The 288,358-nt window shown below is 47.7% G+C and overlaps 4 protein-coding genes, 2 long non-coding RNA genes and 1 pseudogene across 6 annotated transcripts; 2 read left to right on the forward strand and 5 right to left on the reverse strand.

Moving 5' to 3' along the window:
• Positions 1–21,893: 21,893 nt before the first annotated feature.
• Positions 21,894–179,642, reverse strand: LOC149325026 (sodium-coupled monocarboxylate transporter 2-like). Its single transcript, XM_089564168.1, has 15 exons — positions 179,310–179,642; positions 146,697–146,762; positions 144,714–144,765; positions 108,967–109,034; positions 108,269–108,426; positions 107,611–107,751; positions 86,688–86,817; positions 85,659–85,747; positions 74,090–74,199; positions 68,069–68,136; positions 48,121–48,207; positions 31,036–31,208; positions 26,586–26,689; positions 22,679–22,785; positions 21,894–21,971 (listed from the first exon to the last, which is right to left on the reverse strand). Exons 1-15 carry the CDS (start codon positions 179,640–179,642, stop codon positions 21,894–21,896), a joined length of 1,764 nt encoding a protein of 587 aa, XP_089420294.1.
• Positions 80,005–81,444, reverse strand: LOC149325027 (uncharacterized). The gene has a single exon (XM_089563982.1). It carries the CDS (start codon positions 81,442–81,444, stop codon positions 80,005–80,007), a length of 1,440 nt encoding a protein of 479 aa, XP_089420108.1.
• A 24,554-nt stretch (positions 179,643–204,196) lies between the features above and the next one.
• On the reverse strand, positions 204,197–208,107 carry LOC149325028 (uncharacterized; annotated as a pseudogene).
• Positions 208,108–214,051: 5,944 nt separating this feature from the next.
• Positions 214,052–214,662, forward strand: LOC149325029 (uncharacterized). Its single transcript, XR_016286443.1, has 2 exons — positions 214,052–214,306; positions 214,529–214,662. It is a non-coding gene; the product is annotated as an uncharacterized LOC149325029 (long non-coding RNA).
• A 5,410-nt stretch (positions 214,663–220,072) lies between these two features.
• Positions 220,073–225,841, reverse strand: LOC149325030 (uncharacterized). The gene is made up of 2 exons (XM_089564169.1): positions 225,625–225,841; positions 220,073–221,388 (listed from the first exon to the last, which is right to left on the reverse strand). Exons 1-2 carry the CDS (start codon positions 225,839–225,841, stop codon positions 220,073–220,075), a joined length of 1,533 nt encoding a protein of 510 aa, XP_089420295.1.
• A 2,201-nt stretch (positions 225,842–228,042) lies between these two features.
• Positions 228,043–230,078, forward strand: LOC149325031 (uncharacterized). The gene is made up of 2 exons (XR_016286213.1): positions 228,043–228,110; positions 229,892–230,078. It is a non-coding gene; the product is annotated as an uncharacterized LOC149325031 (long non-coding RNA).
• A 16,100-nt stretch (positions 230,079–246,178) lies between these two features.
• LOC149325032 (uncharacterized) lies at positions 246,179–246,760 on the reverse strand (the record flags this gene model as incomplete). Its single annotated transcript, XM_089564170.1, has 1 exon — positions 246,179–246,760. A coding segment is annotated over one exon (582 nt), but the record flags the coding sequence as incomplete, so codon positions are not given.
• Between the last annotated feature and the right edge of the window lie 41,598 nt (positions 246,761–288,358).

The raw sequence follows: 288,358 nt of genomic DNA on the forward strand, positions 1-288,358 counted from the left end.
TTGTAGATTCCTGGATTGTATAAAAAGATTCGTGTTTTTTCCAATAAAACAGAGTTGTAAGTTCAGCGTCGTCTTTGTGTCACTCTTTGCTCGTTGTCCTCGTTATGCAGCGCTGTTGCAAAAATTATGAAACAGTACCAACTCGCCCAGACTTGTAATCTTCTGTGGAAGAGTGTTATGTGAAAATGTTGGAAGATATTTATAACGACTGCACAGCTACTGTAAGTAGTCTTCCATAAAGTCAGCAATAAAATTCCAATAAGGAAAGGTGTCAAGCACGGAGACACGATCTCGCCAATGCTATTCACCGCCTGCTTACAGGACGTATTCCAGGGCCTGAAATGGTAATAGTTGGGGATAAGACTTCATAAAGAATACCTGAGTAATTTGCGATTCGCTGATGACATTGCATTGCTAAGCCACTCAGGACATGAACTGCAAAGCACGATCAATGAGATTAGACAGGCACAGCAGAACGGTGGGACTAAAAATTAACATGCAGAAAACCAAAGTAATGTTCAACAGCCTACCAAGGTTACAGCAGTTCGCAATTGGTAGGGAGGTACTGGAAGTATCTGTGCTCATTCCTGCTTGGAGTCAAGCGACTCCGCAGTATTAAATTAATAAATAATAAATAAATATGTCTACTTTGGGCAGGTAGTGACCGCTGATCCATATCGTGAGAGGGAAATAACTAGAAAAATAAGAATGGCGTTCACCAATATCCCTCACGAGAAAAGTGTACAACAGGTGTCTCTTACCGGCACTCACCTATGGCGCAGAAACGTGGAGGCTAACAAAGAGGGTTCAGCTTAAGTTAAGGACAACGCAGCGATGCAAAGAAAAATGATAGGTGTAACGTTAAGAGATCGGAAGACGGCGGAGTGGGTGAGGGAACAAACTCGGGTTAATGACATCCTAGTCGAAATCAAGAGAAAGTGGGCTTGGGCAGGGCATGTAATGCGAAGGCAAGATAACCGCTTGTCCTTAATTGTAACGGAGTTGATTCCAAGCGGCGGCAAGCGTACCAGGGGGCGGCAGAAAGTTAGGTGGGCGGATGAGATGAAGAAATTTGCGGGAATACGGTGGCCGCAACCGGCGAAGGACGGGGTTATTGGAGATCCATGGGAGAGGCCTTTGCCCTGCAGTGGGCGTAGTCAGGCTGATGACGATGATGATGATATAAACATCTCCCGCGTTACACGATCTCAGTGACGAAAAAGAACACACGTTATGGAAATGAGGGGAGAACATTTCTTCTCGCCCTTGATGCAGTTACAACAAGGAAGAACAATATTGTTTCAAGTGTAACCTTTTTCCGCGCCTCCGGCATGCTCCATCAATCGCACATTCGAACATCGACCACTCTGGCCTAAGTACACTTTTACGCACGACAGGGGATTTTGTACACTGTGCTCACTTTGCAAGCTACGTACGGTGATTTATGTCTGACAGCACGCCCCCCCCCCCCCCCCCATTTCTATCCTTCGCGCCCTGCTGCACCTTAGCTTCGATCGGATTGCATAACGCTGACAGTTTTTTGAGAGCTGAAAACATGACACGAATGCCATACCTTTTAGCAACTTTCCTAATCCCGTGTGAAAGTCGGTGACATACGGTGGTACTACCACGCGTTTCCTGTGTTCTTCTTTCTTGTCGTTTCTTTTTTTCCCTGGCACTTTACCCAGAGAATAACCTTCTCGCTGGCTCTGTTGGTCACGTGACATGGATATCCGCTGTTAACCAGTCTTTCCACCTGATAACCGCCCCTTTCCTTGATGCGATGGAGGAAAGACCTTAATGCAGGTGACTATAAACACGCGACGAGACCGCGATTCCATCCTTGATGAGCTTCGAGTGTGCTTCGGAAACAGTGCGAATATCCAGTTTTTATCAGATTCGAAATAATTTCACAAGTGAAAGTTTCCTCTTTTTCCATCGTTGCATTGCCTTGTATACCATAATAATTACGTGTATCCTTCTATCTCTGCTTGTTTGTTTTATTCCCAAGCCCGCCTTGCGATATCTTACAGCTGACACAGCACGGCTTCTATATAAATAAACAAAAAAGTGACATAAGACTGTTAGCAAACACGAAGCCGTCTAAGGCAAATTTCAACCACGCAGCTAGTTTTGCTAAACCTACCCGACTTGAGAAGAGCGCTGAAGGGACTAAGCAAGTTTTTGAAAACAAAGAAAAAAAAACTAATTTTCGAACAGCCCATCCAAGATAGCGCACATCACTGTAAGACTTATCCAAAAAAAAAGAAAACTCGATGGTTGTTGACCGTGCAGTCTCAGACGCTAGACACGGAATGACCCCGCTTTGCTGCCGCATGGAGCCTTGTCGGCTGTTTGTCACCAAAGGCCCAGATAACAGAGGCGGTCGCGGAAAGAGCTCCCGTGTCAGCGAGTCTGTGGCGGATAAGAAAGCGAAACTATGGGTGAGCAGCAGGCTTTCTCATCTATGAATTAACTTTCTTCGGCTACGCTATGCCGGCGCAATACACGACTCAGGCGCGAATTAATACGTCGAATTCTACAGATCGGTATAGGGCTGACAGGTTTGAAAGCGGTGTCCAGTGAAATGCGCAAAGGCCTTCAGCTTGTGCAGTATTTGTGGTATTATTGCTAAGAGGAATATGTGTATTCGTGCAGCTCGTGCAGCTCATCCTAGTGCTAGGCCTCATGGCTGCTGTCCGTGTTTGGAAAACATTACAAATGCGCAGCAAAAGGCAGTTTGGCAGCGACAGTGCTATTTTCTTCCAACGCTGTTGGTTTAGCAAAGCCGCGACTTCAAGGAGTTGAGCGGATGAAGGAGCGGAATCGAAGCAGAAAGCGATTTCTGTGAACGGCAGGTTTGCGCCATGTGGCACTGTGTGCTGAAACATACTACCCAGATAACGGAAAATAGATGAAAGATTTACAGAACAATGCGAAAGGAAGCAAAAAGTTCAGCAGCGTGCCATGCAAATCATTTTCTCGCTTTCCGACGTGACACGTTGGTCAGACAGCTCGTGTAATGGAGCGGTCATAAGGGGCGTGAGTGCGGCAGTGCCGTTCACATGGCGGACACGCCGTACCTTCGTTTCATCCAAATCCTTGCGTGCCTTGCTTCATTCATCGAGAATAGCGCCGGACCAGAAAACAGTGCTGCTCTTGTCCTGTGCACAATCGCCAACGTCGTGAGGGCAGGCCCCAGCGCAGATGCCTCTGTTTCCCTCGGAAGCAGTTACCTCCGCCTCGCCTCGACAGTGACATCGGCACCGGCATCACCCTCTGCGGAACTTTTAAAGGGCCACGCCACCTGGTCGCTCTTCAGTGGGCGTGAGTGCGGCACCGCCGTTCACGACATGACTGACGTGCTGCTCATCCGCTTCTTTGAGGTTCGTAATACATGCTCACTGTTTGCGAAACGTACTAGCAATCGTTACCTTTTTCTGTTGCCATGCCTCCTTACTTTGTGCGATGAATTCGAAGAATGTACTGATGTTGTGATCAGTTTGCTATGCTCTGGCGATGTCAAAAGCAATCCCGGCCCTAACCATTCTGCTACTAGGGCTGGTTCCTCCAGTGACCAAGACTGTCAACAACAAATTCTACAGGACCTAAAAGACCTAAAACGTGAGACTGCAATCCTTACTCAAGGGCAAGCTGACTTGCTTGCCGCTGTAAATGATGTTAAAACAGCACAACAGTGTATGGAAGCTAGATTTGTTGAAATGGACGCCCGTTTGTCAAACGTCGAGGCTAGATACACCAATTTCGAAAAAATTGAGCAAAGTCTTCTGCATACTAAGGAAACGTTTAACGGCGTCCTGCAGCAAACTGATGAGATACGGTCTCGGCTTTGCGACCTGGAGGACAGGTCTCGTCGTAATAATCTTATTTTTCATGGTGTACAAGACAGCACTGAATCATGGGATGAAACTGAAACAAAAATTGTAAATCTATTAACAGAAAACATCGACCCTGGTCTCACTGGGCAAAAATTGAACGTGCCCACAGACTCGGCGGCCCGTATTGTGAAAGCAAGAACAGACCGGTGATTGTTAGATTCAGTCATTTTAAGGTTCGCGATAAAGTCTTTCAAGAGCGATCTAAATTAAAAGACTCCGACGTTTCTGTCAGTGAAGATTTTTCCCCGACTACCAGGTATGCAAGAAAAAAGCTTGCAGAGTTTGCGAAGGCTCTTCCAGAATCCCCTTTTTTCCAACTTCGTCATGACAGGCTGCTTGTTAACAAAACTTTCTATGTTTATGTTGTGTCCCCTTATTGCTTTTGTGTGTGTGCGCCCCCGCGTCCTCCTCCTAACGACCACTCAATCATCCTCCTAACGACCACTCAATCCTCCTCCTAACGACCGCTTGCCCCTCGTCGCACGCTGTCGCCGGATGCCCCCCCACGGTGCGCCCCCGCACCCTCCTCCTGTTCTGGGAAGCCACTCCCTCCCGTGGACGCTTCTCCGCTCCCTCCTTTCTTCGGGCGGCCAGTTCGGCTCCTGCCTCGGTCGACGCTGGTCGCACCCTCATCGGCTTAAAATAAACGAAGTCTTAAAGTACCGTGTGCGTCTTTCGCTGCATTCAACACAGCGACCGGACACGACAGTGGCGACGAGAAAGTGGATTCGACCCGCGCTACGCAACGCTATTGACAAGCCATGGCTACGCGAGGGTTTCCCAATCAGATACCAGAGTTCAACGGCTCATCGTGGTCATCGTGGGTTGGACGCCTTCAGTTCTACTTTGAAGCTAACAACATCACAGACCCAGCCTTGAAGAGGGCCAACCTGCTGACGCTGTGCGGGGAGCAGACCTACGATACTGTCTGCGCCCTTATTCAGCCAAGCACACCAGCGGCAGTGTCTTACGACGACATCGTAAAAGCGCTGCAAAAACACTACGACCGAAGGCCATCCGAGGTCTACAGCCGGGCTCGCTTCCAACGACGAGATCAACTGGGAGGAGAAACTGTGAGCGCCTACGTAGCCGCGCTCAAGAAGCTCGCTGCCGACTGCAATTTTGGAACGCTGTCGACAACAGCTACCGGGCAGGAGGGAGACGCAGCTTCTTCTGCTAACACCACCATGCTTCCCTTGGACGTGATGCTACGCGACAGATTTGTGTGCGGACTGAGTGACGAGTCACTGCAGCAGCGCCTGTTCGCTGAGAAGGACCTCACATTCAGCAAAGCTTACGACATCGCCGTTCGAGCGGAGAGCGCCGGTCACCAGCAGAGAGGGATTCGCCGGAACACCGAGCCGGTACACCAGACAAGCAATCAGGTGCGCAAGCCTTCTCTTGTAAAATCGGTCAAAAAGGCACAACGCTGCTGGCGGTGTGACGACCAACACAACCCCCAGGGATGTCGATTCCAGTCAGCCACGTGTAATTTTTGCCACAAGCGAGGGCATATCGAAAGAGCATGCATTACGAAACGGAGACTTGCCAAGCTAAAGTCACCTTCCCAGCCTAATCACAGCGTCAACGCCTCAGAGAATACGCCGCTATCTGATCTCCATGGAACAACATCAGCAACACCATCTGTGTTGTACGACCTGAACACCATGAATCTCGGCACGCGACCGAAGATTTTTACAGAAGTAAGCGTACATCACCAGCTGATTAAGTTCGAGGTGGACTCCGGCGCAGCCTGTACTCTGATCAGTGAGGACACGTTCCGAACTTCATGGCCATCTGACGCACCCGCCCTGCAACAAGACGACACGCACCTGCGAACGTGGTCAGGACAGAATCTGCCACTATTGGGCTCTGCCAACGTGCAGGTTAACTACAACGGCCAGACCCATACGCTACCTCTGCTTGTTGTGAAGGGCACAGGATCAAGCCTTCTAGGGAGAAACTGGTTTTCTCCACTAGGCGTGATGATATGCGGCATACACCAGACGCCGAGCCAGAACATGGTTGAGCAACGGCAAGAGAAATACGAAAGAGTATTCTCGGAAGAGATTCCAGGAAACGAAGGGCCCCCGGTCACACTGGAGTTGTTGGACAACGCGCAACCCAAATTTCTGAAGGCCAGGCCGGTGCCGTTTGCTCTCCGAGATTCAGTTGAAAAAGAGTTGGACAAACTGGAGCAGCAAGGTGTCATCGAGCCGACGCAGCATTCCATCAAACTCTCAGCGTACGACTACGCTCTGGTCTACCGCAATGGGAGTAAACATCAAAACGCCGATGCGCTAAGCCGTCTGCCACTAGACGCAACTGTTGACGAACCATTTCCACCAGGAGACGTTCTGATGTTCGAAGCACTGCCAGAACCTCCGCTTACAGCAGGCACAGTTGCAGCATCTACGCAGAAGTGCGCAGCTCTCCGGCTAGTTTACACAGCTGTTCAACAAGGCAACGTGCATAAACTCAAAGGGGACAACTTCGACGCTTACCGCAGGCGAGCTACAGAGTTGAGCACCCATCGCGGCTGCATCATATTTGGGTCCCGAGTTGTGATGCCGAGAGAACTACGCGCACAAGCTATGTCTCTCATCCACGCCGGACATCGGGGCATCGTTGCAATGAAAAAGTGTGCCAGAAGCTACATGTGGTGGCCTGGAATTGACAACGACATCGAAACAGTGGTGCGAGAATGCAAGCCTTGCCAGAGCAGCCGGAGCGCCCCGCCGAAAGCTCCTGTCCCAGAATGGGAAAAGCCAGACACACCATGGCACACACTGCACATTGATTTTGCAGGACCAATTGAGGGCTGCACTTTCCTTGTGGTCGTAGATGCCTACACAAAGTGGCTTGAGATAAGGCAAATGGGACAGACGACTTCGGCAGCAGTCATTGACAACCTCCGATCACTATTTGCAACGTTCGGCCTGCCGCGCAAGGTAGTGTCGGACAACGGAACACCGTTTGTGTCTGCGGAGATCCTCAAGTTTTATCGCGACAACGGGATCTCATCAGTTACATCGGCCCCCTACCACCCAGCGACAAACGGACAAGCCGAGCGCTACGTAGCCGAGCTAAAACGCGCCCTTGAAAGAGATCAGACAGGCTCGCTGCAGCGCCGCCTTGCGCGCTTTCTCTTCAAGCAGCACACGATGGTTCAGAGCACAACAGGCGAGACCCCCTCGAAAATGATGTTCGAGCGTGAAATGCGAACCCAGCTCACAGCCATCCTCCCCGAGCCAAAGGCAGAGACGTTCCGGGAAGAAAAAGCAATTCCGCGCTGCGGCACGCTTAATGAGGGGCAGCGCGTCCTCGCCCGACAGTTTCTGAAAAAGCCACGCTGGGAGGAAGCTACAATTGTCAGACGCATAGGCCTGCGCTCTTGGCTCGTCAACATACATGGCACAGTAGCACGCCGACATCTCAACCAGCTGCGTAGATTTACGACGCCGTCTGAGAGCTGTCCGCCAGCGGGGAGAACACGTGCACCATTTTCCCACATAGCCTGGCACCTCTTCCCGGAAGAAGAGACTTCGCCCAGGACAGACCCAGGAGACACAGCGAACAACAGCCAGCCTACAAGTGTTTCTCCCCCGAGCGCACAAAGCCAGCGCGCCTCCACGCGTGAGCGCCGACCCCCTGCACGATACCAGGCAACTTTCTAAGGGGGAAGGAAGTGTTGTGTCCCCTTATTGCTTTTGTGTGTGTGCGCCCCCGCGTCCTCCTCCTAACGACCACTCAATCATCCTCCTAACGACCACTCAATCCTCCTCCTAACGACCGCTTGCCCCTCGTCGCACGCTGTCGCCGGATGCCCCCCCACGGTGCGCCCCCGCACCCTCCTCCTGTTCTGGGAAGCCACTCCCTCCCGTGGACGCTTCTCCGCTCCCTCCTTTCTTCGGGCGGCCAGTTCGGCTCCTGCCTCGGTCGACGCTGGTCGCACCCTCATCGGCTTTAAATAAACGAAGTCTTAAAGTACCGTGTGCGTCTTTCGCTGCATTCAACACAGCGACCGGACACGACAGTTTATGACCGCGAAAGTGACACCGTGCACGCACAGACAGCTAGACATCCAACTGACGCCCACCAGAGCGCCCATGGGCCCGCTGCCAACACTCGCTCACACTCTAGCGCATCATCACCAAGTACTGGGACGCAACTTGATGAATCCTAACAATTAATAAGCGGTACTTGTGGGCTTTCTACTATTTCATGCATCCCAGTTATCTTCACAAACATTCGTAGCGTCATGAGCAAACGCGATGAACTAAACTCTGTTGTATGCGCAAGTGACGCTGACATCGTTGTTCTGACTGAGACGTGGCTCAGCGCAAAGGTTTCTAGCGCGGAAATTTTCCAGGGACCAAAGAAACACAGAGTATACCGCGGCGATCGACACTCTCGACACGGCGGTGGCACACTGATAGCCGTATCAAACGAAATTCCCTCTTTTCCAATCTTTACTATCTGTGATTTGGAAATAGTCTGGGTCTCTATCACCGTCAAAAGCATGCGAATAATCCTTGGTTGCTGCTACCGTCCCCCGAACGTTCCAGCTTCTTTTGTTGATAATCTATATGACGCCATCAATTCAGTGGTTTCTCGTTATCCCTCAGCCCCCATTGTTCTTCTCGGGGATTTTAATTTTCCTAATATCATCTGGTCTGGTCCTTATCCCCGTCTCAAATCAACGTCTTCACAGTGCCAAGATTTCCTAGATTTCTGTTCAGCTTTTCATCTAACACAAGTTGTAACGTGCCCCACAATATACAATATACAGTCAAGTAATACGCTGGATTTAATACTTTGTACACACCCGGATTTCGTATCTCCTATCACCTACTTACCTTGCTTGAGTGATCACTCACTGCTTCATTTCGACCTCACCATTTCCATCCAACGTGGTAGTTCAGTGGTGAAACCAATTCGTGATTACAAAAATGGAAATTTTGATGTTATAAAGTTTAAGCTGGCCATTTATTTGGACTCGTATCTTGCAGAATTCGACCAGCGAAGTGTCCAAGAAAACTGGGACCTCTTTTGCAATAAAATAAAGGAACTCACGAATGCACATGTACCATTAAAACATATCCGGTCTAACTCAAATGCTCCATGGTACACGAACACACTCAGACGCCTTTCCAACAACAAAAAAAAAAGACTTTTCCGTTCCGCAAAGCGTCTGAACAGTGCCGATCGCAGGGAAGCGTACTGGATGGCTGAAGTTCATTACCTCAAAGCGGTGCGTGACGCTAAAGACTCTTTATTTAATAACACTCTTCCTTCAATGTTAAGAAACAGGCCGGAAAAATTTTGGAATATTGTTAATTCACGCGACAATAGTGCAATTTCGCTTAACAATGACGACGTTGAACCCCTGTCGTCATCTGAGTGTGCCTGTACATTGAATAATGTGTTTTCCAAGAACTTTTCCTTATCATCTGGAAGTACGCTTGAAACTACTTTAAAATATAATTTTCCTCCAATGCCTCCCATTGTCGTTGATCCTGCAGGAATTGTAAATTTAATTGATTCATTAAAAGTTTCCTCCTCGTGTGGCAGTGATGGCATCAATTCTAAGTTCTTGAAACATACCAAAATGTACTCGTCTGTATTTCTTGCTAAACTATTCCAGCAGTCGCTCGACCAAGGGATTTTGCCGATGGACTGGAAAGTCGGGAAGGTGGTTCCTCTTCATAAATCAGGTAGCAAATCATCCCCTTTAAATTATCGACCCATATCACTAACCAGTATTCCGTGTAAATTATTGGAGCACATATTATATTCCCATATCTATCATTTTTTGCACTCCAATTCCTTTTTTACATATGTTCAACATGTCTTTCGCCCTTCCTTCTCATGCGAAACTCAGCTTCTTCATTTCACGCATTCATTACACAGCATACTTGATCGGAATTCCCAGGCAGACTGCATGTTTCTGGACTTTTGCAAGGCCTTTTATAAAGTACATCATAAGCTCTTAATGACTAAACTGTCTGCTCTGAATCTTGATCCTGCGGTACTAAACTGGCTTGAACATTTTCTGATTAATCGCTCCCAGTACGTCCGTATTAACGATTGTAATTCTTCCTTAACCGAAGTAACATCAGGCGTGCGCCAAGGTTCCGTTTTAGGGCCACTTTTATTTCTAGTACAGTCAAACCCGAATATAACGAACTCAGGTAGAGCGAATTATTCCTTATAACGAACACTCGAAGTTGTGATATCGTTATCCATATGAAATGTATTTTTTATAACGAATTACACATTGGATACAGCGGACTCTCAGCGCGCGCGATCGCTCACCAAACGCCCGCCAACGCGCCTTTGTGCCCGCATCCAGTATCTCTAGGCAGCCATTTCCGGGCCGCAATCGGTGCCGCAATCGCCGCGATCGCCGCTATCGCGTGCAATCGGTCGTCAAAGGACCGCCAACGCGGTACTGCGCCGGTTCCATGTCGCGACGCCCCGCTGCCTGCCCCCGCGCCGCGCTTTCGTGAAATGCAGGGCAATCGGCCCGGGAGGCTCTTTCTGCAGTAGCTTAGGGCTCCCTCCACTGCGCATGCGCGGCCCCGCGACGCTTTCCCGCGTCTTCTCAGCTTTCTTTGCTCGCGTTTGCAAGTCGTGCTGCTCGCTTCCAGACGTCCCTACTTTGCTGCCGACACATTCCGCCGCTACATCCTGCAAGATGACGACGAAGCAGCGGCGTGCCGTGCCGCTTTCCTACAAACTTGAGATGATTAAAGGCTGACGTTGCCGCGCACTTCAAGATTCCGAGGAGCACGTTAAGCACCATTTGAAAAACAAGTCGGCCATCAGAGGAAATGCGCAGGAGCACCCAAACGCTGACGGCTGTCGTCTTCGCAAGCCGGCTTACGAACTCGTGTATAACGAATTTGGTACTGAGGTTTGTTAAAGGTTCGTTAAAAGCGGGTTCGGTTATAACGAAATACTTCATATAACGAACTATTCGCGTTGAATCATGATATTCGTTATAAACGGGTTTGACTGTATACATTAACGACTTGCCAAGCTGCGTCTCTTCTTGCATGCACTGATACGCTGACGACTGTGTCATTTATCGCGAGGTTCGTAATGATGATGACATACTAATTCTTCAGTCCGATTTAAGTAACATTGCTCTTTGGTGCAGAAAATGGCGCATGGAACTAAACATTAACAAATGTAAAATAATGCGTGTCTCTCGACAAGGTGAATGTACCTCGGTGTATACTCGTCACAACACTCCACTTGAGTCCGTGCCTTCATATAAATACCTTGCCCTAACCATTTCTTCCACATTAAACTGGAAAGCTCTCACTGACCATATTATTAGCAACGCCAATCGCACCTTAGGATACTTAGGACGTAATTTCAGTAAAGCCCCTAGTTCATTACAGCTTCTTCTATATAAAACCCTTATCCGACCCAAACTCGAATATGCTGCCTCCATCTGGGATTCCAATCACAACACTATCTCATGCTGTTGAAATGGTGCAGAATAATGCTATTCGATTTGTACTTTCTAACTATAACCGAACAGCCAGCATAACGTTAATGAGGTCTAATGTCGGTTTGCCGTGTCTGTCTTTGCGCCGTAAAATTTTTCGCATTTGCTTGTTTCATAAAATTTTCTACCACGAGTCTCTACATAGTGAATTCATTATGTCGCCTAGCTACCGCTCCTCACGTGTCGACCATCGCAACAAGGTTGCTCTTCCTAATTGCCGCACTAACACCTTTCATTATTCATTTTATTTATTTATTTATTTAGAACATACTGCAGGCCTACAGTAGGCCCAAGCAGGAGGGGCGAATACATAATATATGAAAAAAAGAACAGGTTTAGCAAAATTGAAAAATGTTAAATACAAGTTGTAACACAAAATACAGCAATAAATACAAGGCTCAGATGCAAAATACAAAAAGTAAACGCACAAATAAATGGCTCTCAAATTAAATGCAGTGAAGAAAACATAGAGTCAAAAGAATCAGCTCTGGTTAAGAGATCTGGCGGACACCTGTTCCACTCCTCAATGGTGCGTGGAAAAAATGAGTATTTAAAGGCGTTAATCCTAGCACTGTAAGGGGTTAATGATTGCAAATTCTTGCCAAACACATCTAAAGACTGGAACCACCTTCCCGCTGAGATCGCATCCATATCAGACCACACTCTTTTCAGGCAAGCATTGTCGAATCATTTTTGTGATGTCACCTAAGAGTTTATTAGTGCCTTTTTTTCCCTTTCTGCCGTTTTTTTTTGTTGTTGTTATTGTTATTCACGTCTTGTGTTGCTTTTCGATTTACTTTTCTAGTGCAATTATGTTCGTTTTCACGCTTTTTTAGCTTTTCACGCTGTATGATTTATTTTGTATTTTGTACTATATACCTGCCGCTTTCATGTTCTGTTGTTTGCTTTCTGTAACCCACTCCCCTCTGCAATGCTTCGGCGATTGAGGGTATGCGAAATAAATAAATAAATAAGGCGATGCAAAATTCATCTTGTGGACGTCGTCAGAAATTCCGCTGAGAACTTTGCTGCACTTCATCGTTAATCACTGCAGGGAGTTTAGGATCGACAATTACCAACTGCCACGGCTGTCTGCCATGTTGGCTTGCATTGGGCACTGAACAATAATCCTGCAACGTGGTATACAACATGGCCGAAAACTGAGCTAGTTGGTATACGTTCATTATGAGAAATCAAGGTGGTAACAAGCAACGACACAGGGGGAACACAGCGCTCACTCGCAACTACACGAATTTTTATTCAGAAGCTTCTATATATACAACAAAAACGAAACCAAAACAAACCCAGAGTAATCACAATTGTGAGACATTCCAGCTGCTAAAAAAAGAAGGGACGAAGGCAGACGATACAGGGCGAATGCTGGACTTCAACTAAGGTATTCCACAAACAGGTACTATGCACAAAGGGGGCGCAAAGAGCAAAGTTGCCTTTTAGGACAAAACAGTGTTATCTACCGACAACTTTTTAGAGCTTTTAACATTTGATCTCCCATCCACCTTTGTAACCTTTAATGAGCGCCATTTCATCCAAAAAGAAGGAGTGTGCATATTCTCCTGCCTAGCACCACTTTTTAATGATATATTTATATCTACTATTGACAAGCGTGTTCATGCGCCCCTTTAAAACTCCAACGTGTAAAAAGTGTTTAGGTATGTTGACGACTAACTACCTCGTGGTAGTGAATGCGACTGATGCTGAGGATAGAGGTACCGATGTGCACAACATTCTGGAAATTATTGCTAGTAACGCATTCGGAATGAAGTTCACTCACGAATTACCGCAGGAAGGTCGCATCCAGTTATTTGATGTGTACCTTATATTTGAAGAAACGCGTGTGTGCTGGCAGTATAAGCCACGGTCGAAGAAACAAACTCTTAACTACGATTCGGTACGTACCAAGCTCGTGAAAAGAGCTATAGCAAAAAATTGCGTCCGGTCTGCTCTTGCCAAGTCGTGCGGGCATAAAGTGCGTCACAGCATCCATGCCCAACTAAGGCGACTGGATAAGGCTGGCTATCGTAGAGAAATTGTGGCATCTGGGGTGGAAAGCCAGATGTGCGAGGTGAAATCTGGTGGGCGGTGCAAGCTAGGCGAAAACGCACGTTCCAAACAGCGACCGGTCGTTGTGCTCTACTGGCGCCGCCTCAAGAAGGTCTGCGACAAGTGTGGGTTGTATTTTGAGCCCCGTAAAAGTTGGGACGCATGTGCCGCCTGGGGAACGATGCCAAAAAGAGGCCTATGTGCAAAATTAAGCACACCAAACTTCTTGTTGAATGTGAGGTTGGTGCGGTGTGCAGCATCCCTCTCGCCTGTGGCAGACGGTACATCGGACAGACGGGACGCTGCATTAATGAACGCTTGCTAGAGCATCGCCGGACAGCTCATTCGTTATCTGGCGGAGGTCACCCACATGACCACTTTCGCCGTTGCTCACACATACCAGCATGCAAGGCGTTTTTAGAAAGGACAAGTGTGATGGGCAAGTTTAAGACTCTTAAGAGCCGAGAAATTTTTGAAGCCTTCAGCGTAATCAATCACAAAGAAAACTGCGTCAGCCGCCCTTCTGTGGTGCTACGGAAAAATAAATAGATTATCTCAAGGCAAACGTGTCGGTTCAGCCAGGTAGGCGATAAATAGAAGATGTGACAAGCATGAGTGGCATCGCACTCGGGGCTTTTTCATTTGTTCGATGATTTGATTTTATCTGGTCAGAAATTACTATCTCTTTTCGGCCCCTTTGCACATAATACCTGTTTGTAGAATAAACCTCATTTGAAGTCCAGCGTTCGTACAATCTCGTATGCCGTCGTCCATGTCTTTTTTTAGCCGCTGAAATGTCTCACAATTGTGATTACTCTGGGTTTGCTTTGTTTTGGCTTTTGTTGTATATATAGATGCTTTTGAACAGAAATTCTTGTAGTTGCGAGTAAGCGCTGTGTTCCCCCCTGTGTTATTGTTTGTTAGCGCCTTTATTTGTCATAATGAACGTACAAGAATCACCTAGCTCAGTTTTCTGCCCTGTTGTATACCATGTTGCAGGATTATTGTTCAGTGCCCAATGCAAGCCAACATGGCAGACAGCCCTGGCAGTTGGTAGTTGTCGATCCTAAACTCCCTGCACTGATTAATGATGAAGTGCAGCAAAGTTCTCCGCGGAGTTTCTTACGACGTCCGCGAGATAAATTTTGGTTCGCCTTATGACCGCTCCATTACAAGAGCTGTCTGACCAACGTGTCACGTCGGAAAGAGAGAAAATGAATTGCATGGCATGTTGCTGAACGTCTTGGTTCCTTTCGGGTGCCTCTGTAAACCTTTCGTCTATTTTATTTTGTGCTACCTAGGTATTATGTTTCGGCACACAGTGCCACATCACGCACACCTGCCGTTCACAGAAATCGCTTTCTGCTTCCATTCTTCTCTTTCATAGGTTCAGCTTCTTGAAATCGCGGCTTTCCTACACCGACAACGTTGGAAGAAAATAGCACTGCTGTTGCCAAACTGCCTTCTATTGCGCATTTGCAATGTTTTCTAAACATGGACAGCAGCCATGAGGCCTAGCACTAGGATGAGCTGCACGAGGTCCCCGAATACAAATATTCCTCATAACGATAATGCCACGGACACTGCACAAGCTGAAGGCTTTTGCATATTTCACAGGACACCCCTTTCAAACCTGCGAGGCCAGTACCGATCTATAGAATTAGACGCGTCAATTTTTGCGTGACTCGCGTATTGCGCTGGCATAGCGTAGACGAAGAAAGTTACTGCACAGAAGAGATACTCATCTGCTCACCCATAGTTTCGCTTTCTCATCCGCCGCGGACTCGCTGACACAGGAGCTCTTTCCGCGACCGCCCCTGTTATCTGGGCATTCGGTGATAAAAAGCTGACACGGCTCCATGCGGAAGCAAAGCTAGGTCATTCCATGTTTAGCGTCTCAGACAGGACGGTCAACAACCATCGAGGTTTCTTGCTTTTTTTTGGTTACGTGTAACAGTGATGTGTGCTATCTTGGATAGGCTGTTCCAAAAGTAGTTTTTATTGTTTTAAAGAATTTTCTTAGTCCCTTGACCGCCCCTCTGTAGCCGGGTAGGTTCAGCAAAACTATCTGCGCGATTGAAATTTGCCCTAAAATACTTCTTTATGAGCCCCCTTATCTCAGGTTTTTTAATTTATTTATTAAAGTCGTGCTGTGTCAGCTGTAAGATATTGCAAGGCAGGCTTGGTAATAAAACAAACAAGTAGATATAGAAGAATACACGTTATTATTATGGCATACAAGGCTATGTAATGAAGGAAAAGGCGAAAACGTTCACTTCTTACATTATTTGGAATCTGATAAAAAACTGGATATTCGCACTGTTTCCGAAGAAACCCATCCAACTACGGTAGAAGCTATAGCACTTAACGATTACACTTCACGTTTTCTTTGTTAATAAATACGTTTGGTCTACAAAAAAGCCGGACAACTAAATAAAGGAGCATTCAGGTTTGCAGCTCTCACGAAGCATGTTGCTTTTGGCGGCTGTTTTATATTGTATTCACCCATGCCTCTATGCTGGCGTCCTTGTATATTTATTGTATTATCATGTCTGTATTTCCCTTGAATTTTTACCAGGAGTGTTCATAGCTAATCCATTGTTAGTTACCTGTTGATTGTTAATACCGAAACAATTGGTTCTTTAGTTTCTTCATGATAAGACACTTTATGTTATGCATTGAATCTGTTAAATCCAAAGCTGCTTCTGCCAGGACCATGCATACCTTTGTATATTATACGAACATATATGATTTGTGAAAGCGGCACACACCCCGTCAGGCTGCCTTTTTAGGCATTTTGTCTGCGCGCCTGGCCTCTGGAAGGATGTCGAATAAATTGAATTGAATAGTGATTATCTTTTGTAATAATAGGATACGTTTCAAAAATTGCCGCAATTTGTTTCCGGACTACTCATCGTCGTGTCACATGTAAACCCATACGAATTGCCTCAACAAACTGCGTGCCTCAGACTTTTTCGAATCGCTACGCGAACACAAAGACGAGTGAAGCACCGGCAGGACTATGGCTGCATCGCATTCGGGCTTTCGGTTTTTATTATTATTTTATTTCCACAATACTGCAGACCCTCATTTGGGTCCAGGCAGGGAGGGCAGAAAAACACATTCACACAACAGCGTAGCACATATACAATCTAAAATAGCTCACAAAGAAGGTCTTAAGACAAACAAATACATACGCTCTGTAGCCGTTCTCAGTTTGTATAAGGTGCTCAAATAGCTAAAGGTTCCGTACATTGCTTGGAAAATTGTTTACTTTAAATTCGGAAAACGTTTCCTATTCGGGTCCGGGTGTCTTATCGCGAAGAGCTTTTGTGTGTTCTTCTCGTCAGCGCCGCGCATCAGGTTGTTGAGTTGTTGACAGATGTTGGCCGGGAAGCACATCGTAGAAAAGAGAGAATGTGGAGAAAAGGCGGGGAAGGATGCAGAGCAGGATGAATGTTGTGACTTTCACACATATTTTACGTGACACGTTGACAAAGGGTGAGGGCGTCCTCAGTGTAACACGTGCGGGTGTTCTGCACAACGGTATGTATCAACAGCACCAACACAAAAGAGGAAGGAGGAGAAGATAGTACAGAGCGCTGAGCTCTGCATCAGCGCTCTGTACTATCTTCTCCTCCTTCCTGTTTTGTGTTCGCGCTGCTCATACACATGGATCGCAGCCAGCTAGCCCGGCTGATGGTGTTACTCAACTACAGAACGGGACGCGGGTGTCTAACTTCTTTTTGCAGATTGTCCGGATGTGACAGATCGTGTCTAAGACCTGTCGAATCTCGAGGAGCGGAACGTGATAGTGAAACAAAAAAGAGAGGAAGAGGTGCCATAGTGGAGGGCTCCGAAATGATTTAGACCACCTGTGGATCTTTACCGCACACTGACGAAACCTGGTTGCCGCGACCGGGTTCAAACCCGGGTACTCTTAAAGACAACATGGGAAGTATAGCGCCTCCTGCAAGAATCACAATCGAAGGTATCAGCACAAGGGTATTTCTAACACCAGGAGCTGATATTCAACAGAAAGTAATAAAAACGTGCTCTTATATTATGTATCGGTACCTGTATGTCATATTTTGCCGGTCATTTGAAACTGCAATTGTTCCGTGGAATGGAGAAGCACTTAAGTTATAGCCATCCACAAAATTGGCTCAAAGCCAATGGTAGATAAATGCAGGTAGATTTTCCTGTGCTGTGTATCTTGCAAGATACTTGAACATATCGTATATAGTAACGTGATGAAACGCCTCTATGGTTTTTTTTTTTTTGCCGGAATCAACGCAGTGTACTCGCTGGTGTCTCTTGTAGCACCGAAAAAATAGAACCTTTATGTGAGCTTGCCAGAGCGGCTGAAAATAGATGGCAGAGTGATGAAATATTTAGAGATTATAAAAAAGCGTTAGATTGAATCTCGCAAGAGTTACTAAAACAGAATTTCTCTTGTCTTATAACTGATAAAAAATTTTTGAATTCGATTGAAAATTACCTTAACAACACGAAACAATATGTCGACCTGGGCAAAAGAATCCGGTTTTGTGGAAGTAACTACGAGTGTGCCACAAGGCTCGGTATTGGGTCCATTACTGTTCGTAATTTTTATCAATGAGATGGCTTAAGAGATTTCATTTCACTGTGTGAAATACGCGGATGACTCAGTTATATACAGGTCAGCCTGCAGTGGCAGTGACATACAATCACTCCACCCAGATACTGGCTGCATAACCTTCAGGTAACAGATGGGAACTGGGCTGAAATATAAATAAAAGCGGCCGCATCACATTTTGCAAAGGGAAGCGCACACTGAAAACGAGGTACACAGTAGCTGATGAAGTACAACGAAGAGTCATCATCATCAGCCGGACCACACCCACTGCAGGGCAAAGGCCTCTCCCATGTCTCTCCAATTAACCCTGTCCTTCGCCAGCTGCAGCCACTGTAGTCCCGCAGATTTCTTAATCTCATCCGCCCACCTAACGTTCTGCCGCCCCCTGTTACGCTTGCCTTCTCTTGGAATCCACTCCGTTACCCTTAAGGACCAGCAGTTAGCTTGCCTTCGCATTACATGTCCTGCCCAACCCTACTTCTTCCTCTTGATTTCGACTAGAATATCATTAACGCCCGTTTGTTCTCTCACCCACTCCGCCCGCTTCCAGTCTCTTAACGTTACACCTATGATTTTTCTTACCATCACTCGCTGCGTTGTTCTTAACTTAAGCTGAACCCTCTTTGTTAGCCTCCACGTTTCTGCCCCATAGGTGAGTACCGGTAGGATACAGCTGCTGTGTACTTTCCTCTTGACGGATGTTGGTAAACTGCCATTCATAATCTGAGAGAACCTGCCATATGTGCTTAACCCCATTCTTATTCTCCCAGTTATTTCCCTCTCATTATCTCGATCAGCGGTCACTACCTGCCCTAAATAGACATATTATCTTACTACTTCCAGCACCTCGCTATCAATGGCGAACTGCTGTTGCATTGTTAGACTGTTGAACATCACATTGGTTTTCTGCATGTTGATTCTTAGCCCCACCACTCTGATCTGCCTGTCTAAATCATTGATCATGCTTTGCAGTTCATCTCCTGAGTGACTTAGCAAGGCAATGTCATCTATGAACGAACAAATTAACTCCGAAGAGGCCTGGAAGTCAAATATTGCAGGCCGCTTTTCAGAAGATCTTTTAAGAGCTAGAAGCCGAGCGCTGGTACCAGACGACGGTCGAAAGCAAGGACAGACACAAGCGCTGACTAACAACTGAAATGTTATTTCGGGGAAAAGAGATATAAAAGGTTAACAAAGCGTGCGTGGCGCCGGGCTGATGCTGCGCGGTAACCGAGAAACCTTTTTATCATTGCGAGGTGACTACACTGTTTTGGGGTGATAGCGGAACATCTCCCTGGCTCCACCTCCGCTTTGTTAATTTTATACAGGGGGCCTCACCTAAGGCTTTACACATTTTATGTAAAATATGCTTTTTGAGTTAGAAGAGCGCTTTTTTCGGCACAACATTGTCAGCGGCATAGTTCGTCAGAATGGAGCTAACACGTGCTAATTAGCAGGATGGTTAATTAATATTGAATAGTTAACATTTTAACAATTATGCTTGTGATCCTTAATTTTTGAGAGGCGTGTAGCCCGTCGTAAGTAATATCCATATCAATTTCTAGAATTTCGAAAACCTGGCTACCTTCGGAGTTGTGTCCCAAGAAATTTTGGCTGTTTCAACAAGTTACGTGCACTGGAGTGGCTGCTTCGCCTGTAAGCTTCCTGAAAGCGCATGTATTTTGGCGCGATGCAGCCAAAATTTGTTGGGCCACAGCGACTAGGTTAACCGTGTTTTCTAAATTCTGAACACTGATATGAATATTACTTGTGGTGGACTACACTTCTCTCAATCATTTATTTATTTATTTATTTATTTATTTATTTATTTATTTATTTATTTGAACATACTGCTAGCCTCAAATTTGAGGCCTCGCAGGAGATGGACAACATATACACTAAAATAACTCAGTTCAAGTATGTGTGAACACAAAGGCAATCATACTCTAGCAAGGCAATACGCATTATACAAACGCTAAAAGAAAATAGCAGAACAGGAGCAAGTGCAAAAAAAGAAACAACCACAGTAACGAAAATGCAGATAAGTTCTAAAGTTAAGGAGCAAGAAATAGAACAATAGCTGCTCACGAATGATACTCTCGTGAGTAACGAACAATAAGGTTAGAAAAAAAACAAGAGTCAGATAAGAACGTGAGGATGTCATCGTTATCAAGGAAGAAAGGGTACAAGAGTACCCGCGCCAGCACCGCAGTCGTTATTAAAAAACAAAGCGTAATATGTTGGCGATGAAATCTTCCAGTGGTGTGCAGTTGACAGCATCGCAAGGCAGACTATTCCACTCACGCATTGCTTGTGGGAAGAAAGAGTACCTGAATATATCATTGTGAAATCTGCACTCAGTTAAGTCCTTTTGGTGTTTTCTTCTTGTACTGCGTTTGTTTGACGGTATTAAGTACTTACTTGTATCGATTTTCATACCGCCATTAAGCAGAAGGAATAGAAACTTGAGGAGGCGCTGTAGTCTGGCTTGGTTTTCTAGAGTGGGAAGGAGCGTAACAGTAACAAGAGCGTAACAGTAATAGTTAAAATGCTAGCTATTCAATATTAGTTAGCCAGTCTGGCAGTTAGCAAGTCGTAGCTGTATTCCGATGCATTACATCTCTGATAATGCTGTGCCGAAAAAAAAAGCTCTCTTCTAACTGGAGGTAGGAAGAGTCGACCAACACATGGAGTGCCTTTCAGGCAATCGCATGGCGGCTTCACTTTCGCTTTTATTTTCTTTTTTAGGCTTCCGTGAATAAATAGATCCAGTCAGAGGCTACACAGCTGCAAATTATGTCCGCGGAAATAATGGACTCTTTGCTTTCGCCGATTGCTACTTATCACTCAGCCGATGGAAGAGCGGCAAGCCGCCACGGGACTCGCTGAAAAGTTGGTTGACACCTCCTACGGTGTGCGGTGAGTTAAAAAAAAAGGCGGCAGCCGGAACATTTATGTCGATTTAAATTATGGAACTCGGGCGCAAAGGACAATAATTCGAAGTTTCTAAGAATACTCGGAATGTGTAGATCTAGTTCCCGCGGTAAAAAGACGAGTGCAGGTTGCTCTTTAGTGCACCTTTGAATCACCGCGATAAACGTAACTTTTTCCGGAACGCGTTCTTTGCCACCCAATGCCAATATGTAAAGGGGGCCAAGGACCACTCAAGCAGCCAACAAGAAGCTTTTACTTGGGCCTCTTCGATTTCCTTGTAAATTGACCCAATATATAAAATGAAATGATGGTTTGGTTTGGCTTATGGGGTTTAATGTCCCAAATCGACTAAGGCTATGAGGGACGCCGTAGTGGAGGGCTCCGGAACTTTCGACCACCTGGGGTTCTTTAACGTGCACTGACATCGCACAGTACACGGGCCTCTAAAATTTCTCCTCCAAAGAAATTCAACCGCCGCGGCCGGGATCGCACCCGCGTCTTTCGGGTCAGCAGCCGAGCACCATAACCACTGAGCCCCCGCGGCGGCTAAAACAAAATGAAAGCTTTGACATTTGCTTAAGGACCAGTCATATTAATAACGACGGTTTTATTGCTCCGGAACTTGGTGCATTAGAGGACGGATGTGGAGACCACACTTCTTGGTTCTGAGAAAGCTTGGTTCTGAGAAAGCTGTATAGCTTTCCTTTGTAGCCGCATGGCTGCGCTCGGGCGGATGCCAATCAGTAATTACTCCCTTATTACAAATCTACTCCACTCTGGGGGATTCCCCTAAAAATTTGACCAACTTCTTGGTGATGTTTCGAAGGCGCACAATTTGAAGCGGCTGTTGTGTGCCGTTTCAGATCGATGTATCGGTCCATGTGTCACTTTGCTTGCCCAGGAACGCAGTAGCGTCGAGGTCTTCTGTTTCTTTTTTCTGCGAAAGACACAAAAGTATTTTACTTAGCGGTGCGCGGACTGAGTTATTCAAAAACGAATTTAGCTGCAGTGCCTGTCGTTCCTTAGTCCTGCTAGTACTCGACAACTTGGAGCTCTAATTCTTCTGCGGCCGAAAATACTACGGGGAGACAGGGCCTTGCCCCAGTGAAGTGCGCAAGCAAGGAAACAATGAGCGGCAGCTGCGCACATCCAATTTTGAGAAGTTTTTATTCATTTCCAAAGGACAAAGGGCATACAATGTCCAAACAGATCTCTCGGAATCAGCAACATAAGGCTGTTCCAGGAAAGGCTGCCGGTAATTTTTAAGTATACGTTGTCTGAAATATAAAAAAAGGCGAAGACTAATTCTAGAAAACAGCTGAACTTTGTGTCTATTGAGCTGGTTGCCAAAACTTTAAAATCCACTTTTCACCTGTTAAAATTGCGCACAGCCATATTTCTCGCGGTTGTGCTTTTTGTAATTCAGCCTTGTTTTACGTTTGCGACTATCCGCCAACTAACCCAGCAGCATGTTTCACTAGCTACAGCGTTCAAGTTTATATAACGCGATAATGACATCTTGGGATGCCATAATGACGACGGCGAGATAATAAGAGAGCAGCTGCTGCGTCAGTCGCTTTTCCTCTCTAATCTGAAGAAGCTTGCGTGAAGAAAGAAGCGAGCGAAGAATGACGAAATAATTACCTGGGTGTTGATCGGTTGGTCGGGTGGCATAACGCCTAACTTTCGCCACAGCCGGACAAACAAGTTGCTCAAGTGAGTGGGGTGTGCATGCTGCAGCCTGTGCTCACCTGCGTAAACGGAATAAAGCAGCATGAAGGAGCCGCAATTCGCCTACCATTTCTGAGGAGCGCCTTCTGAAGTTCTCTAAGTATCTTACTAATTTCTGCCCATATCTGCATTTTCACTTTCACCGCCTGCATTGGCAGCCTGTATATAACAGATGTTAACGTAATCGGTCTGAATATTTTTATGTGCATATTAACTTCTTTCCTTTTATAAATCAAATTCATTAAACTCGCGCGAATGCTAAGTTTTCACAAGATTTACTACCACAATCAACAGCTAAAACGGGATCTTCTATCTGAACCATCATACATATCACCTCGCACGGGTCATCGTCAAAAGGTACGCATTCCATACTGCCGAAGCCATGCATACTTTAACTCGTTTACACCCAAGACGGCGAGCGATTGGAACCACGTGCCCACCTTGGCTGCCGATATTTCTGAGACCTGTTTATTTAAAAATGCCGCGGAAAACTATGTGTTTGGCTAGGCTGTTTTGTTACCTAATATGATTTGTATTTTGTTCAAGCTTACGTTTTCTCTCTCCTTGCTGTATTACATTGCATTTTTCATTTACCTTTTGTTGTCATTTTGCTGCATTGTCTTTACTTTTTTATCCACTCCCTTCTGTAATGCCCCACTGGGGCCCTGGAGGTATTGTAATAAATAAATTCCACAGCTGTGAGGAATTTGATTATTAGTTATAACTATCTCCAATACTTTTAACAAACTTTTCTTGCTTCATGGACCAAGTTCATTAATCAGCTTTATTGAAATTTCGTCTATGCCTGCGGATGTGCATTTAGCAATATGTGCTCCCGCCTTTTTCCAGGTAGGATCGGTCAGTTCTAAGCTACTTTCTATTGTGTTGTCCTGTGTTGCTCCCTGATTAGGGGAGTTTACCATGTCATCGCTCCTAAATGGTTCTGCTTTAGCTGATGCAATGTGTTTCACAGCGTCGTCTTCCTCCAAACATTTTCACTGACCATCGTGAATCAGTTCCTGCTTTCTTTGATTCGTTTTACACAGCCTGCTATATCGCTCCAGAATTTTCTTGGGCCACCTGTAGTTGCATCGCGAACTTCAGCCATCCAGCAATGAGTGGACTGCTTTATTTGAGCCTGGATGAAGACCTGCACTCGCTGTTTTTTTTGTCAATAAGACTATTGGTCTATTTACTATTGAGATAACTGCGCCTTCCTTGTTTCTCGGTGTTCCCTTCAACCCACCCGTCTTTGCTCGATGTCATTCTGAATTTCCTTATTCCACCAGCTTCGTTGATTCCTCTTTCCTCTTTTACTTGCTTCATTTGTGTGCTTATGCGTAGTTCTAACTGATTATAATCCCACTTTCCCCTGGAGCGTTTCTCTATTGCTGTATGCCTGCTGCTACAAGCGTTGTTTGTTTGTCGCTTAATTTTTCGCTCTCTTTCGACTTGTCTGTATTTCTGTTTTGATGAGGGCTCTTAACTGCAGACTACAGAAAACTGCAGGCACGTATAAGTACCTCGGACTTCACCGTCATTCAGACCTAACATGGAACCGCCATATTGACCTTATGCTTGCATCTGCTAATCGCTCATTAGGTCTCTTAAAGCATAACCTAAAGCATGCTCCTCCTCACCTCCGTGCCCTTGCCTATACCACTCTAATTCGACCTAAAATTGAATATGCCTCGGCTAATTGGGGCTCTTACCAATCTTACTTAATAAATAACATTGAATCGTTGCAGAACCGCGCAGTTCGTTTTATTTACTTTGATTATTCACGTAATACCAGCATCACAGCCTTGAAGAAACGCGCAGGTGTCAATGACTTCGGTCTTCGCCGCAAAGTTGCAAGACTATCACTTTTTCATAGGCTGTATCATCATCAATCACTTCATAACGACCTTTTTTTCTTTGCCTCCTTCGATTTCTGACCGCCGCGATCATCCCTTTAAAGGTAGGCGCTTCACGTGCAGAACATTCAACTGTGTGCATTCATTCTTACCACGCACAATATCTGACTGGAACACTCTGCCTTCACATATCGCAAGCACCACTGACTGTGATACATATTGTAATCTTATATCTTCAATAACTGCTTAACTCTGTGCCTACATTGTCATTTCATTTGTTCATGGTGTTCCTTTTTTTTGCAGGGTATGTTATTAAAATGATTCTTGCATTAGAGTTCTGTTTGCATAATTTTAATACTGTAGTAATTTTCACCCTTCGCCGCGCTGCCATACTTTTGATTCTTTTGCTTATTTATGTCATGCTAAGTGTTTTATTTGGGGTTATATTTTATTTTGATCAATTGCCTGGACCCCCCCCCCCCCCCCTATGTAATACCCTCTCGAGGGCCTTTAGGGGTATTTTGTATAAATAAATAAATACGCTCGTTGTTGTTCCCTCTGAAGCGACGGCACATACCCACGGCGGGGGATTGGCCAGGGTTTGGTGCTGATCCAAACAGGAGATAAATTAATTCAGAATTATTTCAAGCGGTTCATAAATAAAACATGAGGAATCTGTTTACGCCCTGCGACATTGGGCAGTAGTCAGTGGTCGTCTGTCTGCTACGGAATTCCCACGTGATTTGACCCTGACATTTAGTTTCTGGATTTACAATAAGTAGGTTATACGGCTCACAGAAGTCTAGCATTTACCTCCCTTTACAATCCATGCATTCGTCCAGATCCTCGATGCGGCCATTCATGACCCCAAATAGAGTAATATCGGCATCGTCTCCAAACCTTTTTTATCGCCACTAATACACTACCTAGATCATTGTTTTCTTGCCTGCATTTGTCCTTTTACTAAACAAACTACTCCTAGTCATGCCCTTTTACCGATAATTGTTCCTGACATAAGTGAAGGGAAACGATGAAGGGACAAGAAAGAGCGCTGAACTGACAACTGAATTTTATTGAGCGAAACACGCAAAATATTTAGGAAGGCAGTGGCAAATATAATCTGATGAACTCAACGTAACAGGATGTAAAGAGCCATAAAAGCGATAAAAACACAACAGGGTGACAAAGCTAAAAGCCAACTGAATCTCAAAACGGATGGTAACAAAATGAAAAAAAAAGCACACTTGATGACTATCAACTGTTAATGTCACATGGTGTAAAGAGCCATAAAAACCGATAAAACAACAATAGCAGGTAACAAGGGTAAAACCGGTTAAGACTTGTTCCTAAGAAGGTCCTAACGATACAAAGATGTCACCATTTTTTGCCATCTAATCCAAACACGATGGCCAAGGGGGGCTTCGTTCTGTTGCCATTGCGCTGCAAAGTTTAGTTTAGTTTAGTTTATGGGGTTTAACGTCCCAAAGCGACTAAGGCTATGAGAGACGCCATAGTGGAGGGCTCCGGAAATTTCGACCACCTGGGGTTCTTTAACGTGCACTGATATCGCACAGTACACGGGCCTCGAATTTCTCCTCCAAAGAAATTCAACCGCCACGGCCGGGATCGAACCCGCGTCTTTCGTGACAGCAGCCGAGCACCGTAGCCACTGAGCCACCGCGGCGGCCGCGCTGCAAAGAGATCCTTCTCTTGATGCTCTCTCTCGAGCACTCTGATAGGGTCACAGGAGGGCAACGGATTGCCGCTTCTTTTTTTAGCTGTACATCTAACGCCTCATATTTCAATGTTCAAGGAAGATCTGGCTGAAGGTCCTTCCTGAATTACTGCCGTCGTGCTGCAGTACGAACGCTTTCTGAGTAAATGTCAATACATTTTCGATGATAAACACCCGATGACACGTAAGGCGTATGCACGAATAAATCATGCTTCACGTTGTTACTTACCGAATGCAATGCTTATTACCACTCCGAGTAGAACTGTTGCCCATGTGCTAAAGAAACTGCTCCATATAGGTGATAGCTCAAAATAGCCGGATTCATGCTTGGACCTAGGAAGGCAGAAAAAAAAAAGGTCACGTTGCTCGTGCAGGAAGTTAGCGCTTCCTGTAACAGTAGTGAACAAGATTATTGGAAGAAATATTGCACACAAGAATATAAACTGCACTTCTGGCAGGAAACTGAACTATAGCTCACGCGATGAAAATACGTGGAGAACGTTTTCATGCCTTTTGCGTGTCAGCTGCATGGTCTAAATTTCGAGTCGTAAAATTCGCTAAGGTATAAAATATTCGGTTGAGTAAGAGCTACCTAATTAGACTTGTTTGCAAGTTTTGATAAAATTTCTCGAAATTGAAAAAAATTTGAAGGCCATTGAAATCTACGACTTTTGTTCTCTACACATATGGTGTTACGAAGGGTGACTTGCACATCTTCTTTATGTGAAGCATGGAACAACGGTTACTATTCAGCAATTGTAGTACGGATACCTGAACAATTACAAAGTTTTAGAATAGGCGGCCCCAAGGAAATAGCGCGCCCCAGCGCTGCGTACGAGTGCCCGGGCACTCACCAGCGCTGCGGTGATTGCCCGCAGCGGCGTCAGGTTTGCGTTTATCGATTCCAGCGGCACTACGGCAAACCAATAAGATATACTCTTAAAAGAGAATTTCAAATATACGTTTAATTATTCTTCAGGAACTGTCATTATTGTAGACACATGATTTAAAAGTAAAAATTATAAGAGTGCGTTTTTACTGAGGCGGGAAACCCCATTTGAACGTCCCACCAAGACATCTCCATGCCAACCAAACAATGCGCACTCTCTTAGCTTAGCAGCTTTGCAAACACGGAAGCAATCTGAAAATCTGGTGCACTTCATCGCTAAAATTTTGGGGTGCTGGAATCTTGAGAAAAAGCGACAGCTTCGTGCGCCTTTAGTTTGCCGTGAAGTTAATGCACAGAGTAACGGCGACAACGAATCGGTAGTGAAGCGAAAGGCCCCGCTTAGATGGGTGCCGCCATGTTGCCTGAACGTAGAGCAGCGTTGGGGCGCACGCTATTTCACCAAAATAGCGTTCGCCGCTAACGTTAACCCAAGATGGAGGGCGGGCCTTGCGTTCTTCGCATGCGCACTTCGACGCCTCAAACATCTTGGGGCCCCCAATGCTTGGGGCCCACTGTTCTAAAACTCGCTATTGTACCACTAATAACAGCTACAATTGCACATAAATAAACATCCATGATGATGCATCCTCGGAAACAGCACAAAAAGCTCGTTGGCCTTCGTTTAACGCTTTAAATTAGCAAGTGCCACGCTACTTCGATTTTCACATGTGTAAATTAATGAGCTGGAGCAAAATGGTGGTTTGAGCTAGTTGGTACATCTTTAAAATTTCACCAGCGCTGCGACTAGGCACAAGAACAGAGAAGGAAGACAAGGACAAGCGCTACTAACAACTGAAAGTTTATTTGAAAAAAACACAGATTATATGCACACAACTGACAACCCAAAGCGCCTGCGCTTCCCGCAAAAAGCACGCAAAAGAAAGTTAAGGATCTAGATACACATTTATGTAAGTTTACAGATGGTGTGCTAACGCACGTGTCGCTGTTCTTGTGAATGTGATAGGCTTCACACAACTCCCTAGTCAGCTGATCTAGATGTCTGAATTTAATCTTTGCCCTGTTAAGCAGTGGAAAGCATGCTGTTTTATTAGACACACCGGGTTTGTTCAGATAACAATCTCTGTAATGAAGGGACAGATTTGATTGAATGGTGCTCCTTCATCAAATCTGTCCCTTCATTACAGAGATTGTCATCTGAACAAACCCGGTGTGTCTAATAAAACAGCATGCTTTCCACTGCTTAACAGGGCAAAGATTAAATTCAGACGTCTAGATCAGCTGACTAGGGAGTTGTGTGAAGCCTATCACATTCACAAGAACAGCGACACGTGCGTTAGCACACCATCTGTAAACTTACACGAATGTGAAATTTTGTATCTAGATTCTCAACTTTCTTTTGCGTGCTTTTTGTGGGAAGCGCAGGCGCTTTGGGTTGTCAGTTGTGTGCATATAATCTGTGTTTTTTGAAATAAACTTTCAGTTGTTAGTAGCGCTTGTCCTTGTCTTCCTTCTCTGTTCTTGTTCCTAGCCGCAGCGCTGGTGAAATTTTAAATTTGTAAATTAATGAGATTACATTAATTCTTACACCATGGTACGCGTCAACAGAGTGTTGTTCACTTTAATGACGTGGCGCAATATTTCTAGAAGTTCACACCTAGAGCCCCATTGCGCAAACCTATTTTATGCTTTGGGCATATAACATTATGACGCCATATTCTTGCCACAGGCTGCTGCCACCTCATATCAACCCATTATCAGCCACACATCTACATCAGAGCATTACCGAAGAGACCCTTGCCGTACTTCAAAAAGATACTGACTCCGGTATCATCCGGTATTCTAAGTCGGAACTGATTCTCATCCCTTTCTGACTGCGTTGAAGTTTCTCCTGTAGGAAAAGACACACTTACTGCGTAGAAATTTTGATTTGAAACCCTCCCGCTGGGCGATTGGCGCTCGTGACGCCGATACAGACGGATTTTCATCAATTCGTGACGAGCGGTGTAGCAGAATCTCTGAGTTTCTGGACCAAAAATTGGCGCCGATGCATGACTCTTACTTTAGAAATCGACGACGGCTTATAGCAACACCTAAGCCTCATTTTGTGACGTGTTCTGGATTCTGAAGGCTCTGTTTTTGGTGGTGAGAGTGGTCGCTTTGTGACCAGAGCACGGAACCCGATCGTTACATGATAACGACCCTTTTTAAAGTGTGAGTCGTCATGCCTGCTCTTAATTCTGCAGCTGGCATGCGCAACTTGTAATCTGGAACCTGTAAATGGTGTGACTGGCGGGGTTGCAGCGAGACCGGTCTTATATTTGCGGCGTTTAAGTTGCCGGCAGAGGCTTAAATTGGCCTCCATTTTCACATTCTATCCTTGACTTTGCCTTCAAACATTGTGGAGTACGAGCAGTACTACGACTTTTTGTTCCTATCCCGCTCTATCACCTGTCCGGAACCGCTCTTGCTCCCAATTGATATTCGCGCTGCACGAAGAAATATCTATTCAAAATGACAATAGCAAGTCTAAGTTTCAGTTAAGTAAATATCTCGCCGCTGTCCGACAGAACTAACAAATTTCATGATTTACGCTAAGTGACATGCATTTTTTCACTCATCTGTTAGAAGAGCTTCCATCTGAAATCAGGCAACCCCTTGAGTACTAGAGGAAACTCCAGTCGTACTGCCCTTGTTATATTTACATACAGCGGCTGACTGCACTTGAGAAGTTAAGGGGCAGTTCGTGTTCAGGTATCGAAATGAAATTTTTGCTTTAGGCTTTACTCCCCATTCTGATCATTTCTGCCATTCTTATTAGCCATATGAGATAATTAATTCCTTCGTGAACCGTTTATAAAGTTTACTGTTTCCCGCCGCCTCATTTCAGGCTGTTTCCCGCAGCCTCAGTTGGAGCGTTGCAGAGAACGCTGCAATTGTTACGTCACGAACATTACTTCCACGTTATTGCATGCTGCATGCGTTGAAAAACAACTCTGAGGCTTGTATTAGATGACCTTCGATATTTTATCAGCGAAGCCTCATTTCCAGTCACTGTTTCAGCCATTTAACGCCGCATGAGTACTTTTCTATTAATGTCTTCGACGTCACCGCGCTGTAAAACATGAGCATCGTCCATAGCCACAAACCTAGTTACGGTTTCAGTTCACTGTTTTTTTTTTCTATTTTAAAGTAGTTATACTTGGTATTTGAAAGAATTGCCGCCGCGGTGGCTCAGTGGTTATGGTGCTTGGCTGCTGACCCGAAAGTCGCGGGTTCGATCCCGGCCGCGGCGGTTGAATTTCTTTCGAGGAGAAATTCTAGAGGCCCGTGTATTGTGCGATGTCAGTGCACGTTAAAGAACCCCAGGTGGTCCAAATTTCAGCAGCCCTCCACTACGGCGTCTCTCAGAGCCTTAGTCGCTTTGGGACGTTAAAACCCCATAAACCTAAACCTAAACCTATTTGAAACAATTATTTTCACTTCTGGGGGTAGGAGATTACAAGGAATGTGCAGCGGTAATTTCCTAAAAATTTTGGAAAAAGGACTGGCGTTGCCTTTTAAGGCACTGGTTTAGGATTTCTTCAACCCCGACCTATCGGGCAAAAAGCGTTTGCTGTAGCCATATTGATACGCGTCATCCGTAACCAAAGACCAGTACCATGAAAACGCTTCCTAATGCATGGATACTCTGCGTATGTCCACAAAGCAAAGAGACGATGAATTTCATTGCGCTTTGTTGGGCTCAGAGTCTTAACCCAGGGGCACATACCGGGCTTCCAACAAAGTATCCGTGACATTATCACTGTGGCCCAACGTAGTGCTGTTTTCTTGGCAGTAGTCAAGCGACACTGGCATCCGCGGTGATCCCACGTCATCATGTATTGCTCGCCACATTGAAAACATCTGAAATGCGACCATGAGGAGCGTCGAAATCCCAGCGCCCTGTAAAATGGAAAAGAAATGCATTTCTTTACTACGATTTTAGTACGTTGCTTTCTGATCGCAATGGCTAGTTATGGGGTAGCTTTAGTGCCGCATAAAGTTGAGCACTGGTTGAAAGCAGGCTGCTCATACATCACGTGTCTGGCGTGCCACCTGCGGTCGTCATCCGGGAGATTTTATTTATCTTGAGTGCATTAAAGTATTCCGCTCAAAATAATGGGGTAAAATTAATGAATAGTGGCTCCAAGACTTCTCATCCTAGTCTCAAAATGGAGGTGACTACAACCAGAGACGCAGTTGCTCCGACGTACTCGAAATCAACACTTTTTCGGCAAGCCTTTTACAACCAAGGGCCGTGACCTCAGAGACAACAATATTTCCGCTTACGCTCTGCAGCCGTGCATCTAAAGTAAAAAGAGCATCAAACCACACGCACCACAAGAAAGGAACGAGGACGAGACACAAGCGCTAACTCACAACTGAAATTGCATTGCAGCCAGGAAGCACCTTATGTAAGGTGAAATTTCAAGGGGAAAGAAGGGTGACGTGGATGAGAAGGTGAAGAAAGGCAACCATCTGGGATCGCAGAAACAGGCAGGCAGCCAAAAATCGCAAAAGAACAAGAACAGTTACTAGATAGCTGAATCTAGGAAATTTAACTCGGAGGCAAAAAGAGATAAAGATGGAGTGCTTATACACCTAGAGCCAAATTTCTTCATGTAGAAAGCCTCCAGACTAACACGTGCAGTTTTATCCGTTCTCTTGCCAAGAATCCTCGTCTCATTTAACCGAGCCTCGCACCCGTCGCAGCTCATTACGTGCGCAACCAAAGTGCGTACCTATCTTTAATGTCTGATAAATTTCGGCCACCTTATACAATGTGCTCCCTGGCTTCAATAAAGTTTCAGTTGTGAGTGTGACGTTCCGTGCGTGAAATACCAGGGCCCATATCTTCGTCGGAATCTCCTCTGTGCTCAACCGTCCTACTCCCTTGTCTCCCCTTAAACGGTCCGCGTTCGGCGGCGCCGCCTAGACGGAGCCCCCAGCGGCGGCAAGCCACTGAAGGGGTACAATGGTACAAAGGCGCCGGCGGGAGGGAAAGCCAGCCCAATTAGGCATGCCTGGCCGTACAAGGACAAGAGAAGAAAGCTGCCGGCGGGAGACAAACGACATTCCAACGAGGGAGGTCGGGAGGCCGCAGGCGCCGCCGTGGAAAGGAGGAAGAAAGAAACATTCCAGTCGGGAAGACAGGAGATCGGGCGTGGCCGGCGGAGCAGATATAGCTGGCGAGTGCGGACGAAAGGCACGCAGAGGACGAGATCGTTCACGGAAAAGGGTCCTTCAGCGCCGAAGCCGGACGGCGCGCAGCTTCTGCCAGCCACCGACGGATCGCAACTCCGGAGACCATCCATCGCCCCCATGACGGCGTCGCCACGTAAGCTCGGACACCCCAGCTTCTGATGTACCATGTATAATTATTGATTACATCATTTTGTTTAAACTGAGCCATACGGTGTCTTCTTGCCTCTCCGTCCCGTGTGGACCTGCGCATTATGTGGGGTCGTCACACTGGTGTCAGAAGTGGGGTCTCAAAAGCAAATGTCCTCTGAATGCTGCGACATTCATGACTTCAAAATTGTAATGAAAAGGGAATCACGGGACTGATTGTGGGACTTTGACCCCCATTTGAGAGGCTTGAGGCACCGGAGGGCTGGAGCGGAAAAGATGTCTGTAACTGACGGAGCTCCCACTCCACAGCCGTCGCTCGGAGCAAGCATGCTGGCATTAGGAAGCGTCATTCCGACGTTTACGGGGGATAAGACAGGGGTTCCAATCTGCGATTTCTTTTCCATGCTAGAAGAGATTGGGAAAATGGGGGGATGGTCCGATGCTCAAATGCTGGGAATAGCGAGGTGTAAGATGGCAGGAGCTGCTCATGATTTTGCTTGGCGAGACGAAAAAGTAAAATCCACAAAATCATTTGCGGAATTTAAGAAGCTCGCGTTCGAGCATTTCGACACTGAACCACGTCATGTGCGGGTACAGAGGTTCCGTGACGCCGGACAGATGGTAGGGGAGGACGTGCGAACGTTTGCGTCGCTGCTTCAGCGCCTAGCGCGCGATACGCTGAGTAGGGAGGAGGAAGGAGACCAGCTAAAGAAGAAATACGCGGAGGAACTACTTAAAGAGGAAATGACCGCTTTGTTTGTGGCTGGTCTGCAAGACCCCGTGCGCCGGTTCGTGCTCTCGCGCAAGCCGAGCAATTTCGACCAAGCCGTGGCGGCCGCATTGGATGAGGAACGAAATGAGGCGCTAACGGCGGCCGCAGCGAGAGTACGCGTCATAGAGCGGTGCCCAACCCTGAGGTTGCTCTCTTGACAGAGCGGTTAGATCGCTTAGAGCAGCTGCTATCTCAGCAGGTGGAACGCCAGGTTGAAGCGGGCGCTCAACGGCGCCCATTCGCTGGAAACCGGAGACCGCCACAAAGCTACAGGCGCGGTATGCGAGATTTCGAAGAAATCGCGTGCTTCGCGTGCCAGGGTCGCGGACACATCGCAAGGTTCTGCCAAAACGTGCGCCGTGGGGAGCCACAAAGAGAAGCAGGCGAGACACGCCCTAAGCAAGCCTACAGCGAGGCTCCAGATACAGGGACAAAAAACTAGGTTGTCCTCCCCATCCTGATGAGTGTGGGGAGGGAGCAGTGGGTAATGAGGTGGTGGCGGTTTGTGTGGCCGACGAGGCATGCCCTGTTGTGCGTTGCAAGTTAAACGGTTGTTGCATGGAATTGTTGATAGACACGGGGTCAAAGGTGACCTTGCTTAAGGAAAGCAGCTTTAACACGCTTCGAAGGAAAGGGGATCGCGAGGTGTTGGAAGCGTCTGGTGGTATGGCAACCAAATTTGTAGGCATAACGGGGGATCCTCTTGGCATAAGTGGGCTCTACCGGTTACACTTCACTCTCGGCGGAATTGCATTGGAGCACCCCTGCTACGTATGCCCGGACACGGTGTCTCTGCCAAACGGAGTGTCAGGTATATTAGGGCAGGATTTTTTGAGAAAAGGGAAGGTAGTAGTCTCATTCTCTGAAGAAGAAGTTAATGCGGGGGGCTCAAAAGTTCCGTTTTTGAACAGGAGCAGGGCTGAGGTTCGCAGTACCGATATTGACACCCGTCAAACAGTGGGATCATTAGAGAAGGTATATTCGCGGGTTGCCGTAAAGCTGGTCGATGAGGCGGTCGTCCTTCCGTGGTCGGAGCACATTTTGTACGGTTATGTGCCTGCAGATGTAGAGAGCGGCGCCGTGGGAGTGCTTGAACCGGTAGACTCTTAGTAATGGCCTGAAGGCAGCCGCGTGCCTCGTGACTGTTAATGACGCCCACAGAGTGCCTCTACGGGTGGTTAACTGTAGCCAGCAGCCACTGAGCCTTCCCAAGAACAAAACATTGGCTTTCTTCACCTCTGCGATAGACAAACATGAGCCCACCGATACGGTACTCGCAACTGTAGAGCATGCTAGTCCTTCGGCTCCTCCAAATGCGTTGTTCGATCTTTCCCACGTAAAATCCAGGGAGAGGGAGGCTCTGGCTGGTTTGCTGAACGACTACTCAGAGGTATTCGCCGCGTCCAACCTGGATTTGGGCTGCTGTGGCGTTATAAAGCACAGGATAGAAACCGGCACTTCATCGCCCGTTTACCAACGTGCGTACAGGATTCCTTACTCCCAACGTGAGGAGATGGAGCGGCAGGTGCAGGACCTTATTGATCGCGGCATTGTCGAACACTCAAAGTCACCATGGGGAGCACCGGCACTATTGGTGGAAAAGCCAGATGGCTCGTATCGATTGGTGGTGGACTACCGCAAACTAAATGCCGTAACTCGCATCGATCCATACCCCATTCCCAATATACAGGAGACGCTTTCTCAGCTGGGCTCTGCCAGGTACTTCACGGTAGTGGACATGGCGGCGGGATTCTGGCAGATAGCAATGGATCCGGCAGATGCTGAGAAAACGGCATTCAACACGCCCTCAGGGCACTATGGATGGAAAAGAATGCCGATGGGTCTGGTCAACAGCCCTGCTGTCTGGCAGAGAACCGCTGATGTTATCCTGGCGGGTCTTCTGGGGAAGCTGTGCTTCGTGTATATGGATGACAGAATCATATACAGTGACAGTTTTGAGAAACACTTGCGCGATATTGAGCAGGTTTTGGTGCGACTAAGAGGAGCTGGTCTCAAGCTGAAGCCTTCTAAGTGCCAATTCCTCAAAAACGAGGTGAAATACCTCGGGCACGTTGTTTCAGCTGACGGCGTGCGACCGGACCCTGAGAAACTAAGGTGTGTCTCGGATTTTCCATCCCCGACTAGTGTCCGCCAGGTCCGGCAGTTTCTCGGCCTGATCGGTTACTACCGAAGGCACATAGAGGAGTTCGCCAAGCTCGCTAAGCCGCTCACTGCCTTAACAGCCAAAAATGTCGCCTTTCGCTGGTGCAAAAACGAGGAGGATGCTTTTGGGGCCCTGAAGAGGAAGCTAATGAGTGCACCGCTGTTGTGCCACCCGGATTTTAATTTGCCCTTCGTTTTGGCCACAGATGCGTCAAAGTTCGCAGTTGGTGCTGTGTTATCTCAGGTTATCGAGGGCAAAGAACATCCCGTGGCTTTTGCTAGCCGACAGCTGAGCCCCACAGAGCAGAAGTACGGAGCTACAGAAAGGGAGGGCCTCGCCGTTGTCTGGGCAGTAAAGCACTTCAGATGCTACCTTTACGGCCGCCAATTCAAGCTAGTCACAGACTGCCATCCTCTGAAATGGGTGATGAGTGTCAGGGACCCTAGCTCGCGACTCGCTAGATGGAATCTACAGCTGCAGGAATACTGCTTTGAGGTGGAGCACAAGTCAGGAAAGACACATCTGAATGCTGATGCGCTCAGCCGTACAGCTGCCGTGTCAGCTATAGATGAGTTTGGCCCCGTAGTCGACCCCGCCGAATTGCGCACAGAGCAGTGCAAAGATCCTGACCTGAAGCGAATAATCGAAAGCTTAGAGGGCGCACCATCTCACCCCGAACAGCTAGGTTATTTCATTGGCAAAGACGGCACCCTGTGTCGGCGCACGAGGCCAACCAGGAAAGGGAGACCAGAGAAAACCGCTTGGAAGACAGTCGTCATACCTCGGTCGTGGACAGAAAGGGTTCTTCGCGCGTTCCACGATGCGCCGTGCGCCGGTCATTTTGGCGTAGCGAAGACACGCAGGCGCGTCGAGCGTTTGTACTTTTGGAGTGGCATGCGACAGGATGTTAGAGACTACTGTGCGAAGTGTCATTCCTGTCTCGAAAGAAAAACACCCAAGGGACCCAGGCCAGCACCAATTCAGCCGTTCCCTGAGGTTTCGGCTCCTTTCGAGCGGACAGGTATGGATATAATGGGCCCATTGCCCACGACCACTTCTAGAAACAGGTACATTTTAGTATTTGTCGATCACCTTTCAAAATACGCGGAAGCGGTAGCACTCCCAGATCAGAAAGCAGACACGGTTGCAAGAGCATTTGTCGAACAGATCGTGCTCCGACATGGATCTCCGAGGCAACTCTTGACAGATCGGGGAACGAACTTCGTGTCGCAGCTAATGAGGAGAGTTTGCGAGCTGCTTAAGATCACTAAGAAGCAGACAACACCGTACCATCCGGCTTGCAACGGCGCGGTGGAGCGACTGAACCAAACCGTGGCCCGGTTTGGTTCACTCTGGTATGATGGTGAAGCTCACTCTAGTTACCGGCAGGTGCGCGCATAGTTGTAGGTGTTCTGGGGAGGCCTTCTACCCACCACTCGGAAGCCATCGTACATAACAGTCGACCAGCGGCTCGAATGTTCTTGAACTTTCTTTTTTTTTCTGGGGAGTGACGACGCACGCATCGACGGCAGCGGGTGAAGACGACAGTGCTTTTAAAAACGGGTGTGTTGGCATCATGGCTGGTGGCTGAGAAATGAAGAGCCCGGGTGGGTGTAAAAAGAGGAATGAAGAAGCCCACTTGCCGATAAACAGTGAGTCGATCTCGCAGAACCGAGGTTTCTGCTTGTTTCGTTTAGCGCTCTCATACTGCTGGGGTCGACACCGCTGGCGCTCAGCGCGTTGAACCCGCAAACCATGAAAACCACTTCAGAAGCCATCTCTCGAGCGTGGGTGCTGGCGAACACTGTCTGGCGAACACATTTAGTGTTTTGGTATGCATCTCTAGCCAGCTCATGCAAAGAGTAATGGGAGGCGTTATCCCAGCGAGTATTGCATTAGGGCCCCATTGTAAACCTTTCTCCCTGCATTGGAATCTGCTTCACGTTTAACTCTGCAGATGTACCTGTTACTGAAGTGCAATCAGTGCGTGCTGTCGTTCTCTCCCCCGCACAGAGCGGTTGTCTCGTTAAACCTGAGCATCTCTTTCTAAGCATTATGGCTAGGCCACAGCTGTGCACAAAGCTGTGGTTATTTCTTGCCACCCAGGAGGGTAGTTTCTTCACAGGAAGAGAGACACACAGAAGAAAGGACTGGCAACGGCCATTGGCTACCTGCACGTAGAGAGGGAAGGTGGGGAGAGAATAAAAAGGGGCGAGACGAAAGCGGAACAAAGGTTCATTTTTGCACCGCAGTAAGGAGCGTGTTTTCCTTCAGTCCACATTAACACAGGACGCTTACAGTGAGCCCACAGTCTAATGCTCAAGGCTATGCCTTTCAATCTGGAGGACAAGAAAGCTGGTCGGGTTGGTTTTAAATCCGTTAAATATACGGGCAGTGCCTCGGCGGCTCTCCTAGCGGAGGAATATTGAGGCCAATGCCAAGGATATTGACCTCCGTTAGGGGACCTAAATCAAAGGCGCGAAGTGCTACGTACAGATGCCTTCGGCGGAAGATGTCATGTTAAGAACACAATGTAGGATGAACTTCTTGGCGCTTAACACCGCGTCATTTTAAGCCCCTTCGGCGGTCCGTGTTAGGCGATGTGCTAGGCGGCTATCGTTGGTTTCGCTCTTTAAAGCGTTCACCGCCTGTTTATCCACCTTAGCGACGCGTCCGGCATTCTTGGCCGCCGACTCACTTTCGTGTACTACTGATATTGGCAACAAAATTGATACAGTCAATTCCTCACTTCACTCAGCCAGCTCAATAGTACGTTCACGGGTGCAATACTACTGGCGCCAAGTATTTGGAAGAGCAATGGTGAGAGATGAAAGAACAGGAAAGCGGAGTGATAACACGCAGCGCGACAGGCTGCCGCAGTGGCGCAGTCATTACAAGGCCTCGTAAAAGGAAGTTGGTCTGTTTGAAACACGACTATTTTTCTTGGAGTGTGCAAGCTGTGTAATGCAAGTTTAAAATCCCAAATTCAGCAACTAAAAAAAGCCCATATTCCTACCATTACCAAAGATGTACGGCCGGTTTCCCCGTTGTTTAACAACACACTGAAACGCCTGAATAATAAGAATAAAAGAGTTTATCGCATCTCCAAACAAAGCAGCCTGTCTCACGCATGGGAGGAGTACCGTTCCATTGAAAAACTGTTTCAGTCCGAAGCTGCAAAAACTAAGCGGTCATTCATTCTAACTTCACTTCCTGATATGTTGCGTGTGAACACTCGTGATTTCGAGAAGGTTGTCGACCCATGCCCAAAGAAATCGATAACAATACTAGACAAAAATGACAATCCTATCCCCGACATCGATGTCGCAAAAGCACTAAACTCGGCATTTTGTTCAGTTTTCACGAAATAATCTGAAGGAACCCATCCCTATTTTCCTAACCTTCAATATCCTGTGATGCTTGACATAACGTTGGGACCTAGCGCCATTTGTAAATTAACAGAAACCTTGAAGCTAACATCATCTGCTGGAATTGACAGCATTAGTGCAAAGGTACCTAAAAACACTAAAAAAATTACCACTCTCATTCCGTCGCATATGTTTCAACAGTCCCTTTCGCCTGGAGTAGTGCCGCCAGATTGAAAAATAGGAAAGATTATTCTTGTCTCTCAGAAAGCATCTTTGAGATCTTGTCTTGACTACCGGCCAATATCGATTACAAGCATATGTTCTAAAATGATCGAGCTTGTCAGCTTTACGCAAATCATGAGGTTCCTTGTCCGTAATAACTTCTTTCATCTTAGTCAGCACGAATTTCTTCACAAATTATCCGGTGATGCACAGCTTCGACTTATTATAAACGGCTTCAGCTCCCAACTTGACCTTAACATACCTGTAAATTCACTGTTTTTACACTAGGAGAAAGCTTTTGATAAGATTCCCCATCATCAACTTTTCTTAAAACTTTCGCGGCTAAACCTCAATCCTTTTGTCCATAATTGGTTGCGTAGCTTTTAACCGCCCGTCATCAGTTCGTTTTTGCAAATAACCACTCCTCACCTTTGTCTTGCCAAATTACACATCGGTCAGCATACTGTCCGTTGCCTACAAGGTATTCACTAAGGTAATCGCAAATGGAATCAGGACAACCTTATACTTCCATCAGCAAAATTATCAGGCAGGCTTTCGTAGAGGAAACTGGTGAGTTCAAAAAACTGCGTGCGTCGGGTCACTTAATCCGATTTAAATGATGAAAATCAGCCGAACAGGACAATTGTTCCAAGCTTCTAAGAATGCTCGGAACGTGCAGACCGTGTTGCCGCGGTAAAAAGACGAGTTTAGATTCCTCTTTAGTGCACCTTTAAGTGCTCCCCCAAAATGCCTTTTATTTTTCGTGACAATTCTTCCTATAGTAGTGTCACTGCTCTAAAAACTAATGCGAACCTTCCCTAGCCATAAACATGACGTAAAAAAATTGTCAGTTGTTTAGGTCTGCTATGTCAGGATATACATAGCGTGAGGTGCTGGCATATCTTCGTTAAGCTTGTTGTTATTAGCTTGGTTTCCCCCATGTTAAACCTTAAAATTCCAGTACGTGTAACTATGAATAAATTAAAGACGAGGCAATGTGCAGTATCAATTGTGAAGAGTTTCTTTTCTGGTTTCTTTTATATTTCTTATGGTTTCTCTTCTTGTGCTCGTCGCATCGCTGCAGCATAGGCCGTCGACGTTCTTTGTGTTCATTGGGGTTGACGTTGACAACGTTTACACGCCGATCATTTAAAGAAAGGAAGTGCATAATGGCTCCCTGGGTCAGTGTATGCCTGAATCGTGCTTATAGGTACGTGGGGTGACGTGAGAGAGATGTGGGCTGCAGGCATTGACAAGGTTGTGCAGAAACGCGGCGCTGAAGCCATAGGCCGTCGGCGTTCATTGTGTTCATTGCCGTTGGCGTTTTTTCTCCATGGAACACGGCACAGTAGCTGTGTATCCCTCCCCATTTTTACACGCGGCGCAATCCCCTCGCGCATGCGCAGTAGCCGACAGCGGAGAGCGCGCGCGGCGAGGCAGACCAGCTGTGCGTAGTCACGGCACTTGCTCCTCGCGCATGCGCAGTATGGTCGAGCAAGAGAGCACGCGAAAAGGCGAGACTGCGGCCAATGTGGCTCACGCTACAATAGCGAGACTCATTATCGTAATTTCTATCATGTTCCAATTTCTAACAATGTCACATCTCCCACTCACCGTCATTCACCCCGGACCATTCATTCAAAGGCAGTATACCCACACAGGCGCGCACTTCGTCGCATATTCACTCCTTTTTTTCACATTGTCGTGTCCGGTCGCTGTGTTGAATGCAGCGAAAGACGCACACGGTACTTTAAGACTTCGTTTATTTTAAGCCGATGAGGGTGCGACCAGCGTCGACCGAGGCAGGAGCCGAACTGGCCGCCCGAAGAAAGGAGGGAGCGGAGAAGCGTCCACGGGAGGGAGTGGCTTCCCAAAACAGGAGGAGGATGCGGGGGCGCACCATGGGGGGGCATCTGGCGACAGCGTGCGACGAGGGGCAAGTGGTCGTTAGGAGGAGGATGCGAGTGGTCGTTAGGAGGAGGATGCGGGGGCGCACACACACAAAAGCAATAAGGGGACACAACACTTCCTTCCCCCTTAAAAAGTTGCCTGGTATCGTGCAGGGGGTCGGCGCTCACGCGTGGAGGCGCGCTGGCTTTGTGCGCTCGGGGGAGAAACACTTGTAGGCTGGCTGTTGTTCGCTGTGTCTCCTAGGTCTGTCCTGGGCGAAGTCTCTTCTTCCGGGAAGAGGTGCCAGGCTATGTGGGAAGATGGTGCACGTGTTCTCTCCGCTGGCGGACAGCTCTCAGACGGCGTCGTAAATCTACGCAGCTGGTTGAGATGTCGGCGTGCTACTGTGCCATGTATGTTGACGAGCCAAGAGCGCAGGCCTATGCGTCTGACAATTGTAGCTTCCTCCCAGCGTGGCTTTTTCAGAAACTGTCGGGCGAGGACGCGCTGCCCCTCATTAAGCGTGCCGCAGCGCGGAATTGCTTTTTCTTCCCGGAACGTCTCTGCCTTTGGCTCGGGGAGGATGGCTGTGAGCTGGGTTCGCATTTCACGCTTGAACATCATTTTCGAGGGGGTCTCGCCTGTTGTGCTCTGAACCGTCGTGTGCTGCTTGAAGAGAAAGCGCGCAAGGCGGCGCTGCAGCGAGCCTGTCTGATCTCTTTCAAGGGCGCGTTTTAGCTCGGCTACGTAGCGCTCGGCTTGTCCGTTTGTCGCTGGGTGGTAGGGGGCCGATGTAACTGATGAGATCCCGTTGTCGCGATAAAACTTGAGGATCTCCGCAGACACAAACGGTGTTCCGTTGTCCGACACTACCTTGCGCGGCAGGCCGAACGTTGCAAATAGTGATCGGAGGTTGTCAATGACTGCTGCCGAAGTCGTCTGTCCCATTTGCCTTATCTCAAGCCACTTTGTGTAGGCATCTACGACCACAAGGAAAGTGCAGCCCTCAATTGGTCCTGCAAAATCAATGTGCAGTGTGTGCCATGGTGTGTCTGGCTTTTCCCATTCTGGGACAGGAGCTTTCGGCGGGGCGCTCCGGCTGCTCTGGCAAGGCTTGCATTCTCGCACCACTGTTTCGATGTCGTTGTCAATGCCAGGCCACCACATGTAGCTTCTGGCACACTTTTTCATTGCAACGATGCCCCGATGTCCGGCGTGGATGAGAGACATAGCTTGTGCGCGTAGTTCTCTCGGCATCACAACTCGGGACCCAAATATGATGCAGCCGCGATGGGTGCTCAACTCTGTAGCTCGCCTGCGGTAAGCGTCGAAGTTGTCCCCTTTGAGTTTATGCACGTTGCCTTGTTGAACAGCTGTGTAAACTAGCCGGAGAGCTGCGCACTTCTGCGTAGATGCTGCAACTGTGCCTGCTGTAAGCGGAGGTTCTGGCAGTGCTTCGAACATCAGAACGTCTCCTGGTGGAAATGGTTCGTCAACAGTTGCGTCTAGTGGCAGACGGCATAGCGCATCGGCGTTTTGATGTTTACTCCCATTGCGGTAGACCAGAGCGTAGTCGTACGCTGAGAGTTTGATGCACCAACGTGTCATTCGCGGAGACAAAGTTGGTGGCATAGGCCTTTGTGGTCCCAGAATGCCCAATAGCGGTCGGTGATCGGTTATAAAGGTCACCTTCCGGCCGGCAATGTACTGGTGAAAATGTGTCGCCGCGTAGACGATGGCTAGCCCTTCTTTGTCAAGTTGCGCGTAGTTGCGTTCTGCTTGCGACAACGTACGTGAGGCGAAGGCGATGGGAGCTTCCCTTCCTTGCTCGTCAGTTTGCGATAGAACCGCGCCGACTCCGTACGGTGATGCGTCGCAAGCCAAAAGCAGAGGCTTCCTTTCGTCGTAGTGGCGGAGGACTGTACATCTTCGAATCAGGTCTTTCAGGGCATCGAATGACTGCTGATGGCGTGGCGACCATGTCCATGTCACATCTTTCCGAAGGAGTTGGTATAAGTCGTTGGCCACGGTAGCTCTTTGTTCCAAGAACCGGTCGTAGAACGTCCAGAGTCCGAGAAAAGCCTGTAGCTCCTGCTTGTTTGTTGGAGCTCGTGCTTCTGTGATCGCTCGCACTTTGTCCTCGGTAGGGTGAATGCCTACCGCATCAATTCGGTGTCCCAGAAATTGCACCTCTGGCACCGCAAAACAGCACTTCGATTTGCTTATGCACAAATTAGCGTTTGCTAGCCTTTCGAGAACGAGCTCTAGGCGCACTGCATGCTCTTCAGTGGAAGTGCCACTGATGATGACATCGTCAAGGTAGACACAAACTCCTGGGATGCCCTGAAGCACTGTCTCCATGAATTTTTGAAATATGGCCGGGGCTGCAGCTACGCCAAAAGGCAGTCGCTTGACTTTGTACAAGCCTTTCAGTGTGTTAATTGCCAATAATTCAGCAGTTGACTCGCTCACCTTCAGCTGCTGATACGCCTGGGTGAGGTCCAATGTGCTGAAGACTCTTGCGCCACGCAGTACACTGAATACTTCTTCAGGTGTCGGTAGCGGGTAAGAGGACGCTTTAGTCGCAAGATTGACGGTGCTCCGGTAGTCTCCGCAGAGGCGTATGGTTCCGTTCTTCTTGCGAACTACGACAAGTGGTGTGGCCCATTCTGAATGCTGCGTCGGCTCGATGACACCTTGCTGCTCCAGTTTGTCCAACTCTTTTTCAACTGAATCTCGGAGAGCAAACGGCACCGGCCTGGCCTTCAGAAATTTGGGTTGCGCGTTATCCAACAACTCCAGTGTGACCGGGGGCCCTTCGTTTCCTGGAATCTCTTCCGAGAATACTCTTTCGTATTTCTCTTGCAGTTGCTCAACCATGTTCTGGCTCGGCGTCTGGTGTATGCCGCATATCATCACGCCTAGTGGAGAAAACCAGTTTCTCCCTAGAAGGCTTGATCCTGTGCCCTTCACAACAAGCAGAGGTAGCGTATGGGTCTGGCCGTTGTAGTTAACCTGCACGTTGGCAGAGCCCAATAGTGGCAGATTCTGTCCTGACCACGTTCGCAGGTGCGTGTCGTCTTGTTGCAGGGCGGGTGCGTCAGATGGCCATGAAGTTCGGAACGTGTCCTCACTGATCAGAGTACAGGCTGCGCCGGAGTCCACCTCGAACTTAATCAGCTGGTGATGTACGCTTACTTCTGTAAAAATCTTCGGTCGCGTGCCGAGATTCATGGTGTTCAGGTCGTACAACACAGATGGTGTTGCTGATGTTGCTCCATGGAGATCAGATAGCGGCGTATTCTCTGAGGCGTTGACGCTGTGATTAGGCTGGGAAGGTGACTTTATCTTGGCAAGTCTCCGTTTCGTAATGCATGCTCTTTCGATATGCCCTCGCTTGTGGCAAAAATTACACGTGGCTGACTGGAATCGACATCCCTGGGGGTTGTGTTGGTCGTCACACCGCCAGCAGCGTTGTGCCTTTTTGACCGATTTTACAACAACAGAACGCTTGCGCACCTGGTTGCTTGTCTGGTGTACCGGCTCGGTGTTCCGTGCGAATCCCTCTCTGCTGGTGACCGGCGCTCTCCGCTCGAACGGCGATGTCGTAAGCTTTGCTGAATGTGAGGTCCTTCTCAGCGAACAGGCGCTGCTGCAGTGACTCGTCACTCAGTCCGCACACAAATCTGTCGCGTAACATCACGTCCAAGGGAAGCATGGTGGTGTTAGCAGAAGAAGCTGCGTCTCCCTCCTGCCCGGTAGCTGTTGTCGACAGCGTTCCAAAATTGCAGTCGGCAGCGAGCTTCTTGAGCGCGGCTACGTAGACGCTCACAGTTTCTCCTCCCAGTTGATCTCGTCGTTGGAAGCGAGCCCGGCTGTAGACCTCGGATGGCCTTGGGTCGTAGTGCTTTTGCAGCGCTTTTACGATGTCGTCGTAAGACACTGCCGCTGGTGTGCTTGGCTGAATAAGGGCGCAGACAGTATCGTAGGTCTGCTCCCCGCACAGCGTCAGCAGGTTGGCCCTCTTCAGGGCTGGGTCTGTGATGTTGTTAGCTTCAAAGTAGAACTGAAGGCGTCCAACCCACGATGACCACGATGAGCCGTTGAACTCTGGTATCTGATTGGGAAACCCTCGCGTAGCCATGGCTTGTCAATAGCGTTGCGTAGCGCGGGTCGAATCCACTTTCTCGTCGCCACTGTCGTGTCCGGTCGCTGTGTTGAATGCAGCGAAAGACGCACACGGTACTTCAAGACTTCGTTTATTTTAAGCCGATGAGGGTGCGACCAGCGTCGACCGAGGCAGGAGCCGAACTGGCCGCCCGAAGAAAGAAGGGAGCGGAGAAGCGTCCACGGGAGGGAGTGGCTTCCCAAAACAGGAGGAGGATGCGGGGGCGCACCATGGGGGGGCATCTGGCGACAGCGTGCGACGAGGGGCAAGTGGTCGTTAGGAGGAGGATGCGAGTGGTCGTTAGGAGGAGGATGCGAGTGGTCGTTAGGAGGAGGATGCGGGGGCGCACACACACAAAAGCAATAAGGGGACACAACACACATACAGTGAGAGCGTAATGATATGCCTGAAGAAGTGGTGCACCCTTCCAGATGAGAACATCAATCGAACATCACCTACTCTGCAGCCACCCACCTCTGATGTAAGAGGAATAAGTAAATAAAAATTGTAAGATAACGTCATACAGATAACGTACATGTTATCTGCATAGCATTTAGCTTTCAAGGCTAGTCCTGCGCTGACACTTTGTGGAGACTACCATAGAAAAACATGTAGGGTGCGTTTTTGGCAATAATTGTGAGGCAAATATGGAATTTTGCAAGATACTGTAATGAACTTATGAATAGTGTAACGGAGGCTTAGGTCAGCGCTCGGGCAGCGGCAAAACACTGTCCAAGGTGTGTCATGGGCTCTCGCTCTGAGCGGTGGCAGTGCGGCTAGGCTGGTGCTCTTCTTTTTCTTCACAATGGCCCGCGGGGAAAAAAAAAACCATCCTGGCGACTCATGGAGCAGACAACACAATCGGGTCGTAGTACAGCTTGAGGCGTTGGACATGCACAGTCTCGCGGCTGCGTCGGCGGAGATCGGCAGACGGAGTCAGCTAGTGGCTCAGTAATGTAGCTGATTGAAGATTCGCGTTCCAGGAGCCGACAGGAGCCACGGTATTTCAAAAAAATTTTTTCAGAGAGGCTTGGAGGGCTGGTGGGGATCCACAGCCAGATCACTGAACCGGGTCGGAAAGCGGTGTCATGGTCACCTTCGACATGGCCCTGTTCTTGGCGCCCCTGAGTGTCTGTCATGAGCGACCGTGTAATGTGGCGGCAGTCTGTTGCTATCGCTGGAATCTTTTATACTATCTGCGAGTCAACACTCATATTCACATACACGCCGTCGGCTGTTCTCTTAGTGGGGCTAGTGATGTTTTCGCATTAAATATCGCTTATAGAACTTCTGGGTATGATCGATGTTCCAATACCGCTCATAGCTACAGGGTGATGAAGTTCTTTCGTATGGCTGCCATTCTGACTGAAAAAGTCAAAAGTTTTCGTTTGATGTTCACCTTCATGTTTGGCCTCAAGTTCCCTAGTGTTTGCGGACGATGTAGCCAGACTGACATCAAAGCTCCCGTTGCTAAACGCGTTCGACTCGCCGCTACCGGGGCTCTTAACTCAAAAGTCGCGTGGTCACTGTTCGTATTTCCTTCCGAAAGTTTAAAGCTCGAAAAAAAAAAGAGCTATGCAGAAATGGGCAAGTCATACTGACTGGAGTGTCCAATAATTCAATCTGTTGTTTTACCACTCGATGATACGCTTCTGAATCGCTGCTCAGCTAAATCAAGTACCCAAACCTAATTATCCGCTTCATGCAGTGTTCCAAAATACGCCTACATGGAAAGCCGACCAGAACCTAACAGCACTGGGCTGCTCTCGACACAGGTTTTCTTATCGTCAAAGTTACCCTTACTGCTTTGAGGTTTCTCGCAATGTACACAGCACACATCCCAACTCGCTGGTGGCTCAGTTATGGCGCTCGGCTGCTGACCCGAATGACGCAGGTTCGATCCCGGCCGCGGCAGTCGCATTTCGCTAAAGGCAAAATGGCCAGTGCACAGTACACGGTCTGTAGGCTCGTGTACTGTGCGATGTCAGTGCACGTTGAAGAACCCAGGTGGTGAAAATTTCCGGAGCCCTTCACTACGACGTCCCTCATAGCCTGAGTCGCTTTTGAACGTTAAACCCCTTTAAACCAGAAACCATATTTACAGAAAGGTTCTAGAAATCACACGAGTCATTAGGAAGGCAGCATTGGTACAGTTGTTGTTTTACAGAGATGAGTAAAGCCAACAGTCACGATGACGGATGATGGAAGCCAACAGTTCCGTCATGTGTGTCATAACGAGCATACCCTTCCTTCCCCTTGTCTGCTCAGTTGTTTCACAGAGAGATGCTTAAAAACATGTGCGCCGAAATCATCCCGTCGTCGTTGGCAGCGTCCGTGCTCAATCCTTCCGCTTCACTTCTCAGTCTCTATATCTGCCGAATTTCCTGGCTGCACCTACCGCGCTGGACGCCCTCTTTCTATGGGTGACCGAGCGTTAGTTGTTGACTGTGCTGCACGCACGGTCCCACGTTCGCCGACGTCCCCGTTCCGCACGACTGCCTTATGCCCACTACAACTCCCCAGAAAACAGCTTCTAATGGGTGGCAGGAATGCACCGCTCAATGTTGCTAAGCACACCTACAGGCACCTACATTTTGCACCAGCTCAAATGTCGCTGAAATTATCACTGGCGGGACGGTAGAAGTCCAGTAAGTGTTTCCTTTATGCCCTACCTCCTCAGCATAAAGTGCAGCACTCGAAGCCACTCTTGCCGTCAGTGGTGGTCACCACACATCATCACATGCTCCTATGATTCCTTGAAAAATAGGGGGATTTCTTGTAAACGGTATCGCGAAAGTACGTATTCAAAAATCCTCGAGCAGATGCGCTGTACAAAATGCTAGGAAATCCATAAAACTTTTCAGGCAGGTTTCACTCACCTTTGAATGCACAAACGGGAACATAACGGCCAGAAAGAGCAGTCCGACAAAAGGGCCAGTCGCCGCGGAGTAGGTCATCACTATGAGCTGCAATTGAAAGTAAATAATATCACTGCAGGTACTCGCAGCGCGCAAATGCATGATTTTATGATGTTGAAAGGAGGCATCCAGACAAATTATTTAGAAACGGTCGTTACATGCCGGCTAATTGTTATCTCGCTAACGATTAACGTAAGCGGGGATATGGCATTTATTGGCATTTATTCCTTTCAATCAAATACAGGTACATGTTTCAGGAGAAGAGTGATAACGTAGGTACTGCGACTTCACTCATCTCCCAATTCGCTTAATATTGCGACTACGTAGCTGCGCCGAACGAACGAATGGGGCCTATTGTGGCACTATGAAAACAGGGACTACACAAAGTACAGCAGCAAACACTATTCGCTCTTTGCAAGAGCCATTCTTTTGAGCCCATTGGTGAGGAAAAATTAAGCGAATATCAACCTCAAGAGATCCGACAGGGCAACATTAATAATATTCGCCCACCTTTGACCAACACTTGGAGCGGTTGCGCATTGTGCTACAAGCGCTCAAATCCGCGCAACTCACCATCAAAGCCGAGAAATGCCATTTTGGCTTTGAGGAACTTCGCTTTCTTGGTCACGTTGTCAGCGCACAAGGTGTTCGCCCGGACCCTGACAAGACTGCTGCCGTCTCAGGTTTTCCACGCCCAACTGACAAGAAGGCCGTTCGCCGGTTTTTAGGCCTGTGCTCCTATTATAGGCGCTTTATTCAAGATTTCTCGAAAATCGCGGAACCGCTGAACGCACTGACCCGTGACGACACGCCCTTCCTGTGGGGGACCGACGAAGAGGCTGCATTTGTCGAGCTTCGCAGCCGTCTGCAAAGCACTCCGATACTCGGCCATTTCGACGAGCATGCTGCCACGGACATCCACACTGACGCCAGCAATGTTGGCCTTGGTGCAGTACTGATCCAGTGGCAAGACGGTGCAGAACGGGTCATCAGTTATGCTAGTCGGACACTTACGCGCTCCGAGACCAATTATTCTACGACGGAGAAAGAATGTCTTGCAGTGATATGGGCCATCTGCAAGTTCCGACCGTACCTCTACGGACGACCCTAACGTGTGGTAAGCGACCACCACTCCTTATGCTGGCTGGCGAGCCTCAAAGACCCCTCAGGACGCTTGGCTAGATGGAGCTTACGCTTGCAAGAATACGACTTAACAGTAGTTTACAAGTCTGGCCGCAAGCATCAGGATGCGGATTGTCTGTCGCGCGCGCCTATCCCAATCAATACCGAAGAAACCACCGATGATTTTCCTTTCCTGGGCTCTGTTAGTACCACCCAAATGGCACAGCTTCAGAGGGCGGACACGGAGTTGGCGCCGCTCATCGATTACCTCGAAGGCAGTGAAGCTCCCATTCCGCGTGTTTTTCTTCGAGGGCTTCACACCTTCACTTTACGGTCTGGTGTTCTCTACAAGCGCAACTTTGCCAACAGCGAAGAAGTGTTCCTACTCGTCGTACCATCACAGCTGCGGTCTGAGATCTTGAGTGCCTGTCATGATGCACCATCCGCCGGCCACCTTGGAGTCAGCCGTACACTCGCGCGGATTAGACAAAAGTATTATTGGCCCAGGTTACTCCCATCGGTGCGGGCCTACGTCAAAACATGCCGTGAATGCCAACGTCGGAAGACTCCTCCATTGAAACCGGCCGGATTTCTTCACCCCGTCGATCCACCGAAGACCCCTTTCCATCAAGTGGGCATGGACCTCCTTGGCCCATTTCCGAAGTCTTCGTCTGGAAAGCGTTGGATAGTCGTTGCGACTGACTACCTCACACGGTACGCTGAGACCACGTCTCTTGCCAAGGGCACTGCTGCTGAAGTGGCGCAGTTCTTCGTCCACAACATTGTCTTGCGTCATGGAGCACCCGCCGTTGTTATTACTGACCGGGGAACTGCTTTCACGGCCCGCTTAACCCAGTCCGTGATGACTCTGACGCACACGAGCCACCGACGTGCTACGGCTTATCACCCGCAGACAAACGGGTTGGTAGAGCGACTCAACCGCACACTAGCCGACATGCTATCAATGTACGTTGACGTCGAGCATCGAACTTGGGACGCCATTCTGCCGTACGTAACGTTTGCGTACAACACCGCCCTGCAGGAAACAACCCGACTGACCCCCTTTCAGCTTGTCTTCGGTCGCCAGGTGACCACTCCGTTGGATGCTATGTTGCCCGTCGACCCGTACTGCGACTCTGACGCTGACATCGACGTAGATACCTTCGTTCAGCGTGCTGAGGAAGCGCGTCAACTGGCCCGCCTGCGCATCCACCGTCAACAGGAGGCTGACGCCACTAAGTACAACTGTGGACGCCGTTTCGTCAGTTATGCTCCCGGCGACCTTGTGTGGATTTGGATACCTGTTCGTCGCCGCGGGCTCTCTGAAAAGCTGCTGCGCCGATACTTCGGCCCTTACGAAGTAGTGCGCCGCATCAGTGATGTGACTTATGCAGTTGCTCCCGCCCCGACAGCTTGTTCATCGCGCCGGTCGCACCGAACTGAAGTCGTACACGTTGTTCGCATGAAGCCTTACCACGACCGGCTACCTGACTGAACTGCGGTCCACTGCAGCTGTGTTCTACCCTTTCGTTGACTTTTCACTCCCAGCCGCATCGTGTCGATGCTGCAGAAGAGGGGGGCAGTGATACATGCATTCGAAGAAGAGACAGAAGTAGCGCATGCGCTAGAAGAGGAAGTTAGTTGGCTCTCTCGCGCGCGCTCGAACCACTAGGGGACCGCCGCAGGTTTTTCGTCTCTGCGGGGGTGTTCTTTTTGGCGTTGCACGCTACAATATGTTATATGTTGCCATCTGTACCACCAGGTGTTGCAGGGAAGCCTACGAAAATTTAAAAAAACATGGTTTTTGATGTATACAGAAGCTGTTTTTTTTTGGCGGGGGGGGGGGGGGCAAAGTAACGCCACTTTTAGCGGCAAAGAGAAAATATTAACGAATAAATTTATTAGCCTAATTCTTATAGTTAACATTTACCGATATACGGCCAACTGCTGCTATAAATTTTAGCCGGCCGACAGTAAAAGCCACATCAGATTTTATGAATTCAAAAACTCGTTTACCTTCGCCGCTGTGTTCAGACTAATTTGGGTCATTTCAGGCACACTTCGTAAATCGCGCACTTGCGGAGCGCGCAAAGCAACGTCAGTCTAAGCGCCTCAATCTGACGACCGTACCATTCGGCAAAATCTGCCTCGCTTGCGCTGGAGCAGCGAAGTGACGTGGAGCACTGCAGCATGAACGGGGAGTAGATTGTCGCGTTTTGAGTGCGTCATGCAGTGGGGAGTTTTGATTGACATCGCTTTGCGCTCTCCGCAGGTGCGCAATTTTCGAATTGTGCGTGAAATGGCCCAAATTAGTTGAGCCACAGCGGCGATGGTAATGTCGTCCTCAAAATTCTATAATCGATTATGGCTATTAGTACCAGCCGGCTATAAATCTATAACTGCAATCTAGAGCCTGTAGGTAATAATTAAAAAGTTAACAATCAGACTGTTGTGTCCCCTTATTGCTTTTGTGTGTGTGCGCCCCCGCACCCTCCTCCTAACGACCACTCGCATCCTCCTCCTAACGACCACCCGCATTCTCCTCCTAACGACCACTTGCCCCTCGTCGCACGCTGTCGCCAGATGCCCCCCCCATGGTGCGCCCCCGCATCCTCCTCCTGTTTTGGGAAGCCACTCCCTCCCGTGGACGCTTCTCCGCTCCCTCCTTTCTTCGGGTGGCCAGTTCGGCTCCTGCCTCGGTCGACGCTGGTCGCACCCTCATCGGCTTTAAATAAACGAAGTCTTAAAGTACCGTGTGCGTCTTTCGCTGCATTCAACACAGCGACCGGACACGACAGTGGCGACGAGAAAGTGGATTCGACCCGCGCTACGCAACGCTATTGACAAGCCATGGCTACGCGAGGGTTTCCCAATCAGATACCAGAGTTCAACGGCTCATCGTGGTCATCGTGGGTTGGACGCCTTCAGTTCTACTTTGAAGCTAACAACATCACAGACCCAGCCTTGAAGAGGGCCAACCTGCTGACGCTGTGCGGGGAGCAGACCTACGATACTGTCTGCGCCCTTATTCAGCCAAGCACACCAGCGGCAGTGTCTTACGACGACATCGTAAAAGCGCTGCAAAAGCACTACGACCCAAGACCATCCGAGGTCTACAGCCGGGCTCGCTTCCAACGACGAGATCAACTGGGAGGAGAAACTGTGAGCGCCTACGTAGCCGCGCTCAAGAAGCTCGCTGCCGACTGCAATTTTGGAACGCTGTCGACAACAGCTACCGGGCAGGAGGGAGACGCAGCTTCTTCTGCTAACACCACCATGCTTCCCTTGGACGTGATGTTACGCGACAGATTTGTGTGCGGACTGAGTGACGAGTCACTGCAGCAGCGCCTGTTCGCTGAGAAGGACCTCACATTCAGCAAAGCTTACGACATCGCCGTTCGAGCGGAGAGCGCCGGTCACCAGCAGAGAGGGATTCGCACGGAACACCGAGCCGGTACACCAGACAAGCAACCAGGTGCGCAAGCCTTCTGTTGTTGTAAAATCGGTCAAAAAGGCACAACGCTGCTGGCGGTGTGACGACCAACACAACCCCCAGGGATGTCGATTCCAGTCAGCCACGTGTAATTTTTGCCACAAGCGAGGGCATATCGAAAGAGCATGCATTACGAAACGGAGACTTGCCAAGATAAAGTCACCTTCCCAGCCTAATCACAGCGTCAACGCCTCAGAGAATACGCCGCTATCTGATCTCCATGGAACAACATCAGCAACACCATCTGTGTTGTACGACCTGAACACCATGAATCTCGGCACGCGACCGAAGATTTTTACAGAAGTAAGCGTACATCACCAGCTGATTAAGTTCGAGGTGGACTCCGGCGCAGCCTGTACTCTGATCAGTGAGGACACGTTCCGAACTTCATGGCCATCTGACGCACCCGCCCTGCAACAAGACGACACGCACCTGCGAACGTGGTCAGGACAGAATCTGCCACTATTGGGCTCTGCCAACGTGCAGGTTAACTACAACGGCCAGACCCATACGCTACCTCTGCTTGTTGTGAAGGGCACAGGATCAAGCCTTCTAGGGAGAAACTGGTTTTCTCCACTAGGCGTGATGATATGCGGCATACACCAGACGCCGAGCCAGAACATGGTTGAGCAACTGCAAGAGAAATACGAAAGAGTATTCTCGGAAGAGATTCCAGGAAACGAAGGGCCCCCGGTCACACTGGAGTTGTTGGACAACGCGCAACCCAAATTTCTGAAGGCCAGGCCGGTGCCGTTTGCTCTCCGAGATTCAGTTGAAAAAGAGTTGGACAAACTGGAGCAGCAAGGTGTCATCGAGCCAACGCAGCATTCAGAATGGGCCACACCACCTGTCGTAGTTCGCAAGAAGAACGGAACCATACGCCTCTGCGGAGACTACCGGAGCACCGTCAATCTTGCGACTAAAGCGTCCTCTTACCCGCTACCGACACCTGAAGAAGTATTCAGTGTACTACGTGGCGCAAGAGTCTTCAGCACATTGGACCTCACCCAGGCGTATCAGCAGCTGAAGGTGAGCGAGTCAACTGCTGAATTATTGGCAATTAACACACTGAAAGGCTTGTACAAAGTCAAGCGACTGCCTTTTGGCGTAGCTGCAGCCCCGGCCATATTTCAAAAATTCATGGAGACAGTGCTTCAGGGCATCCCAGGAGTTTGTGTCTACCTTGACGATGTCATCATCAGTGGCACTTCCACTGAAGAGCATGCAGTGCGCCTAGAGCTCGTTCTCGAAAGGCTAGCAAACGCTAATTTGTGCATAAGCAAATCGAAGTGCTGTTTTGCGGTGCCAGAGGTGCAATTTCTGGGACACCGAATTGATGCGGAAGGCATTCACCCTACCGAGGACAAAGTGCGAGCGATCACAGAAGCACGAGCTCCAACAAACAAGCAGGAGCTACAGGCTTTTCTCGGACTCTTGACGTTCTACGACCGGTTCTTGGAACAAAGAGCTACCGTGGCCAACGACTTATACCAACTCCTTCGGAAAGATGTGACATGGACATGGTCGCCACGCCATCAGCAGTCATTCGATGCCCTGAAAGACCTGATTCGAAGATGTACAGTCCTCCGCCACTACGACGAAAGGAAGCCTCTGCTTTTGGCTTGCGACGCATCACCGTACGGAGTCGGCGCGGTTCTATCGCAAACTGACGAGCAAGGAAGGGAAGCTCCCATCGCCTTCGCCTCACGTACGTTGTCGCAAGCAGAACGCAACTGCGCGCAACTTGACAAAGAAGGGCTAGCCATCGTCTACGCGGCGACACATTTTCACCAGTACATTGCCGGCCGGAAGGTGACCTTTATAACCGATCACCGACCGCTATTGGGCATTCTGGGACCACAAAGGCCTATGCCACCAACTTTGTCTCCGCGAATGACACGTTGGTGCATCAAACTCTCAGCGTACGACTACGCTCTGGTCTACCGCAATGGGAGTAAACATCAAAACGCCGATGCGCTAAGCCGTCTGCCACTAGACGCAACTGTTGACGAACCATTTCCACCAGGAGACGTTCTGATGTTCGAAGCACTGCCAGAACCTCCGCTTACAGCAGGCACAGTTGCAGCATCTACGCAGAAGTGCGCAGCTCTCCGGCTAGTTTACACAGCTGTTCAACAAGGCAACGTGCATAAACTCAAAGGGGACAACTTCGACGCTTACCGCAGGCGAGCTACAGAGTTGAGCACCCATCGCGGCTGCATCATATTTGGGTCCCGAGTTGTGATGCCGAGAGAACTACGCGCACAAGCTATGTCTCTCATCCACGCCGGACATCGGGGCATCGTTGCAATGAAAAAGTGTGCCAGAAGCTACATGTGGTGGCCTGGCATTGACAACGACATCGAAACAGTGGTGCGAGAATGCAAGCCTTGCCAGAGCAGCCGGAGCGCCCCGCCGAAAGCTCCTGTCCCAGAATGGGAAAAGCCAGACACACCATGGCACACACTGCACATTGATTTTGCAGGACCAATTGAGGGCTGCACTTTCCTTGTGGTCGTAGATGCCTACACAAAGTGGCTTGAGATAAGGCAAATGGGACAGACGACTTCGGCAGCAGTCATTGACAACCTCCGATCACTATTTGCAACGTTCGGCCTGCCGCGCAAGGTAGTGTCGGACAACGGAACACCGTTTGTGTCTGCGGAGATCCTCAAGTTTTATCGCGACAACGGGATCTCATCAGTTACATCGGCCCCCTACCACCCAGCGACAAACGGACAAGCCGAGCGCTACGTAGCCGAGCTAAAACGCGCCCTTGAAAGAGATCAGACAGGCTCGCTGCAGCGCCGCCTTGCGCGCTTTCTCTTCAAGCAGCACACGACGGTTCAGAGCACAACAGGCGAGACCCCCTCGAAAATGATGTTCGAGCGTGAAATGCGAACCCAGCTCACAGCCATCCTCCCCGAGCCAAAGGTAGAGACGTTCAGGGAAGAAAAAGCAATTCCGCGCTGCGGCACGCTTAATGAGGGGCAGCGCGTCCTCGCCCGACAGTTTCTGAAAAAGCCACGCTGGGAGGAAGCTACAATTGTCAGACGCATAGGCCTGCGCTCTTGGCTCGTCAACATACATGGCACAGTAGCACGCCGACATCTCAACCAGCTGCGTAGATTTACGACGCCGTCTGAGAGCTGTCCGCCAGCGGAGAGAACACGTGCACCATCTTCCCACATAGCCTGGCACCTCTTCCCGGAAGAAGAGACTTCGCCCAGGACAGACCTAGGAGACACAGCGAACAACAGCCAGCCTACAAGTGTTTCTCCCCCGAGCGCACAAAGCCAGCGCGCCTCCACGCGTGAGCGCCGACCCCCTGCACGATACCAGGCAACTTTCTAAGGGGGAAGGAAGTGTTGTGTCCCCTTATTGCTTTTGTGTGTGTGCGCCCCCGCACCCTCCTCCTAACGACCACTCGCATCCTCCTCCTAACGACCTCCCGCATCCTCCTCCTAACGACCACTTGCCCCTCGTCGCACGCTGTCGCCAGATGCCCCCCCATGGTGCGCCCCCGCATCCTCCTCCTGTTTTCGGAAGCCACTCCCTCCCGTGGACGCTTCTCCGCTCCCTCCTTTCTTCGGGCGGCCAGTTCGGCTCCTGCCTCGGTCGACGCTGGTCGCACCCTCATCGGCTTTAAATAAACGAAGTCTTAAAGTACCGTGTGCGTCTTTCGCTGCATTCAACACAGCGACCGGACACGACACAGACTAAAAAAGCCGCACAAAAAAACGAAAAAAATGAAAACAAAATCAGAACGATGGCAAAGGTAATAAGAAGCACAAACAAAATACCCCCCCCCCCCCTGAAAAAAAAAGAAAAGGACAAAGATACATTTCACCAGCTAGAGAGGTAGGTACGCAGCATTTGTCGAAATTTATCGGGTTGAACTTCGGCAGCAGTGTCAAATGACAGGTTATTCCAATCGATTGCGGTTTTGGGTATGAATGATTGAGCGTACTGAGCTGAGTAACATGCTGGGCGCTTGGCTTTGTAATGATGATCACGACAGGAGAAAATGACAGAGGGTGACTGAAAAGTCATTCAGATGATCATGATGACAATGTGAAATGGCGATAGGCGAGCGTGTTCCGTCGTAGTGATAGGGGATCTAATTCGGCACGATTTTTAAGACTACTCTCCGTACACTAGCGTACGGAGAGTAGTCTGAAAAATAATACCCGAAGCACCGCTTTGCAGGAATTAAATGCTACGTATGATGTAGTCCTTGCTCGGATTCAAGAGAGCACATGTGTTTTCAAATTTGGTATGATGAGGTGCGCATGAGTTTTTTCCTGTGTTGAAGCGCTTCATTTAGACTTGTTTATTCCGAATGCGAATGTGCGGTTAGCAGATGCAAGAGTAACGTTGATGTGATGATGCCATGTAAGGTCCGCTCTTAAATTTGATATTTGATATCGGTAAAATTTAGTATGGTTTATGAAGGTTTAACGTCCCAAAGCGACTCAGGCTATGAGGAACGCGGTAGTGAAGGGCTCAGGAAATTTCGACCACCTGGGGTTCTTTAACGTGCACTGAAATCGCACAGTACACGGGCCTCTAGAATTACGCCTCCATCGAAAGCCAACCGCCGCGGTTGGGATCGAATCCGCGTCTTTCGGGTCAGCAGCCGAGCGCCATAACCACTGAGCCACCGCGGCGGCTTGGTAAAAATTGGTTCGTTCATTCAAGAGTACCTTTTGCGGGGCTAGTTGGTGTGACATTGTGTTCAGTACAGTAAAAATAGCGCTAAATTTTACACAAACCACACACAAAGACGGACAGGACGGGCGTTGACTCCAACTATGGTTATTGAAACCACATGTTGCATATAGGAGGTCTGTTAGAAAAGTATCCGACTTTATTTTTTTTTGCGAACACCTGATGGATATGAGACAAGCGCGCTTGCATCAGGCGACCTTGAACCTTCATGCGCATGCATGAATTTTTTCCCGCCTGCCGATAGCGTCAGTCGCTGGGAAGCAGCGTTTGAGTGAGGCAGTGTGCAGTGCTCTCGTCGGTTTTTTATTGCAAGGAAAATTGCGGAGTGAAAGGAGCAGCGCTACTGCAACAAATTTTGCCATAAACTTGGCGACAGCCGAGTGGAAACCATTCGAAATATTCAGACGGCTTTCGGTGAAGATGCTATGAGCAGCACACAGTTTAAGCAGTGTTACAATTGTTTTAAAGATGGCCGCACATCGGTGGAGAACGAGCCACGCTCCAATCGGCCATCAACATGCCAAAATGACCAGGTCATTGCCGAACTGAACGCTATGGTGATGCGGGACTGTCGCATGACTATCCGAGAAATTGAGGAAGAGGTGGACATGAGCAATTTCTCCGCACATTCCATTATCACCGAAGATTTGGCCATGGAGAGAGTTGCGCCGAAATTCATGCCGAAGCTGCTCACGGTGGAGCAAAAGCAGCTTCGTGTTGAAGTCTCACAGGACATGCTGGATTCCGAAAACAGTGACCCCGACTGCATCAACATCATAATCACTAGTGACGAGTCTTGGGTGTACAGGTACGACCCGGAAACCAGATCCCAGTCGTCAGACTGGAAGCATTCCACGTCACCAAGACTTAAGAAGGCCCGCCAATTGCGCAGCAATGTAAAAGTGATGCTGACTGCTTTCTTTGACACCCCCTGTGTGGCAGACCACGAGTACGAACTCTACAGGGTCAAACAATGACCAAAGAGTACTACAGGGATGTCCTCCGTTGCCTACGTGATGGTGTGCGGCGCAAGAACCCGGAACTGAGGTCAAGAGGAAATTGGCGCACCCATCGCGCCAATGCTCCTGCACATTCCTCGCACTCAAATCAGATTTTTTGGTGAAAAACCAGACTCATGTGGTTCAACAGACTCCTTACTGTCCTGATATGGCCCCTGCGATTTCTGGCTGGTTCCCAAAATCAAAAGGCCATTGAAAGAAGCGCGATTTCAGACAAGGAAGAACATTATGGCTGCAACGACAGCTGAGCTAAACTCCATTCCGAAAAGGGCCTTTTCGGAATACTTCCCACAATGGCAGCACCGCTGGGAGAAGTGTGTGGAGTCCCAAGTAGACTACTTTAAAGATGACTAGGTTTGCAACGCTCCAGTTATGCAAGTTTTTTTTCAACGGCCAAAGGTCGGATACTTTTCTAACAGACCTCGTATATAGCTCGAAGAAGGTGAACGCATGCGCATTTCTTACATGGAAACAAAAAAACACACACATGCACACAAACGGACGTAAACTTCTCATAATCGCGTATTTTTTGGAAAACTGTACTCACTTCCTCGTAGGGAGATAGAAGCGGTGCGACGCGCATGCCACCCCTCCCCTTGATAAAGAAGGATTCTGCCAGTTCGCGAGCTGATCTATCTTTACTCCTCGTTAGAATTTTAACCTCGTTAAGTCGTGGTACACAGTTCTTTTTATTTTCTTCAATGCAAGAGCGGCAATGGGCGGGTAGGTTTTCGTACGAATATGATGCGTTCCCTAACGACCTTCCTTAGAAGGTCGTTAAGGAACGCATCAGATCGTCATCAGATCTTAACTATAAGTAAAGATAGATTAACTCGCGAACTGGCAGAAGCCTTTTTCGTCAAAGAGAGGTGTGACATGTGCGTCAGCACCGCTTTTTTCTCGCTACGAGGAAGTGAGCATAGATTGCTAAAAAAATACGCGATTATGAGAAGTTTACGTCCGTTTGTGTGGTTGGTGTGTTTTTTGCCATGTGGAAAATGTGCATGCGTTCACCTTCTTCGGGCTATATATATGCAACAGGTGGCTTTAAATAAACATAGTTGGAGTCAGCGCCCGTCCTGTCCGTCTTTCTGTGTGGTTTGTGCATAATTTAGCGCTGTTTTTACTTTCCTGAACACAAATTCATTTAAGAGGTTGTGGCCATAAATGCATGTGTAATGGTTTATGCGTATACGCATGGTGACTGCCGACGTTCATTGAAAATAGCTTGAAATTACTTTCCGTGGTGGCTCACTGATTAGAGTGCTCAGCTAGTGAACCCGAGGACCCGCAAGAGTGCTCAACTAGTGAACCCGAGGACCCGCAAAATGCGCGCGTGTGCTGTGCTGTGTTAACGAGCCCCAGGCCCTCTAATTTAATCCGGAGCCCTCCACTATGGCGTCCCCTTAGCCCATGCGTCGATTCAGGAATTAAATTCATTTTTCTTTCATTTTGTTCCCTACACTTATATTGTATGAGATGCAGTTGAAGATTGAAAATTGGTGTTTGAGGAAAGGAAAAGATGCAGATAGACTATGTCGAGGACAATATTACGTTTAGGAAGTCGAGGAAGAACAACTTTGTACGAGTTCATGGTAACTCCAGGTGAGGGACGACTTCGGCCAACGGCCGATGCGCTCTTTCCAGATAGAAGCGTTTAAAGACACAGACGTTCAGAACGGCTTCCTCTTCCTCGCCGCGAAGGGTCGTTGGTTCAAGCGTACTAGGGGGGCATGAAGTGAGCGCGTTGCGGTAAAGTAAGACAAAAAGTGTAGAAGAACTGCACGTTGGGCTAGCTGGTATAGATTCATAATGATGGTTCAACGCGCAAACACACACAGATCAAGAAAGACACAAGATATACACACCAGTGCTGAAGTTACAACTGATTTTGTGTTAGGAAGAAGCACATCATAATACACACACACACACACGAAAAAACAGCGCACATGCGCAATTTCAACAATCTCCTACTGCTGGTAAAAGGTAAAACCGCTTTAAAAGCGCTTGTGCATCCGCAGAACCGCCATCCACTATGTAGCATATTCATTTCTCGAAGAGAGAATGTTACAGATGGCGTACTCACGCACCCTTTATGTTTCTGGATAATAAGAAAGGCTTCAGCAATTTCTCTAGTGCGGTGGTCAGAATGAACAGACAACACACCAGTGTCACCAAAAAACGGCATGCATTTTCATGTGGAACAATGTTTCGCTAGGTTAGTTTCTTTCTTCTTTAAAAAATTATCGTGCTCCATGAGCCGCACATTAATACAGCGGCCAGTCTGGCATATGTAGGTGAGGCCACAGGACAGGGAGATTTGATACACTATGCCAGTCTTACAGGGAACTTATCTTGTTTCATGATTTATGTTGCAAGCATTTCTTCTGCGCCCCTCAAGCCTTCTTTGAACCGCCGCTTCGACTCTTTCTAGTCTGTTAGGAGCAAAAAACATAACTTTTACCCCATGCTTGCTCCCCACTCTGTTAATCCGGTGCGACAGCGCGTGGACATATGGCATAACCACTACCTTTCTTCTTCCTTCTTTCGATCCCTTCTCAAGCCCAGAGGTGTTTGTAGGCGATTTTAGCGCACGGAGGACTTTTCCTGCGCTCGAGACGAGAACTGAATCCGGGAAACCAGCTTCCCTACATCTGTTTGCCTGGGCTAAAAGACCAGACATCATTTTATAACGACAAGACTTCTTCATTGCCATGCCTGAGCATCCCGTAACGATACCACTTTTTACGAGCCTTGAATGAAAGGACCTATAATTCAAAAGGGGCTTTTCACTCCTAGGGGAATACTGCCAACAGACATGATTGGGTTCGAAAGACAATTTTAAATAAAAAAATTGCAAGACTGCTTCTTGAGGGACTTCATGTGTTAACCTGTCCAGACCCATTACGTGCAAAAAACAAGTACATTTATTTTTCGCAGCGCAAGGGACAAAGGACGAGGCGAGTTCACAGACACGGCGCTGAACTTACAACTGGTTTTATTGAGGGGATTTTCACTTCCTAAATGCAGTGGCAACCAATCTCGAAAGAAAAAACACACATACACAAAATGTCGAGAATGACAGTTCCTCAGCAAGGGCTACAGTGGCACAAGACCATCTGCGCACGTTTTTCTATTGTCATCAAGAAAACGCAGTTCTTTTGCAGACAGATCTATTCAGGCAACGCTTACGCATTCATCTTTGAATCTATCGATTTCATGCGCTTCAATGATTTCACACGTGATTTTTTTCTATTAGCTGACAGCACGCGGCACTCACTGAAAATTGGATAACACGGCGCTTTCTCGTTATTTCTTCTTTCTTCTGTGCAGTCTCTGCAATGAATGCCTGGGTGACGGGATGCGTTGCTCACGTTGTTATGTTCCCGCCGCCGGTGGTTGAGACAACGACCGGTCTGTCCCGCGTAGTGCTTTCCACATGATAGCGGAAACCTGTACACAGCACTGTCGCTACATGGTACAAAACCTTTGTGGTGCTTCTTATCACAGCCTACCTTCCTTGCTTTGCTGTTGTTTGCAATGTGGCAGAGTTTTGAGAGCTTGTCGGGTGCGGAAAAAACAACATTTACATTGGCTCGCGAACCCACCCTTTTCTTTGTATGTGAAATGCGGTGTATATAAGGAACAACCGCACGTTTTCTGTTTTTTTCCTTGTGCATTTCGGTGGCATCACTGCTGCCTCAATTTTTTATCTCTCTTAATAGCTTCTCAGAAACCGCAATCAGAAGCTCGGTAGGGTATCCTGCTGCCTTTAAACGCACCACCTTATTCTGATAGCTGTCATGCATCACATGATGGCATGATTTTTCTAGGGCTTTTCTAAAACACAACTTTACGATGCCTTCCGATGCTTCAGCAAAAGAAATTGCTGGGATACGTTGAAAAATGCATTGATTCCTTTGGTTCAGTAGCTTTCCAGAATTCTGCAGGCATCAGCAATAGCAACGTCTTGGAACTCCTTACTTTTTCACTTAACTCGACGTTTTCCAATTGGAATGAATGCGTTTACCTTCATAGAAATGGTGTTTTCATTGGTTCATGCATAGCTCTAATACTAAGTGACATTTATCTCGCGCACCATGACAGGCGCCTTGACAGTCAACTAGACAAAAGCGTGGCTCGTGTTTTTAGATTTGTCGAGGATTTTTTCAGTTCTGATGACTTGTGCAAATAAGGACGCAGATGCCTCGATCTTGAATGTGTTATCAATTTTTCACACCTGTCTTGACCCGCTTGTTTTGACACATGGAATGCCTTCTGAAGGAGAGTTACGTTTTTTAGATCTCACCATGTGCCTCAGCGATAGCCATATGTGCAGGCGATACGAGCCATGTAGCCAGAAGCCTCTCACGTCTTTCGCTTCTGCTCATTCTAAGCTTGTAAAGCGGGGCATCGCAAAGTTGTGTTTTAGAAATGCCCTAGAAAAAATGGCTGAGGCTTAGCTAAGGTTAAGCCTAGTCAGATGCGAAGCATATTGATGGCAAGGCTTGCATGGCTTTCCTTGGTTGAATACTTGGTCATTTTAATACAACCACTAGAAGCCTTCGTCGTGGGGGAAGACAACGGCATGGCTACAGCGGAACGCCGACTAACCCCGAGACGCGCTTTGGGTGAGCGCCTTGATTGCCACGGAAGCCGCGTCCGCCTGCCCGGTGGAGCGAGCGTTTCACCTACACCGAGTGTGAACGCGCGTTCGAAATGCGCGGGAATGCCGCTCGAGGACATTCCGGCGTCTGTGCGATGGCATCGTTCTCCCTCTCCCAGCGCGTGACGGCGATCTGTCGTGACGTCATTGTGTCACGTGGTGTGACGTCACCACACCACGTGGTCTGTACGGCGTGCAACCACAGCGACGGCGCGAGGTGGACCCCCGTCTTCCTCTGTCATGACGTCATGTGCACGTGGTATGTCACGTGGTGTGACGTCACTGTACCACGTGGTCTGCACGGCGTGCAACCACAGCGACGGCGCGAGATGGACCCCCGTCTTCCTCTGTCGTGATGTCATGTGTCACGTGGTATGTCATGTGGTGTGACGTCTATGTACCACGTGGTGCGCACGGCGCGTAACCACGGCGAAGGGCTGTAGTGTACCTCTAGTAATATGCTTCGCATAAAACAGATAAGCGGCCGAAGCCGCGCCTAGCAGAGGCAGGCGCACCCCCTTGTATACCGCCGCTCCAGCATCACGTGTTCACTACAGCGCACCTAGCGGCAGAAGCAGGAAACACATTGGTCGCGACGCCTCGCGCGACGGCGCGAGCTGGGGCCCCGTTTCTCCTATGTCGTTGCGTCACGCATCACGTGGTCCTCCTTGGTCGCGACGCCTCGCGCGACGGCGCGAGCTGGGCCCCCGTTTCTCATCTGCTGTGACGTCACGCACCACGTGGTCATCCTTGGTCGCGACGCCTCGCGCGACGGCGCGAGTTGGGCCCCCGTTTTTCATCTACTGTGACGTCACGCATCAGGTGGTATGACATGGAGGTCACGAAAGGTCAATGGTAACGGCACCGCCGCGCTCGAGGAGCTGGGTTGGGCTATTTTAGTATGCTTCGCATAAAATCATGCCATCGTGTGATGCAAGACAGCTATCAGAATCAGGTGGTGAACTTAAAGGCAGCAGGATACCCTTCCGACCTTCTATTTTGCTGTTTCTCAGAACCTACTAAAAGAGATCAAAAATTGAGGCCGCAGTGATGCCACCAAAAGGATGGGTTCACGTGCCAATGTAAATTTTGGTTTTTCCGCACCCGGCGAGCTCTAAAAACTCTGCCACATTGTAAACAACAGCAATGCAAGGAAAGTAGGCTGTGATAAGAAGCACCAGAAAGGTTGTGTACCATGTAGCGACAGTGCTGTGTACAGGTTTCCGCTGTCATGTAGCAAGTACTACACGTGCACTACGCGGAGGGAACATAACAACAACGTGAGCAACGCATCACGTCACCCAGGCGTTCATTTCAGAGACTGCACAGAAGAAAGAAAAAAGAACAAGAAAGCGCCGAGTTATCCAATTTTCAGTGAGTGCCGCGTGCTGTCACATAATAGAACAAAAATCACCCGTGAAATCAATGAAGCTCATGAAATCCATAGATTCAAAGATGAATGTGTAAGCTCTGTCTGCAAAAGAACTGCGTTTTCTTGATGACAATAGAAAAACGTGCGCAGATGGTCCTGTGCCACTGTAGCCCATGCTGAGGAACTGTCATACTCGACATTTTGTACATCTGTGTTTTTTCTTTTGAGATTGGTTACCACTGTACTTAAGAAGTGAAAATCGCCTCAATAAAACCCGTTCTAAGTTCAGCACCATGTCTGTGAACTCGTATCGTCCTTTGCTCTTTGAGCTGTGAAAAATAAATGTCACACCAACTTGCCCAAGCGTGGGCAGTATCAAGGACATTTGGCACAAATTCGGGATTCACAGACCCAGCTAGCAGTAGGAAATCGTCCACGTAACGGAAAATGCATACACAGCAACCAGCCAAATCGCTTTCAATTTTCATATCAACCCTTCTTAGATAAATGTTGCTTAGAACGGGTGATACCTTGGCGCCTATGCACACACCTGATTTTTGCTTACATGGTCGACCATCCCACTCAACAAACGTGTTAAAAAAAGTAGTAAGATAACAGTTCTGAAAAGGATCCGGTTGTGATTGCACACTCATTTTGGAACACGTATTCATCGTTGTCCTCCGTAATGCATTGCTTAACATACTGAGTAAGTTGAAAGTGTGGAAGAGAACAAAACAAATCAACCACATCCACGCTAACACCAGCGCAGAGTGCCGGGCTCCCATTTCCGAGGAATTCAGCAAGTGCCTCAGAATTAGGTACGGGAAATGGATCCTTCACGCGAAGTGACGACAAGTATTTGCAAAGATAGGCAGACACAGCCAACTGCCATGGATTGTGCTCAGAGATGATTGCCCGGAAAGGAACGTTAGGTTTGTGCGTCTTAGCACTAAAGAAAATTTCTAGCACCGAGCGTTCACTTTCCTTCACTTTCTTTGCTGTATTTGGGATGTGTACTGATGTTAGGCAATGGTATTGCCACGTGCCTAATGCGCCGCGCGGCCTCCGCGCTGAGTCAGAAGTGACGACGAAGCGGCGGTTGCCTCTCGAGGCGCGCTGGTTCTGTGATCTGGGACCTGGCTACCTAATTGAAAAGGCTTTCAGTTTTGCGTTCTCCTCGACGCCTACCTGCACGGTTCCTTAGGTCGTGTCGTCACAATATCATGCGAAAAAAATTTGCTGACATCATCCAAGGGTCACATGATAAGTGCCACAGGACAGTAATGACTTGTAAAAGCTGTTGACGTCATTCAAGGGTCACCGGATAAGTGCGACGTAGCAACAACGACTTGCAGAAAAAAGTTTCTGACAGTGAAACGCAAATGCTTTTGCATTTCTTCAATGCAGCTGACTGCGGCGCTCCTTAATTTTTATTTCATGGTGGCAAGGTTGCAGGGCACTCAGAGTTTGTGCTGGAGAGAAATGCTAGTTCTTCTGAGCTCTTATTCTAGCAGACCAGGGAGTGCAAGTATGGCTTCATGTCTCACGTATAAGGGAGTTATAAGGGTTAATTGGAGAGACATGGGAGAGGCTTTTGCCCTGCTGTGGGCGTAGCCAGGCTTATGATGATGATGATAAGGAAGTGGGTTGGACAGGGAGAGAACAGGGAGAGAACAGGGACATATGAACGCAGCTAGTTTGCCGGCAAGTATACCTAGAGCGAAAAGTTAGTTGCCGGTGACCTTGCTCTTTCGCTGAGACAATACGGCCGCTCCGTATGCATACGAGAGCGCTATGAAACAAGTTCCCAGCTGCGTATCTTGGTTGCATGTGTATAGCAACAGCATTGATGATGATCATATAATTTTATGAAACAAGGTATCTGTGGGCAAAGTGCGCCATGACCAAAGGTGTTTTTACTGCTCAAGGTGGGGTGAAACAGCCATTTCTCAAGCATTTAACCCTAATGAAGCCCTGAAACCTAGCTACGTTTATCAGACCCTGTTCCTTCTTCTCCAACTCACTTGTTTTAATATTGGAAAGGAAGTCATAGTCGCCTCAACTGGTCTGCTAGACAGAGAGTTCACAACAAGTAGCGCTTTCTCCCCAGCCCCAACTCTGAGTGTGGTGCGAGCTTGTCGCTGCTGAGTTCAACATAAAAAGGAAAGATGAGGTGCTGCGATATCGAGCATGATGATATGTATCAATAAACAAAGGAAACACTCTCTACATGATTCGACTGCGCACTTCCTTCTAGTGGCTGCGCCTGCTCGCAGCGGACAAGTTAAAGCGACATGAAGAAAACACCCTGAAAAACAAAATGCGCTCTTAAAAATGGACGGAATAGATCTCAAAACATAGGGACTCTCTTTCCTAAAGGTTTTGGCTAGAGTCGCTCAAAGCGTACTGCTTAAGCCATGCCGCTCTTTAGCCAAGGTGCCTATAAGGCGTTAAAAGCAAATCAACATCATCATCCATTGCCAGAGAGATTCGTACCCAGTTGGTGTTCGAGAGCAGCAACAGTGTGCTGCAACTATCAGGTGTGTTTTTTTTAATTGAGAGTTCGTGAGTATTAAAGAGCATGTGCTAAGAGAGGTATATATTTTTATGAGCACTTGCTAGAAGCCTACTAAATAAATGCGCCTGATATTTACTGCTTAATTTAGTATAGCCCTCATTTGGCGAAAATGCCGCTGTCTGTCGGCTCCAAGCTTTCACTAACAACTCAACAACCCACCTCCACCGCCAAGAAAGTACACCGCCACTCGCCAATCTCTCTTCACAAGACCTGTACCGATGGCCCTACGACTGACCTCCACCAAGGTAATGGTCCACCCACCACCCATCCGCACACAAGCCTCTACCCTCACCCTTTCATCACCGATTTCCACCCCTCCCCAGTCTCCAGAAGCTTTCCCCAGCGAGAAGCCCACGTGTGTTACATAAAAGTGTCTACGAAACCAAAATAAAAAAAACTAATGGAAAGGAGATAATTGTAAAAGCGATAATTAAAATTAAAGTATAAAATCAAGACACCTGACCCACATTTGTTGCATCAGATCGTATGATTCCCCGCCAACGTTTTTCTCAAGGTTGTTTTGTTCGATCTGGGACTTGTGCCTCAGATGAAGGGCAGACAAACCTAATGGCGAAGCGGGAAAAAAATTTCATGTAATGTCTCACATTTTTCGTTACAGGGGCGGGGCGTACACAACACTGTACGCATGTTTTGTGCGCCCTTTTTTGTGATTCGTAACTGCGAAGAAAAAAGGCACCATCAGTGTGACGCCGCTAGAAGGCGAAATAATATTTCGGCACTGAAGACATGCCTCCACATTTTACTTTCGGCGTTTCTTGCTTGCGCGTCTTTTATTTGAGTGGACCGGCTCTTTTATAGCTGTTAACGGCGTACTGAAAAACTGGCACGCGCGGGTCACCCTTAATAGGACGCTATTGAGAGCTGAGCCAGCTATAAACGGTGTAAGGAGAGAAAGCAGAAAACTCACTCTTGTCACTGATCCCATATAGGAGCAAACGCAGCTGTAAACCGTCATCACAGAGCCGAGGAAAAGTGCTGCAAAGAAGAACGGAATGCATGTCACGAAAAAGTTCCTACACTGAGGCCAGACATACAGCAAAGTCAGTGCGATTTGCACAAGTCGTTCTGCCGCTTGCATTTGTGATTTATACTTGCACACCGTGGGCAAACCAAAAATATAGGCGAAGTACATACGATCCCGCTAATATCAAGTGCCTCTTTATATATTTACAAAGCTAGATTTAGTAGGGTATGGTAAACAGAATGGCATTAAAGTTTTAACAGATATTTCCGTCTTATGTCAGGCGTGCATAAGTGGACGCGTTTCTAAACCACTTTAGAAAGACATCTATTAGCGTACCTCCTATGGCCTTCAGAAATGTTGACAGAATAATGCTGAGGCGCAATTCCCTCGGGTGCTATTTTACTATTAACGGCCAATGGAACCTTCACTCTCTAGTTCGAGTGAATATTAAATTCTTGTAACTTATGTCACAGCGCGAATAACATTAAGAAACGGACGGCGGCAGAGAAAGTGAGAATAGCGTTTTTTTTTCACTCTGTCTTCGTCGTCATCTCCTCCTAAATGTTATTCGCGCTGTCGCATTCGTTACAGTAAACCAAATAGCCCCGCTAGCAACTACTCCAATTGTTGCGCTCGTCATGTACGTATGCCTTACGGAACATCGGATTTGTGCGGTTCCAGTACGACAATCTATGATCCCCTAAAGCCAGCACCATGACCTATGGGAGGGCTGTGCTTTATGAGCAGATGATTAATTGCGCGACATATAATGAACTGCGCTTGCCCATCGACTAATACTCCGTCGTTCAGTCCCCGCAGAGTGCCTCGCGCTTATCATGGCCAATTTAAATAAAGGCCTTCACGCCCCTTTCCTCAAGCAGAAAATAATCGGCTAGTACATTGAGGGCAGTTACAGAGCTTGTGCTAGCCTGTGCTCTGTGCTGGCTCTGTACTGGCATTCCAATACGATCACACGCGTCGCGTAGGTCTTATCCAGAGCAACCAGAACACGCCGACGCGTGCTGAATACCGATGTCCTTGTCTTCTAGGGAGCGGCAGTTGGAATGGCGGAACCGTTCTGCGGCAGGGTGTCATTGCATGCATGAAGGTCATTGCATGCATTCTCTGTGCAGACCACTTGTGTGCATCCTGATATTTTGGTCGCTTTGCTTTTGTAAGTGCGTCTACATCGTTTAATATGGTACTTGGTCAGTGGAACACAACCTTTTTGCTTTTGTTTCCTTCTGTGCTTTCTTGCTTTTTCTCCCCATCAGCGCAGTGTTACTTTTGATCGTCACGCCGTTGTCTGAAGCATGTGTGCAATAATTGTTCCGAGGCCTCGTCAGGCGTTTGAATATGCCTTTTGCCTCGGCTATCCAGACAGGAAAATTAAATATGTCGAAGCATATACACTGTACCGGTTTCTGTCAAAAATAATTGATTGATGAAGTACACTCTCTTTCTTGACCAAATGTCTAGGGGAATCCCCCAAGGTGGAGTAGATTTCTAATAAGGGAGTAATTACTCATTGACGTCCACCCGAGAGCAGCCATACGGCTACAAAGGAAAGCTATACAGCTTTCTCAGAAACTTCGTAGTTAAAGAAAAATTCGTCCTGGTCCGGGGTTCGAACTCGGGACCACCGCTACACCGGAGCAGTCGCTCTACCAATTGAGCTAACCGGGATGGTAAGCTTATGGTAGGGCGACAGCGAATTGATCAATAACTCGAAGTGGGAACAGTGTTGACCAAATGTTGAGGGGAATCCCCCAAGGTGTAGTAGATTTCTAATAAGGGAGTAATTACTCATTGACGTCCACCCGAGCGCAGCCATACGGCTACAAAGGAAAGCTATACAGCTTTCTCAGAAACTTCGTAGTTAAAGAAAAATTCGTCCTGGTCCTGGGTTCGAACTCGGGACCACCGCTACACCGGACCAGTCGCTCTACCAATTGAGCTAACCGGGACGGCAAGCTTATGGTAGGGCGAGAGCGAATTGATCAATAACTCGAAGTGGGAACAGTGTTGACCAAATGTTTAGGGGAATCCCCCAAGGTGGAGTAGATTTCTAATAAGGGAGTAATTACTCAGGGGCCGTATGGCTGCGCTCGGGTGGACGTCAATGAGTAATTACTCTCTTTCTTGTACGCAGATGCTGAGTCACTGAACCGAGAAGACCATTTTCTACAAAGGCAAAACATGCGTCGGCAGCCACTGAGGTTGGGCAATATCTGTCTCGTCCCGCAAAATGCCGCGCTGTAAAAGGTTCATATGCTAGTCCTGCGGGCTAAAGTTTTTTGCAGCTTTTCTGTGATCAAGTTCACCAGCTGCACCGTCATTTTATAGAAGGTTTTCATTCCGACATACTTTTATTGCGAAAGCATTACATGCCCCACTCAGCACAAAAGCCTGCGTCCGTCGCTGCCTATGGAACGTTTTACTCAGTGACGTCACCATGCTCACGCATCACGCCAGCAGCAGAACCATAAAGAATAACTGCGCAAACGCATTATGACAACAAAGAATAACTGCGCAAAAAGGGCGGGACAAGGGAGAAGAAGAGCCACACGGGACAAACGCATGTAATAAACCAGTTGTTAGTCTACGCTTGTCCCGTGTGGTTCTTCTCTCTTGTCCCGTCCTTTTTGCGCGGTTATCCTTTGTTCTCATAATGTCCTTTACACTGTATGTTAATGAGTAGGTGTATCATAAGAAACGAAGGCATCTATAATAAACCTCGAAGTAAAGCTAAGTGCCCTCCGTAATTTTTTTTCTTGAATGTTAGAACTTTAATTAATAGAGAAGTGAGACAGCGAGCGAAGCCTGAGTCGAGAAGCGCAATTCGTGCGCTTTTCGATATCTGACATAAGGTTTAAGTTTAGGTTTATGGGGTTTAACGTCCCAAAGCGACTGAGGCTATGAGAGACGCCGTAGTGAAGGGCTCCGGAATAATTTCGACCACCTGGGGTTCTTTAACGTGCACTGACATCGCACAGCACACGGGCCTCTAGAATTTCTCCTCCAAAGAAATTCCAGCCGCCGCGGCCGGGATCGAGCCCGCGTCTTCCGGGTCAGCAGCCGAGCACCATAGCCACTGAGCCACCGCGGCGGCCTTATATCTGACATAAGAGCAGCGCGGAAGTTCGCAACTTTCACAGCATGCCTATAGCTGTAAGCTAGGCTGGTACGGGCCTCGGTTTTAGCTTTAAGCGAACCTTGTTTTAGAGCAATGTTTTTATTACACTGTGCGCTCGAATGCGCATGAACTGCGCTCGGGCTTCTGGGGTGAGCGAAAAGTAAGCATGTGGAACAACCCGAAGATGAGGGAGAAAAAAATTAGGGGGGCACTTAGACGGTCTAAAGTGTATTTATTCTGGCAGGGTTCATACCAAAATAGGCCGTTACTGTGCCTGGGCGCACTAACCTAACTCTCGCTTGAATCCTCAATATCTGCGTGGATAATGCTTGAGAATGCAAACGAGGACCTCTGTCAAAGAAAGTTGCATACATTTGTTTGTGTTTTCAATTTTCGCGTCAAACAACTTCCTAAACGAACAAAGTTTTGCTTCGAACAGGACAGAGTGAATTCGAGTTTTGGTATTTCAGCGCTTGAATTTTTTTTCGCGCTGCTTCGAACGAAAGTGATTTACTGCGGCAGTCCAGGCTGCTGCGCGTTACGCATGGCAATTACACGAGGGAAGACAATGTCCTCTTACAAGGTATTATTGCATATGCTGACTCAAGATGACAATCACTTAAACAATACTCTAGGGAGTCATGCAGCCCTGTAGGGGCGCGTGAAGCAGCAGTTAAAACTCTTTTTTTATTGCTGTTACTCAACCCAAACATTAACCCTACATCAAAATTCTACTGGTCACAACCGTGTTACAGTGCGCAACTAGGGCATCGTAATCTCCTAGGTATTTACAAACAATCAATAAGGGACTACCACCATTCGGGTCCTGTTAGCCTGCGAGGTATCCGAGGTATATAGTAACTCCGAAATGATCGCTAAGCTTTCCTGCACAAAAAAAGTATTAAACTGAGATGAGTAGGCGCCTACGCACTGCCGATTGCAAGGGCATACGCACATTTGAAAGAAGGGTATATTATGGCAGCATTACACCGCCATCTCTTTATATAAACCCTAGGCCGCACGTCTATAGGCGTATGTCGTACCACTTCGTCTTCGCGGAATTAAATTTCGAATATTATTGCGCAAAAGACGCCGGTCGAAAAACAACACTCCGAGGATGATCACTGCTGTGCCGTGAGCTCGCTCGCGCATGCCATTTCCCCGTGTGCACCATAATCTAAGCGATCGCAGCAGAAAAAGTTTCGATAAAGCAGTGCAACATGGGTCGGGGCAGTTGTTTGGGTATACCTACAGTTTCTTTAATTCATGCCGTGATCCTATTGAAGCTGAATCAAAGGAAGAAGATGCAAACAATTCATTCGGATACGCGATCCACTGCGCTCCAAAGAGCGAGCGTTGAGAAACAACACTCTGAGGATATTCTCGGCCGCGCAGTACTCCTCCACCGCATGCACCGAAATCATATCGATCGCAGTACAAAAAGTTTCTGATAAAGGAGTGCAACGCTGCTCAGTGCAGTTATTTGAGTAAATAATTTCTCAATCTCCCTTCTCATCATCTCATTTCCAGCGAAGCCTAGGCAGAAAACACACGCGTGGTCTACTGCGCGCCAAAGGGCTAGCTAGCTTCCCCCCTCCTAGGTGCCGCCACCATCGGCGCCCAGAAAGAGCCTGGACAAGGAGCGTTGTTAAAAGAGGAAGAGGGTGGAGATGTCGTTACATTTAGTCTATTGAGGGGATTTAGGTCGGCTGGAATGTCAGCGCCGCGCCACAGTGGCGCCGCCAAAGCGCATGCGCAGTAGGGAGCGGCGCGGGCACCTCCAACCACGTGGCGCGCTATAGTGTGACAGTTTTCGCGGGCGGACAACGATGGGCCATTAAAGGCTTTCGCCTTAAAACAGTGGAACAATTTCTCTCTAATATGTCGCCCCGTAGGCCTAGCGCCACCCCCTTCGGATTATTTTGAGCATTCAGCCAACACCATACGTACAAACTCTGGCAAGTCAAGCTCTCCTGACGTGCAGGAACGAGGAGGCATGTATATTCTATTCGCGCCCGAACATCGCGACCAACAGGTTGCTTTGCGGGCATGCTTGTTAATCCGATAAAATTTGATCCTCTTTCGTGGTTTCCGGCGTAGAAACTATGCGCTTTAGTGTGCTCGAGTAGAAACTAGCGCTTAAACTAGTTTATGTAGGAGCTGGTATATATAAGCATCGTTAATTTCTCGATCTAAGCTCTGTGAAGAAGGAGGTCATCACAAGCTGCGGTTATCAGCTGATTAGCTGTCTATCAAACATAACACGCTCAACAACGCCTGATATAAAGGTTATGATTGTGCCATCCTGAGGCAGCACTTTGTATTGTTCTTCTATCCGTCCGTGTACATTTTTGGTGCGCTCTAGTGAGGCAAAGTATGTGGAGCCTACTAGACAAGTAAATTGCCGCAACCAAGCTTGCAAGGCGAGAGCTGGAGCTGGTAATGAAAGCGTACAGCCGGAGATACAACCTAGTCAATGCTGTGTTCAAAACGAGTTCAGTATAGAGTCATGATCTGCATTCTCTTTTCTGTAGACAGGAAAACATCCAACTAATTTTCTCCCACAGTACCGAAACCCAAAGCTGAAAGACTTGCCAGCGAAATTTGTTGCCGTCCTTGTGCTCATCGATGCGGCGTGGAAGGCTGAACCACTCCCTCTTTTTTTACTGATAGGTTTGAAATGAAATAGGCAGTAGCCGGTAGTCGTTGTATATTATTAGCACTCATGCAAAAATAAATCCAAATCAAGGGTAACCAGTTTTTATTTTTTTGCCTTACAACGGCTTCTTAGCTATGAATTTAAAGGGAAAAATCACGAGTGTACAAACCAAGTCCTCGCGTTGACCACCGGACGTTACAGTTCCAGCTTTTGAAGTGCTGAGAGAGCACGTCGACGTAAAGCACAGCAGCCTGCGAGTTGATGATTGACGATATGGTGCTAGAAAAGAAAACAGAGGATTTAGTCGGTTGCATGTGGGTTGTCATGTTGCGCTACAGGTGCGATTCAATAAGCTCGTTTCGTGACGAACAGAGCGTACTAGGGGACAAAAGGAAGATACACAAAGACGGGCGCTGACTGTCGAAGCGCTCACAAGTTAGGAGCTCCTTTTTGGCAATATCAGCAAAGGAATTAAGGTTTTTACCTGCAGACAATTCACGAAGCTGTTGTCATCGGCATAAGAACGACTGTTTCTGTGTATTAGCAAGTGAGATTTGTCGTCGTGTTTTTCGTGCTTTTGTTTGGGATCTCGCTTTCTTATTGCCTCGCTCCAGGGAATAAACATTTAGTTGAAAGCCAGAACCCGTCTTGGCTTCTCTTCCCTGTGACACTGTTTTAGTACGCACTGTTCATCTCAAAAGGGCATACCAACTCTTCCAAGCATATGTTTTAGCGTGAGTGAGCTCACTGAGTACTCAGTCATACATGGAATATACTAACATTTTAACCTATGCCAAAATGAAAGAGCATACAAACCTGACACAAAAATTCTTCAAGTAAGAATACTAGCAGTTAACATCTTGTTCACTGCTGGTATGCTGCTGGTACACCAACAATTGGTCAGAAATCTTTACTTTTAGAAGATTTTGAGGCTATGAGGCCGGTAGTGAGACGCCTTTGGTACAAATATATGAACACTTTGAATTCTAAAATATTCACCTATGAGCTTATAAAGGGAACCAGCGAAAATAGACGCAAGAGAAGAACAAAGAAGGCACACACCACAACGCTGGACTTACAACTGATTTATTGCGACGAAGAATTGCTCAATTTTAAAGAATTTTGTGCCTGCGCACACACCCTACAGACAATACACTTCGCGCACCACATGGTGACATGGCTACTATAATGATATAAACTTGCACTCTTTTTCGGTTATAATCACAGAAGGCTCACTGACGCATTTCTGCTTATTCTTTCTGATCAGGAATGCCTCCAATAGCTCACGCTCACGTTTAGATTTCCCCCGCCCGATAATGCTGGTAGTATGAAAACTGGGAGAACATTTGCAGTCGTTTACATGCAAGGCTAGGTTGCTGCCTGTGCCAGTGCCCAAAGTTGTGCGATATTGCCTCAGGCGCTCATTCAAGCATGCTCCGGTTTGGCCTATGTAGATTTTCCCGCATGACAATGGGATTGAATACACCACGCCCACTGCGCATGTGGTGAACATAGTCTGGTGTTTGGTCTTGCAAACACAAGTTCTGCGCAGGTCTGCAGAGGTTTGGGCGCACAAACCGGACAGTTTGCAAGGAGCAGAAAATGCCATAGTGACATCAAACTTCTGAGCCACTTTTTTCAGACCATGGAAAGACCATGGAAAGACCATGGAGTCTTGTGGAAGTAAGGCATGACTTCCAGCTTTCTTGTTTTCACTTCTACTGGCCTGGCAGCCTTTGAAGATAACTTCAGTTTTTTCCCCAAGGATTTCGCCACCGCCAGCAAAACCGAGGGAGGAAACCCAGAACATTGTTAGCGTTCAACCTGCTCCGCCAGACTTTGCTGCATCACATCTGGGCAACTCTTCTTTAAGGCATTCAAAAAACACAAGTTTGCAATACTGCGCTTCATTAACTTAGAATGGGCCGAATCATACGGTAACAGTGCCTTCTTAGACCTGGGCGCATATTTCCAGCACACATGTTGATTGGGTAAAAAAGTCAGTTCTAAATCCAGGAACCTAATGGTACTGTCAGAAGGAATCTCATGCGTAATCAACACGAGTGCTGGAAATATGCGCCCAGGTCTAAGAAGGCACTGTTGCCGTATGATTCGGCTCATTCTAAGTTAGTGAAGCGCAGCATTGCAAACTTGTGTTTTTTGAATGCCTTAAAGAAGAGTTGCCCTCATGTGATGCAGCAAAGTCTGGCGGAGCAGGTTGAACGGCTAGAATGTTCTGGGTTTCCTCCCTCGGTTTTGCTGGCGGTTGCGGAATCTTTGGGGAAAAAACTGAAGTTATCTTCAAAGGCTGCCAGGCCAGTAGAAGTGAAAACAAGAAAGTTGGAAGTCATGCCTTACTTCCACAAGACTTCACATGGTCTAAAAAAAGTGGCTCAGAAGTTTGATGTCACTATGGCATTTTCTGCCCCTTGCAAGCTGTCCGGTTTGTGCGCCCAAACCTCTGCACACCTGCGCAGAACTGGTGTTTGCAAGACTAAACACCAGACTATGTTCACCACATGCGCAGTGGGCGTGGTGTATTCAATCCCATTGTCATGCGGGAAAATCTACATAGGCCAAACCGGAGCATGCTTGAATGAGCGCCTGAGGCAACATCGCACAACTATGGGCACTGGCACAGGCAGCAATTTAGCCTTGCATGTAAACGACTGCAAATGTTCTCCTAGTTTTCACACTACCAGCATTATCGGGGGGGGGGGGGGGGAATCTAAACTTGAGCGTGAGCTATTGGAGGCATTCCTGATCAGAAAGAATAAGCAGAAATGCGTCAGTGAGCCGTCTGTGATTATCACCGAAAAAGAGTGCAAGTTTTTATCATTATAGTAGCCATGTCACCATGTGGTGCGCGAAGTGTATTGTCTGTAGGGTGTGTGCGCAGGCACGAAATTCTTTAAAATTGAGCAATTCTTCATCGCAATAAATCAGTTTCAAGTCCAGCGTTGTGGTGTTGTGTGCCTTCTTAGTTCTTGTCTTGCGTCTATTTTCGCTGGTTCCCTTTATATGCAGTATGAACCAACTAGCCCAGCAGTTTGCACTCCTGAACACCTATGAGCTGTATGGGGCTTTGTATCGGCCCCGAAAAACCTGTGCTTGTAAAACACTTGTAATATTCCCGGAGGCATGAAGATCTCCAAAATCCATTATTGCTCTCAGGCGCAGCATTTGTTCTCTTGTCAAAGCGGACACTGCGCTCCGCTTATTCTACAAGTGGCGCCTCCTGGTGAGTGGTGAAAATTCATCTGCTACGGGTTTAAAACACGCGCACGTGAGAAGCGCACGCGCGATCTGATTTGAGCCAGCTCCGCTTGCGAAGCGGCAAGTGTGTGCTTGACAGCTGCCGCCACCTGTCGCGTGTGCCTCTCACTGACATAAACTGCGCATGCGAAGTTGGAGCTGCTGGTTTTTTTTTTTTTCAACTAATCGAGATGGAGGAGAAGAGGCGCGTGCGCAGAGCAGCCGTGTAAAAAATGAGGATCATCTTGCACATGTTCTGCCCTTTGAACCGCTCTGTAAGAGGTGGGCACAGCTCTATCGTCCTCAAGAAGGTCATGCTAAAAAAAAAAGAAAAAAAAACAAGAGCCTGGCGCAATTTTCAGACGTCCGTTCCTCTTCAGCCCTGACCGCATTTCTTTTATTGTCTCCAATAAGAAAAACGGGTGCATATTCACTCTTCTTCTATACGAACAACCATGGTGCATTGAAGTGGCATGTGCTCCATTAGGAAAGACACATGAGTTTGATTTGATCCAACTTTATTGAATTCCACAGACCAGGTTACTGAAGGCCATCGGGAAGGGGGGGGGGGGGCTGTAATGCTCAAGACAAATCACCTGCCCTAACCAGTCAAGGCAACTTCGCTGGTTAGTATGCAACGCTATTGGTTTCTGGCGCCATGCCTTTTGCATGCAGCTTGGCGCTTCAGTTGTAACCATATCATTACAAGGAACGACGGCAGCTCAACATGTAAAAGTTTTCCCTGCCGTCGTTCTTTGTAAGTCATCAACCAACTAGCCGGAATTTCCACTCTGCATTAAAGATAAGATCGACACGGATATTGCCGTGGCTAGGGTGAAAAAAACTATGGCGCCACTTTGGCAGCCTAAAGTGCGCTAGCTGAAAGCCTTTCCCGCGCTACTTCGACTGCCAATGACTGCCTATGTTTGTTACGGCTGCACCGCTTGGGAGCCATCCTCCTCCACTACAGCTGCTGCACACCGACTGACGACGGAGCAGCGCTCGACGCCGCCGCACCGACGGCTCGACCTGTCGACGAAGATGACGTCACCTTTTCGCAGCTGCGCTCGTCGAAGAGTTTCCCCAGGCGTTCGATGCAACGCCGGATGGACGGACGGGAGAATGAGCGATTAAAGGCTTTGCCCTTAGGCTGTGGCTAGAGTTCCGTCCAGACGGAACTACAATTTACGCTAGAGTTCCGTCCAGACGGAACTACAATTTGCGCTAGAGTTCCGTCCAGACGGAACTACAATTTGCGCTAGAGTTCCGTCCAGACGGAACTGCATATCCTGATGGGGTTCCGTCCAGACGGAACTGTATCTGACACCATAGAGTTCCGTCCAATATTATCTGCCACAAGAGTTATGTCCAGACGGAATTAAATTTGGTGTTAGGGATTTGGAACCCAGTTTTTTGCAGACTTTTGCATGTCTGTTTAAAAAAGTGGCCATCCTGCTCCGCCTAATGTGTGAGAGGATATTCTGCTGCATCATTTTATTTTCCAAGCAGTCAGTGAGAAACGGCAATAGAACGAGTTTTGGCTTGGGTTTGTTGGTCCGTTTGCATAATGCGTGCTGACTGTTTGTGTACGTCCTAGTCTTTTTCGCGTTGCGTCATCTTGCAGCACAAACAGCGATAAGGCTTCACATCCGTTCGCCAAGAGTTTCTGTCCTCTTTTTCTAACAGTGTCATTTTCCCGATTCTGCATGCATGCACGGAAGTTATACTTCGAGGGTGCAACAAAACGTAGTACGCGCACAGATAATTTGGTGCCGTAAACATGCGTAGAGAGGACATCTGGATACAGCTTTGTCAACTTGTTATTCCAAAGGCAAAGAAATGCTTTATATGGGTAGAAATTACCCGTTTTGGGTGGAAAACAGCCCGAACGGATGAAGGACAGAGTCCAGGAAACACAGACGAGCGCTCGTCTGCGTGTTTCCTCGGTCTTGTTCGTCCGTTCGCGCTGTTTTCTACCCAAAGTGAACACATACCAACCGACCCAACTATTCATTCCACTATAGAGAAATCACCCAAGTAGAATTCATTATGATCCTTTTGCTCAAATTGTGCAATTGGTGCAGCCATGAACAGCACGTTCAATTATGTGCTGAAGGCAGAAGTGCATTAAAAGGAAATTCATTTTGCGAACACTTGTTTATTTTCAAAAAGGCATCACATTAGGTGACCTCGCGTTTTATACGCAGTTTTTGCAGAACCAGGCTTTTGCTTTTGCTACAGCGCTTTCTTTAACATTCTGGCAGCACATGTGGTACCGGCAGAGACACGCTTCGCAAACAATTGATGATGCTTCACTCAGCAGGTCCTTGCAAGCATTACACTTCCACTTCATGTTCTTCCGCTTGACTTCAAGCACGTGTTGCACAGCACACCAGCCATCGGCAGTAAAAAAGTTTTTCACGGCAGCAACGTTGAGCTGGCTGTCCATGATGGACTCTGGGAGCCTTGAAGGGATGGTTTCCACTTTGTCTTCCCCTGCAAGACAAAATTCATGCGACCATGAGCACACTGTAATGAAGCCTCCAAACGCACTTTTCTATTCTTAGCACTCCAGGAGGTGCAGAGTTCACCGTACACATGTTTAAAGGCCACTTTCAAAAAGCGCCCTTCGTATTTAGCCAAAACAATTACTACAAAGTTTTAATCACCTAGTGTCCAATAGGCAATGTTTCTACAAAATTTGCATATAAGTATGCAAAGATGTATAGCTATGCTCAGCCACGTATAATGTAACCATATTGCACAGTGTATGTACACCTAGCCCCTTTCCACAAAAGAGCTGGAAAGATTGGAATAGGACGTTTAAGTTCACTCACCCAGGCAAACTTCTTTTTCCAAGGCAAGTCTGGCGTTTCTGTCCCCAACCAGCCAACCAAGAATTTTCTTTTGTTTCTCAGCTTTACTGAGATCGGAGAAGGCTTTAGGAACTTTCTTCCTTTTAGGCAGTCCAATAACAGTGACTGCACACCCTGCTGGCCGACCGCGAGGTTTAATCTTTTTTGGCATTTGGATTGTACTAAGCTCTGCAGCTCTCGCTGCCTCAGTACTATCAGCTGACGTAACTGTAAGCGCGGGGCTTGGAGGCATTACTGCTGCCGCTTTCTCTAATTCATTGAACAGTGGTACATGGCCAGGTACCATTTCCAGCAGTAGCTGACTAGCAGTTTTCACTGGGCTTTGGGCTGATTCATCTTCAACAATGGGACTGACTGTATCAGGGTGCTCTGAGAGGGTTACGGGTGCTTTGTTCTCTTGATGTTCTTCTCGACAGAGAGAGGAGCTCAGAAAACAATCTGATGCTGAGTCGGCTTCAGTGAAGTTGTACTGCTGATGGTAGTTTTGGCCATCAGTCTGCTCCCCTTCCCACTCCTTTATCAATAGCTTTAAAGCTTGTACACGCTTCAAATACCGATCATTGCATTCCTCTGATGCCAGCTCAGCCAAGTACTTGCAGAGTGGAAACACAGCTTTGTACTTTTGCTGCTGTGTCATTGGCCTTGGCTTTTTCGCAACTGGTGTGACAGATATGGTTGGAGTGTTTGGTGCCTCTTTTGTGAACAATCGTTGTTTGCAGTGGTAATATTTTTTGCTCCATCTTTCACTACATAGGTTTCCTTCATAAAGACTAAGGCCTGCAGCTCTCCTTACTGCAAGGATGTGACGACAGGGCAGCATCATTGAAAGCCTAAATGAGCAAGTGCAGCTGTGCAATGTAGTTACAGTTTCACCAGAGCTTGACTGGCATTGCCACTGATCTTGGCAGTCAGCTTTGATAGTAACATTCTTTGACTGCTCATCTTGCTGCTTAACGAACGGAAAAGCATAAGGCGTCAGAGTGAGCTGATACTGCTGGAGATGCTCCTCCACTTCCAAGCGTGCGGAACGTTTAGAGACCGAATCTGCAGCCATGTGGTCCCTCTCTTGCTGCATTGTGGTTAGAATACTGAAGAGTGCTGGAATAAACTGCTCAAGAGAGCAGTACAGAGGGACAACACTCTTTAGTTTTGCATTAATGCTCTCGAGGCGGTTGTTTGTTGTGTTGTTAAAGCTCCCAGCTAAAAATTGTGGTCCTTTGTGCCATTCATCCTTAATGCTCCGCCAATTTTTGTTATAGTACTCCAGTACAGATGCTGGTGCTGTAGAGTCCAATTGATCTTCAAGTCTCGTAAACTCTTCGTCAGACTTTGCATACACCATCCTCTGAAAAAGCTTGATTGCATGGTCACGTTGTTCTGCTGACATGGTCATCTTTGCACAGGTGATTTCACGCCTAAATGTCTTTAGCGTGTGAAACACGCAAATTAAAACATGTGCCTGGGGAAAGCTCTTCTTGAGCAAATCTCGCTCTAGAAGATCCTTATCTGCCATGATACATCTTGTCTTTGTCCAAGAGGGATTGAGATCCTTGAACTTGTCAAGGAGCCACTTCAGGCTGCATTTATCTTCCCTCACAAGAATGGCCACACAGACTACTTCTGTAGCACCATTAGAATCTTCATTGTGAATGACGTACACTGGTGTCCTGACATCTAAAAGCTTGTATGTGGCATCAATGCCTAAAAACTCTGGATATGCAGCCATTGTATTCCGCATTGAAGGGGTGGAAATAAGGAGACCTTGGAAGTTATTGTCTTCCACCAGGACATGGCAGTCAGAACCTGCATGCAGTTAAAATAAGGAATGAAACAAATGTGAGAATGAAGATATTCTACAACTTCCATTGTGTTCTCCATGCAATTCAACAAACGTATTGAGTTACAACTGATGGTGTGCAATGCACATGGAACATACCATAATCCATTTGAAGGAGGTGCACAGTCTGCTCAAGGTCATTTCTCGTTGCCGGCTTCGAAGAGCTGGCCAGGTTGCTGAGATCCTTCAGCAAGACGACTTTGCCTGTGTCCTGCTGAATTTTCTGCTTGAGAAACTTCTTATTTGCCTTCAGCTGCATCAGCTGCCGGACCTCACCCTTTACTGCTTCCGGTAGCGCTCGTTGCTTAGGAAGTTGTTCATATATGGCCTAAAGAGTAAAGGTACCATTTTGATTCATTATAATATGAACACTACAGAGCATGAGGAGATTCTTTTCACGGTTTCGAGGTTTCCAATGAATTACAAATTCGCACTGCTGTCCGCAACTTCGCCCCAACGTAATGCAGACAGCATGAAAGCTGCAAAATTTATCAATTTGTTTGGGTGCGTACCTGTGATACGGGATGGTTGTGCTCCGTGTGGCCGGACATAACCTCTAAGTGTTCTCCATCCGCTGACACGCAGCACTTGAAATAGGCCGGGCAACCATCCACAAACGTCCTTTGGTAAAGCAAAAATGAAATAGTTTCATATACATTCAGCTGGTAATGCGGTAGATGGTGAAAGCGGCACTTACTTTGTTTCTCTTTCACCCCTGCTTCGCGTTTTGAAGGTCCGGCCGCCCTTTATGCAGTGGTAGTGAACTTGATAAATAAGTGTCTTCTCACTGATGTACCGCTTGATTCCCTTCCGCTTCGCCGCTTCAACCGTCCGTGACTCCCGCTTGTAATACTGTACGTAGTTTTCATCGCTGTACGCTTTCACGGCTTCCTCTAATTCCTCGAACGTCGAAAACTTTTCGCCAACCTTCATGGCGCAACTGGTGCGAGCACGTGGCTGGCGATCTAGCTGGCGTGTCAACATCAGCCACGTGGTTTGCTGAGACTGCTACCATGTGCTACCGCTGCTACTAACCACCAGCACTGACTGCTGAGGTTTGGTGATGATGATAATTTGGCGGGAGCTGCTTTAGCGCTGCCTACAGGCGCAGCGCAGGTTAGCGCTAGCTCTGTGCGCACGCTGATTTTAGGAACTTCATGTTGGATGCGCCTCATTTCTTCCCCATTTTATTTTATTTATATATTTATAAACAATTTGCTATTGCCCGTTACATTAGGTGGCCACTCAATCTGACAAGGAGCAACGCATCATCGTGATCATCATCATCATCATAAAGGCGTCCGTCTTAGCGCTTCTATCGTCGACTGAACCAAAATAAAAGCAATAAAATCGTGCAGCAACACTTTATGACGGTATGCACTAGGCGTATATCTGGACAGTACGGATATTAGACAGTTTTAGTTTTACGTACGTAGAACCTTCACGTACGTAAACGTGAGTACTCTACGTAGCGAACGCTCGGGCCGCTTCGTACAGTTCTAGCTACACGTCCGAGACGCAAACGGTGCGAATCTGCCATAGAACCTAAAAATGCGCCAGCATGTTGTGCCGCGCCATCTAGTACAGATAAACAAAACTAATTTTGTTTCGCACACGTTGCTATGACGACCACAAACGCTTCTCCGTCAGGCTTAGGAGCTGGTGAAACGGATTTCTAACTGGAAAACAAACGCTCGTTTTCACCAAAAACTTCATGCGAGAGCAAGAATGGACCAACTAAAGGCAAATACAGCAGTTTACAGGACGAAACCACGTCGAGGGATTAGCGACGAAGCTTTTATCGTTGTGAAGCGGGCGGGCAGAGCGCCGCCATCTTGGCAACGCCACGTCCGCAAGCAACGTGAAGACCGCAAAGCAAACTGTCTATTGTATGGACGGAACTATAGCTGCAGTAAATATTCCGTCTGGACGGAACTGCAGCAGCACCAAATGTTCCGTCTGGACGGAACGCTAGACACTCCGTTGCCCTTAATACAGAGCTTATTAAGACGATTTCAACGGCGTGGGTTAAAAGAAAGTTTGGAAGCAGCACATTGTGGCTGACATTGGTAAAGGGAGAGGTAGCGCATTATTCAGTACCGAGTGGTTAGAAGCCTTGTCTTATTCCACAAGGGCCAGTAGGTCAGGGGCTGAGGTTAGCAAATTTGCGGCGATCGGTTGGTGGGACTTTGGCCTGAGGACTATAACTGCTTCTCCATAAGAGAGGCCTTTGTCCTGCATTGGAAATAGCTAAGCTGGTAATCATTAGGATGACTGAAAATATTGATGACCACCTTGCTCTGCTGGTTGAATGCGCTGAGTCGCGACAAGGTCGAAACAAGGCAATGCCACATCCAATCGTCGCCTCGTTTCGTCCTTGCCACCACTCAGCGCATTAAAGCAACAGAGCAGTGCAACAGCAACAAGCGTCTTTTGTCGCCTTGCTAAAGTTGATCTTCTAAGACATGACTGTCGATGTCCGACCGAAGCTTTCCTGCAAGCCAATGGCACCGGCTACGACACCACACGCAGTCATCTACATGCTCTTTGGAGCCGCCGCGGTGGCTCAGTGGCTATGGTGCCCTGCTGCTGGCCTGAAAGACGCGGGTTCGATCCCGGCCGCGGCGGCTGAATTTCTTTGGAGGAGAAATTCGAGGCCCGTGTACCGTGCGATGTCAGTGCACGTTAAAGAACCCCAGGTGGTCGAAATTTCCGGAGCCCTCCACTACGGCGTCTCTCATAGCCTTAGTCGCTTTGGGACGTTAAACCTCATAAACAAACCAACCAACCAACATGCTCTTTGGTATTAGTTGGGACCTATGCCCCATCTAATCCAATCTTCTTCTTGCTTGTAACGCGGGAGCTTTCAGACGCATTTCAGTCCCAGTAAAGTCTTCATGCTCCATTTTCAAGCTGCATCAAATCAACGATCTACTTTCAAGTATATAATAACCGCCGAAGAAAGAGCCGTGTCTGCGTTTCAAATGCCGCGCTGACGATTCTGGGAATTGGTGGAATCACGTCGGCGCTTGCCTGTTATAATGAGCAACCGCGCTTGTTTGCAAACAGTTCGCAAAGAGCGAAACCGTCTGTAGCATAGCGTAGCGTGGGGATCGTCCTCATTCTGGCAATTTTCATCAGCAACGTACCACATAGAACTTAACCTTTCACGAGACGTGCTACATCCGCCGCTAGTACTAAGTGAAGCGCTGGTCAAGTAAAGAAGTAACGTTTCCCATTACTTATTCCCCATGTCTACAGCTAATTCTCATCTCTTTCAACAAGCCCACTGGGCCTGTTCGGTTCATTAATTCGGTGCTCAAAACCGATCACGTTAGGGTACGCTACGGAAATATGAACGCCTTCGAAGGCACGTAGGAAAGGTAACACCGCCGCTTACTCGGCCGAGCACTCAGTGAGCAGGTTGACACTTCAGTGTCTCACGTGGCGTTTTGTTTTTTCCTGTGACTCATCCATTGCAACTGCTCAATGAAATATCGCCCCGGGAGGCGAAAAGTGTAGCACGCACTTCAAGCAATCATGCTGACGCTGAACTGAAACGTTTAACTTGGAGAACATACATGCCGACAAAAAGAAAACCAGTCGGCGACCAAAACAGCCCAAGCGCATTGGGCTAACGTCGATAAATATCTACGCTACCCTGATCATAGATGTTATGGAATTTTCCAAGTAACTTTTCGAAGTAATTTCTCGTTTTATGTTTTGCTGGCTGTTCTACATGGCATGAGTGGCAAATCATGAGCCCTCACCTGGCGGCGGCGCTTACTATAGCGGCCAGAAATATCCCAGTGAAGCCAGTCAACTGCGTCAAGCGGGTCTTTACGTAGAACGGCAGAATCTGTGGTTAGAAACAGAAGAATTTTCGGTAAGCTTCAATGGAAGTGCTAATGTTTGTTTCGTTTTTTTTCAGCGCTCTGGTCCTTGCTGAACAAAAAAAATCTTTAGAGATTACTGCAGCTAGCCACATTAGAGGAATGCGAAAGCATTGGCGCCTCCTTGGCACTCGTCACCATTCGTCTGCATGCGACTACGTTCGCTCGGCTGATCACCGGGACACCGCGGCGGGCGTTCTCCCCTGGAGTCACAGTGACGTCATGCGACGTCATGGTAACCACGATGATCAATTATCGATCAACTGATAGTTTATAGATTATCGATCAACTGAATAGTATGACCAAATGATTAATTATCAAGTGATTAATTTTTGGTCAGTTTAATAATTATCAATCAATTGCTTAATTATCGATTATTTGCCTTATCGGTCAATGATTGATTACCCATTTCGTTCTTTAAATTCGACGCCCTAATTGATTTCACGTCCACTTCCTAAACAGCCGTCCAAACCATTCAACCCTCTATTGCTTTTGCTTCTAATTCGTTAACTAATTACTCCGGATCAATAAAGGGTTTTTGATCAATTTCTTTGGATTTCATTCACGAAACACGTTTCAATCCATTTGTAGCTTGTATTTTTTCACTCACTTAGTACAATTCCCTACTATTGCTTGCCGTCCGCGCTATTTTGACATTCAATTTCGGCATTTTGACTCTAATTATTGGCTGTAATAATTACTTAACCATCCAAGTGACAAATTTTTTTTGCGCATCATCCTCGCGCAATTCTTTATCGATCACAACCATCCGTTTGATGCTATCTCTTCTGAGAACTTCTGCGGACACGTTTTGGTGACATGCTCCTGCCCCCCCGACACAGCCTAGAAAGGCTTTCGCATTAAAAATCAGAATTACCCCATCTACCGAGAAAGAAGTACACTCGCCTGATCGTGGCTGCGTATCGCCCCGGACAGCTGAGGATCGCAGCCTCTAAACCAGAATATCAAGGCTAGTGCCATGACGAGGTTCACCAGATAGGCCACGACCAGCAGAAAGGTCCCCATCAGAACTGTCCTGTAAGTGAAAAAATTATCTTCTCTGTACAGATGGCAGGTTATCCCTCTGGCTATAATTTACCCGTAACCTTGGTGTAGAGGGCTAGCATGCGCCATGTGTGTTTATTCCCCCCTCCCCCCTGCTTTCTTCGCGGCTAAGGAAGGGGGCTTCGTCGTTGAGCGGGCCCCAGGGAGATATGGGGATGCGCGCGGTCTCATTAGGAGCGCCCATCTTTCTGTCGCCTTTGGTGTCGCCGCTGCAGAACCCGGAGAGCCCCCGGCGGGGGGGGGGGGGGGGGGGGGGCTTCGAGCAGAGCGCAAAGCGGGCAGCAGCCAGCAGCGAAGCGGGCTCACCCAAGCCTCCCATTGTCCCCTTTTGGGGAAGGACGCGTGTTCCTCGCCGGGACCGCTTTGTGCCAGTGCACAAAGAACCAAGAGCATAAAAAGGTCAAGCCGCCGTTTCATCTTACGCCGACAGCTCACCGCGGCTTCACAAATACCACTTGCGGCCCAATTAAGCTTCGGACGCTTCGTTCGGAGGTTCGACCGCTTTTCTTTTGAGAAGAGAACACTGCCGAACGAAGCGGAGTCCGGTGCGTCCGGATGAATGGGAGCTGTGGGCGGCGGTGCAGCTGACTGGCGTCCGGGATAGCCCCGAGGCTCGACGACAACGCGGGCTCAAGAAACGGGCCGCGCGCAGAAGACGCCGCCGCACAGGACGAACACTGCCACCTGCTTAATTGGGGACAGTGGCGGCCCCTTGACTTATGTCGCCGCCCCGACCCCGGAGGACAACTGGTGGCTTCGGCAGTCCATTGTGATCCGACTCTTATCGGAAAGTGGATCTGCGCTCCCGGGCGATGTTTGCGACAGTCGCAGCTGGGTTGGGGCCGACAATTGCCCTAGTGCCGGGAAGCGTCAAGGTCACGGGGACTGGGGAGACAAACGTACCCGTGGCTGTGTTTTGACATGTTGTTCTTATGTGTTTTGCTTTTTCTTTCCATAGGGGAGAGAGTTTGTTTACTACGGTGGAAGTGTGGGGCGGGGCACGTAACCCAGGGAGCCAATCCGTATGTGTGTGAATTCTCGGAATGTACTATGTTTTAAGTGAAAATTGTGCCCTTTTTACAATATGTACATTTGAGAGAGAGTTATGTGCCTTAAGGAAGTTGGAGGGCGGACCACGCGGCTAAAAACCAATCGTGTTAAGGGTTTGACACGATTGGATGCTGACGAATGTGGGCCGGGCCCATGTGTCTTTAAAACTGGGTCCCGGAGCCCGGAAAACGGGTTCTGGGCTACGGAGATAGATGTAACGCATCTTCGGCTATGCCGAGTAGGGACCTACCCTAAATGTTAGCCAGTTCCATGTTGTTGTGGTGCTCACTGCTCAACTTGTATATATATGTAAACTATTGTATATAAAGCTTCAAGTTATATCCCCTGCAAGTCCTCTGTTGTTTGCAAGTATCATCTCCTATAGACCTTCAGCCTTCAAGTAATAACAAGCCGTCTCCGACGGGGCACCCCTGGTGCAGAAGAAAGAAGAGAAAAAGAACCTATTCGCCTTTTGCTATCAGAAGGAAGCAAGAGCGAAACTTTACTGGCGCAGTCGACAGGATCCTGTTGCTATCAGAAGGGAGCACAGGAGAAAGGGAAGGCAAGAGAGTAGAGACGTCCAGGCATCAACAAGTCGAGCATCGGCGGTTTGGGAGGACGAGGCGCAGGCGGAGAGTAGCTGCAGCGGTCGAGGAAGCCAGGTCCCGTCATCGGAAGTCAACTGCCATCGTCTCCAGTGGAGCGGCGACAGTCGAGGACACCGACGGCAAGTGGCAGCTGATCGCAGGCGGACAGCTTCAGGAGCAAGAGCGAGCAAGTGAGCGGCAAGGACCTCAGCGATAGTCCGGCGGCGCGTAAGGGCTTCCGGTCAGGAAAGCAGCGCGTCGAGGCAGAGACTCGACGATCACCTGCGGTTCAAAGCAAGGTGACGGCGACGGGCACCGGTAAAGCGGCGTGCGACAGCTCATCGCAGCGTGCGGAAAGTGGCTGTGGACGCGACCCCAAGGAGCTGGCCATGCGGAACGACGCATCGAAACGGTGAGTTTCCTTCGTCGCATTGTTCACGTCCCTGTTCGTGTGTTTCGAGCCGTTAGGACAGTCGAGGGGTACGGAAGCGGTATGGAGGGCCATCTATGCCGACCCACACTCAATGTGAGGGACCAATTGGAATTATGGAAGGCGCGCTTAGCGGACCTGCAGGCGCAAATTGCAGAGCAAAATGCTGGAAAGGCGCTGCCTCAGCATTGGGACGTGGTAACAGCAAAGCTTGAGCAGCTAGGGCTCGAAGTGGCTAAGCTCAGGGAGTCTAGAAGAGTTAGCCAACTAGCCATACAGAACTGCTCCGAGTCCCGAGAGGTGAGGCCGTCTGCGCTGGAGGGCAAATTGATATGCTTGTCCAGCGCAGGCCAAGAAAGAAGCAGGCAGGACGCTGTAAGCAGTCGGCCGGTAGGCAGAAACACCTCTTTTTCCGAAAAGACCGCAAAATGCGCAGGAAGTAAGGACGAGGTTCCTGAGGGGCGCGAGGGTATCACAGATTTCCCGCCACTGCGGGCGGCTCGTAACGAAGGGGAGGAGCCAAATTCTGATGATCTGGGGGTAAGCGAGACCAAATTGACCGATAACAAACGGGACAGCGGTCAAATTGTTGCAGGCTTGATGGCGGAGGTTGTGACCTCCGACATATCAAAAGAACGAGATGAAACGGCCAGCAACGAAAGACGGAAGGTTGGCGAGCTAACGCCAGGAGGAGGGCTACCGCTGTGGCAACGGCACACTGTGCCGGGCATAGGGCAGGAAGTGTCCAGGAGCGTTACTGATGGCAAGAGCCTTTCTTCGGAGGCAGAGAATGGAGGTGGGCCTGCTGGGCCGACCAGGGGAAGTACCGCGCAATTGTCGAACGCACCCAATGGGTGTCTGATCAGGTCAGGTGAAGACAGGGAGATGCGTAGGGACTGGCCGAAGGGCAAATTCGGGTCAGGTGACTGCGAGGAAGCTCATGCCGTCTCAGACGAAGCCACGAAACCGGCAGGAGTAGATCAATCAGGGAGCGGCAATTTTAAGGTTTGCCCGTGCATTAAAGATGGCTCCAAGCGAGGCATAGTACCAGGAGGCAGGTGCGTGGCTTTCACGCCGAAAGTCGGCGCGTGGAGCAATACGTTCCGTGCGGCAGTACGCCAAAGCAAGTGCAGCAAAACCGGCCGCAGTGGTATGGTTACTAGGCCGACTAGGGGCTATGCTCCTTACACTTCGCGCGGTTTGTACTGGCACGCCGGAGAAAGCGGACCCTCAGGGGCATCACGTGCGCGGGGATTCGGACCCATCGCGGACCAGGATGTTTTCGATCCTGGGGGGCAGCAGCTTTTGAATTCTCGCCCCGTGGCGGCACCAGGCGCATGAGCTGAGTGACCGTTAGCCGTTAACCGTGTTCGTTGATAACACATCACGGCTCGAATGCACACAGGGACACTCGGTGCGACCAAGGAGGCTCACGCGGCCACTTGCGGACCTCATACGAGTGCTTCAGTTGCAAGTGTCTGTGTGTATGTGTGCTCATTCGCGGGCAGGACGGGGCTGTGCATGCAGGTGTAACTGGACGCGGCGCGACAGCGTGGACTTCTGTCAAGGCGCTGTATGTGAATGTGTGAAACTCGTACGCACGTGTGTGGCACTGACTGTAAGCACAGCCAATGGACCGGGACACCCGTACTACGACCACAGCATGCATGAAACGTTTTTACTTTTTAAGTGCGTGCTTAGTTTCGTTTTTGGGTTCGTTGTAGGTGAGCCACTAGCCCTCTTTTTGTGTTTGTTTTTATTCATCTAAGCGTGCTGCAACCCTTAGATGAATTTTGAGGGGGGCGTGTAGAGGGCTAGCATGCGCCATGTGTGTTTATTCCCCCCTCCCCCCTGCTTTCTTCGCGGCTAAGGAAGGGGGCTTCGTCGTTGACCGGGCCCCAGGGAGATATGGGGATGCGCGCGGTCTCATTAGGAGCGCCCATCTTTCTGTCGCCTTTGGTGTCGCCGCTGCAGAACCCGGAGAGCCCCCGGCGGGGGGGGGGGGGGGGCTGCGAGCAGAGCGCAAAGCGGGCAGCAGCCAGCAGCGAAGCGGGCTCACCCAAGCCTCCCATTGTCCCCTTTTGGGGAAGGACGCGTGTTCCTCGCCGGGACAGCTTTGTGCCAGTGCACAAAGAACCAAGAGCATAAAAAGGTCAAGCCGCCGTTTCATCTTACGCCGACAGCTCACCGCGGCTTCAAAAACACCACTTGCGGCCCAATTAAGTTTCGGACGCTTCGTTCGGAGGTTCGACCGCTTTTCTTTTGAGAAGAGAACACTGCCGAACGAAGCGGAGTCCGGTGCGTCCGGATGAATGGGAGTGTGAGGACTCTGTGAGATTGCAGGTCTTATTTTAAACAAACACAAAAGTACAAACAATAAACGAGGCGGCTTTTTATCGGAAAGGAAACCAATTTCAATATGAGCGAGAAAAAAAAGGAAAGGAACAAGAGAGCAGGGCAGCAACACACGGGAAAAACACACGGGGGAACTGAACAAAGTGCTTACGACAAATGCGGAAAAAAGAAAGTCAAAGAGGAAAGCCACACTACTTGTCTTATTCGAGCAACGAGCGGGGAGGACTGGCTGGTTGTCGGGCAGTCAGGGAGTCTCTGGGCGTTCCGATGTTGATGCGACGCTACCGCAGCGTCGGCGTCTGTGGGCTCCCGGCACGGTTCCCAGGTCTGGTATCCCGGAAAAAGGTCACGTAGGCGCCAGAGGCGGCCTGTGTGGAGCAGCTGACGGATGGACGGAGAAGAGTAGCGCCTGGGCCTGGTGGTTGAGGCTCTCGACGATGGAAGTCCAGGTCTGGTGGCCCGGACGTCTGTGGCTAAGGCCCAAGCCCGGAACTCGGGGAGCCAGCAGAACTCGTCCACGTCCGTCGCCCACCGCGCTCTTCTCTTCTCTGCCACGTAATCCTCTTCGACCTGCCCCGCGTTCCCCTCCGCACGCGCTCCTCGTGCTTTGTCTTCTTCTCCTCATGAACGCCGCTGGGTGGCGCTATCTCCTTACAGAAGGCCCCCTCTTCGGAAGTTTTTTCCAAAGGAAAGAACTCAACTTCAGGAGAGCGACACCAGACGCGTTCGACGATCGCAACACAGAACACCGCACCACAGCGCGCACACTACACACCAAACACAATACGACGGTCGTCAATGTTCGAAGCGTTCACAGACCTTCGCACATACAGCACAGAGAGCACAGGGAAAGTCAACGTAAAGCGTCCATAGAGGGCGAAGAAACACGGAAGGCATAAAAAGTAGATAGCCGACACTCAGAAACAAACATGAACAAACAAAAACAATTCCAACAACAGGTGTGGGCTACATTCTTCCGTATTCCATTGTTCACATCAAACCACTTCACCGTCGCGAGAACTTTTTCGGCTAGTACTTCCGTTTTCCTTTGTGAAACCGTTTTCTCCAAACCGACCTCGGTTTCCACCATGATTTTACATGTTCCCGTCCTACGATGTTATTCACTCTGTTCTCCCTTGCCTTCGACACAGTCTGCTGACACATATCACACGATCTGACATAACTCTCAATGTCAGCCTGTACACCGGGCCAGTAAAACTCACTGAGCACCCTAGCTATTGTTTGCCGTATTCCATGATGGCCGGATAATGCACTCTTATGTGCCAACTTAAGAACTTGTGTGCGTAGGCCCTCGGTACCACCGCTTGCTCAACGACTTGGCCGGGACACACTTGGTACGACCGGAAAAGAACCCCGTCATCTGTATCAAAGGAGTGGGCGGTCTGTCCCTTGCCATGAAATATTTGCCCCAACTTCCTGCGACACACCTCTAAGGTCGGGTCTTCTTCCTGTTTGAGGCGAAACTCCGGCCGTGACAAGTGGAGTGTGTTCAGAGTGGGGCTTTTACTACTCTCTGAAACCTTTGCTGTCACCATAAGGGAAGGAACATCGACCGCACCCGTCATGGCAAGGGAAACTGCCTGATCAGTGAGAACTGGCGGGTCAACCGGGAATGGAGGTTTAGCCCCGGGGACATTGCCTATTATAATGTCGTATAAGGGTGTAGACAAGCAGCGCGCGATGGCCTTACCCGAGAAGTATGAAGAAGAAATCACCACCTCCGCTTCCGGAACTTCTACACGGGTCCCATTGGCCAAGAATAATGTAGCCTTTTTCCCTGTTAGTGCCGCTGGCGGTACAAGAGACTCACGCACAACAATACCGGTGCTGCCCGTATCCCGTAATACCGAACCATGCTGGCCGAACACCTCACCGTGCGCCACGGGCATAGCAGTTTCCACCGGGTTGGAAGGACAGACCATCTCCCCCAACTGGCCCTCTACGCGCGTTACCTCTGCAGGGTTATCGGGATGTGAGTATCGAGGTGTCATGCAACAGGAGGACTCCTCACGGTCTCCTGGCCTCTTAGCTTTGCACGACTGGGCATCATGTCCTACCTCGCGGCACCAGGTGCAATACAATTGCTTCGGCTTTGTCCGACAATCCGACGCCTTGTGCCCAGTCTTCTCGCAAAGAAAACATCGAAGGCGGGATTGTGAACGTGAAACCTCGTCCTTGGCTTTAACTATCGTGTGCTCACCCTCCTCTTTAAAGAACAACAAGTTATTTTGCCGCTGTGCCTCGAGAAAATGATCGGCAGCCTCCGCCAGCTTAGAAACTGTCTTGCCCTCCCGCTCACGTAAGAAAAGGGCTAAACGAGAATGACAGTTGTTCAGAAATTGTTCGCTCACGACCATCTCGCGAACCACCTCAAAAGTGCGGCCTTCTCCCCGCATCTCGACCCAACGGTCAAAGAAGCTAAACAACCTGGTAGCATATTGCGAGGCCGTTTCTCCATCCTGGGGCTTGCTCTGGCGAAACTTCTCTCGGTATCCTTCCGCGGTGAACCTAAACCTCTGAAGCAAGGCAAGCTTCGCTTTGTCATAATCCACGGAATCCTCAGGCGAGAGCCGACCGAAGACCCTAAGTGCTTCGCCGCCAAGGCACAAGCTCAACGCCGTTGCCCACTTTTCTTTTGGCCAACTCTGCCCCGTGGCCACATGCTCAAACCTCTTTAAGTAGGCATCGAGGTCATCCCGCGCTTCATTGAACTGTGGTATGAGGATGTGCGGGTTAATGGAGCTGGCCGGTGAGACGCTACGCTCTCCACGGTCACTTGGAGGATTTGCGCCACCCTCCATGAGCGTTATTTTTAGCTGCAAGTTCCGCGCCTCTAACTCCAATTTCTGTTTCTCCGTCTCTAAATTCCGTGCCTCTAATTACAATTTCTGCTTCGCAGCTTCACGCTCAGCGGCTCTCTATTCCCGTGCCTTACGAAGCTCGTCCTCCACCCACGCTCGTAACTCCGCGCCGCACAAGCCCATGCGCTCGCCTAAAGCAACCAAATCTGACGCGCTCATACTGTGCCTAAATTAACACACCAGGCAAAGAATTTATTTATGTATTTATTTACAAAATACTGCAGCCCGAGGGCCAAGCAGAGTGGGCAATTTAACAACAGGCAAAGATCACACCAAACTACAAAAAAGAAAGAAAGAATTTAAAACCGACCTCGTCCTGTCGTGGACGCCAAATTTGTGAGGACTCTGTGAGATTGCAGGTCTTATTTTAAACAAACACAAAAGTACAAACAATAAACGAGGCGGCTTTTTATCGGAAAGGAAACCAATTTCAATATGAGCGAGAAAAAAAAGGAAAGGAACAAGAGAGCAGGGCAGCAACACACGGGAAAAACACACGGGGGAACAGAACAAAGTGCTTACGACAAATGCGGAAAAAAGAAAGTCAAAGAGGAAAGCCACACTACTTGTCTTATTCGAGCAACGAGCGGGGAGGACTGGCCAGGTTGTCGGGCAGTCAGGGAGTCTCTGGGCGTTCCGATGTTGATGCGACGCTACCGCAGCGTCGGCGTCTGTGGGCTCCCGGCATGGTTCCCAGGTCTGGTATCCCGGAAAAAGGTCACGTAGGCGCCAGAGGCGGCCTGTGTGGAGCAGCTGACGGATGGACGGAGAAGAGTAGCGCCTGGGCCTGGTGGTTGAGGCTCTCGACGATGGAAGTCCAGGTCTGGTGGCCCGGACGTCTGTGGCTAAGGCCCAAGCCCGGAACTCGGGGAGCCAGCAGAACTCGTCCACGTCCGTTGCCCACCGCGCTCTTCTCTTCTCTGCCACGTAATCCTCTTCGACCTGCCCCGCGTTCCCCTCCGCACGCGCTCCTCGTGCTTTGTCTTCTTCTCCTCATGAACGCCGCTGGGTGGCGCTATCTCCTTACAGGGAGCTGTGGGCGGCGGTGCAGCTGACTGGCGTCCGGGATAGCCCCGAGGCTCGACGACAACGCGGGCTCAAGAAACGGGCCGCGCGCAGAAGACGCCGCCGCACAGGACGAACACTGCCACCTGCTTAATTGGGGACAGTGGCGGCCGCTTGACTTATGTCGCCGCCCCGACCCCGGAGGACAACTGGTCGCTTCGGCAGTCCATTGTGATCCGACTCTTATCGGAAAGTGGATCTGCGCTCCCGGGCGATGTTTGCGACAGTCGCAGCTGGGTTGGGGCCGACAATTGCCCTAGTGCCGGGAAGCGTCAAGGTCACGGGGACTGGGGAGACAAACGTACCCGTGGCAGTGTTTTGACATGTTGTTCTTATGTGTTTTGCTTTTTCTTTCCATAGGGGGGAGAGTTTGTTTACTACGGTGGAAGTGTGCGGTGGGGCACGTAACCCAGGGGGCCAATCCGTATGTGTGTGAATTCTCGGAATGTACTATGTTTTAAGTGAAAATTGTGCCCTTTTTACAATATGTACATTTGAGAGAGTGTTATGTGCCTTAAGGAAGTTGGAGGGCGGACCACGCGGCTAAAAACCAATCGTGTTAAGGGTTTGACACGATTGGATGCTGATGAATGTGGGCCGGGCCCATGTGTCTTTAAAACTGGGTCCCGGAGCCCGGAAAAGGGGTTCTGGGCTACGGAGATAGATGTAACGCATCTTCGGCTATGCCGAGTAGGGGCCTCCCCTAAATGTTAGCCAGTTCCATGTTGTTGTGGTGCTCACTGCTCAACTTGTATATATATGTAAACTATTGTATATAAAGCTTCAAGTTATATCCCCTGCAAGTCCTCTGTTGTTTGCAAGTATCATCTCCTATAGACCTTCAGCCTTTAAGTAATAACAAGCAGTCTCCGACGGGGCACCCCTGGTGCAGAAGAAAGAAGAGAAAAAGAACCTATTCGCCTTTTGCTATCAGAAGGAAGCAAGAGCGAAACTTTACTCTTGGTAAAAGAGTAAACATAACTGAGCAATTCTATGCCATGTTATGCAGTGTTATTTGGACCACCACGAATTTACTCACAAAATGCCGTCCTATCGGTGGCAATACTAACCTGTGTGCCATGGTTTATTGGTGCCACTACATTTTAGTATTTTTTGAGGTTTCATGCATATTAGTACACATGATAGCAGCGGTCTGTACATTGCAGAATCATTTAGCGTGTTTTTTTTTTATTTCCAGGAAATATGAGTCTCTGGCTCCTCGAATATTGTCACATAAAAACCGTTTTTTTTCCTCAATGGTTAAGCGTTAAAATACTAATTTTGTTGTGCATAACAGATATGTAAAAACATGTAAGTGTACTTTACTGCCTTAAACTAACAGAAGAAAACTCTGTTTCCAAATATCTTGAAGAATACTCGTGCTCAAGAACAATTATTTTTGCTGAAAGCAAAAAATCTCAAGGGCCAAACAGTGTAGCACCTCACTTAATAATTCTACCTAGTAATAATTTCAAACTCCACAAAATTTTCCTTTTTGCACTGCCTCGACAAGTATCGAGAAGACTATTCAACTGGGCTATTTTTCCTTTATTCAGTGCACCGTTTTCTTTGAAAAAAAAAACTATGGGGACAGTAATAACATTACATGTGGGGAATGTGATATCATTAGAATGAGCGAATTTTATCGCAGACCACAACGGCGGGTTTTTTCAGCGATGAGGCTTGTGTTTGCGGTGATGCAGGTTGAGAGAGGGGACTTAACGTGTGACGTAAAAGCTGTGTCGACCGATCAGCACATTTGATAACAGACCTCAACACCGGGTTTTTTCGGTTTTGGTTTGGTTTGGTTTATGGGATTTAACGTCCCAAAGCGACTAAGGCTATGAGAGACGCCGTAGTGGAGGGCTCCGGAAATTTCCACCACCTGGGGTTCTTTAACGTGCGCTGACATCGCACAGTACACGGGCCTCTAGAATTTCGGCTCCTTTAAAATTCGACCGCATAGTGTGGCAAGCCACAACATTGGGTTTGTCGCGTGATGAGGCATATAATCTCTCGCAATAAAACCTGTTGGAGATACGATCATGGTTTGTGTGCAGATGGCTCATCTGCATGATCGACATTATGATATTGAAAGTGGACAATTTAAAATCAATTAGTTAACTATGGATATCTACTTAACATTTGATTGCTCTGTATTCGCGCACAGCATAAGGGTATAGGGGCATCTGAGACCATAAGCTAATAAATTTTTTTAAATTCGTAAATCATGATTTTACTTGAGGATCCTGAAAGGGAAACCCGACGCGCAAAACTATTTTATGCCAGAACGAACGCACGAGAGGCACCAAGAATGGAAATCGCATTACCCGGCGGGGGGGGGGGGGGAGAGGCACACTTAAAGGCCAAAAAGAACCGGCGTCTTTTCTCTCTGCGCCGCCGAGAACAAGTGGCCAATGCAAGGAGGCAGGCGACGCTTCAATCGTGACGCCAGAGAAACACTGCCCTGTTTCGTCCATAAATTGCGACTCGGACAAGCATTCAGCGTAGCTGTGCACCGAGATAAAAGACTAGGTGTAGCCATATCAATCACATCATTAGAAATATTGAGACGGACACAAATATGCAACGAAGATGTTGCAAATTTGTGTCCGTTCAGGAGCAAAGTGCTCCCAACCCACCTGAGCCTGCTCTTCCTTTTTTGCAATACTCTTTTTATCACAACAAAAGAGTACGAAATGTCATCTGCATAGGCCAAAGCCTTAATTTTAGACTGCACTTGCGAGAAGCTACGATAAGCTGTGGTTTTGAAGATACTGAGCTCTAAGGAGAGCATGCTGCCGGGCGAGTTGGTGCTGGATCTTGTAAAAATATCAGCGCGAACGACGCAAAGGAAGTACTAAAGAAGAATATACACGACGACGACAGACATTACTACTAACTGAATACAGAACAGTTGGTAGTAGCGCCTGTCCTCGTCGTCTCCACTACGGCGTCTCTCATAGCCTTAGTCGCTTTGGGACGTTAAACCCCATAAACCAAACCAAGCCAAACCATCGTCGTCTTATGTTCTTCTTTCCTACGTCCCTTGTGTCGTTTGGGCACATTGTTTCGCAAAAACGAGCTATAAGTGCTCGAGATATATAACGCGAATTACAAAGGCAATGTCGAGCAGTTTATTGAAATAAAATGTTTGGTAAGCTCTTGGCTATTAGGGAGAGAGTGTTCGCTCTTGTTGGATGGGTGGTTGAAGGGGTCTTGCATATTCTCATACCATGTGTTAGAGAGTGGGGGTGACAGGCAATGGTGAGAAGGAAAGGTGTCTGTCTGTATACTGCTGCCTTCCTCAATAGTGTGCGGTAACATAAATGGTGCATGCGATGGTGCTGACGACGCACGGCTAAGCACTCTGTGTACGAGGAACTCCTGACTTACACTAGGGTCAGGGGAGACGTATTACTTGAACGATGGGATCTCCGAAAATGATGAAGCTGGAGGGTTTTATGGAGGCCAGATCCACCAGCTTTTCACCTTATGTTCCTAACCACATGGATTCAAGCGTATACACAGCCGATTTACAACAATTTGAGTTCATATGATTTTGCAGCTCAATACCGCAAACTCCTGTATTTTTACTGCGGAGAGTAAATTAAAGACGGCAAAAGTGACAACACTCGCAACATACAAATTTTGCATCCGATATGTCAATGCCAAAGACGAAAGTAAACAGAACAACAAGTTTAACTAAAACCCATCTACGTTCAAATTTTATTTTCGTCCTGAACCCACTTGAACCCCTTTGAACCTGTTCGATGAAGTCCGACTGGATCGAACTTTAACGGAATGTCGCTCCGGAGCCAAACCCGGAACTGAACCCGAAAGGCGTGGACCCGAACCCGAAGCAAACCAGAAAAAAATCAGGTTCTGCACTCCGCTTTACGCCAACTTTTGCAGTACAGGCAAAGAAATTTAGCGCCCATATATACTTGGGATATCGGCTGCGTTGTTGCGGTTCATAAGCTCGTCCTAGGCGCCATCGTCACCGTTGGTGACGCACAGGCTCAGAACTTAAATTCTAGCACATGCCAAAACAAGCTGCTCGTATTTCTCGGAACAATTTGAACACGAAAACACGGTTGCCTCGATCCGCTTCCATGTGGGCTCTTGCATGTAAAAGTACACGCGAACAAGATGCGGAGAATGCGCGCCGGTATTGCATATGAGCTGAAGTGTGACGCAATAATCGACGTAGTTTCTTAACGCAGTTAATATCAAAGCAATCCACTTGTACAGGTCAAAGATTAAGCTCTCAGTTTCATATACATCTCTGGCGAGCATTCCGGCGTCGAGCAAATTAATGCATCGAAGCTGCTCTCCGTCGTAGCACTCGCATCCAATATATCCTTGATATAGAGATACGGTGCATTTCTTAGCCCCTTTTAGAGCGCAGCTCTTAGGCGCCCGTTTCTGCGTTTCGCGGCGTCGCCGTCGCCGTTGTCCGTTGTAACCAGGAGAGGGTAAAAGGGCAACCTCCTCGACTCCTTAGCCAGAAACAAACAAAAAAAAAAGCGCCGCGCAGCCGGCTCTCGCCGGCGCGCGGCGTAAAACGGGGAAGAAAGAACTGTAGAGCGACTAGCCTTGTGTGTGTGGCTGCCTCCTCTCCCACCGCTCGCCGACGCGGCGCGCGGGGGGATTGCCGACGATTGTTCTAGAGTATCCGAGTCGTTACTACGCGATGTTGACGGAGAGGGAGTAGCCTTGCGTGCGCTAAGAGATGCTCTCCACCTCTTTACTCGCGGGACGGCGGCGGCGCCACGACAGAAAGATACAGATGCTCTTCGAAGCCACTCCCGGGCTTTGATCAATGAGGACGCGCGCCCAGCGCGAGAAGGAGACTGCACAGCAGACACTGTGTGTATGTGCACGCCTGCCTTGGTGCGAAGAACAGACAGACGTGAAGCGAGCCTATATCAAAAGGGCGTTAATGGCCCGTGCCGCCGTTTAAGCTTCAGTGAACAAATTGTGTTTTGTTTGTTTGCTTCTCTCTCTTATGGTAGTGCAATTTAAGTGCAATAATTCTTTTGAATTGAATCTCTCTCAAGTTCAACTTTACTGTTAGTGGAGTGTTTCTTGAAGAAGGAATATGTCTGAAAAATAAAAGGCTGTCTGTAATTCTACATACATGTCTTGCTTGCATTCTTCGCTCAATCTGTTCAAAAGCTGAAACAGCTGATGACCTGTGCTGAAATTTCGCATTAGCAAATAACGTAATCGTCGGCAATTTTTTGTCTGAGTGAGGTTATTTATGCTGGCATCAAACGAAATAGCAATCCGTAGACAGCGTCGTCTGCGCCGATGTCTGCTAGGACATCTGGAACATCCTAAATCTGGGTTATGGGATCATCGGGTCGCAGCTTCTACAGACGACATGGCAGCCAAAGTAGCTAAAAGCGCCGTGGTATTCATAAGTAATGAAACAATAAGCTACGCAGTAAGGTACTGGATGTGGTCACGCAGTACACCTTTCAGGTCGTGCACAGAGGTAGAGGATTTGCGAGATATGGTTGGGAGAATAAGAATGGGGTTTCATACCGTAGGCCGGTACGCATAAGTTACGAACACCTTGTAGTATGCTCAGAGAGAAAAATTTTAGACTGCATTTGCGACGCTGTCAGGCAAAGTGTTGTACACAATAAAAGGCTCATAAATGAGAATAGTGCAGTGAAAAAGTGAAAAAAAAAGAATCGTAGGTTTAATTATAAGAGATGAGGAGAGAGCTGCATGGGTTGATAATTAATGCGAAATAAAATCTTAGCTTAAATATTGAGTGCACATAAGCAGGACATGCATTCTTAAAAAAAGCTCACTGTCCTTTTGGTAGTAGAGTGGTTGCGGACCGCAGGTAATAGTGCTTTTCTTGCCTTCATTTTATGGATATAGTGCTTTATTTTAGGTCCCTTAGCCTGCCATAGGCAGCATATACTCGTAATTAATTTTTAACTGTCTAATTAGATGGAACTGGTAGACCAGACAAAGTCTAAAACCTCCTCATCAATGCACACTATCTTTGGGCCCCGCCGCGGTGGCTCTGTGGTTACGGCGCTCGGCTGCTGAAACGAAAGACGCGGGTTCGATCCCAGCCGCGGCGGCCGAATTTCGATGTAGGCGAAATTCTAGAGGCCTATGTGATGTGAAATGTCAGGGCATGTTAAAGACCCCAGGTGGTAGAAATTTTTGGAGCCCTTCACTACGGCGTCCGTCATAGCCTCAGTTGCTTTGTTACGCTAAACCTCAATAAACCAAACCAGGACACTACTTTCCAAGTGAACTTTCTCAACACAGTTAGTCATCACTTTGATGCACGTCACGCCAAATGGGGCCGTCGCGGTGGCTGAGTGGTTAGGGTGCTACGCTGCTGACCTGAAAGACGCAGGTTCGATTCCTGCCGTGGTGGTCGCATTTCAATGAAGATGAAATGAAAGAAGCGCAGGTACTGAGCGATGTCAGCGCAGGTACTGAGCGATGTCAGCACACGTAAAGAACCTGAGAAGGTCGAGTTATACAGAGTCCTTCAGTATGGCGTCCCGAGCGGCCTGCGCTGTTTTTTGGCGTTAAACTCCATAAAACAGAGCAAAGTAATGGCTGCATCATTTCTGAAAATATGTGTAAATTTATTATTATTTTCTGAACCTTAACAATTTTCTCCATCTCTTTCCCTTTGTCTTACCCTCTTATTTCCTGTCCGAGGCTAAGTAGCAGGACAGTATTGTTAAATGCACCAATTATTCTGTTTTTCATTTCATTATAGAGAACTTCCTATGTCTCTCTCTATTGCTTTGCTAGATGTATCTGCCGCATAATATTGTGCACAAATATCTGTAGCTTAGATCCAAGAGCTATGGCCTGGATAGTAAGGTTTGTATTCAACTACACTGATATTACTTATTGCGCTATCTATGAATACTTCTTTTGTAGTATGCTATCTGGCGATGAAGTGCTGTGACCTGGAGCGGTAAATATGTTTTCAAAGCAAACTTCTCAGTTGCGTGCATAAATATATTGGGCAAGCTCATACGCTTACGAAGCTGTTTAGATTCAGAGCCTACGAATGAATTTCAGGTTCGAGATACATAAACATCTTTAAACAACAGCAAGACATGCGGCATTGATGACATTCATATTGAACCGGTAAAATGCGCGCTTGATCCTATTACCCCACTTATTGCTAACAATTACAATCTTGTGTTATCGAAGGGTTGCTTCCCTAAGCTGATGCAAGTTTACAAATTTACAGTTTTCTTTACAAGTTGAGATAGAAATTATTTACGGAACTGCATGCTTTGATGCATGTAATTTCCAAATGGGGCCGTCGCGGTGGTTGAGTGGTTAGCGTGCGCGGCTGCTCACCTGAAAGACGCAGGTTCGATTCCTGCCATGGTGATCGCATTTCAATGGAGATGAAATGACAGAAGCACAGGTACTGAGCGATGTCAGCACACTTAAAGATTCTATTTTGCCTATTTTTGCGAAAGGTTTGCAAATAATTATTCATAAAAGATTATCAAGCTTCTGTCAGAAATCTGATCTAGTGATACCATCACAGCTTAGATTTCTTTATTGAAAATCTACGGAAGCAGTATTGCTGACTCAGAAAGAAATTATCCTGAAAGCCTTTGAACTTCAACAGTTGTTATCGGAGTTTACATTGACTTTTCAAAAGCGTTTGACCACCTCAATAATTAAAGTCTCTTTAAAAACCTGGAACTGTATGAAATTCATGGGGCAGACCTGCATCTCCTTCACTCTTATCTGCAGCACCGCGTTCAGTGCGTTGGCATTGGAAGTGCTACATACTCCTTTGAAGCGCTCGTGTGTCTGTCTCTTTCTGTTGTCCGTTGTTTTTATGCGCTTTCCAGGTTTAACATGAAGAGATCAATACCGGTGTACCGCTGGCAAGCATTCTGGGGCCACTGCTATTAATTTTGTATATTAATGACTCCACGAACTATTAGCACTGACCCTGGGTACGTTATCTACGCCGGTGATACTACTTTGCTCTTTCGAGGCAGCGACATGCAATCACTAGTGCGCACTGTTAATGGTACCTTGGTAGTATTAAATATATGAAGTGAATCGAACTCACTATTCATTAATACTGCAAAGACTAAAACCGTCCTTTTTCATTGCCGACAGCGTGTGGCGCCAGCAGATTGTGAACTTTATCTTGGTAACTACCGAATAGAACTTGTTGATACCGTAAAAATTCTTGGTGGTCTGTTTAACGTACATATGGCATGGGATGCACACTGTGAGTATGTCGAAACACAACTCTGCAAAAGGGCTGAAATAATTGCCAGATTTCGCTGTTTTCTTCGCGTTTCCATAAAGCTTCTGATTTACAACACTCTTTCTTTCCTACCTTAATTACTGTTTTTTTTTGGTGTGAGGGAATTCTACGCAGACGAATGTTAGTAAAATATACATTCTGCAAAAAATGACGCATTTGTTGTATTGCCAATGTGAATTTTTACGCCCGTACCCGAACACTATTCCGACGGGCTAGTATTGCCCTGGTACTTAACATATATGGCTATTGCTTCAGTGTTAGTTCTAAGAAGTCGGTCAATCAAAACCAGTATGTGTTTTTGGAGAGGGCCGATTTAGAGGCAAAAGTTCCTACTTACCCACTTCGACTGCAAGGATTTTGGCATGTTCCTAGTTCTAAAACTCAACTTGGGTGCCCGCGGCGGTTGAATTTCTTTGGAGGAAAAGTTCAAGAGGCTCGTGTACTGTGCGCTGTCAGTGCACGTTAAAGAACCCCAGGTAGTCGAAATTTCCAGAGCCCTTCACTGTGGCGTCTCTCATAGTCTGAGTCGCATTGGGACGTTAAACCCCATAAACCACAAACCGCAAACCATCAACTTGGGTGCCAAATGTTGTGTTATACTTCCCGCGACATTTAAATACCAATTGTGCCAGCAACATTCAGGTAGAAAAAAATAGCTTTCGTTTCATCAAATCCATGCTCCTGCTATCACTTGTAAACTCTGAGTTGGCAAAGATTAGTTTATATCATGCGCTTGTATTTGTGTTACCTTGCACTTGTTATAGATCCATAATTAGCAGTGTATGAGTTGTCTTCATTGTATGGCCATGTAGATGGGTGCTCGGTTGTCATTCAAGCGAAGATAGTTCGCTTTTTGCCTGCGCTTGCCCACATCTTTATGGCGTAAATAAAAAATGAAATAAAAAGCTCTTAATCTTACATTTATTTCCATAACTTTCTGTAGGAGCCACTGATTCACTGAAATACACTGCAAATCTTCATTGCAATTACTTTTGCCTAACATAGTCACATACTGATTTACTCTAGTTTGGCTTAAGCGAAAATCTGCTGTGCTGAAATGAACACACGGCAGCTTGTCTTTATGAAGCAAAGTATTTGCACATTTATGGATTTTGTTAGTTGGCAAAGATAGAGGAAGGATGGCAGTGTTTTTAATGTCCACAGGGCATTCGTGCAAAGTTCAGTATGCGTGTAATTTTTCTTTACATGGAACAAAAAACGTCTTCCTTCGCACTCATGTTTGGAACAAAATGATGAACACTTCACCGCTCTAAAAATGAAGGCCGTTGTGCTGCTCCACAAAATGATATCTGGATGCAGCGGTTGTTTTGTGGCAAATTCAGTAGGTTATATATACATCTATTCTTCAAGCTGGAAGCCATGTGCACGCTCCACAAACCTGTTTAGAGCACAATAGCCAGCAGTTTTGCCGTAGAGACTGGAGTACTAAAACAAGCACAAGTACCAGTGGATGATCTGCTAGAGCAACAGGATTCCAAGAATTTGTGAACGGCAATGGGAGAACTAGCAAGACGGGATAGTGAAATATGAGTAGTAGCGGAAAGGGATCTTGAAAATTGGATACTTATGGAAGAGGCCGTAGTCTTTAAGTGCACGGTTCTGGGTTTGGGATGCAATGTACAGGGCCCTTCATTTTTGGGTGAAACCTGGTTTCCCCAATTGTTTCACCGCAAAAATCCTCTTGAAGATCAGGTTAAACCCAAATTTAGCGTGTAAATGTGCCTCAAGAAAGTGTTTGCTGGTGCACAAAGTTCATGAACCGTTAGAGAGTAGAGTTCTTCTGAGGTGTATATTAAAAAATGGTAGTTTTTGTTCGTCGAGTTGATTATAATTTTAGCCTAAATTGAAAACTACAGGTGCTGCTGGTATTTCATTGCAGTAGTTACACTGATAATTATTAAGCTGTGTTTGAAGGTAGGTGCGAATTTATTACGGATACCTTTATGTTGAGTGACTGTTTTCAGACTGCAAAATGGCGGACGAGTGTGCTGTGCGAGTTTTTTTTTTCAATGGAGTGAAACCAACTAGCGCGGAGTGTTTGTTACTGTGTCACCTAGCCAATAGTTCTCCCACAGGTCCACCGAGCTTCTGAGCATCTATGGCTCAAAGCACGGAGCTGCGATTGCCCTCCCCGAGTTCTGCGTTAACCGGTGCAAGGTCAATGACTTAGAGCCAACGAGCATTTGACACCATAGAACTATACGCAGTTGGGCTGGGACCCTGCAGCGAGTCAGTGTTAACGAGGTCGTGATAAGTGAGGTTTACTGTAGATTGCTCGTGTGAAATAAGACTAAGTGTGCTTACTGAAATTACTGTTTTTTCTTAGTTAGTCATTGAAAGAACGCAAAGCATATAAAATTTTTTATCTCGCGCTGATCCCTCAACTTTCCTTTCAGTTTCAGGTGACCAAGAGCTGCATGGAAGTCGAGCAAGCCACAAAGTAGTGTGCGATTTGTGCCAGCGACCAGGAGCAGGCTGGGAATTTTGTGAATAGTGGTATTCACTCAATAAAGCAAGCTTTTATTGTAAGTGCAGTGTTTTTGTCATGACATTTGTTTGGGATGCATGTATTGTTCTGCCTGTTTTGCAGCTACCCATATGTATGCAGCGAAATGGCTTCAAGAACAACAATGGGGACCAGTAGACAAAACACAAGAGAGACAAGGCACAAGACAGACAACAGGACACGACAACTGGACAGGAGAAGGGCAAGAGGACAGGAGACAAACAGGGCACAAGACAGACAACACGCACGATATGCCGAGAACATGACAGGACAGGAGATAGACAACACAAGAGAAATTTCCTGTTGCAATCCTTTCGTGCTGACCGACCGCGATTTTTCCGCCGTCTTTTAGTGCGCCAGGCTTACTGCGCCTCTGAAATCATATGTGCTGAAGATGTGTATACAATTATTACCTACGTTAAAAATCATCTCACATCGGTGCCCCGTCGATGTCAGGCAATCAACTTCACGAATTTGAACACCGTTAAAATATTGCCAATAAAGTTTAATTCTTCTTTTAAATAGAGATGTTACTTTCTTGCAGACCATGCCCCTTTGGCATGCGTCCTAAAAATAAGTAACCTATACCGAATGCAATAGGGAAGTGACCAGTTGAATTTTGCAGTCATTCCGTCGTTTTTCAGAACGAATTATTGCTGCCACTCTAGAGCTCTTAAAAACGTTACCTGGCGGCGGAAGAAACTACATGCAAAAACGTGGCTCTATTAGCGGCGTTCTTGGCTTGATAAATTGACTGTCATCAAGGCAAGTCTTCGTTTAGAGTATAGTGGGTCCCTTGGTGTATTAAACTCCCTCGATGTTTTTACCCGCACAAAAAACGTTTATATTAACTTCGGACATCTTCACGTAAAACAAAACCGAGTCTCCTGAACACCATCAGAGTGTGCATGGTGTACAATGTGAATGGCGTATCATCATCACCATCATCATCATCATGATCATCAGCCTGACTACACCCACTGCATGGCAAAGGCATCTCCTATGTCTCTCCAATTAATCCGGTCCTTTGCCAGTTGCGGCCACGGTATCCCCGCAAACCTCTTAATCTCATCCGCCCTCCTAACGTTCTGCCACCCCCTGCTACGCTTGCCTTCTCTTGGAATCCACTCCGTTACCCTTAAGGACCAGCGGTTATCTTGACTTCACATTAAATGCCCTGCCCAAGCCCATTTCTTCCTCTTGATTTCATCTGGGATGTCATTAACCCGCGTTTGTTCTCTCACCCACCCAGCCCTCTTCCGATCTCTTAACGTTATACCTATCATTTTTCTTTCATTTTTCTTCTTAGCAGACTAAGCATGCAGCCGCAAACTCAAGAGTGCTCTTTGCACATATGTGATACACGTGTAGAATGCATCCCTTATTCCTTGCCGCGCCTTCCGGCAGCGAAGAAATTCGGCTTTTCTGTGATTCTGGCGTTCCCAAAAGTTATATGGGCACTCGTTCAGTGAGCCAGAACAAGCAGTGTCAGCACTTGAAAAGGAGCTGCAATGTGTATGACGCTTAGTGGTCGCAAAAGCAGTTCAAAATGAGACGCACCTCTGGGCTTCACGCAGTGTGCGCGATGCCATACACCTCTGCACCACTGCTTGGTCCAGACCCACTCGGTAGAGGGCGCCTAAAGTGGAACCCAGCAACACCGCCCATACGGTCTCGTCGTGCGAGAAGTCCAAGGCGATGCTTGAGAGAATAAATGTGATGGAAACAACACTAGTTCGGAAACAGCACGAAATGATACTGGGCGCTGAGCAGCGAAAGCAATTAAAAAAAACATGACCATTACTAGTGGTCTTTTGCTAGCCAGTGTGAAAATGTCAGCAAGGAGGCTGTGTAAGGTACAAAGCATTTGCATCCATGGTCCATGGTTTGCATTTGCATTACTTCTTCATGCGTGAATCGGTTTACTGCAGTATCCATAGGTAACTTCGGGCATCAGCCACATGAGTTTCCGGTTTTTGAAGGAAATACTAGCTTGGTCAGATTACTCCACAGAGACACAAGAGAGGCGTGAACGTCAATTTTGTTTCTGTAATAGCTCCTAACTGCCGGCTTCGTCGTCGTCTCGCAATCACTCGTCTTTTTTCTCAAGTACACTTTCCATTTTTTCTCACTCCTCTCGATATCATACAATAAGATATTTCCACTGGTGAAATTGTCAAGGTGAGCTCTAAGAAGGTGAGCTCTAAGTGTCCCTTACTTTCCCATGTAGGAGCGGACATCAAACTGAGACATGGGCTGGACGGTGCCTTCGTTCTTGCTCAAGTCAATGATGATTTTAACGATGACGGTCAGAGGAGCGAAGACCATGAAGAAGAGCTGGGCGCAGTCAGTCCACACCACACCTCTCAGTCCACCCTTTTTTCATTTCGTATGCAGGGATAACAGATGCACAGAATTAAGGGATGAAAAACTAGTAATCACTACGAAGGCGAACACGTCTACTTATGCAGTTCAGTTCCTTCATGCAAACTGTGTGTCGATGCGACAGCAGTGAATCTAAATAACACGTTAAAAATCTATACCTCGCAATGCTGGCTATTAGAAATGTGCAGAATAGTTCATTTCATGCTACCATTGTCAAAAACCAAATACTGACACACGAACACAAGCACAAAACATCTGCTTTGGGAGTAATAGTTGCCCTAGGTAATTAGTGTAATTAAGACGCGTTGGCTTTTTATTCTTCCCAAGCAAAAGTGTTGTCAATTAAGCAGGCAATTTGGGAACGTCGTCGCAATTCGAAAAATAAAAATCAGTCGGCAAAAAAATTTCCAGCATCGAAAACAAGTCAACATGTCCATCAGAAAACAAGTCAACAGCACGGCCGCGTTGCAAATGGTATTTCCCCTCGTATCAACGAACATCAGTTTGCAGGAGTATGCGTATGTGCCTTACCAAAGCAGTGTATAAAGTTCCGCACAATCCGATCGCGATGTTGCAGGCCAGTAGAGGAGCTCCAAACACTGCAAAAAATTACGAAATGTAAAAACGGGCGAATAAAAGCGTTCATTTCTCATTAGCTCGGATGCCTCTCTCTTAATCTATTATTGTGCGGACTATGCAATATTTTCCATCAAACCAGAATATAGAGAGGGGAATTTAGAATATAAGAATTTTATAAATTAAGTATCTCTCGAAGATCGAACTTCGGCATTGATCACAGGGAGTCTGAAGATACAATCTAACGGCTGGTGCGCAGTGTGACATGACAGTAGCAATTAGCGGTCGTGTCTTCTTAATAGAGTGCGAAACCATGTCTTTTAAGACGACCGTCAAAAGATAAACGAAATTTGCATTTGTAGAGTAGAGGCAACATTTTTACGCACCGTGCACGCCTTTCGTATAAGCTCCCGTCTTTTGATAACACAACTCAGAGGAATACTGTTCCCCGCTTACCAGGAGGACACCTATTTATAAAGTTCAAGCGCCATTCAAACTCAGGCAGCAGTTTCACCGCCGCGTACGCCCTAAACTCTAATGCGCTGGCACCCGTCACTGTCGTCAGAAGTAGATTAAAACAGGGAAAAGAAACCAGAAAACGACAGCACGCCACACCGGACGGGCGCTGATAACGAGCCCTTAGTTCTTCATAAATGGTCTGTCAATTGAGAGTACGAAAGAACGCTGCAAAATACCCGACGATCGCGATAAAGCGAACAACGAAAAAACAAGAAAAAGATTTTTTGACCCGAGCACTCATCCTGGAACGTACAACAAAGACAGATTGCCAGTGGTTTGAGCAGGACCCTCAAAAAGACGACTGCAAGAAACGTGTAAATCATGGCAGCCAATGACAACGGGACAAAAATTTCTAGAGCTAAGCTTAGCGGCTTCGCCCACTAATAAGCTAAAGCTGGTCGAAAACGCAGTCTTCTGACGCTCTCGACTGTAGATGTGGCTGACTAACGTCTAACGTCGCCGGCGTATCGGTCGAGGCATTTTAACCTTCGCCATCCACCACGTCACCATCGGCCGTCGTCGCCGCACAATCACCGTCCACACCAGCGCTAGCGGTGCTCACTTGCACTTTAAGCTCACGTTCTTGCACGTTCAGAAGGCTGTCCACTTTCCCGTCGGAATGGGAAGCATTAACTTTCGCCGGCATGGCGATTGTACGAGCATCTCACGGCGCACATTTTTAAGCGAGACTCTAGACTCATACCAGGTGCTTGAACAGTACTACAGAAACCTAAGAGCGTGCCTGTCCCCTTCGCATGACTCGCTATGTAGAGGCCATTCTACGACTTGCAAAACACTACAAACTATGTCGCAACCCGACCCTTGGACACACGCGAATACCTTTCCAGAACTCATTAGTCAGTAATGTCAGCAAGGCGGAATCCCCGCCCGGTTAGTTCACGTAATCTGGTAATGCCCGGAAGTTCCACCTCCAGTACAACTACTCCCATCTCTCTCCCTGAAATAATGGGAAGGTGTTCTCGCCAGTTCGTATTCTACCATCCAGGTCCGGGCGACAGCGAGGGTGCAAGAGGTCATCGCCAGAAAAGAAATATTGCTGAAGGCTTAAGTCTTCTAAGCCTTGGTATAACAAAGCGAAAGCGGGCGATGTACGCGGGTGGTATGATGTCGCTTGCTGAAGACGTTGTAATGTCCTCAACGTAACGTTGCGAGAAGGCCCAGCTTCGTTCGGGTCCAAGGCGCTGCGTGCACTGCCTAGGCGAGTGGTGCGCTCCTCTTAAAGCCGACGGGACACGCGGTCTACCAGCGGGAGAGCCCATTCGTGACGGCTGCAGCTGCGGCGGCGGAGAGCGCGCGCGCGCCGGCAGCGGGCGACACCACTGCCACGAGTGACGTGGCTAGTCACATGGTCGAGCCAACGCAGTTCCGGAGCAGCTGAAGGTCGCTGTAGGTCAAAGCGACGAAGTCGGTGAAACTTGCGGAACATGCGTAGTAAAGATTTCGCCTTAAACACCCCATTTCACGTGTCCATCCGCGTGATAGTGGCGTCGCTTTACCTTTCATTTGTACCACCCGACGTCCCTTTCTTGCTCCTACGGATTCAACTGCCCATAGATAACCCCGGAGCGGGTACTGCGCCCGGACTGAGCGGCCTCAGTCATCACTAGTTGTTGGCCTCTGGTTGAATGGTTGGTCTCGAATAAAGGTGGCACATACCGATTACGGGGGAGCGGCCAAGACGCAGGCGGTGAATTGCTGGAAACAGGAGCGTTTAGAGGGGGAAAATGAGTAGTAATAGGGTATGGGCTGAAAGACTGAACGAAGCAACGACAACAGATCAAGGACGGGACAGTGGCTTTGTGTGCAAATTCGAACAGAACGCATATAATGTTTGAAGTTCGCACTGATTGAGAGCGGGGCGGAGAAAACAAAAACTTTCAGAATGGGAGTCGCTGCATTTTTAAAAGGAAATTTTGCATAGCAGAACGCACACTCGTGTTGCTTCTTCCAAGCAATGAAGCGCCAATGCAAAGAACAACCGCAGTGCACACAGGCAGACCCATCTGCTGAAACGGAATTTGTAATAGGCGCCTCCTCAAAGAAGAGAAGTGGCGGCAGAACATTCGGGCTATTGTCTCAGGTTCGCACAAAATGGGCACAGTGGAAAAACCGCCAGACTAGATCTGCGAAAGCTGAAATTTTGCTGACGAACCCGGAAACGGAACGGCGTGAGAGAGACCTCCAGTCTGCGCGACCGCCAGTCTTTTCTACTCCAAGGATGCAGAGATGAACTTGCTTTGGGGCTAGTTGGTTCATGATTGAAGTTCAGAATGGCGCAAAAGACACACACACACAGGAAAAATAGGGGATGACACAAAGAGCCCCTACTACCAACTGAGTTTATTGCGGAAACACCCTCTTTTATAAGGCAAGACATATCAACCACGAACCGCAAGCAAAAAAAACACATATTTTTCTTCCGGTTCGTGGTTGATATGTCTTGCCTTATAAAAGAGGGTGTTTCCGCAATAAACTCAGTTGGTAGTAGGCGCTCTTTGTGTCATCTCCTTTTTTCCCTGTTTGTGTGTCCTTTGCGCCATTCTGAACTTCGATGCAGAGATGCTGCTACTTGGGAGATGACGTAAGAGCCGAGGCAGCAAATTCATGAAATATTGTGTAGCTGCGAATCCTCACCGCAGCTTTATATGCACAGGTTTGCAGGACAGAAAAAAATTGGGTCACAGGGAGAGGTCCTTGCTAAGGAAGCTGCAACCTCATTTAAGCGAAAGCCCAAGTGCCGTGGTACCCAAAGCAACCGTACCGAACTTAGATGTAGCGGGATCAGGAACTTAGAGACGTAATGACCGAGACTCAGTGGGTATGGATAATGAAGAGCAAATGGAGGTCCCATCATAACCATGACTTGGATAACGGTAGTTTCTTATTTACGTAAGACTAAGATGGCTGCTAATAATTCTTCCAGATAAACTGGAGTGAAGTCGGGAAGACTGACAGAAAAGGACCAACCCAATGAAGGTCAAAAAATGCCCTTATCCTGAGAGACATCAGTACCAATAAGAATACGAGAGGAAAAGGACCTTAGGTTGTTCTGCAACAAAACGTGAAGTGCATGGAAAGGGCTTCAGCCTAACATTCGATAGGAAAATGTCATCAAATACAATCAGGATTGAAGGAGATATGTTATACATTGGGCAGACATCTGCAAAATGAATGTTTAAGAGATCAAGTAGGGATTGCGCGAGACATTTTAGCGGAGTATGCAAACGAGACCCGCGGTATTAAAGGGACTGCAGGTTCACTTGAAATGGTGAGTCCCACAATTTAAAAAATGTTTTAACTGTTGAAAGGCGAAAGCTAGCTGATAATTATAGGACTCCCGCCTAAAGGTGCAGAACGGCATTGCAGGCATATTTTGGAAGCCCCAGACAGAGGCGCTACGCTCTAGGAGCACAAGTCGGCTAATTTCATTGGCAGGAGATCCAGAGAGTAAAACACAGCCCAACTCCAAAATTGGGCGGACGCACATTTCGTAAATCAGCAGAAGTGTGCGTCTTCTCATGTCTGACCGAGCACCGCGAAGCCAATGGAGGATGCCAGCGGCCCTAACGCCTTTTGTATAAACTTGCTCAGTGTGTGTCCGCCAGGAAAGAGTAGCGTTGTACACCGCTTGAACTTGAGGAATAATGTGATTTCTGTAAACGACGCAGATATTTACAGGATGAGAAACCGGGAAGAATAACAATGCGCATTTCTTCACATTGAGGGTGAGATGAATTCTTCCTAACCAGCTGTCAAGTGGGTTGAGGTAGTTCTGCAAGGTTTGATAAATAGTGAATATCACTCGCGGAGGCAAAAAAATGCGGTATCACAGGCGCACGCATAAGTATTCACATTATGAATGCATAGAATTCAGCTTGGAAAGATGCTAAAAAGAACAAGGGAGATACCTCACCCTTGCGCCACCCTCTTTTCTGTCAAAATCTTCGGGACTAAATACCGTTTTGGAAAAATAAAATTTTCTGTCTTCCAAGAAAGCAGCGGCGAAGGCTACAAAATAGTTCGGGAAATTGAGGTCTTATAATCTGTGTCACAGTGTCTAGTACTCAATGCTCTCGTAGGCTTTACTGAAATCCAGAGTAACAAGCGCGGCGAGCTGTTTACTGTTGCGAACTAACTTAATAGGAGTCTTGAGGACAGTACGTGCAGATCAAATCGAACAGCCCGGCCAGAAACGAATTTAACACGGACTCAAGAGATCATTCGCAATAATGAAAGGCATGACACGGCTAAGCAGGACCCTTTCAATTTCGCTAGATTCGATGTTTAATGAAATAGGGTGTATATTGCCTGAACTACCACCCTGCTATGTGACATACACACGAAATCGTCGCGGGATTTTTGAACGCGGTGTGTCGAGAGTGGTGGGTCGGACAGCGGACCGGCGTTCGTGCCAGCCCAGCGTTGCGAGTGTGCACGTGCGAATGGAGTGTGCGAGGCGAGGTCAACGAAGAGCGCTGCGAGCACCAGGAGCGGAGAGCTGACGTGTCAAAAAAATCAAGATTTGAAGGAAGACAGCGCGACGCAGGTCGGGTCATTCAAGCATGGTGGTGGCAGCCATCGGACGTTGGGTCCGTGCTGCCGAGGACCTCTCTTGGATCACCGACGCAAGCCTACTGTCTCCCTTTCAAGTTTGGAGGTGGCAGCCGATGGATTAGGGTTCGTGCTGCCGAGAGGCTTCCTTGGATAGCCTGCATAAGCGTACGGCCTTTCGGGACTACGTCGACGAGTCTTGGCTGCGTTTTTCTTACTGCTACTGCCAAGTTCTTGGGTCGGCTGACAGGAGTTCATCTCCGCTCCTTACCACCTGGCTTTCTTCCCCCGCTTCCTTCGACGCAACGCCAGCGACGAGTCGCAGTTCATCAACCCACGTCCTTGCTGCGAGCATGGCACCTCTATTTCACCTGTGACGCTTCATACCTGGTGAACTCCTTCCTTTATTCTGTAGTGTTGTACGCGTGTTTAATGTGTGTTTTGTCTTGTGTTTTCTTTCTTTTTTGCTCCTTTGCTTTAAAGTATAAATACGGCATTATTTTGTTTTGTTTGTTCTGTTTGTTTTCTTCTTTGAACCTGCACGCGATAGCGTGCCCCTTCGGCAGTCGGGGACGCGTAACCAATTTGCGACACCCCCCCCCCCCCCTTGATTTTTAGAAAACGGAACTATTTCAGCAAGACGCCACTCACGGGTCATCCAAGGAAGTTTAATGCAATGATTAAGTAGAGCCAATAGGTCTTCAAGAGATTCATTAAACAAAATTTTTATCATAGATGAATTCGCCACATTGGGGCCAGGATACGCTGTCGATAGGTCCAGAACAATTTGCAACAGCTCAGGCATAAAGACCTGAATAAAATCACTTGAGGTGCATGTGAATATAGCTGGAGAGGGAAGAGCAGATTTAAATCGACGATCCAGGCCACACGCAATGCCTTCCAAGGCTTTTGCGATGTAAGCAGGAGACTGAAGGACTGATTGAATGTTGACAGCCCGCGGAGCCACTTTTTTACTTCTCATGAAATTAAACAGAGCTCGTTTAGTTTCTTGGTTGTGAAATAAAATCATAATGACTTATACTCCTCTTTTGCGCTTGAGACAGTGCGCTGAAATGCTCCTGCGACGTACTTATAATTGAACCAGTATTTTGCGGCATCTATTCATCAGAAGTTTCCTTCAGGCTGCTCTCCGTCGTCTGTGCGGCGTGCACTCAGCATTTCACCAATATTGGCTGTTGCATCCTTGATTCCCTTCAAACAATTCAGACTTTTGCCTTGCACTTTCTAACACTCAGCATAGATCTACTACATTCGGCACTTGTCTCGACACTTTAGTCTGAAGCGAGTGAATGAATTAATTTAGGGTGTTTTAAAGCGACTGTAATTTATGAAGGAGCGTTGTTGTCGTTAGGAAATGGTTAATTTTCATCAAAGGTTAAAACTTATTGGTAGGTGATCACTGTTTGTTGCACATTCAGCAGGTGCCCAAGACGTAAAGAGACTCCTGGAGAGGAAAAAGTCAAGTCTGAGGCAGAGCGGCATTGATCACGTGCAAAGGTAGTGAATCCTGAATTGTTCCAGACAATGCTGTCACAAACCCGCGCGTCACGTGTTTTGAATTCAAATCTCCAAGTAAAAAAACCTGATAGCGGCTACTATAGACATTAGTTAGTCAAGGAGCCTAGTGTCATGCATACCAGATGGGAAATATGCATTTGCTATAGCAAAGGGCTGTTCACCTGGGATTTTGAGGTCAACCGCAAGGATTTAATATTTATTATCCGCATACTGAAAAGAAATGCAGGCCCTACAAAAAAAAATGAAGAAATTAGCACAACAACCTACCCGTCGTGAGGACCCGTCGTGATGACAAACGGTAATGTTTGAGATGACAAATGAAATTCCTAGCCTGTAACGCAATTAAATCCGGTAGAAGCTGATTTCATAGGCATATGAAATTTGTTGAAGCGCAGAATATAGAACGGCAATTCCACTGAAGTACACTATAGGACCCTGTCTTGACGGGAGTGCCGCAACGCGGACTGCCTTTTCTAGAATCCATGTCGTAGGATTTCGACAAGCGTGAATTTAAGAGCGTTAGCTCTTATTCACCACTTCTCCAGATTTCGTGTGGTCTGCTACCACCCTGAGATCACAGCGCCTTGTGTGGCCGCAACTAGAAAACAGCACATCTCGCATTGAGACTTGTAGCGCCATCTACATTAGAATTGTATCAACAACCACCTGCCGCTTGCCAATAATGACGTTACGCTTCAATATGGTGGATAGAGGTGGAACTATGTTAGTATGACGGAAGCAGCGTCCACTGCGATCTTGGAAGTTGCGTCTCCGGAGTCTGAAATTTTGGCCAAGAACAGTGATCGCGTACGTTCTCATCAATTGCGACTGCCGACGTTGGCCCCGGCCTCTACAGCTAACGCTTGTTACTTCAACATCTTCCAGACGGTGGCGGCCTTTTTTCAACAACTTCGGCTGAGGACAAAATACACAAAGGCGACCACCTTCTTTTCTGGGCGCGGATATCCGATTCCGAACCAAGACAGTAAACAGAGGATGCGTCCATAACAGTGTTACATAGAGAGACTTCATCACTCTTTGGTTACTGATACTGGCTTTGGCGCTGTGGAGCGCAGTTGATGGCTAGAGAAGTTAGAGCAGCTTCCGAAGCCAAAAAACACAAGAGCAGAGAGCAGTGGATGCCTGCAGCAGATTGGACACCTGGGTAGCTATGACCTGGGAAATACACGTGGATCCGGTTTCCATAATGCGTTCCCCTCGCATTTGTCATAGCTATTTCAACTGCCGCGGTGGTTGCTTGCCACCAGTTTGCACCTATTATGAGTGGGCATTTGGCAGCCACACTAGAGTAGCCTGAGGCTCTCTCTTGGACAACGGCAAAAGCTTCTCGCCTCGTGCATCGGCGCTTGTTCATTAGTTCGAGCAGTTGAGCTTCCTGAGCTCGCGCTGGATAGTAAGGTGAGTTAACAGAGTGGCCAGCAACACAAAACAGCATTTCTCTCGTTGTTCGGGACATTCCCCCTTATCATTACTTTACCCACATGCAGAGCAATGTAAGCCCGATTTGCAGGCTTTGCAGCAGCTTTGCAGCCGGACCTCTTGGTTTCCAGGCTGCCTGCGAACGCATCTTGCTTTCCCTCTTTAACGTCGCACTTCGATAAGGCCACTATCCGTCCATGTGGCACCGGGGACGAATCACTTTTCCCTGCAAGCCCGGCAGTCTGCCTTCACTGCCTGCGTCCTAACAACTTGCTTGTATGAGCTCGATCCTTAGGACTTGTTTGCTATGAGTTCGATCCTTACGAAACTATGTGAACACCTCGTACACCGTCGTCTTTACTATTTCCTTCACTCCACAGTTTGTATTCGCCCGTTTGCACAGCGCCGTCAATGCTCTAGTGCCCCTGCCCATCATTCTAGATAATCCCGTGCGGCATGCACCCCAGTCGGTTGACTATTTTCAGGGAGCATTTGATCGCGTCTGGCGCCCCTCGCCCACCAGTATTTTTCGCCGACACAATCATCTATCCAATGTCTAACATCTCCTTCGCACTCTACATTTACAAAGGTCGGTTGTCTAACGCATTCAGACGGGGGATGATGTTTCGTCCAGCCCTTCTCTCGTGAACCCTCAACGGTCCCCCTTTTTACCTTTACGATGGAACTTAGTAGTCGCCGGCCACTTAGACAGTCCGATGCCTCGAGTTGTCACCGTACAGGATTGCTACAGGATTGCGCGGACGGCACTGCAGTACTTGTGTCAGCCCGCACCAGGCAAGAACTGGAACCTTTATGTGCTGAGGCATTAATATCTCCACACTGATGACACTATGCCACCAGCACCATCTGGCCGACCCTTATTGTGGCCGAGCGTCTCCTTCGTCTCCAATGAGCGCGGCTGTTCGGCGACCCTCGAAAGTGTCTGCGCCGTCCTGGTTCTTGCTATGTTTGTCGGTGACAATATTGGCGCGTGCTCATGGGAGCGCGCGCGAGTCAGCGAGTCAGCCATCTTGTTCGGTCAGCGAGTCAGCCATCTTGTGAGTTCTCTGCTGTGCGCTGAACTTTGCTGAAACTGTGAGCTGTGCCAGTCCTGTCTTCGTTACACTTTGGTAAAGGTGCTGGGAGAGTTCGAAGAGAGATCACATTAATGCCGCCGTAAAGGCGGTTCCACGGTCCGTCATGACGACTGATGGCGCACCGTGACGCAAGAGAATGGATGTCATAAAAAACTGAACCACTTCTGCAGCACTAGCGTGTGGAAGCGCCTGTGTCTCGGCGTACCGAGTTAAGTAGTTCGTCACCACAACAAGCCATTTGTTCCCAGAGGAAGACAATGGGAATGGGCCCAGCAAGTCTATGCCCACTTGTTGCAAAGGGGTTTTAGGCGGTGGGATTGGTTGGAGAAGCCCTCCAGGTTTAACTGGTGGTGTCTTTCGTCGCTGGCAGTCGCGGCAGATCCTCACATATTGTTGGACTGATGGGAGCAGCTTTGGTCAGTAATAATTCGCACGAATGCGGGCAAACGTCCAGGTAACACCCAAACGGCCAGTCGATGGCTCGTCGTGGCAGGCGTGCAAGATTTCTGGACAGAGTTCGGATGGCACAACCAGAAGAAAGGTTTCCGTGTTATGCGCGAAGTTCCTCTTGTAAAGGACGTCATCTCGGAGACTGTAGGAAACCAAACCGGGAACTAAAAGCCGCGAAACAGCGACGTTAAGGCCCTCCAGATGCTCTATGAGCGGACGCAACTCTGAGCCAGCCCGGTGACGCCGGGCCATATCGGACGACGTGAGAGAGCAAAAAACGGGAAGTCGTCCTCCGTGTCGGCCGGAGCAACGTCGGCAGGTCCACGTGGCAAACAATCGGCATCATTGTGCTTACGGCCGGACTTGTAGACTACCGTGATGTCGTATTCCTGGAGCCGAAGGCTCCACGCCGCCCCGAAGGGTATTTGAGGTTGCCTAGCCAGCATAACCAATGATGGTCACTTACAGCTCGAAACGGGCGACCATAGCGATATGGTCGGAATTTGCTAATCGCCCACACTACCGCAAGGCATTCTTTCTCTGTGGTAGAGTAGTTTGCCTCTGCTTTCGAGAGGGAGCGGCTGGCGTACGCTATGACTTTCTCGTTGCCGTACTGCCACTGAACGAGAATAGCGCCGAGGCCAACATTGCTGGCGTCAGTAGGAATTTCAGAGGCAGCTCGTTCATCAAAATGGGCGAGTATTGGGACAGTCAGCAGGCGGCTGCGTAGCTTGTTGGAGGGAGCTTCCTGATCGTCGGGCCACACAAAAGAGACAATGTCTCTAGTAAGCATTGTAAGGGGCTCGGAAATTGTAGAAAAGTTTTCAACGAAGCGTTTGTAGTAGGCACAGAGACCCAGAAACCTACGAACGGCCTTTTTGTCGGTTGGGCGCGGCAGTCTTCGGGTCAAGACGGACTCTGTCAGCGCTTATCACGTGACCAACACAACTGAGCTCTTCGAAACCGAAGTGGCACTTTTGTGGCTTTATCGTCAACTGTGCCGAACGGAGTGCCTGTAGCACCATGCTCAGCCGGTTGAGGTGTTCCTCGAAGCTAGGAGCAAAAATGACAACATCATCAAGGTACACTAGGCATGTCTGCCATTTCAGCCCAGAAAGAACGGTGTCCATAATGCGTTGGAAGGTTGCTGGCGCCGAACAGAGTCCAAAGGGTACCACTTTGAATTCACAAAGGCCGTCAGCCGTCACGAACGCTATCTTCTCTCTGTCCCTTTCGTCCACTTCGATCTGCCAGTAACCATTCTTAAGGTCGAGTGAAGAAAAATATTTAGCATCACGCAGTCGATCCAAGGCGTCATCGATACGTGGAAGGGGGTAAACGTCACGTTTCCTAACACGATTTCACTTCCGATAATTGACGCAGAATCGCAAGGTGTTATCTTTTTTCTTCACCAATACCACAGGCGAAGCTCAGGGGCTCGTGGACGGCTGGACTACGTCGTCAGCAAGCATTTCTTGCACTTGGGATGGTATAGCCTCCCGTTCCATCGGCGACACTCTGTGCGGGTGTTTGGATATGGAGCTTATCTCCTCGTTGACGATGATGCGGTGTTTGGCTACCGGGGTGCGCCCTACCTTTGATGCCGTGGCGAAGCACTCTGCGAAATCGTGAAGGAGCTTTAACAAGCGCTACTTCTGACCCACCGACCAGCCGGGATTTATGTCCACGGTAGACAGAACGGCTGCTGCATCGCGTCCTTCCGAGCGAGCTCAACGGAGTCGGTAACGTATGCGAATGCCGTTCCTTTCGCAATGCGTTGGAACTCGGTTCCGAAGTTGGTGAGCAAGAGTGTCGCAGAACGATCCCGTAAGCGAACGAGCCCTCTTGCAGCGCAGATTCCTTTCTCGAGTAGAAGGCTGACGTTTCTCTCTGCCATAACGTCTCGATCACCGGGCGAGTCACTTTGCACGGGGACCATCATGCTGCACCGCGGAGGCACCGTCACGTCATTATCAGCAATGCGCAGGACGGGCATCCTGGACTCGTCTAGGTCAGCTCTTTCAATTGCTTGGGACGGCGAAAACGTCACGCGCGGCTCTTTTAAACTGATAACGGCGCCGTTAGCTTGTAAAAAATCCAGGCCTTGAATGACATCGCGCGAACAGTGAGGTAGGACAACAAAGTCACAAACGTAAACAAATCAGTCGTTAGTAACTCTCCCCGTACACCGGTCAACAGGGGTGATTAGGTGCCCACCACCTGTGCGAATCTGAGGCCCAGTCCACGCGGTTACAACTTTCCCGAGTTGCATTGCTAGCTCTTTGCTCATAACCGAATAGTCCTCTCCCGTATCAACCAATGCCGTAACTACTAAATCGTCGACATCGACCGGTAAGTCCGAAGCTGCACATCCTTTGTCATCGCCATGTGTCCTCGTTTGACAGCCGTCGCCTGGTATTGAACGCGATGGAGGATGTTCGGCTGTTCGCTCGTCACCGGCCTTACCTCCGCAGGCCGCTGGGTCTAGTTTCCCCGGCGAGGACTCGGTGAGCGGCTAAAGCGACTTGTCGAAGGACGGGGACTCGGCGAACGATAGCGGGTAGAGGTCGGTGGGCGGTAGTCAGGGCGAGGGAAATCAGTGTGATCCCGGCGCGTTGACAGGTGCTCCTCAATTTTGCGAGGCCGTTCGCCATTGAGCGGACAGGGGACTCTCGGATGAAATCAACGAATTCCAGCTCGGCGATAGGGGCACCGCCGCAGGATATGGCCAGCCTCACCGCAGTGGTAACAAAGGGGCCGCTCGTCAGGTGCCCGCCACAGATCCGTCTTCCGCAGCCTCGCTTCGGCCAACACAGGGACAGGCGGCGGCCGCGGCTGGAAAGCAGATGGGCTTGCGCTCCAAGCGGTGAGGTCGCAGTTATGCCGGAGTACCGATGGGCAGGTCTGGCGCGGGGGCGTCGGTGTAAGGGCAGCAGGGGCAACAGGTTCGGGGACCGCCTGCTGCACTTCCTCTAGGATAATTTGTGCTAACGACGGGCACTGCGGCTGCGACTGGCAGACAGGTGCATTGTGTGCAGGTCTTCTTTGACGATAGACCGAACCAGCTCCCGCAGGGTGTCATCGGAGTCACTGGAGGTTGGCGCAAAGTCGGCAGTAGATACTGTGTTCACGTCATCATTGTAATAGCGGGCGCGTAGTTGCAGTGCCTTTTCGACAGTAGTGGCCTCCGATAGAAATTCCAAAGTGGTGTTAGGTGGGTTTCGCACAAGCCCAGCGAACAGTTCTGCTTTTATCCCGCGCATCAGGTGGCGCACTTTCTTGCCCTTGGCCATGTTTGGATCCGCCCTCCTGAACAGTCGTGTCATGTCCTCATAATGCATTGCTCGTCGCTGCTTCCTTGACTGCAGCGCCGAATCAGCTCGTTCCCGACGGTCGGTGTTGATGTAGGTCGCCAGCAACTGGCTGCGGAACCGTTCGCAAGAAGGAAACGTTGCCTCGTGGTCCTCGTACCACGTGCGCGCCGAGTCGTCAAGAGCGAAGTAAACATTGTGCAGCCTCCGTTCCGCATCCCAGCCGTTGTACCTGGCAACGCGCTCGAACTGGTCAAGCCAGTCCTCCGCGTCCTCAAACATTTCGCCATGGAAGATCGGCGGCGTTCGTGGCTGGAGGACCAGGAAATGAGCAGCTGAGTTTTCGTTGTTAGCCATAGCTGCCGCGTCAGTGCTGTGCATCGTGGCTGGAGCCCTGGTCTTAGGGGATAATGGGCCGAACTCTGGTGACTGACCTTGGAGTCGGCGGCTGGCACTGCGATGAATCGGAGTCAAATCCGCGTTCATAGACAGCCTTCGGGGCACGTAGATGTTGGAAAGTACCCAGCAGGCCTCCACCAACAATACGGCAAAACATTGCGCCTACAATACGGCAGAACAGGGGACTACCCGTCTTACACATTTCCAGCTGGTCTATGGACGGTGTGTGACTACCATGCTCGATGCTGTGCTACCCGCTGGTCACAACGACGCAGACATCGGCACCTATGCTGACGTTGACACATTCGTACAGCGATCTGAAGAAGCCCACCAACACGCAAGATGCCGGATTCGACCTCAACAACAACACGACGCCGGTTGCTACAACCTCCGACACCAATATGTTCGGTACGAGCCCGGCGATTCTGCGTGGGTATGGACACCTGTCAATAAGTTAGATAGGCAGAGTACAACGGTGTTGCTAAGAATTAACATGCAGAAAACCAAAGTAATCTTCAACAGCCTAGCAAGGGAGCGCCAGTTTGCAATTGGTAGCGAGGTGCTGGAAGTAGTAAGAGAATATGTCTACTTAGGGCAGGTAGTGACCGCAGATCCGGATCATGAGAGGGAAATAACTAGAAGAATAAGAATGGGGTGGAGCGCATATGTCAGGTTCTCTCAGATCATGAATGGCAGCTTGCCAATATCCCTGAAGAGAAAAGTATACAACAGCTGCATACTACCGGTACACACCTATGGGCCATAAATGTGGAGGCTAACAAAGAGGGTTCAACTTAAGTTAAGAACAACGAAGCGAGCTATGGAAAGGAAAATTATAGGTGTAACGTTAAGAGATCGAAAGAGGGCGGAGTGGGTGAGGGAACAAACGCGGGTTAATGACATCTTAGTTGAAATCAAGAGGAAAAAATGGGCTTGGGCAGGGCATGTAATGCGAAGGCAAGATAACCGCTGGTCCTTAAGGAATAAATCGGAATGAATAAATAAAATATTATTATTGTAGGGGTGCGCTTATTAGGCGTCCTCAAGAGACCGAACCGCTGTGCAGGGTCTGGCAGCGTAGACCGGCGTAGCCAGCACCAAGAGAGCGGGGACACTTCGTCGTCGTCAGGCGCAGCGTAGTGTCGGCGCATAACTTCGTCGTCGTCAGGCGCAGCGCAGTGTCGGCGCATGGCGGTAGCGGAACCTGTCACAGTTGGCGCACTACAGTTTCCCCCGGGTGAAAAGGAGCCATCCTGGTGTCTTAAGGGGAAGGAAGAACAGAGGGGTCGTAGTACGGCTTCAGTCGGTCGACGTGGACGGTTTCGCGGCCACGGCGACGCAAGTCCGCAGCGGGTGCAACAGGCTCAACAATATAATTGACCGGAGATGTTTGCTTGAGAACCCGGTAGGGACCATGATACCGATGCAGCAGTTTCCGCGAAAGGCCGGGAGTTGTGGGAGGCACCCAGAGCCACACAAGGGAGTCGGCAGGGTAGGAGGTAGAGGCCGCGGAAGTGTCGCGGTCATGTTTTTGCTGCCACTGGGTCTGCGTGGTAAACGAGCGAGCAAGCTGGCGGCATTCTTCGGCGTACCTGGCAGCGTCGGACAGTGGCGTGGACTCGGAAATGTCGGGTCGGTAGCGAAGAAGAGTATCCATCGTGCAGGGGGGCTCGCGACCGTACAGAAGAAAGAAGAGAGAGAATCCAGTGGTGGTTTGTGTCGCAGTGTTATATGCGTAGGTGACGAAGGGAAGAACTTGGTCCCAGTTGGAGTGGTTGGCGTCGACGTACATGGACAGCATGTCACTGAGGGTTCGGTTGAAACGCTCGGTCAGGCCGTTGGTCTGAGGGGGGTAAGACGAAGCGCTTCGATGGATAATGCGGCATTCCTTGAGGAGGGCCTCAAGAGGGTCAGACAGGAATACGCGTCCACGGTCGCTGAGCAGTTCTTGAGGAGCACCATGGCGAAGAATCAGGTTCTTTAGAAGAAAGGAAGCCACGTCGCGGGCGGAGGCAGATGATAATGGAGACGTTTCAGCATAACGTGTGAGATGATCCACGGCCACGATAATCCAGCGGTGACCAGCGGGAGTGGGAGGGAGGGGGCCGTAGAGGTCTATGCCAACGCGGTCAAACGGGCGGGCAGGGCAGGGTAACGGCTGCCGTGGACCAGGCGAGGTGTGAGGCGGACATTTACGCCGTTGACAGGATGGGCGAGAACGCACAAAGTGGCGAACAAAGCGGTACATGCCACGCCAGTAGAATCGAAGACGCAGACGCGTGTAGGTTTTCATCACGCCGCCGTGGGCACACTGTGGGTCCGCATGAAAAGCGGCGCAAAGTCGGTGCGTAGATGGCGGGGGATCACTAGGAGCCATTTGCGTCCGTCGAACAGGTAATTGCGACGGTAGAGGAGACCGTCCCGAATAGAAAAGTGACGGGCTTGACGTAAGAGAGAACGGGACGAATTATCAGTCGTAGGACTCGAAAGGAAGTTAATAAGAGTGGCGATCCAAGGGTCTTTCTGCTGCTCGGTTGACATGTCGGCAGTGGCAAGCGAGGACAAGTCGTAAGCAGACACAGGAGCAGGCGATGAAGCACTAGGTAGCAACGAGCGGGAAAGAGCGTCCGCGTCATTATGCTTGAGGCCGGAGCGGTAAATGACATGAATGTCATACTCCTGCAATCGCAGAGCCCAGCGAGCTAGGCGGCCTGACGGGTCTTTGAGAGAGGCCAGCCAGCACAGGGCATGGTGGTCGGTTACTATACAGAACGGGCGACCGTAGACATAGGGACGAAATTTTCCAATGGCCCAAATGAAGGCCAAACATTCTCGTTCGGTAACAGAATAGTTGTCCTCCGCTTTGCTCAAGGTCCGACTGGCGTAGGCGACCACATATTCACGGAAGCCAGGTTTGCGTTGGGTGAGAACGGCACCCAGTCCAATACCGCTGGCGTCAGTGTGGATCTCAGTAGGCGCAGTCGGGTCAAAGTGGCGCAGGATAGGAGGCGAAACCAAAAGGCGGCGCAAGGTGTCGAAGGCGTCATCGCAAGCAGGCGTCCAAGCGGAGAGGTTGGAGCTGCCTGCGAGTAGCTGGGTCAGAGGAGCGATGATCGAGGCGAAATTTAAGATGAAGCGACGGAAGTACGAGCAAAGGCCAACGAAGCTACGGAGCTGCTTCTGTGAGGTGGGCTTCGGAAATTCGGCAACTGCACGAAGTTTGGCGGGGTCCGGAAGAATGCCGTCTTTAGAGACTACATGTCCTAAAATGGTGAGTTGTCGGGCAGCAAAGCGGCACTTTTTCAAATTCATCTGGAGCCCAGGGTCAGTAAGACAAGTCAGAACGCGCTCCAGGCGGATGAGATGAGAAGAAAAGTCCGCAGAAAAGACGACGATGTCATCGAGATAGCAAAGACAACTCTCCCACTTGAGTCCACTAAGGATGGTGTCCATCAGGCGTTCGAAAGTTGCCGGGGCGTTGCAAAGGCCAAACGGCATGATGTTGAACTCATATAAGCCGTCAGGTGTTATGAAGGCAGTTTTTGAGCGATCAGTGTCAGCCATGGGCACCTGCCAGTAACCTGACGTCAAATCTAGCGAGGAGAAATACTCAGCTCCCTGCAAGCAGTCCAGGGCGTCATCGATTCGTGGCAGGGGATAGACGTCTTTGCGTGTGATGTTGTTGAGCCGGGGGTAATCAACACAGAACCTGATGGAACCATCTTTCTTTTTTACCAGCACAACAGGAGACGCCCAGGGACTGTGAGAGGGCTGTATGACACCCCGGCGGAGCATGTCGTCCACGTGATCAGAAATGACGCGGCGCTCAGAAGCCGAGACACGATAGGGGCGCTGGCGAAGAGGGGCGTGTGTACCGGTGTCGATGGTGTGCGCAACGACAGACGTACGGCCCAAGGCAGTCTGAGGAAGATCGAAAGAAGACCTGAAGCGCTGGAGGAGGGCGACGAGTTGATCACGTAGCACGGGTGGAAGGTCAGCGTCAATGGCACGGTGAAAGACGTGGGAGGGCGGTGGATCATTCTTAACATCACAGGAGCTGAGCACATCGACATCGAAGGAAGCGGTGGTATCAAGAATAGGGTAGGGAAGGCAGGAATCAAGTTCTTCAATACGCCCGAGGCATTCACCTCGGAGCACTGCTGACGGGCACGAAGATGGGTTCGAGACGTAAATTGCACTTTCTCCATGGTCGATCGTCAGAACAGCAAAGGGAAGCAGGAGGCAGGGATGGCGGGAAGCGGTTTCGGAAGGCGTGAAGAAAACAGTTGAATGAGTGACGCCGGCACAGGAGAGGGGTACGAGGGCAGCAGAAAACGGAGGAATGTCGGTATCAGTCGCGACCACAAGTTTGGCAGACTGCGTAGGTACGTCGCAAAAGTGAGCGTCACACAGCGGAGAAAAGGCGATTTCAGATCGAGCGCAGTCAATAACGGCACGATTGGTCGAAAGGAAGTCACATCCCAGGATGATGTCGTGTGAGCAGTGAGACAGCACAATAAACTCGATGGTGTACAAAACATCTTGAATGAGGACACGGGCCGTACATGCGGCTGAGGGATGAATGCGCTGTGATCAGGCGGTGCGAAGCGAAAAGTCAGAAAGTGGGGTAGTCACTTTGCGGAGTCGGCGGCAGAGAGCTTCACTTATAACAGATACTGCAGCGCCCGTGTCGACGAGGGCGAGAACCTTGGCACCTTCCACGAACACTACGATTACATTAGCGGGACGACACGGAGGACTTGAGGAGTTCAAAACAAGCGCAGTTCTTGCCCCCGGAACTGCGGCTGTTAGTTTCCCTCAAGTGCGGAGCTAGAACATCGCAGCATCGGAGAAGGGGAACGGCGTCGAGGGGAAGGCGATCGGCGAGTGGTGTAAATTTGGCGATCAGAGGAAACAAAGGGGGGACCAGGTGGACTTCTCGGCGAGGATAGTTCGGCATCGTACGGGTAGGAGCGCAGATCAGGTCGAGAAGGCGGAAGGCGCTGGCGGCAAAGCCGCGTGACATGGCCAGGGCGACCACAGGCGTAACAGATGGGTCGGTTGTCCGCAGTACGCCAGGGATTGGTAGGATGTGGGCGAACTCTTGAGAACAGAGCTTGAGACGGGGGCTCAGACGGCGGCGGCGGACGGAAAGAAGGGGCGGCCTGGTAGGAATCGGGTGCCGGCGTATGTCGTGGCCTGGCCACTGCTTGGGCGTACGTCAGGGGTGCTGTCACAGGCGGGAGCACAGGGCTTGACGGTAGCAGGTCAGCGACTTGGTCTTGCACGACACGGCGAATGGTAGGAGCCAAAGACGGGGTCGAGTCAGGAACTTGGCGGGCGGGGTCTTGAAAATGTGATATGAGGGACAGCTGGCGAGCGACCTCTTCACGAACGAAGGCTTTGATTTGGTTGAGGAGATGGGAGTCCTCAGGAGAAGTACCGCCCAGGGCCAGTGTAGAGAGGGCCTCGTCGCAGACACCGGCACGCCGTGCGGAAGCGCGCTGCTTGCGGAGCTTGTCGTAGCTCTGGCAAAGCTTAATAACCTCACTGACGGTGGTAGGATTTTTCGCGAGGAGCATCTGAAATGCGTCGTCAGCGATGCCTTTGAGGATGTGGTGGATCTTGTCCGCTTCTGGCATGGCGGCGTTGACACGTTTGCAGAGGTCAACGATGTCCTCAATGTAACTTGTGAAGGTCTCGTCGGTGTGTTGAGCGCGGTCCCGTAAGCGCTGTTCGGCACGGAGCTTGCGCACCGCAGGGCGGCCGAATACTTCCGCAAAACTCTTCTTAAATACGGGCCAAGTGGGTAGGTCCGCCTCATGGTTGCGAAACCAGAGGTCCGCCACGTCCGTGAGATAAACGATGGCGTTACTCAGCTTGATAGTGTCATCCCATTTGTTGTAGCTGCTCACTCGCTCATACGATGACAACCAGTCGTCAACATCTTGGTCGGCAGTGCCACTGAAGAGGGCAGGGTCACGCTGCCGGATGGCGCCAGAACAAATGAAGGTGGTTGAACTGGCCGCCGGTGTTAGGGCAGTTTCATATGGCATGGTTGACACAGGCGGCAGCGTACGGCTCCGGAGTTCCAGGTTGGTAGGGGACGAACCCAGCACCTGCAGCAATTGTAGGGGTGCATTTATTAGGCGTCCTCAAGAGACCGAACCGCTGTGCAGGGTCTGGCAGCGTAGACCGGCGTAGCCAGCACCAAGAGAGCGGGGGCACTTCGTCGTCGTCAGGCGCAGCGTAGTGTCGGCGCATAACTTCGTCGTCGTCAGGCGCAGCGCAGTGTCGGCGCATGGCGGTAGCGGAACCTGTCACAGTTGGCGCACTACATTATTATTATTATTATTATTATTATTATTATTATTATTATTATTATTATTATTATAACAGAGTGGATTCCAAGAGAAAGCAAACGTAGCAGGGGAAGCAGAAAGTTAGGTGGGCGGATGAGATTAAGAAGTTTGCGGGGATACAGCGGCGGCAACTGACAAAGGACAGGGTTAATTAGAGAGACATGGGAGAGGGTTTGCCCTGCAGTGGGTGTAGTCGGGCTGATGATGATGATGATGATGACGGACACCTGTGCGCCGCCGCGGACTCTCCGAAAAGCTACTCCGACGCTACTTCGGTCCGTACGAGGTGGTTGCTCGTGTTAGTGACGTCACTTACAAAGTTGTCCCGCGGGACACGACCTCCTTACCACGTCGGCGCCATCCGACCGAGACTGTCCACGTGGTGCGCATGAAGCCCTACCATGACAGGCTGTAACCCGCCTTTTTACGAGGTTAACAGCTCTCCGTGTTCTCTGCCCTCCGCCCTCTATGCCGAACATTACCCTTGTCCTGCGTGTTCGTTCCCGGCGTCGGCTGCCGCTTCGATGGAGGGGATAATGGCGCGTTCTCATGGGAGTGCGCCGACGATGAAAACGAAGTGTGCGGGTGTCGGTCGACGAAGACGAAGTGTGTGTGTGGTTCGGTCAGCGAGTCAGCCATCTTGTGAGTTCTCTGCTGTGCGCTGAACTTTGCTGAAACTGTGAGCTGTGCCAGTCCTGTCTTCGTTACAATATCATAGCAATAATGGCTTCTGCCTCCAGGCTTAGTATCTAATTGGAGAAAACGTGGAAACACATGTTTTCTCGCAGCGCGGAACACATGCAGAAGCGCAATCTGACCATGCGCTTGTCTCGCCGACCACTATTGTTCTAACAAGAAATCCACATTCTCGACGTATGATGACCCCTAGGGATCTATGAATGTAATGTAGAGAATGACCTTCTGCATATATGGGAATTAACCCATTGCGCTCTCAAGCAATATCCTTAAGGCAAAGCTTAAGTGTCCTCAGCAATTTTTTGCTCTCTCCTACAAGCTCTGTGAAAAAGCAGGAGCCCTGACGGCCCGTTTGTCATCTATCCTTTTTTTTTCCATAGCTCCCTTCCCAATTCAAACTAGCCATCCTTCACTTAAGGGTAGTCCTACCTGCACTCACTTTCGCTGCCCCTGAATTGTGGACAATTCCTACTCATCCCCCGACTCAGAGAAGGTTTCATCTGCAGAGCGTATCCCACTGCTGGCATCAAGACATGCGTTCCGTACCATGCACGCGCTCTGAAGGCCTACGGGCCCTTCTTGTCATTCCCCTTTTACCTTTGCAGTTCGACCTTCCTTGCGCCGATATCGACTCCTCATCTGTTCTGATTCCTTAACTTTCGGTAGGCACGCTTTTCATCGCTTACAAGTTCTTCCTCGCCTTCAACAGTAGTAGGACCACCCTTCCCTTATCCCAGCCTTCTCAACGGCCAATCCTGCCCGTTATTACCGGAAGGATCGGTGACAGAGAGGTTCGTGTCCTGATGGACACCGGCTGCAACACCGTGGTGGTGAGAAAAGACTTGGTGGGGATAGTAGATATCACCGGCACGAAATTCCCAGTACATTTGCTACAACTCTCGGTCCTAATGCTCCCGCCAGCATGGATAGATGTCGACACCCCCTACCTAATAGGGGAACTTCACGCTAAATGTATGGACGATCTCCTTTATGACTTGGTACTGGGAAATGAAGAAGGTGCGAGATCAGTAGATGAACAGGGCCCAGATTGGCAAAGGAGACCTAGCAGCGATGCTACGAGGTGCGCTACAGAGCGCCTGACATGGAGATCGTAGACATTGACGTATCATTTTCAGATGCCACCGAAGCATGTCCGGTTGTGACCACAGTACAAGCATGCGAAGAAAAATCCTTAAGGAAGCTTAAAACCCTGCATGGCCCACCTGTTGTAAGCGGCGAGGATTACAACCAAGAGCAGGAGATCGACGCGACCCTATGTACATGCTTCGATCGCGTGGGCGCGCCGGAGCATAACTTGAGAAAAGGAAGTCAATGGTATTTTTATTGCTAGCAACATCCTGCAGCCAAAGTACATCGCTGAGTCCGGCGGGAAGCGTACACAAGTTGTGGTACCGCAAAAATAAGTGCAGCTATTCTCGAGCTGGCGCACGGTGAGTTGATGGGAGGCCGTTTAGGTACAAACAAAACCTTACTAAATATCCAGACCGTATTTTTTGGGGGCCGCCATGCAGGTGGACGCTAAGCGGTTCGTTGCCTGGTGCGATATGCGCCAACGCACAACACGGAAGTTTAACACAGTACGAGCGCCTTTGGTTCGAGTCCCCGTCATCGAGACTGCCCTTAGCGAAAACTAATGCGTTTGGAATATACGGGGGGCTATTTAAATTGTATTTTAAGCATATTTTCTATTCATTACTGCACTAAATATATGTAGGAAACACGTTCCTGAAATCTCATGCTTGCTATTCGCAATATAATCTTCAAATATGCCAAATATACCTGACTTAATGCATACTTCGACCACTTTTCAAATACGTGAAAAAATGTGTAAGTAGTTTTAGCATCTTTCCAATGTATTAATAGTGTGCTTTCGTAAATATGAAATTAATTCATCCGAAGTATACTTCAAATCTAACAAACGGGCAGTCCTTTTAAGTGTATTTGCCGCACACTTCTAGCTGCCGTTGAATAGTCGAGGGCTCTAATCGCGTTTCGGGAAATGGCATTTGCATGTTGTCAATGTATTTGAAGTGTACTTGCGTAAATACGCAATTAATGTGTATTTACGGCGCTCGTCCTTTGTTTCTTCTACTGCGGTCTTCGTCCTTGCGCTGTTTGCCTTTCATTATGTACCACCAACTCACCCGTTTAGCTGTTTTGCAATTGATTCGTCCAAATAATACTGTTACGTAGCCGTTGGTGCTCTTAACCGAAAGGCTTTAATGGCGTTGGACCTGGACGGCACCGGAGAGCAAGCCAAGAGCACAGCACCCAGAGGAGGCCGGTACCGAGCTTCTTCCTCTTTCACTCGCCGGTGCACGGGTATTGCGAAGAGCAGCCGTCCAGCGGCTGCTTGTAGAAACGTGGCAATTCTTACGTTCTAGGAAATTGGCGGTCTGCATTAGCTTATTTGTGATATACTTCAAGCTGCCGTTGAACAATCTAATGCTCGAAATCGAGTTTCGGGAAATAGCAGTTTGGTGTTGTAAATGGTATGTAAAGTGTACTTTCGTAAATACGCAGTCAGTGCGTCCAAAGTATATTTAAATTCTAACAAATAGGCAGTCCGCATAAACATATTTGCGTTACACTTCAGCTACCGTGGAACAATCTAGAGTTCGAAATTACGTTTCAGCGAAGAGTGAAAACTCTCCCTTTCCTGTCGTCCTTTCGTTTGTGGTAGCTTCTAGCAGGAAGGTAATCACCACTTATTTACACCACGTGCGGAGAACGTGGTAGTATTATACCGGAAGTGGCGTCTTGGGTACTTCAGGTCCCAAATATGCCAGCGGAAAGGACCCCAACTGGCAAAGCCGACCGGCTCCCTTAGACGCCCGTGTATCAGTTGGTTGACAGTTCCGACTTCTGACCTATTCCTAACGCAAGTTTCAACTAGCAGTTGTGCTCTAGAACACTCCCAGATTCGAACGCGACCAGCAAGGTAGTTGTGTTATAATTTGGAGGCCCACTATCTTTGCGCAAAAAGCCGCCTCACCGGGCAAGATAGTGCGCCGCTGTCGGTGGGTATATATATGGCAAGCCAGGATTTAAATTTGCCGTAGCAAATCATATTTGCCGTTCCCATTCCGTCACGTGACTTTGTGTGAACGGCGACAGCAGTCGCCGTCGTGTTCTTGTTTCATAGCTTGTTTGTACCGAGCGACATTAGTCGCTGCCTTGTTGTTTTTGTCTTTGTGAGGGACTATGGTCCCTTTGTATGAATAATCAGTCCAATAAACTTCTCTTCAAGCCGTCACGTGACTTTATAATCTCACGCACCTCTTGATTAATAACTGCGCGTGTACAATGTGTTCTGCAGTTGGAGCAATAACCCGTCTCATTCTGTGAAACAAAAAGGGTAAAACTTTGTTAAGCCCAAGTAAATATATTTTCATGTATTAAATGTATATTTATAGCCTATTTCGAATGTACTCAAATGTATTTGATCCATATTTTATTTTAAAGAACGTTCAAAATATTATTCCTAGTATGCTTAGAAAGCATTCGTATTGCAGTTTAAGCATAGGGACAAAAAATGCGAAATAAATATGAAATTAATACAATATGTTTGAAATGCATTTTTAGCACATCCTCTTTTTCCCTAAGGGTGCGTTTCAAAAGGTCGCGATCGACATTGAGGGACTGCTTAACCCTAGACCGGCCGAGGGCAACAGCTACATCCTTAACACGCCCTACTACGCCACGTGGTGCCACGATGCGGTTGACCTTCCGAGCATTAAACCGAAAGGGTGGCGGTGACCCTTTTTGAAATGTTTCAGTTCAGTTCAGTTTATTTACCTTAAAGGCCCCCTTGTTTCGGGGGTATTACAGAAGGGTATTACTCGAGTTTTGCTGCCTACAGATGTCCTCAGTGACCGGGGCAAGAACTTCACTTCGGGAGTAATGAAAGAGGGTAGCCTCTTGTCGTCAGTGAAACAGCTGCACACTTCTCCTTACCACCCAATGGTGAACGGTCTGGTCGAGCGGTTCGATGGCACGCTTAAACTAATGTTAAAACGCATGTGCCACGATCGACCGACCTTTTGGGACCCATATCGTGCTGCAGTCTTCTTCGCTTACCGGGAATTTCCCCAAGAGAGACTCGGCTTTTCCCCGTTCGGACTCTTATACTGGCTGAATGTCCGCGGGCCCCTTGCGGCGCTCCCGGAGCTATGGACGGACTCAGCAACTTCGGGAGAAGTCCGAATTACCTACGAATACGGCATTTCTCTACGGGAGAGATTCGAGCACGCTTATAAGCTTGCTCACGAAGTGCTACAGCTCGCTGGACAGCGTTACCACTGCTAATATGATAATAAGATATGTAGACGTTCGCTGAGGTCGGGAAAACAGGTCCTCATTCTTCCTTCTACTGACAACAATACACTGCTCATCCGGTGTAAGGGGCCTTCATCAAACACAAGGGCGATGTCTACTACGAGGTAGACTTGGGTCACGACACAAAAATGTTCCACATAAACATACTGAGGAAGTAACAGCAAAGGAAACAGAGAACGTAGGCGCCGATTACCTGAGGGGGATAGAATAGTTGCTTATCATTATGTTGCTGTATGACTGCGTTTTGAATGTATAATAATCATGTACCCAGTGTGTTTTACATTTGGTATTAAATGTTGCAACTGTTTTTGGAAATTCAGCACGTACTCAGGGCTTTAACAGTGGACTTGTGCGCTCGTTGTGCTGTGTGTGTGGTATGCAAGTGTGAATATGGTGTGCCTCGGAGATCGTCGTGAGCTGTGAACGTTCTTCTGTGGGGTGAACAGACGCATGAGAAACGACGCCCTTCATTGAGGGCGAATCGACTGCGTATCCCTTCAACCACTGGCGGGCCTTAAGGCGTCTGTGAGTACTTCGAATATTTCCGGACCATATTAAGGCGAAAGCCTTCAATGCCTCACACTGTCGTTAGCAGCCGTGTCGACAGATGTGTCCGCTTTTCGGTTACGTGCCTATATGGGCATATGCCAGTCATTACTTATATATTTTATCCATTTATTTATCAATACTGCAATCCCCTCTGGGGATTTTAGCAGGGTGGGATACAATGAATACATAATAAAAACAATAACACAGAAAAAGCATATAATACAAATTAGATCCATGGAGCGTATAATCAGTTAAAGACAACACGTTTCTAAACAATACCTAAAAAGAATGCCGATAGTGATGATTTTGAAAGTTGATCATTGGTTAGAAGATTCCATTCAGTTACTGTTCGGGGAAAGAAAGAATACTTAAAACAGTTATTATGGGTGCTAAAGGCGGTTATTGTGCGACTGTGTCTCTGCCTTGCTGAATACCAAGATGAAAAACTAATAATTCCCGTGAGGTCAGTTTTATAATGACCGTTAATAAGTTGAAAGAGGAATTTTAGTCGTGATACACGGTTTCTTTGCGTTAATGGTGGCAGGTTTGCTTTCATTAGTAGTTTGGTTACTGATGTACGTCCAAAGCTATTATATATGAAGCGAACTGCTTTTCTTTGCACCATTTCCATCTTGGTGATGTTAGTCTTGGTGAAAGGGTCCCAAATTACACATGCATAGTCTAGTATCGGCAGAATTACACTTTTGTATGCGAGCAGACGGACAGAAGGGGTGGAAAGTCTCAAAGCCCTCCTCAAGAAGAATAATTTGCGGTTAGCATTAGCTACTACATATTTAAGGTGCTTAGTCAAAGTGACATCATTAGTGATCCAGAGTCCTAGATACTTGTAGTGTGTTACTTCGGAGATAAATATGTCGTTAGTAGCATATGGATATTTAAGCTTGTGCTTCTTGCTTGTAATGGTCATAAAAACAGTTTTTCGAAAATTAATTCACATTTGCCAAGCTTTGCACCAGGCAACAACTTGTCCTAAGGCATTGTTCAGCAGTTCCTGGTCAGCGGCGTTCTCTATTTCCGAGTACAACACACAGTCGTCGGCACAAAGCTTAACCTTAACGGGAATACCATGCAGTACATGATTAATAAACAAAAGAAACAAAAGAGGCCCAAGCACCGAGCCCTGCGGGACGCCAGAGCCAACTGCAAGTCGTTCTGAATGGTGGTCATTAAAAACAACCAATTTTTCTCTGTTTGAAGTTCAGAATGGCGCAAAAGACACACACACAGGAAAAAAGGGGATGACAGAAAGAGCGCCAACTACCAACTGAGTTTATTGCAGAAACACCCTATTTTATAAGGCAAGCCATATCAACCACAAACAGAAAGCGGAAAAAACACATATTCATGGTTTGAATTCACATTTGAAACACCATCGGCAGAAAAAAAGCCACAAGAACATAAAAAGCAGAATCTAGAACTACACGTGGCCGCCGAAGAAACCCAGCTCCTGGCGGCAGAGTTTAATCGATGAAGTGCTAATGCAATTGGACCCACCTTTCTGTATATAATATGCTTCTATAATCTCTCTTTCAAACCTTTCCCTGCCTCTGCCGATAAACGTTGCCTGTTCCAGCATCGGTCCGCAATCTCTGCATTCCCTACAGTGATCCGGCAGGTTGCTCCTGTCATTGTTTTTAATTGTTCTTCTGTGCTCGCTAGCTCTCTCGTTGAAACACCGGCCAGTGTGGCCAATGTAGGCGGATCCACATCTGAGCGGTATGCGATATACGACTTCGGACTTGCATTCAGTGAACCGTATCTGATGTTTGATAGCGCATCTTCGGGGTCGTCTGTTCATCATGGAGCAAATTTTTGCAAGCTTGCATGGTGCTGAAAACAACACACGATAAACGATTGCTACATCTTTGGGAGGCTCGTAAGGGACTGACGAAAAGACGGAAGAAACAAAAAGATAACAGGAAATTGAGACTCAGAATAGCTCAAATCAATAAGGAGATAGGAGACCACACTGCAAACTTACTTAGAGATAATTGGCACCAAATTTGCAATAAACTAAACGGCAACTTGGGTAGCGCTAAAACATGGGCGCTGCTCAGGCACCTCATAGACCCGACAAAATCGAAAAGAGAAAACAGCAAAACGATAGAACGTATCACGCACAATTTTCAGGGAACGGACGCCCCGATTACAGATTTTCTTTGGTCCAGGTACGTCGGAAGCACGCAAGTGCCACCCTGCACCATGGTATATTCAGGGACAAGGAACTCGAAGCTGGATGAACCGATAAAAGACTACGAGATATACGCGGCTGCCAGGTCATTCACAAGGAACACAACACCGGGAAAAGATCAAGTAACAAATGCAATGATCAGAAACCTCAGTGATGACCAAATCGAAAGCCTGACTGGACTAATCAACGAGCACTGGGAAAGGGGCACGGTCCTGGCGGAGTGGAAACACGCTGAGATTATCGTGATACCTAAACCAGGGAAAACACCCAGTTTAGAGAACCTAGGCCCATTTCACTAACTTCATGCCTCGGTAAACTATACGAGAAAGTGGTCAAGACTAGACTGAGCAACGGTCAATGAAGCAATGAAGCAACTGAGCAATGGAGGACAACGGTATGTTTCCGGATACCATGTTCGGGTTCAGAACGGGGCTCTCCACGCAAGACGTGATGCTCCAGTTAAGAGACACGGTACTAAAACAAATATCGGGCACTCGAGAAGGCGTAATCTTGGCCGTAGACCTCAAGGGGCCTTCGACAACATCGGCCACAATGCCATTCTCACAGAACTGTGGGGAGAGGATCTTCGCATACGTAAAGGCCTTCCTGTCTAACAGAACAGCAACGATCGGCATCAACAACATTAGGTCAGAAAAGAAGACGACGCCAAACAGAGAGACGCCACAAGGATCCATCATCTCACCTTTGCTCTTTAACATAGCAATGATTGGATTAACTAGGAGACTGAAAAACATCAAAGGTGTAGAACATTCAATTTATGCGGACGACATCACAGTGTGGACGACAACAGTATCGACGGGAAACAAGCAAGAAACACTGAAAAGAGCGCCGGATGAGATCGGTCAATTTGCTTTATTTAGCGGGATGCAGTGCTCCCCAGAAAAATCAGAATTTATTAGACTTCACAAAAATAAAGAGGACAGGGGAACGATAGAATTAGAGATAGATGGACAACCCGTCAGGAGGACAAATATGCTTCGCATCTTGGGAATGTGGCTGCAGGAGAAAGGCAAAAGGGACCATATCATCCAGCTCTTGGAACACTCCACGAAACAGATATGCAGGATGTTAAGCCGGATTACGAACAAGAGAAAAGGGGTGAAGGAGCGAGATGCGTTACGGATCACTTCTGCGCTCATCATACCGAGGATGACGTACGCGCTTCCGTACCTACTACCTAACAAAGGGGAAAAGAACAAAATGGAAACATGCATCAGAAGGGCGTATAAGCAAGCTTTAGGCGTCATGACCTGCGCCTCGACAGAGAAGCTGATGAATATGGGGGTGTACGGCACCTATGAGGAGCACAGCGAAACCATGCTCAGATTTCAAATGGAAAGACTTAAAAACAGCCGCTGGCCGCGCACTACTGGTCAAGCTAGGATACCTGGCAGAAGACGAGGGCGAAGACAAGACAGACATTGACAGCCAAATTAGGAGCACTTTCTTGGTTAAACCAGTGCCCAGAAACATGGACCCGAAGAACCACGAAGGAAGACGGGCGGCGAGATCATTGTAGTTGAACAGGTTCCTAAAGAAGAAACAGATGGTTCTGTGTGTTGACGCGTCCAAGTACAGAACGAAGGAAAACGCTAGGGCGGTAGCAGTAGTGAACGCCAATGGGAATATAGTTACTGGTGCATCAGTGCGCACAAGGACAACACAAGCAGCGGAAGAGATCGCCATAGCTCTAACCCTGACTGAAGCCAATCGGCAGGGACTGAGTTACTGGATAGCGACGGATTCTCAGGCTGCAGCAAGGGCATACAGAGATGGAAGGATCGGTCGAACAGCCGCGAGTATCCTCTTCGAACAAAAACAACACAGACATGGATCAAACAACACAAACATTCAACACACCATCATTTGGGTCCCTGACACTGGGGTTGAGGGAAATCTCATGGCAGACACCGTTGTCCGAGGGTTCACGAACCGGAGGGCTGGTTTGCCGGTCGAACCCTTCAGCACGCCAGAATCTTACGGAGAGGCAATGAAGGCGTTGTTGGGAGCGCGCAAGAAGTACTCGGCTCCGGCGGATATCCTCGACAGAGAGCAGGCCACCACGCTCAGACGACTACAAACAGACACCTACCCAAGCAGAGCCATGTATCACAAAATGTGGCCGAACAGATACGCGAAAGAGTGCGTGTGGTGTGGGGGCTACCCCACAACGTACCACGCCACCTGGGGCTGAGAAAAAAGCCCTTTACTACCAAAGGTAAATAGCCCTAGTCTAGAGCAGTGGGAGGCCCTCCTGGCTGACTCCGACCCGAGCACACAGCTTATGCTGGTGACGAGGGCCAAGGCAGCGGCGGAGGCCAACGGGATCCTGGACTAGGGAAGACCGACCACTGAAGCTCCACATCTATCTATCCCCATCCCCCTACTCCCTAACTCTTCCTTTTGAAAAAAAAATAAATGTTTTCACTACTACTACACTACACAATATCGACCCCCTACCTTCTTGATATTGTGCGCTATCTTATGCATGTACGGTATTACCACCAAAAGCCTCTTGTCTTCCTGCTTACTTTGCGTATCACCGCTAGAAGTGACCTTGATTCTTTGTAGCAGAGATTCACATATCGCTGTTATCATCAGATACGGGTAGCCAGCGCTACCCAGTCTCACTAGCTTCTTGTCAAAGCCGGCCTGCACACAATGATCGCAGGATTTCGAAAGAGCTGCGTGTAGGCACGTGATGGCTATGCTGCGTTTAACCAGTTTGGAGTGGGCACTGCTGGAACAGGCAACGTTTATCGGCAGAGGCAGGGAAAGGTTTGAAAGAGAGATTATAGAAGCATATCATATACATAAAGCTGGGTCCAATTGCATTAGCACTTCATCGATTAAACTCTGCCGCCAGGAGCTGGGTTTCTTGGACGGCCACGTGTAGTTCTAGATTCTGCTTTTTATGTTCTTGTGGCTTTTTTTCTGCCGATGGTGTTTCAAATGTGAATTCAAACCATGAATATGTGTTTTTTCCCCTTCCGGTTTGTGGTTGATATGGCTTGCCTTATAAAAGAGGGTGTTTCCGCAATAAACTCAGTTGGTAGTTGGCGCTCTTTCTGTCATCCCCTTTTTTCCTGTGTGTGTGTCTTTTGTGCCATTCTGAACTTCAATCATGAACCAACTAGCCCCAAAGCAAGTTTTTCTCTGTTCTCAAGATAAGCTGTAAGCCAGTTAATTAGTTGAGAATTTTTCAGTATTGCGCCTGATTTGTGAAGTAACTTTTTATGAGACACCTTGTCGAAAGCCTTTGAAAAATCCATAAAAACAGCGTCTATTTGTTTCCCATTGTTAATTGCTTTAGCAAAGTCATGCACTGTTAGAACCAATTGGGTATTTGTAGAGTCGCCTTTTCGGAAACCATGTTGATGCTTCGTAAGTATATTATATTTCTCCAAGAATTCTGAGATGTGATTATAAATTATGTGTTCCAAAAGTTCACATACCGTAGATGTTGAAGAAATTGGGCGGTAATTTTGAATGCACTGCTTTTTTCTTGCCTTATGTAGTGGCTTCACTCTGGCAGTCGTCCAGTCGCTCGGCACTTGTCCCTCGCACAATGATCTCGTGAATAGAACGTGTAGGTATTTTGAGGTCCATTCTGCATACCGCTTTAAAAATGTGTTTGGAATGTTGTCCGGGCCGCAGGACTTTTTAATGTCCATATTTAAAAGCATGTTTAGTATTCCTGTTTCACTTATTTTAACATCGGGTATAGGTGACGTAGGTAATTCGAAAGACGGCATTACGCCATTATCTTTAGTAAAGACGGACTTAAAATGTTTATTAAATGCATTTGCTATTACCTTGCCATCGCACACATCTTTACCATCAACATGAAATACATCACATTCCTTGGAAGTCGGAGAAATAGAACGCCAAAACTTTTCTGGAGCTGTAGTTATGAAACTGGGCAGTAATTCACCATAGTAGCGTTGTTTATCGGCATATACTTGATTTTTAAGGTGGGAGGAAATTTCGTCAATCTTTTTTTTTGACCGCCTGTGCAGCATGGATTTTTAATCTTCTCTCAATACTTATGGTAATCAATACTTTTAATCAATACTTATGGCAATCGAATCATATCGGAACCCAATTTAAGGCATTCTATGATGATTGCATGATACTTAATGACTGATTAAGTAATAATACTTAAGCAATTAGTCTAATTAACCTTTCTAGTCAGAGCACATAAATAAAACCGAGAAGGATATTGGTCGAGTTGGAGAATCGAACCAGGGTCTCCGGAGTGCGAGACGACCACGCCAACCACTCCGCCATGCCAGCTCGATGGTTTGGAGTGAACAAAGGTGTGTCTAGTGAATACGGTGTCTTCGTTCACTCCCATCTTCCTCCCTTCCATACAGCGAGGTTCAGGTGTCTGCCGAGATATGCGAGACATATACACTTCATTTTCTCAAAAATGAATTTACCGACGAGCAAGGCGTGCAGCCGAACGGGCGATGGCGTTCTGTGGACTCTCTGGCAGCGTTGGAAGACGCTGTCGCGTTCCACCCTTAGAGGCGAAGCTTACCATCTTAACGCAAGCCGCATCAGTGACACAAGCCGGAACACCGCGCTGAAGGCTTCCGCCTCACCGCACTTTAGATCAACAAAGTGCCCCCCTGAATTTTTTCTTCAGGGGAGGCCAGTGTCACAAGCCGCCTCCTAAATACCGAAGTGCACGGGAGAGCCCTCGCACGCTGGGCATGTTACGACAGGAACCACGGAGCAGTTACCGGGCAGCTCGATGCCTTGACGGCCCCGCGCCACGCAACCGTAGAGAAGGATTGAAGGTGCACTGAAGAGAAATGTGAACTCGTCTTTTTGCCGCGGTAACTCGACCTACGCTGTAACAAGGTACCCATGTGGCCTAGTTGGTGTACATCAGACATAACTTCACCAGCGAAAGTACGAGACACCAGGAGAAGAAGAACACAGGACAACGCTAGACTAAGCGTTGTCCAGCGTTAGTCCAACGTTGTTCTGTGTTCTTCTCCTGGTGTCTCGTACTTTCGCTGGTGAAGTTATGTCAATCTACAAGTTCCGAGCATTCTTAGAAACTTTGAATTATTGCCCTGTGCGGCCGATTTTCTTAATTTAAACCGGACTGACGTCCGGCTCCTGAATTTTTTAAATTCCCCGCAGACGTAGGGAGGAGTCAACCAACACATGGAGTGCCTTTCAGGCAGTCGCCTGGCGGCTTTGCTTTCGCTGCTATTTTGTTTTATAGGTTCCCGTGAATAAAGAGATCTAATCAGAGACTACATGGCTGCAAATTAGGCCTACGGAAATAAAAATACGCGCGGACTCTTTGGTTTCGCCGATCACTACGCATCACTGCGCCGATGGCAGAGCGGAAGCCGCCACGGGACTGGTTGAAAGGTTGGTTTACTCCTCCCACCGTCGGCGGGGATACAAAAAAAAAATAGACGCGGGAGCCGGGACGTTTAATCGGATTTAATTTCGGGAATGGGCCGCACATGGCAATAATTCGAAATTTCCAAGAATGCTTGGAACGTGTAGATCGAGTTCCAGCGGTAAAAATACGAGTTCAGATTCCTCTATAGTGCACCTTTAAAAAGGCGGGTTCGTCCCGCCGACGGGGAGTGCGCTTTGGCGAGATTCAGTCTCTCGGGTGCCTACCGCGGAACCGAGCGTCCGCCGTCCATCAAACACGACGCTGCTACGACCACCTTCGCGCCATCCCCCTGCTCGCCTCCGCCGGAACGTGAGAACTCTGTTCGCATTCCACATTCCTTAACGATCCATTAGCACGCATCTGCTTTTTTGTTTGTTTGTTGTTGTATGCCCGTACATTCTACATAGCCTTTATACGTTTAGTTTTGCTTTAATATATTTTTGTATCCATGTAGTTAATCTTCTATATGCTCCGAGCTAATTGTTTGTTCCACCTGATCTTAAACTTGTTGAATTTGATGATATCACTGTTATGTAGCCGTGCAGCACTCTTCTTAGTATTTCTGTTTGTGCTGTAGGCTTTCACTTCCGATATAAATACCCAGTTGTTTTTCGTGCACAAGCCAAACTTTTGCGAATTCGCTTTTTCGGTCTACCCTAATAAAATTAATATGCCACAGGGATCCGTAGTGGGAAAAGCGGGTAATCGTACCGTACAGGGGATCCCCGCCTTAACCTACCCAAGGCGGAAGCTGTGACAACAAGCATGCCCACGTAAGGAATGGCGGCAGTTTGTTCTTCTTCCATGGTGATTTGAACACTCGGTTTGTTAGGGCTTAGGAGGTCAAGGAATCGGCTGCACGCTACATAAATATCCCCGAAAGTAGAAGATTGGCAGCCGTCACCTTAGAACAGCTAGGTAGAAGACCAGACGTGAACTTCAGACGTCTTGAGTTCGAATACCACCGGCAGCTTGTTGTTATCTCCCACGTTCTGATCAATCATATTTCAGCGATGAAATAATTATGACAGTAATTTTCCATTTACCAATGGCACAAATTAATAATTGATAGAAATATTTTCCTACACTTTGTTTTTTTTCGGAGACTGTTGGCTCCCTCTTGAGAGAGCGTACGGAATTTCCAAATTATCGCGAACTGCCTCGTCGAGAGCTGGTTGTCGAGCTAGTGGCATGTTTCATGGTGTGTCCTCTGCGAAAGCATGCATGACTGTTGTAATCTTATCACCTGGGATAAGGCTGACCTTACTCCTGCGTAGAACAAGTCTGTGCACCTTCGGGATGAAATTGAGAGACAAATGAAGCGAAAAAATTAGGAGTCACTTTGGCGACTAAAGTGGTGCAAGGCGAAAGCCTTAGTACAGCATTCTGTCACGAATGTGGTTGTGAATGATGATTCAAGTGCTGCCAGCGAATGACGTGTCCATTGGCTGTCTGCGTGTGTTACTGATGTCTGGTTAACAAGTTAAGCTTCGCCTGTAAGAGTGGAACGCGACAGCGTCTTGCAACGCTGCCAGGGAGTCTACAGAACGCCATCGCCAATTCGGCTGTACGCCTTGCTGGACGGTAAATTTATTTTTTGAGGAAAGGAAATGTATCTATCTCGCATATCTGGGTGGACACCTGCACCTCGCCGTAAGGGAAAGGGGGAAGATGGGAGTGAACGAAGATGCCGTATTAGCTAGACGCGCCTTTGTTCATTCCAAACCATTCAGCTGGCATTACGGAGTGGCTAGCGTGCTCGTATCGCACTCCGGAGACCCTGGTTCGATTCCCCAACTCGACCAATTTCGTTCTCGGTTTTATTGATTTATGCGGTCTAACTAGAAAGGTTAATTAGGCTATTTCATATTTATGTTATTATATTTCTATCCATCGTGTTCTGTCATTCACCTGTCAATTGTTGGAACTGTCTAGGATGTTCGACACAACGTATATGAAACGAGCAACGTCGAACTGAGTGGGGAAGTGCGTGGTGGTGGAGCGAACGCGGTTTCGTACTTATCTGTTTTTTTCAGCAGCGTCTTCTTCCGCGGACGCTGTTGTCGCTGCGGCGCGCGTCTTTCTTTTCTTTTCCTCTTTCTCCTGACCTCTTCATTCTCCTCTATCTTAATTAGGCTAATTGATTAATTAAGCAATTAACTAAACTCAGTCCAACTTAGTTGGAGCATCACTGTACGATCCCTTTGATTGGTTGCATGGTTACTAGCCAAAGTACAATTGGCCCCATTTGAAATTCGCGCACTGTGACGTCACGAGCATTTCGACCAATTGAAAAGCGTGACATTTTCTGTCGACAACTCCTGCTTACAACGATGAGGCATTAAAGGCTTCCGCCTTAATAAATGGGAGAGATCTACGACCACAAGAGATATCCGTTTTTTTCCTTCCCTGATCCTTCTCCATCCAAGTCAGTAAAATTCGCTCTGGTCATCGTAATTAAGGTCCTACCGATTCGAACAGTACGGTTTGGGACGCCCCTGCGTGGTGCCCCGTTTCGTCTTAGTTCTCTCTCTCGCTTCATTTCTCTCTGACCTGCCTCCTGGTACGGGCAACGTTGTCTCAGCTGGTCATTATTGCTTGGATGCAGACATGCGATTTTTTTAGTACAGAACAAAAGGTACTCAGGCTGACGATGTCTGTCCATTACTTTAAGTCTCATTGTGGTGCCTATTGCTAAAATGTGCACTATTTTTGCGAGCAATTTTCGCACCACATTAAACTCACCTGTAAAGATTGTCAAGCTTGCTGCGAAGATGGAGAGTGCGCCAACGCTTTGCTGCAAATATTGTCTCATTAGACCTGACATACAAGCACTTCAAGTGTCAACTTCAAATACATTCTTGATCCCAGCGAATAGAAAATTCCGCTTGCTTAACATCAGTTGCCTGTTATCAGCAGTAAATACCTCACCAAAGTGTGTTTCTCTTTATTTCTCCTAAGACATCACTAACGGCCCTTTTATTTCTACGACGCTGTCTCTCAAGGATGATCAAGGATAAGACATCCAGCAGTCTCTTTTTTTTAGAATGTCTCCTGGGAGCTGTACCAAAGTGGTCAATGCAGGTCATTTGTAAGACCACAAGTCTAATCTGACATTTTTCTCCCCTGTTCCCTCTCCTTCCGCATTCGAGCAACCAGTTTTCTTTAGCAAAATCATTATTGAGCAAGCGATAAAATTATTTCACACAAGTAGGCAGAGTTGATGCGCCGCTCAAGCACGTTCCGTTCAGCTGACGTAAACGGCAGCGGTGGACTAATATTACTGGCTTATACTCACAGTAACAGTTGATTTTTCTAAAATAAAGGCATTCGAGGTGACGTGTATTGGAGGTACTCTTCTAAGCCCAGTGGGATATGTTTAAACGACAAAGAATTGACGCAAACCCAGGGCGGTTTCGACAACAACCTTATTGTTTGTTAGTTTATTTATTAACTACGCTTTATTATTTAGTTTAATAAATAGATCATTAATTACTCTTTATTTTATTTGTTTATTTGGGGCACCTGAGGTCGAAATGACAAGGGGAAATTTTAACGCCCCAGCGTAAAGCAGTTCGATTATTGATGCCTTCCATAAGCCACATCAGCGCAGGCGAACTAACGAAGCAGCTCACTATACCACTTTTTATAAGCTCCTGCAGCATCAGGTTATGCCTTCTGATATACACAAAAATAACACAGCACTAAAATAGCTTGTAAAACCAATAGTTCATTTGAGATGGGGTTTGCTTTTTGCGGCAAACCTCAGTTGTAGTGCAGCGTCCTCGTACCAATTATGGAAAAAAAATTGCAATATCAAATCATGCTCTTATGTAATGCTCACCCTAAATTAATTGATATTACAACGAAAAGTGAAATGGCTCGCAAATTTAAACATGAATGCTGGAATTTCATACCACGCCCTGCACGATTTTATAATGCGTCGTGTAGCGATCTTCTGCCTTTTTTTTCTTACTTTCATCTTGAACAAAGCATGCCCTTCACTGCTTGCCTTTAATTTCGTTGACCAGCTATTTTTTCTTAATCTATCTTGTGCTTTCTGCACAGCACTGTTACATTTTGTTTTCATATGTACATTTAGTTATAGTAAAATGTTGCTTCTTCTTTTGTAACTGTTACTGCGGAGAGCGACTGCTGACGCGCCACTGCTGCTGCACCGTCGGCGCACTCTGAGGCCAGGGCCCAGCCAGGAGGTCATATTCCCTATTTTTGCCCTGCCTCAAAGGCAAGAACTTTGTATTACCTCAATAAAATCTCTACCTATATGAGACGAGAACATCTGTCTATAAATGAGAACTTGTTGATGCAAGAAAGCTTTCTTCAAGAATAAATACACACTTGAAGCTTTGTGCTAAGGAAAAGTAATTTATCTAACTGGGACTGATGGACTTATGATGCGCTTGTCTGAACTGAGTGGAAATAAGTTGACGTTGGCTTCTTCGGGTAAGAATGTATAAACCAGTGCGTTCATGGCGCTGTAATCAACTGCAACAAGCATGGAAAATAATACGTTTGTCTTTTGAGGATGGCGCTTAAATTTAACGTTCCCTAGAACTGTTAAATGCGAAAACATTTAGTACAGAAAAGATGCACAGCATCTCAGCCAGGTCACCTGCTGCCGATGTAAAATCATCGAAGCAGTGGGAAGGCAAAAAACGACAACGCAGTTTCATCGTGCCACATCAAATAAGTAATGTATTTTCTTACCGTGAGGAACAGGTAGCTGGCGCAGGCTGTTAATGAAATGGCCGAATTGAAGCGCAGTCGAATGTACTTGAAAAGAGAAGAATAAAGCCATCGCTTAGTACGCAGGCCAAAGTGATTTTAAATCTAGAAAAAATACTTCCTTATATAATTTTATTAGAAAGAAAGCCTTCTTACGGCAAAAGTCAGCTCATCATTCAGGATATAACAGCTTCAACACAAATACAAATACGTGTTTAGAAGTACACAGCTCAAGGACAGCATTCACTTGTCCCTCAGTTACTGTGCTATGTTTCACGTGGCGGTACACATCCGCAGAAAAAGTAGTAAGCTCTCTGCAAGAAAGCAGTGAGCATGCCAGTAGCAATGGCGTAAGCAAATGAACAAAACAATTAGGAGGAACTTCAGCGGCTAAAGTGGTGAACGGCGAAAGCCTGGTTGCTGCATTCTGCTACGCGATTGTTCACTTCACATTCTGTTGGTGCATTAATTAACTGCCAATTAATGACGCTTAATCTTTCCCTTTAGGAGTGGAACGCGACAGCGTGTTGTAGCGCTGCCAGGGAGTCCACGGAGCGCCAGCATCGTTCGGCGCGATGCGTTGCCCTTTGAACGCAACGCTTTTTGAGGAAAGGAAATGGCGCTGCAATTCTCTGTCATCTCGATGGACACCTGAACCGCACCGTACAGGAAGGGAGGAATTTGGAGTGAAGGAAGGAAGAAAAGATTGGCCGTAATGAAGAAAATGAAAACTGTATTTGAGGAAAGAATATTACGCAGTAACTGTCTCACATATCTCGGTGGACACCAGTCGAAAATTGTATTTGAGGAAAGGAAATTGCGCAGTAACTGTCTCACATATTTCGGTGGACACCCGTCAAAATTCGCGCGCAGTGATGTCACGACCATTTCGGCCTATCTGAAACGCGGACAGATTTGCTAACACGTCTTGGTCACGACATTATGACCGATTAAAGGCTTTCGCCATAAAACTTCCCACACTGTACCCGTAGCAGTAATTGTTACAAGATAAGTTATTGTCCCAACACATTCAACTGGACAAAATTGGGTACTGTTCTGTGCGATGTCAGTTCAAGAACCCCAGGTGGTCTAACTTTCCGGAGCCCTTCAAAACGGTGTCTGTCATAGCCTGAGTCACTTTGGGACGTTGAACCCTGATAAACCAAACCAAACCAAAACTTGGGTACTATAAGCAGGGCACTAACACCCCATGCCTGGCTTGAAGGGATGGTGTTCATTGGCGCCACTAATTACCAGTACTGATATGCTCACTGAAGGACAAAGGTCTTGCCTCGAATCAGCTCGAATCAGCCCACTGGCCTCGAATCAGCTTTGTCCTGTGCCACCTCTAGTCTCCCTTCCCCGCAAAATTCCTACGTTCTAGGCCCGCCTGACTCTGCCATCCTCTGCTGCGTTTGCCATCACTTCGAATGAACTGCGAAAAAGATTACTCTCGCAAAAGCGCCTTCACCCACAAGTGCATTGGCTAATGACTTTTAGTTCGTGCAAAATAGCATCACTTCACTTCACTTTAATACCTTAAAGACCCTCGTTAGAGGGTATTACATAAGGGGTGGGGCACACAGAAATGAAAAGCAGAATATGTAACAGATTAGTTGTAATTTATACAAATATAAGATTTTTACTGAGCAAGTACACGCGTGATTATTTCGAGGAACAAAGATTGGCATGTGATAGCAGCAAGTTCTCGGGGAAGGCCGTTCCAGTCGTTCTCAGTCCGGGGGAAGAATGATGAAGAAAATATAGTGGTGCGGGCGCGAGCTCGTGACACTTGCTAGTGATGGCCGGTGCGAAGGTGGTGGTGCGCAGATGTAGGGTTCCTGTCGTAGCTCAGAGTAAAAAAACTTGTGAAACAAACACAAACTAGCAATGTAGCGGCGATGAGCAAGGGTAGGTAGGCTGGACTGTGATTTGAGGGATGATATGCTGATATCAAAAGAATATGATGAATGAATGAATCTAGTTGCTCGGTTTTGAACTGCTGCAATTGAATCGTAGATATATGCTTGTTTTGGAGACCAGACAGCTGTTTCGAAGAGCGGTTTTTCAAGCAGCCCCTTCCGAGCATTTTTCACTGCACCTGAAGACGCTGGCACAATGCTGAAATTTTGGATCCTTAAGCGACTCAAAGTTCATGGTTCACTTGTGAGAAGAGGTGAACTGCGTGGAGCGTGCAGGCATCGTGATAAAAGCCAGCAAGCCTGTTCGTTGAAGCAAGAGAAAAGGATGGGAAATTGCGCGTATGCACTGACCCCAGGCGCATTAACAACTTACTAAAGCGAGGGTATTATCAGATGCCTAAAAGAGAAGACATTCAAGCTGAGTTTGCCGAGGCAACTTTTTTTCTGTCGCCTGGACGCGTGCTACGGCTTTCATCGAATTCCCATAGATGAAGCTAAATCAAAGGTGCGCACAACTGGGAAGGCTTCTGTGTGCTGCTGCTTCTGGACACGTTTCTAGACACGGCATCCTCGCGGTAACCATGACGCCTTATGTACCGTTGTATGTGCAGGTCTGCACAACGTACCCGATTCGAGCGTCGGGCACATATGCGAACAAAATAACAAAGCGAGCCAGTGGTGCTCAGGTCGACCCAAGACCATAGATGATACAAGGTCGGTGTTGACCTGTTTATGTACTGCGGGAGCTCATTCCTATGCGTGTATGATCCGTTTTCAAATATCTATGAAGTCTAAGAGCTACCAGTCACAACGACATGGACTGTCATTGCTAAGCTTATCTCAATTTTTGCAACATATGAAATTCTTTTGAAAGTCTCAGTTTTCAGCCATGAATTTGATTTCTTCGCACCCAGATATGACTTCTGCGATGTGGCGTCGAGTCCAAGATTCCCACGGTCCAATACGTTCACCGAGAAAAGTATTCAAATTGTCAGATGGATTATTAAGGACACAGGTGAGCTCAAGGAGGACTTCTAGTTGACTGTGCTCGGCTAACGCTCGGCTCCACTAGCCAAGAGCTGGTCCCCTGGAGAAGTGCTTCAAGGAGGAACGTTACGCACTCGGCTACTAGATTTCGTGTCGTGTTCCAGTCAACAGCTGTCTAAGGACCAACCATGACAACTAAGTTCCTTCAAAGGGACAACTCTATTCGAACTCAAGAAAGACGCACTTGTAAGAGTAGGAGGGGTCGCGTGGGATTGCACGGCTCGATCCATAAGCCTGGTGTTAACAAGGTCTTATTGTGTCCTTACATAGGACAGCAAAACGCTTCCACGCAACCTGCAACGTTTTCTTGCCACACGCGAGTCGTTCCCAAGTGACGTAGCCGAAGATGAGTCCGACCGCGAAGATATTTCTGAGGAAAACGAGGGAGCATCACAGCGCACGCAGTCGATGCCAAAACGATCCACCCGAATTCAACCATCTATCGCCTCTCAGACTCTTAAATATTGCACCGAGGGAGATGTACAGTATCGTATCAGACACCAATGAGCTCCTCGTATGGGCCCTTATCCTAGCACAACATCTCTACTACGTGGCTGTTATCCCGAATAAAGTATTATTCTTCTTGCTGCTTCCACGCTGCGTGCTCATTGCTGGTCGCCAGAACGCGGAACGCGTCGCCTGGTGAAAGTCCGTGGCGCACACGTCCCTCCCCGGGCGTCACACAGCTGATGTGCGCTAGAAGGGCCGTCGCGCGCTGGATACTCCACAATGAGCGCGCGCCGATGGCGGGTTTTGCGCTTTCCGCGCTTTGATGTCTGGACTCGTAGCAACTCATAAGCAGTTCATCCCACTTCGCCAAACATATGGGCTATCTTTTTCGTCCGGGCGAGAAAAATATTGATGGAGTTTGCACGTAGTTAAAGCGAATTCGTAGAAGCAGAACTAAAAGACAAGAGACGAGAAGACGGGACGAGCTCTTCCATTTCAAATTGGGGTCAGTCAACAACGTTCAGCTTCCATTTTAAACAGAGTAGATGTGCGAAAGCATGTTTTTAGCCTCATTGGCTCATGGTTTTGCTTTGCTGGGCTGTCGGCATGGCTGGCAACGATATTTCCACACTGGATGGATGGATGGATGGATGGATAGGAGCGCCCCCTTTGAAACGGGGTGGTGGCAATTGCCACCATGCTCAGCTTTTCTTTATTTATTATTTTTTTTGTTTACTGTGTTGGCAATTCTCATTAAGATTCTCCATCAACTTTGCCTACGGTTTCCTACTATTCTAACCTTATGCCACATCTCTGCTTTTCAGCCACCAATCCTCCAATCGCTTTTTGCTGACTTCCACTGCAGATTTATTTACATGACCATTGTTATCTTTAAACCCTAGGGCCTCAGAAAGAGTGACTGTGCCTGCATCGACATCCGGATGGATACCATCACATTTGATTATGAGGTGTTCAATTGTTTCCACAGATCTACCACACACTGCACATGTGTCATCTTCTTCGCTAAATTTCTTTTTGTAGCTGCGCGTTCTAAGACACCCTGATCTAGCTTCAAAAAGTAGGGCACTGCCTCTTGAGTTATCATAGAAAAATTCTTTCCTGATCTGCCTTTTCCAGAATCGATATAGTTCTACACTATGTTTCTTTTCCATTGAATTCATCCAATTTTTAACTTCTGCGTTTTTAACCTGTCGTTTAATGCTCTTTCTTTCTCCGTCCTCATGACCGGCATACTTACTGGTTAGTTTTCTAGTTCTTTTCCGCCACTGTGAGTCAACGTTCTTTCTGTATAAATATTTAAATACCTTAGCTGCCCATCTGTTATCGTCCAATTTCCTCAGGCGTTCTTCATATAGTATTTTACTCTTAGCTTCCCGTGCCTCGAATGATGCCCAGCCCATATCCCCTTGTACTGCCTCGTTTGTGGTTTTGCCGTGGGCACCTAGTGCTAATCTTCCAACAGCTCTCTGATTTACGTCTAATCTCGACTGAACTTCTGCCCTTAAGCACAGAACCGCATTGCCGAAAGTAAGTCCCGGCACCATTATTCCTTTCCAAATACCTCTTAGTACTTCATATTTGTTGTACCCCCATAATGCCCTATGTTTCATTATCCCGGCGTCTCTTCGTCCTTTTGCCCTAAGAGCCTGTTCATGCTTTTCCGTGTATATCTGCCCTTCGTTTAGCCATATCCCGAGGTATTTGTATTCGGCCACTTTGGGTATTTCGTGGCCTTGTATTGTAAGCACCTGATCAGTTGCATCGTTAAAAATCATCACACCTGATTTAGTTGCGCTAAAACTGAATCCTAGAGCGTCTCCTTCGTCTCCACAGCAATTAACCAAAGTTTGTAAATCTTCCTGGCTATCTGCTAACAGTACAATATCGTCCGCATACATTAAACCCGGGAGTCGCTGCTCAACTACATTTCCGCCTAATCTGTACGATAGATTATAACCCAGATTACTTTCTTCTAGCCTTCTTTCCATATTTATCACGTAAAGCATGAACAGCAGCGGTGATAGAGGGCAACCTTGCCTTAATCCTTTGTGCACCCCTACAGTTGTGGTACTTTTTTTCCCTTCCCATGTAATTTCAACTTCATTATCTCGGTAGATTTCCTGTAGAAAATCAATTACCTCATCACCAATACCTAAATCTTTCAATATGCTCCACAGGAGTTCCCTGTTCACGTTATCGTATGCACCGCTTATGTCTAGAAAGGCTATAAACAGAGGTCTATTTTCCGCCTTAGCTATTTCTATGCATTGGGTAAGCACGAACAGGCTATCATCTAACCGCCTACCCCTTCTGAACCCATTCTGAAGTTCTCCGAGTATCCTATTCCCTTCTACCCATGACTGCATTTTTAATTTCACCGCCTGCATTGCCAGCCTGTACATAACAGATGTTATCGTAATCGGACGGAAGGATTTTATGTTCATCTTATCTCCTTTCCCTTTATAAATCAAATTCATTTTACTCTGTCTCCAGCTGTGCGGAATTTGCTGATTTGTTATGACTGCCTCCAATGCTTTTATCAGCGCGTCCTTGCTTCTTGGGCCAAGTTCATTAATCAGCTTAATTGGAATTTCGTCTATCCCTGCGGAAGTGGTTTTAGGGATATTCGCTTCCGCCTTTTCCCAGTTAAGACTAGTCAGTTCTAAGCTGTTCTCTTTTGTGCTGTCCTGTGTTGCCGCCTCACTTGGGGAGATTACCCCATTGGCGTCGCTAAAAGACGCAGCTATAAATGACGTAATGTAGTCCACAGCATCGTCTCCCTCCAAACATTTTCCCTCAGCATCTATAATCTGTTCCTGCTTTCTTTGATTTGTTTTTCCCAACCAGCTTATATGGTTCCAGAATTTTCTTGGCCCCCCTTTATTTGCCTCGCGAACTTCAGCCAGCCATTTATCAGAGGACTGCTTTATTTTAGCCTGGACTAGGACCTGAACTTGCTGTTTCTTTTGTCGATAAGATTCCCATTTTTTTCCTATTTCCTCTACAGATAACTGCGCCCTCTTTGCTTCTCTGTGTTCCCTTGAAGCCACCCGTCGTTGTTCGATGGCCTCCTTAATTTCCATATTCCACCAGCTTCGTGGCTTCCTCTTTCCTCTCCAGCGGTTAACTCCTTTCACTTGTTTCATTTTTGTAGCGATGAGCAGTTCCAACTGATTATAATCCCAATTTTCCATGTGGCGTTTCTCAATTATTTCTTCTATATCGGCTGATATTAGCGCTATTTGTTCATCATTTAATTTTGCGTTGTCTTTTGGACTTCGTTGCATTTCTCTTTTGACTAGGGCTCCCAACTGTAGACTAATACGTTTATGATCACTTCCTAGGCTGTCCTTCCCCTCTTCGTCTATTTCCATTATTGCGAGCTTGCTATAGATGCCCTGCGACATTAGACAGTAGTCAATGGTTGTTTGCCTGTTACGGGATTCCCACGTGATTTGACCCTCACATTTAGTTTCTCTATTGACAATAACTAAGTTGTGCCGCTCACACAAGTCTAGCATTAACTTCCCGTTACAATCTGTGTATCCATCCAGATCCTCGATGTGGCCGTTCATGTCTCCAAGCAAAATAATATCGACACCGTCTCCAATCTGCTTTATATCGTCATTGAGGCACTTAACTAGATCCTTGTTTTCTTGCCTGCATTTGTCCCCGGTCCCTAAATAAACTACCCCTAGCCATGTCCTTTTGCCAGCAATTGTACCTGATACCCAGACATGTTCTTTGCAAGTTGATTTTATTCTTTGCCAATTTGTTCCTTGATGTATCAGCATACCTACTCCTCCTCCCTTCTTCTCCGTTGTTGTTCTGTTGCACCCTTCCCAGACATAGCCATCGATGAAAGGTGGATCTTCTAGATCCCTCAGATGTGTCTCGCATAGAGCGTACACACCTACTGCTTCGTCCTTTAACTGCTGTTCTATTTCTAGCCATTTCGCTCTCTTTCTACCGCCTTGCATGTTTATGTAACTGATCCTGGCGTTAAATTTCTTTTTCGTAGTTTTCTTTCTGGGCCTCCTAGTGGCCATTTTGTTGGGATCAGCCGCCATTGTTACATTTACATCGCTTCTACCTGCACCTACGCCCTGAGCCATCGTGGACCCCCTAAAAAAGCTACCGCTCGGCCTCCCAGGCGCCTGCCTATCTCTTCTCCTACCCTTCCACTGAAATGGATGCCATCTCGTCCAAAGTCTCTGCCCGAACCTGCCCTGTGCACTTCCTTGTTTATTTCTACCACCTCAAAGCCTTTCTCGAGGCCTAACTGTCTTATCTCGCGATTAAGATTCACAACGTCTTTAGCAACCTCTGCATTCCTTCCTTGTACCTCAGGTACTGTACACACCACGATCTGCGCTTGCTGTGCTATCGCCCTTATACCGTCAACTCCCTCAGCTAATGTTTTCCCTACTTGTGCGGCGTTACCATTCAGGACATCATTTAGCCCCGCCGCTACCACTACCAAGTTACGCCTTGCAGCCTTCTCGGAAAGTTCACTTTTAGTCGCTGTCAGGACATCGTCCATTGTCTTTCCTGGAAACACCCCGACTGCTACCCGCCTATCACCCTTCACCCGGTCCAGAATAGCTCTTTTGCAGCGCCCCATGTTTGAGTCACCAGCGATAAGCACTAGGGTACTCTGCCACTCCCTCCTAACTTCCGGATCTCGCTGCCTCTTATCAGCGACTGTGCCCTCATTTCCTGGAAGTAGCCCGGACCCCTTCTCAGTACCGCCTCTCGAATTCCCAGCTGCCACCTGTGCATAGCTGTTCCTGCCTGAACATGTCTGACCTACTGGCCCCTCGCTGTCCATGCCAGTGCAAGCCCCATCCACGTGGCTGGCGCTGGAATGCCCGCCATTGTGGCTTCCAATGGCGGTGTCAGCCGTTTTTGACTCGATCTGAGATAGCTGTACTTGAAGCTTACGCTTCTCTGCCCTCTCTATCTGTAACTCTGCTTCTAGAGCATCCATCCTTAGCACTAGTTCGCTGTTCGCCTGTTCAGCCCTGTCCAGGCGTGCACCTAATACGCAGAATTTGCACATAAAATCTGCGCCTTCGGCCTCCTCCACTGAATCGAACCGCGTTTCTTTTAAATTCACCGATTCCTCACACACCATACATCTAACCTTCAGTAACTTAACCATCGTAGCAACACTCGATTATTGCTTGCACCAAATGCCCAGATATCTACACGCTCAAGACGAAAACACTTGAAAACACGTGCAAATTCAAATAAAAGTCTGGCTACCGCAAATGCCGATCAATCACTTGGAAAAAAATAGCTATCTCTCTAAAAGTTAACGCACAAAAAAAAACACTGAGACAACTGTCGGCCAAATAGTCCCGGCCGAAATTAGGTCACTGACCTAAATTCTATTCCTTAACCTGCACTTCCCCTAACAGCCTAAAAAACTAAACGCACTTTTAAAACTATTAAAGGAAAGTACTCATCTATTTTACGCAGACGCTCTCGCAGTCTGTCCGGTCCCGGTCTCCACGCGTGATCCGAAGAGCACCAAAAACGCACGTCCGCACAGCACGGCTGTCAACTGTCAACTGTCAACTGTCAACTGCTGGCACTCTGCCGGCGCCACCTGGTGGCCGAACCTTGGCTCCCAGCGTGTGGCCGAGCGTCGTCTTTATTCTGCATGAGCTCGGCGGTTCGGCGGGCTTCGTCCTAGGAAACGCTGTGCTTCCCGTTTTTCTGCTGCATTTGTCGGTGACAATATTCTATTCAGTTTAAGCTCTGATTGAGGTTACACTGATCTGATCTGTTCCCGCCGCAGTTAAAAGTTGATGAAGACGACGACTTGCCGTGCACCGCGCGAGAGTGTGCTTGCAGCTCAACACGAGGCGTGATCGGCTGCGGCGATAGCCTAGTGCTCTGTTTGTGGTGCGCGGGTTCAACACCCAGTCGCGGCAATATTTATTCATATTGATTGTATTTCGGCATTGATCAAGGTCATCAACAAGGTCAAGCTTCACACACACTCGGTGAGCCGGTAGACACCGTTAAGTAGTGATGTCGCAGTAAAATCAGGCATGTGCTGTCAGCCGGCTTCGAGGATGACGTTCATAGAACCTCCTGCACACTAGGATTCGGATTGAATTCAAGAGAGGCTGATAGCGCTAAGTTCACCTGTTCACATGCGCTACAATTTAGCGCGGTTACGACTCCAGTGCAGTGCTTGATCAGCGATAGTGTCCTGGCGTTACAGCCGCTCTCTGTCGGTGTATTAATGACTCTTCATCGTTGTTTAACCCTATTTTGCACTAAATTTAGTAGTGGTCGCTGTCATTACTAACTCTTTTTTCGAATTCATTTCGTGCAAATAACGCAGCGTCTTCCAGACGGCTCTTGGAATGCACGGCAGTTATGCAAGCGAAGAACAGTATTGGGAATGCCACAGTACGGACAGCTTTCCGAGGAGTTAGTGTTACGCAAAAGCTTAGCTGATATGATTTTAACGTAGTTATGCGAGATATTCTTGTTTAGTGCGATATCAAAGTGTACGCGTACGTGCATGACTTCGCTTTTTTTGCATCTGTTAAAGTATTGACTAATTGTACCAGTTATTGCAAGCCTACCTCAAGCCCTAGAAGTTTGGCTCCATAAGGTGCAGTCTTGGCCAAAAACTTCGGGCCGCTCTGAAGGCGCCAGGAGCGCGTGCACTCCACTATCGCAGCGCTGCCAGCCCTGACAGACGCCGCCACTCACTAGCGGCGAGAATAATGAGGGTAAGTGAAGATTGCCCCTCGCTGTCGGGCGTGCTTTGATACCAGCTTTTGGTAGAAGCCTGGTGCGGCGCATGTTCTGCCTGCTGCCCTCAGGGCGCGATTTCGTGCGTGCCGCGGCTTATGCAGATGGCATTGCTCTACGAATTGGAAAAACAGCGCAATCAAATACGAGACACAAGAGAACGACAAAACACCAGCGCTGGTGTTTTGTCGTTCTCTTGTGTCTCGTCTTTGATTGCGCTGTTTTTCCAATTCGTAAAACATGTACCAACCAGTCCGTATTTACCCTCTTCTGGAATGGCATTGCTTGTTTCGCATTGTCACCCACCTCTCGCGTTACGCGTTCTGTTCGTGTCCTGCAGAGTGCTCTCGACTCAACCGCTTCCTTTCTCCAACGTGTTGGCCTAACGTTCTCTGTGGAGAAGACGGAGCCATTTCTTTTCCATCCTCTCGGACACAGCGGTCGAAGACGCGTTCCTCGCCTCCGCTACGCTGGCCTGGACGTACTACCTTGTCGTAAGCAAGTGCGCAATTTGGGACTCACTACCGCCTCACTTGGTCGGCTGCTGTCAATGCTGTCCTCAAGCAGATAGAGGCAGTTCAGCGCCATGCCCGTCGCTTTCTTCGAGAGAGAGGGGTTCCTGGCCTGCCGTCTATGTGCGGCTATACAAGGCCATGGGCACACCCAACGATTTGTATGCCTGGCCTTGCGTCTCCCTGAGCCCTTCTCGTGGCGCAGAATCGATGCCGACCACCTCTCGGCCGTTCGCTCTTACTACGGCCTCCTGCGATGCTCGCAGATTGGCCCCACCATGCTGGGACCAACGCCTGCTCTGTCTCACTCCGCGCATTCAAAATCCGCCTGCAACAAAACTGCGTCCCACTACTCGCACATCTCTACCGCGGACCAGCGTACGCCAAGCTACAAACCTACTAACCGTACTGCTGGGCCCTGCACCTCGTGATAATTATCGACCTAAGCCGCCTCATCAAGACAACCCACCTGTCACAGAGACAACTTTTCTAGGCAAGGTTGTCTCAAAGGCACACGCCCGATTGCGCCCTGCGCCATGAGGCGCTCGAAAAGATCTCCCATAATATTGCCGGAAGCATTGTTTTGTGCACAGATGGCTCGGTTTTGAATGGCGGAAATTCCGCAGCTGGTGCATGCGTTGCCCCCCCACTGGTGGTGGTGGTGAAAATTTTTAATTACTGAAATAGAGTTTGGGAGCCACAGAGTGGCCCCTCTACATGGTCGGCGTCCCTAGTCCGGGACACCGCATGACAATGCCCCGTCTCTAGCCCGTTTCACCGGAGCCCATTGGGACTCAAGCGAGGAGCAGTTGAGAAGGGCAGTCTCCCATGCCTCTCTGGAAGGGGTAGGGGAAGGGGGGAGGTGGGGATTTTGAGTACATGCCCACACCATGTGGAAGATATCACAGGTCTCCCCACAGTGTGGGCATCGCCCATCCGTGTTAGGATCGTAATGCTTTAAGATTGCAGGACAGAGTAGAGTAATTCAAAAGCGTAGCTTTTTGGGCTTGTTGGTGCATGATCATATATATCGATATAATAGCGCAGATTAAGACAGGACACTCGTGTTGTTCGTGTCTTCTTCGTGTGTCCTGTCTTAATCTACGCTATTATATCGATATATATGATCAGAGTAGAGTACCTGTCTGCAGGCGCCTTAAAGTTCGCTCCTCCGTCTTACTCAGCCCCTTTGCAGGGGCCCGGAAAATGCGGTGGATGTCGCTATAATGCGTTATAATTTCCTTGAATCGCAGCAGCGGCTGGTTAGTCTCCGAGCCAGAAGAGCTGGGATGAGGAGCCCGGTGAGTAAGCGCTCGGGCAGCCGCGTCAGCGGCCTCATTACCTCGTAAGCCCTGGTGGCCAGGAGCCCAAATGATTCTTTTGGGTGTTGGATCAGTGGCAGTCCGTCTTAGAATACAAGCAGCTAAGGGGGATATCTCCCCTGCCAAGTAATGATCACATGCTTTTCGGGAGTCCGTAATGATGATTCTCGAATTGGCGTGGGCGGCAGCAAGCGCTATCGCTACTTCCTCGGCTCGCATTGAATTCGGGGCTCGAAAAGAGAATCCATCAACGTGCATTTCCTGGTGAACGACAGCGGCCGTGTAAAATCCCGTGGGCGATGGGCCTGCTACGTGTACATAATATACACCAGGTCGGGAGCCGTGTTGTATCTCAAGAGCCCGAGCCCGCGCTTCTCGCCTGTTTACGTGCATGTCGGTGTCCATGTTACGGGGGAGCGGGGAGACCCAGAGCATATGGCGCCACAGTACTGGGATACGCTCCGCCTCCTCTGAAGTGCAGTCGTGTTGGATGTGTAAGCGGTTTAGCAGGCGGCGCCCAGGGGCCGTCTGCATGAGCCGCGTGTATTGATTCACGAGGTGGGCCTCCCGCAGCTCCTGATAGGAGTTTAGCACCCCCAATGCCTTGAGTTTGGCATTAGAGGTAGCCACCGGGAGATCCAGGGCTCGCTTAGTTGCCTTGCGGATGACGGCGTCTATTCGCGCCTCGTCTTGCTTAGTAGTGCGGAGATATGGCACGGCGTAGAGGATCCGGCTAGTCGCGAAGGCATAGACGAGCCGAAGCGCGTCCCTGCCCCGCAGACCTCCCCGCTTGTTTGAAACGCGGCGGATCATGCGCCCTACCTGTTCGCCTACTCTCTTGAGTTTCAGAATGGTGGAGTCCGGTCTGAGTCTGTGGTGAATGAAAAGGCCCAGAATACGGGGCTCCTCCACCTCTCTAATAGGACCTCCTGACAGAGAGATTTGAATTGCTGTCCTATCCTTTGGGTTCGCTTTGACATGCAAAAGCTTTGATTTCGCTGGAGCACATTAAAGCCCACAGTCAATAGCATACGCATCGACTATGGAAGCGGCCTGCTGAAGGCGGGCCTCCATGTCCCCAATGCTCCCCTCAGTGGTCCAAATTGTAATGTCATCTGCATATAACGCGTGTTGAATGCCTTCCACCCGGGCCAGTTGGCTTCGGAGGCGCATCATAGGAGCGGTGATAACACCGCTCCCTGAGGGGTACCCCGTGTTCCCATCATGTAAGGGCCGTATTCCTCGCCCTCAATCCGAAGAAAGGCCTGGCGATTAGTCAAGAAATCTCTTACATACGCGTAGGCCCTAGCCCCACAATCGGTAGAACTCAAGTTGGCCAGGATGCTTCCGTGTTTAACATTGTCGAAAGCCCCTTTCAGATCAAGCGCGACGATGGCTTTGTCATTGTGTTGCATAGTTGTGGGTCGTATTACATCCCTGTGCAACTGGAGAAGGACATCCTGTGCAGACATGTGGGGGCGAAACCCGAACATGGTGACTGCAAAGAAGCCCTTACTCTCCAGGTATGGAGAGAGGCGATCCCGAACCATCGTCTCCATAAGCTTGCCCGCACATGAGGTCAGTGATATGGGCCTCATGTTGTCCGCATTCACGGCCTTACCTGTTTTAGGAATAAACGTCACAAGTGACGTTTTCCACTCGGGAGGGAGTGGACGCCCGTCCCAGATCTGGTTGATGTATTCTAATAAATGGAGGTAGGCTGAGTCCGGTAGGTTCGCCAACAGGTTCACTGTTATGTGATCCCGTACCGGAGCCGTACCCCGGCGCATTTTTGCTAAGGCCGCCTTAAGGTCGTGCAACTCAAAAGGGGCATCAAGTGTTTCATTAGGCCTGCCAGCGTACATGTACTCAGGCCCAGGCGGGTCCTCCGTACGACAAAGATATCTGTCGCACAGAGTGTCCGCAAGTTGCGCCGTCGTACCTTGATAGCTTTGCAGAGCCCGCCGGAGCTGCCTTTGCGTCTCCCCTCTCGTTATAGAGGGGTCGATTAAACTGCGAAAGAGACGCCACGTCCCCTTCGAGCTCATCTGATGAGCTGCGGCGTCGCAGCGTGCTATCCAATTTGAATCTGAGAGTTCGGCAGCATACGCTGCAGCTTGCTCTGTGAGTTTGACTATGCGGTCGCGTAATTTGCGATTAGTTTTCTGCTTTTTCCACCGTTTAGTTAAGCTCCGGCGCGCCTCCCACAAATGCAGGAGGTGGATGTCCACTGCGGGGATCTCTTCGGTGGTTTGTAGTGTTGTGACGTGTTGTTTCTGAATGTTGTATATGTGGTTAGCCCACTCCGCGTAGCCGCCGGAAAATAGTACGGGAGGGATAGTGTGATTTCGGAATTTGTGCGAATCGGTCAGCTTGGCCTGACCCCATTTTTTGCGCGCTGCCTTCGCCATGAGTGTAATCCGGAGAAGGAGGTGATCGCTGCCTAGAGAATCTCCCAAGTTCTCCCAAGCAGCCGCTCTAGCATTTTTAACGAGAGAAAGGTCTGGACACGTGTCGCGGGTTACCGAATTCCCCACTCGGGCGGGATACGCCGGGTCCGTGAGCAACGTGAGGCTGAGGGTGGAGATGAGCTCCGCCAGCTTAAGTCCTCTTGCCTGTTCGAAGTGGTAGCCCCAATGAAGGCTGGGAGCATTGAAGTCTCCAACGATCACTAGAGGCTCTTTGGCTGCCATTTTTATCGAGCGAAGGAAGATTTCATTAAAAGTTACGCGCGGCTTATGCGGAGGGCAGTATATCTTGAGGATATGTATTGACGGGTCGCGGCGTCTGAGAGGCAGTACCCGGACCATTGTATATTCTTGCTCGGTACTCAAGTCTAAGTCGACCTGAACCCTGGTGTAAGCCTTATTCACCAGGATGCACGTAGAGGGGCCCCCCTGAAAGGTGCTGTAGCCTGATAGTTTAGCGTCTATGCCGGGCTCCTGCAGGACAACGAGTGCCGGCATGTCACCTAGGGACTGCAGGTAGAGCTGGAGGTGTGACCGTTTTTTCCAAGCTCTGAAAGCCCTGCAGTTCCATTGGATGATTTGGAATTTTTCAAGGTTTTTATAATTCCTATTAGATGTGCTAGCCATCTTGTTCTATTTATTTACGGGGGAGCGGTCTAGCTCTGGCCGGTAGCCAGCGCAACTCCAGCGAGGGGCGGCACCGACCCAACAGCTGCCGAGCCAGAACCGTGTTCTTTCGCTGCCTGGCGGGAGGCTGTCTCACGTTTGAGGTGAGGGGAATCGGAGCTAGTGGCGTTCTGAATTTGGGTGCTGACCCGGGGCTGCACGGCTTTAAGGACCGAGTCAGTGACCTGGGCCATAAGGTCGGGAAGTGCTTGCGTTAAAGCTGCCTTGAACATGTCCTGGAAGGACTCGCGGACTGCTGACATGATTTGATTCGGGAGGGCTGCCACTTGCTCCTCCAGTTGCTCGGTTTGGCGCTGCAGTGCCTCTACGCCGGCGACGCGACCAGTTGACCTAACTACCGTATCCCCGCTCTGCCGCGAGACGCTAGTGAGGCAAGACGTTACGGATGATCCGTCATCCTCGTCATCTGGCTCAGCTTCTTGCATTGGTTCGAATGACCCGGCCTGTTTGGCCTCTAATTCCTGAATTTTGCGCGCTAGAATTTGGTTCTGGCGTCTGAGCTCCTCTACCTGCTGCTGTAGGGCGGTTTCGGTAGGCGAGGGACGGGTAGGGGAGGGACGGATAGGGGGCCCAGAGACTGCCCACTCCAACTGCTCACCTGTGATTGGACGGGTACCAAGGGCGGGAAGTCCCTGGCGTTGAGGACCGGTGGCACCGCCTGGGTCGCGGACTTGACAGGTTTCGATGTGCCGGGTTTGGCCTTGATTTCCTGATCGGCTGGCGCTTTCTTGGCCTTGGGCGGAGGAGCCTGCTTGGGCCCCGTCTTTGTCTTCGGTTTCGATCCGGATGGGGAGCTCGGTTTGATGGCTTTCCGGAACCGCCCAGCACAGCCAGGAGCTCCGGTAGGGTGGCCGCCTCCGCAGATGAGGCAGCTCGGAACACAGTCATGTTCCGCCAGGCCGTCAGGAGTGGCATCGGGTACCTGGACTCCGCAGCGTTTGCAGCGTCCCGGCTGCGGTCGCGGGCACGCATCGGCCCGATGGCCCACTGTGCCACAGCGGTGGCATGCTGGCACTGTTTTCTTGTACAGGCGAACAGGGAGCCGTTCGTAGCTGTACAACACCGTCCGTGGCACCTTGGTCCCCGCGAAGGTGATCACCGGACGCTCGCGTGGAGTGCCGACTCTCACCGCCAGCGTCTTCCGCTGCTTTAGAACTTGCGGCATTTGCACTGGCATTGAATGTGCTTCGTCTTCACCCTCTTCCTGAATGGGTGGCTGCTATGACCTACGCCAAGACGGCAACTCAAGCCTTTCTTCATCCCGAGAAAGGCCAAAATTTGGTCCTCATCATCCGCGCACAGCTCAAGGAGCTACAGTGGCGCTGTAGATGCAGCGTCACCTTGCACTGTGTACCCTCTCATGTCGGAGTCGATGGTAACGAGGCTGCAGTTTGCCTGACACGCCAAGTCCACCTTCTCTCCGGTCCCATTGTTTTTATTGTTTTTCTTTCTACAGAAAGAGGAAGCCGAGACAAAAGGCTGAAAGCCCTGACGAGGCCTCAGAACCCTAAGTTTGACAGAGAAGACGGGTGAAATAATAAAAGCAAAACATACATCACAGCACAATTAGTACATACGTGTGTAGAAATAGTAAAATGTAGACTTGGGTCACTGACCACGTCGAAAAGGGGTTAGTTGACGTTTCGGAACCGCTACGGGTTTCTTGTTCACAATGAATAACCAGCCGATTAAGATGCTGCAGCTTATGTAGCTTTGACCAGTCGACGTAAGGATTTTGCGTAAGCCGGGTGAAGATTTCCCTTGGTTCTGCTGATAGTGTTCGGCGTCGATTGTATTATCAGGGATTCCAAGTGCAGCCGCGCTGATAGATTTCTTTCTGTAGCAAAGATTTCCACGTCATCCCAAGCGATCTCAAGCCCCTCTTTTTGCGCGTGTTCTGCCACAGCACTTGATGCCGTCCGGTTTTTTGTGACATCATTTCGGTGCTCTTTTACCCGCCTTGGCAGATTTCCGGCCTCTCCGATGTAGACGGAGTTGCAATCGTCACAAGGTATCTTATAGACTATGCCCGGAAACTTTCAACGGGGCAGAGCATCTTTCACGTTCAAAAGTTCCCCGCGCAATTTGTTTGTCGCTACACAGAGAGGACGAACGCCCTGCAATTATCAAATGATTTCACAATATCATATTGAAATATACCTGCGCTTAAAAGACACGGACAGAAAGAAAGAGACACACACACAAAGCGCTGGCTTGTCTCTTTCTTTCTGTCCGTGTCTTTTAAGCGCAGGTATATTTCAATATGGTAAACCAACTCGCCCAAGAAACCACTCACAATATCACTATGGATTTATTAAGATAACAGCAACATCCAGCAGAAATACACAATGTGCTCTAACTGGAGAAGTGTTGTGTATACGCGTTTTTTATATAACATAGCAGAAAGATTATTGTGCTTCCTTTTCGAAGAGAGCCTGTGTAGACGAAATTCCGCCTCCTAGTCATGTTCTTATAAACGGTGAGTAAATCGCCCACATATTACACTGAAACTTGGAGCTGCACAGCGCTGCGGAGAGAAGTCAAGGCTAAATTTATTTTCGTGTCTTCATTGCGACGAGCTACTCGCTGTAGATATTGTTACAATATGAAGCCTTATCTTTCGACCGAATACGATATGCACAATATTTATCAGAATAATGGAATGGTTCAGACGTCTGAATATGTTGGATCAAGATATAATAATAAATCTCAACGAATACACACTTTTCTATGCTACAGCGCCGCAAGAACACGAGGCAGCTTCGCTTGGCCGCAGTCGTGGCCTCGTGGCAGAGCGCCCGCCTCGGCTTCGGGAGGTGATGGGTTCGACTCCCGCCACCGGCCGGGTACCCACCGGTTTTCTCAAAATGGGTACAAGCTATGGCGCGGCCGCGTGTTCGCCAAATGCAGCCGGTACAGCCAGCGATGACAGCGCCGCCCACCGGCAGGTAGCAGCCACATTAAGGCTGGTTATAAATATTCATTCAGAACGACAGCTTGACATCGCTGCTATGGCGCAGTGGATTAGAGGCTCGTTTTGCGTATGGAAGGTCGGCCGTTCGACTCCGCTCTCTGTACTGTAGTTTTATTGTTTTTTTTAATTTCATTTTTTTTTCAATTATTTCCCTTTTAGGTCGCAAATCGTGATGCTTAGTGGCATATAACGCCGTTTAAGAGGATTTATTATCCCTTTTAGGTAAGGCGTAGTGACAATCTTCAGTCACCGTGATCAATTCACCGTGGTTTCAAGCCTTGTGGCTGTACAGGCTGCAGTTGGCGAATACGCGGCCCGGCCTGGTGCTCGGCTTACTAGGGCTACATTGCTTGGGAAAGGTGCGTTTACTCGCACAAAGCGCCGTAACCCGGAGGCGGTAAGAAAAGTACGCAGCAGGATGAACGAACGCCGCACGAGCGCCGAACGCCGAACGCCGCACCAACGCTTTTGCCGAGGGACGCCGGAGAGTGAGTGTTACGACCCAACTTGAGACCCGCGATGATAAAGGTGGCGGATTCAACAGCGGAAAATTCGAAAGGTCGTTTGACCCCAAGATGACCCCACCAAAAGGGATGACTAGCTGAGAAGTGGTCGACGGGGCTCTTCCCACGCTCGGCTCGGTGCCAACGACCTTCTCTTCTAGAAGCGACCGACGATACGACAAGGGAAGAAAGGATTCACCTCGTCTGATAGGACCCGGAACGAATCAGAGGAAGCCAGCGCAGCTGCGGCCGCGACCCCATGAATTGCCACCTGGTGAAAGGGCGGAGCCTTGGGCTATTTAACCTGCGCCCAAAGTGAGCACGAACGCTCTGGGCCCTGGGTAAAAGGCTCATCCAGTCGCTCGACGTCATGAACTCTTAATTTTTGTTTCTTTGCTCTCTTCTTTATTATGTAAATAAGTGTCTTAGTTTCTTGCCATTAAACCTGCTTGTTTTCGTATTTCCCCAACCTTCGAAGCTTCAGGCTTTCCTCAGCCCGACGACTCAACACGCTACTAAGTGGAGCCCGGGTTCGAGCTTTCCTGTGCGCCACAACATGAGGCACATGCTTCCCTTGCCGTCTTTGTCCTCCGCGCAAGCCAGCAGCGGCTCGCGCCGGCTACTGTATCTTGCAAAGTTTAACACTAGAACCTTACATGGTGAGACTATCTAGAAGTGCTTTTCGAACAACTAGCTGGTAATAAATTGCATGTCATAAGGCTTAGTGAGGTAGGAGGACAGATGAGGCATAGACAGTGCTAAAGGGCGGACACGCATTATTCTATTGTGGCTTAGCGGACCGATGATAATTACGCATGGTATAAACATGGGATAATTACGCTCACAGGATTTTGTGAGAGAACTTATGAAGGTTGATCTTACAATGGTTCTTTTAAAATCCTGTGAGCACTTTTTGACAGACAGTTTTTCCCGTCAAGTTATTAGGCTAACGCATTCGGGATACCCGCAGCCCCTCCTCACGTCGGTAGCGGAAAAACTCCTGAAAAGCTTGAAGTGCGGACGTAGTAACTCGGACGAAACGCAGCAGCGGGAAAAAAGGGTTGCTGTCATTCCATATCTTCACCAATTGTCGCACAATCTCAAGAAAATCGGTAAAAGAGCAGGCGTAGAAGTTGTTTTTTCAGCCCCGTCGCGCCTCTCAAGCCTCTGTAACAAAGTCAATAAGACAAAAAAGAGAAGAGGCTGTGCTGTTCGGCACCGGGATCCCTTTGTTGAGTGTGAAGAGGGTGTTGTGTATAGGATGCCGTTGACCTGTGGTAAGGCCTACATAGGCCAAACGGGAAGATGCCTCAACGAAAGGTTAATGGAGCACAGGAAATTTATCAGGTTCCTCACAACGAAATCTACCCGCACACTGTCAAGGATGTGATAGCGAAAAGAAATGTGTTCCCCGTTTCAAAAGAACATCTGTACTATAAGAAAGCATAAAAACCAGTTGACGCGCGAAATTGTTGAAGCTGCCTACATCAGGAAGTCTAGGGAAGGTTGTGTTAGCACTCCTTCAATCTCCCTGTCCGAAAAAGAAGTCGCCTTTCTTTCTGATTTTATTTGATTTCACCCGGGTTTAGTGGCATCTTTTACACGGTTTCTGACGCTTCAACCGTGTTAATTGTTGGCGTTCATCCTTAGTTAACTTTTTTAGCAGTTGTTTTCGCCATTTCACCTAACACCTCCGCTTCCTCGGCTTTGTTATCCCATCGTGTTGTAGGAATGTCATTCCTGTGTTATTAGCCTTTTTGCTTGTGTTTTCCTCAGACCTTCATGCACCCTCAGCCCTGTTGTTCCATGCTTTCTACATGTCTTTCACCGGTTTTTAGTCTTTTCTTTGTTAGCACTCATGCTCTTTGTATCCTTGATAACCCGGGAAAAAGTGATAATATACTCGTTCGCGCTCTGATTGTGTTTAGCTTAGATAAATCCCCCAGGTGGGCGTTTCTGTGGCGTGTGTATTTAAAAGCGGGGTCTTGGGCATTTTTGAAGTAAAGTTGATAGTTCAGCGCTCGGTCCTGTTCGCCTTCTGTCTGTTTTTTCCTAACCGTGTTCGCGCTGCTGTAATCGTATGGACCATAATATTCCAGGAATTAGCGTTCATCTCGCAGCTATCATTGCACAGTGTGCCGTAGAAGTGGGCGGTAGGATTGCTCGACATGATACCAGGAATCTCTCTAAGGATCGGAAAGATCTCATTAGAACTGTTTATATTAGATCGGAGTTAGGTGCATGAAGTCAACTAACTCTACACACAGAATCGAACTTGCAGACCTATCGAGGTTAATCAGTTAGCGCAAGGTAACCGACATAAGCAAGTTTAATATTGAGATGATGGATTATGCTCGAAAGAACTAATGTAGCCTAAAAGCTATGAAGAGGAAATTAAGCAAAGGTAAAAGCCAGGAGAATGGGTTAAGAGACAAAGAGGGCAATGAATCAGCAATATGGATAAGATGGTTAAAGTAAAGTAGCCAAAGACTTCAACATCAATCTGTTCCGTAGGCAATTTAACCAGGACATTAATGAGGGAGGCAGTAGAGCACAGCATTGCGACATCCCGTCAGTAAATGAAGAAACAGTAAAGAAAGCCTTACGTGCAATGCTAAGGGGGGAGCAGCTGGTAAGGGTCGGGCATCAGCAGACCTGTTGAAGGCTGGTGACGAGATTGTACTTTAAAGCAAGCCACCCTGTATACGCAATTCCGTATGACCTCGAGAGTACTAGAACCTTGCAAGAACAATAACATGATCTTAATCCAGTTGAAAGGAGACGTCAAAGACATGAAAAAATACAGACTGATGTGATTCGAAGACGAAATTTGAGGCACAGAATAATGCACGAAAAGGAAAAGAGTTCAATTTTGTGTGGGAAAAAAACTGAACCGGTACGGTTCTTTTTGTTTGCACGTGAATAATGCTGATAAAGAAAATAATTTTCGTTAAAAACACATGTTGCGGCATCATCAGTGGTACACAGTTTTGTGTCCAAGTTATTGAAAGCTAAATTGAATTTGCAGAATCGTAAAACTGCAATACGTTTTCGTTCTACTTGTGAAGTTGTCATTAGCCTCATAATAAAATGCCTGAAAGAAGCAAACCTGCCGTATCTTGTACACATAATTCACAAAATGAAGAAGACTGGCACGCAATCCTTTTCCGGCGATCACAGCTTCATCCCGCAGACACATGCATCCAGGAAGCTGTGAATGAACGTCTAGCCGAGGGTCCCCACTCTTGCGGCCGCTTCTCGACTTTGTGCTGATCGCTACAATTTTTTTTCCACGCAGACGACGCGCGACGCTTGTACAAATATGCTGAACTGAAATAACCTTAGTAGGATGGCTTGTCCACTCTATAAGGTTCACCGTCTCCTTCCTCATCCAATCTTTGACAACAAAAAAAAAGTTTGAGGTGGTAATTCTTTTACCATAGATATAGAAATCGGAAATTCTTGCGTGCCTATGGAAGCATAGCCTTTTCAAGAATGACCTGATCAACCTCTTCGCTCATGGTCGAATACACTTAAGGAGATAACCTCCACGAAGAGAGAATCAGCCTGTGCTAGTACGTTCCCATCACTGTGGTTTGGTGTGGTAAGGTGACAACGACATCCATATAAATTGTGTTTGAGGCGACGTACACAGTAGAATCCTATCACTCCTGCACGACAAGAACTTCTTTTCATCTAATGAAATACTTTTTCTATTCCTCACCTATCCGTATCATGTGTTCCTTACCTACATCATCCTAGAAACCCAATGCTCTTCAGAGATATGCGGGGTTTGAGCAAGGCACCGGTTCCCAGAAAACCAAAAACCTCTCAGAGACGTCTAGCTAGACGTCTCTGAGAGGTTTTTGGTTTGCTTGCAAACATCATCATGCTTGCAAGCGTTATCTTCTATCTAGCAGGAACGGCGAAGACATGGTTTACCAACCACCAACCGGAGATGCCTACTTGGGACATCTGCAAACAAAAACTGCGGTACTTGTTCGGCGGCCAAATGGGCGAGCTCTAGCAGCCAAAACCTACCTGGCTACTCGCGCTCAATCATCAACCGAATCATAACTCGCCTACATATACAGGACGTCCTCGTCCTGTGTCGAAAGGTGAACACCTCCATGACCGAAGCTGATAAAGTGGGGCATATACTTAAGGGTATCGTCGATGATGCATTCAATATACTTCTCTGCAAAGACTGCTCTACTGTGGACTCCGTCCTGCAAGCGTGTCGCCGTTTCAAACAGGCGAAGCAGCGCCGCATCCTCCAGCGGTGTGCGCGCCTTCCCAACACGGTGACTACAGCCTCATGTGACGATCTGCCCACTTTACAGCAGCCTTCAAGTCAGAACAACCTCACTACCATTGTCCGCAGGGAAATCGAGGCCTTGACTCCTGTTACACTTACATAACCTCCTGCAGAGGCAACAATAGCTATGATACAGGCTGTTGTCAGCCAAGAATTCGCGAAGCTGGACCTCGTTTCCAATCCTACCACGCCACCCCCTGCACCACAGCCAATACCAGTGGTTGCTGCTGCTACCACAACCCCGCCCTGCACACCGCGCTACCCTGCCCGCAATTCTGCGGAGTGGCGCACATCTGACAACAGGCCTACTTGCTTCGTCTGCTGTCGGACTGACCATATGTCCCGCTATTGCCGATGAGCTTCTCACGAGCTTCGTCTTCTTCCTTCCTTATGCGCATATCAGTGCGTGCACCGCCTAATGTAACAATGTTTTTCCAATGTATTGCCATAGAATATGAATACCTGACAAATATTTCATGACAAAAAGGAACCTGTGGAACTCAGCGTCCCGAAGCGACACATTTATTTATTTATTTATTTATTTATTTATTTATTTATTTATTTATTTATTTATTTATTGAATACTGCGGACATCTTGTATGTCCAAGCAGGAGAGGGAAATACATACAGGAGGGAAAAGCAAAACAGGTGCGATAGTACCGAACGATATAAATACCAGAAAACAAGCAACGCAAAAGTACAATTGAAAACCCGGTTACAGTACAGCTACTAAACCAGCAGTGAAAGTCAAGAATGATCACAAAGCAACGGAGAGTTCTCCTGTAGAGCATTCCATTTGGAAACTGTTCTCGGAAAAAAAGAAAGCTTGTAGGTATTTGTGCGTGCAAAAATAGGTTTCAGGCTAAGGGCATGCTTATGGCGCGAGGCTCGTGTAGTATCATTAACGATGTAATTTTCAGGTCGGATACCAAGTTGAGAAAAGTATAATGAATGAAGGAAGTTGAGACGGGCTTTCTTCCTTCTATCTGCCAGTGGTTCTAAGTCTGCGAGTTTCAACATGGAGGAAGGAGAGTCTAGGCGCCTGTAACGGTTGTAAATGAATCGTGCCGCAAGACGTTGCATTCTTTCTAGTTTTTGGACGTCATCTATCGTGTAGGGGTCCCATACAATGCAGGCATATTCGAGACTTGGCCTTACAAAATATTTATATGCCTTCAGTCTTAGGACACTAGGGCAACCGCTCATCCGAAGTTTCAGAAATCCTAGCTTTTTGCGGGCGGAGGAGCATATATTTTCGATGTGTTTCGTCCATTTGAGCCGTGACGTTATCGTGACACCTAGATACTTATATTCTTTTACAGCTCTGATTGCGATGTTATTAATGTTGTATGGAAAATTATGTTGCGTGGTCGTTTTACAGATGCATAGAGAAACTGTTTTGTCAAAGTTAATAACCATTTCCCATTCATTACACCATTTAGCTAAATATTGTAGATTTGCGTTCAAAGTAAGCTGGTCAGACACAGATTTGATAGACTTAAATACAATACAATCGTCCGCAAACAGCTTTCCGGACACAGAGGGATCAAGAGCTTCTGGGAGGTCGTTTAACTAGATATTGAATAGTACTGGACCCAGAACCGATCCCTGAGGCACACGTGAGTAAACCTCTAAGAATCGAGAGGTGGCTCCATCGATGACGACAAACTGCTTTCGCTTTGGTAAGTATGATGGGACCCAATTTATTATTTGATCTGGAATGCCTATTAATTTCATTTTTATTACTAGTTTATATGAGCTACTCTATTGAAAGGTTTGGAATAATCTAAAAAAATCATGTCGACCTGGCCACCACAATCAAGCACTTTAGCAAGTTCATCTGCAGTGACCACTAGCTGTGTTGTAGTTGCGAATTCTCGACGGAAGCCATGTTGTGCTTTGGTCATTATTGCCGTGTGGTCTAAATAATTGTTGAGGTATTTGGTGAGTACGTGTTCTAGCACTATGCAGGAGGTAGAAATCAATGAAATAGGGCGGTAATTACCAACTTGCAGTCGGCTGCCGCTTTTAAAAACCGGAACCACGCGAGAAATTTTCCATTCATCTGGTACTGTACCCGAGTCAAGAGACTTGTTAAATATTATTATCAAAAACTTGGCTAGTATTTCAGCGTACATTTTAAGAAAGGTAGTGGGAATATTGTCACGTAGTGGTGACTGCAGTCCGACGAACAGGAACACAGCGAGAATGTCTTCGAAACGAAACTCTTTATTCGGGCTCACTTGCGCCCGCAAAGAACTGAATTACTCGGCGGCGGCGTAGCAACAAGCGTGCTCGGCGGTCGTCGAACACAATGCCCGCCGCTGTTGGCCGTGCTCTTTTTAAAGCCGATATCGAATCTTCGAGATAAAGCTTTAGAAGTTACTAGAACATTCTGGCACAAACTAGAGTCGGCTCCGTCTGGATGCGATCCATCGAGATAATTCTAGGCGCGTCTTGCGTCACAAACGAAGCGATAAAGCGGCGTGCCGGCAGCCTTGAAGCAAGAAAAAATAAACACAACAAACAAACGCTACAAAGACTCGCGGCATTACTCCTCTCTCAAAGAAGCATCGCCTCGATGCTTTAGAAAATAATGCGGCTATCAACAATCAAAAACCGATTGTGCAAAAATAAACACGGAATGTGGAAACACGGCGTCCTTTAGCGTGCATGATAGGGCTTTAGGCGTACGACATGGACTAGTTCGGGTCGTACGCGGCGTCGCTGGGATGCAGTCATTTGGTCAGGGACGACTTCATAGTCCAATTCACCTAGCCGACGAAGAACCTTGTACGGGCTGAAATAGCGTCGCAAACATTTTCGCTCAATCCACGGCGGCGAATGGGCGTCCAAACCCAGACTCGGTCTCCTGGCTTGTATTCCGCGTCGCGTCTTCGTAGGTTGTAGCGTGTGGCGTCGGTCCGTTGCTGGTCTTTGATCCTTAATCGGGCAAGTCTTCGGGCTTCTTCTGCGCGTTGTAAGTAAGCGGCGACGTCGACGTTATCTTCCTCGGTAACGTTCGGCAGCATGGCGTCCAGCGTGGTCGTGGCCTCTCTGCCATGGACGAGCCTAAAAGGCGTCATCTGGGTGGTCTCCTGTACTGCAGTGTTGTAGGCGAAGACTACGTAAGGCAAGATGACGTCCCAGGTCTTGTGTTCGGCATCGACATACATGGCGAGCATATCGGCGATGGTTTTGTTGAGGCGCTCGGTCAGTCCGTTGGTCTCCGGGTGGCATGCAGTTGTTCTCCGGTGGCTGGTTTGGCTCTAATGGAGGACGGCTTGCGTCAGTTCCGCCGTGAATGCTGTTCCTCTGTCAGTGATGAGCACATCGGGGGCGCCGTGTCGCAGAAGAATGTTCTCCACGAAAAATTTGGCGACTTCTGCTGCTGTTCCTTTCGGTAGGGCTTTTGCCTCGGCGTAGCGGGTCAGGTAGTCGGTCGCTATAATGATCCACTTGTTTCCAGATGTTCATTTCGGGAAAGGGCTAAAGCAAGTCCATGCCGATCTGCTGAAAGGGCCTTGAGGGGGGTTAAATGGGGTTCAAGAAATCCTGCTGGTCGGGTTGGAGTGGTCTTTCGTCGCTGACAAGCTCGCCAGGTTTTCACATAATGTGCGACATCGGCAGACAGTCGGGGCCAGTAATACTTTTCTTGAATGTTGCGGACGTTGCGTGAAAACCCGAGATGTCCAGCTGTCAGCTCGTCGTGTGAGGCCTGAAGAACTTGTCCGCGCAGACTTACAGGTACAACAAGGAGGTAGGCTGTCTTGTTCGCTGCAAAGTTCTTCTTCACGAGGACATCGTTCTGTAAACAGAACGAAGACAATCCTCGCTTGAACGAGGCGGGGGGTGACGAAACCTTGCCTTCCAAGTATTCGATGAGGCATTTTATGTCGGGGTCCGCGCGTTGCTGTTGTACAAAAGAGCTGGAGCTGATGGGTCCCAGGAAAGCGTCCTCATCGTCGTCCGGTGGCGGTGCATCTACAGGGGCTCGTGACAGGCAGTCGGCGTCAGCGTGCTTACGTCCGGACTTGTAAACGACGGTTACATAAAACTCCTGGAGCCGCAGGCTCCATCGAGTGAGGCGGCCGGAGAGGTCCTTCAAACTGGCGAGCCAGCACAGTGCGTGGTGATCGCTGACCACCTTGGACGGTCGTCCGTACAGCTAGGGGCGGAATTTCGACGTAGCCCAGATGATGGCATGGCACTCCTTCTCAGTTGTCGATTAATTAACTTCGGCTTTGGACAGGGAACGGCTAGCGTACGCGATGATCTTCTCCACTCCGTCAATTTTCTGAACGAGGACAGCGCCTAGGCCCACACTACTTGCGTCGGTATGAATTTCAGTCTCGGCGTTTTCATCAAAGTGCGCAAGAATAGGTGGGGTCTGTAAACGGCGCTGAAGTTCCCAGAAGGCTTCTATTTGCGGCGCTTCCCATTTAAATGGTACATCTGCCTTTTTCAGGTGGATAAGTGGCTCGGCGATGCGCGAAAAGTTTTTGACCAAACGTCGGTAATACGCGCACAGTCCGAGGAATCTGCGCACAGCTTTTTTATCGGCCGGTGGCGGAAACATTGCGATAGCAGCTGTTTTCTGCGGGTCTGGGCGTACTTCCTGCTTGCTACCAATGTGGCCTAGAAACAGCAGCTCTTCATAGGCAAAGTGGCACTTCTCTGCTTTCAAAGTTAGCCCGGACGATTTGATTGCGTCTAGTACTGTTCGAAGCCTTTTCAGGTGCTCTTCAAAGCTCGAGGCGAAGACAACGACGTCATATAAATATACCAGACAAATCTGCCACTTGAGGCCTGCCAGCACTGTATCCATTACTCGTTGAAATGTCGCTGGTGCGGAACAGATACCAAACGGCATCACCTTGAACTCGAAGAGGCCATCTGGAGTGATGAATGCGGTCTTCTCGCGATCTCTTTCATCGACCTCAATTTGCCAGTAGCCGCTCTTGAGGTCCATTGATGAGAAGTACCTGGCGTTGCAGAGCCGGTCCAGTGTGTCGTCGATGCGAGGGAGGGGGTAGACGTCCTTCTTTGTGATGTTGTTCACGCGCCGGTAATCAACGCAGAATCGAAGTGCGCCATCTTTCTTTCTCAATACAACAACAGGTGCCGCCCAGGGGCTCTTTGAAGGCTCGATAACGTCATCGCGCAGCATTTCTTCCACTTGGTCCCGGATGGCTTGTCGTTCTCGCGGCGACACTCGGTAGGGCCTCTGGCGGAGAGGTCGGGCGTGCTGGTCGGTTATAATGCGATGTTTGGCAATTGGCGTTTCTCGGACTTTTGGCGACGACGAGAAGCACTGGAGATTGCGGATCTCGTCTTGTCTGGTCCGGGGCAGGGTTGGATTTATATCGAAAGTGGGCGAGTTCTCTTGGTCAGGTGAGTCTTCTATGGATGGATCGGAGAGGGCGAATGAGTCTCGTACGTCGGATATTTCGTCGAGGAAAGCAATCGTCGTTCCTCTGTTAACGTGCCGGTATTCTTCGCTGACGTTTGTCAGGAGTACTTCGACTTGTCCTTTGCGGAAATGTGGGATGCCTCTGGCGATGCCGATTCCTCGGTCGAGAAGCAACTGCATGTTCCCCTCGATAATGGCTTCAGTGTTATCCGCTTCCGTGGCGCCTACGGTGATGATGACGCTTGAGCGGGGTGGGACACTCACTTGTTCCTCCAGGACACTAAGCGCAACGTGATGTTCCGGAGTTCTCATCGATGGGATGGCCTCGTCCGTGGAAAATGTGATCATCTTGGATCGCAGGTCGATGATCGCCTGATGCTCATTAAGGAAATCCATGCCCAAGATCACTTCGCGGGAACATTGCCGTAGCACTACGAAGGTCGCGGGGTAGGTATGTCCCTTGAGAGTCACTCGCGCTGTGCATCGTCCTGATGGCGTAATGAGGTGGCCCCCTGCCGTGCGAATTTGTGGGCCGTCCAAAGCGGTCGTTACTTTCCTCAGCTGCGCAGCGAACGGTCCGTTCATAACCGAATAATCGGCTCCTGCGTCGACTACAGCGGTAACTTTTCGGCCGTCGATAATGACTTCTAAGTCGGATGTCCTGGCTCTGGCGTTGCATGTCGTCTTCGGCGTCGGGTCACGGCTTCGTCGGATATGTGAATTGTAGGTGGGGCGTGTGGTAGAAGCTTTTCCTGATGACAGCTTCGTTTTGAAGGCGGTTCGCGTCGCGGTCGAGGCTGTTGTTGCATGCATCGTCAGCGTATTAGGTGCGGCGTCTACATACGGCGTGGTGTGTGCCTTCTTTGTTCTTGTCTTGCGTCTATTTTCGCTGGTTCCCTTTCTATGCAATATGAACCAACTAGCCCAGCAGTTTGCACTCGCTGGAGGATTTTCGTTGTTTCCTCGGCAAGCAACCTGACCTCCACAGGTTGCTTTATTTAGTTTCCCCCACGCGGGCTAGGGGACCTTCCTCGGACAGCCGCGGCGTAGCTGCGATGATGCAAAACGTGCGGTGGACGGAGACGGTGAGCGGGAAAGACGGCTTGACGACACGTACTCCCCTCTGTGCAGGTAGTCGTCGATTTCCCGTAGTCGCTGGCCAGGGAATGGTCGTGGGGCGTCGATGGCGAAACCGCGCAGGCCGATGCGTCTGTACGGGCAGTGGCGAAGTACATGACCGGCTTCGCCGCAATGGAAGCACAGAGGGCGGTTGTTGGAAGACCTCCAGGCGTCGAACTTCCTGGGGCCTGGGCGTCAGTCGTAGGCTGGGCGGGCGGGGCCAGGGGGACGGCGTTCGGGAACAGCTGGTTCACGTCGAACAGGCGGACTTCGGCTCTCGCGTTGGGGCTGAAGACTACGTAGTGCAGCAGCGTAAGTTAAGGCTGGAGCTTCAGCTGGAGGCGAAGATGACGGAGTGCCAAGCGCATGCTTCACTTCTTCGCGTACAATTTCCTCAAGGGTCGCTACTTGAGGCTGGATAGAAGATGGTAGCAGGCGACGCAGCTCTTCTCGTACAATTTCGCGGATAACATCCTGCAGGTTGCCTCCGAATGCTGTTCCATCCGAGAGGGCAGTCCAGGTCACTTGGGGCAGCCGAGGAAAATGACGGACTCGTGCTTCCAAGGTTCTCTCAATGGCGGCTGCTTCAGTTGTGAATTCCGCAACCGTGGTCGCTGGATTGCTGGTGAGACCGCCAAAAAGTGCCTCTTTAGCACCACGCATCAGAAGCTCCACTTTCTTATCTTCTCTCATGTCAGGGTCGACTCTTCGAAAAAGGCGTTTCATATCTTCTACTTATGCGGGCACGGACTCTTTCCGGTGTTGGATGCGTGACTGGAGAAGCAGCTGAGCTCTTTCCTTCCTGATGATGCTCGTGAAGGCCCTCAGGAACTCCCGTTTGAATAATTCCCACGCCGCTAGAGAATCTTCGTTGTTCTCGAACCATATTCTCGCTGGCCCTTCCAAGGCGAAGAAGACATTGCTCATTTTAGTCTGGTCGTCCCAACTGTTGAATACGGCGACACGCTCAAATTGCTCCAGCCATTCCTCGGGATCCTCGCCCGGTGAAGCGTGGAACGTCGGCGGCAGTCGGGGCTGGTGTAAAATAACGGGGGCTGGTTTCGTAGCCATGGCTGAAGTCAAAATTGATGGGTCTTTTCTCGCTCGCGTGCGGTCCGGTAGCAGTCCGAATTCTGGTGGACACTTCTGGAGACGACGGCTGCTTCGCCCTTCGCCTTCGGGGGGGGGGGGGGGGGGGGGGGGGACGGCGCCGGCGGCTTTCGCGTGATCTTCTTCGAGACGGCTCGGGCTGCTCAAACGGCTCTCAGGGGGTGAGAGCGACAGGGACATCCGTTAGCACCTCCACCAGATGTCACGTAGTGGTGACTGCAGTCCGGCGAACAGGAACACAGCGAGAATGTCTTCGAAACGAAACTCTTTATTCGGGCTGACTTGCGCCCGCAAAGAAATGAATTACTCGGCGGCGGCGTAGCAACAAGCGTGCTCGGCGGTCGTCGAGCAGAATGCCCGCCGCTGTTGGCCGTGCTCTTTTTAAAGCCGATAGCGAATCTTCGAGATAAACCTTTAGAAGTTACTAGAACATTCTGGCAGAAACTAGAGTCGGCTCCGTCCGGATGCGATCCATCGAGATATTTCCAGCCGCGTCTTGCGTCACAAACGAAGCGGTAAAGCGGCGTGCCGGCAGCCTTGAAGCAAGAACAAATAAACGCAACAAACAAACGCTACAAAGACTCGCGGCAATATTATCGGGGCCGGGAGATTTCTTGGGGTCTAGCCGCAGAAGTAGTTCTACTATTCCTTCTCTGCTAAGAGTGACACTTCTTTCGAGACTGTTCAGACAACGATCGTTTAACGGAGTGTTAGATTTAGTGAAAACGCTTTGGAAATAAGTATTAAAAGCATCAGCTATCTCCTTTTTATCTGTAATGGCGGAATCATTCACGCTAATTTTGTCAAGTTTTCTACTTCCTTTATTTGAGAGAAACTGCCAAAATTTACTTGGATTTTCAGTCACGAAACGACCAAGCGTCTCACCAAAGTAGCGCTGTCTTGATTCTTGTAACTGTGAAGCAAGGGTAGCTTTAAGACTGCTAATGACAGAAATGGCAGCCCTTTTCTGTCTCCGATATCGTTTCAGCTTACGTTTAACGTGAATTATATCTCTGGTTATCCACGGTCTTCTCCTATCTACCTTCTTTTTTTCTATCTGGAACAAAGTTGTGCAGACAGAAGTGGCAGAGAGTCCTAAACCTTACCCAAAGTGCATTAGCATCACCACTATCGAATGATTGCAATGAATCTTCTAAATACGAAACAATGCTAGAATGATCCGCTAAAGCAAAATTTTTTACCGTTACGATCCTAAAAGCAATCTTCAGTGATCGGCGTGATAGTGAGCAATAAAAAATATCAATTTATGGTCCGAGATTCCATCATGCACTTAGGTAGTACAGTTTGTTATGCTATTTGAACAGAGGATTAAATCTAACACTGAAGCTGATGATTCAGTTACACGAGTGGGGGCTAGAACCACCTGCTTAAGATTATAAGCTAACAGCATGTCCAGGAGAGTGTCTGCACTTGGACTCATGCATGGACTGATGCCGAAGGTGGGGCCCCGAAAAACTTAAGACCATCTTTACGCTCGATGCGCCAAGGGTTACTTTCGGGGGACACGCACCACAGGCCTTCTCGGATATCACTCAGTGCACGAGTGTTTGTTGCCTCGAACAAAATGCGGCCGGAGTTTGACCGGCGACACTGAGATCAGTAGGCAAACCGCAAAGGCAATGAGCCACCGGAGAAGGCGTCGTAATACTTCGTGAAGTGAGTACGTCGCAGTCTGTATATTTTGCTGTCGCGGCGGATGTTCCACGTAATCAGCTATTTTAGGGATATGCTCAGGCTCTCTGCAGAGCTCAAATGTATTCCTCCTGCATGGCACCGGCAAATCTGTTTCCTTCGCGGTTCGGTCGCATTCCTCCTCTTATAACCGATTCTTACCGTCCCTTGCTCGCTTTTTCTTTAGCTTGATCTTAAGCAAATTATGAGGGCTAACGCTTCATATTGTACTCATCAAAAAAAAGAAAGCGCCTTACCTCAAAAATGGAGGTGATCTTCAACCCATAAAATACAGGCATGAACACATGAGCCGCGATGGGAGCGATTATGATGGTCGCTACAGCATGCCAGGCAAGGTGAAAGCCGTACTTGTAGAAATGTCCAGTGAAGCCGACCAGGCCCGTGGAAGAAACGATGGTGGCCACTACCGATGCGGCCAAAGGCAGCGCACGCAGGGCCCGACTCCCGAGGAACACCTCGGCCGTGGTATTCGCAGAGCGTGCTTTACGCCGCAGGGAAAAATAAAGACCTAGGCATAGGTTCAGAACCATCAGCGTGCCGAACACAACATATTCTACAATCAACATCATGTCCGCTTGAGCGCCACGGAGTCTTGATTCGGTAAAATGAAGCAGCGGTATACTGGAGGTTAAAGCTATGTCTTGAGAGATCGGTGGTTCTTTGGACAGTAGACGTCTTTGGCGTGTGTGCGGCACCCTTCCAGTCTCTACTGGAATGATGGGAATGGCCAGGCACCTTCACATCCAACCTATTTCTTCAGTTCACTTAGGTCGGCGGGGTTTCCGAGTTGTGAGGGCGCAGCGCAAGATTGTAGTAGGAGCCCTTGGCTTTCCTGGAGAAAAACAAAATGTGTATGCTGTTAGATTACAAGGCTTCGTGGAAGCTGGTAATTCGGGAGTTGTGTCAGCCTCCCCTCGCTTCCTCTTTACCTTGCATCCCATCAGCGGTAGATATGATCACAAGGTAAGCCTCCTATTCTTTCATTGCAATACATTGCACAAGTAGTATATAACCGCTTTTTATCCGGAGAGCATAGATTGTACACTGGGCAGGACCACAAAAGTTAACACACTTCGGCATTCACTGCAGTCCAAATGACGTGAAACCCACGACTGGTGAAGAACTCATTGAGGTCATAAAAGCGTAAATATACTACGTCCATGCCAACGGCCCAAACAAAGAGTTACCCTGACAACTGTCCTCTCTAGATTAGCCGACAAACATCGAATGCAGATGGTACCATCACATAAACCTGCAGCTCACGCACATGATGCGTTTAAAGTTAATAATTTTTTGCAGGATACAGAACAAAATCAAAAAGACATCGAAAGCATCCATCATACTATGAGCCAACATAACGCAGAACTACACTTGGCGGGGGGGGGGGGGACAGCCTCCAGCTTACCTTCCGAGGCGGCCGTGTAACGACAAAGACATCAAGTAGAAAATAAGAAACACGTTAGAGAGGACGCATTACGCAACAAGTACTGCACATGCAGCCCTGACCAGCACGGGCCAACATATCACTCAGAAAAGCGACTACACCCAGGAACGCCCACAATATCCAATTGCCAGCACCCACGGCCTTTGCGCATACGACCTGCCGTGACGTCAGACGAAACCCCCCGCATCTCTCCCGAAGGTCATGTTGCACACACGGCGATACCCTGCTTTACCAAGCAGAGTGAACTATCGCTTCAAAATCATTAGCATGGATGTGGCAGGTGGTCTCGAGAAAGCAGCCTAGGAGACGTGACCTTGCGGCGTCATCCCAACCTGCCCACCGCATTGTGAGCAAACTGCCCACCGTGGCAGGTGGCCGAAGCCGCACACACGACGATACCCTGCTTTACCAAGCAGAGTGAACTATCGCTTCAAAATCATTAGCATGGATGTGGCAGGTGGTCTCGAGAAAGCAGCCTAGGAGACGTGACCTTGCGGCGTCATCCCAACCTGCCCACCGCATTGTGAGCAAACTGCCCACCGTGGCAGGTGGCCGAAGCCGCACACACGACGATACCCTGCTTTACCAAGCAGAGTGAACTATCGCTTCAAAATCATTAGCATGGATGTGGCAGGTGGTCTCGAGAAAGCAGCCTAGGAGACGTGACCTTGCGGCGTCATCCCAACCTGCCCACCGCATTGTGAGCAAACTGCCCACCGTGGCAGGTGGCCGAAGCCGCACACACGGCGATACCCTGCTTTACCAAGCAGAGTGAACTATCGCTTCAAAATCATTAGCATGGATGTGGCAGGTGGTCTCGAGAAAGCAGCCTAGGAGACGTGACCTTGCGGCGTCATCCCAACCTGCCCACCGCATTGTGAGCAAACTGCCCACCGTGGCAGGTGGCCGAAGCCGCACACACGGCGATACCCTGCTTTACCAAGCAGAGTGAACTATCGCTTCAAAATCATTAGCATGGATGTGGCAGGTGGTCTCGAGAAAGCAGCCTAGGAGACGTGACCTTGCGGCGTCATCCCAACCTGCCCACCGCATTGTGAGCAAACTGCCCACCGTGGCAGGTGGCCGAAGCCGCACACACGGCGATACCCTGCTTTACCAAGCAGAGTGAACTATCGCTTCAAAATCATTAGCATGGATGTGGCAGGTGGTCTCGAGAAAGCAGCCTAGGTGACGTGACCTTGCGGCGTCATCCCAACCTGCCCACCGCATTGTGAGCAAACTGCCCACCGTGGCAGGTGGCCGAAGCCGCACACACGGCGATACCCTGCTTTACCAAGCAGAGTGAACTATCGCTTCAAAATCATTAGCATGGATGTGGCAGGTGGTCTCGAGAAAGCAGCCTAGGAGACGTGACCTTGCGGCGTCATCCCAACCTGCCCACCGCATTGTGAGCAAACTGTCCACCGTGGCAGGTGGCCGAAGCCGCACACACGGCGATACCCGGCTTTACCTAGCAGAGGGAAGCTATCGCTTCAAAATGGGCATGGCAAGACATGCAATGCGCAGGCAAGACAACCGCTGGTCATCGAGGTATAGAGGAGTGGTTCCAAGAGAGGGAAAGGATAGCAGGGGCGGCAGAAAGTTAGGTGGGCTGTCGACATTAATTGGGACACTGAGGAGAAATTGAAGTTGGCTTGTATCGATAAATTACCCGCTCCTGATTACAAAAACACCACTCATAGAGACAACAAAGCTCTTGTAACGCAGAAAAGAGCAAGAACCAAAATACAGGTATCGCCGCCACAAGCCAAACTCGCAAGTACAAGCGTGATGACGCCATAGGACAAGGCAGTGTTGCTAGAACCAATGGTTCTAGCAACGCTGCGACACGAGAAGCTATGAATCACTGAGGCTGACAAACGAAGGTTGCGTGGTTGAATACTGAAGTAAGTTTTGTTTTGAAACCAGTAGTGCGCTTTTATCACACAAGGAAGACCGACAAAAGACAATCTCAATGTTGTAAGCGTACGAAAATCAATACTTAGCGGCGCCACAGGTGGCCAGATGAGTTTAGGCATATCATGGCGCTGTGAGTCTATGCGCGCCTCGATGACGCACCTCGATTTACAAGCGCGGAACAGCAGAGGAACTCCAAGTGCCGCTCCAAATGCTAGTTATCGTTTGAAGGAGCCTGTTAAGGTTGCACAGATGATCGCCACGGTCGATGAAAAACTATGTTGGCACGATTTTCGGTGATCGTACAAGGCAGTTTGCAGTGTAAAGAGCACCTTGAGTCTTCGTACGCTCGCCCGGCGAAACGTTTCCTGTTGTGCCAGTAAACTTCCAACTACTTGAGCCTCTGAGGGGCTGAGGTCGCTGAAGTGCAGGCCGAAGTTATTAGACACTTTTAGCATACCGTGTTCCCGTTACCGATACCTGAGTTCCGGGAGCCCGCGCGCAGCCAATGCATGCGCAAATATCATTGACGTCGCCAAGTGGCGCCACGTACCCGGCAGCTACGCGCGCGCCTGCTGCATCGGGACCAATCAGCGCCTGCTCACCGGTGGTAGGCGGGCTTCCGGCACTCCGCTAACGGTAACGAGGTACACGGTATGCTAAAGGTGTCTATTTGCGGGAACTTCGTTGACGACTTCGAGAACGGGATCCATCGTAACGCTGGAAAAAAGCCGGTGCAAACGCAAACGAAGCGATGGTAGCGACGGCCGCAATTGCCGATAGATGCCTTCAATGTGCGGCCGGCGGTAGCTTTGATTTCGGCTGCTGCTAAGCCGCGCCGCTAGTCACCAGAAATCACGGAGAGTGCGTTACGTCATGTGCACGTCATGTTTCACGTCACCTAGTCCTGTGTCGTCATAAGAGAGTCCCAGCTTGAATCAGCGGCGGCAAAGCTTTTTCAACTTCGAATCAAAATTTCTTAGAAATAAATGCTTCTTTCGCTGCCGACCAAGTGGCAACAAATCCATGAAATGCCGAACTATCAGATTCTGCTATAAAAAAATATTAATAGAGCTCTCCTCACTGTCCCTTTAAGAGTGCGTGTATGTATTCATGTATGCGTGTACGTAGTATGTATTTCTACATATGTATGTATGTTAGGAGGGTCCTCTTTGAAACGGGGTGATGGTTGTTGCCACCACCCTGAAGAAAATATCTAATGAGTTTCTTTAGAAAGTCTAGTGACTTTTGACATTAGGATCTCATGCCTTTCTCATGAGTTTCTGGTGATTTTCCTAATGAATTCCTAATGGATTTCAAAAACGAATTGGCCACCGTGGTTCTAGCGTGTTCTTAATGTATGCTTTTCTGATTATTTGTTCTTGACTCTCTCTGTCCTACCTGCTGTTTCAAAACCTGACCAAATATGGGGATCAGTAATGCAAAATAAGAGCCGAAATAAAAAAAGTGGAGCAAAAACAAAATAAAAAGCCGCCGGCTATCCCGAGGATTCGAACCGCTGACATTAGACTCCCTATCGTACCACGCTACCCACTACGCCACGCCACTTTTTTTTTCTTTATTGCCTGGCTTTGGCTCATGACATTGCACAACAAAAATACACAGAACGCTATATACATACGACATTGTCGTGGTCAGCCAGCACGAGACTGGCTTCGTCAGCTTAAAATTCCCGCAACATACACAACAGCTCTAGTCTTGAGAGCCACTCGGGAGGCTCCGCAGCTGCTTTTTGGATTGCAAGAAACCAGTCCATGCTTTCCCGAAAATAAATTCGGGCCGGTCGTGCGTCTTTGTCACAATGCTAGCCTGCCATTCTGGAGCGCCATATACAGTGGAGGCCCAAAAGCATTATGAGATCAAAAGGTGCCCCATCCTCTTTATCAGTGCTTAAATAGAGAATTCCGTGCGCGTCAAGTGGCAGCTCTTTCTTTATGGTCCTTTGTAACACGTCCCAAAAATAAACCTATTCCCAGCAATGGAAAAAAACATGGTCCATTGTTTCAGGCTGTTTACAAATTAAGCAGTTCGATCCCCACGGTAAAAAGAAATCCTTTCCCTCTAGAAACTTTTTAACTGGTAACGTCCCGGTGTGTAACTTAAAAAAGAAAGTCTTTACTCCTCGTGGCACCTGCATATTCTTCACCCTTTTTAAAACATCCCCTCCCTGGCCTCCACTGTACAAGGCCCTCTACATGGGCTCTGGGAAAACAATATCACAAAGATCATTGTACAACTTTTTCCTTTTACTTTTCCGCAAATAATCGGTGGGAAAACGTGCCGAAAGAAACCGAACGCTTGCTACAATCTCTTTGTAGTAACCAAACGTTCCACCAGAGAGCTCTTCTGTGGATACCACAAACTCCGGCAGCAATCTCCGCAGCTTCACTTGGCACACGGTGCGCAAGAACGGGTCTGTGACGTCGCGAAAAAACAAAAAACGGTTCACCAGCTGCCTTAAAAAGAGGTGCCCTAGCCCCAGCCCCCCGTCTTTTACCCGCCGGAACAGGTTCGTTCTGCTACAACGTTCCCATTCGGACGCCCATATGAAAACTGCAAAAATGCTGTGTAGCTTCTGAACGTTCACGCGCGAGCAATGCAAAACCTGGATCACATACCAGTGTTTGCTAATAAAAAAAAGATTGCAGACTGTAGCTTTGGCGAAAATTGAAAGGCTGGTGCCTTTCCATTTCCCAGCTCGGTCACGTGCGTCTTTAGTTTGCTCTTTCCAATACTCCTCGCTATCGCGATAAGCATCGAGCGGAACACCCAAATACTTGCCCGAGGTCATCGCCCACGGTACGTTGGCGAAATGGTCCGGGTGGGATGGCCACCATCCATGCCAGAGCCCAAGGCACTTGGACCAGTTAACTCCGCTACCTGTGACTTCGCTGAACGCGCGTACACACCCGACAGCTTCACTTATGCTCCCCTGATCAACCGTAAATACTGCAACGTCATCTGCATAGGCCAGCAGCTTAACTTCAGCTGCTTGTAACCTAAAGCCATTAATACTATTGTTTTCTATGATTTTCATGCACAGCGTTTCGATGTAAATACAAAACAAGAGAGGGCTGAAGGGGCAGCCCTGACGCACCGAACACTGCACGCTAATGGGGGCCCCCAGACTCTTGTTAACAATCAGTCTCGTCGTGCAGTTTCGATACGCCAGGGCTACACCCTTACGGATAACTGAACCGACGTTCACATGGTCTAAAACGGTAAACAAAATTTCATTGGAAACACAATCAAGTGCCTTTTCGAGATCAATCTGAAGCATCGCTACTCGCCCATTGATGTCGTCGCAGCTTTCAAGCACACTGCGCGCTTTGTGAATGTTGGAAAAAATTGAGCGCCCTTTGATTCCACATGTCTGGTGGGGTCCAACAATATCCGATATCACTGTCTGCAGTCTACGCGCCAATACCTTCATAAAAATTTTGTAGTCCACATTAGTGAGTGCTATGGGTCGATACGCTGTAACCAATTGTAATTTCTCTATATCATCCGTTTTAGGTATGAGCACTGTATGGGAGATCCCAAAAGACGGAGGCAATACGTTTATTTCATAGGCTTCACGAAATTGCCCCAGTGCTGTGTACAATTTTCTACGCCACGCCACCATTTTTTCCCCTTGTTCCATGGAAGAACTTCCGTAGAAAGGAGGAAAACTTCAATGAGACTGGTTCACGTCTCAAGTTATCAGGCTGCTTAATAGGAGCCCGCCATAGCCCTAACTCAACACTGCATGCCCATAAAAACATCAAAATTCAGGGAGGCACACACATGCATCTAGGCACGGCAGCCAGCTTGGAGGTTCTTCACGTGCGGCATATACACTCCTCACCAAAGCACACTGTTCACGAAACACAGATTGGGACGATATTGGTGGTTCGGCATGTCTGTCCATACGGCTTTTCCAAAGACTTAATAGTCCCGTCAACATAAACAGATCATAAGGCACAACAGAGTTTTTGTCAACAGGCAGAAATCTAATAGTGTATGGTGTAATTTCAATGTCCTTCTTAAGAGTTCGTTGTAGTATGTCCCAAAAGATCATGGCATCACGGCACAGGATGAAGCAATGATCAGTTGTCTCAGGCACGTTACACAGACGGCAATTCACATTTCAGGGTGCAAACATCCCCTTGTCATTAAGAAATGTCGTGACAGGCAGCGTCGCTGAGTGTAGTTTCAAAAAGAACGTTTTAACGGCTGCCTGAATGCACATCCGCCTAACACGCTTTAGACCACTGATGTCCAAAGACCGCAGATAAGGCTGCCGATACAATGGTGTAGTGAACAAAGACTCAGTGAGAGCCTGGGTCATCTGTTTTCTCGAGAGGCTATACAGGTAATCTAAAGAGAAGCGCACAGTGAGGCAATTGAAAGTTTCAGCAACCTCCTTAGGGAATCCCCATAAAGTCCCCTCACGAGCCTGCACAGTCGGTGCAAAAAAGTAAGACAAACGAACACTAAGCCGCCTAATGAGCACAGCTACCAGAAATTGGTGGCTTGCCGATTTGAAAAAGAAAAAACGGGAAACAAGTTGATGCACGAACAGGTGAACAAGGCCCACGCCACGCCACCAGATGTTTAGTAGACAATTTATGTGGCCTGATATGTGCAGCCAGAGTTATTTCTTATTCTTTCCATTGCGTGTAAATGTAGCAGCAGCACCTACATGCTCGCACGGGACAACAATGTTGTTCAGAAGGACCTTTCAGGCTTGTTGGGAGTGCCAACGTATTCTGAGCCTTGCCAACATACAGCGCATTGGCCGTATCAAACCGCTTGGGAAACTACAAGTCTCAGAACGACAGCTGTCCGTTTTACTTTCTTAGCGCTCCTAATCCTTGACACAGACCACAGCTTTCTGCAAAACTGCACTCCGGGGCACAAATTACTGGAATAATGCGCTAGGTAGCTTCAAAAACTGCGAGCATGTTAGCGACACACATCTTTCTAATCCAGCTAAACGTTTGAATGTTGTAAACACACATGTTGCGGTGACTGAAGATCGAGACTCCGCTGCCTTCTTCTTTTCTCTTGTACACTGGTACATAACATGCTTGTCGCTTTTTTTTCTTCTTGCGTTACTTTCTGCAGTGTTCGGAGTTATATTGAAAACAGCGCGCGCTCACGATTTCAACGTGACGCACTATATGGTCATGATGAAGTTTAGCGCCAAAAACGAGGACAAAGAAGGAGTGAAGACACAACACGAGCGCTGCGACTGAGCGAGCCTTTGATATTACGTTTTCCATTGCTGTATCAGTGTCTTCGAGCCTATATTTTGCACTTTGCAGACAAAAAAAAGTTCTTCCTTTCACCCTTGCTGGTAGCACGTTTCTCGTCGCTCGTATTAACGCCACCGCGCGATACGTTCATCGTGCTGAATAATGATCACAGGTAACGACCACTAATCTGGACAATAAAGAGAAAAAAAAATCGAATTTTCCCTGTAATGTTTCAATAGCTGTCGACAAGCATAATGCTTTTTTTTTTTCAAGAAAACCTTCACTGGCCAGTAAACAACCTCTCTCTTTCCAGACTGCCGACACTGTCATAAAAGCGTAAATTATCGCCCCCCCCCCGCCCTTTCCCTCTTAGTGCCTCCGGCTCTTGCTGCATTTATTTCATGCATACATTTGGGCGTATCACAAACGCAGTGCATGAGAGAAATTCGTGTGAAATAACATCTGAATCTGCTGTGGTATATTTCTGCATGGGGGTTAACGGCGAGAAAAATCACTTGAGTGGCTGATGGCCAATGACATAAGGAAATCTTCTGTGTTAACGACAAAGAGTCTCTGCTGAGTTTTTATTGTCGAAAGACATGAATACCTGACTCCGTGGTGACTTTCTAATGTGTCACAAGGAATGCATGAACATGACACCAGAAACTCAAAGCCCATTTTTGTAAGGGCATGTTCGGGTTTCGTTTTGTATTTCTTTAAAAAACTCGATAAAATCATGGGTATTACCCATAAATTTTCGCCATCACTTAGTGCATATTGGTATCTCCTGGTAGCGCATTGTGCCACGAGCAAAGGTATGATTTCAATAGAAATCTAAATTTCTTCTAAACCAAACCGAACTGAACTAAACTAAACCAAAGTAATGCTCAACAGTCTAGCAAGGGAAGAACAGTTCGTAATTGGTAGCGAGGTACCGGAAGTAGTAAGAGAATATGCATACTTAGGGCAGGTAGTAAGCGCATGATCCCGATCATGAGAGAGGAATAACTAGAAGAATAAGGATGGGGTGGAGCTCATATGGCAGGTTCTCTCAGTTCATGAATGGCAGTTTACCGATGTCCCTCAAGAGAAAAGTATACAACAGCTGTATCTTACCGGTAGTCACCTATGGGGCTGAAACGTGGAGGCTAACAAAGAGGGTTCAGCTTAAGTTAAGGACAACGCAGCGAGCTATGGAAAGAAAAATGATAGGTGTAACGTTAAGAGATCGGAAGAGGGCGGAGTGGGTGAGGGAATAAATGCAGGTTAATGACATCCTAGTCGACATCAAGAGGATGAAATGGGCTTGGGCAGGGGATGTAATTCGAAGGCAAGATAACCGGTGGTCTTTAAGGGTAACGAAGGGGATTCCAAGAGAAGGCAAACGTTGCAGGGGACGGCAGAAAGTTAGGTGTGCTAATGAGATTAGGACGTTTACTGGGATACGGTAGCCGCAGCTGGTAAAGAACAGGGTTAATTGGAGAGGCCTTTGCCTTGCAGTGGGAGTAGTCAGGCTGATGATGATGATGATGGATTCGTAAGACCTTATGACGGATCAAACTTCATGTCGAACCTAACCTACCATCGAACCTACCACTTGAATCGAAGTGGTAAGACAGGCGGCGGCGTAATGTTATTAGTGAAAGATACATTTGTATGCGACATTGTTGACATTTTTTCTGTAATAACTGATGATTATGAAATGCTAACTTTGCAATGTAATATGACCATTTTTTCTGTGGCATACCGTCCGCCCAAAGGTAGCAATAGAGCTTTTCTTTCATTTCTTGACACTTTCTTAGGTTGGATCAACGAAAACGCCTACAAACTAATTCTAGGTGGAGACTTGAACATTGACCTCCTACACTCGTCCCCACAAAGTGAAGAATTGTGCTGCACTTTAGAAACTAATGCTTTTATTAATCTCATAGAACAACCAACTCGTATAGAGCGGGTTACATCTACACTCATTGACATTTTTATCACCAATGCTACAAATGTGCCCATCAGTTCAGGTGTTCTTCAAACACACATTAGTGACCATTTACCTATATATTTAGTGCTTAGTCATAAAAAGTTCCAATTAAAAGACGCGAGACCGACTGTAAGTACATTCCGGGAGATAAATGAAGATACCCTGGGGTCTTTCTATAATTTAGTTTTAGGGATATCATGGGAGAGTGTTCTTTCAAGCGCTGATGCGGAGGAGGCTTATAACATCTTCATAGACAAATTTATAAAGGTATATAATGATTGCTTTCCCTTCAAAACTCGTAAGCGGCCACGAAAAGCACGCAAACCTTGGATTACAGCTGAATGTGTCAAAGCTATAAAGCTGAAAAATGTTCTTTATCAAAAGTTTTTAAAATCCAGAAACGAAAACGATTTAGGTGACTTCAAAAAACACAGAAACAGGACAAACAGCCTATTACGGAGAATTAAAAAAGAGTACTTTGAAAACCTTTTCATTCAGGACAAGAAGCAAACTCCGGAAATAATTTGGAAAAGATTAAACACACTCCTAAATCGGCACACTGGTGCAATTGATAGCCCGATGGAGATAAGTATGAATGGCACAACTCTTGCAGGAGAAGAATTAGCTAAAGCTTTTAATGATTTCTTCACATCTGTGGGAAATAGTCATCCTGACCCAAGCTGCATGAACTTTATGCACCAACCAACAGAAGAGACTGCATTTTTATTCCCGGTAACTGCAGATGACGTTGTGTCTACAATCTTACCTCTAAACAATACTACCAGTACTGATGTAGATGGTTTGGAGATTCGGCCACTTAAGCATGTTGCTACTATTATAGCCCCTGTTTTAGCGTACATCATTAATCAAATATTTTCATGCGGCCAATTTCCTCGCCGGCTCCAAGTGGCCAAAGTTACTGCCATATTTAAAGGTGGTGAGAAATGTAACATGTCTAACTACAGGCCAATTTCAATACTTCCTGTATTCTCCAAGGTCGTTGAGAAGCTAATACACGTACGAATGAGCTCATTTTTAATCAAGCATCAGATTATGACACCGTATCAGTTTGGGTTCACCAAAAAACGCTCTACAGAAAGCGCCTTGCTAGTGCAAAAAGAAATCATTCTTAACGCCTTTGAACACCAATTGTATTCACTTGAAATTTTCATAGACTATTCAAAGGCATTTGACAAAATAAATCACGTTACACTATTAACAAAATTGGAATATTATGGTTTCAGAGGCTGTTTCCTTTCTCTTATTGAATCCTACCTACAATACCGTCAACAAAGGGTGCACATAAGTAACTCTTGCTCAAGCTTCAAACCATTGCTACATTGTTCCGCAAGGAAGTATTCTCGGGCCACTACTTTTCAACCTATATATTAATGACCTTGTTAACATAGATTTAAATACATCATTTGTTATTTATGCCGATGACACAAGCTTATTTTTCTCCCATCACAGTTTACCCCTGCTTGTAAAGAAAGCGAATGCAGTACTTGATGTATTGAACACTTGGTGTCTAAATAATTCCTTAACTATAAACGTCTCGAAGACAAAATCAGTTCTTTTTCGCCCTAAAAATAAACCAGTTAATTCAAATATTGTCCTGCAACTTGGTCTTTCAGTTATAGAGGTGGTACCTGTAATAAAAACCTTAGGTGTCCTTTTTCATGAGAATATGCAGTGGAACGCACATACTGACCTCGTTCACTCCAAACTATCCCGAATAGTTGGTATTCTTGCACGTTTTCGCAATTTTCTTCCTAAGCACATTAAATTACTTTTGTATTACTCCCTTTTCACATCCACATTATCGTATTGCTACTTGATATGGGGCACCACAACGTACACAAACTTGTCCAAAATCTATCGACTGCAGAAAAAAGCTGTAAGAATTATTTCAAATGAACCCAATGACGCCCACACAAAACCTCTTTTTGATGACCTTAGATTACAACCAATACCAAACCTGTTCAATGCACTTCTGTTAAAACGTCATCATGCCTTTCATCTAAATAATGACCCTTTCCTTGAAAACCTTGCGACCCTGTCTCCGTTTGCGAAAGCATATAGCACACGAAGCAGTCAGACATGGAAGATTCCTCACACCCGTACTAACTATGGCCGCCAAATGCTGATGTACACACTACCACATGCTCTTAACTCTTCTGATAACACCTCCAAGTCACCTCCAAGACATTAACACTTACAATTATGAACCCGCAATGTTAGCCCTATCACTTAACATGTTTTTATGATTATGTAAAGCCGTCGCCATATATATATTGCTTTTCTTTATATCGCTATCACTTTTTGTCCCCTGCTGTATTGCTTTGTGAACGGGGTGCTAGCCTTTGTCAAGCCGTTACAGGCTTTTTGCTAGCACCCCGTTGCATCACGAGTTCTGTAAGATCATTGTTGATGCTAAAAATTTGAATTTGTATTTTAAAGAAAATCCAGAAATGCACATTCCCTGTTCTTCGGGAATGGTTGGACTCGCACCTACAGGCACACTCTATGGATAGTCATGAATGCATATGCGCCCCTCTGCTCTCTAAAACAAAAGGTTCCCTGCCGAAAAAAAGTTTTATGATGCAATAACCTCATAGAGGCGTCATCATAGAATATCATACAATCTGAAGGATATATCATACAATTTGTATGATATTCTATGACACCTTTATGATGACTGTATGATTTAACAGAAATCTATGACATTTGAATGATAATTTTCTATAGTTTGTATAAGTCGATGATATTTGTATGATAAACTGTATGAGTTTATTGCATCATAGAACTTTTTTCAGCAGGGTTGTGGCCCAAAATTTAGGAAATTTGGATAGAACTTTTAGGAGGCAGAGAAACAAAACAGTGCGGCTGTTATACATCCATTATTAAGGGATCGAATCGTCTTGATGAAAACGAATTGATGCTTATTCATTCATTTATCCTGCTACTGAAAAGAATCGAGCCTTCTTTTTAGCCATAGTACAACGCAAATTTCCCCCTGTGTGCGCCTCCTTTATGACTTGGTTTCGCTCCTCGGTGGTCGATGTGATGTCAAGCTCCGCGCATTTGTTATCTGATGATTAGCGTCCGGGTTGTGTTTGAACTGTGGTGGCGTGTTGCGTCCACGCTCCGCATTCACTAGACGCGACGGCGCCATTATTGAGCTTGAAACGTCGAGCGGTCATGGCGCAGTTTCAAGAATTGTACGCGCAATTTTCACATTGCGCTCACGATGGGCTCGCTTCGCTTCAAATCGATCTTGCGAAGGCGTTTCACTGTGTTCGCCATTCAATCCTGTTTTCTCTTTATCAGTGAGCAAATGTTGGGTCTACTGTACTTAAGAGTGTGCAACGGTGCTACAGCAATTGTTAGACAAGGTTAATTATTAATATCCATTTCTCAAAACCTACGCCATCGGCTGCTGACCCGAAAGACGCGGGTTCGATCCCGGCCGCGGCGGTTGAATTTCTTTGGAGGAGAAATTCTAGAGGCCCGGGTACTGTACGATGTCAGTGCACGTTAAAGAACCCCAGGTGGTCGAAAATTTCCGGCGCCCTCCACTACGGCGTCTCTCATAGCCTTAGTCGCTTTGGGACGTTAAACCCCATAAACCAAAACCAACCAACCAAAACGTACGCCAATCCGCTGTTCTGTGAAAGAAGGCTACCCTATGACTCTACTGCTTGTTGCCCTTTATCTGGAGCCGCTTTGTTTTTGTTACGTGCATTGGTAGTGTTCATGGCTTTGCTGTTTTTGTTAATCAAATGAAAGTGCTTGCATAGGCTGACGATCTTGCTTTTTTTCTGCAGTGACAAGCAAAGCATTGAAAGTTTTGTGTCGACAATAGATCGATTTGCCATCACCTCTGGGACTCAGATGAATCGCTCCAAAAGCTCTGGCCTCTGGTTCAGTTCATAGGGCTAAACACTGCTCCGTTGTGCCGGAATATAATGTCCATGTGTGCTATCTAAATATCTTGGCGTTCCACTTCATGCACTTAAGACAAGTGCACATTACTGAAAGGAGCGGATTCCGGATGTCGAGCGTTATGTTCAGAGTTTGGTCCCACATCGACATAAATTTTCGGTCCTTCTCATGCCTGCAACGCCTTTCTGGCAACGAATTTTATTACACACTACAGATCTTGCACTGTGCTAGACATTAGATTCAGCGGTCTCATCGAATATGTGTGACTTTTATTTTGGCATCCAGTTTCGAGCCGATGCGACGTGATAATTTTGTCAGGCAGGAGGATTTTTTTTTAGGAGGTGTTTTTTTTAACTTTTCTTAGAGGACCAATAAAAGGGTAAAAGGGGAGTCCGCTAGTCGAATTAAGTTCAAGTACTTTCGAGTGGAAGCGGCGTACGAACGCAGTCTAAGCATCAAGCATGCATAAGGGCGCCGAATGTTTTTCAAAGTGAAATAGTTGGTGAAGATTAACTATTTTTTATTTATGGGCTGCAAAAATAAAATGTCCACTGGAAGTAGAGTAACTTCTTGAAAACAGCTTGCCGCAGTCTTTGTACACAGGCACCATTTACGTAGCTTTATTTACCAACCTCAGAAGAACGCTACCCGTCACCAGCTGCTGGTGCTTATATCTCGAACATTGCACACGCGAAGGGTGCATCGAAGTGCATTTTTTCTGCCTAAGACGTGTCTTGGGACGTTGGAGCTGCACTGCTGTCCCGTGAAAGCGATTTGAATGTTTGAGGAATATTTTACAGGCAGTAAAAAGCTGGACTGAACACTGAAGCTCCACCTGAGGGGTGTGGCGCGATAGCTTAATAGGTTAATGCCGTATATGTAAAATTGTTCATTCTGTGTTCATCGACCGCTGAGAGTCCTGATACCCCTCCTGGCGCAGTGGGGCAGCAGCTAGGCAGCGGGCCACTGCTCTTCGATGGCAGCTACTGCCACCGGCGGGGCTTGTGAGACCCAGGTTGCTCATCCCGACCAACCCCTCGCCAACCAAGCGTTAATTTAACTGCCACGTGCCACGACGGTCAGGTTGCTCACAATCCGGTGAGCAGGCTCCTATGACACCCCAACGTCACGCGACCTAGGTTGCCCGCCGAGGTTTGCTGGAGCGGCCGGCTTCTCCAGCTGTGAGGCTTCAAATGCTCCCCAACGTCGATGACGCAGACGCCGAAGCCGGACAGTTTCTTCCGACATAGGGGTACCAAAGCACTCGCGTTTAAAACGAAACTCTTTTACTTAAACCTCACCTCATGCAAACACTTCAGTGGCATGTTTGTGAAAACAATCTCCAACTTCTGAGTTCACGCTTTGTTCCTGAAGCAATAATTCGGAAATTAGCTAGTCTTTCCTGGCACATTAGTTAGGAGTACGAAAACAAACACCAAACCATGCGACTCTCAAGAGCGCTCACTTTGTTTGACGCAGCTACGACGCTCCGCCTTCATTAAAAACCTGCCTACCTGTAGCTGAGATAGCAGGTGCAGAGAGGATGCAGAGGAGCCCTTATTGAGCAGTAGTTTTTCATCACCTGAGTATTGTGCTCAGACTGACCTTTTGGTAGTATCGTCCTGTAGAGTCACGCACAGAATAAGACTAGGATGGGCTGATTGGTTTCAAATCCAAGTCCAATAATGTCTGTAGGCCATACCGACTGGTGTATTGATACCGATGTCAAAATTTAAGAGATGTTTGTTTTCTTAGCTCAGAAAATGAAGAGAAGGCCCCTATCAGTACAATGACGGGGTACGACCTAGATGCGCATGCTACAGTGTCTCAGAATCTCTGAAGGGACATCCTGTGGAAGGTCTGACACAGCTTTGCAGTGTGTGGGACAGCTGCTCGGGTCGGGCCGGCACGCGCTGTTTTCTTTCCTGTTTCCCTATCGGCGTGACAAATGGTTATTTCCGCTTCGCAGCGCGCGTGCGTCATTTCCTGTCTGGTTTATGGTTTGTATGACACAGTAAGCGTGAGAACAATCGAAATATACAGTTTCAGCGAATCCAGTACTTACCGAAGCAAGGAACTCATGGTTGCCTCAGTGTTCTATACATATGATATATTGTCGTCTTTCCTCTTTCTATGGAACTAGAAATGGGATCACTGACCTTCCGCCACCATCTGCAGCCCAGTGAATAAACAAGGTCGCAAGGATAGGCCAAAGAGAAGTGCGTTTTATGGAGGTTAGAACCACGCCGCTGGCTTAGATGGAGTATGCTCTTGAAAAAGCAAAAAAAAAAAGACGTGAACCATGCCGCTGTAGGAGCTCGGAGGTAATCTTGCAGGATGGGTGGTCTGCGCCAGATTCGGTGCGTTCCGAGTGCACTCGGCGCTCTGGGAGAGAGCAGTCGATGGGAGTGTGGCATCTTTACTCGCATGTGCTCATTGCAACAAGAAAATATTTTATTTTGAGGAATTATTGCTCTGTATTACTTATAAAAGTAATATTTGGGTAGTAAAGGTTTTCACGAAATCCAAAAAAAAAAGTTTCAGCCCTTTCGAAAGAACTCAGCCATGCTGAGGCTGATGAAGGCGGACGAAAAGGAAAAGCGCCCAGAGTACGAGCGAGTGCTGTGCTAATGAAGAGCCTTAACGAGGAAAAAAACTGGCATTTACTTGCAAATCTTTCACAGCATTCATGCAGGATTATAAATTCAGATCGTGACCTCGTAATTATAATTACGTCGAATTGTAAAATACAAGCTGTCTAAGGGCTTATTTGTTTCTGCGACTTTTCGTTGGGATTTCAAGTCGCAGAAACAAATAAGCCCTTAGACAGTTTTTGTTTTATCCACAAACAATCTCAAATATTTTGGAGCATCAACCGTGGTCGCCATGATCAGTCTAACTACGTCTAGTGTAGGTGACCTCTTCTATAGGTCTCTTGATTCGTGCTTCGCCAGCTGCGGCTGGCCAAAGTATGCGATATTCATAATCTCGTCCAGCCCCATGACTGCTGCCCCTGGTAGCTTTAGACTTCTCTTGGGATACACTCTATGACCTTAATATACTCTACGTGACCTTGGCATCGCTTCATATTCCCCATTTTTGTTCTCAATTTTGGATCGAATATCTCGATCCAAGCCGCAATCTGACCGGCCAGGGCTGGAGAGGGCAAAACATCGTCTGCTATGGGATAGTACACCCGTACGCGACGTCAGGAACGACTGACTGCAAGAATTCTTAAGGCATCTCTATACCGGTGTCGACCAGGCCACTACTGAAGAGGGCAGCTAAAAGACACAAGCATGCAAGGAATGCAATAATTTGATGTTGACGACGGTGAATGCCAACTGTTCACACATTGCTCTATAGCACCGTGCTGAAAAAGCTGTGTGTGAATTTCTACTAGAAATATTATTTGTGGGCGATCACGTACAATGTGTACAAGAGCTCGCAGCAGTTGATTGTAATATAAAGGCGCCTAAGACCACACACACGCACAAGAGAAAAGAACAGGACAGAGCGCCTCTGTCCCATTCTCTGGTCTTGTGTGTGGTTTCTGGCGCCTTTACTTTACAATGAATTACCAAATAGCCCAGCAAGAAGTTCTCTTAAGGTACATTTCTAGTGCAGTGTACCCTTCTATTTGTGCGTCGTCTCCTTAGGCGCTCTGTCCCGTTCTCTTGTCTTCTGTCTGTGTGGTCGTTAGCGCCTTTATTCACAATGAATTACCAACTAGCCCAGCAAGGAGTTCTCTTAAGCCGTAGTTGAACGTGGACATACACGTGCTGAAGGTGCCCAGCGTGGATATGTGCGTGCACTTAGCCTGGATAGATATCCACGCACGTTATCTGCATGGACATACGCGTGACACATGCGCAGACTTAGTGTGGACATCTCTCCACCCATCCGCGTACTGAGCGAGTGCTTGCCGAGGCTATGCGTTCTTATGCGCGTGCTGAGCAAGCTCGCAGAGGCTGTGTGTGGCCATGTGCGTGCTTGCTTGCTTAGTAGCAACTTCTCGTGATTGTATAGGCCAGTTCCATATGAAAGGGAACAAAGTTTTAGCATTAAGATAACGATTACTCCTTAAAGGTGCACTGAAGAGGAATCTGAAATAATCTTTTTGCCGCGGCAAATCAATCTACACGTTCCAAGCATTCTTAGAAACTACGACTTATTGCCCAGTGTGGCCGGTTTCCCTAATTAAATCGAATTAACGTCCGGCTCCCTACTTTATTTTTTGAATTCTTCCCGTACGGTGGGCGGAGTCGACAAACGCGTAGAATGCCTTTCAGCCAGTCCGTGGAGGCTTTGCTTTCGCTTTATTTTGTTTTTGTTTTTATGTTTCCGTGAATAAATAGTTTCATTCGTAGATAATATAGCCGCAAAATAAGCCCGCAGAAATAAAAATACGCATGGACTGTTTGCTTCTACGGATTACTACGCATTACTCCGCCGATGGCAGAGCGGTACTCCGTCACGGGACTGGGTGAAAGGCACTCCACGCGTTGGTCGACTCCGCCCACCGTACGGGGAGAATTAAAAAAAATAGACAGGAGCCGGACGTTAATTTGATTTAGTTAGAGAAATAGGCCATACAGGGCAATAAATCGCAGGTTCTAAGATTGCTCGGAACGTGTAGATTGAGTTCCCGCGGCAAAAAGGCGAGTTCAGATTCCTCTTCACTACACCTTTAACTATCTGCAACAAAGACACATTTTGCTGTTTTGTAATTTTCCTCGGCGCGTATAGCATCCGCTTATTATTTTCAGCTTTAGTTGAGAGATAATGAACAATATATCTTTTAGTGGAAACTGGTTGCTCCCTTTCATGCTGCAGGGACCTGTACATGGTAAATTGCACATTGAGAAAGAACTTGGTGAATTGGAAGTCCACTTGCCGAAAGGCAAGTGGACTTCCGTGGTTCCAAAGTAAGAGATAAGGCAGTGGCCCTTCTTTTGAGCTCGAACCTTGAGCGGTTGGCTTTGTCAGTGAAGAAGGCAAAGGGCCTCGAGTTAGAGCCTTTTTTCACAGCCAAGACCCGTAAGCAGGGCTCACCGTTTCGTTGCATTGTGACGGAGAAGGACACGTGGCAGTATGCTGTTGCAGGTTATCTGCAGTCGCACTTGTCGTCTCTAAAAGTGCCTGATCCCTTTCTGGTGCCGAACTCTGGTGCATTGGCTGAAGTTTTGTTGCACGACAATCCGGGAACGTGCGGATTGTTTAGCATTTTTAATGAGGACCTTTTTTACTCGTTGCCGCACAATGAACTGATGAAAAGCGTTCAAGCGTGCATCACCGACGACAATGATGCTGTCAGCCTTATAAGCAAATGCGGCGTGTCCATTGAAACGTTTTGCGAAATAATGTCTTTTTACCTTAAATCGACGGTCATCGGATGGAACGGTTCATTTTTTGTACAGAAGGCAGGCGTGTGCATTGGGTCGAGGGTTGCACCTGTGCTTAGCAACATTTTTCTGAGCGACATGGATAGGAAGGTAGCTGCGGCCTCGGCGGGATTGTTCGTGAGGGCTTTCAGATACGTGGATGATTTTTTAGTCATCGTGGAAGGGTCTGACCCTGCAGCGAAAATGGCTGATCTTCTGAGGGTGTTCAGACAGTTCGGCCGTGGTCTAAATTTTACTACGGAGGTTTCTGTTGGCAACGAGCTACGCTTTCTTGACATGTCTTTGAGAACTACTCCGGGACACCTTTGCTGGATGTATCGCCCGCGCACCGTCAAGCCACTCCTCGGTTATGAGTCAGGGCACTCAAAACTGATCAAGAACGGTATCGCTGTTTCGTGCCTTAAGGCCGCCACATCTAGGTCGTGCCACCACCGTGTTGCGGAAAGTGTGTCAGAGCAAGTGGTACGATTGAAAAGTAGTGGTTTTCCCGACCACGTCATCTCCAGGGCAGGAGAAAAAGTTTTGAGGTGGGTCAGGACAGGGGCCAACGGAAGAGGCCGTGTTGACAGTGAGCGCCGTAGACCGGCTGTCATTCCGCACGCTCACAGGCTTTCCCATGGGTTAAAGAGCGTGGCAAAGAGGTACGATGTTAGGGTGGTTTTCTCGGCTCCTAGGAAGCTCGCTGCAATTTGCCCACAAGTGGACAAAAAACTGGCCGCTGGTGTCCACAAGAATCGCAAGGCCTGTACAACAAAAAATGTGGCGCCTTTCATTCCTTGCAAAAAGGGTGTTGTATATCGGTTGCCACTGTCTTGCGGTAAAGAGTACATCGGGCAAACGGGGCGCTGTGTAAATGTAAGGCTCTTTGAGCACCGCAACTTACTCGGCAGTGACTCGCGAGACAACCTTCCCGCACACTGCCGGGTTTGCAAATGCACACCCCTTTTCCCGAAAACTAACGTGCTTTTTTTCCACCAAGATAAGGTGACCCGGGAGCTCATGGAAGCGTTCTTTATCCGAAAAAACGGTAAACGGTGCGTGAGTGATCCTTCAGTGGCCTTGTCAGATTTGGAATTTAGGTACTTAAATAACCGGCTGCACACGCGCGATGCTCTTGTTTAGATCATCTTGCACGCCTTGCACGTAATCTGTTATGACGTACGCAGTCGTGGGTGGTTATTGTATATATTCTGTTCTGTTCTTTCTAATAAACCTTAGTTACGAGTCAGCGCTTGTAGTGTCTCCCCTCTTTTCTGTGTTTTCTGTCTTAGTTTGCGCTGTTTTTTCCACCATGAATTCACACCAACTAGCCCAAATGTCTGCTTTTCTGAGAAAGCTGTATAGCTTTCCTTTGTAGCCGTATGGCTGCACTCGGGTGGATGCCAATGAGTAATTACTCCCTTATTAAAAATCTACTCCACCTTAGGGGATTCCCCTAAACATTTGACCAACTGGTATTTATATGTTATGGATCACCAACTAGCCCGCACCCTTACACTACTGAATCTACCAGCGGTTACCGGGGCACAGCGGCATAGCAGGCAATCACCGCGCCGATGAGGTCGCACGAACTGCTCACCACGACGGCGATTTTGTGTAGATCTCTATTTCGATCTCACACGCAGCGGGCAGGTTCACGCTCTCAGCGGGAAATTCCGGTCAGTTATCCAATTCACGTTTAAAATCATTGGACCCAGATATGAAGCTCCGGCTTCCATCAGGCCTACCACGGTGAGAAGAAACTTTGCTGTGTCGCCTCTGGCTTGGTGTAACTTTCACCAACCATTACTCATTCTTAATCGGTATGGCATGTGCCATCTGCGTGTATGGCGAGACTACAACAAACATTTTTGGTGACTGCCCTGCCTACAGCGCCGAAAGGTAGTCTTCCAGCCGTGTGCTGGAGCGCCTACATCCGCGATTACTGACGGTAATGAAGATTCTCGGCCACTGCCCGCGGCGATCGTCGGCGGTGAAGGCCTTCAAGGCACTACTCCGCTTCTTGTGAACTTCTGACCTGCATGATAGGCTGTGACTTCACGAATGCTAACTTTTTAAACAGATTCACAACAGCGCTACAGAACGAGGACAGAAGTAACACGAAAAACACAGGACGGGCGTTGTAATTTTTTATGTGACTTCAATCGTCTGTTACTCTCCTTTCTCTTCCTTTATTTTTACCCCCTCACTCCTTTCCCCCCGTGTAGGGTGCCAACCGATTATTCTTCAGGTTAACCTCCCCGCCTTTCCTCTTCTACCTCCTTCCCCTACTGCCCCGTTCCCACGTTTTCGCGTGTGAGGGACTGCTCTTAAATGGTAGTAGTTTCATGTTTTGTGATAAAGGATTGGTCGTTCTATCAATTACAGGTGTCCCGCTCCTAGGTGGAATGAATTTGGTTTAATATAAAGACGTATGGAAATGTGTTGGTTTTCAGTTGTCACCAGCCGACCAACTACTCCTTGCCACGTTTTGAATGAGGTCTTGAGCAGCGTTGGCGGGCTCTTCGGAGGTGCTTCAGCATTGCACCGTATGTCTCTAAGACCGCAGTGGGCACTCGTTCGCCGTCAGCTGCTCTGTTAGTATGCCAGCGAGCTGTGGCATCAGTTTCTTGTTTTTCAGCCAGATCAGCTTGTCCTGAAGCCAATGCGTGTGATAGTAGGGTGTTCTTTCTGAGGTTCAATCTGACTGACTGTAGCCAATGTTACTTTATACAGCCTGCCATTGGCGTAATTACGGACCCACCGCCAAAATACTGCCTTGAAGCTGCCCAGTTTGCTTTCGAAAAAATCCTTTGTGCTGCATTCCATAACCTCTTCCAGCTCATAAAACGTCCGCTTTAGTGAAGACAAAGAGTTTTACAGCGAAAGCGGTAATCTATCGACAGACGACGACTTTTATTGATGATGAGTATTTCTTTATTGCCTTGTGTTGTTTGAATAGTACTGACTACCGAAAGTGGTCTGTAATTACGAAGAAGTGCCCGCGCGGCAGCTGGACTCCCCCGCCGTGGGTACGTGCCATTAAGCCTGAGGAGATCATCATCAGCGGGACTGCTCTCGGCGAGCGCGTGTTTCGGGTTGCTGCTGCTGGAACCACCGACTGTCAGTGAACGCCGTTCTGCGCTTTGTGCTTTGTGCTGTGCTGTTCTTGGAGCCCGAAAAACCCATTGCAAGTCATTTAATAGCTTTATGGCAAAATTGTTTGGTCCCGCCTTCTAGTCACTTCGTGTCTCTGAACCTCTTTCGAGCGTAGGCTTAACGAGTACTTAAATTTATGGTATCTTCGACTGGTGCATTGAGAGCGCTCTGTAGCGCTCTGAGAGGCGAACACGCATTTGGCTGATCGAGAGCTGGCGCTCTGATCACATTCGCCTGGTTCTTGCGCAGTGCTCTCCTCCCGCTCAGAGCAGCTCGAGACGCTCTGGCTTTTCTCTCGGAGCAACTGGACGCTCCCGCCGAGTTTTGATCACGTGACAGGCCCTCGCCCTATTTCGACGGCCACCGGCGATTCTGCATCAGCAAATGCGAAGGGGCGAAGGCGGCGAAGGAGCGAATAGTTCCGTTTGTTTCCGAAGCTTGGCCCTTATCTTACGCGATTTTTGTCATGGCAAAGCGGAAGCATACTGCGACATTTGGAGCACCGTCAAAGCTTCTTCTGGAATTAGGAGAGAGCAGTGACTCCTCTAGCTCCGACGACTGTGGAGCTTACGAGGTGACGTTCACCAAACTGTTTAATGTTCCGCAAACAATACCGAAGGTAACAAACTACGTGGAGACAGTAGTGCGGCTTTACTCCGAGGAAGAGGTAAGAAAAAGTTGAGTGAACATTGTGACAGCGGCTGTCTATATATGCCTGTTCTAAACCAGTTTCGCAGGAATTTTCGTCACCCTAGGAAGGCATGCCATGGGCTAATCAAGAGATTCGAGGGTTCTAGGTTTTACCCCTCGGACGCAACTCACGGTGGCTCCCCGGTGAAAACTGCAGAAGAGCACATTCTCTCCTTTCTTTGGTGAGCAGTCTTTTGTTTATTCTATGTATTGAATCGGGAAAAAAATATGTTCTTGGGGTGCGTTTCTCGTGTTGTTTTGCACTGTACATGCCAAATAGACCAGCTGCATGACTGTTCTTTAAAGCGATAAAAAAAGTACTGTGTCAGTATTTTGTAGCTATTCCTTTCTGGATTTCACCTCCATGATTGATGTCTACTCACGAACTGTATTATAGTCAAGGGTATGGCTGGGAAGTAATAAAGATGGCAAAGAAATAAAGAGAAAAGAAGCGTCCCTTTATACAACCACTCCTTTGCACCGATATAAATGCAATCCTGACGCCTAATCTTGAAACGTAATTGGTTGCCTGACAAATATGCGATTATTGAAGGAACTAAAGGGTTTTTACTACCGCTACCACCGTTGCTACATCAGGCAGGCGATTGTTACAACTGATAAATCGGAACGTCAACCACACCTGTTCAAAACTTGTGTAGCTTTTCTGCCAGGCTGCGGTGGAAAAGATGAGGGTTTCCTTATATATATTTATTGGTCTCTTATATCGTGCTTTATAAAGTGCTTCAGGGGCACTTAGAGCGCAGCCAGGCACACCGAAGTGCTCTACAGGGACAAGGCAAAGCACATCTCCACACATGTATATCTACATTGATGCTCTATGAATGTAGGTCATTCTTATGCAATGATAATTTCCAGGTACGCTGGTAACAAGGCATCAATGCATCAAGTAGCCACCCTCTTCAACATGGCCGATTCAACAGTGGAAGTGGTGATCACAAGGGTCATGGAATTTTATGCGACATTGCCCCAGAAATCATTTACTTTGCAAGTGACAAAGAAGCTGTGGCTGAAGAATTCGAGAAGGTAAGCTCTTGCATGAATGATGTTACAAGCTTTCTAGGGATTATCTTTTTAAAAGCCCGCCTAACAGTTTTGGGCAGGTAGCCGACGTAGTTGCTTATTAGGTTTGATGTCAAAGTCTTAGCATTTATACAGTACAGAAGAATCGAAGCATGGAAGTAACATGCATATAATGCTATAAGGAAATGTCATGTTATGCTTCTAATGCAACTAATACATTTCAGATTGCTGGCTTCCCCAATGTGCTTGGCTGCATTGATGGCACATATGTGTGTATGCGATGTCCGGACAACAAGGTTAAGTCTACCTATGTTAACAGACAAGGCCAGGTGAGCAGTGCCTGGTGCCTTTCGACTTTTCTCTGCTCTCTTGCTTCACGCCTACCTTCTTTTTCATTGTTAACCTTTCTCATTTCTTCAAAAAAAAAAATGCCATCTCTTGCATCCTAGATGTGCTTGGGCGCGTCTTTCTGTCTGGGCGGCACCTTTTATTTTCTGTCCCTTGACATGAACCAGAATCTGCTGCATGGTCATCAGACGATATATTAACGCTTTCCTGGCTGCAGCCATCAGAACTGTCTACACTTTAAGGCACTGCACTTTACGAAACTTCTTCTTATACGTCTTCTTATACGAAACTTTTCTTACACCTCGCAAAATCTCTGGCTCGATGCTATCATCGATTGCCCTGATTGCTGCAAATTCCTCTTCATATGACACTGCGCAGCGAGAATGGCCGGAGGTTGCATTATTCTTGTCCTCGTTGCGCTTTCGTTTCGCCAGCGTCTTGAATCTGGTTTCACACTGCACTCCTGTGCGAGCGATCCCAAGCACTCTTTTAATGTCTTGGGCGATCTGTCCGTACATAATCTTCTTGCTGCGGAATCTTCGTTGAGGGACAACTTGTGGTGTGTATCGCGCATAATGGTCAAGAAGCAGCCTAGTTTCACTTGTAGTCCACGGACCTGTCACAGGATATAAAGACAAAAATTTAGCACATTCACACCACTTGAAGCTTGGAGCTTGCTTGCTCTGGTACAAGTGCAAAATTCACATGTACTAATGCTACTGCTTGATAAATGTTAGACGTGCAAGGCTTTGCAAGAAGGTAAGTGATTTCAAAGCGAAGAGGTGAGATTTCCACCTGGGAGTATATATGCACACCATTAGGTGAAGTGGTGCTGCTGCTGGACTGCCCATCTTCAGGCACTGTTTGCAGATGTACTTCGTTTTCACTTCCTTGGCTTTCTGTTCGGGAACAAAAATTGGAAAGACATTTTAATTTACTTCCTCACACATGGATGACAGGCAGGCAAGGCAATTTATTTATGCCCGGAGAGTCTGCCACAGAAGCCAACAACAACAAAAAAAATCTTCGCAGTATCAAAAGCGCGTTAACTCCAACCGCTGTCAAGAAGAAAATAATCCAAGTCCTCAGCCCCATGAATAACTTTTCAATGCACATAATTTCACTGATGAGCTGACATAACCGTCAGTAGTAGAGCTGACATAACCCCGGTAGTAAATTTCGTGAGGGATCGCATAACATTTTGGATTTTTACAATTGCTGACGATTTCACTACTGATCGTGGGGTTTCGCTATATGCACACCGCTACACGCGCCCTTACGAAAATGGCAGATATGGGCCAGATATATTTTATATATGGCTGTATATACTCATATATGGGATCATATACAGTTAAATAGGTCCATATATGGTCGTATATACGGCCAGATATGACCATGGGAAACCTGATATGCCGCAATATACTGGTATATATGGGCATATAAGACCACAAATACGGGCAGATACGGCCATAAGGTACCTTATATAGTGCCATATACTGCTATATATAGTCGTATTTGAGTCCTTATATAGATGCTCTTTCTTTATATGGCGACCTTGAAATCCTTATATGAAAACAATCTCGCAGATATGGAACATATCTTACCTCATATGTGGGGTGCTTGTGCCATATACTTCCGAACTTAAATAATTAACTTTATGTCAAACATGATAATATTGGTTAATTAAGATGGTGAAACACACCGCACAACAAGGTACTAAGCTTTGTATGATTGAGGCTTCAATCAAGTTAGACTGCTATTACATAGCGGTGTTTTAAGGTGAATTAAAGTACAGTGCTATAAATCACCTTCAACTTTGCTATGATTTAAATGTACTAATACATGCATATACGCGCTTTCTCTCTTGGGTGGACTTCGAACCTTCCTGACGAACTGAACCTTCCTGACTGGGTCTAAATAAGTGGATTACAAGTCCAGCGAGTTGGTTGCGGTCGAAATCATAGTTTTTAGGATTATTGATAGATTATAGAGTCCCGAACGTACAACAAGCGCTTGGGGATCGAACTCAGCCCCTTCGCGAACGTGATGAATACTCAAACCATCAAGCCGGTGGTGCGGTGTACGTTCCTTCTCTGGGCGCTGTTCCCCAAAACTATGTCGTTCTGAAGGACTGGGAAACCTGCATTGTTTGCAGTAATGCCAGACAACAAACGTTTGCAAAACCGCTGCAGCATACAGCCATTTCTTGTCCAGGAGCGTAAATAACACATCGCTCCTTGCGGCACAGTGATGAAGATTAAAACGCTCTAGTATAATTGTCAGAGAAAAAATGCAAAATGTTTGGAAATTCATTTATCTAGAGTCGCCAGCAAAACGTTTACAATGCAGACGAGAAAAAACTCCACAGCTACACGCAAATCTTTTACCCATCGCCTTTTCCGTGCCGCCGAGTCTCCGTGGTGTACTGACCAAGCTCGCCATTCTACTCCGACTGTTGTGCCAAGCTGAACAGTTTGTAAAAAATCTTCTGCAAATAGTTCTTGATACTATGCGCGTTGGTCTGTTTCTTTTCGCCTCAACTTTTTCTTCTCTTCATAATCCAACCTCCCCTGCCGGCCGATATTCAGATGCCAGTTCTGAGACCGGCCGCCACGGGGAAGCAAGACATCCTTTATTTGCGTATTAAATGAGTCGCCGCTGTGTCCACGGTCAGCCACCATATAGTGCCTAGAATATAGCCACCACTCACGGCAAAATGTTCCTTACCCTACTGAGCGAGAGATGGCGTTGCTGAGGCGGTGAAAAAGCGGACCCCCGAGACCCCCCCAGAACAGCAGAAAAGCGACACTTTGCCGCCCTCGGCGGTGCTCAGCAGATAGCTGGAGGGTGGTTAGTCCAGGTCCGCGTCACTCTCCCCCTTTCTTTCGCTGCGAAAGGCACGCCGAGGGAACCAGAGCTTTGCAGAGGGGCGTTGCAAGCGCGAGTGAAAAGCACCATAGCACCGTCACGGCCGCTCAATGGAGAGCGGCCGTGGCACCGTCTCCCGCGACTCCCCACAATTGACCGGACAGACCTGTCACCCATACCATTGAGAAGTTGCGCCTAACGCCCTTTCTCTTGAAAAAAACCAGTTCTGCACATGCTTTGCACGTGTTGGACTGCCTGGAAATCTGCTTGCGCTGACGCTTGCTTTTTCCTTCGTGCTAGAACGCTGACGAGATTAAGAGGATTAGGAAAATGTACAAGGGCGATAGAAAATAATGTGAACGGCATGTTGCCTACGCACTGCGAAATTGGATGTCATGTCTGTAGCGTACTTGTGTTCGAATTAGGCGCAGCGCTGTTCGCATTTCTTTCTATCGTGACAGTACCCTCTCAGGTGCAGGTTCCATGAAAGAGTGGTCAGCGATTTTTTTTTTCAGCGCCGAACCTGAAAAAAAAAAGAGAACTGACAGTGCATCAGGTCCACTTCGTGGAGCAGATATTTGACGAAACCGCCGTCACCGTTGCGCCGACATGTATGTCGCAAGTAAATGGCAAGTTCATTTAAGACGTGGAATTCGAGCTTAATACCTTTTTTTTATGGCACGGTCATTTTCGCAAAATACTTAATTTTGTTGAATAGCTGAGCACTTCGATGTACGCAACTTTTTTGGCCAAATAGTTGGAATTTCTTTACGTTTTTCGCCGAATAAGAACAAGTATGTGTTTATTTGGACGTAAAATAAAGATAGGCGAGGCTGAAAACAAAAACGAAAATACGCGCGAAATGTGCTTACCAGCTGCTCGCTTACGGCTAAGAGAAAAAATGCTATAGTTTGGTCAGTCACTACGCAGTGTTTGGTACATTTAATTTAATGCCGATTGCAGCGCACGTCCATTCCCAAAGCAATTTATTTGCAGAGCCATCTCTTATATTCAATATGCAAGCTAATATCTTTACTACTTTTACTTTTAGACATTTTTTACATCTAGCAAAATAACTTGGAAATTGAGCCCGGCGTCACACAAAGGAACAATGAGGCGATCACTGACCTTGCCTCACACGCGTCTGCCTAACGCAGCTGTTGATGTCAGCCTCCAAAATATTTGTTTGCGTTACCTGACCGGCGGAGGGCTTTACAGGAAAAAAAAAATAGTTTCGTTAGCGTCAGCTCTACGACTAAACACTGCATGCTTAGTGAATTACAATGAAAATTCGTCAGAAATAATATACACGCGCGACATACCAAACCAATTTAGCAAGAGAAAACCGCCTACTTCAGATTGCGCACAGAAGTTATCCAGGCTTGCCGTCTCTCGTTCTCAATCATTTCACAGACAACAATTCCCTGGAAAACCATTTTTAATGGGAAAAAGTGTATGAACGAATTTTTTTTACACACTGGAAGATTTCACTATACCAACCTCCCGTCGACATGCGTGCATGGTTTTGTTGTTTTTGTCTTGCTATTAATGTTTTTGCTATCGCTCGATGCGAGCGATGGAAAAGTTCTGCAAGATTTTGCTACAGATCGAAAAGATTCCCCATTACCTCCAAAATTTCCTCATCAGTAGGTTACAAATTTCGAATATTGATTTTTTTTTCCATGAATGTGGGACATATGTCCAGCAAAATCTATAGAGTTACACTGGCTGCTCTTGGCCGTTGATGTTGTGAGAACTATTGTAGCAGCAAACGACACAACAATACGTTTCTCCACTCTCTCAACGTCGCGGCATTCCAGTCATGACTCACAACGAGCGGCAACCCCTCTTTTGTGCACCCACGAGCAGGACGGCACGTACGCACAATGAAAGAAAGAGTGTCAGCAGCGCGAGCAGCACGGGTACCAGTCGAGGCGTTGCTGACTCCATGCGCTCCGCCGGTGACGTGCCCCCACAGAATTTCGGAAATGACCAGCAGGCATGAAAAAAGTGCAATATAATCGCTGTTTTACATTCTTTACAAGTCCGGATAGTGAAGCTGTCTGACTGGATCCAGCATGAGGTGAATTAAAGCAAGGACGCAGCTATTATATCTCAGTTTTTCATGCCTCACTCATTGACGTCCCACTCATAGTGAAGTTATTGAAATTTAAACAGCAAGACAAAAAATCGATAATAAGTTATTTAGCAGTTCTAGGAACACCACGTGGTACTCCATGTATAATAATGCCTCACGCATCATTACAAAGAAGAAAACACGCACCCAAAAGTTAGGTGTCCATACTCCTTTAAGAGCCCTTACAGTTTGAAGAACAGGTGTCTAATTGACTCACTTAATGAAATCAGCCGCATACCTAACATCCGCATACATAACATGGTCGGCTGGAATTGCGAAAAACGCATCGTTACTACACAAAGACAATGGTAGTGCTATAGACTGGATGTCTCAGGATGAACACTGCTTTGCTTTATGCACATTTATTCGGCTCAGAGAAGCATGGGTGTAAGTAAACAAAAAGACTAAGCATTTCTTGCTGAGTATGTTACAGGACTTTTGTGTTAGATATTTCCTCAGGGCATTCATTTAATTAGGGAGAGCAAAGGAATTTTGACGTGATGTATCGCATTGTGATGATAAACTTCAGGAAGGGTTTAGTGATGTGAAATGCAATAAATTACTTTACAAAATGTAATGCACTTTCTAGTTTTCTTTCTATTGATCCAGAAAAGGGTTTTAGATGGCGGGAATTCACCAATATCAATATAAAAATTTTCAACCGCTCTATGCAACGTGATACAAATCCATACAGAAAAACTTGTAAGCGAAACATCGTGAGAAACTACATAACCACGCACAGAAAAACGACATCGTACCCACAACGCGCACGCATGCATGTAAAAAAAACCGCCCTAACCCGCTGAACCACACAGATGTATAAAAAACCGTAGTCTGAAACTACAGATGCCGTCTCCAAGAACGCCCCCCAAAACCACTGCCTATTACTCAGCACATTCCTTCTCTTTACACAAAGAAACAAAGCAACTCCTTGGACTCCTACCAGTGATGACACATTGAAAACACCCCAGACTATGTAAATCCGCTCCCAGTTTGCACTCATGAATTTAGTTCCAAAATATACTCTGTTCCAGTGGACCCTCATGTGCATGCGCAAGCATGCATCATCTCCATGGAAAGAGATGTCATTTTATCTTCGATATACAAACACAGCAGTAGGTCGAGCCACGCATAATTAGCGAAGTTTGTTTTCGCTTTCGGAGGGAATATTTTGGCGCTCTCCTAGCTGACTGCAAACTGAGCGAGAGAGCGACGTCCACCTTCCCCCCCCCCCCCCCCCTCCCCCTTCCCTGTTACCCTGATGACGTCACTCGTGCTCGCCAAACTGCAGCGCATGGAGCCTATACTTAACATGGACACCACAGCCATCGTTCGGCTATTAAAACCCCATTCGAAACACCATGTGTGAAAAAAAAATGCTATGTAAATTATTTACTGGTCAGATGTTAACAGCCCATTTTGTTCCGTCTACAGCAAGGCAAGCGAACAGCCCATGTGAACAAAACAAAATATTTTGCCTGTATACTTTCAGCTGTTGTACAGAACTACACTCTAAGAAAAAAGGGTGTAAGAAGGGTGCATCTTCGCGACTTATGCTATCTGAAGGCGCATGGACTAACGATGCACTTTGCAGAGTGCATCGTTACACCCGTGTGGAGGTGGTGGAGGCCGTTAGTCTCTTTCAGAAAACTTACCCCCTTTTTTACTCTTCAAACCACCTGTGTTCCCTCTGCGCGAAGACGCTGTACAGCAAAGTATGCAGCCCTCACCGCCTTCCCTCCCTCTCGAAGATGGCCCTCTCCCGAAAGCGGGGTGGCGGGGTTATTTTGAGGACAATAGTTAAAAGCTACCCTGGCTCAAGCTCCCCCACTGCATTGATCCTTTCATCCGCGCTGGCGATACTGACCGCGCCTCCTCGCTTCTTCAAGGGACCAGAAGCTATTTCTTGGAAGAATACGTACAGCGATCTTCTGCCCATCTCCGCCTGGAGGCGGCTTGGCGGATGCACAGAACGTTACTGAAAAAAGGTGCATTGGCCGCGATCGGCCACGACAACCATCAAGCATGCAAACATGCTCTTGGTTGCTAACGACCAAAATAATCACTAATATTCGGTGCATGTGCTTTCATACTCATGATTGGATATCATTTTAAAAAGAAGTAAGTCAGCAAAGACAGACGACATGATCGGTGCTGTGTAACTCCTCTGACCAATCGCAGCTCTGAACGAAATCAACAGTTTAGCGCTTCAACACACCAGAGGCATGAAAATTATTGCGCTTATAATTTCGGCTTGTGGTTAAGCTTTTATTAAAGCGGTAATAAAAGCTTTAAAAGGAACAGTTTTGCTTCACAGCCAGCGTAAGCTCTATTAGTCAGCGCTATTCTTCATTTTCTAATAGCGTACGATAGATACCAGGGCGGTTAATTCCCTCCGTACAATTTCGAAAAGCGTGCACTGCTTTTCGAATAACCCCTCGTTGTGGCACATGTTCCTGAGCAAATAACAGACGAATAACAGAAAGGGTGGAGGTTAACATGCATACAAGTTAATAAATCAAAATCAGACGAACGAGCGAGATTGTTGACGCAGTAATTTTATGTTAGTTGAAGATGTAATGTAACGCAAATTCCGAATAAATTGCACTCTCATATTTTTGCTCCATTTCAACAACAAAAAAGAGCCCTACTCGCTGATAAACGCTGATCTTCACCACTAATACTGACAACGCTGAAAAACAAACATGCAAGAAACTAGGGAAGGAATAATTCTGCATCTGAACTGAGTTGTGAACGTGGCCTGACCATTCCATATATATAGGTACATTTTTGTTTAGAGCACTTTTACCAATACACGAGCCAGGCCTCAGAGTCGCACTTTTGCTGGTCTAGTATGAGATCACCAGCATTTGTACATCTGCTCGGAAACTCCTCAACGCAGCGTAAAAGACATTTCTACGTTTCCTTTCCAACAAGTGTACGCATCCTTTCTCTCGGCACAAGAGCGAAGCCCATAGTAATCAGTTTTCGAGATAGCTGCATTTCCTGATCATGTTTTGGAGCGCACAAGTGTTTCACATAGAAGCAGTTCAATTTCAGCTTATTTAAATTGATAAACAGGGACCGAGGCGACCAACGCGATTTAAGTCTATTCGAACTTCTCTTGCGTATGAAATTGTGCTGCACGCCTACAAGAGCAGAAATTAGCTTAAACTCAGCGTACGTGTACGTAACTTTTAACTTTTAGGTTGTTCCGCGCAGCTTTAATGCGTCAAGTAGTAATGATAGTCAGAAATGAAGTTGACTGCCTACGATTTTTTTTTTCGAACTGTAGTGCTATGGAAGCATCGAATTCCGCAACAAACCGCGTGCCAGAGGAAACAGTAATCAAGGCGCTTATATTGCGGCAGTGCATTGTGAATTCTTATGGAATGGTCCATGCGTCAGGAAATAACTCTTTCTTTTAGAGGCTAATGATAAGCACTAAACAGTACATTGCACTAGATAGACGCAGCCCGAAGACCCAAGCTCGAAAATAAATGAAACTACGGCGTATAAACCGGCAGGTTTTCCTTCATCATCATGTATCGCACTGACGAACCAATCTTTAACAAAATCATAAATGCAGCGGTGGCAACTGCCTATATTGAATAAAATGAAAGTGCGTACAATAGACGGAATCGCCCGAATAACCAGTCGGTTGAAGCGTCTTAACGGATGCTTGCTGGCATAGCGCTGACAGTGCTCCATTTCTGCTCTGTTGACCCATTTTGAAAATATTTTGAGAACTTCGCGAACACTGGAACGATGAGAGGTGAGAACTGCTGCATCAGCAGTGGTCGGCTGTCGTTTGAAGCCCTCTTCTGCGCCATCTTCCTCAAATGTTCAAATGTTGTGAATCCCCTTTGTTTGCCTGACGCTTCTGATCACTCGATGCGGCTTTATTAAATCCATATTTCTACAGCTGTATCTATTTCGATTGAGTTAAACTATTTTTGAACAGAGCGGTTTTTTTGCTTTCTTTGGATTCTCCTCACACGTGCGGCCCCATAAGCACAAAAGAAAGTTGAAATTTCTCGCAGCAATATCACGCGGCAATATCAGTATTTAAAACTGTTACTGTACCTGACATTGAATCAATAACGCTGCAGCATTTACATCGCTTTTTAGCCGGTTCTATGAATGATTTAGAAGTACAGGAAGGGCAGTTTATTGATATATATTTCGCAGTGCCTCCTGTACGCGGTAGTAAATGAGAGCTGACGAGAACTTCCGAATGATGCTCGTAACTTTAAGCTGTAGCTGCTCTGAAAACTATTGTGTTTCATACGCCACACATTTACGGCAGCATCTGCGTAATTCATACAGCGTAATAGCTGGCTGCATTAAAAGCTTCAAAGGGATACTGCAAGGACTGACAAGACGAGTCTCACCACGCTCGTTGTCTCCGATAACGGAAGAGTTGTGCGCACGCCGAAAGCGCGGAAAAATACGTGCCACAAGGGCAGAGAGGCGCATGCAAAATTAATAAGCTACCAGCACATTGCAAGGACCAAAGGTTGTCGCCCCGCACGCGGGCGGCTTGACCTTGGGACGCTACTGGGAACGCAGACGTTCTTTCAGTCAGCGGAGAAAAGGAAAAGAGGGAAGCGCGGGGTCCGGCGGAACGGAAGAAAGGCACGAAGCATGGAGGAAGGAAAACCTCCTCTGTAATTCCTCTATGGCGCGAAGCAAGCTTTGGAAGCGATGGCTGGCGATGGGTTGTAGTTCCTCCTGGTTTCTCCCTTCTCTCTCTTCAGGTCACGTGCCTTTATATTTGGATTGGCCACTCGCCTAGAGTCGAAGACGAAGCCGCTGTTTACCGCGCCTGGGTGCCGTGCGTGCAAGTCGCGACGCGCATTCCTCTTTTCATCTTGTAGTACGGGCCTGTGTGCGTTTAGGTTCTGTTCAGCGATTACTTCATCGTGCAAGCTTCATCGATGTGTGACGCTGCAGTGGGCGACATCTTCGCGAAAGAGTCAACGTCTGAAAGAAACAGCGCACGCCAGATCGTCGCGGCGCCCTCATCGTACGGATTCTTTGCGCCCAATTTCAACCGTACAAGTAAGTGTCATTTTCGTTTGGTCATACGGGTTGTTTCCTGCCATCAAGTTATGGTGCGTTCAGTACAGATTTTTTATCATGGATTGTGTGCGCGAGCCGCTGCTTGTTGCTATTTCTTGTTTTGAGCCCGTCGCGTGCGGCCGGAGGGAGCCTATCGTGTACAACACACGATCGCAGCGGCGCAATCTGCAGGCGTCTTTCTCATGCTTTCTTTCGCTGCAGGCTCTGATCCTTCGTCTGCCGTGCGAAAGAACATTGCCGGTCGTCTCTTCAACGCCAAGTATTTGTCCCTGCTCACGACCATTCAGTAAGGTAAGTCCAAACCGCAGTCTCCGTTCAGAAAGGGGCGAGTAAATTAGTGTGCGCGCTTCTGTGGCACGTACTGCGCGCAGTGCTCATGTCTACTTCAGCACTGTATGTGATTCTTATTGAACAATAATCCCTTTATAATTTTAGCGCTGCAAGGCAACTCCTTCTGCCAGGCCGCTGTTTTTTTTTTTGCGAATGGACGGCGTCAATTTTTTTTTCTTTACCGCGGAGTAGCAAGCAAACGATAAAACAGTAAACGTGAAATTTATTTATTCATAGGCAAGAAATTAGCAGCTCATTTGTGCTCTGCGCTTCCTGGCATGCGGCCGTTTTCGCTTACACCTTGCAATATTTTTGCTAACCCAGAATGTGACTTATCATGCAAGCAGTTTTACTGCATTCGAATGGCAAGATGCGCTTGCTAATGGTGTTAAGTTGATATGTAACTGGCTCTTCACTCAGGCTGAGAACTAATAGAGAAAAGCGAACTTTAGTTCTTTTTACTAGTGAAAAGGTCGGGGCTAGTTGGTGGCCAAACATTAGCTCACAAAAGCGTTTGTGCTCTTGTATTCTCTTGTGAAAGAGTGAGACTTTAGGTTTGATGTCGCTCTAAGAGGTTGAATAGAAGAATACGCTAGTATCTAAGCTTTTCTGTTTAGAACAATAAGGATTTTGGTTGCACTGCGGTAATCTGTCAACGAAAAAAAAAATTCTGTAATGAATACTGTCAATCTCGTAAGCAGTAACAGTATAGTTCTTTCTTTTTTCTGCAGTAGCTGTTAGAAAATATGTTAATTATGTTAGGAACTTAGTGACAATTCACTGGTAATAGGCCGTTGTGCTGTAGATGTTTGTCTAGGCTTATTGTGCCAGTGCACTGTGTCAATTATGCCTGTTATAAATATGAGGCAAGTGCTGTAATGGATAAAATTTGGAATGCTTCTCGTTTTCAAACTATTCCTGTCGTTTTTTGAGCATGTGTGCTGCCATTACGTGGTTTAATGAACATATCAGTTATCACTAGCCATTACACTAACGCTATAAACGACGCCTCTATTGCTGTGTACCTGGGAGAAGGAGGGATGCAAAGGTGCACAACCATTGTCACTCCTAGCACCGAAGTTCGGCCTGGATTCTTCAAAACCGTACAAGTGGCCGGGACTAGATGTGTATGGTATGTATGTTTTTATGTAATTGGGACATTGTTGCAAGTTCATCATCACTTGATGTCCATCCGTGAACACAGTATGCTATGTTGCGCAGCTGCAGCCATTCTATTACAGAGATTTTAGAGCTTTTCAGTGTTTTCGAGGACTTAGTTCTGAAAGAATTTCTGAATAATGGTTTGAATAATTGTGACCACTTTTTATGGCATGAAGTATAAATGCAGTTTTTTTTCTGCAAAAGTAGGCTGGACTTCAGCAAAGATTTCATATTGAATTAGTTTGAGAGGCGCTGCCTACAATCCATGTTGCTGGCGTCAGAAAAAAATGACACACAGTTATGGTAATGCTTGGCAGGGTGGCATGCTACCAAGCTAATATTGTCACGGGTGGTACGGTGCGTCCGGCTCGGTTGGACACTTCAAAGTAGGCGACTGCAGCGGACGTCAGTAGCGGTCCCAAAAGCGGAGCATTCGCAGCCAGACACTTCGGCTTCTTCCTAAGGCCAGCTCGCGCGCGCATTCCGCGCTCTCGTGGGTCTAGTAGAACGACGACGATGAATGGACGATGTCATTACTCCCCGTCAAAAAGAAGCATCGTCCCGATGCTGGGAGTGAGTGGAGAGGTCGGAAGGAATGAACGGGACTAGTGGGCGAGGCTACCGCTCGTGATAAGGCTTCAGGCGGACCACGTGAACCACTTCAGGGCACGGAGACCGTCGGGACTTCCGAAATCCATCGGGAATGACCTCGTAGTTGAGGTCGCCCAATGACCTGATCATGCGGTATGGTCCGAAGTAGCGATGGAGGAGTTTTTCGCTCAGTCCTCGTCGCCGAATGGTGAACCACACCCACACACGGTCGCCGGGCGCATAATGGACGTCATGACGGCGCCGATTGTAGCGATCTGCATCTCGAAGTTGTTGGTCCTGAATTCGAACTTTGGCCAGTTGGCGAGCAGCTTCGGCGCGTTCCAGGAACGTGTAGGTATCAGTGTGAAGGCTAGAGTCGTCCAGATGTGGTAACATTGCGTCGAGCATCGTCGTCACTGCACGACCGTAGACGAGGTGGAATGGGGACATCTGCGTTGTTTCTTGCATGGCCGTATTGTAGGCGAAGGTGACATAAGGAAGCACTTCGTCCCAAGTTTTGTGTTCAATATCGACGTACATAAAAATCATGTCAGAAAGGGTTCGGTTCAGTCTTTCAGTCAACCCGTTCTTTTGAGGGTGGTACGACGTTGTTCGGCGGTGGTCGGTATGACTGTAAACCAAGATCTCCTGCAGGAGCTCAGCCATGAACGCAGGGCCTCTGTCAGTGATCAGCACTTCAGGTGCCCCATGGCGGAGTACGATCTGATGCACGAAGAACTTGGCGACTTCTAAAGCGGTGCCGCTGGGTAGAGCTGACGTTTCTGCATAGCGGGTAAGGTAGTCCGTCGCGACAATTATCCATTTGTTGCCAGAGTTCGAACGTGGGAACGGACCCAGCATGTCCATTCCTATTTGTTGGAAGGGCCTTGTAGGTGGTATAATGGGCATCAAGAACCCAGCTTGTTTGGTTGACGGTACCTTGCGACGCTGACAGGCTCGGCACGTTCTGACGTAGTGAGTGACATCAGCACGGAGGCGAGGCCAGTAGTAATTCTCTTGGATTCGGGCTAGCGTACGGGCTATGCCCAAATGTCCACAAGTGGGTTCGTCATGGGAGGCCTGGAGGATTTCATTGCGCAGGCTAGCCGGTACGACGATTAGGTATTGCGTATTGTTTGGAGCGAAATTTTTCTTGACCAGAAGACCATTGCGGATGCATAAAGATGGCAACACGCGCCTGAAAGCGCGTGGTGCGGTCGTGTTGCTGCCGTTGAGAAATTCCATTACATCTCGAAGTTCGAGGTCGGCGCATTGTTGGTCAGCGAGGCAGGAGGCGCTGAGAGCACTCAGTAAGATGTCGTCATCATTACAGGCGTCGGTAGAAGGATCTACTGGGGCGCGGGACAGACAATCGGCGTCAGAGTGCTTGCGCCCGGATTTGTACACGACAGTCATGTCGTATTCCTGGAGCCGCAGACTCCATCGGACGAGGCGAGCGGACGGGTCTTTAAGGCTTGCGAGCCAGCATAAGGCATGATGATCGGTCACCACCTTAAAATTTTTGCCGTAAAGGTACGGTCGGAATTTCGAAGTGGCCCATACAATGGCAAGGCATTCTTTCTCGGTAGCGGAATAGTTTGATTCGGCTGGTGACAAACATCGACTTGCGTAAGCGATGACCCGTTCTTGACCCGCTTGGATCTGGACCAGGACAGCACCTAAGCCGATGTTGCTGGCATCAGTATGGAGCTCCGTGTCGGCGTTGACGTCGAAGTGAGCCAGAACGGGAGGCGCCTGCAGGAGGCTTTGAAGGCTGCGGAATGCATTTTCTTGCGCTGCTTCCCATCTGAAAGGTGTGTCCGACCGTGTTAGGCGCGTGAGCGGCTCGGCAATGCGAGTAAAATCTTTCACGAAGCGACGGTAATACGCGCACAATCCAAGAAAACGGCGGACAGCTTTCAGGTCTTGCGGCGGCGGAAAATGGGCAATAGCTGTTGTTTTTTTCAGGATCAGGCTGAACACCGGCTTGATTCACAACGTGCCCTAAGAACTTCAGCTCTGTATACGCAAAGTGGCATTTCTCATTTTTGAGCGTGAGTCCAGAAGACCTTATTGCTTGTAGGACCAATTCGAGGCGGTGAAGATGCTCCTGGAAAGTCGGGGCGAAGACTACAACATCGTCAAGATAGACGAGACACGTCTGCCATTTTAAATCGGCAAGGACGGTATCCATAAGGCGTTGGAAAGTTGCCGGTGCAGAGCACGGTCCAAAGGGCATGGCCGTAAATTCGTACAGGCCATCTGGAGTAATAAAAGCTGTTTTTTCACGGTCCCGCTCATCGACCTCAATTTGCCAGTAACCTGACTTGAGGTCCATCGAAGAAAAGTATTTCGCGCTACAAAGGCGATCCAGAGCGTCGTCGATCCGGGAGAGAGGATAGACATCCTTTTTGGTGATTTTGTTTAAGCGACGGTAGTCTACACAGAACCGCAATGTTCCGTCTTTCTTCTTCACAAGGACGACTGGCGCTGCCCAGGGACTCCGGGAAGGACGAATTACGTCGTCGCGGAGCATTTCTTTCACTTGGCGGCCAATAGCGTCGCGTTCAGCGGGAGACACTCGGTAGGGGGACTGTCGGAGAGGGTGCACGTTATCGTCCGTAATAATGCGATGCTTCGTTAGGTGAGTTCGTCCAACACGCGATGATACCGAGAAGGTGTCGCCGTAGCGCAGAAGAAGATCTTTAACTTGTTGTTGCTGCGTCGGGGAGAGTGCTGGATTGACGTCGAACGTGAAACCAGTGACTGGGCTCTGCTGTTGCGACAACGACATTGTGGAAATACTGGGTGTGCTGCTGACATGGGCGATGGCATAAACGTGAGCCACAACGGTTCCCACGTTCAGATGTTGGTGTGCACCACCGAAATTGGTTATCAGCACTTCTGTTTCTCCGTCGACGAGATTAACGACTCCTCTGGCGACAGCAAGGCTCCTGGAAAAAAGCAAGATCTGGTTGCCTTCCGCGACGCCTTCGAAATTCCGCACAGTCTTGGCGCCGACAGAAACCATAATACTCGAACGAGGTGGGATGGTGACGTGGTCATCCAGGATGCAAAGTGCGGTCGGATGGTCTGGATCTCTGTGTATTGCATTCTCTGTGGAGAAACACACGGCCTTTGACTGGAGGTCGATGACCGCTCCATTCTCGGTCAAGAAATCCATCCCGAGAATGACGTCACGTGAACAATGTTCAAGTATAACGAACGTTGCCAGGTAGGTTGCGCCTTGAACTGCTACTCTCGATGTGCAAGTCCCGGTCGGTGTAACTAAGTGACCCCCGGCTGTACGAATCTGTGGGCCCATCCACGGAGTGGTGACCTTTTTCAGAGTGGCGGCGAAAGTTCCACTGAGGATAGAGTAATCCGCCCCTGTGTCGACGAGTGCAGTTACGTCTGTTCCGTCGAGGGAAATGCTCAGGTTTGCTGTCGTAGACGTCGTGTGAGAGGTACGGCGCGGTGTTCGGTCACGGCTGCGGTGCGGTGCGGGTTCATTTCGATACGTCAGGTGGCATTCACGTAGAGTCGGCGGTTCACGGTGTTGGACGGCATTCGGTCGTGGCATCGGGTGGCCACCTAGTTGCGGCGTAGGAGGGTCTGTTACATTTCGTCGGTGAGCAACCTCCCCCTCAAAGGTTGCTGCTTTTAGTTTTCCTGGCGGGGGCTTGGCGACCTTCCCCGAGGAAAGTCACCGTAAGACCGACGATGTGGAGATGGCGACCTGCGTCTCCCACCGGCAGATTCGGCCAGATAATCGTTGATTTCTCTGGGTCGCTGCCCAGGCTGCGGACGTGGTGCATCTGCAGGGAACCCCGGCAGGCCCATCTGGCGATACCGGCAGTTGCGGTACAGGTGACCCGGCTCACCGCAGTGATAGCAGAGAGGACGGTAGTTTGGAGTGCGCCAGATGTCACTTTTACGGGGATACGATGGAGCAGGACGAGCAGGTGGTGGCGGCCGAAAAGAGGCCGGGGTTTCCTGAAGACGACTCGGCGGCGGTTGTGCGCGACGAGCAACAGCGGCGTATGTCATTCGCGGTGGGGCTGTGGACGGCTGGAAGGGAGCTGGTGTTGTAAGCGCCTGCTGCACCTCTTCCCGAATAACCTCGGATAGAGCAGAAACCGTTGGCGCAGGCGGCGTAGCCGGGAACAGCTTCTGGAGCTCCTCGCGAACGATAGCTCGTACGATTTCGCGAAGCATGTGGGTGTTACTGATGTCCGTGGCTACCGCAGTCATGGCCAAAGGCTGACGCTCGTATTGCCGCAACCGCATATCGAGTGTATTTTCCATGGTGGTTGCCTCCGACAGAAACTCTGCGACCGTGCTCGGTGGATTGCGAACCAGTCCGGCAAAGATTTGCTCCTTGACACCTCGCATAAGGTACCGGAGTTTCTTCTGCTCTGTCATGTCCGGGTCAGCTCGACGAAATAACTTTGCCATCTCTTCGAAGTATACCAGTATGCTTTCATTTGGTAGCTGGGTTCGGGACTGAAGGAGCAGATCGGCCCGTTCTCTTCGAATCACCGTAGTGAAATCCTTCAGGAACTGGTCTTTAAATACGTTCCATGTCGTTATGGACGACTCCCGGTTCTCGAACCACGTACGAGCTGCGCCCTCCAGCGAAAAGAACACGTGTTGAAGCTTCGAGTCTTCCGCCCATCTGTTGTACCGGGCTACGCGTTCAAATTTCTCCAGCCAGTCTTCCGGGTCTTCGCCTGGAGAACCTTGGAAGATCGGTGGCTCCCGAGGCTGCTGCAGCACAACAGAAGGTGAACTAATCGTCGTCTGCATGCCTATTTCGGGCTGGACGGTCGTCGACGATGGCGCTGAACGAACCGCTTGTGTTGAGCGAGACTCCAGAAGCCCGAACTCGGGTTGAAGGCCTTGGAGCCGGCGGCTACCGTGGTGTACAGCCGTCACCTCGATGGCAGATGACCCTCGAGGACTTGAATCCCTGCTTGCTGGAGGAGTCCGAGGCATGGAATGCGTTACCCAGCGCCCTCCACCAGGTGTCACGGGTGGTACGGTACGTCCGGCTCGGTTGGACACTTCAAAGTAGGCGACTGCAGCGGACGTCAGTAGCGGTCCCAAAAGCGGAGCATTCGCAGCCAGACACTTCGGCTTCTTCCTAAGGCCAGCTCGCGCGCGCATTCAGCACTAGCACTGTTTATGCATGTGAAGCTTAATGTGATATGCAGCTACGTGAGGCTGTTAATCTTCTTTGCACTGTTCACACTGTCTTTTTGAGTAGGAAGGTGCTGTTCACTAATGTGAATAATTTCCAATAACTCACATGAATCCATATTAGTTTTATTTCACAGCGGAGTGAACTTAAAATTTAATTAAGCTCACGTGCCCTGCATGTGACAGCAGATATGGAAGGCAACTGTTTTAATAGCCATTCTTGCATGCTGTCAGTCAGTGTTTACAATTTCATTATGCTAAGCATCTGAAAAGATGTGTAAAGGTAACATTGTATTGTGCCAGCAAAATGTAGTTCATGAGAATTACTGCTGCTGCATATGCTGCAAGAATTGGATGAAGCAGCACTGTCTAAGTAAAAAGACGAGATTTGTAATTTCCTCAAGCAAAAATATTACTTTAGAAGGAGACTGTTCTATGCTGCTTGTGTAGTTAATGTAGTCTCTCAGTGAAGGCCAGTCCATAACCAAAGCTTTTTGCTCAGGCATAATGTAGAGGTGTAGTATGAAACAGGCTATGAACATGAATAAAAAGTATCGTTATTATAATGTGGTCCAAATAATTTTTTTGGTATGACGTTACCTCATGCATGGAGACAACTCTTTAGATGTGTAAGTTGCCCTAGCTATTATTTCACATTTAGCCGAAAGCTTTTCCTTGTTTTCCAGGAGTGGTACACTAAGATTTATAGTGCATAGCCTTTGTGGCCTTTCACCAGGTATTTAAACTGTATCGAAAGGCTGTGACAATCGAATGCACCCAGAAATGCCATCACAGGCACAAGCTTCCTGCTCTTTGCTAATCGGAAATGAATTCACAGGTAATATATGCAGGGAAAATTACAGTTGGAAGTATTACTCATTGATGCTCAGATAATCACCTACACTTCCCTTTTAGGAAGGAAATTCACTGTATGGGCAACAAAACATGTGATGGCATCAGAGACCAGAGACATATTGTTAGCAAGGGTTGCATGAAACCTTAACCACTCTAGATACAGAGAAATAAAAACACGAGAATGGAGGGAAGGGTTTGTTAAATGGCATTTCATTTTATCACCTTTTAGTAGCTTCCATTTCATGCACATGTTTTTCTGTTTCTTGATATGACCTTCTTCTTAGTCTGGCATCCGGGATGCCTACAGCCTGACCGTGCAACTGGGCACAATATTCTGGATTTTTCCTGAGAAGCCAGTGTGCTTGTGATAATGTCAGCATATGTGAGTGATTAAGTAGCTGCCATTTAGGACATGTTTTGTTTTTCCTGCATATCTTTTCTGAATTTGGTTCTCAATAATAAACTGAAGCCTGCACTTGTGGCATTGTTTTCATGCATCTCCCTTTATCCCTGCCTTTTGTGTGGTTTACACTTTTAGACCTGAATTAACTAAGCCCATGGTCACGTCGTCTGAGCTTTGTGGTTGCAAAATTCATTATATGTTTTCTTCTCTGTGCAGGTCAAATACATGGTACATACTGCCTCCACCTGTATGAAGAAGACTGCCAGGGTCATTGCTGTAATATGGTGTAGCATGTGGCAAAATAAATATGACGGTATGTTTCTTTCTCCGATTCGTTTATGAATTCTTTGTGTACATTCTGCAGTAGTACCTGCACCTGAACACACAATGACACAGACCATCTCACATGAAAGATTCGTCGCAACATTTTGACACTGCCTACACTTCCAGAAAGGCTCGGGCTTCTACCATATGGGTCAACTTTAGTTCTGCATTCAGTGGGCAGGTTTACGCCACAGAAGTGTAATCATGCTCTCGTGTGGACAGTATAAATACACCACCGAGTAGTGCATAGATACCCTTTGCAGTAGGGCATTACTTTGTACCACTAGAAGGGTAACTTTATCCATCATGTAAGGGTATAAGCGTGCACCACAGGGGTGCAAAATTTGCTCTGTTTATGACGGTATAAGTGTAGTCTTTGACAAAGTAACTTTGCACTTCTATACATAGCATAAATTTACCTGCTAAAGGTGCAAACTTGCACCTTGCATGCTAGGATATGTTTATGCTTTCCTCAGACTAACATTTACCCCTTTTAGAAAGGCGTAATGTTATACCTAACTGGCTTAAAGTTACTCTTCTTATGTCAGTGCAAGTTTAGGCTATTAGAGCGTAAAATTACTATATGTGCGTGAGCATAAATACTTAGTCTCCAAGAAACAGCGTAACCTTACCCCCAAAAAGGTGTCAGCTCAGCGACAAGTGTTTTACCCCCCAAAAAGACTAAGATCACACCTTTTTTCTTAGAGTGTAGGCTGATTCTTGTGTCTGGGTGAAGGATCTACCGAAGTACATATTTTTTAACTGGCTCCAAGTGAATACTTCTCTGCAATGTAGAAAAAGAAGGCGATATGCGTGTTCGCGTTTCATTCCGGCTGGATTTTATAGCCGATCCTAGTTATATTGAACCTGACGCTCACGCTCATTCTGTTTGCTTCTTAGTATGATGACTCCCCATATTTCCTAAAAAAAAAAATACTAAATCATAGAAAGATAGCTTTTGTATTTTGAATTGAAGTCCATTGTGCACGCAACCAGACCATATCACGGCGCTTTCCGAGCTCTCCAGCGCCGTCATGAGCTGCTTCGATGAGACCCTTGTTTTCGACGAAGAAGCGCTAGTCCGCATTGTTCGCCTATGTGGTCACAGCTTTTGTGGAGAGCGAATACACAAGTTTTGGCAAATGCAAATGGTCATAAGTGAAGTTTTGGAAACTGCAACCCTTAGCGGAGGATTGCTGATATCGCAGGACGAATAGAACGAGCGGGAAGCGCCGGTGTCACCCGGCATGCCGAGCATTGCTTTAGGGAGCTGTCAACAGTCGACCACTGGCGCCGCTCGTGGATAACAAATCAGATCATTTTCATTCATGCGATCAATCGTCGAACATACTTCTAGATAAAGCAGTTCAGCACCGAGTATTTGTGGTATGGAAGAAAGCGGATCTACCACGACCGGGAAGCGCCAGTTCTCCGGCTATCAGGTGTTTCATCGCAATCATCCGGTCTTCTTGCAGTGATCATGCTGTGTAAACAAGCATAGTTACAATGCGCGCATCAGAAAGAGAATATTCAACATAGCATGAATGCAAATTTGTGACGTGTCAAAAAAATGTGGTGTATTCCATTCCTCTCACTTGTAATAGGTTTTATATTGGCCAGACTGGACAGTGCTTAAATGATAGGCTCAGGCAGCACCGCAACAATGTAGATAACAAAGAGTCTCGTAACCTTAGCATGCATTGCGTTGAATGTGATTGCACCCCACAGTTTAATTTTTGCCGAGTTGTTGCTAGGAACAAAGACCAGCTTTGCCGGGAAATTATTGAGGCTTCGAATATCAATAAGTATGGTGATACATGTGTAAGTGCTGCATCAGTGTCTTTATCACGAAAAGAACTTCGCTTCCTGAATCTCACTTCTTAGTTTGTGTTTGCTTGCAGGGTTCCTGGTGCATGAATTGCTCTATGCGTTGTTTTCTATTTTGGTGCCTGATTGTATTTATACGCGCAGCGTGCCAAATAAATGTCAGTTGCTAGTTCAGCGCTGTGTTGTCCATTTCCTCCTTTCCTCCGCTCTCTCTCTTTTTTTGGCCTTCGGCCTTGCGCTGTTTCAATCATATCATGTACAACCAACTCGCCCATCAGCTCGTGCTTTCAAGCTTCATTTCTAGTACAAGGGGCCCTGTTTTTTCGTCATGGTTTTCTCAACCACATCGCCTTGCGCAATTCATCGCTGTGGCTAACTGCAAGTCCAGAACGCTAGGATTCTGCATTCGGAAAAAGTTTCTTCCACCCGAAGTGCTGGCGTTTTTTGGGGGCTTCTTGCCCTCAGTCAGCCATGGCACAAGGATGTGCAAATTTTTGAGAGCGGAGTGGCTACGACAGGCCAGGTTGTGCCAGGATCACCTGCGGATTGTTCTTCAACTCTCCAATCAGCCAGCTGGTTGGAAGAATCAGTGGCGCGAACTCACGCGCCTCATCCACAACACCACTGACGTCTGGTGGCAGCAGCAGCTTCCCGCGCTTCGTAACCTCGTTCCGAAGAAACATCGTGGGTTCGTAGGCCAGGTTCACAACTTGAGCGGTGCTCCGCTTCCGGCCCATGTGCGTCATGTGCTGGATCTTGGCCCAAAGTTCGCCGTTGAGCCCCGAAAAAGTGCACCAGAACTTCTTGCCATGGTAAGGCATATTTCCGGATGTGCTCCAGCTCCTGAGGCCAGCAGATGCATCTCAGAAGGTGTCGACGTTCTATCGCGCCCTAGGAATCCGGCTAAGATCATACCCATCAATAAGACTGTGGACTACCTACGTGACAATTCTTTGGTCCTGTTGACTGCAGATAAGGAAGGGGGTTTTGTCGTTCTCTCTAAGGATAGTTTCAACAAAAAAGCAATGGACGCCGTCCAGTCTGTGTGTAGGGAGGGCAGAAAAACAAGTCTTTCGAAGTCTAAATGCAAGGTCAAGAAGTTGTGTAAACAGAATAACTTAGACAAGCTGTTTACCTCGATAAATACCTGTAAAATAGCCAGCTTGAGCATGTTTTGTACTGTTAAGACACATAAAACTGGCGTGCCGTTCCGTGTCATTGTTTCCGAGAAAGGCTCTTGGCAAAAATGTTTAGGACAGTTTCTGAAAGAAAAACTAACACAACTACCAGTTGACGATCCCTTCCAGGTTAAGAATTCCCTTGACGTGATTAGCACTCTAGACTACTACCATGACAAGCAATTGTGTGCTTTTTCTATTGACATAAAGGACTTATACTACTCCATTTCGCATGACAGTCTCCTTCTGTGCATTAGGGACGTAATTGAAAATTATGGTGCCATTCGCTTTCAAAACGCAGCCGGCATGTCGGTCGAAAGCTTTTTAGAATTGTTATTAGCCTACCTTGAATCCACGTATACAGAGTGGGAAGGTCGAATTTTTATCCAGAAGAAGGGCATTTGCATAGGCTCCTGCATTGCTCCAATTTTGAGTGATTTCTTTTTAGCAATGCATGACAGAGAACTAAGTAACCGCTTAAATGGCACAGCTGTTGCGGCAGTTTGCCGCTTTGTAGATGACTATATTGTTTTACTGACTTGTGACCGCGAAGCTTTTAGTAGGGAAGTGTCTAAGGTTTGTGGTGTATTTTCCGTTGTTCTTGCCCCTTTGGAAGTAACTCATGAAGTTCCTGTAGAGGACACAATTAGATTTCTAGACTTGAGCCTGAAGTTTTCACCTTGCAGTGTGTGCTGGTCCTTCGAGCCTAGGGCTAATAAACCGTTGCTACCTTACAGTTCCGCGCACTCGAAGCTTGTTAAAAGAGGAATTGTCATGTCAAGCTTCAGGAGTGCACTTACAAAATCCTGTCTACATCTAACCGAACGCAGCTTTAGTAAACATGTAAAATGACGTGATTATGTGCCACAACAAGAAGAGAAGACCGCTCACGCATGGGGTGCCGAATCTGCGGAACAAGCAGATGCTAAATCTGCGAGCGAATGGAAACGTCAAGCTGCGCATCGTATCAATCTCTAGGAAAGGCGATTGGGACCTTTGTGATGTATCTGACATGATGTATGGTCGAATTCATTGCGCAGCGTCCAGCACAAGGAGCAGAGAGCTAGCGATTTTCGAAATTCGCTTTAACAATCACTTCGAATATAACAGGTCTCAATCAAGCCTCTCTTTGGTTTATGCAGATAGGACGAAATATTTATTCGGTTCAGTTTACATAATACGTTCTACAGAGTGATCCGAAAACACGACGGAGCAGGGTTATCGTTAGTTATATTTATTTTGATAAAGATACACGCGATATAAAGCCCCATCTCGATGGACACTTCCAAGGCATACAAGCGAAGCGCCTGCGCGCCCAGCACGCGCCGCGACGGGCGTCGAAAAGTGGCATGAACCTCCATGCTCCTGGTGCTGGCTCGCTCCCCCTCGGGAGCCGACTGAAAAAAAATGTCAAGCCGTGAACAAGAGATGGTCTGGGAGCTGCAAGGATTCCAAGAAAATTTAGGGGAGGCTGAAAGAGCTTCAAGCCATGAAGAAAAAGAGTCCTGGAGAGCCCCCGCGGTCCTCCCATTGTTGTAAACCGGACCCCGCTTCTGACGCGCGCGCGAGCGCCCGTGCGCAGGTGCAGATATCTGCTAAGGAAGGCATTGGTGGCGCCACCCTTGACTGTCGTCTGTTGCACAGAGCTAGAAGCCGGACTCTGCAGTGTGCTACGCACTTTCCTGCCGGGCGAGCAATTTCCGGTTATACCCGTTGTTGCATCCACTTGTTTTCCCTTTGAAATCATGGTACAGCGCCACACTTGTGCGTTTTGAGGAAGAAGACACTTTTGACGTCGTTAAAATGACCTGCGCCAAGCATGCATGGGATGATGATGCATCGGAAGGATCCAGGGTGCAAGTGAGCGGGAAATATCAAGGTTTCTGTGAACCTGCAATCATCAATATTTCAGGTAAGCGTGAACAACCATTTACTGTTTTTCCCGTATTGCTTTGTTGTTTACCTTTGTCAATGCTGTCGACAGTTTTCGATGATAGGGCTATAAATTAAGCTAAATGGTATCATAATGCATGATTTATTTGTAAGCTGGGCTATGTGCAGTCGAAGAGTAATCTCTCATTTTTCAGTAGCGGTATTTTTACCGCCACCGAGCTGCGTTTCTGCCAGCGGTAGTTCAAGTGCATGATGTGAATTGTGTAACGCAAAAAACATAGACTAACCTCGCTAAGCACATTGCGGAGCTAGTTAGGGATGTATTTTCTAAGTAACGAGACGTAGACAACAACCTGTCATGGATTCTGTCATATGCACGTATCAGGAACTGAACCCTTTTCATTGTCGTAAGTAATAGTGCTAATTCTATTTTAACACGGGATCAGCATTGCTGCGTATCCAATTAGGTTACAATGGCCCCATTACATTTGCCACAAGGCTTGCGCTCTACAGCTAAGCAGGAGCAGTGGAATGAAGAGCTGGTACGCGTTTTATTTCGGGTGGTTAGTGCGAACGAACGTGTTTCAGAAACAATTGGCGTATACCTGTTTCCGTTCGCGGTTGTGCCAGGAAACTTTAATGGTAAAGCCCGAAAAAAAAAGCATGAGACTAAGCTTTTAAAGGGGCATCGCGATGATTTGGTCTGTACCAGTTAATATTATTAAATAGATTCATCATGCGTTCCAGAGACCAGAGCAAAAAGAATTATTGAAATCGGAGCATGCAAGCGAAAGTTATTCCACTCTGAAAATTCGAAATGAAAAGCTCAGACGAAAACGCATTTCACTCTCCCATTTCACTCACCCAGTACCGAGATTGGGCGCTACCAATCAGAACCGCGCCTAGCGCCCACGCAGCGGAAGCGTGCATGCAGTTGTTGCTTTTTCGGGGCTGTAGACAGCCTCGCATTTTGACGGCGTCTTCCCCCCGTGTACGCGACGCCGTAGTAAGGGCAGGGGTGACTAACGACAAAGGAAGCTCCCCGAAGTTTCTTTTTTAGTCGGACTGTAAGGCTGTCAGCGGTAGCCACCCTCCCCCCCAAACTCGACTCCCGTCTCCTGTCCTGCCTTTCTCTTCACATTTTGGGCAAGGTGTGTCGACTGGCTTTTTTTTCGCTGCCGTCTTGGTATGGTCACTGCCGGTCTCGACGCGCGCGCTTTCTGGTCTGAGCCAACGTTATTTGAACAGCGCCGGCCGCCATAAAGGTTTGAAGCGGAATGGAAAGTGTCGCCCCTAGCTGTATTCTTGTTAGTTTTCGTTCGCTTTCCCTGCTTCTTTCCAGTTTTGTGGCATGCGAAAAAGCTTTCAGTACTCAGAGACAAAATATTTTGGATCCATTTCGCAAGTATGAAGGAACAATATGCAAACTGGACGCCCAACCAATGAGAAAGGCAGCGCCCTATCTGGATGCCACCTCATTTCCGGTGCCGCAAATGGCCACCGCGTTGCGAGACCATCGGCTCGAAACAAGCATTTCTAGCGAAGATTAAAATATCAAATATTATGATTTCGGTGATCTCATTACGCGTTCAGGGCTCACAATGTCCCTTACTCTGCATACAAAGATTAAAGAACCCATTCTTTATGTACATCGCAGGGCACCTTTAATATCCCACAATGGATTTTACGGTAGGGTGTCTCGGATTCAGTGCATAATTCTTCGACTTATGCTACTGTGGCCATGTGCACAAGTTCTGCGCAGATTTATATCATGATCGCTCTAAATTATCTTCCACACAGCCTACACAACGGCCCTGCCGACCAAGAAGGGGCGGGAGCTCTCCGGAAAGCTGCTGTTGCTGGCCGTGGGCACTAAACTCAGCGAAATAAGGAGCGAGAAAGAAAAGCATCGACGATAAGAAGCATACAGAACTATAGAACCACAAGAGCATTAAATGTACCCCAATAAAATTTCCTGCGCAATTTCTGTGTGGTAATTGTGTTACTTTGTGTTACTTGTGTTACCTATGCTATAAGATTATCAGGAGCTTTAGAGCAGCATAAAACCGAGTGGTTTTTCAATTTAAAGCAGCACTTAGAGATGTATTGGATGACATTTTTCAACGTTTACACATTTTTATTTTACAAAGTGCGAGAGATATGTCGGTTTGGTCAGTGACGGTGGACCGTACAGCAAGACGGGCTTTATGTACGTAATAGAGCTCAATAATCTGAAAAATGATTAATTATATTTAACTAATCAGCTTTCATAATTTTGATTTTGGGGCGTAAGTCTGTATCGCGAAAATGAAGGCCGTCAGTAAATAAAGATAACCTTAGCTTTTAAATTTTTGTAATCGTTAATGTGGTTCGAAATACTAAACATACACACTTGCAAGCTCATTGAATTGCTTTGTCCGCTCAGCATATTCATAAACGCGTCGCTGCGCGTCGTATCGTCGCCGAATTCAAAGAAACTTTTTCTACATCATAAAATACACAAACGGTGTCCGTGTTTGATGCATAAAAAAAGTGACCGACAGTTTTATGCATTTTCAGTCCGGGTAAACCAACTCAGCGAGCTTTGAAATGCGCAAAATCTGGCGCTCGATATTTCAAACCCCTATAACAATTTTAAAAAAAGTTAGAAACTGGGCTCACCTTTTACGATGACGGCCTTTAATTTCGCAACATAATTTTTTTATTTATTTGGTCATACTGTTAACCCTCAAATGAGGGTCGTTACAGGGAGGGAACAAAAACAAATACATAAATGAGCAATCATGAGTCAGAGTTCAAAATTTGTGCACCATTTCTCAAAAATATATCAACACCTAGCTCAAATTGTTGCACGTTCATACTCTCCACAACATCACTTGGCAATCTGTTCCACATTTCAATTACATCAGGGAAGAAAGAATACCGGTACACATCCGTACGTGCGTTAATAGGCTGTAGTACCCTGCTGTGGTTTTTCCGGGAACCACGTTTTAGAGGCGCTTTCACATAATGTTCTTTATTTATTTTTAATGTCCCTTGCATTATCTGGAAAAAAAGTTTGAGTCTATGTTTTATTCTTCTAATTTCCAGCGTTTCCAGTTCACACTGCTGCATCATCTTTGTAACCGAGTCAGTACGGCGATACTTTGAACATATAAAACGTGCTGAAATCCGCTGTACTCTTTCTACCTTCTTTTTTAAGCATTTTTGGTGAGGGCTCCACACAGCATTCGCATATTCCAGAACTGGTCGTATAAACGTTTTGTAGGCGACTAACTTAATTTCTCTAGTTGCGTTTGGAAGTTTTCTCCTAAGAAAGCAAAGCTTCTGGTACGCTTTTGAATAGATATTCTCAATATGAATACGCCAGTCTAGATTATGCGTCACTGTCACCCCTAAGTACCGGAAACTCTGCACCTCGACCAAGGTATTTTCTCCAATATTATATTCAAATCTGATAACGTTCTGTTTTTTAGTTACGTGAGTGTATGTAGATTTATTGTAGTTAATTACCATGCCCCATCTTTGGCACCACGAGTTTAATGATTGTAGGCATTTATTTAGTTTGATCTGATCTTCCGTGCAGGCTACACGCGTGTAAATTAGACAATCATCGGCGAATAGTTTAATTTTTACAGGTGGGTTAATATTAGACGGAATATCATTAATATACAATAAAAACAAAAGTGGGCCTAAAACAGACCCCTGCGGCACTCCAGACACAACTTCACACTTCTCCGACTCACTTTTCCCGATTCTGACCCTTTGATAACGGTTTTTTAAATATGCCTGAATCCACAATACTACATTTTCACTAATACCTAGGCTCCTCAATTTGGAAAGTAGTTTATGATGTGCAACTTTATCGAATGCCTTCGCAAAGTCTATACATACAACATCTACCTGTTGGCATTCATCTGTAGCTGTACAAAGGTCATGTACAGTTTCGATTAGCTGTGTCACCGTCGAAAGGCCAGATCGGAAACCGTGCTGAACTGGGCATCATAAATCGTTTTTTTCTAAAAAATACAGAATATGTTTTGCTATTGCATGCTCTAGGACTTTACAGCACACAGAAGTGAGCGAGACCGGTCTGTAGTTGTTTACACATAGCCTATTGCCACTTTTAAATATCGGAACAACGGTGGCATCGCGCCAGTCCTGAGGTACTGAATGATCCCGCAAAGATTTTTCGAATAAAAGCTGCAAATAATACGACATCCATTCAGCGTACCGTTGAAGAAATACCGTTGGTATTTCATCTGGGCCACACGATTTTTTTGCATCCAACCTAAGCAAATGCTGGAACACGCCCTCCCTTGTAATGCGTAGGTCTTCCATTGGGTATTGTATTGCGCAGACTAAAGGTCACCGTCACTGTCACATCTATCCTTCGTGAAAACTGATTGGAAAAAATGATTAAATACGTTTGCAATATCTTTCTTTTCTGTCACGACTGCGTCGCCATCCACTATCTGTTCTATTTCATTCTTTCTATCTGCGAAATATCGCCAAAACTTTTGTGGCGAGCTTTTAAGGAAGTTTGTAAGCGTTTTATTGAAGAACGTTTTCTTCGACTCCACCAATGCAGATTTTAGCATTTGTTTGGTTATTGAAAGTTCTGTTGCCCTGCTTTTTTTCTTCCTTAACCGTTTTATCTTATGCTTAAGGTGTATGATGCTCCTAGTTATCCATGGATTTTTTGCTCTGATTTCCTTATACGTGTGGGGACAAAATGATCTATGCAATATTTGATTATGCCTTTAAGTCGGTCCCATAGTTCTTCTACACTTTCGCGGTTGGATGCTATTTCAAATTCATTAAAGCTTTCTTCCAGAACGTCTAGGATGGACGTGTCATTCGCACGGCCATAATCCTTAACATGCATCACGACATATGGTTTCTTACAGATTCTTGTGTGCAGCGGTACATTCAAGCAAACCATCTTATGTTCTGATAAACCATTCTCAACTGATACAGTATAGTCTGGTATTCTACCGGATATGAAAACCAAGTCCAACAATGACTGGGACTTTGGTGTAACTCTTGTGAAGTCTTTAACTATTTGCTTAAGATTATGTGAAAACATGATCTGCATAATATTGCCCCTTAGAATCAAAATAAAATGTTCATTAGTTAATGTTAGTTAATTAATCGCCTATTAAATCAGGTTTATCGCTTACATAATGTTAACCATCCTGTATAACCCCCCTACACAGCACCAACGTATCTCTCAAAGTTTTAAAATAAAAATCTCCGTCAAAAATTTAAGCTGTATTACATATCTGAAGTAGTAGCGGTAAGGACGTACTGCACATTCGCTTACGTCTGCATGTGGCGATAACGGCATATGTATGACAACATTCTGCAATGGTTGTAACTAATTTCATTACATCTTTTGCTTGGCCGCCCTCCATCACTGTTTGGAGACGCCATGCCCCAGGTTCACTCTTTATTGAGTGGGCACGAGAGCAGCGTTGCGGCCACAATGGCTAACAGACCGCCTTTGTTTGCCATCCAGGTGCTGCTTCCACTTGTGGCGCACAGCTTCTACAATATCTGCCATCCTGCCAGTGACGGTGCTTCTCGGCACCAAGTGACGCAGCTCGCTTCCTGGGAACTGCCTATGTTCGTTCATCAGGTGGCGCCCTCAAGATTTGTGAACACTCCTTATCACTCCTGGGCTGTGGCATCGTCATCGACAGCAAGTTCAACGGCAGTATTTAGGCGCTGGTGTCCGTGGGACCGCTTCAGTGGGCACGAGAGCAGCGTTGCGGCCACAATGGCTAACAGACCGCCTTTGTTTGCCATCCAGGCGCTGCTTCCACTTGTGGCGCACAGCTTCTACAATATCTGCCATCCTGCCAGTGACGGTGCTTCTCGGCAACAAGTGACGCAGCTTGCTTCCTGGGAACTGCCTATGTTCGTTCATCAGGTGGCGCCCTCAAGATTTGTGAACAGTCCTTATCACTCCTGGGCTGTGGCATCGTCATCGACAGCAAGTTCAACGCCAGTATTTAGGCGCTGGTGTCCGTGGGACCGCTTCAGTGGGCACGAGAGCAGCGTTGCGGCCACAATGGCTAACAGACCGCCTTTGTATGCCATCCAGGTGCTGCTTCCACTTGTGGCGCACAGCTTCTACAATATCTGCCATCCTGCCAGTGACGGTGCTTCTCGGCACCAAGTGACACAGCTTGCTTCCTGGGAACTGCCTATGTTCGTTCATCAGGTGGCGCCCTCAAGATTTGTGAACAGTCCTTATCACTCCTGGGCTGTGGCATCGTCATCGACAGCAAGTTCAACGCCAGTATTTAGGCGCTGGTGTCCGTGGGACGGCTTCAGTGGGCACGAGAGCAGCGTTGCGGCCACAATGGCTAACAGACCGCCTTTGTTTGCCATCCAGGTGCTGCTTCCACTTGTGGCGCACAGCTTCTACAATATCTGCCATCCTGCCAGTGACGGTGCTTCTCGGCACCAAGTGACACAGCTTGCTTCCTGGGAACTGCCTATGTTCGTTCATCAGGTGGCGCCCTCAAGATTTGTGAACAGTCCTTATCACTCCTGGGCTGTGGCAAAGTCATCGACAGCAAGTTCAACGCCAGTATTTAGGCGCTGGTGTCCGTGGGACGGCTTCAGTGGGCACGAGAGCAGCGTTGCGGCCACAATGGATAACAGACCGCCTTTGTTTGCCATCCAGGTGCTGCTTCCACTTGTGGCGCACAGCTTCTACAATATCTGCCATCCTGCCAGTGACGGTGCTTCTCGGCACCAAGTGACGCAGCTTGCTTCCTGGGAACTGCCTATGTTCGTTCATCAGGTGGCGCCCTCAAGATTTGTGAACAGTCCTTATCACTCCTGGGCTGTGGCATCGTCATCGACAGCAAGTTCAACGCCAGTATTTAGGCGCTGGTGTCCGTGGGACCGCTTCAGTGGGCACGAGAGCAGCGTTGCGGCCACAATGGCTAACAGACCGCCTTTGTTTGCCATCCAGGTGCTGCTTCCACTTGTGGCGCACAGCTTCTACAATATCTGCCATCCTGCCAGTGACGGTGCTTCTCGGCACCAAGTGACGCAGCTTGCTTCCTGGGAACTGCCTATGTTCGTTCATCAGGTGGCGCCCTCAAGATTTGTGAACAGTCCTTATCACTCCTGGGCTGTGGCATCGTCATCGACAGCAAGTTCAACGCCAGTATTTAGGCGCTGGTGTCCGTGGGACCGCTTCAGTGGGCACGAGAGCAGCGTTGCGGCCACAATGGCTAACAGACCGCCTTTGTATGCCATCCAGGTGCTGCTTCCACTTGTGGCGCACAGCTTCTACAATATCTGCCATCCTGCCAGTGACGGTGCTTCTCGGCACCAAGTGACGCAGCTTGCTTCCTGGGAACTGCCTATGTTCGTTCATCAGGTGGCGCCCTCAAGATTTGTGAACAGTCCTTATCACTCCTGGGCTGTGGCATCGTCATCGACAGCAAGTTCAACGCCAGTATTTAGGCGCTGGTGTCCGTGGGACCGCTTCAGTGGGCACGAGAGCAGCGTTGCGGCCACAATGGCTAACAGACCGCCTTTGTATGCCATCCAGGTGCTGCTTCCACTTGTGGCGCACAGTTTCTACAATATCTGCCATCCTGCCAGTGACGGTGCTTCTCGGCACCAAGTGACACAGCTTGCTTCCTGGGAACTGCCTATGTTCGTTCATCAGGTGGCGCCCTCAAGATTTGTGAACAGTCCTTATCACTCCTGGGCTGTGGCATCGTCATCGACAGCAAGTTCAACGCCAGTATTTAGGCGCTGGTGTCCGTGGGACGGCTTCAGTGGGCACGAGAGCAGCGTTGCGGCCACAATGGCTAACAGACCGCCTTTGTTTGCCATCCAGGTGCTGCTTCCACTTGTGGCGCACAGCTTCTACAATATCTGCCATCCTGCCAGTGACGGTGCTTCTCGGCACCAAGTGACACAGCTTGCTTCCTGGGAACTGCCTATGTTCGTTCATCAGGTGGCGCCCTCAAGATTTGTGAACAGTCCTTATCACTCCTGGGCTGTGGCATCGTCATCGACAGCAAGTTCAACGCCAGTATTTAGGCGCTGGTGTCCGTGGGACGGCTTCAGTGGGCACGAGAGCAGCGTTGCGGCCACAATGGCTAACAGACCGCATTTGTTTGCCATCCAGGTGCTGCTTCCACTTGTGGCGCACAGCTTCTACAATATCTGCCATCCTGCCAGTGACGGTGCTTCTCGGCACCAAGTGACGCAGCTTGCTTCCTGGGAACTGCCTATGTTCGTTCATCAGGTGGCGCCCTCAAGATTTGTGAACAGTCCTTATCACTCCTGGGCTGTGGCATCGTCATCGACAGCAAGTTCAACGCCAGTATTTAGGCGCTGGTGTCCGTGGGACCGCTTCAGTGGGCACGAGAGCAGCGTTGCGGCCACAATGGCTAACAGACCGCCTTTGTTTGCCATCCAGGTGCTGCTTCCACTTGTGGCGCACAGCTTCTACAATATCTGCCATCCTGCCAGTGACGGTGCTTCTCGGCACCAAGTGACACAGCTTGCTTCCTGGGAACTGCCTATGTTCGTTCATCAGGTGGCGCCCTCAAGATTTGTGAACAGTCCTTATCACTCCTGGGCGGTGGCATCGTCATCGACAGCAGTTCAACGCCAGTATTTAGGCGCTGGTGTCCGTGGGACGGCTTCAGTGGGCACGAGAGCAGCGTTGCGGCCACAATGGCTAACAGACCGCCTTTGTTTGCCATCCAGGTGCTGCTTCCACTTGTGGCGCACAGCTTCTGCAATATCTGCCATCCTGCCAGTGACGGTGCTTCTCGGCACCAAGTGACACAGCTTGCTTCCTGGGAACTGCCTATGTTCGTTCATCAGGTGGCGCCCTAGAGATTTGTGAACAGTCCTTATCACTCCTGGGCTGTGGCATCGTCATCGACAGCAAGTTAAACGCCAGTATTTAGGCGCTGGTGTCCGTGGGACGGCTTCAGTGGGCACGAGAGCAGCGTTGCGGCCACAATGGCTAACAGACCGCCTTTGTTTGCCATCCAGGTGCTGCTTCCACTTGTGGCGCACAGCTTCTACAATATCTGCCATCCTGCCAGTGACGGTGCTTCTCGGCACCAAGTGACGCAGCTTGCTTCCTGGGAACTGCCTATGTTCGTTCTTCAGGTGGCGCCCTCAAGATTTGTGAACAGTCCTTGTCACTCCTGGGCTGTGGCATCGTCATCGACAGCAAGTTCAACGCCAGTATTTAGGCGCTGGTGTCCGTGGGACCGCTTCAGTGGGCACGAGAGCAGCGTTGCGGCCACAATGGCTAACAGACCGCCTTTGTTTGCCATCCAGGTGCTGCTTCCACTTGTGGTGCACAGCTTCTACAATATCTGCCATCCTGCCAGTGGCGGTGCTTCTCGGCACCAAGTGACGCAGCTTGCTTCCTGGGAACTGCCTATGTTCGTTCATCAGGTGGCGCCCTCAAGATTTGTGAACAGTCCTTATCACTCCTGGGCTGTGGCATCGTCATCGACAGCAAGTTCAACGCCAGTATTTAGGCGCTGGTGTCCGTGGGACCGCTTCAGTGGGCTCGAGAGCAGCGTTGCGGCCACAATGGCTAACAGACCGCCTTTGTTTGCCATCCAGGTGCTGCTTCCACTTGTGGCGCACAGCTTCTACAATATCTGCCATCCTGCCGGTGACGGTGCTTCTCGGCACCAAGTGACGCAGCTTGCTTCCTGGGAACTGCCTATGTTCGTTCATCAGGTGGCGCCCTCAAGATTTGTGAACAGTCCTTATCACTCCTGGGCTGTGGCATCGTCATCGACAGCAAGTTCAACGCCAGTATTTAGGCGCTGGTGTCCGTGGGACCGCTTCAGTGGGCACGAGAGCAGCGTTGCGGCCACAATGGCTAACAGACCGCCTTTGTTTGCCATCCAGGTGCGTAACTGCATTCCTTTGTATGCTACGAAAAGTGACATCCGATGCTTACTGCTGCTCCCGTGCCCACGGGTGTTTTTGAGCGTGTTGACTGAATGCTTCAACAGCTGTCTTTTGCTATTGTCGGGAGATGTGGAAGTAAACCCAGGTCCTTTTCACACGCGTACCAAAATAATAACCGGTGATTCGAGCACAGACGCGTCGAGCGAGGAGAGTAATCCTACAGCTAATGTCATATTAACACAATCGGAACAAAACATGGAAATACTTCGTATCTTGAAGGAACTGCAGACACGGTCAGTCGCGCTTTCAGCCAGCAACGAAGATATAAAGAAAACGATGGAAGAACTACGGCGCGGACAGCAGAATATTGATTCAGCCCTTGCGAATATAAATTCTAGACTTACAACAGTTGAACACTCACTGGAAGCAATTGACGAAGTAAAGCAGGGTTTCGAATGTACTGCTCTTGACATTCGCAAACAAAATCAACTGCTGCAGGCACGAATTCTTGAACTAGAAGACCAGAGCCGTAGAAACAATTTGGTGTTTCAAGGTATTGCCGATGACAATGACCGTGAAACATGGGACGAAACGGAAAAAAAACTTCTAAACGTCCTGTCAAAATACGTTGACCCAACACTCTCGCCAAATGATATTGATAGGGCTCATCGCTTAGGGCGGTATTCTGATTCTGGATGCCGTCCGGTGATTGTGAAGTTCAACAGCTTCAAAACCAGAGAAAAAATTCTGAAATGCAAAAAAGACATGAAAGAAGACGAAATTCAAGTAACAGAAGATTACTCGTTTGCCACACGCCAAGCACGCAAAAAACTGATTGGCTTCGCCAAATCACTGCCCGGCTCTCCATCTTTTAAGCTAAAATACAATAAATTGGTCGTGAACAACAGATCCGACATGTATGACCCTGTAAACGATAAAACATTTGAGATTACCGCAGAACGCACCAAGCCGATTACACAGCACACGCCTTCGTCTCTTCCCGCTGCATCTAGTCCTTGTAAATCTGCATAACGGTTACCGAGGGGCAGTGACCGTTGTGTAAACGCAGCTCAAACATCAGTGTTATTTACTAATATCCGAAGTGCCATAAAAAGACGTACGGAACTCTGCTCTGCCATAAGTGCGTGTTCTGCTGACATCGTCGTCCTAACTGAAACTTGGCTGCATGAATACATACGTGACTGTGAGATATTCGATTCATCTAATCAATTCCACTTCTATCGTTGTGACAGGAAAGATCGGCAAGGTGGTGGCGTACTAATAGCAGTCAGTAAAAAAAATAGAGTCCTATTCCCTTCACATAACATCAAGCATCGAAACTATATGGGTATCTCTTCAACTAGGCTACCGCAGAATAATTTTAGGCGCATGCTATCGACCGCCTAATGCATCTCCTACATTTCTTGCAGAGCTTCATGATACCATTAATGTCATCGTAACGCGTTACCCTTCGTCATCTATCTTTCTGTTGGGTGATTTTAACTTTCCGGGAATTGACTGGTCCTCGGTGCAACCATCCTCATCCTCGACACTATGCAAGGAATTCACTAATTTATGCTCACTGTTTAATCTTACCCAAATTGTTACTCAGCCTACAAGAATTACTGAAGTTACAGCAAGTACATTAGACCTTGTACTAACAACATGCCCAGAACTGGGTTCTGAAATAACCTACATGCCCCAGTTAAGCGACCATTCGTTGCTCAATTTCTCTGTGAACATTCCCATACAAAAAACTCCGAGTCACACTAAAATAATACGCATGTATCACCGCGCTGACTTCAACAAAATAATAATGAACTAGGTTTTTTCCTGGCCACCTTTTTCGACGAATTCGACTCGCGATCAGTGAACGCAAACTGGCTTTTATTCAAGAACAAAGTTTTAGATCTCACCAGCCGCTTCATACCTACTCGCGTAATATCTTATCACCTGCATGCGCCATGGTATAACACGCATCTTAAGCGCTTTTCTAACCGTAAGAAACGCTTTTTCTGATCAGCAAAAAAATCACGCACTGAACATCATTGGTCCCGTTATCGCTCTGCAGCTTACACTTACAATTCTGCGGTCAAGAACGCTAAAGCAAATTACTTGAGTAGCACTCTACCGAGTATGTTGCTCAATAACCCAAGAAAATTTTGGAGCGTCATTAACCCTTCTGAAACCTCTAGAATAATACTAACGAATTCAAGTGACGAACCTATATGAGATACTGACTGTGCAAATGTACTGAATGATGTGTTTTCGAGCTTTTTTTCATGTGGTGATACTGCGAATTTCCCCCAACTGGATCATAACAACTTCCTCCCAATGTACCCTGTGGTCATTCATCCGGATGGTATAGTTAAAATAATTGACAACCTTAAGATATCCTCCAGTGCTGGTGTTGATTGCATTACTACAAAGTTCCTGAAAAGTACGAAAATGTATTCATCGCTCGCCTTAACTAAAATATTTCAGCAATCATTGGAGAAAGGTGAACTACCCGCTGATTGGAAGATTGGTAAGGTGGTCCCTGTGTATAAATCTGGTAATAAACACTCGCCTCTTAACTACCGGCCAATATCAATTACCAGTATTCCATGTAAAATCTTAGAGCACATACTCTTTTCACATATTTTCACTTTCCTTGAATCAAACTCGTTTTTTCATCCTTCTCAGCACGGTTTTAGGAAGTCCTATTCATGCGAAACACAGCTACTCTTATTCACACACAAACTTCACGCAATTATAGACCGTCACTCGATCGCCGACTGCATCTTCCTAGATTTCGCGAAGGCATTTGATAAGGTTTCCCATCATCTTTTGTTACTAAAACTGCGCATGGTAGGTTTAGACACTAACATTTTAAAATGGCTCGAAGTTTTCCTTACTCATCGAAAGCAGTTCGTTGCCGTCAATAATGTTAATTCCGCCGTTCACCCTCTTCTTTCCGGGGTTCCCCAAGGCACCGTCTTGGGTCCCCTGCTTTTTCTTATATTCATCAACGACTTACCCAGCAATCTTTCTTCTTCTGTACATCTTTTTGCCGATGACTGCGTCCTTTTTCGGGAAATAACAAATGATAACGACAAGCACATGATTCAATCTGACCTTAACACTATTTCAACATGGTGCAAAACTTGGAATATGACCTTGAATGCTGAAAAGTGCAAACTTATGCGCATTTCTCGTGTTAATAGCGATCTTCCCGTATATACTCTTAATGATGTGCTACTCGATTCAGTTACAAAATATAAGTACCTCGGAATTCATATTACGTCTAACCTTAGCTGGCATGCGCACTTTGAGCACATCACTAACAAAGCTAATCGCATGCTGGGATATCTGAGACGTAACTTTCACGCAGCGCCGACTAACATCAAACTTCTACTCTATACCACACTCGTGCGTTTACAACTAGAATATGCGTCATCAGTCTGGGACCCTGGTGTTAAGAGTTTGATCGACCAACTGGAAATGGTACAACACAAATCAGCGCGATTTATTCTCTGTGACTTCCGGCGTACGTCAAGCGTAACGGCTATGAAGGCTACATTGGGCCTAACTTCGCTTGCATCACGACGCAAAATTGCATGCTTGTGTCTTTTTCACAAAATATTTCATCATGAGTCCATTCGCTGCGAGTTACTTCTTCCCCCTTCATATATTTCACGCCGCACAGATCACATACATAAAGTAGGCATTTCTGCATGCAAAACTAAAACATTCTCGGATTCTTTTGTTCCTCACACGTCATATGACTGGAACCACCTTCCTTCTTCAGTTGCCACAATTCCTGACCCTGTATTGTTTCGGACTGCTGTTACCGCTTCTGTTGAATGATATATTGTGTTTATCACTTATTCTAACTTCTCTGTTTTGACAATTTATTGTTCTCTGCTGTTGTTTGTATATTTTGCAGTGTTATGTATTACCCACTCCCCTCTGTAATGCTTTGCCCTGAGGGTAAAATAAATAAATAAATAAATAAATAAATAAAATGTGATAGAAGGCCGCGTCGCTGTTGCAGGCAGTCACTGAGAGCGAGCAGTAAAGAACTCGAATGAGAATAGTTTTACTGGCTTTGATGCTGGTGTGGTTCTAAAGTAGCAGCCTGCAACATTGTAGAAGGGGAGCCTAGGTGCTTGCACAGATTGCAGATTAAGCGCGCCGCAAATCGTTGGATTTCTTCCATTTTTTTGTACCGTCTCCTTCGGTAGATCTCCCCGTATGAGGGCACATATACATTGGCTGCCATTTATTATATATTTCCATATGAAAGCTTATAAGGTTTTAATAAGGGAGTAATCACTCATTTTCATTCCGCCAAGCAGTCACACGGCTACAAAGGGACCCGACACAGCTTCCACAGAAACTTTTGCTCTTTCGTAAAAATATTCGTCCTGGTCTGGGGACATGGTGTATGACTGTGCTTGGGTGGATGCGAATAAGTAATTAATACCTTAATGAAAGTCTGCACCGCCTTAGGGGACATTTCTCCTCAACATTTAACCAAAAGTATATAAGGTTATGTGCAGATCTGTCAGTATATGTTCGTATATAGAACTAGCGCCATATATAAGCTCCAGCCAAATATGGACATATACAGATTTATCTATATTTGGCCATATATGGCCCATATAAGTATATTCATCCATATATGACTGTTCGCAGATATGGCTATATACGGATTTGGCCGTATCTGGGTATATAAAGACCATATATAGAAATCCCATATATGGGCTCCATCAGATATGGTCATATAAGGACCATATATACATATATTTCCATATATAAGTTCAATCCATATATGAATATATAGGGAATTGGGCATATCAGGCTATATATGCCAGAAATATCCATATGAGTTCAATCATGATATGGATATATAGGGAATGGGGCATATCAGGCCATATATGCCAGATATATCCATATATGAGTTCAATCATGATATGGATATATAGGGAATTGGGCATATCAGGCCATATATGCCAGATACATCCTTATATGAGTTCAATCATGATATGAATATATAGGGAATTGGGCATATCAGGCCATATTTTTATTTTATTTTATTTTATTCAATACTGCCAGCCTCTATTTGGTGGCCAAGGCAGGAGTGGTACAAGGGTACATCGTACATCGCGACAAAACAAAGCAAGTAAAAATGCGAATAAAGAAGCAAAAGCTAACACACAGGGTCTTATAGAAAGACAAAGAGCAAGGTTAAATGCACTCGGTTACGCAAACATACAAAAGAAAGCAAACAAAAGAGCGTGAATGAATACACTGCGCTTAAAATGACGATATGACAGCAGATAAAAAAGACTTCTGATCTGTCAAACGGACCACGTCACACGGAAGCCCGTTCCATTCCAATATCGTTCTTGGAAAAAAAGAAAACTGATACGCTTTCGTTCGGCACCGTGGCACCATGATTGTCAAATTGTGTTTATTGCGCGTTGGTCGTGAAGTGTTGTATGCCATGTAGGTCTCAAAATGAATGTTTGTTAAGTTATTAACAATCCCATGCAACATTTTTAGACGGTGCAACTTGCGACGAGATTGAAGTGTCTGCAGTTCAGATTGCCTCAATAGATTAGTAACCGAAACGTGCCTTCCATATGCGTTGTAGACAAATCTAAGCGCCTTCCTTTGAACGCCTTCAATGCGCTGTACATCTGCTTGGGTGTGCGGATCCCAAACCACATCTGCGTATTCCAGTAATGGCCGTACGAGTGCAGTGTAAGCTGCTAATTTAGTTTTAGATGTGCAGTGCCTTAGACGGTTTCTTAACAGCCAAAGCCTGTTGGACGCCTTTGAGACTATATGCCCGATGTGCGAACTCCAAGTCAAGTTACTACTGAATACAACCCCCAAGTATTTGTATTCGTTTACGGGGGAGACAGCTGCACCGTTAATTGTGTATGTGTAATTAAGAGCGCACTTTTTAAGCGTAAATGTCATTTTTGAGCACTTAGACGTGTTTAGTGACATTTGCCAGACTAGGCACCACCTTGAGACCTCTGAAAGGTAGTCATTCAGCACGTGGTGATCCTCCGCATTTTGAATAGGCAGATATACAACGCAGTCGTCAGCGAAAAAACGGCACCGTACAGGGGAGTCGAAGTTTAAGTCGTTTAAGTAAATAAGGAACAATAGTGGACCGAGAATGGAGCCCTGGGGTACTCCTGAGAGAACTGGAGCTGGCATAGAATTGGAACCTGAGATCTGAACGTACTGGTGCCGTTCAGAGAGGTAGGAATCGAGCCATTGAACAAGACGCTGATTTTGTAATAGATGTCTGAGTTTTATTATTAGATTACGGTGCGAAACGCGATCAAAGGCCTTCGCAAAGTCGAGAAATATTGCATCTACTTGCCCACCCTGATCAATGCATGCCAAAAGTTCATTGGTTGTGTGAATTAGTTGTGTTACGGTGGACAGGCCACGCCGAAACCCATGCTGGTTACTAGAAAAGAAGTTACTGCTTTCTAGAAAAGAAATCAAGTGCTTGAAAATGAAATGCTCCATAACCTTACCCGAGATACACAGGAGTGAAACTGGCCTGTAGTTGTTTACACAAAGTTTTTCACCCGATTTGTGGATAGGGATGACCTTTGCAGTCTTCCAGTCAGCCGGAACTTCTGAATTTAAAAGACTTTCATTGTAAATGATGACAAGATATTTCGCGCACCATTCTGCGTAGCGGGAGAGAAACGCATTTGGGATGCCATCGGGCCCAGGAGACTTCTTTTTGTCTAAATTGAGTAGAGCTGCAAAAACTCCTTCGACAGATATTTGTAGGTCTGGTAAGATAAGGCACGTGGATCGAAATTCAGGCTCCTGCCTACTGTCAGTAGAAAACACTGAAGAAAAGTAATTATTGAAAGCTGATGCAATGTCGTAAGGATCCTTACTTTCTCTGTTATTCAAACGAATTTTACTAACTGTATCCTTCTTCTTTGTTAAGTGTATCCAAAATTTGTGTGGGTCTGCGGTGAGAAAGTTATGCATTTTAACGTTAAAAAAAGTGTACTTAGACTGTTTAATTTTCATGCGCAACTCTGTGCGAAGTGACCGCAGGGAAACGTGCCCTGTTTTAAAGCGCTTGGATCCTAGACGCTTGATACGACGCTTGAGCTGGAGCAGTTCGCGAGTAATCCAGGGACTACTGCGATTCATTTTTCTAAGTTTAGTCGGCACGTATCTTGTGATACATTTGTGTACAATAGACTTGAAGTGCACCCATAGGTCATCAACTTTCATGACACCAGCCGCGTGTTTCTCAACGAATTCATCGTAGTCTTGTTCCAATAAATCTAAGATACTTTCGTCTAGGGCATTGTTGAAGTCAAGAAATGGTTTTCTTAACTCACGGACAGGCGGTCGCATCATGTTACTTTTGAAGAGTACAGCTTTGTGATCAGAAATGCCTGGTATGATTTCAACGGAGAAGCCAAGTTTTTCAATAGTATCGGTAACAAACACAAGGTCTAGAAGGGAGCTTGAACCTGATGCAGTACGTGTCGGCCCCTGCACGACCTGCTTTAAATTAAATGCAAAGGCGATATCAAGCAAAAGATCAGAATTTTGACATGAAGCTACAGTACGCAGAAGTTCCCAGTTGATTTTTGGTAAATTAAAGTCACCACACATCATTACATAAGCATATTTTTTACCATGTTCTAACAAAAATTCGAGCAGTCGTTCTAGAACCGAGACGTCTGCATCCGGGGGTCTATACACAGAACCAATAAAAATGTTCAAATTGTTAAACCGAAGCAATATCCAAACCATTTCGATGCCTGTGTTATGAGGAATAACTGTATAATCTAGTCCCTTTTTTATAGCTATGGCTACGCCCCCTCCCCTTCCGCTACGGTCGTGCCGTACTATCTCATGAGTGTTGGGTATTACTTCTGAATCAGGAATAGCTTCGTTCAACCAAGTCTCGGTTATGATTGTGATGTCTGCGTCGTGTGTGATAAGAAGACCTTCTAAGTCATCGCATTTATTCCATATGCTTCTGGCATTAATGTTCAACAAAGAAAAAGGGACCGCAGTGGGGCGGACTTCGAGGCATTGGCTGGGTAACTTCACAGTCTGCGCATGTCTGTTATATTTGCGAGCGTCCGAACAGACTGGTCAGGGATCATTTACGGGCACTCTTTCCTCGAGAGTTTCATCCCATCGGAACAGTTTTCCGTTGATCTTTATCTTGTCAAAAAAGAGCCCGATTTTCGCACCATTTGCTTTTTGCTGTTGGGCGCTGTCCCAAAGCTTCTTGCGTATTGACTGAACACGTGGCGAAAAGTCTTCTGAGATCACGTATTTCGTGTTTTTTAGCTTGCTGCAGTTTTGAAGGATCCTTTCCTTGTCCCTTCCGTTCAACAGTTTAAAGATTAGTGGGCGGCATTTCTTTTCAGCAGGTCTTCCAAGTCTGTGAATTCGCTCGATAGCTACATTAGGCACCTTCAGTATGTCGTTGAGAATTTTTTCAGACACAATTGCCTCTAGGTCCTGGTGCTGCTCGTCATTTTTTTCTGGCACACCGTAGACAATTAGATTATTTCTCCTGCTTCTGTTTTCTAAGTCGTCAACCTTACGAAGCAAAGTTTCCACAGTTTTTTGCATTTCGTCGACTCTCTGTGAATAAGATGTAACAGTAGAAGTCAATCCGTCCAGTTTTCCTTCGATAGCAGCTATCCTGTTATTTGTTTCGCCAAGTTATTGATATATGCCAGATATATTCATATATTGTCATATATGAGTTCAGTCATGATATGGATATATAGGGAATTGGGCATATCAGGACATATACGACCATATATACATATATTTCCTTATATGAGTTCCATTCAGATAATGGTATATAGGGAATTGGGCATATCAGGCTATATACGCCCGTATATTCATATAAGACCTTATATGCCCAATTCCCTATTTGTTCATATCTGGATTTTTTCACATCAAACCAGATATGACATTTCCGTACGGACATACTGGGAAGGTGTCGGGGCGGTACAGATACTTTTTTTCGGCTACTTTTGCCTGCACCTAGCAGACGGACAACAGACACTATCCTGACAGCCGCTTCAGCCTTTCGGAACGTCGCGGGCATGGTTGCGGGGATCGGCTGCCGGCCTGATATTGGCGGAAGTAGCCCTCTGCAGCTATTTCCGTCCCTCTCACTGCTCGGAAGAGCGCTTGCGCGTTCGGCTGGTGCGTCCTCCACCCCGCCTCTGATTGGGAGCTGCTCCTGCTCCAGCCGCTCTGAACGAGAGAACCGGAGCGACCAGCCGAAGGTACCATTACTTTCGTCACATCTGCTAAAGAACCTTATTCGGTTTCATCTAAATAAAGCAGCGTTCAGCAGAGTGTTCATGGCTCACACCAATGAATGGCGCGGCAGCGTCCGCCTGAATGCTTCCCGACTTACGACGTAATGTGCTATGGCAGGGTCGCTTTGCGGCAAATGAGGGCGCAGGGCGGTGAAGCCGAGACGACAATCACTAGACGCCGCTGCCTGGCTGGTCCTGAATCACGGTAGTTTCGTGCCACGGGCGTCGAGGAAGAAGAGAGCACGAGCGCAGGCGACCCCCACAATTTCAGCCATGGAAAAGGGAGCCAGCCAGCAGCAGCCCTGAGGTCCTCGTGTCCAGCCCTGCGCTTCAGGGGCGCAGAGGACCTCCGCGCAGCCTTCCGACGAGTCCGAAGTGCAGGAAAATACCACGTGAGTCGCTGCGAACGTCGCTGTGCGTCACATACCTATCTGACGTGCTGCCTGCATATCATTACACGCGTTTATTGGATCATTTCGTCTGTTTTATTCGTGTGTGCTCGCTGTACGCTGCGTTAGGATTTCGGCATATTCTGTCACTGATCAGCATTAGTGTTGCTATGCGTTTGTGTTCTTAAAATTCTGTTCTTTCCTCCTCAAGCTTGGTGTTCGACGCGTGCGTCCTTCTCAGTGCTGTCGCTTCCTAGTGACACGGCATCAACGCGTTACTGCACTTTTCTTGGTGCGTTTGGTACCTGACGGTATGCCTGAGCAGCCTAGCGTGTTGTAACTGCGCGCGTTACGCGTACTGGTTGTTCGAACGAACAAAGTATTGGCAGGTGAAGTTGGCTGGAGGAATATCTGGAATGGAACCGGCATTGCATATGAAACTAAACCTAACAGTTCAGTATGACCACACGAACCACCTTTAAAGTTCTTTTTTCGATTCAGTATTACAATAACGTAGCATTTCGGCGGTAAGTTTGCATGTCTGTGAGCCCAGCTACTGAATTGTATATTATTGAGATTACGTACTTTGAATGACTTCTACGCTGTGATCATTGATATAAATCCTGGCTTCCTGTCAAGTCAAGTCACCTTTATTTAACACCACATGGATGTCAGGAGAGCAGCCAAGAAGCCTACTGAAAGGCTTGACAAAGCGTCTGCGCCCCTGTACAAAACTTGGACAGCACAAAAAAGTGCTTCAGTCATACAATAACAACAGCCGTAGAAAACGGCAAGAGTGGATCCGGAAATGGTCATTTGGCAAAGCAGTATCAATGTTTCGTCTTTACTGCAGTACACGACGACTGACATTCTCTTTTAATTTGCACATCTACTAGTTACCATAATGCTAGCCTTTAAGTAATCTATGCCTTTTTTGTACACGATAACCTCTGACCAGGCTGATTAGTTAAACGATCGTGATTGCTATAACTGTGATCTGGCAAAAACCGGAATCATAAACACAAGCCGTCCAGGCTCAACTGTTTTCTCTCTGGAGCGTAGTTTATGAATCCCTTGCAATACTTTGATTTGAGCTAGTTGGTTGTAGCATGACATGTTTACGCAAAAGGCATTCTGGCGCTAAAAAACGGAGACAACACACACAACAGGACAGGACTGGCGCCAACTTCCAACTTTGTTTATTCACAGAAAAACCACTTAAAAACCACACTGCATGCAAAAAGATACAAACCAGATACAAGGGGTGATTTAACAAAGATACACGTGCCAAACGGACCAAAGCAATGATTAGTGGGTCTTTGTCAGCTTTATAATCATTGCTTTGGTCCGTTTGGCACGTCCATCTTTGTTAAATCACCCCTTGTATCTGGTTTGTCTGTATCTTTTTGCAAGCAGTGTGGTTTTTAAGTGGTTTTTCTGTGAATAAACTCAATTGGAAGTTGGCGCCAGTCCTGTCTTGTGTGTGCTGTCTCCGTTTTTTAGCGCCAGTACGCCTTTTGCGAAAACATGTTATGAATCCCTTGTTTTCAAGAACTTTTGGCACTAGGCCATCACTAGTGTTTCATGAAAGTGATATACACACTGGCTTCCTAAAGCTTAACGAATAAGAACGAGACGTGAAAAATGAAGCATTTATGATATTTCGAGACATGACACAAGACATTAACATGAAAAGCAGGCATAGTTTCTGCCAACACTCCTTCTAGAGCTGGACGAAAAGAAGTTGAAACCGCCACTAACCGCACAATACACCAGAATAGGGAGGGTTGCTAAGCTTGGGTACGGCATACACTACGAGGATGAAACAGACACTGCACTAACACAAGGAAGGCAGAACAGTAAACCTCTATTTTGATGACCCGTCGAGACGAGAGGAAAACAACGGCAATGCTAATCTAAGCACAGCTAAAATCCAGGAAAAAACACGTTAACAACGGCAGACACTGCCTTGCTCGCTTGGATCGGACGCGGTGATGACAGTTCTGCACTTCGTTTTCGCTTGCTTAATACTTCCTACTATTAATTTTACCTGTCTTTAACGCTCTTTAATGTACTTAATCTTTCTTTAATTTCGGACTTTCCCCAATTACCTAAAAATTGAAAAGTAAAACTCACTTTTTGTTCTTCACCGATAGAGTAGTTTTGGTGCAAAAATGTGTGTTTTTTGTATTCTGTGCTCGCACTCCACTTCCCTTTTAATTGAACCTTCGATGAACGATAAAAAATTTGCTCACTCCGGACCAACTCTTAGGAAACCGACGCGCCAGCGTCAGAAATAACTTCGCCCGCCTTCGCAACTCCTTAAGCACCATTACCCTACGCACGTATCCGACTTGAAGCCTCTTTCATTTTACACAAACGGACTGCTGAAGCGACTCAGTAGCGCTCATTCGCTGGTGCTCAGCCGCCACAGCCACGTCACGCACCCTGTCACATGACTCGAGGCGCCAACCGCAGACCAGGCGAAACTGCACGCGCTCTGACTGCTGCGCAGCTGGTACCGAGCCAACCTCTCACCCACTATCCGCCTTCACATCTGGTAAACGGCGTCTCCCTCTCAATGGTTAACTGTGGTGCAACGTCACGAGCACTGCCGACCAATTTTGAATTAATGCAACAACGCGCACTGCTTTTCCTCGGAACGTTGGCTCTAACACTACCGCCCTAATGCCGGCAAGGGTGCGAAATATTCGAGCATCTTACATTGCGGTGGCTTTTAACCGCGCCCAGCGTCTTAATTCTGGGCGTAGGCAGTGAGTAGCGTGGTGGGCTGACAGAGTGTCCTCGCAGGGTGTCCCCCGAGCAGGTGGCCGCCCTGACGCCGTCGGCGAGCGCCGCGCTGCTCGCCTTCGCCCTAGAGCTGCACCAGAAGCTTCGCGAGGTCGGTGGCTCCCGGAACGTGCTCTTCTCGCCGTTCCTGGCCGCGGGCGCCCTCATCGCCCTCTACCACGGGGCCCGGGGCCGCGCAGCGCGACACCTGGCCCGCCTGCTGCACCTCGAGTGCGACGCGCCCAGTGCCGTGGCCTACTTCGCGCACTGCCACGAGCGACTGTTCGCCTCGTGGCCCAACCACCACCGGCACGGCAAAGCGCAGCACTACAGGAAATTGTAGGCTTGTTAACGTTAAGAGTTTGTTATCGCGAGCAGGTCGACTTTGCACCTGCCAGTTGAAACTTCGATCATCCTCTGGTAAATACTTTGAAAAAGAAAGTTTCTCCAAAGATTTCACGAGCTGGTATGGGTAAGCATTACTCCCTTTTGCTAGCTGCACCATACGTGATAACTGGAGGATTATAAATGCTGTAGCCGACAACGAATGGTTCGGCCATGGAACGGTGAGGCTAAGGTGCACCGCAGTCTTGAGGGGAGCTTAGGCCGTAGGTTGGATTCCCTCACAAAATGTGCGAAGTCAGTTTCGGTTTATGGCGCATTATTGGCAACGTTAATCCCATGTAACAGAAGCAAATTTGTGGCGCCAAGGGCATGGGGAGTGCTCACGTGACATGATGAACGCCAGGATGAGAGCGAGGCACATGACGAAACTGAGGGCGAGGCAGGCGCAGCACAGCGCCACGTAGTCGTCCTGCGTCCACTCGGCGCTCCTGAACGAAAAAGCAACAATACGCGCTGATGGTTTAACATCGACGGCTGTGATGCTTAAAAAGACGGGGCTCACTTTCTGTCTAACGGCAAGCTCCAGTGACACACATGATCATAAATTGTTGCAAATCCACCGAGAAAACATGCAACACAGTCTGCATAGATAGCCTTAACGCGTTGTAATTACCAAAAAGCGTTCTCACAACAAAGTAGAGGTTTTATAAGGCAGAAAAAAAACTAAAAATGAAGCTCAAATGTTGCCTCCAACGACCTATCTTGCATGCAAATTGCATTCGTTGGCACCTATTTGTCGGGGATTCCGGAGGATATTCTGCCCCACCATTCAGTCCGAAGCAGTGGTGAATACGCCATTTTGATTAGCATGTCAGGAGTTTGCATTAACTGGCGGGAAGTTTTTTAAATTCAACTTTCTTGGCTACTTAAGTTGCCTTCTTTCGTAAAAGCATCAGCAAGCGACGAAAGAACAAGAAAAGGAATTGCTAACGCCAAAAAAAGATGCGTGACGTTATCCTCGATGTCCCTTCCGTGGCACACGGAAGTTGACGGAGACCGCAGCACGAAAGAAGGCAGACAAGCGCGAACACACAATACAGGACGGGCGCTCCCTCTGTTCCCTCTTTTCTACGGTCTTTCGCGTTATGGTTTCTGCGAATTAGCTATGCATCGACTAGTCTAGACACATGTCCCAGCCTTCTGAGAGAGGGCCGTGGATAACGTGCCTGCTGTACAGGGGCTGCAAGGAAGTTCTTTTTTTTTCAAGCATATCGCCCCAGAGAAAAACGAACACAATGAGAGGGAAAGCATCTCCAGGAACATGCATGGAGCCAATACAAAACTCGTACTTCCACATATGGTTACTCAAAGCAATATGCCAAATTTGCCGCCAACGGCAAACAGTTCTCCCCGTCACTTGGGAGTAACAGTCAGCCACTGGGATCGCATAGCCGCTGCCATTAGCAGCTCGTTACGATGCATACGAGGTGACGACGCCCAACCAACTCTTACTCAAGGGTGAAGTAGCAGCTACTGGCTCCTAGTACAACGTCTCGACTCCCGATAAAATGTACAACGAGAACGCCAGTGTTCTGTGACTCGAATTCACGCTAAACATTCTAAAGTGGTCGTAACATTATGTGTAGTGCTCTTCTACAGCGTGCCTCGAAGCTTGCATAGTCGGTGTTGCCACAGCCAATCATTAACCGAACATTAACGTAACCATAGAAACCGTGTAAAGTCTTTAAAAAATGTTAATTTTAATAGCAAAGTGCTTGAGCACAGTTGTCTTCAATTTTAGATCAAATAAACGCAAGGAGCAAGACTTACAACTCATCACCAGACGGCCCCGAACCGAACACGGCCTGCTCCGCGAGATGCTGTTTTCAAACCGGCAACAATAGCACTTCATTGCCGTTACGCTTTGATGGCGCGTTATGTTTCAGTAAGCATTAGGTCTTTTAAGCACTTTTATATCTGGAACCTCGAACATATACCACTTAGAAGCAACCTATCCACATCCGCTTTTCATTAATCCCATGAAAAAGCAACCAGGCACAAGGTTTCGGTAGGCCGACAGAAGAAACAATGCCTTTTCCAAAATACTTACTCAGCGATCGCTGGTTCTGGAGAGGAAAAGGCAACTCGCGTTCCGAATGCAAAAAAAAATTGACTCTTGGAGGCGTTACATTCGTCTCGGCACTTTAGAGGCTGTCAGTAAAACGGGCGAGGTCTTCTTCTGTCGATTTAAGCTGCACACTGTAGTCTTTTTCACAGTTTTGTGGAAAGTGGGAGCGTGTGACCACCTCGCTTCGAGGTGTGCTCCTGTTGAGAGCTGGTAAGATTAGGGGGCACCAAGCGCATGCGCAGAAAGAGCTGTCGGCCATGCTTACTGCGTCGGCGACTTCTCTGCCGATTCTCCACGGCTGTCGGCGGCAGCGCTTCGCGAAGCGCGGCGGTCACGTGCTCTCAGTTTCCCTCTAAGTGTGAAACAGACAACGTCAGTATCCAAGGCGCCCGCTATCTGCTCACGGGACATCATCAAATACGAATGGTACGCTCACTATCTTTCGCTCTCTACCGCCGTAGTCAGCGTTTCACTGTCTTTCTGCGTGGCAAGTTTTGCTACGTATTATTTAAAAACAGAGGATCAGCAGTCAGCCCAACTTCGTGCATTTGATCATGCCACTCCCGAAAATAGCCCCAGCAATATCAGTGAAGTTTTTTTTTTCATTTCGACCGTCTTAGCCCACTTGTAAGCACGAAAACAATAGTTGTACTTATTGACAGCTTTAATTAGGTGTTGCTTGATACATGCTCATGTCCTTCGCGCCTGCTTCTCTACCAGCGACAGCTAATTGTGTGGCATTTTCTCGAAATTTAATTTTTTTACTGAGCCCACAAACTCCATTTTTCATTCTCGTAATGTTCACGACTATACTGTAATATATACAGGTGACGGGAGACTACGTCAAGATCCAAAGTTATCTATTGCAGTCACCCTCACACATCCTATGTAAGGTATCAATAATATCGAATTTCATCGTAGTTACCATTATAATTTTATTGTACCATGTATACTGAGACACCTGGAAGCTTTAAGGCAAAAAAGAGCGAGCTTAGGTCATACATCCCGCTTTTCTTCAGTTTGCAAATTTTTGATCGCCTTCCTTTTTCGCACTATGCATTTCCTCAGACAGCGCCTATAAAGCGAGTCGCCTTTCATTTCTGATAGACAGTGGCAGTGAAAGACTGGTGACGAAACAAGCTGAAGTAATTGGAATCCGATTGCATTTACCGACAGTTCTTGATACTTAACTAGCGCGAAAGAGCACGGCCGCAAAGATGCATTTTCACACACGAATCTCTATACTATCAAGTGAGCGTCCGTTACTCGCGACCGCCTTTTAAATGTGTACTCGCAAGACACACAACGACTCCGCAAAAGGGGCGACTCATTGCGCAAGGAACAATTCCATCTGGAATCCAGAAGCAACAAGAGACCGGAGAACGGTGCCGATTCTTTTTTAACCGAATCCTACTGTTAATCTTCCTTTTTTAATGGAGGGGTTTTTGGCGTCATACACCAGTTATAATTTGGCGCCTTGTTGCTTAAGTCTGCTAAAATAAGTCAAGAAGAGGCATAAAAATAAAGGGAATAGATAAGGAGTAGAATTGTCATATAATGTTATTGGTTTATTAGGGTTTTAACGTCCCAAAGAAAATCAGGCTATGAGGGACGCCGTAGTGAAGGGCTCCGAAATTTCGACCACCTGGGGTTCTTTAACGTGCACTGACATTGCACAGCACACGGGCCTCTAGAATTTCGCCTTCACCGACATTTTAACCGGACCATACGGAACTGTACGATAAAAGATGGTTTTTGATTTATGCGGGTTTAACGTCCCAATGCGACTCAGGCTATGAGTGACGCCGTAGTGAAGGGCTCCGGAAATTTCGACCACCTGAGGTTCTTGCTGCTCCTGCCACGATGCTTTCGCAATCTCACATAATGGCCTGTCCCGTTTATTACACTCGGCATCGCTGACGATACCAGGCTTGCTGTGGGTATGTGTGTTCCTCCGTCCGTTTTCTCTCTTTTCCTCGTCTAACACGAAGGTTATTACGCTAACAACCCAACAAGTCCTTCGCACATGATGTTCGCTCAAAAACTCCAGCCTAGGCCTCCATCAGATATGGTAGAAGTCTCTGAGATAATGAGCTGCCTTTCAAAATAACAGGTCAAACGACGTCGCCGATTAAAAGAACGCACCGCCTATATACGAGCCGTTTGCCTAATGGGTGCTAATGACAGGAATAGGGCAGTGACTGAGAACGCCAGCGCACCAGTGATCCAAATGCGTCTTATATCCTTTCTACTCTTATATGACCGCCAGCCTGTCTTGCTGTCGCTGGCAACCATGCTGAAAACAAGGACAAGAATGCTAACAAGTAAAAACCCTATTCATCTCTACATCTTAGGCTATTTAAAACGACTGCATTGGGTTGCGAGACGATGAGGAAAAGTTTCTCAAGTAAGCCGGCGTCTGCCTCTGCAACACCCATGGTGCGACTTCTACAAAACACTGTACATTGAAAATCTCGCTGTAAGTATGAAACAGCTGTCGTGGTGCAAAATGGAGCTTACCAGTGTCGACCAAAGATTCGCTTGCTGAAAGAGAGAGAAGAACCTAAGGGCTTAGACTAGCAAAGAGATGGCGCACAGAGGGCGCAATTCATCGAACACCTCTTGCAGCGGTATGCGCCAAACACAACGGCATGCTTGTCTAGAACAAACTACAGAGCAAGTAATAAAGGGTAGAAAAAATCAGAAAATATGAACCCTCTAAACCTAGCTTTAATTCTCAGAGGCCTTCAATCTTAGTGGCGTTATTCAACGTTAATTGTGCGGATTGATTAGTCAGGAACACTAAACGGGTTCGTCCAGCTTTCGTTTATCTTATGCCTGTACACCAATTGCGCCGCTGACCTGTTTTATGTCAGCTCCTTCGATGAACGCATTATTTACACCAGAGTAATACTAAGACAAAAATACAGAATTACAGGCATGACGAAGACAAAGGTTTGATGGCTACCGAACACCAAAGGCCTTATTTGAAAATTGCGTCCTGATTTAAAATCAAACCAGCGCTCAGATGAAGAAATATTTGAGCCCAAATAGTGGCTTGACCTTGACGTTCTTTCTTTCTTGTATATAATGTAAACGAGAGCATCCGCCATTCGACCATAAACGGCCAGCAATATTACGTGATCTCGAAAGAAACAACCGCCCTTGCAACGAAATATTTGTCGTGAGTGAGTTAGATTGGTTACTGGGCGGAAAGAAGAAAATGCATTATGGCTAGCATCGTGTACATTTTCGAGCACAGTTTTGGCAGCTGAAGGTGATAGGCAGACTTAATAAAAAGCTTTCTTGTGTTTACTGTGAGTTAATTTGCCCTGCATATGCCGAAGATATTAAAGCGAGATTGATTGGACGTTTTATTGGATAATAATGTTTTGTATAATTTTTAGACCATACAAAAACTTTGTTCTGTATGTACACTTGCTTGTGCTACGAGAAATCGCATGGCAAATATTTGTCTTCCACGATTTCTTCAATTTTATAAGACTAACTTCTGCTTCCACGCGCTTGGACTCATTTGAACTGAAAGAAGCAGGCATCCCGGATTCCACCGCGCAAACTTCATGCACACATAGAATGTCAAGCCTGAGGAAGCAGCCCAACCAGCGCCATCTTTAGGTTGACGCGTCGCCATTTTTAGGTTGAAAAAGTTTTGGTTGGAGATAGCTCGCAGTTTGCTACAGGAAATGAAACCCAATGAGACAAGTAGTTTTTCGAAACGTTAGTTTTCACCCTAGCAGTACGATTTTCCTCTCTCTCGCCGCCACTGTGGATCAGTGGTTATTGTGCTCGGCTGCGGACCCGAAAGAGGCGGCTTCGATCCCGGCCGCGATGGTCGAATTTCGATGGAGGCGAAATTCTAGAGGCCGGTGTACTCTACGATGGCAGTGCCTGTTATAGAACCCCAGGTGGTCGAAATTTCCGGAGCCCTACACTATAGCGTCCCTCATAGCCTGAGTCGCTTTAGGACGTTAAACACCGTAAACCTAGTCAAGCCAAGTCAACTTTATTCCAGACATGTAAAGAAAATCACATGGCTGAGGAGGAGGGCAAAAAAGCCGCAATATTGCGGCTTGACAAAGTTCCCTTCCCCTAAACTACATCGGCGGTAGGGATAATGAAAGCACATAAAGCATATATACAAAGCACTTAGTACCCAATTTGAACAGAACAAAAAAGAAATCGAACAAATAAGAATGTACGGTTTATCCGCAACCGGAAAAGCAATCAACATAATATATCTTAAATAACATACAAAAAGAAAAGGCGTTTCAAAGCAAACACATTCCAACACAAAGAGCAATCAAGGCATCGCAAAGGCAAGGCTAGCAAATATTATAAAAATAAAGTATTCATCTGTTGGTTCGAAGGCCAACGAACGGAAGAGCTGGGTAGGCGAAATTGATTAAGCAAAGTAGGTAAGGCATATTTTAGTGTCTGAAATCCGTAATTAGTGCGAGGACGGGGAACGTACCAAACTTCATGATTGTGAGTTAGATGGGAGTGCGTATTTTCGCGCACTCCAAGCTAAACCATTTTTCGGTCTTTTTCATCATTCGAAATTGTTTTTTCTTCCTAGCACAACGAATAGATTCCACCTTTCAGACAGTGTGTAAGTGCTTCTGGTGTCATGGAAGCTGTTGTATTCTGTCATGATCAGCAGTGCTTTAGCGTAATATTTCATAGGACTGGCTGCAGTATATAGGATTGCAGGACTAAATATTCAGCGCGCTTGAATTAAACAAGGGCTACTGTTCTTTATAAAGGCTTGAATTCGCAGAGCGTTCATTGGTTTTTAGTACAGAACACCAAACTTGTCTCCTAGGACAAACGAATTCTCAAGAGCATTATGCTAATTAACCACTGACGCTTCTAATAAGGGGAGACTTCAAAAATTGAAAAGCTAGTTGAGCATCAGTTATGTAAAGGCGTCTTTCGTAACACAAACCAACTAGACAAAGCATGACCCATGCCCTTCGCTACATAGCCCGCACTTCAGCATACCGAATGTAGGACTCCCGTAAAAGTTTTACGCCTAATGGTTTAAGTATCCGCACCATATGCGGCAGGTGCGGGGTTCGATGCTTAGGGCTGCCCGGTACCCAACGCTTTCCTATGGGCGTCACTGGAATTCTCCAAGCTAGGCTCCGGCTGCATAAAGGGGCTCTGAAACATCTTCGGAGAATAGTACATCAACTCGCTCAATCGCTGCATTGTGTTGTCACGAAAACCTGAGGCAAAGAACACACCTCTACACACAGCAGAGAACCCACATTCACGCGCGAAAGTGGACGCGCTCCTCCTTGCGAGGTTTTCATGCTCGCACCGTCCTCCGTCGCTCGTACTATGCTTTTAAAAGTTGAGAGGTGGCTATTGGTTAGATTCTTTCAGACGTCAGGCAGCTACCATGGCCGTGGCCAATGAGCCGCGTTGCTCCGCGTCGACTCCGCCCCCGGAGTAGCTGCTCGCGGAAGAGCACCGAGCTTCCAGCATGCAAAAATTGACGAGAGGAGAGAGAAAGGCGCGATGATGCTGAAACTCAAATTTTGACTTCAGATAAAAGCGCATTAAAAAAAAAACTCTTGCGGGAAAATACTCGTGAAGCGGCGTGCTTTAACATCTCAGCCATACCGCAACTTTATTAGGACCCCTACAGAGCCCCTTTAAATTACAATGGCGAGAGATGAAGGTGATGAAAGGAGAAAACGCAAGGCTGGCATGTTGTCGCGATATGCTTGCAGGTAAACAAAGTGCCCAGTAAAAGCCGTTCGGACTCACTGGCCACCCCAATGGGGTACAGACACAAAAATTTTGAACAGAACAAAGAACAATAATTGTTTATTTGCCCCGCCGCGGTGGCTCAGTGGTTACGGCGCTCGGCTGCTAGCCCGAAAGACTCGGGTTCGATCCCGGCCGCGGCGGCTGAATTTCGATGGAGGCGAAATTCTAGAGGCCCGTGTACTGTGCGATGTCAGTGCACGTTAAAGAACCCCAAGTGGTCGAAATTTCCGGAGCCCTTCACTACGGTGTCTCTCATAGCCTCAGTCGCTTTGGGACGTTAAACCCCAATAAACCAATAAACCAAACCAATTGTTTATTTTTTGGACGCAAGGAAGGCTATGCACTCGGGCAAGTTTCATCCACAGTCGGTCATTGGAACATAGGTTAAAGTGATTCTCAATGAGTTGAGAGGAGTCGCTGGGCATTTCCCCTTGCCTTAAGTGACGTCGAGGTTCTCTTGTCCCAATTATTGCGAAGTATTCGAATCCAGTGCTTCGAACACAGTGAAAACCAGAGCTTGCCGAGGACGTCGACCTAATAAAGAACGTGGTAGTCCATGTTGGCCGGTCGACCTTGACGTCAATGTGAGCTTCAGCGCTAGCGCCTATTGAAACCGAAGCTGGCTGTACAAAAGCACTCGTAATTAATTATAAAGCTGCGCACTGGTGTTTTGAGGTCGTGCTCATAATCTCTACGCCTGTCGGCTTTTTTAAGGGTAAGGAAATGAATACCCCATAATTTTGTGTCAGTGTCCGTTTACTAAATTGCATGTTGGCCATCAAAGCCTTGATAGGTGATACACCTCGCCACGATGCTGGCGAATCGTTCTTCGCATTAGTGGCTGGGCTTTCAAACAGCAGAGTTGTGAAGAGCGACCACGACTCTGAGGAACACCGCGGACAGTGTAATTGAATAGTGTCGGTGATCTCTTTTACAAACAAGATTAGCGTGCTGCTTTATCAGCCGTTCCAATTAGGAAATAAGCTATCACGGAGCAAACACCATCCCAGAGACTACCCCATCCCAAAATAACATCTCTTTGAATTGATGCTGGACTGCATGGAACATACTCGGCCACATACGGCAACCACACGGCGACACCTTATTCCAGCAGTCGTTTATAGCCATCAAACCTTTGTCTTCGTCATGCCTGTAATTCTGTATTTTTGTCTTAGTATTACTCTGGTGTAAATAATGCGTTCATCGAAGGAGCTGACATAAAACAGGTCAGCGGCGCAATTGGTGTACAGGCATAAGATAAACGAAAGCTGGACGAACCCGTTTAGTGTTCCTGACTAATCAATCCGCACAATTAACGTTGAATAACGCCACTAAGATTGAAGGCCTCTGAGAATTAAAGCTAGGTTTAGAGGGTTCATATTTTCTGATTTTTTCTACCCTTTATTACTTGCTCTGTAGTTTGTTCTAGACAAGCATGCCGTTGTGTTTGGCGCATACCGCTGCAAGAGGTGTTCGATGAATTGCGCCCTCTGTGCGCCATCTCTTTGCTAGTCTAAGCCCTTAGGTTCTTCTCTCTCTTTCAGCAAGCGAATCTTTGGTCGACACTGGTAAGCTCCATTTTGCACCACGACAGCTGTTTCATACTTACAGCGAGATTTTCAATGTACAGTGTTTTGTAGAAGTCGCACCATGGGTGTTGCAGAGGCAGACGCCGGCTTACTTGAGAAACTTTTCCTCATCGTCTCGCAACCCAATGCAGTCGTTTTAAATAGCCTAAGATGTAGAGATGAATAGGGTTTTTACTTGTTAGCATTCTTGTCCTTGTTTTCAGCATGGTTGCCAGCGACAGCAAGACAGGCTGGCGGTCATATAAGAGTAGAAAGGATATAAGACGCATTTGGATCACTGGTGCGCTGGCGTTCTCAGTCACTGCCCTATTCCTGTCATTAGCACCCATTAGGCAAACGGCTCGTATATAGGCGGTGCGTTCTTTTAATCGGCGACGTCGTTTGACCTGTTATTTTGAAAGGCAGCTCATTTTCTCAGAGACTTCTACCATATCTGATGGAGGCCTAGGCTGGAGTTTTTGAGCGAACATCATGTGCGAAGGACTTGTTGGGTTGTTAGCGTAATAACCTTCGTGTTAGACGAGGAAAAGAGAGAAAACCGACGGAGGAACACACATACCCACAGCAAGCCTGGTATCGTCAGCGATGCCGAGTGTAATAAACGGGACAGGCCATTATGTGAGATTGCGAAAGCATCGTGGCAGGAGCAGCAAGAACCTCAGGTGGTCGAAATTTCCGGAGCCCTTCACTACGGCGTCACTCATAGCCTGAGTCGCATTGGGACGTTAAACCCGCATAAATCAAAAACCATCTTTTATCGTACAGTTCCGTATGGTCCGGTTAAAATGTCGGTGAAGGCGAAATTCTAGAGGCCCGTGTGCTGTGCAATGTCAGTGCACGTTAAAGAACCCCAGGTGGTCGAAATTTCGGAGCCCTTCACTACGGCGTCCCTCATAGCCTGATTTTCTTTGGGACGTTAAAACCCTAATAAACCAATAACATTATATGACAATTCTACTCCTTATCTATTCCCTTTATTTTTATGCCTCTTCTTGACTTATTTTAGCAGACTTAAGCAACAAGGCGCCAAATTATAACTGGTGTATGACGCCAAAAACCCCTCCATTAAAAAAGGAAGATTAACAGTAGGATTCGGTTAAAATAGAATCGGCACCGTTCTCCGGTCTCTTGTTGCTTCTGGATTCCAGATGGAATTGTTCCTTGCGCAATGAGTCGCCCCTTTTGCGGAGTCGTTGTGTGTCTTGCGAGTACACATTTAAAAGGCGGTCGCGAGTAACGGACGCTCACTTGATAGTATAGAGATTCGTGTGTGAAAATGCATCTTTGCGGCCGTGCTCTTTCGCGCTAGTTAAGTATCAAGAACTGTCGGTAAATGCAATCGGATTCCAATTACTTCAGCTTGTTTCGTCACCAGTCTTTCACTGCCACTGTCTATCAGAAATGAAAGGCGACTCGCTTTATAGGCGCTGTCTGAGGAAATGCATAGTGCGAAAAAGGAAGGCGATCAAAAATTTGCAAACTGAAGAAAAGCGGGATGTATGACCTAAGCTCGCTCTTTTTTGCCTTAAAGCTTCCAGGTGTCTCAGTATACATGGTACAATAAAATTATAATGGTAACTACGATGAAATTCGATATTATTGATACCTTACATAGGATGTGTGAGGGTGACTGCAATAGATAAATTTGGATCTTGACGTAGTCTCCCGTCACCTGTATATATTACAGTATAGTCGTGAACATTACGAGAATGAAAAATGGAGTTTGTGGGCTCAGTAAAAAAATTAAATTTCGAGAAAATGCCACACAATTAGCTGTCGCTGGTAGAGAAGCAGGCGCGAAGGACATGAGCATGTATCAAGCAACACCTAATTAAAGCTGTCAATAAGTACAACTATTGTTTTCGTGCTTACAAGTGGGCTAAGACGGTCGAAATGAAAAAAAAAAACTTCACTGATATTGCTGGGGCTATTTTCGGGAGTGGCATGATCAAATGCACGAAGTTGGGCTGACTGCTGATCCTCTGTTTTTAAATAATACGTAGCAAAACTTGCCACGCAGAAAGACAGTGAAACGCTGACTACGGCGGTAGAGAGCGAAAGATAGTGAGCGTACCATTCGTATTTGATGATGTCCCGTGAGCAGATAGCGGGCGCCTTGGATACTGACGTTGTCTGTTTCACACTTAGAGGGAAACTGAGAGCACGTGACCGCCGCGCTTCGCGAAGCGCTGCCGCCGACAGCCGTGGAGAATCGGCAGAGAAGTCGCCGACGCAGTAAGCATGGCCGACAGCTCTTTCTGCGCATGCGCTTGGTGCCCCCTAATCTTACCAGCTCTCAACAGGAGCACACCTCGAAGCGAGGTGGTCACACGCTCCCACTTTCCACAAAACTGTGAAAAAGACTACAGTGTGCAGCTTAAATCGACAGAAGAAGACCTCGCCCGTTTTACTGACAGCCTCTAAAGTGCCGAGACGAATGTAACGCCTCCAAGAGTCAATTTTTTTTTGCATTCGGAACGCGAGTTGCCTTTTCCTCTCCAGAACCAGCGATCGCTGAGTAAGTATTTTGGAAAAGGCATTGTTTCTTCTGTCGGCCTACCGAAACCTTGTGCCTGGTTGCTTTTTCATGGGATTAATGAAAAGCGGATGTGGATAGGTTGCTTCTAAGTGGTATATGTTCGAGGTTCCAGATATAAAAGTGCTTAAAAGACCTAATGCTTACTGAAACATAACGCGCCATCAAAGCGTAACGGCAATGAAGTGCTATTGTTGCCGGTTTGAAAACAGCATCTCGCGGAGCAGGCCGTGTTCGGTTCGGGGCCGTCTGGTGATGAGTTGTAAGTCTTGCTCCTTGCGTTTATTTGATCTAAAATTGAAGACAACTGTGCTCAAGCACTTTGCTATTAAAATTAACATTTTTTAAAGACTTTACACGGTTTCTATGGTTACGTTAATGTTCGGTTAATGATTGGCTGTGGCAACACCGACTATGCAAGCTTCGAGGCACGCTGTAGAAGAGCACTACACATAATGTTACGACCACTTTAGAATGTTTAGCGTGAATTCGAGTCACAGAACACTGGCGTTCTCGTTGTACATTTTATCGGGAGTCGAGACGTTGTACTAGGAGCCAGTAGCTGCTACTTCACCCTTGAGTAAGAGTTGGTTGGGCGTCGTCACCTCGTATGCATCGTAACGAGCTGCTAATGGCAGCGGCTATGCGATCCCAGTGGCTGACTGTTACTCCCAAGTGACGGGGAGAACTGTTTGCCGTTGGCGGCAAATTTGGCATATTGCTTTGAGTAACCATATGTGGAAGTACGAGTTTTGTATTGGCTCCATGCATGTTCCTGGAGATGCTTTCCCTCTCATTGTGTTCGTTTTTCTCTGGGGCGATATGCTTGAAAAAAAAAGAACTTCCTTGCAGCCCCTGTACAGCAGGCACGTTATCCACGGCCCTCTCTCAGAAGGCTGGGACATGTGTCTAGACTAGTCGATGCATAGCTAATTCGCAGAAACCATAACGCGAAAGACCGTAGAAAAGAGGGAACAGAGGGAGCGCCCGTCCTGTATTGTGTGTTCGCGCTTGTCTGCCTTCTTTCGTGCTGCGGTCTCCGTCAACTTCCGTGTGCCACGGAAGGGACATCGAGGATAACGTCACGCATCTTTTTTTGGCGTTAGCAATTCCTTTTCTTGTTCTTTCGTCGCTTGCTGATGCTTTTACGAAAGAAGGCAACTTAAGTAGCCAAGAAAGTTGAATTTAAAAAACTTCCCGCCAGTTAATGCAAACTCCTGACATGCTAATCAAAATGGCGTATTCACCACTGCTTCGGACTGAATGGTGGGGCAGAATATCCTCCGGAATCCCCGACAAATAGGTGCCAACGAATGCAATTTGCATGCAAGATAGGTCGTTGGAGGCAACATTTGAGCTTCATTTTTAGTTTTTTTTCTGCCTTATAAAACCTCTACTTTGTTGTGAGAACGCTTTTTGGTAATTACAACGCGTTAAGGCTATCTATGCAGACTGTGTTGCATGTTTTCTCGGTGGATTTGCAACAATTTATGATCATGTGTGTCACTGGAGCTTGCCGTTAGACAGAAAGTGAGCCCCGTCTTTTTAAGCATCACAGCCGTCGATGTTAAACCATCAGCGCGTATTGTTGCTTTTTCGTTCAGGAGCGCCGAGTGGACGCAGGACGACTACGTGGCGCTGTGCTGCGCCTGCCTCGCCCTCAGTTTCGTCATGTGCCTCGCTCTCATCCTGGCGTTCATCATGTCACGTGAGCACTCCCCATGCCCTTGGCGCCACAAATTTGCTTCTGTTACATGGGATTAACGTTGCCAATAATGCGCCATAAACCGAAACTGACTTCGCACATTTTGTGAGGGAATCCAACCTACGGCCTAAGCTCCCCTCAAGACTGCGGTGCACCTTAGCCTCACCGTTCCATGGCCGAACCATTCGTTGTCGGCTACAGCATTTATAATCCTCCAGTTATCACGTATGGTGCAGCTAGCAAAAGGGAGTAATGCTTACCCATACCAGCTCGTGAAATCTTTGGAGAAACTTTCTTTTTCAAAGTATTTACCAGAGGATGATCGAAGTTTCAACTGGCAGGTGCAAAGTCGACCTGCTCGCGATAACAAACTCTTAACGTTAACAAGCCTACAATTTCCTGTAGTGCTGCGCTTTGCCGTGCCGGTGGTGGTTGGGCCACGAGGCGAACAGTCGCTCGTGGCAGTGCGCGAAGTAGGCCACGGCACTGGGCGCGTCGCACTCGAGGTGCAGCAGGCGGGCCAGGTGTCGCGCTGCGCGGCCCCGGGCCCCGTGGTAGAGGGCGATGAGGGCGCCCGCGGCCAGGAACGGCGAGAAGAGCACGTTCCGGGAGCCACCGACCTCGCGAAGCTTCTGGTGCAGCTCTAGGGCGAAGGCGAGCAGCGCGGCGCTCGCCGACGGCGTCAGGGCGGCCACCTGCTCGGGGGACACCCTGCGAGGACACTCTGTCAGCCCACCACGCTACTCACTGCCTACGCCCAGAATTAAGACGCTGGGCGCGGTTAAAAGCCACCGCAATGTAAGATGCTCGAATATTTCGCACCCTTGCCGGCATTAGGGCGGTAGTGTTAGAGCCAACGTTCCGAGGAAAAGCAGTGCGCGTTGTTGCATTAATTCAAAATTGGTCGGCAGTGCTCGTGACGTTGCACCACAGTTAACCATTGAGAGGGAGACGCCGTTTACCAGATGTGAAGGCGGATAGTGGGTGAGAGGTTGGCTCGGTACCAGCTGCGCAGCAGTCAGAGCGCGTGCAGTTTCGCCTGGTCTGCGGTTGGCGCCTCGAGTCATGTGACAGGGTGCGTGACGTGGCTGTGGCGGCTGAGCACCAGCGAATGAGCGCTACTGAGTCGCTTCAGCAGTCCGTTTGTGTAAAATGAAAGAGGCTTCAAGGGTGCTTTCATGCTGCCAGTCTGCAAAAAATGAAGAGCAGGTATGAGGGATAGTTCGAGAGTTCCATGATCAGATCCCTTTACGCATAGTAGAGAAGTGGTGCTGTATGGACACATTTCTATTGCACAAGGAAGGGAAGTTTGTTTTATTTCTTGCATCGCACTTCATCCCGTAGTGGAAGGAATAAATTTATGGCATTTTGCAGCTCTATTGTGTTTACGTAGAGCGTTCATTTTTCAAAGACTGAACAAAACAAGACTGCTTGAGACCATGAAAGGTATGATGCGGCCATGATACTAACATTAGTAGTGACAATTTGTGCTTCAGTCACAGGGCACATTATTAACAGCAGACAATGTCTCGAGATTTTCAGTGAAAATATGTTCCCTTAAAGGTTTTAGAAATTAGTGCGACAGCCGGTCGCATGATTTTATAATGAAGAGTTAAAAAACGGACGTTACCCATATATACTCTCATTCGGAATAATTTGTGTTTACAGTGTGTACGTGCAGCATTGCGAAGTTAACATCAAAAAACCATTACCAGGCAGCAGCTTTGCCGTGCTTTGTTCGGCTACCGCAGTTGCGCGGCCGCGCCGTGGTCTACAAAGTACAGGTTCTGTAATCTACAGATCCGCACTGCTACCGATTGTGTGTACGACACTGTGCTAGTTTATAGGGCGGATGGCCTCTGCCATTTTGCCTTTGAACTTGTACGTGTTGCGACCCACACGGCGCTAGTCAACTAAGTCCGCATATAAAAAGCGCCGGCCCGCTATCTACAGTAAGTATAGGGGATAGAGTGTTCATATTAAATTTTAATGACTACTCTAGCGTCCTAGCTTTGAGCGCCAAGACAAAACCTTCATTACATCATCCCTGACACCTGCCTAGAGTTTCTATGACAACACACATATTCAAGCAAAGCCAACGAAACGAACTAGGCGTATTATAAAAGCTTCGGTGCTGCTTCAGTCATCCCAAAAACTGTCCATCTGCAAACATCATCGGCGTACGCTGCACCCATCGGGCACCTCGGCCCGGCAGGTACTAGGTTCGGCCACAGAAGGGAGTAAGGTGCGTGGGCAGCAGGCGAACACAGTCACTGCGCCGCGGCGCGGTCGTGCCCGATCAGCGCCGCAGAATCCGCACAAAGACAGCAGGGCGGCGCTTCAAACGCGCAAAAATAACTTGATTCGATGTTCTCTGCTAGCGCATGCGACATTATAGATGGCATATTTTCAAGTGAGCTGCTGTTTGTCACAATGGTGATCTATGGTCTGATATCAGAGGTTAGGCAGGATACAGTACCATTGGCGGTAATCATGGAGCCATTTTCAGCCTAAGCAGAGAATTTTAGTGCAGCGAACTTGGACATACGCAAAGCCATAGCGAATGCTATAAAATAGTGTCACGTTGTAGTGACGGCAGTCCAGCGTTCAGGAAGACAGCAACAAAGACTTTAAACCGAAGCTCTTTATTTGGGCTGACTTGCGCCCTCAAAAGAACTGAATCACTCGGCGGCGGCGTAAGCAACAGGCGTGCTCGGCGGTCGTCGAACTACGAATGTCCGCCGCTCGCGGCATCGCTCAATTTAAAGGCGGCAAGGAAACTTCCAGATAACAGGACAAGATCATCTACAGTAATCTAGAAAAACCTAGATGCAGCCCTTCATGGCTGCGATCAATCGAGATTAGTCTGGTCGCTTCTCGCGCCACGAACAAAAGTGATAACAACCCTTTCCTGCAGCCTTGAGCGTGAACGAACAAACACTACAATGATACGTGGCATTACCCCCCTTCCAAAGAAGCATCGTCTCGATGCTTTGAAATGAAAATAAACACGGAGAATGAAACTTCGAGTCCTTCAGCGTTCATAATATGGCTTCAGGCGCACGACATGTACGACTTCCGGGCGTGGGCGGCGTCGCTGAGATGCTGTCGTGCCGTCGGGGATGACTTCATAGTCGAGGTCACCGATGCGACGGAGAACCCTGTACGGGCCAAAGTAGCGTCGCAGCAACTTTTCGCTCAATCCGCGGCGGCGAACTGGCGTCCATATCCAAACCCGATCACCTGGCTTGTAATGCGTGTCTCGTCGGCGCAGATTGTAGCGTCGGGCGTCGGTGTGCTGCTGGTCTTGAATGCGAAGCCGTGCAAGTCTTCGGGCTTCCTCGGCGCGATGAAGGTAGGCGGCGACGTCGAGGTTGTCTTCGTCGGAAACGTGCGGGAGCATTGCGTCGAGTGTTGTTGTGGGCTTCCTGCCGTATACCAGCTGGAATGGAGTAAACCTGGTTGTCTCCTGGGTGGCAGTATTATAGGCGAAGATCACGTAGGGCAGAATAGAGTCCCACGTCTTGTGTTCGGCGTCGATGAACATGGAGAGCATGTCTGCGATGGTCTTGTTCAGACGCTCTGTGAGTCCGTTGGTTTGCGGATGATAGGCAGTTGTCCTCCGATGACTTGTCTGGCTGTACTTTAAAATGGCTTGCGTCAGTTCCGCTGTAAATGCTGTTCCTCTGTCTGTGATGAGTACTTCGGGTGCGCCGTGTCGGAGGAGAATTTGTTCGACAAAAAATTTTGCAACTTCTGTTGCGGTACCACTAGGCAACGCTTTTGCTTCGGCGTAGCGGGTCATGTAGTCGGTGGCCACGATGATCCACTTGTTACCAGATGATGAAGTAGGAAAGGGGCCGAGTAGGTCCATCCCGATTTGCTGAAAGGGCTTAGTTGGCGGTGGTATGGGGTTCAGGAGTCCGGCTGGTCTAGTCGGAGGCGTTTTGCGTCGTTGACACTCACGGCACGTTTTCACTTAATGCGAAACGTCGGTAGCTAGCCGCGGCCAATAGTACTTCTCCTGGATGCGGTGCAACGTGCGAGCAATCCCGAGATGCCCTGCAGTCGGCTCATCATGACATGCCTGCATAATTTCTTGCCTGAGATTTTTGGGCACGACAAGAAGATGCACTGTCCTGTTGGGCGCGAAGTTCTTCTTCAGAAGGACATTATTGTGAAGGACGAAGGACGACAGTTGGCGCTTGAACCCTCGGGGAGGCGATGCGGTCTTGTCTTGCAGATAATCAACCAGGCTTTGCAACTCAGGATCCGAGCGCTGCTGCTGTGCGAAACTGCTCACGCTTACCGGTCCTAAGAAAGCGTCGTCGTCTTCCTCTTCCGGTGCTGCGTCGACGGGGGCTCGCGACAAGCAGTCTGCGTCGGAATGCTTGCGGCCAGATTTGTAGACTACAGTTATGTCGAATTCTTGAAGGCGCAGGCTCCAACGAGCAAGGCGGCCGGAGGGATCTTTCAAATTGGCTAGCCAGCACAGAGCATGGTGGTCGCTCACAACCTTGAATGGTCGTCCGTACAGGTAGGGGCGAAATTTCGACGTGGCCCAAATAATGGCGAGATATTCTTTCTCGGTGGTCGAGTAGTTGGCCTCGGCTTTCGACAGTGAACGGCTAGCGTACGCGATAACCTTCTCCTGTCTACCATTTTTCTGAACGAGGACCGCTCCTAAGCCCACACTGCTTGCATCGGTATGAACTTCGGTTTCGGCGTTTTCATCAAAGTGCCCGAGCACAGGAGGGGACTGTAAGCGGCGCTTCAGTTCGTTGAAAGCTTCCTCTTGCGGCCTTTCCCATTTAAAAGGCACGTCAGCCTTGGTAAGTTGGGTCAAAGGTTCAGCGATGCGCGAAAAGTTCTTGACGAATCGCCGGTAATAAGCGCATAATCCAAGGAATCTGCGTATAGCCTTCTTGTCATTAGGCTGTGGAAACTCTGCGATCGCAGCCGTCTTCTTCGGGTCTGGGCGAACTCCATGCTTGCTTACGACGTGACCAAGGAACAGCAGCTTCTCGTAAGCGAAGTGGCACTTCTCTCGTTTCAGTGTCAGGCCTGAAGACTTGATCATTTCCAGCACTATCCGAAGCCTTCTGAGGTGGTCTTCAAAGCTTGAGGAGAAGACAACAACGTCATCTAAGTAGACTAGGCAAATCTGCCATTTCAAGCCTGCGAGCACCGTATCCATTACTCGCTGGAACGTCGCTGGGGCAGAGCAGAGGCCGAATGGCATCACCTTGAACTCGAAGAGTCCGTCTGGCGTGATGAACGCAGTCTTCTCGCGATCTCTTTCGTCGACTTCAATTTGCCAGTAGCCGCTCTTCAGGTCCATCGATGAGAAGTACTTAGCGTTGCACAGCCGGTCCAGTGTATCGTCGATGCGGGGGAGGGGGTAGACATCCTTCTTCGTAATGTTGTTCAGGCGGCGGTAATCGACGCAAAAGCGAAGGGTGCCGTCTTTCTTTTTCACTAGAACGACCGGTGCTGCCCAGGGGCTCCTCGATGGCTGGATGACGTCGTCACGAAGCATTTCCTCAACTTGCTTGCGGATAGCTTGGCGTTCTAACGGCGATACCCGGTAGGGGCTCTGTCGCAGTGGTCGTGCGTGTTCGTCTGTGACAATGCGGTGCTTGGCAAGCCGGGTTCGTCGCACATTCGATGCTGATGAGAAGCAATCGGTGTACCTTTGAAGAAGACTGCGTATTTGGTCTTGTCTGCTCCGGGGTAATGCTGGGTTGATGTCGAACGTGGGTTGATGGCCTTGTTCAGATAGTTCTGCCGGTTGGTCGGGTAGGGCAAATACGTCTCTGATGTCTGCCAGCTCGTCGAGGAAAGCGATCGTCGTACCTTTGTTTAGATGCCGGTATTCTTCGGTGAAGTTGGTTAGCAACACCTGGGCTCGGCCATTTCGGATTTCGGCGACTCCCCTCGCGACGCCCAATCCTCGATCCAGGAGTAACTGGGTGTTCCCCTCGATAACACCTTCGGCATTTTCGATGTCTCCAGTACCTATGCCGACGAGAACACTTGATCGGGGCGGCACGCTCAATGCTTCATCGAGGACGTTTAAGGCAACGTGATGAGTCGCGCTCGTCGCAACAGGTATGGCTTTTTCCGTGGAAAGCTTGATCGACTTTGATCGAAGGTCGATGATCGCCCGATGTTCGTTCAGGAAGTCCATTCCCAAAATCACGTCTCTCGAGCATTGCTGTAGGATCAGGAAGGTTGTCGCATAGGTTCTCCCATTTACAGTAACTCTCGCGGTGCAGCGTCCTGACGGCGTAATCAGGTTGCCACCTGCGGTGCAAATCAGCGGGCCATCCCAGGTTGTTGTCACCTTCCTGAGTCGGACAGCGAGTGGGCCACTCATGACAGAGTAGTCAGCTCCCGTGTCCACCAAGGCAGTAACCGCGTGACCGTCGACCGTAACTTCAAGGTCACTTGTTCGCGTTCTGGTATTGTACGTTGTCTTCGGTGTCCGATCTCGGCTTCGTCGAGTAGTGAGGTTGCGGTGGGCGTACTGCGACGTTACTTCACTGGGCAGCGGTAAAAGCTTCAAGTCTGGCCGCGTCGTCGTCGGTGTCGTCGTCGTCGGTGTTGTCGTCGTCGGTGTTGTCGTCGTCGGTGTTGTCGTCGTCGGTGTTGTCGTCGTCGGTGTTGTCGTCGGTGTTGTCGTCGTCGGTGTTGTCGTCGTAGTTGAGGCATGGTCTTGAGTACTCGTCGATGGAGGATCTTTGTCATTGCGCTTAGAAGCAACCTCACCTCCAGAGGCTGCTTTATTTAGTTTAACCTTCGTGGGCTGGGGGAGCGTCCACGCACGGCGTAACCTCGGCTAGGAGAAACAAAGCGCGGGGACGATGGCGACGGGGAACGTGATAGGCGGCTCGGCGATGAGTATTCTTCCCGACGTAAAAACTCCTCGATTTCGGCTGGTCGCTGGCCGGGTCGCGTGTTCGCCAAATGCAGCCAGTACAGCTAGCGATGACAGCGCCGCCCACCGGCAGGTAGCAGCCACATTAAGGCTGGTTATAAATATTCATTCAGAACGACGGCTTGACATCGCCGCTATGGCGCAGTGGATTAGAGGCACGTGTTGCGTATGGAAGGTCGGCCGTTCGACTCCGCTCTCTATACTGTAATTTTATTGTTTTTTTTTAATTTCATTTTTTTCCATTCTTTCCCTTTTAGGTCGCAAATCGTGATGCTTAGTGGCATATAACGCCGTTTCAGAGGATTTATTATCCCTTTTAGGTAAGCCGTTGTGACAATGTTCAGTCACCGTGATCAATTCACCGCGGTTTCAAGCCTTGTGGCTGTACAGGCTGCAGTTGGCGAATACGCGGCCGGGTCGGGGTCGTGGAGCGTCGTAAGAGAACCCTCGGATGCCCAGTCTTCTGTATGGGCAGTGCCGGAGGACGTGACCGGCTTCGCCACAGTGGAAGCATAGTGGGCGGCGCTGGTCGGGAGTTCTCCACTCGTCGCATTTCCTCGGCTGCGCGCGTCGCTCGTAGGACGGGCGGGTTGGGGCGAGTGGGCGGCGGTCCAACGGAGCTGGCTGAGGGCGATAGGGGCTTGGGTCCCGTCGTCGAGGTGCAGGACGGCGCACAGCTGCGGCGTAAGTCATGGCTGGGGGCTGCAGAGGCTGCGTGGGTGTCGGCGTCACACCCAAGGCCTGTTGAACCTCGTCCCGGATGACGTCAGTGAGTGATGAAAGTTGCGGCTGCGTTCCCGTTGGCAGCAACCGTCGGAGCTCCTCTCGCACAACTTCACGTATAACCTCCCGCAGGTTATCATTGTTAGCGGTGTCCATGCAGCTTGCTGACAAAAAGCGCTGCTGGCGGTCATACTGGCGGGCTCGGGCGTCGAGAGTTTTCTCCATTGTGGATGCCTCTTCTACGAATTCAGCGACGGTTTTCGGTGGGTTGCGAACGAGGCCGGCAAATAGTTGCTCTTTAACTCCTCGCATAAGCAACTTCACCTTCTCTTCTTCCTTCATGTTCATGTCGGCACGCCGGAAGAGACGCTTCATCTCCTCAGTATACATTGCAACGGTCTCGTTTGGGTGTTGTATGCGAGACTGTAGCAGCTGCTGGGCTCTCTCCTTTCGCACGACGTTTGTGAAGGTCTTCAGAAGCTGTTCCTTGAAGGTTTCCCAGTTGGCAAGGCTGGCTTCCTCATTCTCGAACCAGACTCTTGCTGGTCCCTCCAGGGCGAAGAAGACGTACCTAAATTTCATGGCGTCGTCCCAGTTGTTGAAGACAGCCACACGGTCGAACTGCTCCAGCCATTCCTCGGGGTCGGCGCCAGGCGAAGCGTCGAAGGTTGGTGGCACCCGGGGCTGCTGCAGAATGATTGGAGTGGTCGTCTGGGGCAAGGTCATGATGGACGTTGGTACTTGCTTTCGCTTCCGGGTAGGGTCCGGCAGGGTCCCGAACTCAGGTGCGTCCCCTTGCAGGCGTCGGCTTGCGCGGTGGACTGGACTCAGGTCCTGCGGTAGATGACTCAAAGGGCTGGCGTCTCGACTTGTAGGGGGTGTCCGGAACATGGGAGGCTACCCAGCACCTCCACCAGATGTCACGTTGTAGTGACGGCAGTCCAGCGTTCAGGAAGACAGCAACAAAGACTTTAAACCGAAGCTCTTTATTTGGGCTGACTTGCGCCCTCAAAAGAACTGAATCACTCGGCGGCGGCGTAAGCAACAGGCGTGCTCGGCGGTCGTCGAACTACGAATGTCCGCCGCTCGCGGCATCGCTCAATTTAAAGGCGGCAAGGAAACTTCCAGATAACAGGACAAGATCATCTACAGTAATCTAGAAAAACCTAGATGCAGCCCTTCATGGCTGCGATCAATCGAGATCAGTCTGGTCGCTTCTCGCGCCACGAACAAAAGTGATAACAACCCTTTCCTGCAGCCTTGAGCGTGAACGAACAAACACTACAATGATACGTGGCAATAGCGTCATTTGTACTGCGCATGTGCCAAACGCTATTTCGAATCGAGGTTTTACGTATGTTCGCGTTACGTAGGCTGTTTTTGGAAATTAGCGTCCGCGGGCTTCCGTACGCGAGGAAAAATAGTGTTGTCAACATGGCGGCTCCCACGTCACCCACTTCAGAGAGAATTCGTCAATGCTTTGGGTTTTTAGGCATATGCATTGACTTTTAACGGCACACGTGATATTCGCTTTGCCTCCTCTCGGCGACAACTAAACGAATGAGGCTTAAACGGGCCATATTTTCAATTGTGTGTAACGATCCCGCCATTCTTAGCCATAACAAGACACCGCTGACTGTGGATTGGCTTATATTTTTTGTGCCAAGGTAGTCACAGCTTTGCCAAAGCTTTGCGAAATGTTTTGGCAAACTTTGAAATACAGAGAATTTAGCCGGCGTTTCCATATCGCTGGCACGCTACTCTGCGTAGGGAGGGGAATATGGGAGATAAAGACAGAAGGTGAGCAGCGTGGAAGAGTTAAAAGAAAAAAACGAAGAAAAAATGCGGCCATGAAATGGGTACTTAGGATGCAATGGCGAGTATTGATGTAACCTATGGAATGATGGAGTGCATAGTCCGACAAATGGGCTGACGAAGTTCACTGCATGAAGAATGCATGAAGGTAACGTGCAAGTGAATTTAAAGCTTATCGAGATGCCCAATGTCTCTTAAATATGTAAAAACAAAGTTCATTGCAAGTCTCTGTTGCCTGAAGCTGGCTAAGGGACCTATAACTTTGTCCATCGTTAGGGGCACTGGGAAGAGCTTCTGCATGCATTGTTTATAGTACGCACGCTCGTTAGCATACGCAGGGCACTCAAGCAGGATATGTTCCACAGTTTCTATCGAGGCACAGTTGTCACAATGCGGACTGTTCATTTGTCCAAAACGGTATCGCAAGCCGTTTGTATATGCAGCATTCAGACGAAGTCGGTGATAAAGTGTCTCCAGTTGGCGAGGAATTCTGGGTGAGAGTCTTGATCTAAGATGTGGGTCGATTGAGTGAAGAAATTGGTACTGATATGTCGGCAAACTCCAAAGCCGATACGTTTCTTCGTAACCAAAACTTTTAGCCATTTGGGACGCATCAGATTTCGTGAAAAAAGTTCGAATGTATCTCCGATGTTGATGGCCCTTACAGGCCGCTTCACCTGCGTTTTCATTAGCCAGAATGCCACAGTGAGCAGGTACCCACTGAAATGTTATGCAGTGGCCTGTGGCTATAGCTAAATGATGTATATACCCGATGTCCAGGGAGACTGGTTGGTGATTCATTTTCTTCAGCAGGTTGGCCAGGATCTGCAGAGATGCTTTTGAATCGGTGAAGATAACCCAACGGCCGGCGGTTCGGCGCAAGATGTAAGAAACAGCTTCCTTAATGCCGTGAAGCTCAGCTGTCGTAGAGGATGTCCTCCGCTGCAGCGGGTAAGAAAGGGCATGGCCTGTTGAGGGCACATAAAGGCCACAAGACGAGGTTTCTTTATTAGTTGAACCATCGGTGAAGATATGGGTGTGCTGCGTATATTCTTCGATTAAGTAGGCGAGAGTATCTTGTAGAAGCGCTGCCTGTGGCATGCGGCTCTTTGCATTCACACCTGGAACAGACTTCTTCACCTTTAGAGGAGAGAGTGTCCATGGAGGATAGGCCAGAGGTAGTAGTTTCTGTGGCTGATTAATAGTAGGAAGGGGCAGGAGCTGTACTGCCTGGCCAAAGCTAGAGTTGCTGTGAGTTGGGTGGACACGGTGTAGGAAGTGCTTCTTCCCTTGCCGGACATGGCGCAGATGGGTACGCATAGTTTCCTGGGCGGCAATCACCTCTAGTGGGAGACATCCTGTGTCCGCTACTATTCCTGATGCAGAGGGACCCTTTGGGAGACCAAGACATATTCGCAGGCAGTTGTTCCATGCGGCATTGATAGTCTTATCGCTTGATGTAGATAATCTTTGAAGCACTGGTAGACAGTAGCGCAAGGTTCCTTCAACGTAGGCTTTTTCAAGCAGAATCATTGATCGGCAGTTGCTACCACACCTTGTTCCCGCAATGAACCTGAACACTTGCGAAGCTGCAGTAATCCTCTCGCAGAGTTTTTTGATCTGAGGTGACCATGATAGATTATAGTCGATTACAACATCCAGGAATCGCTGAGATCGTACGGAGGGGGGCCTGTTACCCATACGGTGGGTATCCGACGGTGGGTTTCAAACTTGCCACCTCCCGCAGCCGAGGCGGACGACCAAACCACTGGGCCACGGCTGCGGTGATACCACGATTGTGTTAGACAGTCTTAGTTTTAACTGCAGTTGTGGAATATCTTCTTGCTTGCTTATCATGCGTCGAATTGCAGTACAACGTTCTTTGCCGGCAGTAGTGATGAGGTATTCACTGATTTTTTCCTTTGCGACAGTGAAGCTATTAAAACAGCCTGCTGTGCAAATGTTCTTGCCGAGTCAAGTGTTTGGACCGGAGTTCTCGCTGTATCCTTCGTCGTCTCTGGCAGAGTATAAGACCCTCACCTCCAGAATGAGGACAAAGAAAGAGTTGTATTTTGAGCCTTATTACCGCGATAGTCAGAGTGAGCAAAACACAAAATCCTAAATCCGTTCGTTCTTTTCAGCATGAGGTTACTTTTCTGAATTTAATTCCCTTCCTTGCTTTTTAAAACGCCAGGAAAATGCCTCCGCTACGGGTACCAGTGCCTACTAACATTTTCCGCAAAGATTAAGCATCAATTGCGGTTTAGTCTTACACGCATTACAAGAGCATCCTGCAGATGGCGAATGGACGAAGGAACGTAGCGGGAGCTATTGGATTACATCGCGCGGTCCAAAACGATTCACCTGGGTCGCTATGCCGGATGGAAGGCAGCCCCAACGCGCGCGAGCAGCAGCGAATCAAATGTCCAAATAAATAAATACAGATATGTGAACATGCCTATATATAGTGTTCATTGATTACGAGAGAGCATTTCACTCATTGGAAACCTCAGCAGTCATACAGGCATTGCGTAGCAAGGCTGTAGAAGAATCTTATGTGCTATTATTGGAAGATCTCTGTAGCAAATGCACAGCTACCGCTGTCCTTCATGAACTCAGCAATAAGATTCCAAAAAGGAACGATGCCAGGCAGGGAGACACGATTCGCCTGTGCTATTCACCGACAGTTTACAAGAGTTCCGATGCCTGGGTTGGGAACACCTAGGGATAAGAGTTCATGTGGAATACTTAAGCAATTTTCTTTTTGCTGATTACATTGCCTAGCTAAGTCACTCAAGAGATGAGCTGCAAAGCCTTATCAACGGGTTAGGGAGGCAGAGCAGAACATTGGGTTAAACATTAACATGCAAGCAACCAAAGTAATGTTCAACAGTCTCAGAAGGAAACACCAGTTGTTCACAATTGTTGGCGAGGAGCTGGAAGTGCTAAGGGAATAAGTCGACTTAGGGCAGGCAGTGGCCGGTGATCCGGGTCATGTTAGGGAAATAACTAGAAGGATAAGAACGCAGTGGAGCGCATATGGCAGGTTCTCTCAGTTCGTGAATGGCAGTTTACCGATATCTCTCAAGAGAAACGCAAACAGCTGCGTGAAGCTCCTTTTCTCTGCCAGGAACAAGTTGGGAGGCCTGTGCAAGAGAGTGAATCAGGAAAATGGAAAGAAGGCATGTCAGAAGAAACACAGAAACAAATTTGTGAACTGTTGCTGTGGTGTGATCTACAAGGTTCCACTGTCATGCGGCCGATTTTACATCGGGGAGACCGGACGGTGCGTCAATGATCGGCTACGCGAACACGCGAAAGACATAGAAAACAAGTCACGCCGAAATAACATGGTCATTCATTTCGCAGGTTGCGACAAATGTGAGGCGTTTTTAGACCAAACTACTATCATCGCCAAGTATAGAGATCACACCTCACGGCTGATATCGGAGGCCTTTCACATTCACACATTAGGCAACTCATGTGTAAGCCAACCATCGGTGGCTCTATTCCCACAGGAGATCGCTTTTCTTAATCATTGATGATATCCCGAATGTATTCCTTGTCATGTTTACACCGCAGTTTTCCCTTCTATGCTTTATATTGCACCCCTCTTTCGCAATAAACCATTTCGTTGTTAGTTCAGCGCATGTGTTTGTCTCATCTTCTTCCGTCCCGTCCGTCAGCGCTGTTTTGCCGTACCATGCATCTTTCGGTGTTCACCTATGGCCCAGAAACGTGGAGGCTAATGAAAGGTCAAGTAAAACTCTAGTTTGGGCGAGCTGGTTCATGATGAAATAAAAACTGGTATGGCGCAAGAAACGGGGACACAGAAGGCACCGAAAACACAGGACTGACGCCAACTTGCAACTGGGGTTTATTGCACCAAACCTGCCTTTTACACCACAACCAAGCCATATCAACGAAAGCGTAAAACGTTGTACAAATAAACCGGCAATTCATGCGACCACTGGCAATAAAGTAACGCTGATCATTACAGAACATATTCTAAACAGAGCTTGGGAAGCCAACTTATTTCCTGGCCAGCAGAAAAACATATACCAAGGCAAAAAAGAAAAAAGAAACAAGGCACTGGGGCATGACAAGTCCACACTAAGGAATTATGAAACGCGCGATGAAGGCGACAAAGAGCAAAAAATCGAACGACTATGAGATAAAACCACGTGAAAAAAGATGACCAACAATAACCCGGAAAAAACATGACCAACAATAACCCGGAAAAATATGACCAACAATAACAATAAGGAGGGATGAAGTCTGAAGATACAGCCTAGCGTCAAGTGATAAAGACGACTGTTCTTCAGGAATGATCTTCAGTTTTTATCACTTGATGCTAGGCTGTATCTTCAGACTTCATCCCTCCTTATTGTTATTGTTGGTCATGTTTTCCGGGTTATTGTTGGTCATGTTTTTGCGGGTTATTGTTGGTCATCTTTTTTGACGTGGTTTTATCTCATAGTCGTTCGATTTTTTGCTCTTTTTCGCCTTCATCACGCGTTTCATAATTCGTTAGTGTGGACTTGTCATGCCCCAGTGCCTTGTTTCTTTTTTCTTTTTTGCCTTGGTTGATGTTTTTCTGCTGGCCAGAAAATAAGTTGGCTTCCCAAGCTCTGTTTAGATTATATTCTGTAATGATGAGCGTTACTTTATTGCCAGTGGTCGCATGAATTGCCGTTTTATTTGTACAACGTTTTACGCTTTCGTTGATATGGCTTGGTTATGGTATAAAAGGCAGGCTTGGTGCAATAAACCCCAGTTGCAAGTTGGCGTCAGTCCTGTGTTTTGTGTGCCTTCTGTGTCCCCGTTTCTTGCGCCATACCAGTTTTTATTTCTAATGAAAGGGTTTAGCTTAAGTTAAGGACAACGCAGTGAGCTATGGAAAGAAAAAATTGGCAGTGGCTTAGCTCTGTATAAACCTTGTAAATTGCGTAAGCAATGTTGTGCGCATTCTTCTGACGATTCTTCGGCGCGTTGCCTTCGCCAGGTAGCATTGCGGCGTCCCTGAGCAGTCAGGTGTTGAGATTCATCGGTAACCGATGACGTGAAACCGCTATGCGAGGCAGGATGGATGGATGGGAACAACTTTATTACACAAAAAAAAATCTTCCACGGTGGTTCCCTACTGGTCCAGGAGTCCACGGGCTTGTGCTTCACGTAAAGCCCAATCCACCAGCCATTTCTGGCCGGCGGGCTGAGTGGTCCATAAAGCAGCCTCCCAGGAAGCATGAGTGGGATTGGGGACGGGGGGTACTGCCTTTGGGGAAGGACATTCCCAAAGGTAGTGGAAAAGTGTGGATCTGGGCACACCACAAGTGTTACAATCAGGTGGAAAGGTGGGGTGAAAGCATGAGAGGCGGTGGGGGAAATGAAGGAGCGTCTCGGAAATTGTCGCCATGTGGCGCTGGATAAGGGCGGCAAGGTACTGTGGGATGGTGGCAGTGTCATGCGGCTGAGTTTGTAGAATGTGGTGATTTATGTATGTAGACAGGACCGATGGGGCATCTTGCGCAGGGTTGGGTGCCTGATCATCCGTTGTCCGGGAGGAGAGTTCTCGGGCCAGCGCATGAACGCGCTCATTACCGGGGATCAAGGAATGCCCAGGAGCCCACGACAGAGTAACCGTTCGGTCGAGAGGGGTGGCCGTGGTAAGAATACGGTGTGTTGCTGGCGTCGCCACGCCCTTTAGGTAGTGGCGGTACGCGGCCTGGGAATCTGTGCAAATTTCGGTTATGTTTTTGTCAATGGTGGAGCGGGCCAGAGCAAGTGCGAAGCAAGTGCGCCTCTGCAGGCGAATTAGTTCGGATAGTGGCGGCGGCCCCCACTCTGCCGTCTTCATAGGCTGCGACCGCCGTGAAATATCCTGGTTTCGATTTTTCTGCCGCGTCGACATAAACGATATCGGATTGGTGGGCAGCGCCAGTCACGAGAAGCGCAAAATGTAGCTGTTGTGTCAACTCCTGTGAGAAACAGCTACAGCTTCATCCGGAACTCCTGCAGACATTGTCCGAGACAACACTGCGTCCCTAATACAATTTGGAGCAGTGCGATGCTGAACCGGCAGCCAGTGGGATAATTTAACGAGAAAAAGGGTCGAATCTAAGCAATGCTTCAATTATCAGCGTTCTTAACGTTCCTGTGCATGACGCGCTTTTCATGTGTAAGATTTTGTTTCGAGATTAATCTTGGCTATCGCGGCAAGTTCTTCATTCAAGCCTAGAGTTATAGGGAGCTATCGCCAGAATATATTCCAGAATGCTACAGCTGAACACCATTACTTGTTCTTGGCTTCAAAAAGAGCTTGCCCGGCCAGGTTTGTAGTTGCACTTGAAACATTTCCTGCGTGGTTTTAAGTATTCTTATTGTAAAAGTGCAGAAGTGTGTCTCACTTCTTCGTTATAAGCTTTGAGCCACCGCCGCTGTTTCCTTTTCTCTTCAGGCAGAACAGAAGCCGTAGTTGGCCAACAGTACATATCAATCTCGGTATCATGAGGCTGCAATGTTTACATGACCCCGAATAGCGTGCAGCAAGTTTAAAGACGCATAGGTGGAAATATAGGGTATTGTAGTTAGTCACTTTGCGTTCAAAGAAAAGCCGCAAGAACAAATTACCGCACTAATTAAAATGTGGGCTGCTATGATGGCTTCCGTAGAAAAAGGAAAGACCAGTTGAAAGCCGTGTAAACAGGACATGTGCCCATCTTTTAGTCTCAGCATAATGAAAGTAGAGATAAGTAGATCATCCGAGTGCCCTTAGATGGTTGGTTGGTTTATGGCGTTTAATAGCCCAAAGTGACTCAGGCTATGAGAGACGCAGTAGTGAACGGCTCCGGAAATTTCGACCACCGGGGGTTCTTTATTTGCACTGACATCGCACAGTACACGGGCCTCTAGAATTTCACCTCCATCGAAATTCGACCGCTGCGGCCGGGGTCGATGAACAAGGAAGTGAAATCGGAAGAAGAGGTTGTAATCTTTGGTAGCTATATAATAATATCTTGAAAATATACGTCACAGCGTCCGGTGCATCTAGGATGGTTGTCTTCACTGATGATGCAGACATAGCAATGCTCTTCATGTGAGAGGGATTGTGGGTGTTGATGAAAGTATGCTGAAGTTCGATGGTTGCAAGAGCGGAAAAGAGCTCTGCCATCGTGTGCTGTACTATCAGTTGAGGAAAAATATAGAGGAAGGCTGAGTAGGCTTTATTAAGGGTTGTTTACGTTCCAATGTGGGCCGATTTGGTAGAGAAGCCCAGCGGTGGCTGTCGTCTCCCGCGTGTAGCGGTCAAAGAGAGGCTGGTTCCCGGGCAATAAGCAGAACAGCTAGCGTTCCCACGAAGCATCAGTGGGGTGGCGGAGGTGGGTTAGGGGACGCTCACGCATTCTCATACAGTGTAATGAGGGTCTGGAGACGTGCGCACAAGCTATGAAGTGGTGGCGTGTGGGCGGAGTGATTGGCATGTTGGTTTTTTGAGAATTGAAAGATGTCTGACTGTAGCTGCCGATAAAGGACGGCTTCAACCCGACAGAGTGCGATGAGATCGTAGGGGCATGCGCACGCCCTGTCCTGGAACACTTCCTTTAAGATTGCAGCCAGACACGTCCGCGCGATATAAACCGCGGGGATAATGTGGAATAATAAAAGGCTGAAAAGTTATGCCGAGCGCAAAGTTCACTTACTCGGAATGATTAATAATGGACAGAGAGCGCAAATTAACTAAGCGTGAACTTGCATGCAACACAGAAGTCTAAAGGTAATAGAGGCTCGAAGGCGCAAACGGTATTCATGATTTGCATTAGGGATACCAGCAGCTCTTTTGGAAACAATCTTCTGATTTGAAAGAGTCGAAGCAGAATATGAAAAGCAATGAAATTTCAATACAAAAAAATATAAGCACATCATCGTATCAGCAGTGGCGCAGCATCTAGATAGTAATAATTTCTTTATTTCTTTTTTTCTAACCAGCACGGTACAGGAAAGGCTTCTCTTGTGAGACTCAACTACTGGAATTTACTACCGAGCTACTACACAATATGGACGAGAACTTCCAAGCACACTGCATATTCTTAGATTTTTCAAAAGCATTCGACCGCGTTGCGCATTCACGCTTAATAGGTAAAATTAGTTCCCTCAACCTTGACTCACTAACAACCTCATGGCTAAGGAATTTCTTGTCTTTTCGTAAACAGTTCACAGTTGTTAACGGCCACTCATCTCCGTTTAGCGATGTTCTATTTGGTGTTCCTCAAGCAAGCGTCCTGGGCCCGTTGCTGTTCCTGATTCACATTAATGTTCTGCCATCCAACATTACATCAACCATTAGCTTGTTCGCAGATGACTGCATAATTTACCGCAAAATCCGATCACCTGCAGATCATCTTGGACTTCAAAGTGACCTCGATCATGTAACCGCTTGGTGTTCATCATGGAAAATGTCACTTAACACTGAAAAATGCCAGTTAATGACATTCAGCCGCAAAAAATCTAACTCTTCGTTCAATTACATGCTCGATAACAGCTTAGTCTCTCAGGTGACTTCTTACAAATACCTCGGTGACCATTTTGTCCTGGTCCACTCATATACAGAAAATAACAGCTAAAGCATCCCGGACCTTAGGATACCTAAAACGGAATCTTCATGGAACTACTGCTACTACCCGTAAGCTCGCCTATCAAACATTTGTTCGTCCGCAACTCGAGTACGCATCATCCATTTGGTCACCTCACCAGGCTTATCTAATTAACTCCCTTGAATCAGTCCAAAATCGTGCCGCGCGTTTCATCTCCAGAAACTACGACCGTCACTCAAGCGTCACAAACATTAAATTATCGCTCTCTTTTTGTACCTTGCAATCACGAAGATTAATTGCCCTAGTCTGCTTATTTCACAATATAGTCTCGAGTACTAATCATTCCAATCTCCCTCTTGCGCAACCTCACTGCACCTCGCGCCGTTTAAACAACCATCTCAGCTTCCAACGCCTTTCACGTTAAACCGTTGCATTCAATTCATCCGCTTTGCCACAGGTTATTGTTCACTGGAATGGTCTTCCGGAACACATCGTCAATATTCGTGATCCAGCTTCTTTTAGGACCGAAATAACAGCCATTTTTTCTAATTACTGACGCGTCAATAACTATTGTATAACGATGTTCTTATTATTTTATGGTGAGTACACTCTAAACACAGTAACCTATAAAGTAACTTTTGGACGTGAGTAACTTTTGTCACAAAAGTTACAATTGATGTTTTTTTTATGTTTTCATTACGTTTTCTTTATTTTTGTGGAGCCCAAAGGTTACAACGGCCAGAAGTCAACCGTTTCAAAGGTTACGGTGAAAAAATTGCCAAGTAACCTTTGCGCAGTAACTTTTGGTCAGCACGGTAACCTATATGCGTCGTCAAGCCAGGAGATATGCACATATAGAGGACGTATGCTGCTTTATGTGCGGGAATGTGCTTTTCGGATGCAATGGGGGTGCGGTTTCGACCGCAAAGGAGATGCTTTAATATGCCGGAGACATCAACGTAAGCTATCGCATGAGACCAATACTGCTGTTTTGGGGCGCAGCCACATTGAATCGCGCGTTATTAGATATCTGTCTTCACATTTACCAAAGGAGGCTGCGAATGCAATGCAAATGCAGTATTTTGCGGCTGAATATATATGAGAACACATCTTGAATGTTCGATTCCTATCCATGAGCTTTGCAAAGAAACCCAACGTTTTACTTCTGTAAGCATGGTCTGTACCGATTTTATTGCGCGAATAAACATTAATAAACAAATATTTCAGATTGCATGTAATTTCTCGATGACTCAGATAGAGCCTATTTCTCATCTCCCTCGAACCGATACGCGATAACAATGGTCGCAATTAAGAGTTAAAAAGCAGACATATGGAAGGGCAGCACCTGGGAAGGCGACAGCGGACGTAACCGCATTTGCAGGCCGCCGAGTGCGCGATTCGACTTCCCTTCATGTGGCTGTCTGCATACGCCTCCAATGTATCATTTCAGGTGGCAAGTATGTATCCCAAATCAAAACGTAATGCGCCCACGGTACGAACGGCGGCGCCTATAAGAAACGAGTAATTTGCAAAGAACTACTCAAAATATGGCATGACGGCCGCTCCAGTATGCGTGAGACGCGCATGCGCAGACGGCCGGCGCTTCACCCAATGAAATGCGGCGCTCCTGTTTCAAAACGCTTGGCATCGTTGCACGCCGGCAGGCACGCCGGCAAGTCTGGACGGGGGGAAGGCTCGGACGTTGCAGCGTTGCGGAGGCAGCTTTGTTCTTGGAACCGAGAGTTGGAACCGTTCGTGAACCACGCAGTCTTTTGGTTGCGTTTCTGCAGTGGTTTGTTTGGGGTAATGTCGCTAAGCAGCAGGGACCTGTTGGGTACGCTGCGCGGGAGCTGCAACGAACCTCAATGTGACTGTAGACGCTACGATGTTGTGTGCTCGGCGGACAGCTCCGCGCCCAGCGCTATTCGTTGCGACTACTGCAATCACGTTCCAGGGGTTCATGGAAGAATAACGGACTTGGGTGAGTGTCCTTTTTTTTACCATATGCACAGTAACGACCTGCGAAGTCATTTATTTCATGCTTGTCAAAGTGCGTATTTTCTTTGTTTGCCAAACCAGCTTCATTTCTAAGCCTCGTTGAGTGCACTTCGAAGCGAAATCTGGTTCAGTAGTTTGAGTGCCTCATTCACCTATTGCGCGGGGTTTCGTGCCAATAAGTTTGGTTATCCAGAATATTGGTTTTAGACTATTGTTGCCGTACGTCATTTGGGGTCATTAGGTGCGATAATGCGGGGGAAATCCAGCGCTAATTCTTGATCGTTTGCATGCGTGTGCGCGTTTTTTTGTTTTTTTTGTATACATACAAGAGAGCACGCTTAAAACGCACGCCGGTACTTTTTTAATTAAGGATGCGATTTGGGCGAGTTGTTATCGTAAGCTATCTTATGACGCAATTCCACATCAGCGCTATACTCTCGCCCAGGCGGCGGCAGTCGTCTCCTCGACTCAAGTGGCGATCACGTGAATCTGGCTCGGTGCGCCAGTCGGTCCCAGTGCCTACCGCATTGCCTGCCAATCCTCTTTCCTCTCTTCCCGGCGCCGTCTGGATGACGTTTGTGTTTGTTATGGTTGTTTTTCGCGAGTGCGGCGCGTCGACTCATCAGCGTTGGCGAAGGGAAGTACAGCGCAGGGTGTGTGGTGCGCGAGCGATCTGAGCTGACGTGCGTAAGACAGTGTGAGCCCTATTGAAGTGCGCTAACAAGTTGTAACTGCAATATATCCGTTTTTTATTCTCACAAATTTGTGTTAGCGACGAGTGTAATTACTCGCTCCCCCTCCCGTTTTGCTCATCTCTAACAGTATTGATTCATGTATTGAAAACAGCGCGGGAAAACGAGACGATGTGTTGTGTCTTTCTTTGCTCGTCTTGTTTTCCCGCGCTGTTTTCACTATGAAGCGGTACTTTTGTTTTGAATCTGAATTTTGGAACTTTGCACGTCGTTTCATTGATTATCAATTGATCGGTGCGCCATACTAATTTGGCAATACAATTGGGCTCATTAAAAAAATTGGCTGTGGTTTGACCAATGGCCATCCTGAGTGAATTGCGGAAGCAACAGCGCAGCAATCGCAGCAGCGGCGCTGCGATGCGGTAGGCACTGCGGTGTTCTTTGCATACCATGTTTCACTCTGGTGAGAATATCAGCCATGCTTTAAGTATGAATGGTTGCTCACTGGCTTTAATTTAACATCCCACAGATCCCACTGCTGGAAGAGTTGCAAGTGACTGCACCTCATGTATATACCTGCGCTGAGTGTTTACGCTGGAAGTATCAAGAAGTGATCTCGATCAGCAACGGCAACCTATAGCGTGCCCTAACCTTCTGCCTGGTGACATATTACATAAAAAACCTCGACTATCCACCGGCATTTTCCGCCATACTCATCCTGCTGCACAAGATTGCCCTGCCAGACACTTTAGTGCCACGTGGACTACTGACGAACCGATTTAAGAGCTTGTTCATGCTCTTGAAAAAGAATAATTTGTTCTAATTTCTTGGAAAGAAATGTGTTTCAATTGTTCACTTTCTAATATGTTGTATATTTTCTACAGCTAAATTGAGCAAGTTTTTTTTTTTAACTGCATTACACAAGTTGATGTAGCGTGGCTTTTTGGGCTTGTTGGTACATAGTTCCAATACACTGTAGCGCTGCAAAAGACGAGGACACAAGAGACGAGAGACGAACACCACGAGAGCTAACTTCCAACAAATTTCATTCTCATGAAGCATCACATTTATACGCCAGATAACAGTAATCACACGTGCGAACAGTATCAATTTCTTAGAAAAACGAGCTCTTTATCTAAGAGGAGACTAGAAGGTGTGCTTACACACGAGCATCCTGACCTATTTATTTTTTCGGCTTCAATGATTTCGCGCGTTCCATTAGGCGCTCGTTCAGACGCTCGCAACGTCAGAAACGGGCAAGGCGGATCGCTGGTTGACCACATTCTCGCATGCAAGTCGAAAAACCTGGAAGCCTTTCTTTGATAAAAGTCTGGTAATAGGAAAAAGCAGAGAAAGGGTAACGCGCGAAATCATTGAAGCCGAAAAAATAAATAGGTCAGGATGCTCGTGTGTAAGCACACCTTCCATTCTCCTCTCAGATAAAGAGCTCGTTTTTCTAAGGAATTGATACTGTTCGCACGTGTGATTACTGTTTTCTGGCGTATAAATGTGATGCTTCAGGAGAATAAAATTTGTTGGAAGTTAGCGCTCGTGGTGTTCGTCTCTCGTCTCTTGTGTCCTCGTCTTTTGCTGCGCTACAGTGTATTGGAAGTTGATGTACTTATGCGAGTGTTGTCAGGCTTATAGCACTCTTAATGTTACAAGTTATTGGTCATGTCCTTCTGCATCTTTGTTAATGAAGTGACTGGAGGAGTCACAAAGGGCTTTTGTGCATATGATCTAGGCAAGTTGTGCTGAATTTGCTGATGTTATGTACCTCTTAAAGCTGTTAGGTATATGTATATCTCTGGTTGCTGTTTAGCCAAGATGTTTAAATCGATTGATTGTTTGCGTTTGTATGTGGCCGCAAGTTTTTAAAGAACTTATGTTATCTGCACTGCTTGGACCACCTTTCTTGATCTCTTATTGTATAGTCATTTTAATTTTTCTTTTAAGAAGTGTGGTAAAATGTGTGATCAAAATATTGCCTTCTCTGATATTTTTGCCATTCATATTTTGTGTCTGATATGTCCCTTACACAATGTCAATTTGACTTGGCACTTGGTCGTGAATAATAGAACTTTTATTTTGTTCTTTTTGGTACTACAATTACAGTGCCTATTTTTTTTATTTACATTGCAATAAGAGTGATATGCTGTAGCGAAGATCTATTCGAAGCGGGACTTCATCTGAGCATCCTTTATTGAGTTGCTTGTTCAACGTGGTTCTGTTTCGCATGCCGACAGTAATACTGTAATATGGGCCCATATTTTTGAGTGCCTTGCATGCCCATTTATTGTGATTTTTTTTTTGCAAAATGTTTGCAAAAATGGTGCCTTGAACATACCTGCATCTCTTACATTCCTTAGTTTTCTTCAATGTAGACAATATTTGGGAAGGTTTGTTGTTTTGTATTTTTTCTAGTCTTGAAGATGTTGCAGTGAATTAAAATTTTGCCTATCATATGCCGATGTTTGTCATTTTTCTCCTTTCTAAACCATTCTCTTGTTTGGCCAATTTTTGTTCCATTCAAATTGAAATCCAGCAGAGCTCTGTATTTCATCACCTTCAGCAAGTTGCAGTGACATTTTTGCCATTTTTAGGCCAGCCATTGTGGCTTACAAAGGTTACACATTTTGGAGCACGTAACCTATGGCTAGCTCAATGATGTATACCTTTGTAAAGGTTACAGCGCAAAAAAGTCGCGTAACCTATGCGTAAAAAGAAGTAACCTTTACCATTTGTAACTTTTACAAAGGTTATAAGTGGAAAGGTTACATTCTGTAACCTTTAAATTATAAGTATACTTCAATGTGAAAATGTGCACCTTTACAAAGGTTACCCAAAGGTTACCGTGTTTAGAGTGTACTAACAGTCAGTTGGCATTGTGTAATGATGTTCTTAATGTTTTATCGTGAGTACTAACAGTCAGTTGGCATTGTGT

This window comes from Amblyomma mixtum, chromosome 10 (assembly GCF_055824585.1).
Source record: "Amblyomma mixtum isolate Tamu chromosome 10, ASM5582458v1, whole genome shotgun sequence".
Taxonomy (NCBI): domain Eukaryota; kingdom Metazoa; phylum Arthropoda; class Arachnida; order Ixodida; family Ixodidae; genus Amblyomma; species Amblyomma mixtum.

Coding starts and splice junctions, on each gene's coding strand:
- LOC149325027 (XM_089563982.1), bottom strand. CDS start 81,444: ATGACCATGTCAGCAGAACAACGTGACCATGCAATCAAGCTTTTTCAG.
- LOC149325026 (XM_089564168.1), bottom strand. CDS start 179,642: ATGATGTTGATTGTAGAATATGTTGTGTTCGGCACGCTGATGGTTCTG. Junction 108,427..108,966: donor GAACTTTATACACTGCTTTG/GTAAGGCACATA, acceptor AAATGAAAAAAG/GGTGGACTGAGAGGTGTGGT. Junction 74,200..85,658: donor ATAGTAAGCGCCGCCGCCAG/GTGAGGGCTCAT, acceptor TTTCTTTTCTAG/CACCATATCGTCAATCATCA.
- LOC149325030 (XM_089564169.1), bottom strand. CDS start 225,841: ATGCCTTACCATGGCAAGAAGTTCTGGTGCACTTTTTCGGGGCTCAAC. Junction 221,389..225,624: donor TGGTGTTGTGGATGAGGCGC/GTGAGTTCGCGC, acceptor GGACTCCTCCAG/CAAGCAGGGATTCAAGTCCT.